Source organism: Choloepus didactylus, chromosome 2 (assembly GCF_015220235.1).
Source record: "Choloepus didactylus isolate mChoDid1 chromosome 2, mChoDid1.pri, whole genome shotgun sequence".
NCBI lineage: Eukaryota > Metazoa > Chordata > Mammalia > Pilosa > Megalonychidae > Choloepus > Choloepus didactylus.
In genome coordinates, this window is record NC_051308.1 from 85,849,622 (window position 1) to 86,137,979 (window position 288,358).

The following is a 288,358-nucleotide window of genomic DNA, read 5'->3' on the forward strand; positions in this document are numbered from 1 at the left end:
TTGCAAAATCGTAGGGACACTGCTCACTCCTTTTATTTCTTCACCTCTCAGTGTTTGACACTATTGTTCACCGTCTCTTTCTAGAACTGCTCTCTTTGCTTGGCTTAGTTTCCTTTCTACCTTTCTGGCTGTGTTTTCTTCTTTTTAAGCTCCTCTTCACCGGCCATTCCTTTCCCTTGGGGTTCTCTACTGGGGACTTTTCATTTTTCAGTGTACACACTTGCCCTGGGTGGCATCATGTACTTCTTTGGCTTTAGCTACCATCCATTTGTCTATGAGTCCAAATCCATAATTCTGGCCTAGATCTCCCTTCTGAGCTTTGTGCCTAAATATATACCAACCTGTCTCCTGAACATTTCCAGTCAGATGTCCTACAGGCACTTCAAATACAACTGCTTCAAACTCATCTACATTCCCTTCACCACCCCTCCCAGCCTGCTCTTCCTCCTGGGTGCCCTGTACCAGTGAATTGTTCTATCATTCAACCATTGCCTAAGCCAGAAATTTGAGTTCATTCTCATCTTCTCCCTCCTCTGTGACCCATTTCCAATCAAATCTGACAATTAGACCTCTTAAATATCTCTGGAATCCATTCAATTATGTCCATTTCTACTAACGCCACCTAGAACCAAGTCCCTATCTCCTCTAGCAAGAATTACTGTAAGCATCTCCTGACTGGTCTGTTTGTCTCCAGTATTGTCCTTTTTCAATCCATTCGCCATCCTACAGACAGAGTGATCTTTCTAAAGCGCAAATCCTTTAAGATAAAGCCCTAACTTCTTGGCATGGCTGCATGGTCTTTTGTGATCTAACCAACTTTTGCCAAATTCTTCTTTGCCCACTCCTCCCTCATACACCCTTCTATCCAGCCTTAGGTTCTCTGCTAAGAAAGCTGTTCTTAGTCTCAATCTAGCTGACTACTCTTCTGAGATACCTTCTCTTCTCTACTAATCTACAAGTTTGCATATGTTTCAACTTAGTGCATGTGTATTATGTTAAAGTACTTTCCCAGGCATGCTCCTGAGCCTAATACAAAGCAGGGAGATTGTATAGAAGTTTGTGTCATGGTGGTAGGTGGCTTGGGTCGGAATACCTCTTAAATGCTCTTATTACTACACTTCCTTCTATCATAATACATGTTGTCTTCTCTCTTTAAAGCCAACAAACTTGAGGCCATGGTAATCAAGTACGATGGTTAACCAAAAGAATTGAAAGCAGGGACTTGAACAGATATTTGTACACTAGTGTTCATAGCAGCATTAGTCACAATAGCCAAAAGGTGGAAGCAACCCAAGTGTCCATCAACAGATGGATGGATAAACAAAATGTGTTCCAGACATTCAATGGAATATTATACAGCCATAAAAAAGAACAAAGTTCTGGTACAAGCTACAACATGGATGAGCCTTGAAGACATTATACTGAGTGAAATAAGCCAGACACAAAAGGACAAATGTTATATGATTTCACTTATATGAAATAACTAAAATATGCAAATACATAGAGACAGAAGTAGACTGCAGGTTATCAGGGATGGAAGGAAAGGGGAATGGGGAGCTTTTGGAAAAATTTTATTTATGGATGGTGGTGATGGTAACACAATACTGCGAATGTAATTAATACCACTGAAACGTATGCATGAAAGTGGTTAAAATAGGAAACTTTATGTTGTTTGTATGTTACAATTTTTTTAAAAGTACAGTGGTTAAGGATTCAAGCTCTGAAGAAAGATTGCCTGGGTTCAGATCCAGGCTCTGCAACATCCTAGTTCTGTGCCTTTGGACAAATTGATTACTTCTGCTTCGGTTTCCTTACCTGCAAAATGGAGCTTTTAATAGTGCCTATTTCATACGATTGTTATAAGGATTAATTGAGAAAAGCAAAGCAAAGCATTTGGAATGGTGTCTGGCACATTGCAAACACTCATTGAGTCTTGGCTATTAATAATTTTGAGGAAAGGTGTTGATTCGTTTATCATCATATAGCTACTCACTAAATACTTCTGAGATGAATACATGAAACAAGTCACTAAAATTCTAACATTAGCCTAAAAGTGAATATTAAATACATTGCACTAAGCACCATCCGTAAAAAGTTACTCCAATTTGGTCATTGGTCACTTGGAGCTTTTCAGAAACAAGGTCATCCTGTTTCTACCTAAGAGCTCAGGGAATTATATACTCCCTTGAGGAGGGAGGTCTGAATCAAACAGGACACCTCAAGGTTCCTAAAGGCGTCATGACTGAGTCTGAGGTAATGTCTTCTTTATGTACACGTGACTGTTAAAAGCAGGTAAACATTAACTGTTTTAACTTGTTTTCCAGTAATTTAAGACTACTGGGCCCTCTGTTTGCCCAGTGTCACAGACACCTGTAATCTCACTCATCCCTGTTCAAGGAGAGGTGTTCTGTGAGTGCTTTCCCTTTCCAGACTTACAGAAACTAGGCCTTGGTTCAAGCTTCACAATCTTGTGTGATTTAAAATTCAAATTTTAATAATGAAAGTAGTGCCACCAGATGCTTAGTTTGGTCAGGGGAGAGATAGAAGCAAGATAAAATTGTGTAACAGAGGTGGATTTGTTTCTGAAGAAACAATTTAAGAGGGAACTGAGGTGACCTAAGAGAAGTTTCAGACTAGGAGGAGAAAAGTCTGGACCAGACATATTTACAGCACCAAGCAGCCAAATTTATATGTATATGCAAATAAGTAAATGTGTACCTCACTCTTATTACTGTTTCCTTTCCTCATTTGCCTCTTTCCTCTTCTAGGGATAGAGAGACACTGACACAGTATTTTTGTCTTCATAAAGAAGGCTGGCATCAAGGGAAATGACCCTGATAGACTAAACTATAAATATAACATTAATCAGAGCAATTTGCTCTTGAATCATGCTCCCCTTTCCCAATATCCCAAAGCAACCCTACAAAGAAGCATAATCATAGCCCATTTAATGAGCATGCAAGTAAAGGTGAAGTATTCCAAAACAATCAGAAAATAACCAAATCTTTCCTCTAAAGAACATTATTTCCCACAATTGGCTAAATTCAAATAGATTCCATAGGCAATGCCTCTGTGCCAAATGGACTCTGTCTTGGTGTCATAGAGCAAGGAGCTAAGGAAAACAAAGTCAGGAGTTTAATTCACGTATAATTAGTCACCTTTGCTCTTTGCAATAGCACACACAATTTCTGGCTCAGCCATCTTGCAAAAGGCTGTTCTACAGAGATTCTTGGAGGGAGAAGGTGAAGAATGAGTATTATTGGCATTAATGGGGAAAAACAAAAACAAAAACAAAAACACGCAACTCACAATCACAGCCTATTCACCAAAGAATAGAACGTTATATTAATTTGCTCTATATTCTCATTGGATGTGAGCATTATTTTTCAGGTCAAATGAATGCTTGATTTTAAAAAGGCCAGTACTCAAAATGTCCCCCAACTAAATGTACTCAATTGGACATTCTATCCAGTGAAAAGAATATTTTTAGCATAAAGGTTGAACACAGAAAGGGGAACCCTTGATTCCTCTTTGTATAAGAGTCTCTGTGGCCAATTTTGCTGCTGTTTTACAAGTCAAAAGACAGCCTTTCAACTGCTAGCACCAATCCCTCCACATGAGCCTTAAGAACTGAGCTGCTCTCTCTGCCCCTAGCGACCTGCTGAGTAACAAAGGTTTGTGGGGTTGCTTTGTTTCTTTCGTTTTTTTCTTTTTTTGTTTTGTTTTGTTTTGTTTTTAAATCAGAACTAAGCTGACAGTCTTCATGATGATGGGGAGGGCAAGGGCAAGTTAAAATCCACCTCCAGCTCTGCAGGGAATGAAGAAGTTGAGGCTCATTACTGTCAGCAGGTGTGAGTCAGACACACGGAGAGCAGCAAAATTGAGTAAGAAGGTGCCATTTTGTCGTCAATTTTCCAACCACCACCGCACAGAAATAAATAGTTTGAGAAAATGATCCAGGATAAAAGAACGATCTGGTTGGGAGTCAGACTGAATAAAAAGTTCCCGCTGAAAGCTGCTTCATTATGCAAACTTTCCTTTCACTGGGGGATTCCGACTCTTGGTGAAACCAATTGTGACAAGGAAGGCTGACAGCCCTGGGAACCAGCAAAACTGGGCTGTGATTTGTAGCCTGAACCCCAGGCCTATTGCTGCGTTGTTAGTTCTGTGTAAGTAGGCAAACTCAGCCTCCTCAAGTCTCAGTTTTTAAATATGGAAACTGGTATCAGTATCCATCAACTGGAGATACCAACACGCCACTTTTTAAACGTGCCCAAAATCTTCCTGAACATATTTTTCTCGTCTTTCTCTTTATTTTACTCTGATGTTTGCCTTTCCTTCTTCTTTCTTCTGGTCACTGCTGGGGGGATGATGATTGGTTTGTTGTCTATACAGCCACACTGAGGTGGGCATGAAATAAATCTAAAGGTACTCAGGATAGAAATGTGTCCCTTAACTAGTTAATAATGTCACAACCTCATTGTATGTTATTTGTCATTTTTGTATGCTTAAGCTTTGGCTGTTTAGTAAGCTACCAATAGTTCATTCCGTATTTATTTTGAAAGCAGAACCAACAACAGTGTACAGTTCATCCCAGAGAATGGGAGAATTGTTTATAAATCCTTTCACTTATTTCTTTATGAAGTCCAGAGATTTAAACACAAAACCCCACCAAATATTATTTTAGAAAACAATAGCACGCCGTTTCAAATGTACAACAAATATATATCTTTGGACCCCACTCCAGAGCTACCAAACCAGAATCTTTGGGGTTCTTGGGCAAGTGCAATTGGCAAAGGTATCCCATGCAATTCTGATGTGCTCACTTGGATAAGAACCACAGATAAAGTTACCTGGATCAAATGAACTCCAAGCGACCTAGGCATTGCCTTCCCTTTCTCAGTTCCCCTTCCAGTTACCCAGGCCAAAAACCTTGGAGGCATCCTTGACTTAATTCTTATTCTCAAACTCCACATCTAATCTATCAGCACATTGTGTTAGCTCTACTTTTAAAATATATTCAGGGGGAAAAAATATATGTATATATATATATATAGTCACATGCCTAGGATTCATCACTTCTGCTGCTATCCTAGTATAGTCTATTTCTTAAAGGGCAGTGGGGGTGATTCTGTTAAAACTTGTCAGATCATTTCATTCCTTTTCTCAGAAACCTCCCGAGGTTCCCTATTCCACTCAGAGTAAAAGGCAAAGTCCTTCCAACAACACAGGGTGCTCTGCTGATCTGGAGCCCACGGTCTCTCTGCCCTCTCCTCCTATATGCTCTACTCTTCCAGCCACAGTGGCCTCCTTGTTGTTCCAGGCACATTCTCACCTCAGGAGGCTCTTCTCTCTTTCCACGAAGTTCTTCCCTGTAGATATCCACGTGGCTAACTCTGTCACCTCCTTCAAGTCTTTTTTCAACTGTCACTCAGTGAGGCAAACAGGAAGTTACAGTTTGCCTCCTTCACCCTACACTCCTAATTGCCCTTGCCCTGCTGTACTTTTTCTCTTTTTTTCTCCAAGCACTTGTCACCTTTTAATGTATTATATAATCTATTTATTTGTTATGTTTTGTTTATTGTTTGTCTTTCCCAGCTAGAATATAAGCTTCACAAGGGCAGGGATCTGGGTCTGTTTTGTTCATTATTATATCCCAAGCACCTGGAACACTACCTGGCACATAGTAGGTACTCAGAATTTGTAACATTTAATGAATGAGGATTCTTGAATCCAAATAAGTGACACACCTTGCAGTATGCTGGTATGTCAACAAAGTTTGCACCTATTTGGGTTTGTCATTATGGTGACAATCCTACTCGTATGATATTTCAAGACATTTACAGTGCTATATGCTACTCCTTTTTTTTTTCCCTAAATCAAGCACTAAGAAATGCTGAACTATTTGCATGCTGACAAACAACAGCTAATCAAAACAGTTGGTAGAAATTTCAGCTTAGCCATACTCCTGCATGTTATTATGTAGAAAACGGGGTAAAACAATGTGACATTAGTCCTGCAGACCTCTAGACTCTATGACTCTAACAGGTAGGTAGGGACCAAAAGGCGAACAGTGGTGAACAGTTGGAGGGTCCTTCTCTGGAATAAGTTAGTAATAGAGACCCAATTCACGGCAAAGAAACATTAAAAAATGAAAAAGAAGAAGAAGAAGAGAGGAGAAGAGAGGAGAGATTTCATTCTGGAGATTTCACTTCAGAGATCTATTTTTATTTTATTGGGATTCATCACAAACTCGCCCCCCAAAATGGCTAGCCCAGCAGGACAGAGATCAATAAAGTCACAGCCGTGATCACAGGCAGCTGCCCTTACCCCTGGTGGAAACAACCGGTCCCCGAACCCACCCCAGCCCCCACCCCGCCCGTCCCCAACGGGACAATGCTCTTAATTAGCTGTACCAAGTTTCCCAGAGAACAAAAGCTCCCCACCCCTTACAGGAAAAGCTTTTACAGGAGATATCTCACTGGGGAAGCGCCAGGCACACAACAGGAGGAGGAGAACATACAGGCTGTTCTGAGCTCTGCAAAGAGACACAAACTCTGGATTCTCCAGGGAGCGGCAGAGGTTAGCCGGCACATTTTTTCTCCGCGTGACAAGCATGGGCTCCACATACCCGGAGGTCTCCCTGTCTCCTCCCTCTCCCTCAGTCACTAACTGGGGTTAGGAATCTTAGGGGTAGCAAAATAAGCTTGAATATCTTTAGAACTAGCATCTGGGGAGCAGTAGGGAAGGAACTGGGAGTTTATTCCGGGTGACAGGCAGAGAGCAGGCCCCTATTTTTTCCTAAGACTATATTAATATTTCTGGAATGGGGCTGCTTGAATCATATGCCTCTTCATATCACTGTGTGGGAAGTCTCAGTGATGAGCCCAACAATCAAAAGGGGCTGATGGCTGGGGGAGGAGGAGACTGCCAAGAGCCTGGAAACATGCTGGCAAGCTGCGGGGAAGCAAAAAAAAGAGGGCTGCCTCACCTGATCCTGTCTGAGGAACAAGGAGGATGGAATAACTTCTCTCATTCAGTTTTGTCCCTTGCCCCCCCTCCCCAAATGTGTTTTCCAAAGCACAGAGAAGAAAAAAAAAATCTTGTTTGAGTGCCTCTTCCTGAGTAAGGCCACTGTCAGGAAAGGAAAATCCAAACGCTCAAATATTCTATTTTTGTACCCAGAGGCTCCAGACCCCTGCACACAGCGTCTTCCTAGCTCTGAAGGAAAGAAAACCGGGGCGTGAGGCCTCCCTGTTACAGAGACCGGAATTGAGGAACTTGTGTCATTCGAAAGCCTCGTCTCCATGCGGCCTCCATTTTAGAAAATAAGGATGTAGGGATAGGCCTGAAGGTGGAATTGGGAAGTTAAAAAAACAAAAGAAAACTTTTTGTTAAAAAAGGGAGGTTGATGGATTGTTGCTGATGTTCCCACAAACATTGAGGACTGATGGCTTGGTATGCCAAGCCCTATATCTTGGGGCTTGCCCTTATGAAGCTTGTTACTGCAAAGGAGAGGCTAAAATTGCTTGTAATTGTGCCTAAGAGTCTCCCCCTGAGTACCTCTTTGTTGCTCAGATGTGGCCCTCTTGCTCTAACTAAGCCAACTTGGCAGGTGAACTCACTGCCCTCCCCACTGCGTGGACCTGACTCCCGGGGGTGTGAATCTCCCTGGTGGTGCTGGGTGTGACTCCTGGGGATGGGTCTGGGCCTGGCATCGTGGGATTGAGGGCGTCTTCTTGGCCAGAAGAGGGATGCAAAATTGGGCGAGGTAGAGCTTTGGTGGCTGGGAGATTTCTGGTGGAGTCAGGAGGTCACTCTGGTGGACATTCTTGCGCACTGTATAGATAACCCTTTTTAGGTTTTAATGTATTGGAATGGCTAGAAGGGAATGCCTGGGGCTGTCAGGCTCTGGCCCAGTGGCCTTGACTCTTGGGGATGATTGTGTGGCAATGTGGCTTACAGGGGGTGGTGGTGTGGTTGTAGGAACCTTGTGGATTGCACTCCCTTTGTCCAGTGTGTGGATGGATGGATGGAAGGATGGGGACAGGGACTGGATGAGGAGTGGGGTGGGATGATTTGGGTCTTCTTTTTTGCTTTTGTTTTTTGTTCTTGTTCTGGTTCCTTCTGGTGTGGGGAGGATGTTCGGGGGTGTATTGGGGTGATGAATGCATAGCTATGTGGTGGTGCTGAGAACAGTTCGTTGTACACTGTGGATGATTGTGTGGTGTGTGAATGTACCTCAATGAAACTGAATTTAATTAAAAAAAAAAGGGAGGTTGAGGCTTCTACGATTATTCTCTAGGCAAGCAGGCATGGATATTAACTTTAATTAAATTGGAAAGTTGAAACAGCTGCATTAGTATTAGTATTATGCTGCTTCTGGTCATTACAGTTTATTGCCATTACCTGTCGCTTAGCTACCATGTAGATAAGGACAGGAGGCCTGATTAAAAGCTTTACATTTTGATGTGTGGGCTAAATAAAAGAAATGTCAGCAATAAAGGTAATAAAACAGAAGTTACCTAGGTAGATAGCGCTTCCCTTTATACTTTGCTTGACTTTTGAAGACCAGTTCACGAGCTTGTTGTTTTTACCCTGCAACTGCCTTTGAGCTGTTCGATGGTGGTGCTAAGGATATGCAACCTTGGAGTTGTGGTTTGAACCACTCCTTCCCTCACTGCAGTGTGGCTCTGCCTCCCTCTCCACTTTGCCAGAGATTGCCTTTTGCCAGGACCACGGGGTATGCCGAGAAGGGCAATACAGCTTGTGACAGTCACATTGTTAGGCATGTGAAGCAGACCTTAAAGAGAGACCTCAGTGTTTAAAGGGTTTCCTGCGAAGCTAGTGGTTGGGCATGGAGAAATGAAACCGGAAATGCCCAATCAAAGGGAGAGACTGATCCCTTTGGCTTTGCTTGTTTATTAATGTACTAAGGCAGCACTGACCCTGGCTCAGGCGGATCCTCCTAAAATGCGAATCTGATAATATTACCCTCCTCTGCTCATAACCCTTCGATGGCTCCCCAGGACCCTTAGGATAATATTCAGAGATCCTATTAGGATTTACAGGGCCCTTCATGAGCTGGTCCCTGCACAGCCTTGCCACCCCCGTCCACACTGCCTGCACCCTCACATTGTTTCGCGTACTTCCCCCACCCCACCACACCACCAGCTCTACTGCATTTCTTTCTCTTCCTCAAACATGCTGATTTCCCTCTTCCCCAACCTGCAGACACGCTTTTCCTCTCTCTGCTCCAAGGTCATCCTTTAAGTTCTTCCATTGGACATTTCCACCCCAGGAAAGCCTTTCTACACCACCCTGGCTCTGGGTTAGATTTCCTTCCTATGAGCTCCCACAAACCTACTTTACCTGTCACTTTCCACACTGCTTTGCACTGGCTTGTTTTTCTGGCTCTCCTGCTGACTGGTAAACACTTGAGGGCAGGGCAAGGGTGTTTGTCTTGTTCACTGTTGTATCCCTAGTACTTCCAGTGCCTGGTGTACTATATTGCTCAGCGAGCATTTAGTGAATATAGGGGCACTGTGACAATATGACAATAGAAGGCCCAACAGCACCTCCCAGATTTGCATTTGCCATATTTATTTTAGTTAATTTATTTTCGTTGCATTTAGCTGAGACACAAGGAAGGGCCGTAAAGTAGAAAGGTATGTGTTGTAGTTAGGCTACTCTGTTCTCCTCTTCTTTTCATTTTTCTGAAGACCCCCTCCCATCCCACCTTTCCCACAATGCCTTCCCAGGGATCCCAGTGGCTTCAGTTACCCCAGTCGGCTCAGTGGCCACTCGTGCAGCACCCTGCGTGTGCATGTACTGGCACCTGGCTGTGTCGGATTCAGTAATTTATTCTATTCTATCTAAATTATTCTTAAATGGTGTCATATTTATGTCCTATTTTTCCCATGTTTATCTTGAGAGTAGGAAGAATGTCTTTTACTACCTAATGCTGTGGTATGCACTTCGTTAATTGTTTAATGAATAAACATAAGATAACTTAAACTCTAATTTTTCTTTAGAACTTGAATTTATTACAGCACCACTGTGGAAATGCATGCTAGGTGGACTTGGTGATTTGGCAATTGGACTAAGTTTCTGAACGGAAACTGTGGTTCCCGGATGGGCTTGGAAGCTATAGCCCAGAACTATGTGGGCGCCCAGCCCTGGTCACTGGCAGGAGTTGGAAGGCTGCACTGGAAAAAAATGTTGTTCCAGGGTGCCCTCTAGTGATCAGAGGAACCATTAGGTCAGAAGCCAGGGCAACAGCTCTTGAACTTGGGCACAAAACAGAATCATCTGGGAAGGCTGATAAAATTTAGATGCCAGTGCTGCTCCCTAAGAACCCTTGATTCAGGCACATCTTTGTTGGAGGGAGAAAGAGATAATTGGTTCTTTCAATCGGCATCTCCAGGGATCTGATGCACACGGTCTTCAGATAACACTTTGTGGTGATGCCTGTCAGGAAAAAACTCACTAGATATGTAGTCTGAGAACACCTCAAACTCATCCTGCTCATAGGGATGGGTAACTGGTTCCTTGCTGACTGCTCAAGTGTGGGTCATGGGTATCTGAGTGAGAAAGAGAGACAGAGACAGAGATTGTGTTGGAGTTTGAATCATGCCCCCCACAAAAGACATGATCAAGTCTTAAGCCTCAATCTTGTGGGTGTGATCCCATTGGTACATAGGACCTTTGAAGATGTTATTATTAATTAAGGGGTGGGCTCATTTGTGAATAAGGTCTTTGAAGATCCTATTTAGATGAGGCTAAATTGAATCAGGTGGGCCTTAATCCAATGTGGCTTAAGGAAATAGGACATAGAAGTGAGTAGAAGCTAGAAATCAGTAGAAGCCAGAGTCAATGGAAATCAGAGGAGCAGGCACAAGAAAGAGATGCCCATGTGACAGAGGACTGCTGGAACACTGCAGTCTCTGGAAGAAAGCAAGCCCTGCTAATACCTTGGTGCTGGACTTCTAGCCTCCAAAACTATGAGACAATAAATTCCTGTTGTTTAAGTCAACAAACCATGTGGCATTTGTTATAGCGGCCCTGGCGAACTAAGAGAGCTGGCCTAGACCCCTGGTATGAAGTGTAGTAGAGGACAAGTGTTCCAGTTTGCTAATGCTGCTGTTATGAGAATACCAGGAATGGATTGGCTTTTATAAAGGGGTTTTTTTTTGGTTACAAACGTACAGTTCTAAGGCTATACAACTGTCCAAACTAAGGCATCAACAAGAAGATACCATCACTGAAGAATGGCTGATGGCGTCCAGAATACCTGACAGCTGGGAAGGCATGTGACTGGCATCTGCCAGTCTTTTGCTCCTAGGTTGCATTTCAAAAATGGTATTCTCCAAAATGTCTCTGGGTTTCTCTTAGCTTGGCATCTCCAAATGTCCTTCTGTCTGCATCTCCAAGCAGCAGCAAGCCTCTTGGTCTCTCCAAAAGTCTCTCTCAGCTGCTCTGAACTCCTTCTGTCTGTGTGCTCTTCTGTAGGACTCCAGTGATCTAATTTAGACCCATCCTGATTAGCTTGACTAGGCGGGGTAATACCTCCATGGAAATAATTTAATCAAAGGTATCACCCACAGTTGGGTGTGTCATATCTTCATGGAAACACTTAACCAAAATGTTCTACCCATCCAGATTGGATTAAAAATCATGGCTTTGTGGGGGATATAATATATCCAAACTGGCACAAGTAAGAAAATCCAATGCTGGCTCCTTGAGCAAATGTTATGTCCCTTGATGTCTATCTCTTCAGAGCTCTAATGGAGCACAGTCCTCTCCTTTTTGTGCCCTTCCTGGCAAGGAGGGAGGGGAAGCAACTGGCTTCTGTTGAGCACACACTCCATGGCCAACACTGTGCTAGACACTTCACATATATCATTTCTGGAAGTCCTTGGAGTCATGTGAGTGAGGCATTCTTTATACCACACAAACAAAGGGAAGGACTGCCAGAAAACTGGTTCAGGCATGGGCAGCAGCTAGAATTCGCTTTTGTACGTTTTTCACTTATGTTCTGTTCAGCAAACTCACTGGAAATATATATTTAAAAAAAGAAAACCAATAACCCTATCCTTTGCTCTATCATAAAAAGGCTAATTCCTGTTCATAAACCCATTAGATAATGTCCATCAATGTCAAAGAAATAGTAGTTCTCAATTTCTCCCAGTATTTTACTTTCTCCTTGATAATTTTAACAGAAGGCTGCTGCTTTAATTAGGGGCTGTTAGCACATTAAAATGTTTGTTGAACCTTGCAAGGTGATAAATTACTCTGAGGTGCCGTCCAATACTCAAGTCTAATTCTTTTAATGTACTTTTTCATGTACTAATGGCACCTAATGAATTGGGTTAAAAGGTAAATAAAAACACATTTATTGAGTGTCTATCAAGTGTCTGGACACTGTGTTGGGCTCTGGGAATATTAAGGAGGGCTATGTAAGGCTGAGTGCCTTCCTAAAGGGGTCAGAACCTAGAGGGGACATTATCTCTGAGGCAATGTGATGGGTGCTCTACCAGAAATATGAACCGAGGGCTAGGATAGCACAGGACAATTACCTCTCACTGTGGGAACTAGCTGAATAGAGAAATGCTGTCATTGATACACTCTGCTATACTAATAATTAATGAACATAGTATTTTCATGGGATTGGCTATGGATGAAACAGTTATCAAATCCTTCTCACAAATAATGATTTTTTTTCATACTCCCTCTCCAGATGACTATATCTTTAAAACAAAATGTGAGGTGCTAGCCTGATGCCATCTGATGTCAGTTCTGCTCATTTGCTTGTCCAGAAAACTTTAAGCATAGACTCACAGAGCCCTTAATGAGAAAGCTCATTAAAATGCTGTCTGAAATGGGGAAACAAATTACATGCACAACACAGCCCACTCTTTTCCTCTCATTTCCTTCTTCCCCTCCAGACTGCAGCATTATAAATGACAGGCTAAGTGAGTCATCAGATTGAAAAAAGGCATTGCTGAAAGGGTCTGTCTTTACCTCACTGCTTTGATGACATTTATTTTGCTCCACTGCAGTAACTAAAATGTTGCCCAAACAGCAGGAGGGCCCTCTGCATGTAATGATGGCCTTGGAAAAGCCTTTGATTGTGTGTATTTGGGTGAAACTTGAGCTTGTAATTGGCGAATGCACACATTGTCTAATTTCAGAACCTCTCCCTAGAAAGCTTGTTTATTCCTCGTGAAGGGAGAAGTTTCCTTCCTTCCAGGTGTATCTTTGACTACTTTGTGAAGGTTTCCTCAAGAGTATTACTGAGAGTATTACTTCAGGATGGTAGAGATCATATTCGGAGCTGGCCCAGCTACAAAGCATCTTATTAAATCACTCCTCTACCCTCTCCTCCATGAGGAAACCTGAGGCAAATCAGGAGTTTCATGAACTTGGAGAGGCTTCCTGCCTCCTCACTCAAAAAGGAACTGATGGTGGTAATTGTCCACTGGGAGGAAGGATGGAAGGTGTTTTGCTTTGTTTTGTTTTGTTTTCCTCTTCTACTTCTTCTCTTATCCTGGTATGTGCAAAAGGAAGGCTACAAATACCAAACAGTCCTTCCACACCTGGCAGCTGGGGCAATGTTTGTGGGGAAAAGGAAATCCTGCCCACCACCTTGTCCCTTGATTTATATAATTCCTTGGGTTTGAGGTGCAATTAAACACTTGTAACATTGCTCTTTTCCGTGCTGAGGGAGAACGAATACGTCCTTTGAAGTCAGAAGACTTGAGAATTTGCAAAAACACCTCTGAATCTCAGTTTCTTCACTTATAGAAATTCATGTATTAATTCATTCAATAAACATTTTTGAGCATCTCCTAATGTGCCAGGCACTGAGAATGCAAAACAGAGACACCATTGTTTTCACCTCGAGTCTTTCATAATCTACCGAGGAAGACAGACATAAACAGCAATCTCACAACATGATACGTTCTTTATTGAAGGGATGGAAGCATTCCTCCAAAAGCAAGAGGAAGGAGACTGCATGTAAGTTTGAGGTGAGGGAGAAGAGTGAGAAGGTGAGGGGGTAGGAGTGAGAGGTAGTAAGATTGTTAGGGAACAGTTCACAAATCAGAAACCTGGGCAGGATTTTGAAGCAAAAATGAGCATTTACTTTGAGAGGGAGGGAGATAAAAATGATAGAGAGAGAGAAGGTGGGAAAAGGATGTTAGAAAGAACCCTGGCTGACCACATTAAAGGGGTAGCAGAGGAAAAGAATCTGAAAAGACTGAAGAGGAATGGGCTGAGAAGTAGGAGGAGAACTGGCAGAGAGTGTCTTCAAGTGCTATGAGAAGTCAATTTAGGATGGGTGCTGCAGGTATATGTTGGACTGGGCAAATGGTAGGTTAACTGGTGACTTTAGCAAGAACATTTTCAGTGGCATTTTGGGGGTAGATCACAGTGGGGTCAGCGAATGGAAGGAGAGCAACAGAGCTAACAAGCATATTCTTAATGTTCAGTGGACTTGGCTGTCAGGAGGTGACGAATAGGGTGTTGGCTAAAGAGGAATGAGGGATGAAGGGAAATTTTTGTTGTTTTTGTTTATGTTTGAAACTACCATGGGGAAGAAAGCAATGGAGAGGGAGAAGGTAATTTAAAGGAGAGAGATGGGAATAAATGGGGTTAATTCCTACCTTTTGAGTCTTTCTGAGGATTAAGTGGGATCCCCTAGGTGAACTCTTTTTGTAAGGAGATACCCACCTATGAAGTATGATTATCCTACTATGGAAATAAAATCTGCATGCATCACAAGGCATTTGAGCTCACTTATCAGTTGGCTGCTGAGATAGGCAAATCTCCCTCTCCATAGCCTTTTTGTGAGTGCTGCTTTCCTATTTCCTCTTGCTACCACTTTAGATATTAGAGTCCAAGAATGAACTGAGCCCGCCTTGACATTTCTTCCTGACAAACAGCACAACTCACCAGTTTCCCTGGATCACAACAGGAAGCTGGGGGTTGATAAGCGAGAAGTGATCAAGGGAGAGGAACAAGAGCCTTCTCATTGTTTTTACAAAGTAGGACTAACATCTAGACCTCATGGGAACTTTGCTTTGTCAGTGTGTTAGCTTTCCATCAGAGAACCATGTAGCCACGTGGGCTATGAAGCAGACTCTCCCCTCGCGGACACCAGGGACCCCCATCTTAATCTCAGTTCATGAACTTGCAAGTCCCACTGGGCAGAGACTTTTGTCTGTTTTGTTCACTGCTATATCTCCAGTGCTTAGGACAGTGTCTAGCACATGGAAGGTGTTTAATAAATTTGTGTAAGGTGAATGAATTCACTCATTTATTCATCTTTCTGTTGATTCGGTAGGATGCATTTATACTCATGGGCCAACCACCAAGCTTATCAAACATAAATAGAGATAAATAATACTTGCTATCATTTTTAAAATGCCTGTTCTGTACCAGACACTGTAAATACATTGGTTCATGTAATCTGAAGCACAATCATTTTATATATGGGGAAACTGAGACTCTGAGAAAAGTCACTTTGTTGAAGACATATGGTTGGAAAATGGTGAAACTGTTATTCCTGACTGCCTGACTCCAAAACCCATGCTCTTGGTATACCATCTGCTGCTCCAGCCTCATCCATCACCCATTTTCTGGCTCAAGCTTTACTCTTCAGTTATAACCGACCACTTGCAGTTCCTTGAACATGTCACGATCTCTGCCTGGGACACACTCATTAGCTCCTGCTGTCTGGCTAATTCTTCCTCATCCTTGGTTTGGGAGGCTTTCCTTAAATGATGCCCTCTGGCTGGGGAAGACTGCCCTTCCTCTGTGCTCCCTCAGCCTCCTTTGCAGTCCTCTGTCATAGAATGCATACACACATCGTAAATGCTTATTTATGTGTGCCTCTCCCCACCAGACTGTGAAAGACTCAAGGACAGACTGTGTCTTCATAATAAGAGCAGCTACCTATTAAGTGTGTAATGTATTCACGCACCTTGTTAAATTCTCACAACCACCAAATGAGGTGGGCATTATTATACCTGTTTTACAGGTGAGGAAACTGAGTCTCAGAGAAGTTAAATAACTTTCCCAATTTCTAAATGAGTGAGTAGCTAAACCAGGAAGGAACCTTAGGTACATCTGATTCCAAGGCCCAAATTCTTTTCACTTCACTGTGCTATCGTCAGAACCGTCCAAGATGCTCACAGTTTAGCTGGAGGGATAGATGAACAGATAAACACACCAGAACAATGAGATTAGTGAGCTTATACAGGTTTGTACTAAGTTTTTTTGGGGAACATATGGAAGGGAAGCATTTGTTCTCTGTGGGGGAGGTGGGTGCTGGGAAGGCTTCACGAGGTTGCCAGAATGGTTGGGAGTTTGTAAGCTGGTTCCATGAAGATGATTTGAGGTGGAAAATGATTTCTGCATCAGATACTGGCGGTCAGTTTTGGGGGTCACCGAAGCCATTGCTCATTGGTCACCACTGCTTCCATATTGGAGGATCTGAGTGCCAGGAATTTAGCACAAAAGCTTGACGGTTCCTGCTTAAGTGACAACTGGTAACCAGGCAATCCAGTCAGCACATTGTTTTATTAAAATTGTATTTGTGTGTGTGTGCGTGCATGCGTGTATATGAAAACACTTGCTTTACATAAGCATAGTTTTAATATTCCATAATATACTTTAAACTTACATGAAATTAATACATTTTCAAGCTTATGGCTAAATGGGATAAGGATAGTAACTCCTAATTAGGTGTTAGCTTCTCTTCCTGCTCTTGTCATTTAACTGCAGGCAACCCTGGAGGCTGCTTTCTCTATATTCTCTCCTTCAGGGAATTCATCTATTTTCCAGACTTGAACTGCTGTAGAGGTCCTATAAAATTAAGCTTAAAATTCTAAACAAAGCATGGCTTTAAAATATATGCTACAATACCTTCTTTGTCTGCTCTGGAGGGCGTTTGTGAGAGAGGACACAGTGGGTGGCTAGATTTCTTTGTGGGGCTTTGACATCAGGATGATCCTAAACTGCTCCACTTCCAAGCTGTGTGGCCTTGGGCAAGTTACTTAACCTCCTTCAGCCTACACTCCGGATCTGAAAAAGAGGGATGATAATGGTATTCTAGTCAGAGGGCTATTGTGAGGACTAATGAAATAATGCAAGGCACTCAGTGACTGGGTATTGTAAGTAACCAATAGTTGTTAGTTGTAAAAATTATTATTACCTTTATCATTAGGAGGATGAGGCAATTTGGGTGAAAGTGACCTGAAAACTATGAAGCATTATGAAAATGTGAAATGTTATTATTATTCTGTATACTGTTGAGGAATGAAATCCAAAGAGCATGGTAGAAAGGGCAGTGAAAAGGAAATCAGGACTGCCAGCTCCTGATGCTACTCCTGCCACTAATGAGCAGTGTGACCTTGGGCAGATCTCTCTTTAAGCCACTGTTTCTTCACTTGCAAATGAGGCAGTTTGGTTAGATTATCTTGAAGATCCATCCCAGCCCTGAAATTCTGTGATTCCTTGAGTGTTGGAGCAAATAACTTATGTAGCAAATCTTACACAGTTCCTGGAAAAGAGTAGGTCAATTTGCATTACATATATCAATGGTCAAAACATATCTCTGAGGTTGATAAAAATTAATTCTAACTGCAACAACCAGGAGAGCAATCTAAGGGAATTCAGTGAGGAGGCAAGCTACTCTTACACACCTCAGGAATCCCGACTACATTGTTGGAGCAGAAGAAAATAACATATCTATAATGGCAATTCTGACCTAGCCAGAAAAAAAGATCAGATTATGCCCAGCAGCTGTCTACCAAGACAAGGAAGTGGGTACAAGAACTCCTCAAATATTTTGGATTTGTGGCTTTGAAAAGCTGTGGTGCACTGGCAGCTTTCCCTGTACTATATGGTAGATGTGGTCAACTCTGGGGATACAATAGCTACTGAGACACAGTCTCTATTATCAAGGAGGTGAGAATCTATTGGATAAAGCATCGTAACTGTGGAATACTTATATATTTTCAGTAGAGTCCTGTATGATGCTTATATTGTTTATATATTGTCCATTATTCTATGAAAACATAGCTGTTTTGTGTATTCAGCTTTGGTTTGCTTCTCCACCCGCAAACCTCCAGCAGCTTCTGGATGTTAAATATTACCTCTTCATGTGAGTTGTACCAGAAGGAAGAGTCATCTGTTACTCTTTTACTTTCTAATGAGCCCTCAAGCTGGTTTGCAGGACAGCTATTGATTCTTTCCTTTTCTTCTCAGAGGATGGAGCAGTTCAGATTTAGCTGCCTGGGTCTTATTCTCCCCCCAGGACTCAAAAACTTTATTCTATCCATCTCCTCTTCCAGATCCCTCCCCCAAATAAAACAAAATAACCAGAAACAGTAACAAAAACTAGAAAGTATGGTGTGGTGGCTGCACTTTGATGGGTAGGCTAAATATTTCTTTTGCTACTATAGCAGCTACTATTAAATGCCCTGTCACTTACCTTTGAAGCTGTTTGCTAATGTGAAAGTTATTTTGCACATAAGTGCTTAAAATTTCCTACCATTACCGAAGATACGTTCAGCTCCCTCCAAGATCCTTCTTAAGGGGACTTTTTACTATTTTCTTCAGATTTTGTTATAAATGTAGAATTTGTTAAATTCTCCAAATTCACTGTTTTCACATTCCCTGAGAATGACAAGGATATTATGAAAACCATAATAGAAACATTTTCCATAAAAATACTAAATTAAAAATAAAATATTTGATAATGATACTTCAAATTATCCAGAAAATTAATGCTAGATAACTAGTACTTACACAACAATCCATTAGATAAGCATGTATTAAAGCCTAAAAGTGTTGGGCATGGTGCAAAGCACGGCAAACATAAAGGAGATTAAGAAATGGTTGCTGCTTTCCAGGAGCTCAATTAAAAATTGTTTGCTTTATATCTTGTATAAATACTTAATATTTTACATTGAACAAGTCATTTCATCCTTGGAGCAATCAATCCTGGTTTCACACTTCATAAACTTAAGATTTTTTATTGCACAGTTATTTGGCAACCAGAATTCTCACTTTAATGATGATAATTGTAAGTATGTCTCCATTATTCCTGGTTTGATTTTATGTGCCTGATAACAGTTTACAAAATGCTTTCTTGTCTCATTGGAAACACTTCAAGTTTCGCACCTTCTCACCTTCTAGTCATGTTTCCTCTTTGGCCTGAGTTTCCTCTAGGGGTGGCCTAAAATGACTTCTTAAATTCCTTGTGAGTTCTGTTAAAACCATATTGACTTCTACATGATGAGGACTGGATTCTTGGATTCCTTTACCCACCAAATCCTTTAGGCAATAATCTCAGAAGTTCATTCTTACTTTATTTTTGCCCTCCGTTTTTCCTTTACTCCCTACCTGACCATGCCTTCCAGGTCATTTGCTATCTTTGGAATATGTTTTCATCAAAAAATAGAAACATGCGATTTAGCAACGTGGAGATTATCCTGTCCAATGCCTTCACTTTACAGAGGAGGAAACTGAGGCTCAGAGTCATCAAGTACCAAAGCCAATCCCACACAAGTAGTTGGCAGAGCTCTGGAAGAGGCTATACCTTGACCAGACATTTTCAAAAGACATCATGCTGTCTTTAAAATCTACCCGTCAAATGAAACATTCTTTCCAGGACTACACATGCTTCTCTAATATTGCTAGGATATAAATACTTGGTTGCTGTTGCAAGTGGTCTACCCAATTTTCTATTTTACAGATATTATGTTTTCAATTCTTCCCGAGTATGCTGTTCATACAGGAATTATGTGGTCATTTAATAAACAGACATTATTGAGCACCCACTATGTACCAGGCACAGTATTAGGCACTGTGACCATAACTACAAGGTTTTGACCCACTTCAATTGAACTATTCTTTCGATTTATCAAATGTATAGGATCATTAAACATCTGATTATTAGTTACTGCACGATGTTAGTGTAAACAGTTCTGTGCAAGAAAATTAACAAGAACTGAACTCCAGCAAGGTGTTCGAATACACAAACATCAAAACTCTTGCCTTGCATTCAAGATTTCACACGGGAAGAGCACCCAAGAACCGTTAAATGTCGCCAATGTGGTTTTAAAAGGCTCCCGAATTTCCTACAAAAATGCCAACCAAGGTTAATCTCGAGTAATCTGTCTCCTTTGATTCATTTTCCCTCTAGGGACTCCACCTCCACCTGGGGGAAGAGAGGGCTGGGACCTCACAGGGTCCGCACCCCTGCTCGGGCTTGGGGCAGAAGGGCACCGCGCACCGCTCTGGGAGCTGCAGCCGCAGCACAGCGCTCACAACCGCCGCGGGCCTGGGTTGGGCTGCAGCTGCCGCGCAGGCCCGCCAGCCCGCAGCGCGTCTCCCGGACGCCTCCCGGGACTCTCTTCCGCTCTCCCGGGACACGGCGGGGGCGTGGCCGTCACCTTCCGGTTCTTCTGTCTCGCTTGGGCCACTCCCCTCTCGTGACTCACTCCGCGGCTCCAAGGCGGCGGTGGCGTGGATACTGTGCTTCTCTCGGGCGTCAGCTTTGCAGGTGCGACCTTGAGTCTTTCTTGAGCCGCAAAAGGCAGCCCCGGGCTTCGCCCCGAGGGGAGGCCTGAGTAACCCGGCCCTTCATCCCTGTTGCAAGAAAACCATACAGGGCTGCTGTCGTCATTACTGCGCCGCCCTTTGCGCCGAGGTAAAGTAGTTCCTGGCTATTGTTGGAAGTCGCCTCCTGCCCGGGCAGGCCTAACGAGGTAGGGCGACGGCCTGTCCCCGGACCCTTTGACGCCACGTTCACCCTCCCTCTCCCCTCCGCCACCACATGTAAGCCGCAGGCTTGCGGTTCCTGAATTGATTTCCCAAGTGCTCAGGCAGGGGGCGTCCAGGAGACTGGAGCTCAACTTCATCTTGTGCTAAAAGGGCCTTTTCAGGGTGGACAAAAAAGCCAGAAGTGCCAAAGGAGGATTGTTCCGCCAAACACGAGTACAGGACTCTTTCTGAAGGTCTCCCGAGCTGTTGCCTTAGAAACAGAACTCTGAGTTCACACAACTTTGCATACCACTTTCACTTGATCGGTTTAACACAAATAATGGGCCCCACCTTTTGCTTGGTTCCTTTTCAATGTCAACTTCTACTTATCCACCCCCACCCCATACCAGCCCGGTAACACCCTGTGATTCCATGTGAACAGGTGCTCTGTCCCCTCTTTTGGTCTCCTGCTGTGGTTTGGGGTGGGATTAGTGTAGGGTTGTGGGCAGTTCCGCTAAAATGTGGAAGTCTCTTTGGCCTTGCCTGTTGACCACTCTGGTGACACACCATCATCTGGTGTGGAGAATAAGAACCTCTGAATGGTTGAAACAGGTCTCAGAATTGGGGCCAGTGGTGAGCAGGGAGGAATGTGGTTGTAGCCCTGAAGTGTCACTAATGTGTACCCAGTGGCTAAAATAGATTACTTAGGTGAGCACATGATGATAGCCAGTCTGTGTCCTGGGATTCACATGCTGGAAGACTTTCATCCTTTCTTTTCTTTTTTTTTCTTCCAACAGATATTTATTGGTGGTTATAAATTTTCCCCAGAAACCAGGAACCAGGTTTCATGCATTCCCAGGAATTGCTCTTGATGTTTATAAGTGCACATTTAGAGGCTGCAGGACCACACAGGCCTGAATGTTGGAGTCTCATTCCTTCTCTACAAATATTTGCATGGAAACACTGAACTAATGACACTCAGGTTATCCAACACCACCAGATTTATCTGGAAATCTTGATCACTTTCCAAATAACATACAAGAACCTAATAATCTGTAGGTTACCCTGGAGTCTTCCTACAGCTAGCTCCAAGACTCCAAGGCTCATGGTGGCCAATTTTGTCTTCGTTTCTGGCTTATTTCACTCAAAATATCCTCAAGATCCATTCATGCAGTTGCATGCCTCACAGCTTCACTCTTTGCAGTTGCTTAATATTCTATGGTATGCATACATCACATCTCACCATTCTGTTCATCAGTTGATGTACCCTTAGGCTACCGCCATCCATTGCATATCATGAATACTGCTACCATAAATATCAGTATGCAAATGCCCATTCATATCCATGCTCTCAGTTCTTTCACGTATATATCCAATAATGAGGTTGCAGGATCTTATGGCAGTCCCATACTTAGCTTCTTGTGGAATCACCACACTGTCCTCCAGACGCGCTGTACCATACTACTTCCCCACCAAAAGTGAATAGGTAGATCCTTCTCTCCACATTTTCTTTAGCATTTGTATCCCTGTGTTTATTTTTACCCCTGCAATTTTATAGATACATTCACATATCATACAATAAAATCTATGTACAATCAGTTGTTCATAGTATCATCATATAGTTGTGTATTCATCACCACAGTCAGCACTTGAACACATTCATTACTCCCAAAAAGTTAAAATAAGACTAATAAAAAGGATAAAAGAAAAACTAAAAATTGAATAAAATACAATTAAAAAGTCCGACAACACCACCACCAAGAATCCCATACCTCTCCTTATATCCCCCTCTGATAGACATATAGCGTTAGTGTATTGCCTTTGTTACAATTAATGAAAGCATATTACAATATTACTGTTAACTGTAGACTCTACTTTTCCTTGATTGTATTTTTCCCCAACACCATCCCATTATAATCACCTTGCAAATTTTACGTTCATTTGTTCTCCCACATATAAAAGCATTTTTATATTTGTACATTTAATAACTATCATTGACCACTCCAGATCTCACTAAGTTATACAGTCCCAGTCTTTATCTTCTATCTTGTCTTCTGCTGCCATCCATGCCTTAGCCTTCCTCTTTCAACTTTACTCACAGTCATCTTTGTTCAGTGTACTTACAATATTGTGCTACCATTTCTGGATCTATATATTCAGTCCTGTATACACATTTCACATTGTGCTATCCATTTCTGGATCTATACGCTCAATCCTGTTGAAGATTCTATACTCTTTCAGCATCAAATGGCTGATCTCTTCCCTCTTTCTATATCCTGATAACCTGTGTTCTCAGCTTTAACTCTCAAAGTTTGCTCATTAATATTAGTTCATATTAGTGAGACTATACAGTATTTGTCCTTTTGTTTCTGGCTAATTTCACTTAACATAACGTTATTCTTTTAAATTGAGGTTTAATTTGCATACAAACTCACTAAAATCACTCTTTTTAGTGTATATTCTGAGATTTGACAAATGCATGCAGTCATGAAACCATCCCTACAATTGACATATGGAAAGTTTCGTCAACTCAAAAATTTCCCTTATTCCTCAGTGTCCTTGCCTGGATTTGGTATCAGAGTTATGCTGCCTCATAAAATGAGATGGGAATATTCCCTCCTCCTGTAGTTTCTGAAAGTGTTTGTATAATTTTAGTATCATTTCTCATTTAAATATTTTATAGACTTAACCAGAGAAGTCATTTGGCTCTTGAATTTACCGATGAAAAGATTATTTACTACAAATTCATCCTTTCTTGAACCAAGGTGGAGAGGCTTGAGAATTTGTGTGCTGCATATTTGTTACACATAGAATGTGCCACAGGCTGAGGGTGGGGTTCCTTTGTTCTGTTATTTGTCCCAACGCTGCATTGTAAGGGATTAGCTCATGAGAGCTGAGACTATATTAGTTTTATTCACCATTAAATCCCCATAGTCTCTGGAATGGTGCCTTGCAAATGGCAGTTGCTTAAAAAATTTTTAAATGTATGAATTTGTAGTTAAAAATGTCTTCCCAACAATGTGAGCACCTCTGTATTAAATTGGATATTTAATCAAGCAAACAAATAAATGCCATCAAGTCTGCCTCTCAGCCTTCATTGCCTTCTGTGATTCCAGTCCAGGTTGGGATGAATTGGTATATCACATTGGTTCTTTAACTTTATCATGTATCAAAATCACCAGGGGCTTGTTAAAACAGATTGCTGGGTCACATCTGAGCTTCTGATTTAGTAGATCTTGGGATGGGTCCTGAGAATTTGCGTTTCTGACAAGTTCCCAGGAGATGCTGATGCTGGTGGTCTGGGGACCACACTTTGAGAACCACTGGCCTTTGAGGTCTAGAGTAACTGCTCGCTGCACTGCTACAGGCCTGTCTCAGTTCTGGCACTATCTAGGACTAGACTCCAGGATTTCTGATTCCCAAGATAGCTGATCTTGTTATCCTTCTGTTTAAAAACCTTTTGAGGTTTCCTGTTGTTCCTAGTATAAAGACTAAGATCCTCAATAACCCTACAAACCCTTTATGGTGTGTTCCCTGTGTGTCTCTCTAGCCTCATTTCCTTCTCCTCTGTGCTCTGGACTCACTGGTCTTTCTTTTGTCCCCATCACAGGGTCTTTGCACGTGTCATTCCTTCTGTCTGGAATGCTTTTCCTGCCTATCTTTAAATAGGTTACTCTTAGCTATCCTTAGTGCAAGAGTTACTTTCTCAGGGATGTTTTTCCTGACCTTCCCCAAAGGTTACCCTGACCCTCCCCCCCCCATTATATGCTTTTGTAGCACCATATATTTCTATCTTTAACACCTTGTGTTGGAGTTGTAAATTAGCACATATATCCTTAAGATTATCTGGCTCATGTCTATCTTCCCTACTATACTTGCTTAACTCCATGAAGGCAGGATCGTTGACTATTTTGATTGGACACTGGCTCTTAGTTCAGTACCTGGCACATAGTAGGCATTCAGCAAACATTTTGGTATACCTGAATGAACTTCATCTCCATGGATGTTTACTGCTTTGCTTTCTTGCTCTGTTTACTTTGCAGGTTGGAGTTGATGTCCATTTTTGTGCGCTGATATTTTGGTCTGTTGTGGTCAGCATCAGGAAAGGGCCCAACTTCCCTTCACAGCTGGTGAGTAGGAGGGGACCAAGTGACTGCTTCAGGAAAACAGGAGACAATTTTCAGAATCATGTGCATCAATTCAGGCAGTGCTTTGGCAGTGCTTGCCTGCCATCAGTGCTGTTTCTGTTAGCTATATCGGTCTCACGGATACTTAGGATCACTAGATTGTGAACCCCATGAGGGCAGGTTCTGGGTCTGCCTTGCTCAACATTCTATCCCCCTGGCTTAGCATTGTGCCTGGCTCATAGTAAATGCTCAATAAATACTTTAAAAATGAATAAATGAACAAATGAATTTTCGCACATCATTACGTTCACCAGAATTCTGCTCATCAAAATCGTCTTTGGTCCCAGTCATTCCTTTTCATTCCTTAAAGTTGCCTGAGACTTTATTTCTTTGTTGAAGGATCACAAATATCTGTTTGCAGCTAAAACTCAGTCCTCACAAATATGTTCCTAAAGAAACCTAATACCGACGAGTCAGAAAGAAGGCAGCTCACTGCCTGATTTTCATTAGGCCCAATCTGATTACTTTTAAATCCTGAATATGTGGGCAAATGACTGCTTTTCATGGTTGAAATTTCTTTAAAGAAATATGGGTATAGCTTAGTTTGTGTACAGTACATATATATTCTATACAGATATGTGCTTATTAAGGATACAGTGATTGTAAAATAGCTGCTATGTTTTGGCCTTAGGGTATTTGGTTGTGTCTTGACAGTTGGAACCATTTTCCTCTGTTTGTATTTGCCAAAGTGTTGTATAGGTAGAAGATGTCATATTCAATTGAGTTATTCCTCTGGCAGTTTAAGTGGGAAATGTATGATCATTAAAGTTAGAAATTTCGGAAGTGGAAGAGGAAAGGGCAGGCAACAACTAGTTCACCTAATTGGGCCAAGTACTGTGTGAATAAACACTGTTTGTGTCCTTGAAGGCCTCATGATCCAGCAGGAGAGACGTGGAAACAGATAAATACATTATGATGAACTCTGAAATTGAGGCATTGTGGAAGCCCAAGGCCCCAGTGCTCAGGGTCAAAAGTACTTGTGTGGCCTCTCGCTTCTCACTTCTTTTCCTGTAAGAGTGCCCACATGTCCTCTCACATGTGTTCTTTTTTTTTTTTAAATTAAATTCAGTTTTATTGGAATATATTCACATACCATACAGTCATCCATAGTGTACAATCAACTGTTCACAGTACCATCATATAGTTATGCATTCTTCACTACAATCTATTTCTGAACATTTTCCTTACATCAGAAAGACTCAGAGTAAGAATAGAAAATAAAAGTAAAAAAGAACACCCAAATCATCCCCCCCATCCCACCCTGTTTTTCATTTCGTTTTTGTCCCCATTTTTCTACTCATCCATCTATATACTAGATAAAGGGAGTGTGATCCACAGGGTTTTCACAATTACATTGTCACCCCTTGTAATCTACATTGTTATACAGTCGTTTACAGGAGTCCAGACTACTGGGTTGGAGTTTGGTAGTTTCAGGTATTTACTTCTAGCTATTCCAATACATTAAAACCTAAGAGGTGTTATCTATATAGTGCATAAGAATGTCCACCAGAGTGACCTCTCGACTCCATTTGAAATCTTTCAGCCACTGAAACTTCATTTCATTTTGCATCCCCCTTTTGGTCAAGAGGATATTCTCAATCCCATGATTCCAGGTCCAGGTTCATCCCCGGGAGTCATATCCTGCATTGCCAGGGAGATTTACACCCCTGGGAGTTGGGTCACACGTAGAGGGGAGCACATGTGTTCTTAATAAGCTTTCTACCTACTTATTAAAAAAAAAAAAAATTGTGCACCTGCAATTCTTTGTACTTTTGTCCAGTCATAAAATTTTCATTTGTTTCATGGGAAGAAGGGGGCTGCTATGGCTTTTCAGGATGTGATCATGGAACCTTGTACGTTCACTGTGTTTTGGGTGCAGCACTCTGAACCCTTTTCCCTGGGGGCATCCGATCCCCTCTGCCTCCGGAAAGCTGATAGGATGGCCTGCTGATCAGGGTTTAGTCATCTCCATGGCACTGGGTTTTACAGATGACCAAATCTTTATACAAGTTATTGTAGGAATGGAGTCTTCTGGGACAATTTTGGAGACTGGCACAGATGTCAACACAGTGAAAGAGGTAAGTTAGTTGAAATCTAGGAAGTTGATGTGTGTGTAGCTTTGAAAAATGTGCTAACCTCTTTTGTAGCCAAAGGGTCTTGGTTTTCCTGGTCTTTGCCAACAGACAGCAAAAGAACCCAAGATAGAGGTGAGAAGAAACTAATTCTGAGTTGGGGGAAGAAAATCTAGCTTCATTAAATTTTTTATTATGAACAGAGGACAGCATCTCAGTCTTTAGTTACTGAGAGGATAGGGAATTCTCAAGTTTCAGCCCCCTGTGAAAATAAATTAACGCTGGGATTCTATTGCATATTAATCTGTTCCTTATTTTCTCCCATCATCGTCCAAAGCGTGCTTAGATTGGCTTGGCAGTCTGTGGAGGTAGTGAGAGAATGGCAGTTCAATTTACTATACATTAACTCTGAATGAATAATTAAGGCAATTATGGGGTCATAATGGGGTCATTATGGGGTCAGAGATGTTAGTTTTTTTTTTTTTTTAAACATACTCCTAATGCTGTTTTCCATTCAGGGAGATGGAGTTACTGGTGTGAATGGCCTTAATGGTATGCCTGAAGAATGCATCACTGGCCAGAAGGTATCCCTATGTCTCAATATTAATACTTGGATTTTAAAATTTCTTTTCTTTCTTTAATTTCCACCTATTCCTCATTCCCCATCCTCTCTTACCTCCTCTTTTCTTGATATTAATTTGGTCATGTCTTGTTTTTCAGCCCAGTACTTCTTTTTTTCAGATGTTAAACCCCTTCTCCGTGTAGGTGTGGCAACATTTGCAGAGAACTTTGTGTGAAGTGGCTTAATGAAGAGGGTATTTTGTTCTCTGAGTCCCAGAGCTATTGGCTGGTTGTCCAAACTGGACCATAGTTAGGTAGTTTTGATAGAAAAACTGGTTTGGGGCATTGAGCTGAATATAATGGGCCTCTCCCCCTCCATGAAGCTTGTGAAAGAGATATCCTTGGGAATGGAGCCAGCCAGCATGGCTGGTATGGTTGTGTGGGGTATGAATGGTGCCCACTAGTGGTGCATGGCACCTTTTTCATAGTTTTATTGAGATGTAATTCACATACGGTGCAATTCACCCATTAGAATACAGTGGTCTGTGCTCCATTTCCTTAAGTTGGTTCCTTCCTGAGCCAGATGCCATCCTTAGGATTTTTGAAGTCTGATGCACCCAAGTCCTGAGTTTTACCACAGCTTGCTTGATCTTGCCTTTCATTGGGCTTGGTTACTGGTACGTGTTTCCCTTTGAAGTTCAGTCATTCAGACAAGTCATAATATTTACCGAGTAGCACTAATAACTAGTTACATGTGCTTCATCCCTAAGTCACTGTTACCTTTTTTAATAGACACTGTGGCAGGTTCCAAAAAGGGTCTCTCTTTGAGAAGCTACCATTCTGCCTGTAACTTGTGGCACCACTGTTTTGGCCCTGGAGTATTGGGCCGTACCCAGCCTGGCTGTGTGGATGACAGAGGGCTCGTTGTAGTGTTAATATTAAAAGTGCCTACCAGGACATTGCTTCTTCTCTTCCCTGACCTTCATCTCATGTTCAGTTTGGACGAGGAGAGGCCATAGGTAGGTATTGACCCAAGGCTGTGGCTTAGTGACTGTGAGGGCATCCGTCTGTCAGGGAGGAAATGGTGGATTGTGAACTTTGCCAGTGTAAATTTGGAAAAGTAGCTCTCTCAAACTTGACCACCCTGGAGATCACCTCATAGAGAAACCTTGAAGTTTAGAGAGTTGGTTTAATTACAGTGCTCTGATTTCAATGGGAGGCTGTGATTTTTTTTTCTTTTTTTTTTTTTTTTTAAGACTTAATTGGGTATGCCCAACTTCAGTATTGCAAACTCAAAGTTGCTGAAGTTTTCCACTTTACCAGGAGTATACATACTGCCTCTTGTTCTTCCTAGAGAGCCTCAGGATTGCTCCAGAGAGGTGGTTTATGTGACCTGTAGCCATTACATGATCATCACGTTCTATAATTTGGCAGTATTTAACATAAGAATGATTTTAGGAGAGAATTGCTGAAGCAGAAATTGGAGTGGGGTAATTCAAAGGGAGCATTGCCACTGACATGAGGGAGAGACTCCTTAGCAGAAATAAGATACCTTTTACCTGGCAAGTCTTCACAGCTGGACCAAATTAGCATTGCTCTAGAAGTCATGTACATAAGCCAGTCCTAAAGGTTGGAAACGGATGTATGTGAAGTGTTGAATGAAACAACATCTAAGGTCTCTTTTTGCTTCAAAAGGTTCTCGCTCTAAAGTGATCCTGAAATCATATTACTGGATGACTTGTGAATTTTTTTGAAGTAATGCTCATCTTTCCCTGGCCCAAACTGTTTAAGCGATGGCAGTAGCTGGAGCCACAGGCCAAAGAGTGATAGATGTGGCAGCATGTGTTCTCCAGGCCAAGGTGTTTGCATGTTAGATCCTCCACTTAAAAAAATCATACCCATCATACCCTTCAGTTTTCAAATATTGGATATATTCATTCATTTATTTAAAAACATGTGCAAGGCACCAGGGATATAAAGTAACCTACAGTAGGAGCTTGCAATCTATTTGCTTACAGAATACTGAGGGAGACCTAGAAGTAAATTACTCATCCTTCCAGTTACTAGATCTGGCAAGATCCAACTTGCTTCACAGCCTTTGCAGATGGTAGACTTTCTACCTGCATTGCTCTGAATTGTCTCTTCCTATGCTTCAGATTTAAACTCATGTCATTTTTTTAGGAAAGTATGTTCTGACCCCTCAGGTTGAGATCAGTGTCCTTCTCCCACTGCCTGCCACCTCTGTCACCACTATTTATAAAATCTCAGTACACACATCTCATTGTGTACTATGTGTCATTATTGGATTAAGGTCTCCCTCCAACTAGAGTATAATCCCCATGAAGGCAGGAAGAGTTTCTGTTTGACTCATTGTTGCAGTCCCAGCACCTATCATGGTGCCTGGGACAGAGTAGGCACTGAAGAACTATTTCTTCTTCTTTTTTTAAATGCAATTTTATTGAGATATATTCACATACCATACAGTCATCCACAGTGTACAATCATTTGTGTGCAGTATCATCTTATATTTGTGTATTCATCACCACAATCAATTTTTGAACATTTTCATTACTACAAAAAAAAAAAAAAAGAATAAAAATAAGAGTAAAAAAGAGCACCTGAAACATCCCCTAACCCCCATCCTCCCCTATTATTTATTTACTTTTTGTCCCCATTTTTCTACTCATCTGTCCATACACTGGATAAAGGGAGTGTGAGCCACAAGGTTTTCACAATCACACAAGGAATTATTTCTTAAATGAATGAACAAGTAAATAAACAGAAAACCCAAGTTTCTACAGAGGATCTCACTTAGGTTGTGGTGTCAGAGAAGGAGGGCTTCTTGGAGAAGGTGGACATTTAAGCTGACTTTTGGACTGGTAGCAGTGGGACAAAGGAAGAAGAGAGGTGAAGACACGTTTAGTGGTGGGAAGACATGTTAGAAGTCACAGAAATGCAAATAAGCTTGGTGCATTCAGGGAATTGCAAAAAGCATATCTGGAGTAAAAGACCTGTGGAGGGAATGGTGGGAGGTGACTCTAGAAAGGTGGTCAGATGTGATATCACAAAAGGCCTTGTGTGGAGCTGAAGAATTTGAACATTTATTAGAAGCTTAAATTATGGAGCTAGGGATTTTTAGTAGAGAAGTGACACTATCATCTTTGCATCTTGCAAAGTTAACTTGGTAGCAGTGGGGATGAGGGATAAGGTCAAGGTCAGGAGTAGTGAGAAAGCAGTAGGGCAGACTGTTGGAGCAATCTGAGCCAGAGGTGATAATATGTGAACTGAGGCTGTGGAGATGATGTATTGAGAGATACTAAGGTAGACGAAAATACAGACTTTGGTGACTTCAGAGCATCCTAATATAGTTTAAGGAGGAAGGGCTTTGAAGTTAGCCTGATCTAGGTTCAAATTCAAATTCAAATTCAAACTGCTTCCAGTTTAGTAGCATCAGTTTCCTCATTTGTAAAATAGTTCTTTCCTCATAGGGTAGTTGTGGGGATATTGAGATTACATGTACAATTGCCTATTAGAGGGCATGGCATGTTGGTTAAAAATCTCTTAATAAAAGCATTCTCTTATTATTAGGCATTAAGTAATAAGGAGCAATCTAGGTTAACTTGTGGATTTGCCATTTGCTGAGTACAGGAGGAAAAGTTGAGTTCAGTTTTGGATGTGTTGAGTAGGAGGTTCCTGTGCATGCAGCTGGGATGTCCAGAAGGCAGCTAGATATATAGGTTTGGAGGTAATGGGATTGGTCTGGAATTTCTTCCAGTGGCATCTCTCATTTCTCACAATAAGTTCCTTTTGGAAAGGACATATGAATTCTGAAAGCAATCTTAGGTGCCAGGAGACTCCACATGGAATATTAACACATTTCATGTTAAAAGCAAGGGCTTTTAGCTCCTCTCTGTGGGAGAGACCATAATTAGTCTCATTGACTACAACCATTGACTATTTAACATATTTAGAAAAATAAAATTGTACCATTTGTTTTAAATAATTATAGGAGGTTAAGTAGAGAGAAACATTATTTCCAATTCAGACATTAAAATTAATCCAAGCTATATTTTCTTTAGCAGCAATACTGGTTTTAAACAGAAGCAAACAAAAAAAATCAAAATAATGTTACCATGCCACCTACTTGGAACAGGTCGTTTTGATAACACCTTCCATCCACAGCATTTTATATTACTTTCACATGTTGTTTCCACAGCAAGTATCTTACACTTGATCCTCACAACACTCCTGAGAGATGGGTAATGTGTTTATTACCCCTATTTCACAGGTAAAGAGAGAGGCACAGGGAGGAAAAAAGGTTCACCTCAGGTCTCACCGGTGCTAGTGAGAACCTTGGGATTGGAAGCAGGTGCCCGACCCTCTTCCGGTGTCTACCCATGGTGGCACTGTGTGCTAGTAACCTTCTCAACGAACCTCAGCTATTCAAGAATTCCACCAGGGAATTATTTGAGGGTAGCTTTTAGCTTCAAGTAGTTATGGATGAGTGCAGAATCTTTTAGGGGCACTGATGACCTTGGTGTTTTTGAGTGCAAGTTCTGAGCAGACCTTGGGGCCAAAGTGCTTGGGCTGCTGGGTGCTGCTCAGTGGTGAGACATCTCTAGGCAATGCTTTAGTGTCCACAACTTCTCTGGAGACATCCTAACCCAGACCTCCCCACAGTATGGACCACAGCCGTCTATGCCATCTCTGTCAGGCCTTGCGCATGGCATCCCCCAGAGCTAGAGAGTTTTTTCAAGCTTGGGCTTTGGAGCCAGGCAACATTATGTTTAAACTATTGTTCTACCACCTACTACCTGGATGACCCTGGGCTAATTACTTACCCCCTCTGAGTCTGTGCCTCCGTCTATTGAATGGGAGTAATTATACCTCCCCCATATTGCTTTTATGAGATTTAAATGAAATAAATGATTTCATATGTGTAATAGCTTCAATTTTTCTACTTTGTTTCCCAAGTGCTTTATGTACAGTATTCCATTTAATTATTAAAATAAGTCTTCCTTTACAGATGAGAGTTCCAGAGCCTAAAGAAGCTGAGAGCAGGATAGAGGTTAAAAGCATGGGCTCTGGGGATGGATTACCCGGGTTTGTATTCCAGCTCTGCCTCCCATTAGCTGTGTGACCTTGGGCAAATTACTTAACCTCTGTTGCCTCAGTTTTTTTGGTTTATAAAATGAGGGTAATAATAGTGTCTATTTTATTGGGTTATTATGATTACATGACATTTAAAGCCCTTAGAATAACCTTTCTAATTGGTATTATATGTGTCAATTATTATTAAGCAATTTGCCTAAGGTAACATAGATAGTAAGTGGCAGAGCCAGGATTTAAGCTTGGGTCTCTCCAACCACAAGATCTTCCCATTGTATCCTGTTTTACCCTCTGGGAAGCCTTTCCACGTCTCCTAGATCTATGTTGGGTATCTCTCTTTTGTGTTTCTGGAGCAATCCCTCTGTTCTCACCGCAACACACTGTTGTATCTTGCTTTCCTGACTCTAAGGTTGGTATCCTAGCTTGTTTCCTTACTGCTTGACTTCACTCCATAGTGTTCAATAAATGGTGGTTTTAATTTGCATTTGGGGAAGACTCTCTGAGTGTCTCTTGAACCATCTCCTGGCTAGACCCATTGGGTTCTAGAATCCCAGAAATGTGGACACCATGGGAATGGAGGAGTCGATGGGATGATGCCATGTGTTGGGCCTGATGTGTGGGATTGAGGCTGACGCCAGGGCAGCAAGGTCACATTAGTTTCCTGAGTAGCACTCTGGCTGTAGGCTGGGGTAGGTAGAGGAACCTTCTTGGTATGTGTTCTGGAGCCTCATGTTCTTTATGCAGGTAATAGCTGCAGCCAGAAGTGACGAGAATTGCAAGCTGGTGGTGCAGAGGGGCACATGGTCCAGTGTGAACTACAGCCAGGGCAGCCTGAAGGAGGCAGTAAGGAGGCTGGTGGGCAGTGGCAGGGTGACTGTGGCAAGAGATGTCTTCTTGGAGGTTCTCTGTGGATGCATGCAGTGGTCTGTGCATTTCAGAGCTGGAGCTGGGGCTCTGCTGAAATCCTTTAGGCCCTCTGTCTTCCTTCTGGACTTGCTTCTCCATAGTGTTTGCTGCTGGTTTCTCCTGTGGGCATCTGCATCAGCAAGAACAGCTGAGTGGGTGGGTGAAAAGGAATAGAAGCAGAGGGAAAATCAGGAAATGCTTAAATATAGCAAAAACAAAATACCCAACTGGAAAATATCCAAAAAATGACTGTAGACTCTTTAGTTGGCAGTGTCAAATGCTTTAGAAATTATGCATGTGTTAAATTCAGCTATGCTGGGCCCCACTAGCTACTTTATATACATGGAGGTGGGGAGTTCTAGAGGAGACCATTGTTCACATGTTAAAATTACTGGGGTGGCTACTTTCCTTTGCCCAGATCTCCAGGCACTGTGGTACAGGCTCTTTTTATCTTACTGGTTTCTGCAACAGCCAGCAGTGTAGGTGTTTCCTTGATTTGTTTTCTTAAAAAAAGTCACTGGAGATTTAGTGGGACTGTTGTATTACACCAGTTCTCATTCTATGTTCAACCAGGGACTCGAGAGTGCTCTGATAATATTAGTTTCTGTTCTCAGTTCATCCTGGCAAGCATCATTTTGTGGTTTATTTCAGTTTAAAGAGGATGAAACAGAAGCAGAGAGAATAGCTAACCCACAGAAGGCATCCAGTTAGTCCTGTAGCCCCTGAGCTAAGTAAGAAGCAGGCAATATGCATGTTTGATTACCACTGCACCATGATGGTACCATGCTTACTGCAGAAGCAAAGGAAGCAGCACATAGAGTAAGTGGAAAGCCAAGACAGAGAGCTGGTAAAACTAACCCTTCTTTTGCCTTCCCTCAGGTTTTCTGGATAAGTGGGTTATTTTAAAATTGTAGTAGTATATGTATTATATATATTATATTACTATATATATTTTATATATATAACACAAAATTTGCCATTTTAACCACTTTTATTTGTACAATTCAGTGACATTAATCACATCCACAATGTTGTGCAACCATCACCATGAGCCATTATCAAACTTTTTTGTCACCCCAAACAGAAACTTTGTACCCATTAAGTGATGACTCCCTACCCCCCTACTCCCAGCCCATGGTAACCTCTAATCTACTTTTGTTTTTATGAATTTGCTTATTCTAGATATTTTATATATGTGAGATCATACAATATTTTTCTGTTGTGTCTGACTTATTTTACTCAGCATGATGTTTTCAAGGTTCATCCATGTTTTAGTATGTCTCAGCACTCCATTCCTTTTCATGGCTGAATAGTATTGCATTGTTATACCACATTTTGTTCCTCTGTCTGTTGATGGACTCTTGGATTGTCTCCACCTTTTGGCTATTGTGAACAATTCTGCTGTGAACCAGTGTCCATGTATCTGGGTTCCTGCTTTCAGTTTTTTTAAGTTTATACTTAGGTGTGGGCTTACTGGGTTATAAGGTAAATCTGTCTTTAACTGTCTGAAGAACCACCAACCTTCTGATAACAGTGTTTTGACAACAGCGTCTCATTTCCCTTCTAAAGAAAAAAGAAAGCAAGAGGCAAAAACCAAACAAACATGCAAATATTTTATACCAAGATGTTTACTAAGTTTATTTTTATAACTCACTGCTTTGAATGCACTATATGGTACTTCTTATAATGGGCTCTAGAAAAGTTGTGAATTTTTGTGGACGATTCAAATGTTCTAGAGAGGCACATAACTTAAAAGAGTCCTGAAGTAAGTCTTTGTGTAAAGCAAATGATCCTTCATTAAAATGTCTATCATATGCCTGCTTCCTAAATCTTTAAACTGAGTCATCTTGAAGTATGGCATATAGAATGACATTTGTTTATAAACCCAGTCTCCTTCCAAAGAGTATTTGAGGAGGTTAAATGGACAGTATTGATTGTAAAATGGGTTCTCTTAAAAAAAAAACTGGCTAGTTCCTCTGGCTCTCTAATGCCTTGCTTGTGGCTTATTTTTTATTTTTTTCTACTTAGGAACCAAGAGTTGTAAAGGATGGCTCACTCCTGTCAGTTTGTAAGGTCAGGGGGAGTTTATAGCTGTAGGATTAATGAACATGATTTTTTTAATAATTTCTTTTCCTTCTCTTCTTTGCTCTCAGCCTGGCATAGGAGGGCAGGATTGTGGCAGTTGAGTTTGTGGGAGGAACCATTGCTTCTGTGCTGGCCAGCCTTCTGCTCCTGAAGAATGTCTCTGCATGGGGCTACACTGGGGTTGATACCGTCACCAGAAGTTTCCCATTTTCTCCAGCAGTACAGTCAGCATGGGGGCATCCAGCCACATACCGGGAATGATTTTTAAGTTGGAGAAGGTAAGTTGTTCTTATGGGATGTGGATGTGGATAAGGCCAGGAAATGGTCTGTGTCAAACTACTGGATGGTTTATTTCTGGATATTATAAATTTCCTTTTATGGAATAAAAAGGTGAAAATGTAGTACAGAATGATGAGATTTCACAGGCTGCAGGGTCACAGGATTTCTCCTAGTCTTCTGGGTTGTATGGCTGTTGACTCAGGTCTCTTTAGCCACCTGTGAAACTGAGTCTGTGAAGGCTATGAAGGAGCTAAATCTTGAGAGCTCTGTCTACATCATTGGAAGTTATGGCACTTCAGAAAAAAAATCACACGTGTTGATATGAACCCCATACCATACAAGCCTAAGAAGGAAGCACTTAACTTGACCTTTGATTTTTTTTTTTTAATTTTATTTTGAAATAAATTCAAACTTACAGGAACAGTTGCAAAAACAATACAAACCCCATACACAGAACTCCAGCATACCCCAACCCCCTGTCCCCCGATACCCCAATCCACCAACTTTAACATCCTGTCACACCACCATTTCTTTCTTTCCCTCCCTCCCTCCCTATCATCCATCATCTATTGCTCTGTCTTCTGAACATATGAGAGCTAGCTGCTCACATCCTTGAACCAACAATATAATTCACATATACATTTCCCATGAACAAGAACATTCTTTTATGCAATCCCATCAAGCGCAGCTAAGAAGTTCAAGAAATTCAACATTGATACAAGGCTTACATTCTATATTTCCTTTTTTTTTCCTTATGTCTCAACTGTGTCCCTTTGAGCCTCCTCTCCTCCATCCTCAGATCCCATCCAGGATCATCCTTGGCATTTAATTGTCATTATCTAATTAGACTGTCTTTTTTTTTTTTTTCCTAATTGTGGAAACATATATGCAGCCTAAATCTTCCCATTCCAACCCGGCCCTGGCATTCCATTAGTGTGATTAATCACATTTAGAATGTTGCAATGCTATCACCTTCCCACCATCCATTACTAGAAATTTCCCTTCACCCCAGACAGAAACCCTACATTCATTTCTTAACTCCCCATTGCCCCTTCCCCCACTTCTCATAACCCATAGTCTGTGTTTCATCTCTATGGTCATGTTCTCTGATACTTTCTTTGTGTTTACCATGGGGCTTAAATTTAACCTCTTAAATGTATAACAATCTTTTTTTGTTTGATACCAACTTAACTTCAATAGGACACGCAAACTATGTTCCTATACTCTTCCATTCCCCCACCTTTATGTAGTTCTTGTCAAAAATTACATATTTTACATTGAGTCCAAAACCACTGATTTATCATTACCGTTTATGTATTTTAGATCCTGTAGGAAGTAAATAGTGGAGTTGCAAATCAAAAATACAGTAGTATTGGTATTTATATTTACTATATGATCTTTACTGGAAATCTTTATTTCTTCATGTGGTTTCAGTCGATTGTTTAGTGTCCCTTCCTTTCAGCCTGCTCAGTTCCCTTTAGCCTTTCTCGTAGGACTGATCTACTGGTGATGAAGTGCCTCAGCTTTTGATTATCTGGTAATGTTTTCATCTCCCCCTCATTTTTAACCTCCAAGTGTTTGTGAATTTTCTAAGTCTCTGATGGTTATTGCCTTCTATTTGTATTCTATTGTGGTCAGAGAATGTGCTTTGGGGTGTGTGTCTGGGTGTTTAGGGAGGCAGGGCAGCTTTAATAATCAAACTTCCCAGGTGTTCCTGGAGATTTAAGGCTGTTCCAAGAGTCTAAGCCTTAATTTCAATCTTGTCATAGATTGCCTCTGCTGCTGACCCACAAGTCCTTGGTATTGGCGTATGGTCCCTGGGATTTCTGAGTGGGTTCCCCTTCTCAGCCGTGCTCTTCCAGGACCTCTGCTGAAGGAAGGCTGTGCCATGTCACAAGTGTGCGCCAGCCCTCCAGGGAAGCCCTGGGCCTCCGGGCTGTGCAGGGGCATTCTCAGCCTGCTGTAAAGATGGTTGAATGGGGCATGTTAATTTCCCCCTTTTCGCATAGCTCTGCCTTCCCAGCTCTGGGACAATTAGTTGTGGGTGCACTAAAGGTCACTGTCCATGGCTGATATTGTGGCATGTGCGCGGTGCTGTGGGAAACACTCCCCATCACACTGGGACCCTTGGCGCGGCTCTGGGCTGTGGCCCCAGCCCCGGGCAGGAGTGTCCCCAGCCCGCTGGGGAGATGGCTGCAAGGGGCATGGTTTCTTTCTCCTTTTGGCTCCCCTCTGCCCCCCTGGCCCCGAGATAATCAGCAGTGGGTGTGGGAAGGGCTATCCTCCATGCCAGACACTGAGGCGTTGGTACAGCCTTCTCCTGCCGTGCTTCGTCGCGTGGTTCTCACTGATGTATCCGCAGCCGCTCCCGGGTTTTTTTTTTTTTTAAAAGAACTAGTCCGTCTCCAAACGCCAACCCATGGTTTCCCCATACTGCAGCGTGGCCGCTGGACTTTCAGCTGCTTACTCACTCATTTCAGAATGCAGACTTCCGGTTTCACTAAATGCTCAGTCCCTGTAGATTTAGCAGACCTTGTCCGGCTGGTGTATCACTGGAACTGGTGTTTTGGGTCACTTTCTGGCTTTTATCTAGTATTTTTCATGGAGGTGTTTTTTTGCCCTGTCTCATGTAACTGCCACCTTAGGTTCTCTCTCCTTTGATTTTTAAATATAGACACTTTAAAGTACAACCATATGATCTAAGCTGGGGTTCTGTGAACAGAATTCTAAATCATGCCCAGCATCATAAGACTATAATTCATCCATTAGTCACTGTAGTTAATTTTGTTGGCTCTTCACTCCCCTTTTTTCATTCCCCTACAGTTCCATTAATGTGGCTTAAACTTCCTCCAAAGTGTGATTGTGTGCATGCATATTCAATGTAGTGGTAAATGTGACTCTGTTAGGCATTCTCTGTGGAATCTTTTTTTTTTTTGTATTTGTTTTAATTTGTTAAAACTTTCAAAACCTGTTTTGGTAACTCTAGTCCTAGTCATCCATAGTTGCAGGAGATATGTTCAAATGCAGATTAGTGGAGCCCAAGCTGTCAATGCCAGACTTCATTGCTTACCAGCCTTCCATTTTTATGTTTTTTCCTGGGGTGAGGCACTTTCTTTTCGAACATGATTTCCTTTCTTTTCTCTTTGCTATGTCAGTTGAGAAGGTAGCATTCAGTGGTAAAAAGAGAACTTGACTGCTTATCAGAAAACTGGTTAGATTCCAGTTCCACTTTTGCCCCTTTAGTCTTTCTTTTTTTAATATTCATTTTATTGAGATATATTCACATACCATGCAGTCATACAAAACAAATCGTACATTCGATTGTTCACAGTACCATTACATAGTTGTACATTCCTCACCAAAATCAATCCCTGACACCTTCATTACCACACACACAAAAATAACAAGAATAATAATTAAAGTGAAAAAGAGCAATTAAAGTAAAAAAGAACACTGGGTGCCTTTGTCTGTCTGTTTGTTTGTTTTCTTCCCCTATTTTTCTTTCTTTCTTTTTTTTTTTAAATCTTCATTTTATTGAGATATATTCACATACCACGCAGTCATACAAAACAAATCGTACATTCGATTGTTCACAGTACCATTACATAGTTGTACATTCATCACCTAAATCAATCCCTGACACCTTCGTTAGCACACACACAAAAATAACAAGAATAATAATTAAAGTGAGAAAGAGCAATTAAAGTAAAAAAGAACACTGGATACTTTTGTCTGTTTGTTTGTTTGTTTGTTTCCTTCCCCTATTTTTCTACACATCCATCCATAAACTAGACAAAGTGGAGTTTGGTCCTTATGGCTTTCCCAATCCCATTGTCACCCCTCATAAGCTACATTTTTATACAACTGTCTTCGAGATTCATGGGTTCTGGGTTGTAGTTTGATAGTTTCAGGTATCCACCACCAGCTACCCCAATTCTTTAGAACCTAAAAAGGGTTGTCTAAAGTGTGCGTAAGAGTGCCCACCAGAGTGATCTCTCGGCTCGTTTTGGAATCTCTCTGCCACTGAAGCTTATTTCATTTCCATTCACATCCCCCTTTTGGTCAAGAAGATGTTCTCCATCCCACGATGCTGGGTCTACATTCCTCCCTGGGAGTCATATTTCACGTTGCCAGGGAGATTCACTCCCCTGGGTGTCTGATCCCACGTAGTGGGGAGGGCAGTGATTTCACCTGCCAAGTTGGCTTAGCTAGAGAGAGAGGGCCACATGTGAGCAACAAAGAGGCATTGAAGAAGGCTCTTAGGCACAATTCTAGGGAGGCCTAGCCTCTCCTTTGCAGCAACAGTCTTCCCAAGGGCAAATCCTGTGGTAGAGGGCTCAAACCATCAGACCACCAGTCCCGTATGCCTGTGGGCATGTCAGCAACCATCGTGGTGTGCCCCTTTAGTCTTGAAACTGCTTTTTTTCTGAACTGCAGTTTCCTCATCTCTAAAATTAAAAGGGTATGACTGTATCAGGGGCTTTCAAACTATGCTTTAGGAGCCACAGTAGGATGTTGGGGTGGGCAGGTATAGGCTTGAGTTTCTTGGGCTTTGGGGCCCAGTCTTTTCCTGGGCCTGACCAGTTGTACATTTTTGCTTTCTTATTCATGCTTTTAAGAAAGTGTGTTGTGACTTATAATTAAAAAAAAAAAAAACGTTTAGTCTCTGGGTCCCCTTCCGTCTTGTAGCATCTAAACTGAGATTTGCTTTACGAAAAGCTCACCTCTACCTGTTGACAAATGGTAAGGACAATTAGGTAGTAGAGGCATGGAAACAAGTGTTAGTTTGAATTGTCTTTTCTCTCCATTGACATTCTTGTAGGTGTTGCTCAGGCATAAAAGAAACCCAGTTACCCACATTGAAGTTCTCTTTCCTCCTGAACAGTAATTAACTATATAATTACTAACCTCCCGTCAGCTTCCGTTTACCTATCTCCTTTCCGATGAGGGTTTTGCAGGTAGGATTTTTAGAGTGCTTCCCACTCTGCTGACCTGGGCATTATCGGGTGGCTCTCTAAAGCCATGTTCCCCAGTATACTTCAAGCATTTTATTCACGACATCCTGTTTACTATTTCTTCTCTTCCTGTTTCTTTCAATGTGCAAACTGTTTAGAGGAGTAATACTTATCCTAATGGCAGCTCACATACATTAGGTGCTTTTTCTGAATCAAGAACTATGCTAAGCACTTTATATGCATTTTTTCATTTAGTCCTTGCAACAACACTTTGAGGTAGGAGCTACTTTTATCACATTTTACAGTTGAAGAAATCAAGCCTGGTGAAGGCCAAGAATCCTGCCCAGTGATGGAGTAAATGACTGACCTGAATGGGCTCCTTATTGCTTCACCAGTCTCTCTCCTCAAACAAAGAGCTATTTTATTTTTTTTTTTTTTTTTTTTTTTTTTTTTTTTTTTTTTTTTTTAATCATCATTTTATTGAGATATATTCACATACCACGCAGTCATACAAAACAAATTGTACTTTCGATTGTTTACAGTACCATTACATAGTTGTACATTCATCAACTAAATCAATCCCTGACACCTTCATTAGCACACACACAAAAATAACAAGAATAATAATTAGAGTGAAAAAGAGCAATTGAAGTAAAAAAGAACACTAGGTACCTTTGTCTGTTTGTTTGCTTCCCCTACTTTTCTAGACATTGATCCATAAACTAGACAAAGTGGAGTTTGGTCCTTATGGCATTCCCAATCCCACTGTCACCCCTCATAAGCTACATTTTTATACAACTGTCTTTGAGATTCATGGGTTCTGGGTTGTAGTTTAATAGTTTCAGGTATCCACCACCAGCTACCCCAATTCTTTAGAACCTAAAAAAGGTTGTCTAAAGTGTGCGTAAGAGTGCCCACCAGAGTGATCTCTCGGCTCGTTTTGGAATCTCTCTGCCACTGAAGCTTATTTCATTTCCTTTCACATCCCCCTTTTGGTCAAGAAGATGTTCTCCATCCCACGATGCCGGGTCTACATTCCTCCCCGGGAGTCATATTCCACGTTGCCAGGGAGATTCACTTCCCTGGGTGTCTGATCCCACGTAGGGGGGAGGGCAGTGATTTCACCTTTCAAGTTGGCTTAGCCAGAGAGAGAGGGCCACATCTGAGCAACAAAGAGGCATTCAGGAGGAGACTCTTAGGCACAAATACAGGGAGGCCTAGCCTCTCCTTTGCAGCAACCGTCTTCCCAAGGGTAAAACTTATGGTAGAGGGCTCAAGCCATCAAACCACCAGTCCCCTATGTCTGTGGTCATGTTAGCAACCATGGAGGTGGGGTAGGCGAATACCCCTGCATTCTCCACAGGCTCCTCAAGGGGGCACTACATCGTTTTTTTTTTTTTTTTTTTTTCCTTGTTTGTCTTTTTTCTTTTTTCTTTTTTTTTTTAACTTTCCCTTCTTTTTTCAAATCAACTGTATGAAAAAAAAAAGTTAAAAGGAAAACAAACATACAATAAAAGAACATTTCAAAGAGACCATAGCAAGGGAGTAAGAAAAAGACAACTAACCTAAGATAACTGCTTAACTTCCAACATGTTCCTACTTTACCCCAAGAAAGTTACATACTATAGCAACATTTCAGTGAACTTGTTCCTACTACATCCATCAGAAATTAACAGACCATAGTCATTTCTGGGCATCCCCAGAACGTTAAATAGCTTATCTGTTCTTCTTGGATTATTGTTCCCCCTTCCTTAATTGCTCTCTACTGCTAGTTCCCCTACATTCTACATTATAAACCATTTGTTTTACATTTTTCAAAGTTCACATTAGTGGTAGTATATAATATTTCTCTTTTTGTGCCTGGCTTATTTCGCTCAGCATTATGTCTTCAAGGTTCATCCATGTTGTCATATGTTTCACCAGATCGTTCCTTCTTACTGCCGCGTAGTATTCCATCGTGTGTATATACCACATTTTATTTATCCACTCATCTGTTGAAGGACATTTGGGTTGTTTCCATCTCTTGGCAATTGTGAATAATGCTGCTATGAACATTGGCGTGCAGATATCTGTTCGTGTCACTGCTTTCCGATCTTCCGGGTATATCCCGAGAAGTGCAATCGCTGGATCGAATGGTAGCTCTATCTCTAGTTTTCTAAGGAACTGCCAGACTGACTTCCAGAGTGGCTGAACCATTATACAGTCCCACCAACAATGAATAAGAGTTCCAATTTCTCCACATCCCCTCCAGCATTTGTAGTTTCCTGTTTGTTTAATGGCAGCCATTCTAACCGGTGTTAGATGGTATCTCATTGTGGTCTTAATTTGCATCTCTCTAATAGCTAGTGAAGCTGAACATTTTTTCATGTGTTTCTTGGCCATTTGTATTTCCTCTTCAGAGAACTGTCTTTTCATATCTTTTGCCCATTTATAATTGGGCTGTCTGTACTACTGTCATTGAGTTGTAGGATTTCTTTGTATATGCAAGATATCAGTCTTTTGTCAGATACATGGTTTCCAAAAATTTTTTCCCATTGAGTTGGCTGCCTCTTTACCTTTTTGAGAAATTCCTTTGAGGTGCAGAAACTTCTAAGCTTGAGGAGTTCCCATTTATCTATTTTCTCTTTTGTTGCTTGTGCTTTGGGTGTAAAGTCTAGGAAGTGGCCTCCTAATACAAGGTCTTGAAGATGTTTTCCTACATTATCTTCTAGGAGTTTAATGGTACTTTCTTTTATATTGAGATCTTTGGTCCATTTTGAGTTAATTTTTGTGTAGGGGGTGAGGTAGGGGTCCTCTTTCATTCTTTTGGATATGGATATCCAACTCTCCCAGCCCCATTTGTTGAAAAGACCATTATGGCTCAGTTCGGTGACTTTGGGGGCCTTATCAAAGATCAGTCGGCCATAGATCTGAGGGTCTATCTCTGAATTCTCAATTCGATTCCATTGATCTATATGTCTATCTTTGTGCCAGTACCATGCTGTTTTGGCAACTGTGGCTTTATAATAAGCTTCAAAGTCAGGAAGTGTAAGTCCTCCCACTTCGTTTTTCTTTTTTAAAGTGTCTTTAGCAATTCGAGGCATCTTCCCTTTCCAAATAAATTTGATAACTAGCTTTTCCAAGTCTGCAAAGTAGGTTGTTGGAATTTTGATTGGGATTGCATTGAATCTGTAGATGAGTTTGGGTAAAATTGACATCTTAATGACATTTAGCCTTCCTATCCATGAACATGGAATATTTTTCCATCTTTTAAGGTCCCCTTCTATTTCTTTTAGTAGAGTTATGTAGTTTTCTTTGTATAGGTCTTTTACATCTTTGGTTAAGTTTATTCCTAGGTACTTGATTTTTTTAGTTGCTATTGAAAATGGTATCTTTTTCTTGAGTGTCTCTTCAGTTTGTTCATTTCTAGCATATAGAAACATTACTGACTTATGTGCATTAATCTTGTATCCCGCTACTTTGCTAAATTTGTTTATTAGCTCTAGTAGGTGTATCGTTGATTTCTCAGGGTTTTCTAGATATAAGATCATATCATCTGCAAACAATGACAGTTTTACTTCTTCTTTTCCAATTTGGATGCCTTTTATTTCTTTGTCTTGCCGGATTGCCCTGGCTAGCACTTCCAGCACAATGTTGAATAACAGTGGTGACAGCGGGCATCCTTGTCTTGTTCCTGATCTTAGAGGGAGGGCTTTCAGTCTCTCACCATTGAGTACTATGCTGGCTGTGGGTTTTTCATATATGCTCTTTATCATGTTGAGGAAGTTTCCTTCAATTCCTACCTTTTGAAGTGTTTTTATCAAAAACGGATGTTGGATTTTGTCAAATGCTTTTTCAGCATCTATTGAGATGATCAATTGATTTTTCCCTTTCGAGTTTTTAATGTGTTGTAATACATTGATTGTTTTTCTTATGTTGAACCATCCTTGCATGCCTGGAATGAACCCCACTTGGTCATGGTGTATGATTTTTTTAATGTGTCTTTGGATTCGATTTGCAAGTATTTTGTTGAGGATTTTTGCATCTATATTCATTAGGGAGATTGGCCGGTAGTTTTCCTTTTTTGTAGCATCTTTGCCTGGTTTTGGTATTAGATTGATGTTAGCTTCATAAAATGAATTAGGTAGTGTTCCATTTTTTTCAATGTTTTGAAAGAGTTTGAGTAAGATTGGTGTCAGTTCTTTCTGGAAAGTTTGGTAGAATTCCCCTGTGAAGCCATCTGGCCCTGGGCATTTATTTGTGGGAAGATTTTTGATGACTGATTGGATCTCTTTGCTTGTGATGGGTTGGTTGAGGTCTTCTATTTCTTCTCTGGTCAGTCTAGGTTGTTCATATGTTTCCAGGAAATTGTCCATTTCTTCTACATTGTCCAGTTTGTTGCCATACAGTTGTTCATAATATCCTCTTATAATTTTTTTAATTTCTTCAGGATCTGCAGTTATGTCACCTTTTTCATTCATTATTTTGTTTATATGGGTCTTCTCTCTTTTGATTTTGTCAGTCTAGCTAGGGGCTTGTCAATCTTGTTGATCTTCTCAAAGAACCAACTTTTGGTGATATTTATCCTTTCTATTGTTTTTTTGTTCTCTATGTCATTTATTTCTGCTTTAATCCTTGTTATTTCTTTTCTTGTACTTGGTTTAGGATTGGTTTGCTGTTCATTTTCTAGCTTCTTCAGTTGATCCATTAGTTCTTTGATTTTGGCTCTTTCTTCCTTTTTAATATATGCGTTTAGTGCTATAAATTTCCCCCTTAGCACTGCTTTTGCTGCATCCCATAGGTTTTGGTATGTTGTGTTCTCATTTTCATTCGTCTCTATATATTTAGCAATTTCTCTTGCTATTTCTTCTTTAACCCACTGATTGTTTAGGAGTGTGTTGTTTAACCTCCAGGTATTTGTGAATTTTCTAAGTCTCTGATGGTTATTGACTTCTAATTGTATTCCATTGTGGTCAGAGAATGTGCTTTGAATAATTTCAATCTTTTTAAATTTATTGAGGCTTGTTTTATGTCCCAGCATATGATCTATTCTGGAGAAAGTTCCGTGAGCACTAGAAAAGTATGTGTATCCTGGTGATTTGGGATGTAATGTCCTGTAGATGTCTGTTAAATCTAATTCATTTATCAGATTGTTTAGGTTTTCAATTTCCTTATTGGTCTTCTGTCTGGTTGATCTATCTATAGGAGAGAGTGATGTGTTGAAGTCTCCCACAATTATTGTGGAAACATCAATTGCTTCCTTTAGTTTTGCCAATGTTTCTCTCATGTATTTTGTGGCACCTTGATTGGGTGCATAGACATTTACGATTGTTATTTCTTCTTGCTGAATTGCCCCTTTTATTAGTATGTAGTGGCCTTCTTTGTCTCTCAAAACATCCCTGCATTTGAAGTCTATTTTATCTGAGATTAATATTGCTACACCTGCTTTCTTTTGGCTGTAGCTTGCATGAAATATTTTTTTCCATCCTTTCACTTTCAGTTTCTTTGTGTCCCTGTGTCTAAGATGAGTCTCTTGTATGCAACATATTGATGGTTCATTTTTTTTGATCCATTCTGCGAATCTATATCTTTTAATTGGGGAGTTTAATCCATTTACATTCAACGTTAAAACCGTGAAGGCATTTCTTGAATCGGCCATCTTATCCTTTGGATTATGTTTGCCATATTTTTCCCTCTCTCTATTAATATCCTTTATTGTACCTATACCGAATCTCTTTAGTACTGAACCTTTCTCCAAGTCTCTCTGTCCTGTCTTTGTTTCTCTGTCTGTAGGGCTCCCTTTAGTATCTCCAGTAGGGCAGGTCTCTTGTTAGCAAATTCTCTCAGCATTTCTTTGTCTGTGAAAAATTTAAGCTCTCCCTCAAATTTGAAGGAGAGCTTTGCTGGATAAAGTATTCTTGGCTGGAAATTCCTCTCACTCAGAATTTTAAATATATCGTGCCACTGCCTTCTCGCCTCCATGGTGGCTGCTGAGTAGTCACTACTTAGTCTTATGCTGTTTCCTTTGTATGTGGTGAATTGCTTTTCTCTTGCTGCTTTCAGAACTTGCTCCTTCTCTTCTATGTTTGACAGTGTGATCAGTATATGTCTCGGAGTGGGTTTTTTTGGATTTATTCTATTTGGAGTTCGCTGAGCATTTATGATTTGTGTATTTATGTTGTTTAGAAGATTTGGGAAGTTTTCCCCAACAATTTCTTTGAATACTCTTCCTAGACCTTTACCCTTTTCTTCCCCTTCTGGGACACCAATGAGTCTTATATTCGGACGTTTCATGTTATCTATCATATCCCTGAGGTCCATTTCGAGTTTTTCAATTTTTTTTCCCCATTCTTTCTTTTATGTTTTCATTTTCCATTCTGTCATCTTCCAGGTCACTGATTCGTTGTTCAACTTCCTCTAGTCTTGTTCTATGAGTGTCCAGAATCTTTTTAATTTGGTCAACAGTTTCTTTAATTTCCATAAGATCATCCATTTTTTTATTTAGTCTTGCAATGTCTTCTTTATGCTCTTCTAGGGTCTTCTTGATTTCCTTCATATCCCGTACTAGGGTCTCATTGTTCATCTTTAGTTCTTTGAGTAGCTGCTCTAGGTGTGTCTCTTCTGGTCTTTTGATTTGGGTGCTTGGGCTTGGGTTATCCATATCGTCTGGTTTTTTCATATGCTTTATAATTTTCTGTTGTTTTGGCCTCGTGGCATTTGCTGACCTTGATAGGGTTCTTTTAGGGTTTGTAGACCAGTTGAAGTCCTTATCTCTAATTTATCAGATCTACAGCTTCGTGGAGTACACTTTCTCTAACTAACCAGCAGGTGGCGTCCACGAGCCACCTGTTCTCCACAAGCCAGATCTCCCCTGCTTAGCCTTTTTGGTGAGTGGGGGAGTGAGTCTTGTGGGGCCCAATTGGTGTCCCAAGCTTGCGTGTGTAGTTGGTGTTGCCTGCCCTGTATGTGGGGCGTGTTTCTGGGCAGTCGGGGAGGGGGGGTGGCCCTAACAATCAAATCTCCCTGATGATCCTAGAGTTTTAAAGCTACTGCAATAGTCTATTCCTTCAGTTCAGTCCTGCCACAGTTTGTCTCTGCCACTGACCCACAAGTCTTTGGTATTGGCGTATGGCTCCTGAGACTTGCAATTGGGCCCCTCTTCCAGGCTGTGCACCCCGGGTCCTCTGTTGAGGGATGACTGTGCTATGTCGCAGGTGAGTGCCGTCCCCCCAGGGCAGTTCTGGGCTGCTGGGCTGTGTTGGGAGGCTCCCAGTCTGCTCAAATGATGGCTGAATGGGGCTCTGTTAATTCACACTGCTCCCCCTTCCCAGCTCTGGGACATTCAGCTGAGGTTGCAGGGAAGGCTAATGTCCACGCCCAGTTTTGTGGTGTGTGCCTGTTATTTGAAGCACTTCCGTCACACTGGGTTGTCTGGGGCAGCTCTGGGCTATGGGGCTGGCGATGGGCAGGAGTGTTTCCTGTCCACCAGGATGGTGGCTGTGAGCGGACACCCCCCTTTTCTTGGGAAGTTGTGTTGTTTAGTGAATTTTCTCAGCCACTGGATTATTGCCTTTTGTCTCAGAGCTCTCTTAGTTCTGCTCTTGACTTGACGTGCCCAAATTTCAATTCTTTGAAGCTTTCTGTATTGAGCTTCTTAGAGTAATTGTTTTAGAAAAAGCAAAAAGGATTTAAAAAAAAAAAAAAAAAAAAAACGGCCCTCCTCAGAGATCTAATGGGTTATTGAAATGCTAATAGACAAAGCAACCAGGGCCATTAAGGAAAAGTGCCCAGGGCAGAGAGATCAGCCTTGCTTCGGGATTTGCATATGCGCCTCAAGGCCTGATCTCCGCCCTTCCCCTTTCTGTGTTCACCAGAACTCCAAAAATCCTCTGCTTTTATTTTGGAGTTTTTCGTGTTGTTCCTTTTCTAAGCCCGTCTCCTCTCCGCTGGGCTGGCTGCTCTCAGAGTCTCTGGTGTCTGGCCTCAGTCTATCTATGGTTGGAGTTTGAATCAGTAGAATGAGTTTCCGGTAAGAGCAGCCACTGCAATTCTCCCTTCTCCTTCCTGGAGCTGACAGCCCCTCCTCCCCCGGGACTGAGCCTGGCAGGGAGGGGCGCGGGTCCCCTGGCCGCAAAAACTTACAGATTTCGCTGATCTCAGCAGTTCCACGTTTTCATGAGTGTTGTATGAAGTATGCCCAAAGACAGATTGCTCTGTGGTGTCCAGTCCACGCAGTTCCTGGCTTTTTACCTACTTTCCTGGAGGAGTAACTAAAACATACAGCTCACCAGTCTGCCATCTTGCCCCGCCTCTCACAAAGAGCTATTTTATAATTAAAACAACCAGGAAGCTTGTGTTTTCCTGTGCAGTACCAGCATTTATATACTTTGCTCTTTCAAAACGAAGATGATTAAATGAATGTATAATTAATTTCACTTAACTTTAAAGCCTTTGTAATATTGTTCATGTAAATTAGTTAACATGTTGGAAAAAATTCTTTGTCAGAGCCGTTTGGGCATAGAAAATAAACCACTCTATTTATAATATATGTAATACTGGAGATACTAGTTTTTCCCAGCTGTGTTTTCTCCTGAATGTTGACTCAGGAAAGACAGATTTCTGGTAGATTTGCCCTTGATAGTTGAAACTAATATGACCACAAACTTTGCATCATGGTTTTTTTCTTTTTCTTTTTTTTTTTTTTAGTATGCATAGGATGTGAACTTCCATAGTGCCCTGTGTTTCTCCTTCATTTACTTGTACTTGTTCAATGCCTGTCTTTTCCATAGACCCTCAGATCTGTGCAGGCAGGGGCCACATGCTAAAGGTTTATCTCAGTATCCGCAGCACCAAACACTGTGCCAGGCTCCAGCAGGAACGTCTCCTATTTGTTGAACAACTGGTTGAGAGTATAATACTGTGGTTAAGAGTGTGGGCCTCTGGGGTCAGACTACCTGAGTTCACATCCTACCCCACCACTTAACTGCCTTTGGGCAAATTACTTACATCTTTGTGAATTAGTTTTCTCATCTGTAATGGGGGAAATAATATACCCTATCTCACAGGGTTGTTAGGAATATTAGATAAGTCATGTAAAGCAAAAAGTAAACACTTAGGAACATTTTAAAAGCATATGTAGCTATGTCTAAAATACAGACTTGAACTTTCTCAGCTCCCCTGAACTGTAACACTGTGCAGTGACATTTTGAAGAGCAGGATTAGAAAAGCAGTTTTCAGGTTTTGAATTTTAATAAGAACTTACTATTTTCTTAAGAGTTATAACTATACCATGATGGCCCTATGATCTCTTCAGAGGATGGCATTATTTAGATGTGTGGAGTCTTTTTTCTGCATGGAGCTTCTCATACCCATCTCAACCTTGTGCAGTACGTAAACATCACAGATCTGAGCTTGCTTATTATATAAACATCAGGTGAGATCAAAATGTGACCAGATTTAATGGATAGAAATAGTTTGTGTGAGGTTTCCTGAGTGTATCTGTGGAATATGCTTAAAAATTAAACTACTCTTTTTGTTTAGATGGTATATTGATTTTAGCTCATTGTTTCACACCCAGTTAGTGGGCCTCCCTGTATCTGCTTGGCCTCACCTGGTCCAGGCCTTGGCTACTTGTCCCTTTTCTCTAGTGATGGCCCATGCTGACCCATCCCTGCAGTCATGCAGCCCAGGCCACTGTTGCTTGGGCATATCTCCTAACACTGTTATTGTCTCATGCGTTCCCTGGGTGAAGGTTGACCTTCAGCAAGGCCTCCATTGTGCCCACGAGGCTGGAAACTGCAGTAGCTCCGTGCAGAGGTCTGACCCGAATGGAGATGTCGGAGCCTCTAACTGTGCCAGAACTGTCTGGAGGGTCTGATAGCGCAATCTAGAAGTGTGGGGAGTTTGACAAATGAAAGACAGGAGAAAAACTGCTCGCCCTTCCTCCTCCCGATGGACAGTTTCTTCCTCTCTGGAGAGGCCACACGTGAACAACAACCAGCTGCGAGTCCTCTGAAGCTATGACAGTACAGGATCAGGAACATTACACTTTGTAGTTCCTCTCCCTCCATTCTTGACTTACTTCACATTCCCCATCATTCTTGCTTCCTTGGGATAAAAGCCCTCATTGAAGCATTATGGCATATATTTTTTTTTAAATTTAATTTTGTTGAGATTGTTCAGATACCATTCAATTATCCAAAGATCCAGAGTGCACAATCAGTTGCCCACGGTACCATAATCTAGCTGTGCATCCATCACCACAATTAATTTTTTTTCAATGTTTAGAACATGTTCATTACTCCAGAAAAGAAATAAAGACAAAAAAAGAGAACTCAAATCCTCTTATACCCCTAACCACCCCCCTCCATTATTGACTCATAGTATTGGTATAGTACATTTGTTACTATTGATGAAAGAATGTTAAAATACTACGAACTATAGTACATAGTTTGCAATATGTATATTTTTTCCCTATATACCCCTCTATTATTAACTTCTAGTTATAGTGACATACATTTGTTCTAGTTCATGAAAGAGATTTCTAATATTTGTATAGTTAATCACGGACATTGTCCACCACAAGATTCACTGTTTTGTACATTCCCATCTTTTAACCTCCAACTTTCCTTCTGGTGACGTATGTGACTCTAAGCTTCCCCTTTCCACCACATTCACATACCATTCAGCACTGGTAGTTATTCTCACAAGAACGTTCTTCCGTCACCTCTGTCCACTTCCAAACACTTAAGTTCACCCTAGTTGAACATTCTGCTCATAATAAGCAACCGCTCCCCATTCTTGAGCCTCATTCTATATCCTGTTAACTTGTATTTCATGTCTATGTGTTTACATATTATAATTAGTTCACATCAGTGAGACCATGCAATATTTGTCCTTATGTATCTGACTTATTTCACTCAATATAGGGCCCTCAAGGTTTCTTCATCAACCCGTTTTTTTTTTTTAAGGCAGTTTTGTTCACCTACCGTACTTTCCGTCCTTAGTAAACAATTGATGGTTCCTTGTATAATCATGTATTTATGCATTCACTACCACCACCACTGTCTATATAACGACATCTCCAATTCTTCCACTAAGAAGGAGGAAGAGTCAAAGGAAGTAGAGAGAAAAAAGAAAAATAAAAAGAAAGAAAGAAAAAAACATGACAGCTAAAAAGCAACAAAAGGAAAGATAGAATTAAACTGAAGTAGAATAAAAGAGTCAGACAACATCACCAGTGCCAAGAGTCCCATACATTTCCCTTATGTCCCCCTCTTATTAGGTCATACATTTTTTAAGGAACCCAGGCTAAGGACAATTAACTTTGAAAATTTATTTATCTATATATTTCCTTTTTTTTCCTTAAAGTCAGGTTTATTAAGGTATAATTTGCATATAGTAATGTTCTCTTTTTTTACATGTATAATTCTCTTGAGTTTTGACAAACATAAGCATTTATGTGACCAACACCCACAATCAAGATATAGAATATTTCCACCCATCTCAAAAAGTTCCCTTGTGCCCCTTTGTAATCAGTCCCCTTTCCCTACTCCCTAGCCCTTGACTGATCTGTTTTCTGTTCCTATAGTTTTGCCTTGCCTAGAATGTGATATAAATGGAATCATACAGTATATAAGCTTTGAGTCTGGCTTCTTTTAAGTAGCACAGTGCTTCTGAGATTCAGTCATGTTGTTGCACGTGTCAGTAGTTTGTTCCCTTTTATTACTGAATAGTGTTTCATTGTATGGATGTACTGCAGTTTGTTGATTCATTCACCTGTTGATGGACATTTGATTAATTTTGGTGATTATGAATGAATCTAAAAACTTTCATGTACGGTTTTATATATGGACAAATGTTTTTATTTATCTTAGGACTGGGATTTCTGGGTCGTATGCTAGCTGTGTATGTATAACTTTCAAGAATCAGCCAAACTGTTTTCCAAAGTGGTTGTACCGTTTTGCATTCCCACTGACAACATATGAGAGTTCCAATTGCTCCACATCTCCCAGCACTTCTTATTGTCTGTTGGTTTCTTTTATTTTAGCCTTTCTAATAAGTTTGTCATGTTATCTGATTGTCAGTTTAATTTGCATTTCTCTGATGACTAATGATCTTGAGTATGTTTTTATATGTTCAGTTGCCATCTGTATCTCTTCTTTGGTGAAATACAATGCTGACTTTTAAAAGTATATTCAAATCCACTTGTATCATGGCAATGATATGAATATAATTCGGCTATGGCAATGTATCACTAACTACAAGTTTTTTTTTTAAATTCATTTTTATTGAGATATATTCACATACCATGCAGTCATACAAAGTGTACATTCAGTTGTTCACAGTACCATTACATAGTTGTGTGTTAATCACCAAAATTAATTTTTGAACATTTTCATTACCACACACAGAAAAATAATAAGAATAAAAATTACAGTGAAAAAGAACAATTAAAGTAAAAAAGAACGCTGGGTGCTTCCTTTTTTGCCCCCATTTTCCTACTCATTCATCCATACACTGGACAAAGGTGAGTGTGGTCCTATGGCTTTCCCAGTCACATTGTCACCCCTCATAAGTTACATTTTATACAATCGTCTTCAAGATTTATGGGTTCTGGGTTTTAGTTTGATAGTTTCAGGTATTTACTACTAGCTATTCCAATTCATTAGAACCTAAAAAGGGGTGTCTGTATTGTGTGCAAGACTGTCCGCCCGAGTGACCTCTCGGCTCCTTTTGGAATCTCTCAGCTACTGAAACTTGTTTCATTTCCTTTCATATCCCCCTTTTGGTCAAGAAGATGTTTGCCATCCCATGATGCCAGGTCTAGATTCCTCCCCGGGAGTCATATTCCACATTGCCAGGGGGATTCACTCCCCTGGGTGTCAGATCCCACATAGTGGGGACGGCAGTGATTTCACCTGCTAAGTTGGCTTAGCTAGAGAGAGAGGGCCACATCTGAGCAACAAAGAGGCTTCTGGGAGGAGGCTCTTAGGCACAATTATAGGGAGGCCTAGCCTCTGCTTTGCAGCAACAGTCTTCCCAAGGGCAAGTCCTGTGGTAAAGCGCTCACCCCATCAAAGCACCAGTCCCCTATGTCTGTGAGCATATCAGCAACCATCAGGGTGGGGAAGCCCAACACCCCTGAATTCTCCACCAGCTCCTCAAGGGGGCTTTGCATATTTTTTTCATTTTTTTTTTTAATTAACTCTTTTTTTTTTTAAATTAACCATATTTAAAAAAAAACATACAGTAAAAAAACATTTCAAAGAAATCATAACATAATAAGGAAGTAAGAAAAAGACAACTAGCCTAAGATAACTACTTTACTTCCAACATGTTCCTACTCTACCCCAAGAAAATAACCTAATATGGCAACATTTCTGTGGACTTGTTCCTACCATACACATCAGAAGTTAACAGACCATAGTCATTTAACAGAATGTTTAATTTACCCACCAGAGCTTATCTGTTCTTACTGGGTTGTCATTCCCCCTTCCTTAATTGCTCTCTATCACTAGTTCCCCTACGTTCTACATTATAAGCCATTTGTTTTACATTTTTCAATGTTTACATTAGTGGTAGCATATAATATTTCTCTTTTTGTGCCTGGTTTATTTTGCTCAGCATTATGTCTTCAAGGTTCGTCCATGTTGTCATGTGTTTCATGACATTGTTCCTTCTCACAGCTGTGTGGTATTCCGTCGTGTGTATATACCACATTTTATTTATCCACTCATCTGTTGAAGGACATTTGGGTTGTTTCCATCTCTTGGCAATTATGAATAATGCTGCTATGAACATTGGCATGCAGATATCTGTTCGTGTCACTGCTTTCCGATCTTCCGGGTATATACCGAGAAGTGCAATCGCTGGATCGAATGGTAGCTCTATATCTAGTTTTCTAAGGAACTGCCAGAATGACTTCCAGAGTGGCTGAACCATTATACAGTCCCACCAACAATGAATAAGAGTTCCAATTTCTCCACATCCCCTCCAGCATTTGTAGTTTCCTGTTTGTTTAATGGCAGCCATTCTAATCGGTGTTAGATGGTATCTCATTGTGGTCTTAATTTGCATCTCTCTAATAGCTAGTGAAGCTGAACATTTTTTCATGTGTTTCCTTGCCATTTGTATTTCCTCTTCAGAGAACTGTCTTTTCATATCTTTTGCCCATTTTATAATTGGGATGTCTGTACTATTGTCATTGAGTTGTAGGATTTCTTTATATATGCAAGATATCAGGCTTTTGTCAGATACGTGGTTTCCAAAAATTTTTTCCCATTGAGTTGGCTGCCTCTTTACCTTTTTGAGAAATTCCTTTGAGGTGCAGAAACTTCTAAGCTTGAGGAGTTCCCATTGATCTATTTTTTCTTTTGTTGCTTGTGCTTTGGGTGTAAAGTCTAGGAAGTGGCCGCCTAATACAAGGTCTTGAAGATGTTTTTCTATATTATCTTCCAGGAGTTTTATGGTACTTTCGTTTATATTGAGATCTTTGGTCCATTTTGAGTTAATTTTTGTGTAGGGTGTGAGGTAGGGGTCCTCTTTCATTCCTTTGGATATGAATATCCAACTCTCCCAGCCCCATTTGTTGAATAGAACTTTATGACCCAGTTCAGTGACTTTGGGGGCCTTATCAAAGATCAGGCAGCCATAGATCTGGGGGTCTATCTCTGAATTCTCAATTCGATTCCATTGATCTATATGTCTATCTTTGTGCCAGTACCATGCTGTTTTGACAACTGTGGCTTTATAACAAGCTTCAAAGTCAGGGAGTGTAAGTCCTCCCACTTCGTTTTTCTTTGTTAGAGTGTCTTTAGCAATTCGAGGCATCTTCCCTTTCCAAATAAATTTGATAACTAGCTTTTCCAAGTCTGCAAAGTAGGTTGTTGGAATTTTGATTGGGATTGCATTGAACTGTAGATGAGTTTGGGTAGAATTGACATCTTAATGACATTTAGCCTTCCTATCCATGAACATGGAATATTTTTCCATCTTTTAAGGTCCCCTTCTATTTCTTCCAGGTATATACCGAGAAGTGCAATCGCTGGATCAAAGGGTAACTCTATATCTAGTTTTCTAAGGAAGTGCCAGACTGACTTCCAGAGTGGCTGAACCATTATACAGTCCCACAAACAATGAATAAGAATCCCGATTTCTCCACATCTCTCCAGCATTTGTAGTTTCCTGTTTGTTGAATTGCAGCCATTCTAGCTGGTGTGAGATGGTATCTCATTGTGGTCTTAATTTGCATCTATCTAATAGCTAGTGAAGCTGAACATTTTTTCATGTGTTTCTTGTCCATTTGTATTTCCTCTTCAGAAAACTGTCTTTTCATATCTTTTGCCCATCTTATAACTGGGCTGTCTGTACTATTGTCATTGAGTTGACTAACTACAAGTTTTTACCTTTTAAAAGCAATCCCACTCAGTCCCAGATTTATTCATTCACTCATGAATTTGTTTTATTCATCAAACATTCACTGAATATCTTCTTTATGTCAGTCAATAAAAAGTAAGATCTAGTTCTGTCCTGAAGGAGTTTATTTTTCAGGTGGGAATATTTCAGTACAGTGCTATGATAGGGAGAAGAGCCGGTTTCTAATGGGAAGCATGAATCAGCATGATGTATTTACGGAACCGTAAATTAATCTGATTATTCCTGCTTGATGAGCTAATTAAAAATTCCAACAACAGAACCTTCACATTCTAAAACAAAAGCATTATCCTTACTCTGCCCCAGGCTGGGGTTGCATGTCTCCAGAGACAAATTTAATTATGGCTTCATCCCAGTAGAGAACTGCAAAGCAGAGAAACAACCTGTGTTGGGAACAGCCTGTGTATCTTTCAGTATTGGGAAGCCTCTTTCTCTGTAACACAGCCTTTAGACTATGGAAGGAGGAACATGTCCCTAGGTATCTTGAATTAGCTTTCAGAAAACCTCGATCTAAAAAAAAGACCCTGGTCTAAAGCCATGAACTTTACTGCTTGGTCTCTCACTTAGTCTTATAACTCTTATTAAACCCCAGTCCTTAAATTCACTGGTTGTCTGGTTTCCCAGTTCAGATAGAGAACACAAGGTAGAAAGGGCCAGAGGGGGATTATTTTTAGAAGCAGTCACAATGATAACAGAAGTGGCAACTTGACATGGAGAGAAGTGACAGCACATCTGAAAGACAGAAGGGAAAAAACAGAAGATAAAACAGTGGGTGTTCAAAATTATGAGATTCCCAAAGTTAGGGAACAAAAAAGGTTATGCTTTCTCCCCCAGTATTATCTTTTAAAGAAGTCAGGGAAATATATGATATGTATTTTTATAAAGCTTTATATCCAAAATGGTTAAAAATAAGCTTTAGTACCTAGAGGGGCAACTTTTTTTTTTTTTTTTTTTTAATGTTAACATTTATTTGCAGGAGATACCTCATTTCCCTAGGATGCCAGGTATAAAAGGCATCAGTATTCTGAATAATACTTATTTTCCAAAGTATTTTTTTATTGTTGGGTTATTACAGACTTCTGGGAACGAGTGACTGCTGACTGACAGGGACAGTGATGCAGCATGAGTCACCTAGAGAAGTGTCTGCTCTGTTGAGTGATCGATGGGGCGGGGGTGAGTGTTTCCAACATCTGTCTTGACTTCTTCAGCCTCCTCTGAGTGAGTCTAAATTTGCTTAGATTGGAAAGGTCTCTGCAAGGCACAAAGTCTTGAAAGACAGATGTTTTTGAAACCAGGGATTTCATGCTGTAGAGAGATTGCCATGATTGATTTGTTTCCGTGCTTATTTTTAATGATTTATTTTTCTTACACTTTTTTCAGGGTGGAGATCTTGAGTGAAGGGGTTGTGTCATCATAATTCACAGTTCAAAGCCTTTTTTTTTGTCACTGGACTACACAAAGCCCTTCTTTTGCTTTTATTTCTCTTTATTTGTATGTATGAATGTCTATATTTACTTCTTCCCCTTAATCTTCATTTCCCACTGCTATTCCCAATCATTTTCTACCCCTCAGAGTTAGTAAAACATAGAGAAGTATTTTGAGTGATCATATATATATATATTTTTAATGTTTACTACACATTTTTTTTTATTAGAGAAGTTGTGAGTTTACAAAACAATCATGCATAAAATACAGGAATCCCATATATCACCCTACCATAACACCTTGCATTGGTGTGGAATCTTTATTACTATTGATGATAGCACTTTTTTTTAAAAAAAATAATTGTACTATTTTTGTTTAACAGTGGTTATCTTTGTTACAATTGATGAAAGATTGTTAAAATAGTTCTATCTATTGTCCATTGTTTACATAAGTGTTTTTTTCTCATATACTGCCCTATTATTGCCACCTTGTATTAGTATTGTACATTTCTAATAATTCGTGAAAGGACATTCTTATGCTTGTACTATTAACCATAGTCCATCGTCTGTAATAGGGTTCACTGTGCTCTACAGTCCTATGTTTTTAATTTTTTATTCTAGTAATATATACATTCTGAAGTTTCCTCTTTTAACCACATTTCACCTATGTAGTTCAGTGCTGTTGATCACACTCACAATAATGTCCTACCATCACCTCTATCCATTTCCACTCATTTAAATTCATACTAGTTAAAAATTCTGTACATCTTAAGCAACTGCTTTTCATTATCTAACCTCATTCTATATTCTGGTAACCTATATTCTTGAGTCTATGTCTGTAAGTTTACATAGTATAATTAGTTCATATTAGTGAGATCATACAATATTTGTTCTTTTGTGTCTGGCTTAGTTCACTCAACATAATGTCCTTAAGCTTTATCCATGTTGTGACTTGCATCAGGACTTCATACCTTTTTACAAATGAATAATATTCCATCGTGTGTATATACCACATTTTGTTTATCCATTCATTGGTTGATAGACAGTTGCGTTGCTTCCATCTTTTGGCAATTGTGAATAATGCTGTGAACATCAGTGTGAAAGTTCCTGCTTTCAGATCTTCTGGATACATATCTAGTAGCAGGATTGCCTGATCATATGGCAATTCTATACGTAGCTTCATGAGGAAATGTGAAACTCTTCCACAGCAGCTGCACCATTTTGCATTTCCACCAGCAATGAATGAGTGTTCCTATTTCTCCACATCCTCTCCAACACTTGCAATTTTCCATTTTTTTAAGAGTAGCCATTCTAATGGGTATGAAATGGTATCTCATTGTGGTTTTGATTTGCATTTCCCTAATAGCTAGTGATGTTGGGCATCTTTTCATGTGCTTTTTAGCCATTTGTATTTCCTCTTTGGAAAAATGGCTATTCAAGTCTTTTTCCCATTTTTTAATTGGGTTGTTTGTCTTTTATTGTTGAGTTGTAGGAATTTGTTATATATTTCTGGATATTAAACCCTTATCAGATATGTGGTTTCCAGATATTTTCTCCTATTGAGTAGATTGTCTTTTCACTTTCTTGACAAAGCCCTTTGCACAAAAGCTTTTAATTTTGAGGAGGTCCCATTTATCTGTTTTTTTTTTTTTTCTTCATTGCTTGCTTTGGGTGTAAAGTCTAAGAAACCATTGTTTACCATAGGTCTTGAATATGCTTCCAACATTTTCTTCTAGGAGTTTTATGGTCATGGTTCTTAAATTTAGGTCTTTGATCCATTTTGAGTTAATTTTTGTATAAGGTGTGAGATAGGGGTCCTCTTTTATTCTTTTGCATATGCACATCCAGTTCTCTCAGCACCATTTGTTGAAGATACTGTCCTTTCCCAATCAAGTGCACTTGGCAGCCTTAGCAAAAAACAGTTTGCCAGAGAGTCTATTTCTGAAATTTCAGTTTGATTCCGTTGGCCTATATGTCTGTCTGTGTGCTGGTACCATGCTGTTTTGACCACTGTGGCTTTGCAACATGCTTTGGAGTTAGGAAGTGTGAGTCCTCCAACTTCTTCTTTTTCAAGATGTTTTTGGCTATTCAGGGTCCCTTACCCTTGCAATTGACTCTTCTATTTTTGCAAATCTTTTTTATTATTCTTAAAAAAATTTTTTTTGAAGTAGTGAATATGTTCAAGTGCTGATTGTGGCAATGAATGCACAACTATATGATGATACTGTGAACAATTGATTGTATACTGTGGATGATTGTATAGTTTGTGAATATATCTCTATAAAATTGCAGGGAAAAATAGAAACAGAAGGATATAAGTGCTGGAGAAAACATGAAGAGAGGGAAGCACCTATTCACTGTAGCTGGGGAAGTAGAATGGTGTAGCCTATCTGGAAGACAGTGTGGTGATTCCACAAGAAGCTAAGTATTTGGGTGCCATAAGGTCCTCCAGATTCATTATTGGTATATACTCGGAAGATCTGAGAGCAGGGACACAAATGGACATTTGCACACTGGTATTTATGGTGACAGTATTCATGATTTGCAATGTACAGGGGTGGCGTAAGGGTACATCGACTGATGAACAGAATGGTGAACTGTAGTGTGTGCATACAATGGAATATTGAGCAGCTGCAAGAAGGAATGAAGCTGTGAGACATGCAACGAGGTGAATGGATCTTGAGGACAGCATTTTGAGTGAAGTAAACCAAAAACGAAAAGATAAACACTGTAATGCCTCACTAATATGGACTAACTGTAATGTGTAAACTCTGAGAATTGAATCTTAGGGCACAGGTTATCAGGAGAATGCTTATTGTAATGGTCCCTAGATTGTAAGCTCTTATGGCACTCACGTCTATTCCTGAGTTGTAATGGTTGTCTCTAAATTCTGAGATGCTGAGATGCTTTGTGGTTGGTCTCTGTAACTTTGGATATCTGTGTGACATCTGAGACTCAGAGCTAGAGTTCGGCATTCATGAATGTCATAATTACCTCATACAGCAACTGTTAAAAAAGCTGAAAAAGCGTTCAGACTTCAATTAGAGATATGAATGATGTGGATCTGGTAGGACTAAGGCAAATCAGGCCAAAGAGTAAACGATGAGATTGTGTTACAAAGCATCTGATTATCTTGATGAGTTCACTCTGAAGGTCCTTTCTCTTTCTTGACTGTGGTTTCATTGTTGATGGACTTTGCATTAAGATTCTTCTCTGACACTTGGTCATCTTATTCTAGACCTTTAGAATTTCCCACTTTTAACTGACCAGACTTTTTTCAGCTCTTCTTCATCTGATTCTTGCCCTGGCCATGCAGTACAATTTTTCAGATTGCACTATTTGTACAATTGTTTCACCCCCAAGGGGAAAGCTTCCTTTCCCCTGTTCCTTCTCTGGGAATCTCTGTCTGTTGTGTTTGTTTTGTTTTGCCTGTATAGTTTTCTTTCTTTTCTTTTTTTTTCAAAAACTCTTCTTTCATTTTCTGTAGCTGCTTTTGCTTAGAGGACAAATTCTGGGAGGAGCATCACCCCAGCAAGGACTTTCACAAGTTTGTATTTCCCAGCCAAAACAGAGCCAGGGGCGCATAAACGGGGCATAGATCAGCTCCATGGAGCCCTGTGTAGAGGGTCAGGAAAGATACCCAAAGCTTTTTTGACAGCTCCCTGAAGCTGCACTTTCCTGGCCTGCCCAGTAGATGGTATCTTTCAGCAAACTCTTCTCTGCAACCCGAAGGAGGCCTGTGTCTTAAAACCTCAACTGCCTCTGCCCCTGTTTGCAGTGTGGTTAAAACAATCGCTGCATCCAACTTTGTCCAGGGTGAGTTGAACCAGTAGCTCAGAACTAGGACCCAGCAATCCGAATTCGGTAATTAAAAGCTTTAATCAGCACTTGGCCGAGTCCCCCTCCCCATTCTTTGGAAAGAGGATTTTTATGTCCCTTTATGTCTTCCACAGCTAGCCAGGGGTTGGACCCTGAGGTGGCCTACTAGGAGAGTGGGGGATGGGTGCTGCCAGCCACTGTTTGGCGCCAGCTCCTCACATTTCTTTACCACAGCTTTTCAGCCTCTTTCTCCTGTTCTTCTCTGGATTCTGTACAGGCCTCTGGAACCCCAGAACAGTTGTTTCAGACACTTCTTGTCTGTTTACTAGTTGTTTTGGAGGAAGGAATGAGTCCTGGAGCTCTGTGCTCTACCATCCTCCCTGGATGTTGTACCTTCATATATTTTTTTAAGCTACATAAATGGTGTTGTGCTATAGATTTCTTTCTGTTTCTTAACTTTTCCCTCAGTGCTTTTTAAGATCCATCTCTGTTGCTATGTGCATATCCAGTTCATTGCTTCCTACTTCTCCATAGTAGTCCATGGTGTACATCCACCATAGTTTACAAATCCATTCCTTAAGTGATAAACTTTGAGGTTAACTCTGATTCCCTGCCATCATAATAAGTACTGCAATAAATGGTACTCATATATGCAACCAGAGGGACTTGGGGAAATGTTTCTTTGGGGACATTTTCTCCACGGTAGGATTGTTGGGTCATAGGATATTTACATACTTAATTTGACTGCCAGTTGCTGTCCAATATGATTTGACTAGCTTATGCCTCTGCTAGAATGCATTAGAATTCCTGATTATTTGATACCCTGTCAATATGTATAAGCAGCCAGCCTTTTGTTGTTATAATTTGTGTTTCCCTTATTTCTGTTGAATTTGAGCATCTCTTTATATATTTGCTGGTCATTCTGGTTTCCAATCTTCTGGACTTTTTTTCTTTTTCTTTTTCTCTTTTCTTCCCTGTACCCCCCCAGTTTTTAAGAGTTCCTTGTTGTGCATAACAATAACTTGGGATTCTTGTTCAAATGATGATTCTGATCCAGTAGTGCTGAGATGGGACTCAGAATCATACATAGCTAATTAACCTCCAGGTGGTGTAACAGCCCATGGACCTTGAACTACCCTTTGACTTGCAAGGTTCTAGGTGTAAATTTTATACTTTGCAAAAGTCTCATTCCAGATTTGTCATGTGTCTGTCACCTTTGTTTATATTTAATGTAATCACCTCAATATTATGGTTAGTGCTGTTTTGGGCTTAAGAAGTCCTTAGTTATTTCTGGGCCACAATGATTTTCTTTTCCATTTTCTGCTGTTAGTTTCATAGTTTTATTTCACTTTTAGGAATTTAATCCCTCTGAAGTTGCCTTTTTATTGGGTATAAATTAGGTAACTGGTTTTTATTTTTTTCCTGATAGTGAGACAGTTTTCCCAGCTCCAAATATTGCATTGTTTCTTCACTAATGGTGAAGTGTCTCCTCCATTTTATTTCAAGTTCTAGGATACATGAGAGTCTGTTCTTTGCTCTATATCCTATTTCGTTGGTTTATGTATCTGTTCCTATACCAGTGCCATACTGTTTTTATTTTTATAGCTTTGAAGTGTGTTAATATCTGGAAGGCTAACTCTTCTACCTTTGTTCTTTTTCAAACTTACCTTAGCTCTTTGTGGATTGTTATCTTTTTACATTAATTTTAGAATAAGCTTGTTTGGTTCCTCAAAAAATCTGGCTGAAATTTGGATTGGAATTACAAATTTGGGGGAGGGGATTAATATTTTTACAATGCTAAGTTGCTTGATCTATGAAGAAATTATTTAAGTCTTTCATGTCTTTTAATAGCACTTACATTGTTTCTCCATAAAGTCTTACGGATTATTCTTAGTTATGTAGTGATAAGTACTTTATGGTTATTATTGCCTTTGAGGACAATATTTTATTACTGTTATTTTTCCTAGTTGATTATTTCTTATTCAGAGAAATTTTTGTCTGCTGATCTTATTATCTCATAATCTTTTTTCATTTTAGTTTGAAATAATTTCATACTTAAAGTACAGTTGCTAAAATAATACAAAACCCGCACTGAGAGCTTCAACATATCTCACACCCAGATATCCAGTTCCACCAACCTTTACCATTTTGCCACATTTGCTTCATTCTATCTATCCATTACCTATCCATCAATCTTCCTATCAATCCATCCATCATCTGTCTATCTACCTATCTATTGATCTATTTTCTAAACATTTGGAAGTAGATTGTATATATCATGTTTCTTGAACATTTAATATTTCCATGTGCATTTCCTAAGAACAAGAATATTCACTTATGTAACTACCTTAATTCTAATTATCAAGTTCAAGAACTTGAACATTGATATAAAGCTTATAGTCTATATTCCAATTATTCTACATGTCCCCAAAATGTCCTTTTGAACATTTAGTCTTAAATTATTAGATTCAGTCCAGGATCATGTGTTACGTTTAATTCTCATTGTGTATCTTACAATTTTACTGACCTTTCTTATTACTTGTTTGTTGCTTTGATTAGTTTTCCCATGTAGATTATTATATTGCCTACAAAGAATGGCACTTTTGTCTATTTTCTTCTGTTTTTCTTTGCTTTTTAATTTGTTTTATAACCTTGTACTTCTAAACAGGATTTGAGATAGATTACAATTTGCTACACAAGAAACAGGATAATTTTAGTAACAAGATAAAAATATAAAAAATTAAAGTATTGACTCTTCTGGCAGAGGCTCCAGTCTTTCAAAACCTGGAGCACAGAACAATTTCAATAGAATATGGGTAGCCCTGAGAACTGTATCTGAGGTCATTTATCTGATATCATTGAAAATTTTAGATTTAGGCAGAGAGAAAAACCTGAAGCTAGATTATTCTTAAATATTCTTGTTTTCCTTTGACTTTGAGATGATTAGTTAGTACTTTAAATTTTACTAGAGGCACATCTTAATATTTTGTTATGTTAATAACTAAACCAGCAACAAATGTTTTTTGAAATAAGTATGTATGCAAGTCTGACCATGTTTGTTCTGTTTGTTATTTTAGGGAATGACACTTTACTTCTGTGATATAGCACAAATTCATGGGCAAGGTGCTCATCTCTCTTAAATAAGTCCTCACCTCAGCAGTAGACTCCATCAGTTTTCCAAAAAACCTGATTTCTATCCTGTGTTCCTACGGGTGTCACCACCTTCCTTACTTATCCAGCTTTAAAATCAGTCACCTTTTTTTTTTACTTATTGATCATAATTAGTGTGATCATGTTTATTGCCCAAATTTGAATGCTTTTGAGAATAAAAGGGTGCTATTAATAATTACACAGGAAAACAGGTGTCCAGGCAAACCAGGATATATGGTGGCCCTGTTCATAGTGGATCAATTGCCAAGTTCTGTCAGCCCCACCTCTACAATGTCTCTCACTTCCATATCCCCTTTTTCATTCTGACTATCTGTTATTATCTGTTATCTGTCTGTTATTTCCAGTGACTCCCTTATTGGTTTTCCTACTTTAAACTACTCCCACTCCCTCCACACGTTATAGATTATTGCCATGGTGACCTTCCTGAAGCATAGCTAGGACCATATCTTGTCTCAAAAAACCTAAGTGGTTCACCATTGTCTACGTAGTGCAGTTCAGACTCCTTGAGCTAGAATTTCATCCCAGTCATGATTTTGCCCCTCTCTCCTTTCTAGTCTTATAGTTACAATTCCACTGGTCCCTAAGCATGCATGGCACTTTCCTGCCTCCCTTCTTTTGCTCTTCTAGTTCCCTCTACTCCCTCATCCCAACCTCAAGACCTACCTCTGCCATGAAGCCTTTCCTCTAAGAAGGATGGTAACCACTCTTCTCCTTTTTTGCCTTTCAGAAGCTTCTCTCACAGGGTTTGTCACATTCTGCCTTGCATCATAGGGAGCAGCACATATAGGGAAATGAACACAAGAAACTGAACCCTCCAATGTCGGTTTGAATCCCAACCCACCACTTTGGAGGTAGTTACTTAAGGTCTCTGAGTCTGCATTTTCTCAACTGTAAAGTGAAACAAGGTTGTTGTGAGTGATACATGCAATGACTGGGTAAAGCACCTAGCACATGGTAAGCCACTGGAAAATGCCCATCACTTTCACTTCTTTCTCCCTTTTTTTCCCAGTGTATTGTAAGTTCCTTGAGAGCAGGTACCACGTCTAATACACCTTTGTACCTCCCCCCCCAGCTTGCATAGTGAGTTATCCTTAGTAAATATTCAAAACATTGAATTGAATTTGAATAAACTGCATGCCTTAAATTGTGGAATGAAGTTAAATATATGTGTACCTTCACATCTAAGTGAATCCATTCAGGGCAGAGAACAGCGAGTGTATGGAAATGCCTTGTTTAGACTGAAGTAAGCTGGAGTCCCTGCCATTTCTGGTCTGTGGGGAGGGATCATGTACCTTTGATGGATGCTAAGCATCATACTCTACTGCTCTGATTGCATGAGTGATAATTCTCAAAAAGGAAGGAGGTTGATTTAGTTTCCTAGGCTCCTTAAAGCAGATACCATGAAATGGATTGGCTTAAACAACTGAAATTTGTTAGCTTACAGGTTGAGGCTGAGAAAATGTCCAAATCACGGCATCATCAAGGTGATGCCTTCTTCTCAGAGCCTGGCTGCCAGTGATCCTTGACTCCTCTGCCACATGGCAAGGCACATGGTGCATCTGCTGGCCTCTCCCTTCTCTTCCAGGTTTTGTTGATTTCAGCTTCTTGCTTCCATGGCTTTTTTTTTTTCTCTCTGTATTCATTCCCTTTATAAAGGACTCCAGTAAGAGGGTTAAGACCCATCCTGAATGACGTGGGTCACTCCTTAACTGAAGTTGCCTCATCGAAAGTTCCTACTTACAATGGGTTTATACCCACAGGAAAGGATTAATATTAAGAAATTGTCTTTCTGGGGGTACATACAGCTTCAACCACCACAGAGGTATAAAAACAGACACCTGACACAGCAGGGGTCTGAGTATTTCTTATTCTTGATGAGGTCATGTTCCGATAAATGTGGTAAGAAGTTTGTTCTGATATGTACCTCAGGCTGTTTAAAAACACTTATCTTCTTAGGTGCTTTCCACCAAAATTCTTTTAAAGAATAGAAATGTAAAATAGGGAGTGAACATTTAGGAAAATAATTTGAAACAAATTCACAGAAGGAGGAGGAAGGGGAAAGATGGCAGGAAATCAGCCACGCGTCTGTTTTGGGCCCACGTAATGTTCTATGGGGCCAGAAGCACATGATGCTGCCTCTTCCATGCCTCGGTTGGCAGCTGCTGCGCTTTTGGGAAGCTGCATATCCAGTAGTTCTGTTTAATGATATATCTCACCTGCCTTCTCCTAGCCCAACTTCTTCATTTAAAAGATTTTTATTGTAGTAAAATATACACACACACAAAGTGTCCTATTTTATCCATTTAAAAATATACAATCCAGCGGTCTTAATTACGTTTACAGTATTGTGCTACCAGCACCCCCATCCATTACCAAAACTTTTTCATCATGCCAAACAGAAACTCTGTATCTATAAGTACTATCTCCTTATCTCCCTCTCCCTATCCCTTAGTAACTTCTAATCTACTTTCTGTCTCTATGAATTTGCTTATTCTAGATATTTCATATAAGTGGAATTATACCATATTTTCCTTTCATGTCTGTCTTATTTCACTGTGTAATGTTTTCAGGGGTCATCCATGTTGTACCTTGAATTAGAACTTCATTCCTTCTTATGGCTGTATAGTATTCCATTGTACGTGTATACTGCATTTTGTTTATCCAGTTATCCGTTGATGGACACTTGAGTTGTTTCCACCTTTTGGCTATTGTGAATAATGCTGCTGTGAACATAGGTGTACAAGTATCTGGTGAGTCTCTGTGTCATTTCTTTTAGGTGTATATCTAGAAGTGGAATTTGCAGGGTCATATGTTAATTCTATGTTTAACTTTTTGAGGAACTGCCAAACTGTTTTCCAGAGCAGCTGCACCATTTTACATTCCCACCAAAAGGTACAAGGCTTCCAATTTCTCCACATCCTCTCCAACACTCGTTATTCTCTGTTTTTGTTCAATAATAACCGTACTGGTGGGTGGGCTACTTCATCTTAACATAAGCTATTTCTATATTTAAGTGAAAGTGGGTTTTAAAAACTACAAGTAACTTATCTTTGAGACTAATTTTAGAATTTCATGAAACCCTTTGGGTTAATTTAAGACCCCAGGAGAGAAGGAAGACAAAAAAATCAGGATTGGGGAAAGTGCACTAGACCAGCCAGGAGCTTCCTTTCCCGCAGTTCAGTGAGTGTTGCAAGTAATAAAGATCAGTTGTCCCCAGCTCACTAATGTCAAAATGACTTTGATTGAAAGAGGCAGTCATTCAGGATAGCGAGTTTCTTCAGGTTTAACAAGTATTGGTTAGAACCCCTAATGACCTTCTCTCTGCTTTGTGTTTCTGCTTCAATGGAATGATTTGATTTGAAAGCATTTGACTCACATTTTAGTCATTGTTTGGTTGTTTCACCATCTGAGCTATTAGTTAGTCTGAAAAAAAAAAAATCAATGTGACTCCAAGTGACAGCATTTATTCTGTATTCACAGACTTTCCCCAGTTCTCCCTTGTAGGCTGGCTGCTGGAGAAGTCACTCCCACACAGCTACCTCCCTTTTTTCAGTGACTATGGAACTGTCCACCTGCACACACTTCTTTCAGCAATCAGAGTGAGGTTGTGTGCTGTTAGCTATGGAATAATCCTATCTACACATCACCAGTATATTTGTCCCTGTTCCTTCCTCTGTAATCTGTGTGGATTTAGAAAACTCTTTTTTCTATTTGAGGTATGATAAAGACAATAAATAAAAACTTTGTTATTTGACAACTAGAGGAAAATAGAGGTGCCTTTACATAATCATTTTTTTGAAATACAAAATCTAAGGAAAGTAAGAAATAATTCTTGTTGCTGTTTCTTTCTCTTATTTTTCTTTCTAAGGCTGTATAAGTAAATTATAGAGCAGTGACTTTTCAAACTCTTTGTTTATAAAAATCATGTGAGGGGAAGACCTACATAAACAAACAGAAGCTCTGGCATGTCCGATTGTTCTCTTCTGTTTTACTTTTTCATCAGCGCTTATTATTAGATTAAAGATCCGAATTAGAAATATACTGGTTTCTGGAACCTCATTATTATTGAGGAATCACATACAAGTATTTTTAAAAATCTTTTTACTGTATTTAGAAATGATCAGTTTCTTAATTTTTAGTAAACTTCATTATTTAAAAAATCGTATTAAAATAATTACAACAATACTATATGATCATTGAAAAAAAGTCAAATTATCTAGAAGTTTATTGTTAGAAATCATTATCCTGCTAATCCTTTCTCATTCCTGTTCTCTAGGGCAACCACTGTTAGTGGTTTGGTTAGTTAATCTTTCATTTCTTTTTAAACACACACACACACACACACAGGCTTTGCTTTTTTTAAAAAATAAGAACTTATATATGAGTTTTAAAAATAACTAATTGTTCTAGTTTGCTAATGCTGCGGAATGCAAAACACCAGAGGTGGATTGGCTTTTATAAAAAGGGGGTTTATTTAGCTACACAGTTACAGTCTTAAGGCCATAAAGTGTCCAAGGTAACACATCAGTAATCAGGTACCTTCACTGGAGGATGGCCAATGGCGTCTGGAAAACCTCTGTTAGCTGGGAAGGCACGTGGCTGGCATCTGCTCCAAAGTTCTCATTTCGAAATGGCTTTCTCCCAGGAAGTTCCTCTCTAGCAAGCTTGCTCCTCTTCAAAATGTCACTCACAGGTGCACTAAGTTCCTTCTCTTTTTGTCAGCTCATTTATATGGCTCCACTGATCAAGGCCCACCCTGAATGGGTGGGGCCATGCCTCCATGGGAATATCTCATCAGAGTCATCACCCACAGCTGGGTGGGGCACATTCCAAGCAAATCTAATCAGCACCAAACTTCTGCCCCACAAGACTACATCAAAGATAATGGCATTTGGGGGACACAATACATTCAAACTGGCACACTGATCATAGCGTGCATACTGTTCTTTAATGTATAGTTTTTTTTTTAAATTTTTTATTATTTTTTTTGCCGCCACCACTCCCCTCCCCTGTAATGTATAGTTTTTAATCAATAATGTATCATGGGCATCATTCCATATTATTAAATATAGAGTCATCTTGTTTTTTTTTTAATAGCTGCATAATATTCCATAGTGAAGATATGCATCATACCTAATCATTTCATTATTAGTGGACTTATTTATTTATTTTACAAATATTTATCGATGTGCCTCTAGGTGCCAGTATTGGCATTGGGGATATGCCGGTGAGCAAAAATAAGCATGTTCATTGGCACTTTGGAGCTTATAAATCTAGTGGAGGAGACAGACATTGATCACATACATACAGTTATGCCATAACAGCACCCTGTAAGGTATAATGGGAGAGTTTGACTCCAGGAGATCAGGAAAGATTTCCCCGAGGAAAGATCCTTGAACCTCTATCTGAAGAGGATTAGGAATTGAAATAGGCAGAGAAGAAAGGGTATAATATTTTAGGGTCCTGTGGCTAATGAAAGGATGGTGAGTAAAAGGGATTAAAAGAAGGCTTGTGGGGTTGGAGCTCCAGAAATGAAGGTGAATGTTGCAAATGAGGATGGAGGTAGGGACCAGATTAGGCAGGGACTTGAAGGTCAGTTATGAGTTTTGTCTTTTTCTTAAAAGCAATAGCATTCTAATAAGTGTTCTAAGCAGGGTTCAGGGAGGGACATCACAGCTAGAATGGCACTTTGGAAGAATCACTCCAGATTTAGTGGGGGAAGAGATTGTAGAGAAACCTGCTTAGTTGTGTGTGGACTAGTTAAGAGACTATCCAAATGAGAGATGGTGATAGCCTGGACTAAGGTAGTGATGATGGGGAAGGAGAGAAATGGACAGAATGGAGAGCTATGTAGGAGCTCTTGGGAAAGTTAAAAGACTTGGCATGACATTGGATATGGGGGGCAGGGGAGGGAGAGGGAAATGTCAAGATGAGTATTAAGATTCCAGGGTGAATGGTTGAGAGGAAGGACATCAGAAGATAACTGGGTTTTGGCAGTGGAGCAGGAGTATGGGGGGAGGTAGAAGATCAAGTTTTATACATGTTGAGGCATCTGAGAAATGTCAAGTATGCAGTTTTATTACCTGTCTGGTGCTCAGAAGAGAGAGGTGGGCTAGAGATACAAATATGAGAGGTGATATTAATATCTGTGGTGTAGCTGAGATTACCGGGGGAAAAGATGTAGGATGAGAAGGGAAGAGGGTCTAGACAAGACTCAGATGTCTTTTCATTCAATAAACTGTTGAGTCTTTTGTGACTGTTCTGTGGGCTATTGAAAGAGACTTATAGAGCTCTGGGTGGTATGGTGATTTAAAATAAGTGACATTTTCTACCTTGCATGGTTCATGTGAGGGTCAAATGAGGTAATGTATGCGAAGTGCTTGGCAAGTTGTCATAGATTACAAGGTTGCATAATACCAGTATGTTCACATTCATTTTGGAGTTGAAGCAAAAATATATATTTTTCAGCATATGCTGGGCTGATGTGGAGCAAAAAAATTGTTTGAGTTTTAAAAATGCCTCTAAATATTTTGATATTTTATTTTAGCTGAAGTCATTGTGCTCCCTTATACAAAATAATAGACAAAGTGACGGGGGCCCAATGATCTGAGGTACCTCAATGGCATAACAGAGCAGATGAGGTCTAGAGAAGCACACCTGAATTGATCGAGAGGGTAGAGAGAGTTCTTTGTGAGGAATGATTAAAAAATTAGGGCTCTTCATTCTGGAAAGGCACAGGCTGAGAAGGAGATATGATTGAAATTTATAAAATAATGAAAATTCTGGCATAAAAATGAACTTACTAAATTCCAGAGCCCAAAGACTAGGGTCAGCTTTATCATCTTAAAGAAATAGTTTCAGGGCAAAGTAAAATTAGCCCTTCTTTATGTAGGGATAGTAAGCATATAGAATTTACTACTCTCAAAGTTTGTGAATACTAAAAACAAATATAAATATAAATATAACAGAAAGGTTTATTACTGGAGTATAGATTCATAGGAGATTGTATAATGAAATTAAAATGATTTGGGTAAGTCTCCTTTATCTTGGAGGATAACAGCTAAGGGGGTAACTATTAAGCTTTCCTGTTCCTATCCGGCATCCTTTTCCAAATCAGGATTTCTGTATGGATGTGCTGGAGAGGAGAAAGCACAGAATTTGGGTTTACCTGTCCAGATCTTACCTGTCTGAACTTAGGGAGTGACTTTTCTTTTTTACATCTGAGTTTTTGCATCTGTATTTTTTTTTTTTTTTTTAAGTAATATCGACAAATTAGCCAAATTCACAGGGCTGTTATGAGAGATTCAGCGAAGCGGTGTTTCTGAAAGTGCTTTGTGGTTGGTAAACAGATGTTATCCTTATGAGCATAAGAATTTCCAATTTTATTTTAGCATTTGCAGTTCTGTGCCATCTGGCTGGGTTGACCATCCTGCCTTTCTTTACCTTCGCCACCTTAGGGACCAGTATTTACCAGCTCAGAAATGGAGAGGATCGCAGGCAGGGAAACAATGCCTCATCCTCCAGGGTAGCAGAGAGAATGCAAATACTTCTTCCCTCATCCCCTTTCTCTCTCCCTAGGAAGATGTGGTAGGAGAACTAAAGGAATTGTAAAAACAAAAAACAAAAAACAAGAACAAAAAAACAAGGAAAAAACATAGGGAGAACTTTGCAAGCATCTCTTTTCTCCTTTGAGTATTTTGGGTGGTAAGATACCACCTAAAAAGCTAGGATGTTTTGGTCTCTGGGGGACTTTGAGCATCCCTGTGGATTTTAGAACTAAAAAAAGACAATACAGAGGCTAGATGAGAAAAACCACGGGGTCTGTTTTTTATGATTTCTCATAGGTTTAGGCTTTAAGGGAGAGAGAAAAATAGGACCATGAGATTTCCTTTCAAGATGGCCAGTGCAGTTCTCTTTGGCAGGAAAGCTGGTGGAGATCTAGGGGGAAAGAGTGTATATCTGTCTTGCCTGGAGGATCTCCTGTATTCCACGTTGTATCTCTTAGGGGGCTAACTTTGGAAGAGGGGGTGCGGCAACAGCAGATAGAACTGATAACAAATTACTTCCTATTTCCTCCTTAGCAGATATTATCTGCTTTGCCTGGTTTTCAAGCATTCCACCATACAACCTCACCTGGTCTTGTTTCCTGTATGGTATTGTGGAAGGAGAATGGCCTGTGAGCCACCTTACCAGGGAGTTGCAGTGGAGATGAAATGGGTTGTATCTGTGAAGCATTTAGCATTGTGCCTGGCCCCATCATAGGCCCTAAATGAATGTAAGCCTTTGCCATGACCTGCCAGTGCCCTCTGCTCTAAGGAGATTGATTGCTAGACTATATGCTCTTTGAAAGCAGGGACCAGTGATTTGCTTGCTGTTGTGTCTATGGTACATGCCCAAAACCTGAAGGAACAAATCTCTGAACCTTGAACCTGTTATTCTTTCGGTGCGGGTTGTATCTACTTTAGGGCCTGACCAAAGGCTCATTTCCTCAGTAAAACCAGCTGCTGTTGATCTTGCTCTCTTCTCAGAACTCCCAGAGCACACACTTTAGCCCTCAGGTAGCCATGGCTTTGCCTAGTTGTCCTGATGCAGCCCATAGTTTAATCTTATCCTTCACTGATGTTGAACAAACATTTAACGAGTACTTGCTATGACCTGAGCCTTGGGTTAGAGATGCAACCCGTTAGTGAATTCCTTAGACACAGGACCCAGCTCTTAACTTTTTCTTCTGTGGGGGACCCAGTGCAGGAAAGGGCCCATCTTGCCTCAGAATTGAGGGAAAGCTTCTGCTCTCATGTGCTGCTTTTGACACATAACACAGTGTGACGCTTTTCAGGAACCTCTCACTTTGAGGTCCTGGGAGACATATTTCCTGGCTCTTACAGCTTCCTCATTCCTGGTATCTTTGAGTTGATGGGAAGGTTGGGCAGCGGATCTGTATCATTGCTGATTTGACTCAAAAAACAGAAAGCAGTACTCAGAACAGCTTTCTTTCTCATAAGAACAGCATTCATATGTCAATAGGTGCCACTTTCATGCAGCATAGGGCGATGGCTTAAAAAATTCTCCTTCCTTTTCCTTTTGTTCTAAAAATTGTAAAAGCCAGTGGTAGAAGCTGGAACAGGTCCACTGCATTTCTTCCTCCAGAGAAGAAAGGATCAAGGGCACTGTCTTTCTGAAGGCAGGTGTAGAGAAGGAGCATCGGCGTATGTCCTGCCTTTGTCTACTTCTACCCCAGGTCCACTCTCTGATGTGTGATCCCATTCAGTTTTGTTGGAGCCAGGAACCACTGTGACCCACCAGGGACCCCTCCCTGCAGCTGCCAACACAGGCTCAATTGCTCCCATTAAATAGTTCCCTTTTGACTTCAGCTTATAAAATGTCTGATTTATTTTTTCATTTTTACCTTCTCCTTTGCTTTAAAGGTTACTTTTTTAAGTTAAAAATAACTGCAAGGAGACCTTGTGATCTTCTTCTTACTGACCCAGATATTTTAAGAGCTGGAGGATTGACAGCAGCTTCTCATCTGGGCATACAGACCAGCTCTCAGGAGCCAATTAGCTAAATGTAATAATAAAATATTAATTCCTCTTTCCACACATAAAATGCTCTCCTTGTTTTTTCTTACCTATCCCAAACCTCCTCATCCTTAAGTGCATTGTAGACAAAGTCATGGGCTTGGGGAAAAAAGATTTGGATTCTAATCCTGTCTTGGAAACTTATAAGCTGTCTGATCTTGGGCAAGTTGCTTTATGTCTGTGAGCCTTGGTTTCTTCTTCTGTAAAATAGGGATGACAATACTCTCAGGGAGTGAGGGGTGAGGGGTGAGGGTTAAGGGCCCACCCATTGCCTGGAATACACAGAATATGTCCCTCAGAAATACCAACTCCAGAAAGCCCAATTTGATTGATCCTGGTATTATTACTCTTTCCTACTTTAGAATTTCAGTATCATCAAGTCTATCTACACTGTACAGTTTAACAATTAACTATACCTTGTCTTTAATATGTGGCTCTATCCCCATTTGGTGGTTAAGTTCTTTGCAGGATGGCCTATGCCATAACAGGCACTTAGTCCTCAATAATTGATTGATGGAGTACATTACTCATTTAACTAAATTTGGATTCTGTAGCACCAACATCTTCTTTGTCTTTATCTCTCTGGCTTCACTCCTTGCCACTAATGGTGAGATAGCAAGAAATCTTTTAGGCTTTCATTATTTTGTCAATTTGTGGCTTCTCCATAAATGTCTGCTATACTTGTATTTAATGATAATGCTGACCTGCTGTGAACAGAAAGTTTGTTTGAATTGTTTATTCGCTAGTGGGGATGTTTTTTCCGTGAATCAACTTTGTTTTCTCGCTGAGGCAGGGTTGAGGAAGCCCCACCCTTTCCCTTGACGTCTATAAAGGAGGCCTGTAGTTGTCTGTTGGCTCTGAGATGCCGTCAGTGGATTTAATAGTGACTCAAGGAACCTGTGTTCTTTGAGTAAAAACACAATTCCTGGCTGCCACCTCAACTCCAGCCTCACCTCCACAAACTTTCTAAGAGTCTAAATAAAATACAAGCTGGAGGCTCTAATTCGAATCAGCTATCCATCTTCCCCTGAAAATTCTTGGCACTGACTCCATCTTGCCTTACCTGGTGATTACCTAAGTATAAGATTCCCAGCCAACCTTCCCCACACAGCTCTGTGTATCCTTATGTGAGCTCTTCTCCCACCCTAATGACCCCCAAGCCCTTCCCCTATATCTTCAACCTCTTTTCAGAATGCTTCCCTCACCTTTCTACTCAGACTGATACCTGGCTCTCTTCTGGAGACCTGGGGGACACGCTCAAGTGTACTGGGGCCTGATGGTGGGTAGGCATCCTCTTTGTTTCTGGTCACTCCCGGACTGTTGTTCCCCCCTATTCCCACACTCCCATCAGCTTTGAAGCACAGGCCTTCAGAATATCCATAAACCTCCCACTGCTGCTCCATACAATGGTCATCTACCAACCTGCACTCACTCTTCCTCATTCACTGAAGATTTGAGCCCCTGTTGGCTCACTTTCACTCTCTTAATCACTCTGGTGGCTTGGAGCTGTTTACCCCAGAAAAACATATTCTTAAACTTAACCCATTCCTGTGAGTGTGAACCCTTGTAAATAGGACCTTTTGATGAGGTGACTTAAGGTAAAGTATGGCCCAAGATGGATCTTAATCCTCTTACTGAAGGCCTTATAGGGAAGATCACATTGAGAGAAAAAAAGCCACAGAGAGAGCATTCAGAAGCTGAAAGTCAAGGGAACCTAGAGGAGAAAGGAGAGGCTGCCATTTGCCTTGTCATGTGACAGAACAGCTAAGGACTCAAGGATGCTAAAGGCCATCCCCAGAACACCACTGTCTTCTGGCAGAAAGCATCATCTTGATGACTCCTTGATTTTGGACTTTTCCTTGCCTCAAAATCATGAGCCAATAATTTCCCATCATTTAAGCCAACTCATTGCATGGTATTTGCTTGAGCAAACAGGAAACTAAAACAACCACTAGGCCTATCCTCTCTCTTAGTGATTGCGTCACCCACTTAGATCAGTTGGTCCTGGGCTGCATTTTTTAATTATTTGGGAAGCTTTTAAGAAGCCCAGGCATCACCCCCAACCCAAACATTTGAGCCAGAATCGTTTGAGAACCACTGGTGTAGGTGATCCAAGAAGTCTTCTGACCTCTTAGATCCTTAACCTCCTTACTTCCAATAATCCTTTCTCCTACCTCAAAATCCGCTCTTACAGTCACACTCTAGCGTTTGTCAAAACTAGCCTTGTCCAACCTCAAACATTTTAATTTCCAGTATCTCACTCTGACCACCACCTCCTAACTTCCAGCTTGCTCCATTTAGAACCCCAAGTCCAACCATTCTTTGACTTCACTAGTCCATCATTGTTATACCCTTTCCACTGTCCATCATGACCCTCAGGCCTAACCTTCTCCCTTACCCAACCTAGAGTCCATGGCCCATGCCCAACTCTCTTCTCCCTCTTTTCCTCTGTTCCTTCATCTGGCAGCCCCCTGGACCTGCTAAACTCTACTCACCCATCCATATCTGCATCTAAGCACAAATTCTCAGAATGCATCTGGATAAAAATACACAGCAGGCTTATGGTCTTAATTTTATGATCAGAACTCAAGTAGATTGTTAGTGCTGCCTCATTTTCCTAGTTAATTCACTGTCCCATTCTCTGAGAGGCCATTTATTGTACACCATCAATCTCCAAACCTCCAAATCTACCTCTAGTATATTCTGGCTTTCTCACTTCTCCAATAGACCAACCTTCTTCCTGCCTCAAGACATTTGCACTTCCTGCTTACTCTACCAAGCACACTTTCCCCTAAAGGTCTGTATTTGGAAGCATATATCAGTCATTGCATTTTCTACTTTTTATTCAGCTGTTTATTTATGTGCAAATGAGACTAGTAACTTCCTCAATTTACCCAAGATGTCTGAGCCAAAGAAAATTAGGCTTATGAATATTTGCTTTTTGCACATTTTTGAAGTGTGTCTCTTTTTAAGTAAGGGAAATGCATGGAAAATAGACAGTGATCTTAGGATCAGGGTCACAAGTCTCATGTAAACTAATTACAAATACTGTCAATAATAACCTGAACAGTAGAAGTATTCTCAGAACATGACAATATTCACAATAACAAACCTTATCTTTTTAAGTAAGAATCCTTTTTCATTAACTTTTTCTCTCCCTCCCTGAAATTAATTTGAATTCATCTCCCTCTCCTGACCTCTCATAGTACTTACATGTGACATTATACGTTTGGCATTTATTTACATTCTGCTTTTTATGGCTGTTTATTCATATCCTTTATTTCATCTAGTTGAGTGATCATGAACAAGATAAAGGAGAGTAAACTAGCTAATTGTAAGACAAGATGGCAAATACAGACATACTTAACTATTTTTTACATAAATCTAAGAAGGTCCCCTTTTTACAAAGCAAGAATATGATAATGAATGACTTCTTTCTTTTTAAAAATTTTTATTCTCATAACACATATACACCTGAAAATTTCATCTTTTAACCACGTTTATATATATATATATGCGCTGTTAATTACATTCACAGTGTTGTGTTACAATCACCATCCATTACCAAAACTTTTCCGTTGTCACACATAGAAACTCTACATTTTAAGCCTTTTAATTCCCCATTCCCTACCCCATTCTTTTCCCTCCGTAACCAATATACTAGATGCTGACTCTGTGAGTTTGCTTATTCTAATTAGTATATATCAGTGAGATCATACAATATTTGTCTTTTTGTATCTGGAATATTTCACTCAACATGATATCTTCAAGGTTCAGCCATGTTGTGGCATGTATCAGAACTTCATTCCTTTTTATGGCTGAATAAATAATATGACAGTGTGTGTTGTTTCAGTTTGCTGAAGCTGCATAAATGCAGTTTACCAAAAATGGATTGCTTTTCCAGTGGAGATTTATTAAGTTACAAATTTACAGTTTGGAGGCCATGAAAATGTCCAAATTAAGGCATCAACAGGTTGATACATTCTTTGAGGAAAGGCTGCTGGCATCCAGGGTTCCTCTGTCACATGGGAAGGCACTTGGTGATGTCTGCTGATCCTTCTCTCCTGGTTCTGGTTCTAAAGGCTATCTCCAAATGTCTCTGGGCATTTCTCTCTCAGCTCTCTGGGCTTTTCCTGTCTTTTATCCTCTTCACAGAGAACTCCAGCAAAGGATTAAGACTCACCTTGAATGGGCTGGGTCACATCTCAATTGGAATAGCCTACCAACAGGTCCCACCCACAATAGGTCTGCCCCCACAAGAATGGGTTAAAAGAACCTGTTTTTTTCTGGGGTACATAACAGATTTACACCAGGACATGTGTATATACCACATTTTATTTATCCATTCATTGGCTGATAGACACTAGGGTTGCTTCCATCTTATGGCAGTTGTGAATAATGCCGCTATGAACATCAGTGAGCAAATATCTGTTTGAGTCCCTGCTTTCAATTCTTTTGATATGTACTTAGAAGTGGGATTGCCAGGTCATATGGTAATTGTAAGCTTCCTGAGGAACTGTCAAACGGTTTTCCATAGCGGCTGCGCCATTTTACATTCTCACCAGCAATGAATGAGTGTCCCTGTTTCCCCACATCATCTCTGATATTTGTAATTTTCCATTTTTTTTAAAGAGTAGCTAGCTATTCTGTTGGGTGTGAAATGGTGTCTCGTTGTGGTTGATTTGCATTTCTCTAATAGCTGATGATGTTGAGCATCTTTTCTTGTACTTTTTTTAGCCATTTATATATATATTTTGGAGAAATATCTATTCAAGTCTTTTTCCCATATTAATTTGGGTTGTCTTTTTATTGTTGAGTTGTCAGATTTCTTTATATATTCTGGATGTTAAACCCTTGTCAGATATGTGGTTTTCAAATATTTTCTCCCATTGAATAGGTTGTCTTTTCATTTTCATGATTAAATCCTTTGATGCACAAATGTTTTTAATTCTGATGAGGTCCATTTATCTTTTTATTTTCTTTCCCTTTTGTTGCTTGTGCTTTGGGTGTGAAGTCTAGCAAACTGTTGCCTAACACAAGATCTTGAAGATGCTTCCCTACATTTTCTTCTTTTATAGTCCTCGTTCTTATATTTGGGTCTTTGCTCCATTTGGGTGAATTTTTGTATATGGTGTGAGATGGGAGTCCTCTTTCAGTCTTTTGCATATGGATATACAGTTCTCCCAGCACCATTTGTTGAAGAGACTATTCTTTCCCATTTGATTGGACTTGACAACCTTGTTAAAAATCAATTGGCCATATTTCCCCCTATGTGGGATGACTTCCAGGGGTATAAATCTCTCTGGCAACATGGGACAGGACTTGCAGGGATGAACCTGGACAAGGCATTGTGGGATTGATAAAATCTTCTTGACCAAAAGGGGGAAGTGAAATGAAACAAAGTTTCAGTGGCTGAGAGATTTCAAATGGAGTCGAGAGGTCACTCTGGAGGGCATTTTTATGTGCTATATAGATACCCCTTTTTAGTTTGTAGTGTACTGAAATAGCTAGAAGTAAATACTTGAAACTGTCAAACTTCAACCAGTAGCTTTGATTCTTGAAGATGATTACATAACTATATAGCTTACATGGTGTGACTGTATGATTGTGAAAACCTTGTGACTCACACCCCCCTTTGTCCAGTGTATGGACAGATGAGTAGAAAAATGGGGACAAAACTAAATGAAAAATAGAGTGGGATGGTGGGGGTGGGGGGACGGAATGTTCTGGGTGTTCTTTTTTTCTTTTTGGAGTAAGAAAAATGTTCAAAAGTTAATTCTGGCAATGAATGCACAACTATATGATGGTAGTGTGAGTAGTTGATTGTACACAGTGGAAGATTGTAGGGTACGTGAATATATCTCAATAAAACTGTGTAAAAAAAAAGGAAACGCCAATCTGAAAAGAAAAAAAATCAATTGACCATAGATGTGAGGGTCTATTTCTGAACTCTCAATTCAATTCCATTGATCAATGTCTATCTTTATGCCAGTGCCATGCTGTTTTGACCACTGTGGCTTTATAATATGCTTTAATGTTAGGAAACTTGAGTCCTCAAACTTTGTTCTTTTTCAAGATGCTTTTGGTTACTCAGGGCCCCTTATCCTTCCAAATAAATTTGATGATTAGCTTTTCCATTTCTGCAGAGTAGGCTGTTAGAATTTTGATTGGGATTGCATTGAATCTGTAAATCATTTTGGGTAGAATTGACATTTTAACAATATTTAGTCTTCCAATCTATGAGCATGGGCTATCCTTCCATTTATAGTTAGATCTTTGATTTCTTTTAGCCAAGTTCTGTAGTTTCCTGTGTACAAGTCCTTTACATCTTTGGTTAAGTTTATTCCTAGGTATTTGATTTTTTAGTTGCTATTGAATATGGAATTTTTTTCCTGATATCCTCTTCAGATTGCTCATTACTAGTGTGTAGAAACACTCCTGATTTTTGTTTGTTAATCTTGTACCCTCCCACTTTGCTGAATTCATTTATTATTTCTAGTAGCTTTGTTGTAAATTTTTCAGGACTTTGTAAATACAGGACCATGTCACCTGCAAATAGTGAAGGTTTTACTCCTTCCTTTCTGATCTGGATCCTTTTATTTCTTTTTCTTTCCTAACTGCTCTAGCTAGAACTTCCAGCACAATGTTAAGTAACAGTGGTGACAGTGGGCTTCCTTGTCTTGTTCCTGATCTTAGAGGGAGAGCTTTCAGTCTTTCACCATTGAGTATGATGTTGTGGTGGGTTTTTCATTTATGCACTTTATCATGTTGAGAAATTTTCCTTCTATTCCTGTTTTTTAAAGGGTTTTTATCAAGAAATGATGCTGCCTTTTCCACATTAATGGAGATTATCATATGGCCTTTTCAATTTATTCTGTTAATGTGGTATATTATATTAATTATTTTTCTTATTTTGGACCACCCTTGAATACCTGGGGTAAATCACACTTGAATTGATCATGGTGTATAATTCTTTTAATGTGCTTGTTGGGTTAGGTTTATTAATACTTTATTGAGGATTTTGGCACCCATATTGATAAGAGATATTGATCTGTAATTTTCTTTTCTTGAGTTGTCTTTATCTGGCTTTGGTATGAGGGTGATATTGCCTTGTAGAATGAATTAGGAATTGTTCCCTCCTCTTTAATTTTTTGGAAGAATTTGAGCAGGATTGGTGTTAATTCTTTTGAAATATTTGGTAAATTTCCCCTGTGAAGCCATTGGTCCTGGGCCTTTCCTTTTTGGAAGTTTTTTGATTGCTGATTGAATCTCTTTACTAGTTTTTGGTTTGTTGAGATGTTTTATTTTTTCTTGAGTCAGTGTAGGTAATTTGTGTTTTTCTAGGAATTTGTTCATTTCATCTAGGTTATCTAATTTGGGTGCGCACAGTTGTTCACAGTATCCTCCTTGTACATAACACATTGCTTTTCTCTTGCAGCTTTTTAACCCCTTGTCTCTTGCATTTGATGGTTTCATCAGTATGTGACAGGGTATATTTTTCTTTAAGTTTGTCTTGCTTGGTATTTTCTGGACTTCTTATATATGCATGTTCATATCTTTTGCTAAGATTGACAAGTATTCTGTCATTATTTCTTTGAATGTTCCTTCTACCCTTTTCTCTCTTCCTTCTCTTTCTGGGATTCTCATTATGCATATATTGGTATGCTTGATGGTGTCCCAGTGGTCTCTTAGGCCAGTTTCACTTTTCATAATTCTTTCTCCTTTATGATCCTCAACCTGACTAATTTCAGTTATCTTGTCCTTGAGTTTAAGGAGTCTTTCTTCTGCCATCTCCAATCTGCTGTTGAAAACCTCTGGGAATTTTTCAGTTCAGTTATTATGGTCTTCAGCTCCAGTAGTTCTATTTGGTTCCTTTTTTAAATTTCTAGTTCTTTATTGAGATTCTCATATTGTTCATTCAACTGTTCCTGATATCATTTAGTTCTTTATGTATATTTCCTTTCATTTCCTTGAGCATATTGAAAATCATATTTTTAAAGTCTTTGGTATGTCCACATTTTGGTTTTCTTCATTGGTGTTTTCTGTATTTTTATCCTCTTTTTTTGTGTGGGCAGTCATTCTCTGTTTCTTTGTCTTGTAATCTTTTGTTGTACACTGTACATTTTAATAGTTTAAAATGTCAACTCTGGGAATTATTCACTGAGATGTCTATTTCTTGAGTTTGTATCCAGCTAGGGATATGACAGAGATTTTCTTAAGTGTCAGGAGCTAAAAAAAAATCAAGCAATACTAAGTAGCAAACACTTTTCACAGTCTTTGCAAATTGACTTTGTGCTGACTGCTGCTCTCCCATCAGAGTTAAACCCTCATGTTAGGAAGGTCAGCTCAAGTGAGTGCAAGGTGCAAGGTTCTCCCTGTATTTTTCTGAGCCTGCATCTTTTCTGGGTTTGTGCTTGCTAGGGACCTTAGGAATTCCCCTGTTTACAGTTGTTTGAATGCCCCTCTGCATCCCAGAAGACAGACCTTCTCCCTCTCCCACTGCAGGACTTAAAGCTGCTAAGCCTTTTCTTCAGGCCACCCATCTCAATTACTTCTTATATTTCTTTTGCTTTTGCCTGGGGAACAAATTCTGGGAGGGAGAGGGCAGGCAAGAGAGGAGTTTCACAAGTCAATCTTTCCTAGCCAGAATGAGGTCAGGTACCCATAAATGGAGCACCTGATGGCTCCAGCCTGCTCTGGGGAGGGGATGAGGGAGGGCCAGGAAGGGCTCCAGGAGCTTCTTCCATGGATCTCCAAAGCTGTGCTTTCTTGACTTGGCACCTGCCCAGTAAATGCAGTCACTCACCTATCCTCTATAGCTCTGAGGAAGTATACTGTCTTAAGTCTTCGCTGCCTTTGTCTGGGTTAGGTTGAAACAGTGGCCACCCTCAGAACTGTGTCCCCAGCAATCCAAAATACTTGATCAAAAGCAGTGATCAGGGTGGGACAAGGTAGCAGCATAGAGAGGTGTGATATTTAGTTAGTCCTCTAGACAACTAGCAAATAGCCAGGAACAACTAGTAAATAGTCTGGAACAACTGCTGGGGGACAACTGTGACTGTCCACACATCGAACGCCAGCCTGGAATGGGTGGAATGGCTGAGATCGTAGCATAAAAGCTGTAAGTAGAAACTTCAGACTCACACCAGGAGCCCCCTCCTCCCATGGCAGGCTGAGCTGCAAGACCTCACTGTGGGAGAAAGCAGCATTCCTGGAACAAGTGAATATAGCTCAACCTAGCTCCAATGGCATTTTTTTTTTTTTTTTTTTTTTTTTTTTTACCTTTTATTGTTGCTATCTTAACCATTTTTAAGCGTACAATTCAGTGGCATTAATTACATTTACAATGTTGTGCTACCATCACCTCCAATTACCAAAACTTTTTCATCACCCCAAACAGAAACTGCACTCATTAAGGAATAACTCCCCATCCCCCTTTCCCCTGGCCCCTGGTAACCGCTGATCTACTTTCTGTCTCTATGAATTTGCTTATACAAGATGTTTTATATAAATGGAATATTAAAGTATTTGTCATTTTATGTCTAGCTTTTTTCACTTGGCATAATGTTTCCAAGGTTCATCCAATCTGTAGTTTCATTCCTTTTTATGGCTGAATAATATTCCATTGTATGTATATACCACATTTTGTATATCCATTCACCTACAGGTGGACACTTGGGTTGCTTCTACATTTGACTATTGTGAATAATGCTGTTGTGAGCATTGACTTGTATAAGTATCTGTTTAAGTCCCTATTTTCAATTCTTGTGAGTATCTACCTAGAAGTGGAATTGCTGGGTCATGTGGTAGAGGTGACACCCTTCTATTGCATCACTGGTGCACTAGGTCAGGGCTGTTAGGATCACGGCCAGTCTGGGCATTTGAGAGAAAGGCACTGGGTTTTAGAAAACCATCTTGCAAATATTGAGATAATCAAACACTTTTTCAGGTCATACTGCTATAAGCCACACACTATGGCAGCATGTCAGCTCCCCAAGTGGCTTCATGGGCACTGGCCCAGAGAGGGACATGTACATGATTTTGTTGAGAACAGGTTGGTTGAGTCACTAATCAATGATTTTAATAATTTGGTTGAAAATGAATGATCTCTAATCACAGTGTTTTCTCCCTAATATTGGCAAATTTTTTGCACTAAGGGGCATTTCTTTTTTTCTTTTTTTTTTTTTAAAGGTTTCTTTTACATTTTTTTTAATCTTCATTTTATTGAGATATATTCACATACCACGCAGTCATACAAAACAAATCGTACTTTCGATTGTTCACAGTACCATTACATAATTGTACATTCATCACCTAAATCAATCCCTGACACCTTCATTAGCACACACACAAAAATAACAAAAATAATAATTAGAGTGAAAAAGAGCAATTGAAGTAAAAAAGAACACTGGGTACCTTTGTCTGTTTGTTTCCTTCCCCTATTTTTCTACTCATCCATCCATAAACTAGACAAAGTGGAGTGTGGTCCTTATGGCTTTCCCAATCCCATTGTCACCCCTCATAAGCTACATTTTTATACAACTGTCTTCGAGATTCATGGGTTCTGGGTTGTAGTTTTGATAGTTTCAGGTATCCACCACCAGCTACCCCCAATTCTTTAGAACCTAAAAAGGGTTGTCTAAAGTGTGCGTAAGAGTGTCCACCAGAGTGACCTCTCGGCTCCTTTTGGAATCTCTCTGCTACTGAAGCTTATTTCATTTTCCAGTGGCAGTTTTAATTAACAAATGTGGACTGCTGGATACAAGCTACAAACACAGACAAACCCCCAACAAGCAGCAAAGTACCCTGAGGTTGCTCCCAGTGGGGAGGAGGTGGGGCTAATTGAAAAAAAAATGCAGCGGGTTTTGGAGACTACTGTGCTTAGAATGCTCCAAAAAGCGTGTGTCCCAAGAAAAGGAGCACAGAAGACTGGGCACTATCTGGCTGACAGGCGAAACTGGGGGGCCGGAGACTGGCTCTGAATAGGGGCTTTCTTTCCCCCTTTTTTTTCCTCTCTCAATCAGAGTGGCTCAGTGGAGAAAGCCACAGGCATTTCAGTTCTCAGCAATTTCAAGAGATGGAAGAAAACATTCAGGAATTGGAGAACAAGATACCTGAACTCCTACACAGAAAAGAATAGGTTGGGAAAGAATGGAAAAATATGAGCAACGTCTCAGGGAATTGAATGACAACATGAAGCACATGAATGTATGTGTCATGGGTGTCCCAGAAGGAGAAGAGAAGGGAAAAGGGGCAGAAGCAAAAATGGAGGAAATAATCAATGAAAATTTCCTGTCTCTTATGAAAGACATAAAATTACAGTTCCAAGAAGCGCAGTGTACCCCAAACAGAAAGAATCTGAATAGACCTATGCCAAGACACTTAATAATCAGACTGTCAAACATCAGAGACAAAGAGAGAATCCTGAAAGCAGCAGGAGAAAAGTGATTCATCACATCCAAGGGAAGCTTGATAAGACTATGTGCGGATTTCTCAGTAGACATCATGGGAGCAAGAAGGCAGTGGTGTGATATATTTAAGATACTGAAAGAGAAAAACTTCCAACCAAGAATTTTATATCTGGCAAAACTGTCCTTCAAATATGAGGGAGAGTTTAAAATATTCTCAGACAAACAGACAATGAGAGAGTTTGTGAACAAGATACCTTCCCTACAGGAAATACTAAAGGGAGCACTACAGACAGATGGGAAAAGACAAGAGTGAGAGGTTTGGAACACAATTTTGGGTGATGGTAGCACAACAATGTGGGTGCACTGAACAAAGATGACTGTGAGTATGATTGAAAGAGGAAGGTTAGGGGCATGTGGGACACCAGAAGGAAAGAGGGAAGGACTGTATAGCTTAGTGAAGCCTAGTGTGTTCAATGATTATGATAAAATGTACAAATATGTTTCTATATGAGGGAGAACAAATGAATGTTGACCTTGCAAGGTGTTGGAAAGGGGGGGGGATGTGTTGGGAAAAAATACAATCAATGCAAACTAGAGTCTATAGTTAACAGAAACATTGTATTATGCTTCCTTTAATGTAACAAAGGCAATATACCAAAGCTGAATGCCTGTAAGAGGGGTATATAAGGGAGGGGTATGGGATTCTTGGCATTGGTGATGTTGTCTGACTCCTTTATTGTACTTTATTTTCATCTTTTCTTTTGTTGCTTTTTAGCTGTCATTTTTTTTCCTTTTCCTTCTCCTTTTCCTTTTCCTTTTTCTTCTTCCTTTTCTTTTGTCTCTCTACCTTTTTTGACTCTTCCTCTTTCTTTGTGGAAGAAATGGAAATGTCCTTATACAGATGGTGGTGGTGGTGAATGCATAATTACGTGATTATACAGGGAACCATCAATTGTTTACTTAGGATGGAGTGTATGGTGTGTGAACAGAGCTGTGTCATAAAAAAAACTGGGTTGATGGATGAACCTTGAGGACATTATATTGAGTGAAATAAGTCAGACACAAAATGACAAATAGTTTACGATCTCACTGATAGGAACTAATTATAATACGTAAACTCATAGACATGAAATGTAGGTTACCGGGATATAGAATTAGGCTAAAGAATGGGGCGTCGTTGCTTAATATGACCAGAATGTTTAACTAGGTTGAACTTAAGTGTTTGGAAATGGACAGAGGTGATGGTAGCACATTCTTGTGAGAATAATTAACATTGCTGAATGGTGTGTGAATGTGGTGGGAAGGGGAAGTTTAAAGTCACGTGTGTCACCAGAAGAAAAGTTGAAGGTTAAAACATGGAAATGTGTAACACAGTGACTCTTTGGTGAACAATGCCCATGATTAACTGTACAAATATTAGAAGTTTCTTTCATGAACTAGAAAAAAATGTATGACACTATAAATAGAATTTACTAACAGAGGGGTACGTAGGGAAAAAACTACAGTTAGTAATGTTTTAACATTTTTTCATCAACAGTAACAAATGTACTATACCAATACTATGAGTCAGTTATGGGAGGGTGTTTAGGGGTATGGGATGATTTGAGTTTTCTTTTTTCTTTTTATTTCTTTTCTAGAGTGATGAAAATGTTCTAAAATTGAAAAAAAATTAATTGTGGTGAGGAATGCACAACTATATAATGGTACCATGAATAATTGATTGTATACTTTGGATGATTGTATGGTATGTGAAAAATCACAATAAAATTGAATTAAAAAAAAAAAAAGCAGTGATCAGTGATTGGACTAGGCTTACCTCTTCCCACTCAACAGATCTTTGGAAACTGGATTTTTATATTTCTCTCTGGCATTAGCCAGCTATGCCAGAGGCCACACTTCAGTGCTGCCTGATCTGAGAGTGGGGGATGGGTGACAGAACTGCCGTACAGAGGGAGCAGTTTACTGGTATTTACCGTAATTTATCAGCCCCTTCTTAATGCTCTTCCCTAGATGCTGTACAGTGTTCTACTGGTCTCCAGAGTTTCAAAGTAACTACTTTTTAGACTGTTCCTGCCTATTTAATATTTGTTATGGTAGAAGGACTGACACCTGCAATTTTCTATTTTACTGTCTTCCCACAATTCAGGATCTGTTCTTAATATTTGCAGCACAATGTTGTGGCATGATATCTGAGAGCCAGAAGCTATGAGTTCTATTGTGTGACCCTGGGTAAGTTAATCTCTCTGGATCTCCAATTATTTCTATCTAAAATGGGTTGAATTAGAGAGCCTTTTACAAAAAAAATTAGCATTCTACTTTGGATTGAAAGTTGAAAGTAAAAGGACATTTCATTTTTATGTAGTTATTTTTAAAACAGTTCTGTAATTCAGGGATTTCATCTAAAGCAGATATTTTCCCCCTTTAGTTTAAAACTGAGAACTTCCTCCACTTCTCCTCCCAGGTAATGAATAAAATATATACAATGTATGCCTTTTACTTCCTATGTATGTCCTTCTGGTGCCTGGACATCTTGAGTTTTTTAGGCTTGCCCCCACTCTAAAAAACTCTGTTGTTGTCCATGTAACTAAGATAATGTAATGTCTAAATACATTCACATCCCTGACTTAATTTTTTAATTCAGAAAATGTGGCTAGTAAATACATTGTGACCTCTCCTGTCTTCTAATTCATAAAATTTGTTGGTTATTTGGTCATTTACCAATAAAGGCTTAATTTCTCAATTTCTGGCTCTGTTGCCAAAAGATATAGTTTGTCACTTCCAACTCTCCTCATCCTTCCCTCAATCACATATCCCCAAATGATTTCTGAGTCACCCCTAGTATCCACAGTATGGATTGGACAGCGACTTCAGCAACACCTGTGTCTGTCTGTATGTGCTGGGGGGTCCTTCCCTCTGCAACACACATCAGGAAGGGAGTGAAGACGTGACCTACCTGTAATATCAGTCTCAAAGGAGAGGAAGGTCTTGTGAGGTCTGGCTAGAAGAGTGTTTTACATTTCTCTTTGTCCTAGCTTGTCTATTTCAGATAAGCATGAGAACATCTTTAGAATTCTTGAGTGTATTTGGAACAAAGAGTGGGAAAAAACCCCCAAATCTTTTTAATATTCATCAGAGGGGTTCAGAAACATAGGAGTTCAGGCAAGTTACCACTTATCAATGTTTTTTACATAATAAAAACGCTTCCACTGTTTCTTCTGATTACCTAAATAATTTTTTTCTTTGAAAAAAATTGAAGTATACATAAAAAATAGAGAAGATAAGAAGTCACCTAGATTCCTACCACCTTATGATAACTAATTAGCATTTTTGTATGCTTCTTTTTAAGCACACACACCACTCACATACACACAATTTTATAGGAATGTATGTAATAAATGCTGTTTTATTGTGAAGTCTTTAAAAAAGTTACTTCCACCCTTACCCATTGTCTCTGCACACCATTTTCCTTGAACAAAGAAGTATTAACAGCCAGATGTATTTTTAAAATACTTTTATTCATATAGATATATGAAGTCATATCTAATCATATGCAATTATACATACCTATATATAAGCATACTTAATTTTTTTTCTTTTAAAAATGTGATAATTAACTTTTTTTCATTCAATATTTGCCATTGAAACCCCTCCAAGTCAACTGGTAAAGGTCTAAGTTATTATTTGTTATTATATATCCTAATATTCCATGACATAAATGTCCCATAATTTATTCAACCAAGTGTTTATTCATAAGCATTCACCTTTTTTAGTTTTTACCACTCTTAACTCATACTTTTTTAATGACTTAAAGCCCATGATACTAAGAGCCCCTGAGTTTTACTTTTTCAATTTCTATTCCTGATGCTTTTTTTTGACAGCTATTAATATGCTCTCATGATTGCTTAAGAAGTCAATGTGATATTTAGGTCCTCCTTGGAATTCTCATTTAGACCCAGGAAGGGGTATGTGTTGTTTGTTTTTGTAGTCTCAAGTAGTGGCTTCTTTTATTTAGACCTTCTTAATATGGTGGTCAGATCACGTTTCCAGCCTCAGGATCTACACATTAAAGTATTCCGTTGGGAAACTTGCTGAAGCAGAAAGGTTCTGGGCTGCTGACGTGGCATCACAGTTTACAGTGTCTGCCAACTGTGAGTAACAGCAGGCTGTCATGATGGGATTTAGCAGCAGCAGCAGCAGCAGCAACAACTCCTGATTTAGGGGCTAAAAAGAGATGTAAGTACTTATTTTCACCATTAATCGGTTAACTCAAATCCAAATTTAAGAATGCTAAGAGGGAATATAATTCCTGTTAGAGACATTTCTAGCAGATTCAAGAAGAATTTGGTCTCAACCAGAGCAGAAAGGCATTAAGCTAGCACATGGGTTTCAGCAAAAGGAAGAAACACAGGGTCTTGTTTGGAAAAACTAACTTTAACTGTGGCTGATGCCACTCTTGAACTCTGACTCCTTGAAGTGCCTGCATACCCTGGCAGGGACTGTCTCAGGTGAGGAGGAATTTATTGCTAATGTGCAAATGACGTGTGATTTCAACGTATATAAAAATTTTAGGCAGGTTTGGTTATGGAAAGGTGAAAGGAGGCTTAGCAGTTCCAGTGTTTGGGGGAGAGGAGAGAGCCTGTTAAATATTTTAAGGAGGATTCAAGTTGGTTAAAGCTGACTTGCAGGCAACATGGAAACTTCTGTTCTCAAGCTACATAGATGACAAGGGGCGTGGTGCCCGCCAGCCCCACGACACATGAAACCCTGGCATTGATCCCTTTAGTGAGAAGTGGCATACAAGCTGCTGTTCCCAAGGCTTGTCCAGAGTTTCCAGAATTTCTGGTATTTTCAGATTTCACGAACCATGTATTTATGGGTCAGTGATTATTTTTTCTTTCTGTTGAGACCTTTTACTCTGATGCTCAGCTCTGCATGAAACCTCACAAATGACCAACGGCAGTCTACCCTGAGTGTAGCCAACTTATTGAGTAACAGATGTTTTTCATTGTTACCTCTAGACTAGGGTTACCTAAGTGAATAAGACAGAAGAGCCCTTGCCCCTGTGGAGTTTGCTGCCCAGCAGGAAAAACAGATGCTATGAGAGGAGGAACGAACACTGAGCTGGGCGTCAGGAGATCTGGCTTTGGTCCTGGCATTGATCTCAACTAACTATATATTACTCCAGGCTTCAGTTTATGTGTAAACAATGAGTGAGTTGGAATGGATAATCTGTTAAGTAGTATCTGATTCCTCACCTAGTGTGAGTTTTTTCCTTGATGAACAACTTCTCACAAATTTGCTCCACACCTAATTTAGGAAAGAGTACTTTATTTGTGATGTATCACCAACCAGGCCTCATCAAATTGTGAAAGAAACTTGATAGGCTCATTTACAATACAGTATTGGGAGGAGAAAAAATTTCTCAAAGGTGGCAATTCCATGCAGACTCATCCTAAATATGAGTTTCTACTTTAAAATATTTATTGATTGGAGCAAGTACCTTTATAGCTATGGCAACCTTTTGAGGAGTGAAGACACAAAAGCCTGAAACTAAGGGAAATGAAATTGCTTGAAATAGGTGTGACCCACAAGCTTAGGGCTTGAACGAAATTAAACTGAATAAAAAATAAACCAGACTATGGCTTCATATATTATAGAAAGTACCTACCATTGGTAACTATGCTCTGTATCCTTAGCTTCCTGAAACTCATCACCATCAGCTCAGTCTTTTTTGACTTAGGAAATTGTGGGAGTGTCATTAACATGCTATGTACCATTAGTTGAGGATAAAATAAAAATTTTGTCAGCCTTGCCTTGTCTGGCTTCCAAAATTTTCTGCATGGGCATTCATGCATCCTTCCCTGTCTCCAGCCCTTCTTAGTGGCAGAGGTGCAGTTCCCGACCACTGACTCATCCCGATGAACTCCATCCTCATCACCCTTCTCAGGGACTACATGCATCACTCATTTCCTTTACTCCCTGTGTGTTCAATCTCTCTTCTACACTGGCTTTCCCCCATAGATTAAAAACATGTTCAGGTCTCTCCTGTTTTATATCAACCAAACAACCAGTCAATGCTCAAACACTCATGTTCCCTCCTTACTGTCCTATCCCTTTCTTGATATGGGATATGGAATCCACTGGGACACTTGGAAGTTCTTAAGTAACTTACTCTTTTACTGTGCTTGTTCTCACTACTGCTTCTCTTTCTTTTTTTCTTTTTAAATTTTATTTTGAAATAAATTCAAACTTAAAGGAACAGTTGCAAAAACAATACATATAAAACCCATACACAGAACTCCAGCATACCCTGACCCCTTCCCCGATACCCCGATGCACCAACTTTAACATCCTGTCATACCACCATTTCTTTCTTTCTCTCTCTCCCTCCCTCCCTCCCTATCATCCATCATCTGTTGCTCTGTCTTCTGAACATATGAGAGCAAGCTGCACACATCCTTGAACAAACACTATAATTCACATATACAATTCCCATGAACAAGAACATTCTTTTATGCAATCCCATGAAGCGCAGCTAAGAAGTTCAAGAAATTCAACATTGATACAAAGCTTACATTCTGTATTTCATTTTTTTCTTATGTCCCAACTATGTCCCTTTGAGCCTCCTCTCCTCCATCCTCAGGACCCATCCAGGATCATCCTTGGCATTTAATTGTTGTTATCTATTTAGACTATCTTTTTCTCTCTCTCTTTTTTTTTTTTTCAATTGTGGAAACATATATACAGCCTAAATCTTCCAATTCCAACCCTGCCAGCATTCCATTAGTGTGATTAATCACATTTAGAATGTTGCAATGCTATCACCTTCCCACCATCCATTACTAGAAATTTCCCTTCACCCCAAACAGAAACCCTACATTCATTTCTTAACTCCCCATTGCTCCTTCCCCCACTTCTCGTAACCCATACTCCACTTTTCATCTCTACGGTCATATTCTCTGATACTTTCTTTGTGTTTACTGTGGGGCTTAAATTTAACCTCTTAAATGTATAACAATCTTGTTTTTGTTTGATACCAACTTAACTTCAACAGGACACGTAAACCATGTTCCTATACTCCTCCATTCCCCCACCTTTATGTAGTTCTTGTCAAAAATTACATATTTTACACTGAGTCCAAAAACACTGATTGGTCACTATAGTTTATGTATTTTAGATCCTGTAGGAAGTAAATAGAGGGGTTACAAATAAAAAATACAGTAGGATTGGTATTTTTATTTACCATGTTATCTTTACTGGAAATCTTTATTTCTTCATGCGGTTTCAGTCAGTTGTTTAGTGTCCCTTCCTTTCAGTCTGCTCAATTCCCTTTAGCCTTTCTCATAGGACTGATCTACTGGTATGAAGTCCCTCAGCTTTTGATTATCCAGGAATGTTTTCATCTCCCCCTCATTTTTACCTTCCAGGTGTTTGTGAATTTTCTAAGTCTCTAATGGTTATTGACTTCTATTTGTATTCCATTGTGGTCAGGGATGTGCTTTGAATAAATTCAATTTTTTTTTAAATTTATTGAGGCATGTTTTATGTCCCAGCCTATGGTCTATTCTGGAAAGATCCATGATCACTAGAGAAGAAAGTGTGTCCTGGTGATTTGGGATATAATGTTCTATATATGTCTGTTAAATTTCTCTATATTTCTCTCTCTCCTTTCTTTGTTTCTCTGTCGGTAGGGCTCTGTTTAGTATCTGAAGTAGAGCAGGTCTTTTATTAGCAAAATCTCTCAGCATTTGTTTGTCTGTGAAAAATTTAAGCTCTCCCTCAAATTTGAAGGAGAGTTTAGCTGAATAAAGTATTCTTGGTTGGAAATTTTTCTCTCTCAGAATTTTAAATATGTCGTGCCACCACCTTCTCGCCTCCATGGTGGCCTCTGAGTAGTCACAACTTAGTCTTATATTGTTTCCTTTGTATGTGGTAAATTGCTTATCTCTTGCTGCTTTCAGAACTTGCCCCTTCTCTTCAGTATTTGACAGTCTGATCAGAATATGTCTCGGAGTGGGTTTATTTGGATTTATTCTATTTGGAGTTTGCTGGGCATTTATGCTTTGTGTATTTATATTGTGTAGAAGGTTTGGGATGTTTTCCCCAACAATTTCTTTGAATACTCTTTCTAGACCTTTACCCTTCTCTTCCCCTTCTGGGACACCAGTGAGTCTTAAATTTGGAAGTTTTATTTTATCTATCATATCCCTGAGATTCATTTCAATTTTTTCCCCCATTCTTTTGTTCTTCATTTTCTGTTCTGTGGTCCTCAAGGACACTGAGTCTTTGTTCGATCTCCCCTAATCTTGTATTATGAGTATCCAGAGTCTTTTTAATTTGGCCAACAGTTTCTTTTATTTCCATAAGATCTATTTTTTTATTTACTCTTGCAATTTCTTCTTTATGCTCTTCTAGGGTCTTCTCTATGCCCTTTATATCCTGTGACATGCTCTTCTTCATGTCCTTTATATCCTGTGCCATGCTCTGGTTGTTTGTCTGTAGTTCTTTGATTAATTGAGCCAAGTACTGTGTCTCTTCTGATCTTTTGATTTGGGTGTCTGAGTTTGGGTTCTCCGTATCATCTGGTTTTATCATATACTTTAAGATTTTTCTGTTGTTTTTGGCCTCTTGTCATTTGCTTTACTTACAGGGTTCTATCAGGATATAAAGAATACCGATCTCTGGTTTGTCAGATCTACAGCTTGGTGGTGTACACTTTCTCTAACTAACCAGCAGATGGCATCCGCGACTCACCTATTCCCCTCAAGTCAGTTCCCCCCAACTTTGTCTTTGTGGTGTGTGGGGATCTGATTCTTGTGGGGTTCAATAGGTGCACTAAGTTTGGGTTTGCTGTTGGTGCTGTCCACCCTGAATGTGGGGCATGTGTCTGGGTGGTTAGGAAGGCAGGGCAGCTTTAATAGTCAAACCTCCCAAGGTTTTTGGCTTGGGGTCCCTGGGATTTCTGAGCCGGCCCGCCCTTCTCAGCCATGCTCTTCCAGGACCTCTGCTGCGTGCTGGCCTCCAGGGAAGCCCTGGGCTGCCGGGTCGTGCAGGGGTGTTCCCAGCCTGCTTTAAAGATGGTAGAATGGGGGATATTAATTTCCCCCTTTTCACACAGCTCTGCCTTCCCAGCTCCGGGACAATTAGCTGTGGGTGCACTAAAGTCTGCTGACCATGGCCGATATTGTGGCGTGTGCGTGGTGCTGCAGGAATCACTCCCTGTCACACTGGGACCCTTGGCCCGGCTCTGGGCTATAGCTCCGGCCCACCGAGAAGATGGCTGCAAGGAGCGCAGCTTCTTTCTTTTTTTGGCTCCCCTCTGCCCCCATGGCCCTGGGTCAATCAGCAGTGGGCTATCCTCCATGCCAGACACCGAGACTTGTCCCAGCCTGCTCCTGCCGTGCTTCACTGCGCAGTTCTCACCATTGTAACCACAGCTGCTCCTGTTTGTTTTTTTTTTAAAGAACTAGTCTGTCTCCAAACACCAACCCATGGTTTCTCCACACCGCAGCGCGGCCGGGGGACTTTTAGCCAGCTCACTCACTCGTTTCAGAATGCAGATTCCCGGTTTCACCCAAATGCACAGTCCCTGTGGATTTAGCAGACCTTGTCTGGCTGGTGCATTGCTGGAACTGGTGTTCTGGGTCACTTTCTGGCTTTTATCTAGTATTTTTCATGGAGGTGTTTTTTTTGCCCTGTGTCACCTAGCCACCATCTTAGGTTCCTCTGCTTCTCTTTCTTGAAACCCTCTCCTCCCCGGCTTCCTTGATGCTGTCTGACACTGCCTTCTCAGACTTCATGGGCTTCCCTTCTCTGCCTTTTTTTTTTTTTTTTTTTTTTATCATCATTTTATTGAGATATATTCACATACCACGCAGTCATACAAAACAAATCGTACTTTCGATTGTTTACAGTACCATTACATAGTTGTACATTCATCACCTAAATCAATCCCTGACACCTTCATTAGCACACATACAAAAATAACAAGAATAATAATTAGAGTGAAAAAGAGCAATTGAAGTAAAAAAGAACACTGGGTACCTTTGTCTGTTTGTTTCCTTCCCCTATTTTTCTACTCATCCATCCATAAACTAGACAAAGTGGAGTGTGGTCCTTATGGCTTTCCCAATCCCATTGTCACCCCTCATAAGCTACATTTTTATACAACTGTCTTCGAGATTCATGGGTTCTGGGTTGTAGTTTGATAGTTTCAGGCATCCACCACCAGCTACCCCAATTCTTTAGAACCTAAAAAGGGTTGTCTAAAGTGTGCGTAAGAGTGCCCTCCAGAGTGACCTCTCGGCTCGTTTTGGAATCTCTCTGCTACTGAAGCTTATTTCATTTTCTTTCACATCCCCCTTTTGGTCAAGAAGATGTTCTCCGTCCCACGATGCCGGGTCTACATTCCTCCCCGGGAGTCATATTCTACGTTGCCAGGGAGATTCACTCCCCTGGGTGTCTGATCCCACGTAGGGGGGAGGGCAGTGATTTCACCTTTCAAGTTGGCTTAGCCAGAGAGAGAGGGCCACATCTGAGCAACAAAGAGGCATTCAGGAGGAGACTCTTAGGCACAAATATAGGGAGGCCTAGCCTCTCCTTTGCAGCAACCGTCTTCCCAAGGGTAAAACTTATGGTAGAGGGCTCAACCCATCGAACCACCAGTCCCCTATGTCTGTGGTCATGTTAGCAACCATGGAGGTGGGTTATCTGCCTTTTATCTTAAACTATCATTTTCTCATTTTAAAATCTGTGTTCTTCTTTGACAATTTCATTCATGTCCATGATTTTAATTATGACTTGTGTGCTGATGTCACCTGAATCAAAGCACATACAAATGTTAAGGAAAGAAGCAATGTACAAACAAATGAACGCCACCCACCACAAATTTGTCTCTGCAGACTTCTCTCAGGAGCTCCTGACTCACATTCACTGCCTGACAGGTATCTACAGTGTTTTGTTCTGCAGACATCTCAACTCACCGTGGCCCAACCTGAATTTACCTTTCCTTACAAAACCTGCTTCTCCCAGTCAAATGCATTTCAATCTTGATCGTGTACATCACCATCTACATGCCCCAGTCCAGAGCCCAAAAATAGAATGTGTCTAAACCAGTTTATTCTGTCCTGTTGCTGTCTCTTAAATCTGACACCCATCCCTTGCTCTCCTTTTCTCCTCCACCAATGCTTTAGTTTGGCTTTTATTGACTTTAATGAGGATTATGGCAACTGCCTGCTATGGCGCATCCTATCTACAGTCTGGCACTCCCCAAACTATTGTCTACATTGTGACTTGTGTGACTTTTGTAAAACAAACTTAATGATCTCACCCTCCTGTTTTGAATCTTTCAGAAGCCCCTCATAGTCTTTCAGTATATACCAAAGGACTTCACGATTCAGTCCCAACTTGTCTCTGTGGTCTCCTCTCTCCCACTTCCCTGAATGGGCATTACCACCTGACCTGATTGAATATGGTGGTTCACTGGGACCTCTCCAGTTGAACCTTCCCTCCATGCCTTTGTAACATATTGATTCCCCTTCTCTAATTTACCCAATTAAATCCTAAATATCCAAGAACGTTCATAAATATTTTCTCCCTCAGGAAACCTTCCTTGATTTTCTTGCCCTTTCCTGAGCATGTAATAATCTATGTAATCTCTGTCCTAATACTTAACCACATTGTATTAAAGTGATCAGTTTATTATATTTGCTTTTCTAGTTGACAGTGAATACCTAAGAAACAGAAGTATGTCTTTTATTTCTGTATCTCAGTGCCTACATGACCATGTGTCTTATATTAGTTAATAAATGTTTGTTGAATGAATGAATGGTGGACAGATATTCTACTCTCTCAGCCAATCCAATGGGAAGCATGTTCCTTTCCCAATAGTTCAAGCTTACATTTTGGGCAGATGCTCCTTGCACATGTTTCTGGACATGTGCTCACCCCTGAACTACTCACTGTGGCCAGACTTATGGAAGACTCTGATTATCCAGATATAACTCTTATACCCACCTTAGAGCAAGGAATGGGGTCAGTCCCATTCATGCTACATAAGAAAATTGGTGCTCTATTACCAGAAACCAGAGGATAGGATACTGGGTAGACAGAAATAGCACGTGTCCACCATAAGTGTGTGTGGAAAACCTTGGTGTTGGTGAGAGCTGAGGCCATGCTTTGCTGTATTACATGACTGGGTAAGGCAACTAGGACAGTCTCTTCAATCTAGATTTTTATCACTTCTCTTTGCATTCTAGGCTCAAACCACCCTGAATATCAAACCCTCTGAAGCCGTGCTGAATGCATCGGCCCTCCTTTGCTTCTGAGCCTTTACTCATACTCTCTCTTCGGCTGGCAACACATTCTCCCTTATTTGCTTTCCCTCTCTTTCCAGGCTAACTCATTTTCATCCTTCAGGTCTCAGCTCAGACATCTCTTCTGCTGGGAAGCCTTCTCTTGCTGTGCATTTCATCGGCTTCTTGGTGTCACCCTCTCCTATTACTCCTATATTACTGGAATTTCTCATTAGACTGTAAAGTCTGTGAGGACAAGGAACAAGTTCATCTTGTTTCCTTGGTGTGGACTGCACCTAACATGATGCCTAGCACATAGTAGGCACTCAAGAAATAATGGTAAGTGAAGTACTCTGCTTCTTACCATTTCTGAGCGATTAAATAGGAGCAGGGACTGGTTTGGGTTCCTTCCACATAGTCCTGGGGCTTAGCAGCTTCATTAGAGGAGCAGTGTAGGGTCAGCTCAAATAGGAGAAAAACTTTTTATTGTAACAAATAAGTGAATTAGTATTTGTCTAAAATACTGTTTGTGGAATAAGGGAAACAATTTTTTTTTTCCATTCTCCCAGGGATGAGACATACCGCAGTCATATTCATTTAATGAATGACATCTGGGCCATCATTAGACATGGTGTCATGGTGTCATGGTGTCATGGGGCATACAAAGTAATGAATTCTTAGTGTAAAGGGAAATATTCTAAGCAAGCTTGTACAGAAACCATATCACAGAAGCAGTGCTGGGAAGGGCAGGAAATATTTACTCAGCATGCAGAGAATCTATAACTTTCTTTTATGTTGTGCTCTCAGAAAACAATGGACTTTGGCCATCTTCCTTGTGATAGCTGTAGATATTTATGCTTAGAAAAGAAACTTCATCATCTTGTCCTGCCCTTCAATGTCCTCCAGAAATGAAAGTTTGAGCTTTGTTTTTTGACATTGTAAGTGGCTCCTATGGAAATTGCCCTTATGTGCTAAATTCAGCATTAGAACAGCACTCCCGGGGAGCTTTGCTATATTTGCAGTCACTTATTCCAGAATGAGAGAATGAGGGGTGTGAGTACCTCTGAAACATGGGTTTGCATTCACACTGTGCACGCACGTGGGCTATTTCTATACACGGAACAGTGGGCTGAGAAGTGGAACCACTAAAGTGGCATGAACCTTGACTGGCTGACACATGGACAAGGAGAAAGTACAGAAATTAATCATTGAGTCTTTTTTTTTATGGTTATGTATATAGAACAGGTTGAACAAACCTATTTACAATGATAACTTTGGAGGTTTTAATCAAGGTATTCACATGGAATGGATTTTTGAATAATTGCATTTTTGCGTTAAACATACTGCATTATGATTACTAAACAATATGCTTTTTTGAACCAAGCACTGGGCTAGTAGTCCTGTGATGTGATTCTCCTCTACCTGATGATTGGTATTGATTTACTGCGTGAGTTTGGTGAAATCTCTTCCTCAGTTTTACTGCCATCAAATGGACTTATTATTGTCAGTGCCTCTGGGTGATGAAAATAATGAACCAAGGTGAAGACAATCTTTGAGTGCAATAGTTTATTATGATGAGAGAGAGGGGGCAGAATAAAAATTAAAACAAAATTAAAAACCAAAACCTCAGATTACATTGTATACCAGTAATAAAGAACAGCTCTGATAAGAACTAAATAAGAACATATGCCTGAAATAGCTTAGAAGACAATTCTAATTCTATGTTCTTTTTTTAAATTAATTTTTTTTGTTAGAAAAGTTGTAGGTTTACAGAAATGTCATGCATAAAATATGGAGTTCTGAAATACCATGCTATTATTAATCATGAATGAACATTTTTAATAATTGTACTATTAATTATTGGCCATAGTTTACAATAGGTTTGCTGTGTTGTACCGTCCTATGTTTTATCTTTTAATTTTTATTCTAGTAACATATATATGTCCTAAAATTTCCCCCTTTTAACTACATTCACATATATAATTCAGTGCTGTTTATTACATTGACAATGTTGTGTTACCATTACCACCAGCTATTACCAAAACTTCATAGTCAACCCAAATAGAAACTCTGTATACTTTAAGCATTAACTCCCCATTCCCTGCCCAACCCAACCCCTGGTAACCTACATTCTAGATTCTAACTCTGTGACTTTGCTTATTCTAATTATTTCATATCAGTGAGATCATACAATATTTGTCCTTTTGTGTCTGGTTTATTTTACTCAACATGGTGTCTTCAGGTTTCATCCATGTTGTCGTATGAATTAAGGCTTCATTCTTTTTTAATGCTGACGAATATTCTATTGTATGTATACACCCCATTTTGTTTATCCATTCATTGGTTGATGGACACTTGGTTTGCTTCCATCTTTTGGCAGTTGTGAATAATGCTGCTGTGAACATCAGTGTGCAAGTATCTGTTTGAGTCTCTTCTTTCAATTCTTTTGGGTAGATACCTAGGAGAGATTGCTGGGTTATGTGGTATTTCTATGCTTAGGTTTCTGAGGAACTGCCAAACTGTCTTCACAGAGGCTGTAACATTTTATATTCCCACCAGCAGTGAATGAGTGTTCCTGTTTCTCCACATCCTCTCCAACACTTGTAGTGAGTAACCATTCCAGTACGGGTGAAATAGTATCTCATTGTGGTTTTGATTTGCATTTCCCTAATAGCTGATGATGTTGAGCACTTTTCATGTGCTTTTTAGCCATTGGTATACCCTCTTTGGAGAAATGTCTCTTCAAGTCTTTTTCCCGTTTTTAAATTGGATTGTCATTTATTGTTGAGTTGTAGAATTTCTTCATATATTCTGGATCTTAAGCCCTTATCAGATATGTGGTTTCCAAATATTTTCTCCCATTGAGTAAGTTGTCTTTTTACTTTCATGATGAAGTCTTTTGATGCATGGAAGTTTCTAATTTTGATGAGGTTCCATTTATCTATTTTTTCTTTTTTTGCTTATGTTTTGGGTGTAAAGTCTAACAAACTGTTGCTTAACACAAGATCCTGAAGATGCTTCCCTACATTTTCTTCTAGGAGTTTTATAATCCTGGTTCTTATATTTAGGTCTTTGATCTACTTTGAATGGATTTTTGTATATGGTATGAGATAGTGGTCTTTCTTCATTCTTTTGTGTATGGATATCCAGTTCTCCCAGTACCATTTGTTGAAGAGACTGTTCTGTCCCAACTAAGTGGACATGTGGCAACCTTGTCAAAAATCAATTGGCCATACAACATGGAATATGACTCCCAGGGATGAGCCTGGACCTGGCATTGTAGGATTGAGAAAAACTTCCTGACCAAAAGGGGGAAGAGAAATTAAACAAAATAAAGCTTCAATGGCTGAGAGATCTCAAATGGAGTTGAGAGGTCATTCTGGAGGTTATTCTTATGCATTATATAGATATCCCTTTTTAGTTTTTAGTGTACTAGAATGCTAGTAGGAAATACCCGAAATTGCTGAATTGCAATCCAGTGTCCTTGATTCTTGAAGATGATCGTATAACTATATAGCTTATATGGTATTTTAGACATGTGCTCACACTCCTTTTATCCAGTGTATGGACAAATGAGTAGAAAAAAGGGGGACAAAAAGTTAATGAATAATGAATAATGAGGGGGGGGGGAAGGAGTATGAGATGTTTTGGGTATTCTTTTTTTACTTTTATTTTTGTTCTGATTCTATTTTTTGGAGTAATGAAAATGTTCAAAAATTGTGGTGATGTATGCGCAAATATGTGATATACTGTGAGCAATGGATTGTACACTTCGGATGGTATGTGAATATATCTTAGTAAAATTGCCTAAAAAATCAATTGGCCATAGACATGAGGGGCTATTTCTGAGCCCTCAGTTTGATTCCTCTGGTCTATTTGTCTGTCCCTGTGCCAGTACCATGCAGTTTTGACCACTGTAGCTTTGTAATAACTTTGAATTCAGGAAGTGTGACTCCTCCTACTTCATCCTTTTTTTCAAAATGTTTTTGGCTATTCGGGGCCACTTACCCTTCCAAATAAATTTGATAATTGGCTTTTCCATTTCCGCAAAGCAGGCTGTTGCTATTTTGTTTGGGATTGTGTTGTATCTGTAAATCATTTTGGGTTGAATTGACATTTTAACAATATTTAGTTTTCCAATCCATGAGCATGGAATGTCCCATCCATTTATTTAGATCTTTTTTGATTTCTTTTATTGAAGTTTTTTGGTTTTCCATGTGTAAGTCCTTTACATTTGTTATGTTCTTTTAAACAACAAAATCAACAAACACCATTTGTTGAACACTTATTCTGTATAGGCACTGTGCTAAATGCTTTTCCTAGGTCATGCATTCATTTATTCATCAAATATTAATGGACAGTTCATTAAATTATTTATCCTAAAACAACCTTGTGAAGATACCTATTGTTAGATGCTGATTTAACAAATGAGGCCACCTAGGCTGAGATGTTAAGTAACTTGCTCTAAGTCTGACAGCTAATAACTAGAGGTGTTATGACTCAACTCCAATTCTTCCTACTCCAACAGCTGAGCTCTTGACCATTATACTGTACTATTCTTGTTAGCTTTGTATATAGTTTAGCTAGTTACACCTTTTTAAAGAGAATGTAAAGAACCTGGAAGAGGGAAAGGCAAAGATTTATTGAAAACCTCTTGTACGTAGCAGGTACTTCCTGGGGTGTTTTTCCATACATCATTTTATTTTATCTACATTATGGCCCTATGAATAATTTTTAAAATTCATTTTAAAGATGGGGACTCTGGGGTTCAAAGAGATTGGGTGATTTTCCTAAAGGCACATGGCTGAGAAATAGCTGAGCTAAAACTGAATCCTGGTTTCAGTTCCTATTTTCTTTCCCTTGGACCCTTGCTACTCCCCAAAATGATAGAGGCAAGGAAGTTTTATAAGAAAACACAAACAAGATTGGGACTATGTATCCTGGCAAAGAGAAGGCTGCTGTGTGGCATGATGGCTGTCGTCTCCTGTTCAGACAGTTTAAATGAGAGCCTGAACCACACATAATTGTTTTCCAATTATGTGTGTTACACATGTGTTGTTATACACCAGGAAGAGTATCCGGACTCTGAAATATTGGGGTGTGTTTCTATAAAGAGCTGAGGACCTATGTTCCCTGGAGAAGAAACAATTCTCTTTTCAGGTAAACAGAGAGTCAGCGGACTCCTGGGTACCCCATGGAGTCTTACATAATAGAGAACTTCTCTCCAGCAGTAGAGAGCTTGAAGTGCTGTGGGTCTCTGTAAAGGAAAGAGCTGCCTGTGATTGAGGGCCTTGGCCTGCGTCTCAGGTGCTGCTGTGCCTGTAGGGATGGACACATTCCAGAGGTTCTTTCCAGCTCGGTGGCTCTATGTGTTTGAATGTCTGCTCTTGTTCAGAATGTGCCTCTCAAACATTTCCACCAAAGGGCAGAGAGTGACTTCTGGGGGGCAGGGTATGTGTGTGTGTGTATCTGTCTCACTGCAAATATGGAAGTTCTTTGAAGTCTCATGCTCATCTTAAAAATTAATGCAATATTGAAATTCATTCCATAATATTTGTATTTGTTTTAAATTAAAATATTGTTTTAAATTACTTTTAGAATAAAATGGATTCCTATCCTGTGGCATCCTGCATTGTCCCAGGGGCTATGATTACTCCAGTGTAAGAAGCACTGGGATGCACTTTCTTGGAGTTTCTAATTCTGATGTTCTCACCTTAGACCATCCTTTTTCTTCCTGTGTAGTTGTGTGACACAGTTTCTCCAGTTTTTCCTTAGCTCTTGGCTCAGTGCAAGCACTGGATTAAGTGTCAAGAAGGAGTTGGGGATTTCACAGCAGTAACAAAGGGTCACCTAATCCCTTACTGATGACTTATATAGAATACTTCCTAGGCACTTCACAATATTTCCAGAGAAATGATAATAGTTACCATTTATTGAGTATGTACCATATGACAAGTACTTTGTAGATTTTTAAACTACTTTTACCCTTGTAATAACTCTGAGAGGTAGGTTCTGTCATTACCCCATTTTACAGCTGAAGGAAAGGAAATGCAGAATGATCACCAGGTTCCCACAGCCAGCAAATAGTGGAGCTGAGATTCAAGCCCTGGCAGCTTTATTCTAGTACCACTGAGTTTTTCTATTCCTTTAGGAAATTTTACATTCTGTTGGTCTTGGGGGTTTGGAAAACACTCCAAAAATATTGTGGCTCTTTATTTCATGTAGTCATTTCATTCATTCCAGGCTGGCTCACCCCTGTGCCATATAGAGCTTGAGGTGGGGTCAGGAGTCATAGAGACATCCCTTTGCTGCCCGACTCATCTTGATTCAGGGGGCATCAGTAAAATGAGGGGTGAGGAGAGGAGAAGGTGGGGTCACCTCTGCCAAACCCAGGCTTATAAGGAAGAATGGAGTCATTCTTGAATGATATCCTGCTTCTCTAGCTCTTAGCCCCAGAGGCAGATGCAATGAGGGCAGGTTTGTAGACAGCTGGGTAAGGTGCTGTTTAATGGAGCCATTTGCCAGGGCTCATACACAGGATTTTCTGATCCTGTAGGAAATCTGCATTGTGCCCAAACATTCACTTCTAAGTTTGTGGTAAGGGTAAGAACCCCAGGATAAGCACTGGTAGCCTCCAGGGCCTGTGCTAGGGATGACACACAGACTAATTGTCTCTAGCCCTCAGACTAATATTTCCTGGCTCACCTCCTTCCTGATAACTGGCACTGCTGGTTGGCACATGCTGTTCTGCATCTTGCCTGCCACCCACCTCACCTGAAGGAAGGGGTCAAAGCCTTGGAGCCAGTCGCTGGCTGAGGCTATGAGCTCTGTGTGTCCAAGGCCTGCTCCACAGCGTGGCTTTGTCTGCTGGAGTCAAGTAGCTGCTCTGCACTCAACTTTCTCTCCTTGACTCATTCTTGGAGTCTAAGTTGTGAGATGCTTGTTGACTAAAAAGAGCCATAATGTATCAGATGTTATTGGAAATGCAGTTGCATACATAATCCAGTCATTCCCACTTTGACTAAGATTTTTTGTGTGTGTGATTTAATTTTTTCTTCCATTTTCCTGTAGAAGTGGTTCTCTTTAAGAATAGCTAGGGACCTCAGTTAACAATATATGCAGACAATTTTTGTCCATTTATGTCTGTTTATGTCCTGGGAGATCTTTTCAACCCCTCTTTTGTCAGCCCCTTTGACTCATTGCTTCATCATTCTGTTCCTTTCTCTGGAATACTCCTATCAGTCCATCCAGGCTGTGGAAACTACTAGATAAAATAATACAGTATAGGGTGTCACTGCCATAAATTTAAGGCATCTAATTGTACATAAATAAAATCCATATTGAACTCTTGTCCTGTACTAGGCACCGTGCTAGGCCCAATGTATAGAACACGGAACAAAGCACAGATGGTCAGTACCCCCCTGGAACTTAAAGTCAGTCTAGATGTCCAGTAACAGCTGTGTTTCCAGCCCACTTGTCACTCTGAAGACATATTCCTAGTTAAAACCCACCCCTGTTTTCCACACTGGTCATTCCAAACCTTCTCAGTTTTTCTCAAGTCTCTTACCAAATGTGCAGTCTGCTCTCTAGCCAGTCAAATTTGGCATCTATAGCCATGGGACATGAATTCTCCATTTCCAGTCTCCTTATGAATGAACTGGTCTGCATCAATGCCCGTCTTTACCTCCTTCCTGCCTTTACTGAGGAAAGTCCCCTTCCTCTTAGCTAAACTTATCTCTTACACTCTGGAGCCCAGGAGACAAACCTCTTCGGAGATTTGTTACTTCAGCAGTTGTGTTTCTTTTCCACATCTTCCATCCCTCCATAAGAATCAGAATTTAACCCTCTCTAGTCTTGTTCATCCTAAACCAATTCTTCAAACCTGAGTGCCTCACAGTAGCCCCAGCTACTACACGGTTTTCTTCATAGCTATTACTGCTAGAAAGAGTAATTTATAATTGCTGTCTCCTCTTCCTTACTTTCCATTTGCTACTTAAGTGGTTTCTCTGTCTATTCCTTCTTTCCCATGATCATACTGCCACTGAAATCATTTGTGTTAAAGTCACCGACCCCCCACCCCCCCAGTAGTCAAGTATTGTGATCCAGGGAACACGTTTTACTTGTTGCCTTTTTTGGTTTTCTCCAAGGTTTTGCATTGTGGGCCACTCTCCCATTTTTGAATCCATCGCCTCTCCTGTGTTTCAGGATGGTACCATCTCCTGCATTCTCTGCCTACCTTTTGGATACCTCCATAGTACTTTTCATAGGCTCTTCTTTCTGGGTCCATATCTTAAATGTTGATATTCCTTGTAGCTCCATCCTTGGACTTATCTTCTTACTCTAAGCTTTTCTTAGGCAAAACTATCCATGCCTGTGGCTTCAACTACCATATCCCTCTCTCCTCCTCAGACCTCTCTCTTGAGTTCTAGACTTTTATAGCCATCTACTTATGACTATCCTTACCTCTGTACCTCACAGGCCCCTCACAGTTAGCATGTCCAGAACTGAATTCATCATCTTCCACACTAAATGGGTTCCTCTTTCAATATTATTTATTAGAAAAAAAAAGGCAACATGATACCCTCTCCAAGGCCTGAAAATTTGGGGTTGTCCTTGACTTATCTTTTCCCACATTATCTGTAATCGACAGAGTACCAACTCATGATGATTTTATTTTATAAATATAAAGAAAATATGTCTGTCCCCCTTCCTCCATCCTCTCTACAACTGCTCTAGCTTAGGTATTCATCTGTCTTGTTTGATTTATCAAATAGCCTTGAATGGCACATATCCTCATTCCTTGTGTTGTACCTCCTGCTGTGCTTCCATTAGAAAATCACTGATACATCCATGAGAATAATGATTATGTGGTATTATGATTGCATATTTGAACATCTACTGCTCCACTGGACCGAAAGTTTCATTAGGGCAGGGGCTATATGTTATTCTTCCTTGTATCGTCAGTGGATATGTCAATGCTGGGGGCAGAGTAGGTGTTCAATAAACATTTGTTTAGTGAATGAACCATTTGACCTCTATCCAGAAAAGCAGATTGAGCACAGCTAATCAATCATGGATGCTTTGGGGAGCCATTGCCCATTTTAACAACTTGGGAGTTTAGATACTGATGTACCGCATGTTTGGACCTAGCAGTGATTAAAAAATAATGATACTTGGTTTTGTCTTTTAAAATAGTACATGTTAAAAAAATAATACATGTTAATTGTACAAAGGTTAGAAAATATGGACAAGGAAGAATTGGAAAACAAAATCACCTATAATGGTTTTATCCAGACAGAGATAACCACAGTTACCATCTTGATGTAGAGCCTCTCAGTCTGTTTTCTAACTTTTTACTTGCAGTTAAGGAATGGGGTCAGGCCTGGGGGACGTGTCAGAGCAGATGAGCTATCTTTCCGAGAGTAACCAGTGGTTACATTACTGAGCTCATGGATTCATGGCAAACCTGACCTGGATCTAGGTTGGTGTTCACACCTGTCAGCCCTGTTCTGGTGGGTTGAGATCAGTAGCATCATTCTCCTGGCAGGGATGAAATTTTTGTTTGAAGCAAGACCTTGGTTGAGGATTTGGGAAGGAGAACAGGGACTGGGAAAGGAAGTTCACATAAGTTAGCAAGGTTGCAATCTCAGTGGATGGTTGGAATGCAGAGGAATGAGTCATGAGGACAGGACACTTGTGGGGGATAATGTGAAGACTGTAGCTATTTGTGTACGAGGGAGCCTGGGGGAACTGCAAGGGCACTGCAACCTGGACATGGGGCAGCAACTCCTGGTAGGGACTGAGCTGCTAATATGTTGTCAAATGTGGGTAAATTTGGTTTAGAAATTGGGAGGAATTGAGTTAAAAGACCAGTTTAAAAGACTTGTAACTGCAGATGTGTAAGGCCCAGGAAGGCAGGGGCTGATCAGTCCCAAACCTTTTGGAGTGGGAAATCCCACTACAATTTATTTCATTCCATGACCCATATAAGTGTTGGATGCCATATGTCTATATAAAATAATTAAAGCTAATTAAAATTAATTTTGGTTGGTGAGTGCTTGAAGAGTTTCCATAATAACTCTTGAGATAATTAGGGATGCTTTGGGATGTCACAAAAGGAGTATTTGGAATAACTGGGCTAGATATTTAAACCAGAGATGTGCAATGAAGGGTATTTAATGACAGTTCTGCAGTGGAAGGAATGTTGAATTAGATACTAGGAGTTTGGGATTTTTGTGCTAATAAACTGACCCTCTGGAAAAAAAACCCAAACCTTGCTTTGTAGCATTTGCCAATTTCTGTGGTATAAATACTTCCTCTATGGTGGAATTCAAATTTCCAACAGTTTAAAAACTAGCTCACAAAATTCCTGAATATTTAACAATCAGCTCTTGCAAGCTGGTGAGACAGTGCCAGCACACCAATATAATTCTGACTGAGCTTCTATTTAGTTTTGTGTTCCATTTCTCTGGATCTTAGTTTTATGATCAGTAAAGTAATGCAGTTGAAATAACCTCTGAAGTCCCTTCCAAAGTTAACATTCCTATAACGCAGCCGGCATTATAGCGGAAGGACTAACATCATGTTAGAAGCCAAAAGAGTTGAACTTTTATGAATGCTACTGTGATTTTTCAGAACATACAGTGTGATACCTGAATCTGTGTCACAATCAGTCCTGATATGATTCCTGCTATCAGTGTATGTGTGTCCTTCTCCAGTACTTCTTTCCAGGAAGATTAACAAGGCAGTGTGGCCATTAGTGAGTCAACTTTCATGGCCCACCAGCGAGGTAAGGAAGGATAATCCACAGTCAGAGAATTCTACACCCAGTTGCCAGGTCCTAGAAGTCAGTTGAGGGGCTGGAGACAGAATCTTCTGGCTGATATGCCTTTCCCTATCTGAGCCTGTGACACAATAATGATGGTTTTCCCTGGACTAATAACAACACGAGAGATTCATTTACACTGAGCTTTTTTTTTTTTTTTTTTAATTTTATTTTGAAATAAATTCAAACTTACAGGAACAGTTGCAAAACCAATACAATGCAGAACTCCAGCATACCCCGACCCTCCTCCCCCAATACCTGGATCCACCAACTTTAAAATCCTGTCATACCACCATTTCTTTATTTCCCTCCCTCCCTCCCTCCCTATTATCCGTCATCTATTGCTCTGTCTTCTGAACATATGAGAGCAGGCTGCACACATCCTTGAACAAACAACGTGATTCACATATACATTTACCATGAACAAGAAAATTCTTTTATGCAATCCCATTAAGCACAGCTAAGAAGTTCAAGAAATTCAACATTGATACAAAGCTTACATTCTATATTTCCTTTTTTTTTCTTATGTCGCAGCTCTGTCCCTTTGAGCCTCCTCTCTTCTATCCTCAGATCCCATCCAGGATCATCCTTGGCATTTAATTGTCATTGTCTAATTAGACTCTCTCTTTTTTTTTTTTTTTCCAATTGTGGGAACATATATATAGCCTAAATCTTCTCATTCCAACCTCTCCCTAGCATTCCATTAGTGGGATTAATCACATTTAGAATGTTGCAATGCTATCACCTTCCCACCATCCATTACTAGAAATTTTCCTTCACCCCAAACAGAAACCCTACACTCATTTCTTAACTCCCCATTGCCCCTTCCCCTACTTCTCGTAACCCATACTCTACTCTTCATCTCTACGGTCATATTCTCTGATACTTTCTTTGTGTTTACCGTGGGGCTTAAATTTAACCTCTTAAATGTATAACAATCTTGTTTTTCTTTGATACCAACTTAACTTCAATAGGACACATAAACTATGTTCCTATACTCTTCCATTCCCCCACCTTTATGTAGTTCTTGTCAAAAATTACATATTTTACACTGAGTCCAAAACCACTGATTTATCATTACCATTTATGTATTTTAGATCCTGTAGGAAGTAAATAGTGGAGTTACAAATAAAAAATACAGTAGTATTGGTATTTGTATTTACCATGTGATCTTTACTGGAAATCTTTATTTCTTCATGTGGTTTCAGTCAATTGTTTAGTGTCCCTTTCAGCCTGCACAATTCCCTTTAGCATTTCTTATAGGACTGATCTACTGGTGATGAAGTCCCTCAGCTTTTGATTATCCAGGAATGTTTTCATCTCCCCCTCATTTTTACTCTCCAGGTGTTTGTGAATTTTATAAGTCTCTAATGGTTATTGACTTCTATTTGTATTCCATTGTGGTCAGGGATGTGCTTTGAATAAATTCAATTTTTTAAAAATTTATTGAGGCTTGTTTTATGTCCCAGCATATGGTCTATTTTGGAGAAAGATCCGTGATCACTAGAGAAGAATGTGTGTCCTGGTGATTTGGGATGTAATGTTCTATATATGTCTGTTAAATTTTTCTATCTCTTTCTCTCCTTTCTTTGTTTCTCTGTCGGTAGGGCTCCGTTTAGTATCTGAAGTAGGGCAGGTCTTTTATTAGCAAAATCTCTCAGCATTTGTTTGTCTGTGAAAAATTTAAGCTCTCCCTCAAATTTGAAGGAGAGTTTAGCTGGATAAAGTATTCTTGGTTGGAAATTTTTCTCTCTCAGAATTTTAAATATGTCGTGCCACTGCCTCTTGCCTCCATGGTGGCCGCTGAGTAGTCACTACTTAGTCTTATGTTGTTTCCTTTGTATATGGTGAATTGCTTTTCTCTTGCTGCTTTCAGAAGTTGCTCCTTCTCTTCAGTATTTGACAGTCTGATCAGAACATGTCTCGGAGTGGGTTTATTTGGATTTATTCTACTTGGAGTTTGCTGGGCATTTATGCTTTGTGTATTTATATTGTGTAGAAGGTTTGGGACGTTTTCCCCAACAATTTCTTTGAATACTCTTTCTAGACCTTTACCCTTCTCTTCCCCTTCTGGGACACCAATGAGTCTTAAATTTGGATGTTTTATTTTATCTGTCATATCCCTGAGATCCATTTCGATTTTTTCGATTTTTTTCCCATTCTTTCTTTTGTTCTTTCATTTTCCGTTCTGTGGTCCTTGAGGACCCTGAGTTGTCGTTCAGCTTCCTCTAGTCTTGTACTATGAGTATCCAGAGTCTTTTTAATTTGGTCAGCAGTTTCTTTCATTTCCATAAGATCATCTATTTTTTTATTTACTCTTGCAATTTCTTCTTTATGCTCTTCTAGGGTCTTCTTTATGTCCTTTATATCCTGTGCCATGCTCTTCTTCATGTCCTTTATATCCTGTGCCATGCTCTTGTTGTTCGTCTTTAGTTGTTTGATTAATTGCTCCAAGTATTGTGTTTCTTCTGATCTTTTGATTTGGGTATTTCGGTTTGAGTTCTCCATATCGTCTGGTTTTATCATATGCTTTAAAATTTTCTGTTGTTTTTGGTCTTTTGGCATTTGCTTTACTTGATAGGGTTCTTTCAGGATATGAAAAATACCAGTCTCTAATTTGTCAGATCTACAGCTTGGTGGCGTATACTTTCTCTAACTAACCAGCAGATGGCATCCGTGAGTCACCTATTCCCTTCAAGTCAGTTCTCCCCAACTTTGTGTTTGTGGTGTGTGGGGGTCTGATTCTTGTGGGGTTCAATTGGTGCACTAAGTTTGGGTGTGTTGTTGGTGCTGTCCGCCCTGAATGTGGGGCATGTGTCTGGGTGGTTAGAGAGGCAGGGGAGCTTTAATAATCAAACCTCCCAGGTGTTCCCACAGATTTAAAGCTGTTGCAAGAGTCCAAGCCTTCACCTCAGTCCCGCCACAGATCGTCTCTGCCGCTGACCCACAAGTCCTTGGTATTGGCGTAGGGTCCCTGGGATTGCTGAGCGGGTCCCCCTTCTCAGCCGTGCTCTTCCAGGACCTCTGCTGAGGGAAGGCTGTGCCACGTCACAAGTGCACACCGGCCCTCCAGGGAAGCCCTGGGCCACCAGCCCATGCAGGGGCGTTCCCAGCCTGCTGTAAAGATGGTTGAATGGGGCGTGTTAATTTCCCCCTTTTTGCACAGCTCCGCCTTCCCAGCTCCAGGACAATTAGCTGTGGGTGCACTAAAGGCCACTGTCCATGGCTGATATTGTGGTGTCCATGGTGCTGCGGGAAACACTCCGTCACACTGGGACCCTTGGCGCGGCTCTGGGCTTGGCCCCAACCCCAGGCAGGAGCGTCCCCAGCCTGCTGGGAAGATGGTTGCAAGGGGCACGGTTTCTTTCTCCTTTTGGCTCCCCTCTGCCCTCCTGGCTCCAAGATAATTAGCAGCGGGTGTGGGAAGGGCTATCTTCCATGGCAGATATTGAGGCGTTGGCACAGCCTGTTCCTGCCTCGCTTCACTGCATAGTTCTCACTGCCGTATCTGCAGCCGCTCCCGGGATTTTTTTTTTTTTTTTCTTAAAAAGAACTAGTCTATCTCCAAACGCCAACCCACAGTTTTCCCACACTGGAGTATGGCTGCCAGACTTTCATCTGAGTCACTCACTCATTTCAGAACGTAGACTCCCAGTTTCACCAAATGCATGGTCCCTGTGGATTTAGCAGACCTTGTCTGGCTGGTGCATCGCTGGAACTGGTGTTCTGGGTCACTTTCTGGCTTTTATCTAGTATTTTTTATGGAGATGTTTTTTTGCCTTGTCTCATCTAGCCACCATCTTAGTTAGGTTCTTCTACACTGAGCTTTTTGAAGGCATAGACTGTGTCTTTCATATTTATGTGAGCCAAATTCTGGCCCATAATAAGAACTCAATAATTGTTTGTTGAAGAAAAGAATAAATTGCTTAGGCCTTTTTAAAAACAAATTGTGAATTTTTAAATATTAATTCAAAAGTAGACATGAGCTTCTTTGTGTTTACCTTGAAAATACCGATGTTTTCTTCAACTGTGAGAAATTACTTTCTTGTTATAAAAGAAAATTTTCAGTGCCCTCAGTTCAGTATTGGATCTTTAAATCTGCCTTCCAGCTAGGTGACAGAATTGGTTACACAGCCAGAATCCAAAGGAAAGAAACAGGAATAAGAAAAGCCCAAACCAGGCACACCAGGCATTTACTAACGACCAGTCAGTGTTACCTAGCCCCTGACCAGACTAGCGGAATTAACTAATCCCTATTGAAAGGCAAAGATAATATTTATTTATAGAGCATCTGTCATGTGCCACTTTACCAACATTTAATTTTCTTAATGATCCTCATAAGCTAATTGTTATTCCCATTTTAGAAAAAAAAGAAACTGAGACTCAGAGAAGTGATGTAAGTGGCCCTTTGTGGTAGAGCTAGCAAGTGGTAGAGCCACAAGCCAACACCTCAGAGGTGACATACTTCTCACCAGACTGGGCTGCCTCAGGGCTTTCTGAATTTCCTCTCTCTGTTGTCGCTCTTCCTTGTTTGCTGTGGGAGTTTGGATGCTTTCTTTTGTGAGTGAACCTGGCTCAGCCCACACCAGGCAAACAGAAGCATGAGCCTCTGACAGAGTTCTGAGCAAATATGCTAAGTCAGGTCTGCCCAGATGAGGTAGTTGGGCTGTACTTTGCCCTAATGAATCAGCTCCAGGGAGGCTGGGAGTTGCCAAGGTAACTAACTGGTTGTAGATTTGAGGGCCAGTTAAGCCTGGGTAGATGTGGCACCCGGACTTTGACAGTCTCCAAGAGGAGAGGAGGCACTCTTGGGTCAGGTCCCTGGAGCTGTGCTGAAGGAAGGTAGGAAGCCATCAGAGCAGGTGTGTGGGAATGCTAGGTCCCTTGTTTTCTTTCTTTTAGCTGTGCTTGCTGTGCTGTCTGATTAGGAAAGACAATATTGCCCTGATTGGGGGCAGGAACTATCATTTCTGTGAATGTTGTGAGTGTGACCTGTCACTGTACATGTTAATTCCTCTATTTTGGGAAGCTTAGGTGCTTTTCATCTGGTATCCTTTATTATAAGGCCTAACTTACTGGGGTTGATATCTTGTGGAGACAAAATGAAGTGATTTTGGTGAAGACTTTGTGTATTGCACTTTTGTAGCTGGGGTAGGATTGTGTAGTGAAAATAGCTTGGGACAGGGTGAAAGTGGCTTTCTGCTTGTTGCACTTACTTTTGTCCAAATGGTATTTAGTTCCATGGGCCTTCAGGAAGGGCCTTTCACTGTCTGGGACGTTTGACCTTCCTGGGTTTTGCTGGAAAAGGCTTTCATTGCACCTCCCTTTTTCAAGGAAGTGGCCTGACATGGGAAAGAAGATGCCCTGAGTTGTGGCTGACATTGAGGCAGAAGACTCCTCTGTGCTTTGCTCTTTTTGTGTGTTCTGAACTGGAACTGCCGTCTCACAGCCCTTGACTGATAGTTGTGGGCCCTGGCTGCATGACAGTAGAGCAGAGTGACGCCTTGGTTTCGAAACACACCCTTTTGACCTTTTGTTCTGATATGGATTTTTATATTAGGCTGGGAATTGCAGGTTTGGGAACAGGTGAATTGGATTGATCAGAATCTTGCAACCTAAAGTGATTCCATTGGGAGAAAAAAGGTGGGGGCTGACTGATTTGGTATATGCTCCAGATACAAGAGAATCCCTAAGAAGGAGCAAGATCTGATGTATCCTTTCCCTTTGGAGGCAGCTGGATGCAGGTGCTCTTCAGGGGTACTGATGTGAGCAGAGTGGGAGGGTGTGGGGAAAATTAGTGTGATGTTGAGGTTGACTTGCAGGTTTTAAAATCTCTGCTAGGAAGTAGTATCAAAATATGGCTCTCTAGTTTCCCATGTGAGCAATCTCAAACTTGCATCTTGTTGGCTCCCCTGGAGGACAGGTAAGGTATGGTCGTATTATAGGGTTTTCTTATAAAAGGTTAATTTAGGGATTCAGAGAAGGCCTAATTGGGAGGACATTTCAGCTTCTTTTTGTTTAAGAAATGTCCTCAACCACTCATGCTACCATAATATTCATCTTTGACTATCCCACAGTGCTGAGGCCATAATGATAGTGCTAACTACTATTTATTGAACAACAAATATAGATCAGGCAGTGTGTTAGACATTTTTTTCATAATTATCTCTAACCCAACAATAATGCTGTAAGGTAGTTATTATGGAACCAACTTTATGGGTGAGGAAATCAAGGCTTGGAATTGTTAACTAACTTCTCTGATCACACAGGCAGTAAGTGGCAGAACTAGGATTTGAACCCTGGTCTAGCTTCCTCCAAGGCCCAGTCTATTTCCATGGATACCACAGGGCATCCATAGAAAATGTTGAAGAGATATTTGCTGGTGGAATAAATCAACATTTATTGAATTGGGATACTTTGATAGTATTTTTTAGTTGCATCTATACTGTTGTCTGTCTTCCATGCCTGCCACATCTAAATGTGCTTTTTAATTTTTTAAGCAACATCAGTATACTTGTCTCTATATCAGTACCCTTGATGTTTGCTTTAGATAGAAGATTTTGGAGGACTATAACTGCCTGTTAATCTTCTTTGCATAAATTTGAATCAATCACTGTGTGTAGATATGGGCTTAAGATGCTGATGATGCTGATGATATGTATATATTATCTACAGGAAGATAAAATAACCACACAACTGACTCAAAACCCAAGGGAAATTCAGAGGGTCAGGGATGGAACCTTGGGTGCCCCAGCGGCCTCCTCAGCTGAGGGGAAGACCCACAGCACCATCACAGGATGTGGTTCGACGGCTGCAGAGAGATGGATACGACCAGCCCGTTGCTCACTCTCGGCACAATGGAGAGAGGTTCCATCAGAGGCAGGACCTCCGAGGGACCCCCCAGCCATACCAGGACCCCAGGGCAGACCACCAGCAGCCCCATTATCCACACAGGCCTGGGGAGTGGTACCAGCCAGTGTCCCGGCTTGACCTTTATGAAGTTGGTTGTCCCAGGTATGCAAGGTATGGTTTTAGGGCTTGGACAGGATCCGACTCTCCTGCTTATGAACAAATTGTTCTTTTCCTTCTTCCTTGTCCTCTTATTTCTCGTCTTTTTTTCTTCCTTCTCCACCCTGCTACGTTGTCTTACCTAAACCCTTTCTTCTTCCAAACTGGTTTTGGGTGACTAAAGACCATTATCTCCCTAGCAGAACTTCTTCAAGAAGCCATCACAGTGTGATAGGGAGGAGATGGGTTAGAAAGAATAGTGAAATGCAGGAGAGTAGATGGGACCCTCTTGTCCTGGGGTTGCAAAAGGCGAAATTTGTAGACTGTGGAAAAGCTTTTCCTAGTGACCCCTATGAAAAGTTCCTCATGGACTTTGGACTGTTCTGACCCAGGATTAACATGACACCATCAAGAAGAGTCGTATTGTGAGAGCTACATTAAAAAAAACAGTATTGAGTGAATTCGTGGGTCCTTTTTTTCTCATCATTCTCAGAGAAAACAGATATAAACTTGCAGGTTCCAAGTTCAGAAAGAAGAGGTCTCAGATAATTTCAGGTTGGAGAATCTGGAATTCCTGCTCCTGGGTTCTAGTGATTGCACTGGACTTGATATTTCATGGGATGTTGGAAGCCATCAGTGTTCTACTTCAGTTTTTCCAGGTGGGATGATGTTTACCTGCCTACAGTTTTAGGGTTGAAATTATGATAATTATTGTAAAGCGTTTTACACCTACAAAATACTAAAGGATTATTAATTAGTAAGAATACTAACAACATGGTGTTCCTTTCCCCAATATCTCTTGGGTTGTTCACCTCTCAGAGGGAGGTATATTAAAGACAGAGGCAATAAAAGGAATCATATTTAAGATGGTTTAACTTGATGTTTTCATCTATCGTATGCATTGAAATTATACTGATTTATTGGGTACTTGAATAGCCATCTCATGAAAGGATTTTCTAAGATCACATCAGGAAAGAGTGTTCTAAGATAACATCTCCATGTAGTTTTTGGATGTGTGTTATTTGGGGAACAAATGGGCAACATGGAGAAAGAAAATGACACTTGGCTGTGGTTTTACTGTAAAAATCCAGCCCTTTATCCTATAAGAGGGCCTTTCTCGTGCTCTGATTCTGTATTTTCTGTTTATATGTTCCTAGAATTAACTTTGGTTTTTAAGCTGATTCTAGATTGGGGTTACAGTTCTGCCCCCTGAACTTTCTATTTTGCCAAGCCCTCCATTGGTTTCTTTCTTTACCACTCCCATCCTTGAATGATTGGACTTCTTTGTGATATTTTAGGCCAGGCTATGAGGATCCCTATCAGAGTTATTATTCCCCTATCCTAAGGGAAGAATATGATTATGGAAGCTATTACTATCATGGACATCTGCAGCAGCGACAAGAGGAAAGAGGTATGGAATAATCTTCAAGCAGCCTTTGGGATTTGGGGATGGTTCAGGCCAGGCTCAGAACCTCATCTTAGGCAACCTGCTGGGCTGAAGTAGGGGCCACCTGTCCCCCCTCTCTTCTTTCTTAGCTAGATGAGGCTACAGCAAAGACACTTACTCCTAGATGCCTTGAGGAGAAGAGATAGGAAGGTGTTGTCTTCTTTTGTAATATCCTATTGTTATGTTGCTAGTGGTTTGTACTTCACCTACATTTTTCCTGCTGCTCCTCCTTATAGCTGAGATTATAGTCTCTGACCAATTCACATGAAGTCATTTATCAAGGGCATCAGTGTGTGGCTGGGCTGTAACCATCTGAGGTCTGAGTCTGACCATCACTTTACCCTGAGGGCAGCAGATATGCACAAATAGGAGTTTTTAAACCATCACCAGAAGTAAGGCTTTGGGTGAGTGATAAAGGCAGTTTCTGACCTGCTAGTAAAGAGAAATCTGTTTCAATGTTGAACATACACATATATACACTCCCCACGATCCCCACCATTGTACAATTGTGTGGAGCAAGGCTAATTCTTTCAGAGAGGTCTGAGGAGGCATTTTACAGACTTACATCTTTAACTCTTACCCATCAATTTAATTCAATTTGGCAAAAATGTTTTCATACCGACTGTGTTCCCACAACTCAGCTTCACGGCTTGCTGGTGTCTTTCTGAACTTTCAGAAACAGGGAATGACCTGTCTTCATTTTGTTTTCTCTGAGGGTGCAGTTCCAAGGCAAGGGAGTCCTTATATCTGGCATGAAGATTATCAAAATCAAAAGTACCTCAGTGAACATCACCATGAAACTCAGAATAGTCCATTGGGAATAAATCATGAGACTCAGTTCCAGTAAGTATGAAAAAAGAGGCCAGTTCAGCATGATTCAGCCAAACTCAGACCACGTTAGGCAAATCTTATGGTGTCTGGTGCTGGCTCCCTCATGTCTGGAAGCCAGTCTGCTTTTGTTGTAGCTGAAGGGGTGGGGGCGTAGGCCAGGATGGTCTGGGCCAGCTGTTAACATGCACCTGGTGAAGAGAGAGTCTTATCTCTGAGAGGCAGTTCTAGGACCTGGGCTAATCTGATGGTCCTGTGAGGTCATTTGAGAGCTATCCTAGGAGGGTCTTGATTCTGTGTTGGTGCAGGGCAGATGTGGCCTTGCAAAAGTTCTCATGATTGGGACCTGCCTGGGGGTGGGTACTTCTCCTCTGCCCATTCTTGAACCCCAAGAATGGAGCATCCCCCTTGGGATAAAGCAGAGCAGGGAAGAGACTTTAGCTCAGGCAGCTGTTCTGGTACCCTTAACCCTGGTGCCTTTCCCTGAAGGCCATTCTGGGATGTTAGGCTGCAGGGACCAGCTCTTCTCTGCAGGGTCTGAGGTCACTTCAAGTAACTGCACTATGGAGGACAAGCAGTCACTCTTGTTTTCCTGGTATTAATAGATGAGGTGGTAAATGGGAGGAAAATGCATTTCCCTGTGGCACAGGGGCTGACCTGACACCTCCCATTTTTAAGCACTAAAGCCTGCAACAGAGAGCAGCTAAGCCTTGCCCGACTTTGCCTGGGATACCTTCTCACCCTTCCTGTCATTTTGCTTCAGATCTAAGAGTCAGAATCCTTATCAAGACAGTCCTGTTTGCAACTCTGGACAGGAGAGGCCTGGGGAGCTGTTTCCAGAGAGTCTGCTGCCCGGGGCCCAGAAGAATAAGGTAACCTGAAGTGACATGGGGGCTAGAGGCCTGGGACAGTACATGGCAGTTGGCATTGTCAGCAGTGGCCGGGCGGGGCCCTTGAGGGCAATGGCCAGAAGTCTGGGGGGTCCCAACCTCCTTTCCTGGCAGAGCCTCCACTCACACCTCCTCATTTCCCTATCTTCTTGCTTCAGTCTTACAGGTCTAGGGCCTTGATCCAGCCTTTCTGCATTTTTGTCAAAGTGGATCAGGTGCTGGGAAAGAGGTGCTGTTCTAGTTTGCTAATGCTGCCGGAATGAAAAACACCAGAAATGGACTGGCTTTTATAAAGGGGTTTTATTTGGTTATACAGTTACAGTCTTAAGGCCATAAAGTGTCCAAGGTAACACATCAGCAATTGGGTACCTTCACTGGATGATAGCCAATGGTGTCCAGAAAATCTCTGTTAGCTGGAAAGGCATGTGGCTGGCATCTGCTCCAAAGTTCTGGTTTCAAAATGGCTTTCTCTCCAGGACGTTCCTCTCTAGGCCGCAGTTCCTCAAAAATGTCACTCTTAGTTGCTCTTGGGGTGTTTTTCCTCTCTCAGCTTCTCTAGAGCAAAAGTCTGCTTTTGATGGCTGCCTTCAAACTGTTCCATCATCTGCAGCTCCGCTCTCAGTTCCTGTGCATTCTTCAAAGTGTCCCTCTTGGCTGTAGCTCCTCTTCAAAATATCGCTCACAGCTGCACTGAGTTCCTTCTGCCCGTCAGCTCATTTATATGGCTCCACTGATGAAGGCCCACCCTAAATGGGTGGGGCCGTGCCTCCATGGAAGTATCTCATCAGAGTTATCACCTACAGTTGGGTGGGGCGCATTTCCATGCAAATCTAATCAGCACCAAAACATCTGCCGGACAAGACTGCATCAAAGAATATGGCTTTTTCTGGGGGACATAATACATTCAAACCAGCACAAGTGCCACTAGGTAGTAGGATTTGATTGTTTTTCTGAGACCCCAGTGGATTAGCAATTTGGTTTACCCAGGAAGTGGAAAGTTGTTAGACTGTTTAAATCAGGCCTGAAAAACAGGGCTTGAAACCTTTCCTGACTCTTCCATCTCTCTTCTCTAAATTCTTACTGCATGCACCAGCTGGGCCTCAAAATGGTGCTCATAGCTTTTTTTTTTTTTTTTTTTTTTTTTAATTTTCTTTAAATAAATTTGTTGTTTTGGAATAATTTTAGATTTATGGAAAAGTTGTAAAGGTGCTACAGAGACAAAGTCTTAATTCTTGGCGGTCATGCGTTAAGTTTTCTCCCTGATTAGATTTTTATGACTTTTCAAGACTGTTTCTTTTGTATATCTCCTGCTTAACAGGGCAGGGCTCATACTGTAATGATTAATAGTAACAACAACACAATAGCAGCAACCACAAACATATGTACAATACTTCACAGTACGCCAAGAGCTTTTGCATCCCTTGTTTTACTCATATCCTCTCAGAATATAAGTTCCATGGGAGCAGGGACCTTATTTTCTTGTACACCACTGTATCCTCAGGATAAAGCACAATGACTGGGGCATAGTAGGTGCTCAGTAAAGAGTTGGGAAATAAATACATGAATAAATATTTGAGGTACATAAGGAAGATCTGATGACCGATATTACAGATGAGGTATTGAGCTCAGAGGGGCTAAGTCACTTGCCCAAGGTCACAGCAGCCAGGCATTGACAAAGTTGAGATTCGAATTCAGGCCTCCTGACCCAAAAGCTGCACTCTTTCCACTAGGCCATAATGTGTCCCTCAGTAAATATCTGTAAATTGAATGAACCCTTCTTCTCCTTTAAACACATCCACCTCCACTGTATTTGTTTGAAAAAGTGAATGTTGTTTCTTTGACTTAACATTTGTGAAGACCAGCTGTCTGGTCTTCTGATTCTTCCCATGTATTTTTATTGTCTTTAACTTCCAGCCATCAATAACCAGTGAGTCCAACCTTCTCCAGCAGCACGAGTCTGGTCTTAGCTCCAGCAGCTATGAGCTCAGTCAGTACATGCTGGATGAGTCCGAGCAGTATGATACTGTGGCTGCAGCAACTTGGAGTCCACTTCAAGCAGGTGGGTATTAACATGATCAAAGGAGATGTTAATTCTGATGGAGAAAGGGCCAGGTGGCAAGTCTCTTGGAATCAACCCTTAACCCTATTTCCAAGAACAGATCATTGTCTGCCTTGTTTGCTTATATAGGCAGAAAGGTCAACTTGATGGCACCGTCATTTCCCACCTATCCACTTATAATGGAGATTGCATCATAGCTGATTCTTAGAAGGGAACACTACCCCTAGCCATCATCAGGCTTGGAAAGGAGGCATATGAGAGGTTTTTTATGTACAGGAAAGCTTTGTAAGAAAGTGAAGACCAGAGAGAATTAGGTACAGCAAAGACAGAACACAAAGTGTAATTAAGTGTAATTGCTTTGTGTGAATGTAGGAGACTTCCCATGAGATTATGGTCTCCAAGAGCCAAGAGTCCATGAGAGCCAGAGGCTCCTTGGCCTCTCACCATTGTTGGAAATTTGGTGGATTATCTTTTGGACCAAATCATTAAATCCTTGCATTATATTCTGACGTTTTCTTGGAGCCTTAAAATCTGACTTGGAGCCTGGGCTTTCTCTAATTATGTAGCCCATGCAGAATCTTATCTTGGTCCCAGGTCAACTGGGACAGAAATATGACCGTGGCAATGGCAGTAATACTGACAGTGTCAATTTGTGTCTCTTGGTCAGAGGATGCTTTGGCAGCTAGTCCCAAAGCACCCATGAAGTTCTACATCCCTCACTTGCCTGTGAGTTTTGGGCCAGGAGGTCAGCTGGTATATGTGGGTCCCAGCTCTCCCACTGATGGGCACACGGCTCTTGTTGAACTGCACAGCATGGAGGTAAACAAGATTCTATACCCCTGGAATGCCAGCACACTGCTCACCCAACTACTTTTAAAATGCTTCTCCTGCTTCTCTTCACCTGAGCCTGGCATCTCCAAGAATGGGATGTTCTTTTGGGGAGCTGGGCCGTGCACCCCCTGGGTTGGGGGTGGCTCTTTTTTGGAAGCAGTGATGCTAGAGTTATACTTTCCCTGATGCTATTGGCTCATTTTTTTTTTTTTTTTTTGCAGCAGAATAACTTAGTTTTGACCCTCTTCTTTTCCCCAAAGTCACTGAATCACATCCTAGGACCATGATACTGGCTTGGACTGAAAAGGGCATTGGGTAGACGTAGCCTCAAAGACCAAATCTGCTTTTTTGTTTCAGGTTATTCTTAATGATTCTGAGGAACAAGAGGAGATGAGAACTTTCTCAGGACCTCTGACCAGGTGAATTACTGTAAGAGCTGCCGAGTAAAGGGCACTTGAAAGCTGGAAAACTTTTTCCTTAATCAGTGTTTTGGGGATTTGTTCTTGGCTTCCTTGGAAGAAAATGTCTATCCCTGTTGGAGTAAAATTCTCTGTGCTACAAGATAGAACAATTTTGACAAGCCTCTCCATAGTTGAAGGGCTATAAGATAAATTAACATAAAGGTTAAAAAAGCTAAAAATCTATTCCATTTTGCAGAGGTTACATGGTAAGAAGCTTTAGCATTTGGTGTGATTAATAGCTATTAGTAGAAAAGTGGAGCACAGCCTGGGAAATCATAGACAAATGGATCATGGTGGAAAAAAATTCTTGCAGCCATGGCTTTTCTGGAGAGAACATTGTCAGCATTGGAGTTACTGAGAAGTGTGCAAGTCTGCCCTCTGCTGAACTGAGCTAGAACTGCTTTTAAATTCCTGGTCATGTTTCTGATAAATGTATTCAGGATGCCCTTTGTTGTAGAGAGAGTCCTGTCCTGGCTGGGTATCTGAGTACCTGGGTCTGAGTGTTACCATAGAGGACAGGTCAGTTAGGCCTCTCTCAGAAGTCACTCAGGGCTCTGGGCCTCAGTTTCCATTGTAAAATGGAAGCGTTGAACAAGACAATCTCCGAAGTCTTCCAGGTCTACAAGGGAACTATCATGCGTTCATTACTGCAGTTCTGGGTTGTCAACCTTCCATCTCAATCCCAGCCCAGCCTGTGGCTCTTATGCTCCAGGAGAACCTTGGGGTCCTGTATAGGGGAAGTGTCTGTCCCGCTCACTGTTTGCAACCTGAAATCTCTCCATAGTGAAGATGTACACAAGGTGGATATCATGACATTTTGCCAGCAGAAAGCAGCTCAGAGCCGCAAATCTGAGATCCCGAGGAGCAGAGACTCGGCACTACTCTGGCAACTGCTGGTTCTCCTTTGTCGGCAGAATGGGGTTAAGTATTACCACTGTCTTGGGGTGGGCAGGCACAGACCAGACTGAGGCAGATAAGGATGGGCTTACGGCACGATTAGGAAGCAATATTAAAGAAGCAAAATATTGTCCCAAGGGAAAAACCTGCTCAAATGCCAGCTAACTTTTCGTCTGCTGCTCTACTTCCCTGGCTGGGGATTATTGTATAGTTTCTGGGTTATTACACCAGCCAGGTAATACACTTATGAAATTGTAAATATTTCTGACAACCTTTGGGTCTCCTGAAAGACAGAAAATAACCATGATGGTGAAGCTGAATTTTGAAGTACAGTGGTACCTCGGTACTTGTCGTTAATTGGTTCTGGGAGGTGCAATGAGTACCAAAAACGACGGGTACCAAACAAATTTTTCCCATAAGGAATAATGTAAATAAATTTAATGTGTTCCCAAACCAAAGACGATGACATTTTTAAGGGAAAATGTAAAAAGATATGGTTGTATATCATTACTTTAGATACTTAGATTAAATAAAATAAAAACTTCACTTTACCTGTACTGAGACGACTCCATGGCCTAATGTGATGCTGGGAGGAGAGTGGTGAGGAGCAGAGGTTACATGGACTGTTGCTTGGAAGGAGAGTCCCCCTCCAGTAGAACATCAAGCACTTGCACTTCAGGTGTCCTTTCTCTTTTCTGCCTTTTTTCAACTTGCATCATAGGCTCTGACACACTCTTTGTCACCTTCGCTAAAAACTTATCCAATGAGGACTGCTTCTGTCTTCTTTTCAGTGTTCCTCGAAAATGTGAAATTGTTTGGTCATTCAATAAATTCACATTTCTGCTTGTCAGAGCTTTGTCTGGATGGTACTTCTCCGCAAAGTGTTGAACTTCTGCCCATTTTGCACACATTTCTTTTATAAATCAACTGGGAACATTCTCCTTTATCTCCTCCTAACTTGTAGAAATCTCTTCAACCACCTCTTGTTGCTGCTCCTTCTGTATTTCCTGTAGCTCCTCAGTGCTGAGCACTTCACGATGTTTCCCCACTAACTCCTCAACATCAGCCTGTTTTTTAAATCTCTTCTTTATTCTTAATGATGGTGGAGACTGTTGTTCTAGGCATACTGTATTCCCTAGCAAGAACACTCCCATAATTGCCTATTGTTTCCTTTTCTTGCTCCACAGTGGTGCGAAATAATTTTCTTTTCTGCTCAGTGCTATCACTGCTCATTTTCTTTGGACCCATAATGAGAAAAAAATGTGCAAAAATACACAAAATGACCACAGAAGCTAAGATAAGACTCCAAGGGGATGTGCACAGGGCAAGAACTACTGCGTGACTAACACGTGACCCTTTGTTTTGGCTGGAAAGCATAGTCAGTCATGAGGCACCGACGCTTGTGCATTGAGTATCAAACGAACAATGAGTACTGGGACAAAACTTTCACGTCAAAATGTGTACCAAATTCAACAAGTTTCAAAGCAGTCGAGTACTGAGGTACCACTGTACAGCAATCCAAGAAGGAGCTACCTTGGGTTTGTGTTTGCATGATTTGCCTCTTTATGAAGAAGGCAGATGCCCTGGTGCCTCCTTTTCCAACCTGAACTGCCGGCTTGAGGACTGTTAAGATTCTTCTCCTAGGGTGACTCTCTTTGCCTTTCAGTCCATGGTAGGCTCTGACATAGCTGAGTTGCTGATGCAAGACTGCAAGAAGCTGGAGAAGTACAAGAGGCAGGCCCCTGTGGCCAACCTCATCAACCTGACGGATGAGGACTGGCCAGTGATGAGCTCAGGCACCCCAAACCTGCTCACCGGGGAGATCCCCCCCAGTGTGGAGACGCCTGCACAGATTGTGGAGAAATTCACCAAACTGCTCTACTATGGAAGAAGGAAGGCAAGTATGTCCCCCACATGCTTGTCTTTTGTTTCTAAAAATGTAACCATTCTCTCTCCCCACCTCTCAAACCTCCCCTAATCATACGAGTTATATGAATTCATTTTAGAGCATTTGGGAAATTCAGAAAGGCACAAAGAAAAAAATAAAACACCTATAGTCATACCATTAAAGAATAACCACTGTTAACATTTTGATAGGTTTACATCTAGCATTTTTCTATGCGTATATATAAAAGATAAAATTACATGTATAATTATTTATTTGTCTCTTTTAGTTAACATTATGTGGTGAATTATCCCATTCATAATATATGCTTCAAAAGCACCATTTAAAAATTGTTGTATAATAACCCATTTTATGACTGTATCACATTTTATTTAACTAGTCCACCATTGTTGAATATTTAGGCTGCTTACAGATTTGTCACCATTATTAATTATGCCATTTGAATATTTTGCTATGTGAGTTTTGGCTGATCTTTTATTATTTATTTAGGATAGAGTCCTAGAAGTGGAATTACTGGCTTAAAGGGTATATACTTTTAAAAGGTTCTTCCTATATACATCAAATTAGTTTCCAGAAAGTTTTTTTACATGTGGTACCCCCAGCAGCTGGTAGCTAAGATATACCTACCATTATTAAATAATTTAATTCAACAGATGAAGAATGATAACTTGTTTAATTTTGAAGTTGAACTCATGCTTTGCAAAAATCCTAAAGTGAATTAACAAAATTATTTGTGGATATATTCACATGTTTCAGAAGTCAAAAGATGGGGGGAGGGGGCAAGATGGCAGCATAGAGAGGAGTGGAATATAGTTAGTCCCCTGGATCAACTAATAAACAACCAGGAACAACTAGTAAATAATTTGGAATAGCAGCTGGGGGACAACCACGACTGTCCACACATTGTACACCAACCTGGATTGGGAGAAATGCCTGAGATCGCAGCATGAAATCTGTAAGTAAAAGCTGCGGAACTGCGCTGAGGGCCCCTTCCCCACGGCAGCCTGAGCTGCAAAACCTTGCTATGGTAGAAACTAGCAGAACTCTCCCAGCAGAGCGAGCAAATATAGCTCAGCTGAGCTCCAACTGGGGTTTTAATTAACAAATGTGGACTGCGGAATACAAGCTACAAAACCCCAATAAGCAGGCAGAGGCTTTTAGTGAGGACTGAGCTTAAAAAACCAGAAGACTCATCTGTCCTGGGAGGGGGAGCCCAGAAGACTGGGTGTTACCTCTGGCTGATAAGTGAAACTGGGGGGCATGTACTGGCTCCAGAAAGGGGCTTTCTGTCCCTTTTTCTCTCTCTCAACCTGAGGGACTCAGAGGAGAGAGCTGCAGCCATTTTCAGTTCCCAGCACTCTGACCCAGGCAGGGGAGGAGATAACAGAGTCAGAGAGACAGCAGTTTAAATGCAGATGAAAACTCCTGAGGGGGTTTATCTTCTCTAAAAGTAAGGAGGTGGGGCCCAGCTTTCCCTTCAGAACCAGACCCCAAAGCCTGGGGAAAAAAGCCAAAACAGAAACTAAGGAGGCCATGCCTCCTTACACCAGTGGGGTGCAAATAGGCTGACAGGTGCCACCTGCTGGGCAGGTTAGGAAAAGCACAGTGACTGGAGACCTCACAGGAAAGTCTGTAATTCCTCTAAAATACACCCTGAGTATAACCCCGTTCTGAGACCTGAAACCGTTCTGGTCTGGGAAAACTGACTGGGGTAACCAAGGAAGCCAGATGCCTAGACAACAGATAACTACAGTCTATACTAGGATAAACAAAGATATGGCCCAGTTAAAGGAACAAACTTACACCTCAATCACGATACAGTTGAGATATGGTTTCACTTTAATGAAACAATCTATTAAAGATTTTCAAAGAAATATGCTAAATGAAATAAAAAACCAAATCAATGAGTTCAGGGAAGATATAACAAAAGAGACGAAGGCTATAAAGAAAACACTGGGCGAACATAAGGTAGAAATCAAAAGTTTGAAAAAACAACTGGCAGAATCTATGGAAATGAAAGGCACAACACAAGAGATGAAAACCACAATAGAGACATACAACAGCAGATCTCAAAAGGCAGAAGAAAACACTCAGGAACTGGAGAACAAGACACCTGAAATCCTACACACAAAAGAACACATAGTGAAAAGAATGAAAAATATGAGCAACATCTCAGGTAATTGAAGGAGAAGAGAAGGGAAAAGGGGCAGAAGCAATAATAGAGGAAATAATCAATGAAAATTTCCCATCTCTTATGAAAGACATAAAATTACGGATCCAAGAAGCTCAGCATACCCCAAACAGAATAGATCTGAATAGGCCTATGCCAAGACACTTAATAATCAGATTATCAAATGTCAAAGATAAAGAGAGAATCCTGAAAGCAGCAAGAGAAGAGCAATCCATCACATACAAAGGAAGCCTGATAAGACTATGTGCGGATTTCTCAGTAGAAACCATGGGGGCAAGAAGGAAGTGATGTGATGTATTTAAGATACTGGAAGAGAAAAACTGCCAAACAAGAATCCTTCAAATATGAGGGAGAGTTTAAAATATTCTCAGACAAACAGACAATGAGAGAGTTTGTGAACAAGATACCTGCCCTACAGGAAATACTAAAGGGCGCACTACAGACAGATAGGAAAAGACAGAAGTGAGAGGTTTGGAACAGAATTTGGGTGATGGTAGCACAGCAATGTAAGTATCCTGAACAAAGATGACTGTGAATATGATTGAAAGAGGAAGGTTAGGAGTATATGGGACACCAGAAGGAAAGAGGAAAGACAAAGACTGGGACTTTATAACTCAGTGAAACCTAGAGTGCTCAACAATTGTGATAAAATATACAAATATGTTTTTGCATGAGGGAGAACAAATGAATGTCAACCTTGCAAGGTGTTAAAAATAGGGTGGTACTGGGGGAAAAATACAATCAATGCAAACTAGAGACTATAGTTAACAGAAACTTTGTATTATGCTTCCTTTAATGTAACAAAGGCAATATACCAAAGCTAAATGCCTATAAGAGGGGGACATAAGGGATGGGTATGGGACTCTTAGCATTGGTGATGTGGTCTGACTCTTATTCTACTTTAGTTTAATTCTATCTTTCCTTTCTTTGCTTTTTAGGTGTCATGTTTTTTTTTTTGTTTCTTTTTCTTTTGTGTCTCTACCTTCTTTGACTCTTCCTCCTTCTTTGTAGAAGAAATGGAGATGTCCTTATATAGATAGTAGTGATGGTGGTGAATACATAAATATATAACTATACAGGGAAGCATCGATTGTTTACTTAGGATGGAAAGTATGGTGTGTGAACAAAGCTGTCTTAAAAAAATGAGTTGATGAAGAAACCTTGAGGGCACTACACTGAGTAAAATAAGTCAGACTCATAAAGACAAGTATTGCAGGGTCTCACTGATATGAATTAATTATAAAATGTAAACACATAGACATGAAATATAAGTTAACAGGATATAGAATGAGGCTAAAGAGTGGGGAGTGGTTGCTTATCATGATCAGAATGTTCAACTAGGTTGAACCCAAAAGTTTGGAAGTGGACAGAGGTGATGGTAGCATGTTATTGTGAGAATAACTAACAGTGCTGAATGGTGTGTGAATGTGGTGGAAAGGGGAAAAGTTGGAGGTTAAAAGATGGGAATGTATAAACAGTGAATCTTGTGGTAGACAATGTCTGTGATTAACTGTACAAATATTAGAAATCTCTCATGAAGTAGAACAAATGTATGACACTATAACTAGAAGCTAATAATAGAGGGGTATATAGGGAAAAATATACCTATTGCAAACTATGTGCTACAGTTAACGGTATTTTAACTTTCTTTTATCAGCAGTAACAAATGTACTATACCAATAATATGAGCCAATAATGGAGGGAGGTGGTGGTGGTTACGGGTAGGGGAGGAATTGAGTTTTCCTTTTTGTTTTTATTTCTTTTTGGGAGTAATGAAAATGTTCTAAAAATTGAAAAAAAATTGTGGTGATGGATGCACAGTAGTAGGATGATACCACGGCCAATTGACTGTCACTTTGGATCTTTGGATAATTGCGTGGTATGTGAACAATCTCAATAAAATTAAATTTAAAAAAAAGTCAAAAGAGGAACATAATGGAGAAAGGATACCCTCCATCTCTCTTATTTTGTGCTCTTTTTGTTGTTCTTATAGGACACTCTATATACCCTTTCTGCACCTTCCTTTTCATTTAACAAAATATTTTAGAAAACACTCTATATCAAGGGTTGGCAAACTTTCTCTGCAAAGGGCCAGATAATAAATATTTTAGGCTTTGTAGGCCGTATGGTTTCTGTTGTATTGTGAAAGCAGCACAGACAATATGTAAATAAATGGGTGTGGTTGTGTCCCAGGAAAACTGTACTTATGGACATGGAAATTTGAATTCCATATAGTTTTCACATTTTGCATAATAATCTTCTTTTGATTTTTTTCCCAATCATTTAAAAATGTGGGCTATACTGGCAGGTTGGATTTGACCCTCAGGACATACATAAAGAACTTCCTCATTATTTCTTAATGGCTGCATAGTATTTTGTGGATATATTGCAATTTATTTACATAACCCCCTATAGATGAACATTTAGATTGTTTCCAATCTTTTGGTATTACAAACAGTGCTGCAATGAATAGCCATTGTCATTTTGTTCAGTGTCTTTTTGTTCAGTTATATTTAAGATAAATTCCTGGAAGTGCAAATGTTGGATTAAAGGGTAGATGGTTTGTAATTTTGATAGCTATTGACAAATTGCCTTTTTAGAGGTGTAACAGTTTACTCTACCAGAAATGTGTGAGTCCCTGTTTCCCTTCACCCTCACCAGTGTGTTTGTGCTTTTTGACATTTGTCAATCCGAGAGGTGTAAACATATGATTTAGTGTAGTTATTTGCTTCTCTTTCATTTTGAATGAAGTTGAATATCTTTTAATTATTGAACTCTTTTTTCCATCTATTTTCTACATTTTTCTATTGGGTCTTTGATCTTTACTTACTGACCTCTTTACATTTTAGGACTTCCTGTTCAGAATTACAAATGGTGATTGAATGTGATGTGAGTTGCAAATACATTCCCCAGTTTTTTTATTTGTCTTTTGACTTTGCATTTGCAAAATTATTTTTATTTTTATTTGGTCACATTTGTTCATATTTTGTTTAATGGCATCTGAGATTTTTTTCCTGGTCATATTTAGAAAAGCTTTTTCTACTCCAAATTTGATTTGAATATTAAGTTCAAGTACTTTTGTGGCTTTTACATTTAAATCTTTTAATCTCTTGGATTTTTTTGGGGTGTGTGTGTGTGTATGATTTATCTTTTAAGTGAGTCCTAGACATGATACCAGGTTAGTAGGATCAAGTTATAGCTGTTCTCTGTGTATATGCAACATGTATTAGAAACTTGCAGTTTCACCAGTGATTGATTTATTCAGTCAATATTTATTAAGCATCTACTAATTCTGAGGTACTGAGTCCAGTGGGGGATACAAAGATAAAAAAGTTATGATCTCTGTCCCTAAGAAACGTAAGTGATGACAATAAAACAACAACAAAAGCAAATTTATTTAAATACTTTCTACCTGCCAAGTACTCGCTTAGGACTTTTCATGCATCATTTCATTTACTCTTCATAAAAAGCCTGTAAGTTAGGTTATATTCTTGTTTTATTTATTTACTGATGAATGAATTTAGTAAGTAACAGAGCCAGGGTTTAACCCAGGCAGCTGATGCCTGAGTCAGTGCTTCTAACCACCCTACCACCTCAGCCCCAAGGGTAAATGAAGGCTAGGTGGAGTTTAGAATATCTTAAGCATTTCATTATACTTGACTGGGGTCCTATTTCTTGTAGTGTGTGAGATCTATATCCTCAATAGCAACTCTCAGTTACTTCACTTAGTCGTACACTATTATATTGGAGGGCCAGATTTTTGAGGAAACTGTTGATTCCCAACCGAGTACTAGTAACTCCTTTTAAAAAGTTATTTATTATGAAATAGTTTAAACATGCAAAAAGAATAACTATTAATACTCTTTTTTTTTTTTACTTGTTACTGTATGTGAGACTGAATTCTCTGTTCTCCTTCTCTTCAAAGAAGATTACATGGGGAAATGTTGGGATAATCAAAGAATTTTTTGTTTGGACATAGAATTAGTTCATTAGCAACTTCCTGTCCAAAAATCACAATATTGGCTCAAAATCTAACACATAAATTCAATCCTCAGTAAATAATGCTGAAAACTGAATGAATAAGTGAATTTTTAAGATTTAGTTTGCAGCTCTAGCCCATCTCACCTAGCTAATGGTGTCATTAATTTAGTTTTTGAAGGCATTTGATAGCTAACAAGCAATTAGTTGTAATATTAGGTGGGGTAGATTGACTGCTGTGTATACTGGCTTACATGTAATAGCAATTTATTTCTATTCAGTTACGGATACTGGGAGGGTGAACAGATCAGCCCTATTGCATGTGATCGCTCAGGGACTCAGGGTTTGGAGGCTGTCCCATCTTCAACATATAGTTTCTAAGGTTGCCCAGGAGTCATCTCCATTCCAGGCAGCCAGATGGAGAAAAGGACATGGAGGATTGCATGTAGGGGGCTTTATGGGCTAGATCTGGAATTGGCACACATACTTCCACTCTCACTCCACTGCCTAGAACTCAGCCATACCTAGTTGCAAAGTGGGTGGGGAAATGTAGTCTAGCTCTTTGCTCAGGAAGGAGAACATGGATTTTATTGAGCAACTACTAGTCTCTGCCATAGTTGTTAAAAAAAATGTTCCTTTAATATGCTCCCACAGATTTCATTTTGCTATGTGTATTTTGAAACCCAATCCTTGGTTGAGGTGTTTCCCTCATTTTTGGAGCTTAGGCTCATAAAAGGATTTCCTGAATTTGCTGAGAAATGGGGCTAACTGACCACTAGGGTGGAGGGAAATCTAATGAAATAGCATAATGGATTTTGATAGGGTGAAAGTTGAAGGGAACAGCCTAAAGACAACCAGTTAATGCCTGCTTCTCCTCACTCTCAATCTATTTTCACTTTCATAAGTGAGGCCCTAGAAGAGTCTTCCTGGAAGTCCAGCCTCTAGTGCTTGGGGCACAGCAGGACCTAAACAAAGTAGTTTTGTTGTCGTCATTGTCATTGTTGTTAAAGGAAGATGATAGGCCAATATTGAATGTGATGTTTTTGGTTCTCAGGAAGCCTTGGAATGGGCCATGAAGAACCACTTGTGGGGCCATGCTTTGTTCCTGTCCAGCAAGATGGACCCAAGGACCTATAGCTGGGTCATGAGTGGGTAAGCTGTGGCCTGTGCAAAGGATCCCAATGGAGCATTGAGGCGGAAGGCCCGCCCTCGACCTCCAGGGCAAACTCACCCTTTCCATGCATGTGGGCTGCTCTGCTCTCCCAGCCCGAGACCTCTTGACTCCAGACCTCAACCTCCATGGCTCTGTCTTTGAAGAAATTTTTCCTTCAGTTTGTTCCTTGTCTGTCTCCTCCAGTCCAGAACGGCAATGGCTCCGTCTATAAAGATCTCGCAAAAATTCTGTTGGCTTTGCATGAAGCATGCAGGGGTCAAAGCCATCAGACAATAGGAGTTTCCACAAATCCTTTCTGCTTAACTCCTTATCCAATCTTGGCTTGTCCTCAGGTTGGGCTGTAGCTTCTGGGATTCTACCCACTGGAAGCCCGTAATTTTCCAAGCCATCAACTTCTGGTTTCTTTGAACCCAAGAGTTCAGTTCTAAGTTTATCTCTCTCTGCTCGCATTTTACTATAAGCTGCAAGGAGAAGCCACGGTATGTCCTCCACATGTAGTCTGGAGATCTCCTCAGCTAAGTATTCCAGGTTGTCGCTTTCAAATTCTTCCTTCCATCCAACACCAGGACTCAGTTTTGCCAAATTCTCTGCCACTTTAAAACAAGGATCACCTTTCTTCCAGTTTGCAACAACACATTCATCATTTCTGTTCAAGTCCTCATCAGAAGTATCTTTAGAGTCCATATTTCCATAAACAGTCTCTTTAAAGCAGTTTTGGCCTTTTCTATCAAGCTCCTCACAATTCTTCCAGAGTCTTCCCCTTATCCATTTAAAAAGCCGTTCCAGCATGTTTGGTATTTGCAAACTCAGCAGCAAAAGCACCCCACTTCTCTGGTACCAAAATCTGTCTTAGTTTGCTAATGCTGCAGAATGCAAAACACCAGAGATGGACTGGCTTTTATAAAAAGGGGGTTTATTTGGCTATACAGTTACAGTCTTAGGGCCATAAAGTGTCCAAGGTAACACATCAGTAATCAGGTACCTTCACTGGAGGATGGCAAATGGCGTCCGGAAAACCTCTGTTAGCTGGGAAGGCACGTGGCTGGCATCTGCTCCAAAGTTCTGGTTTCAAAATGGCTTTCTCCCAGGACATTCCTCTCTAGCAAGCTTGCTCTTCTTCAAAACGTCACTCACAGCTGCACTCCGTTCGGTCTCTTTGAGTCAGCATGTTTTATATGGCTCCACCGATCAAGGCCCACCCTGAATGGGTGCGGTCACGCCACCATGGGAGTATCCCACCAAAGTCACCTCCCACAGCTGGGTGGGGCATATCTCCATGCAAACAACCTAATCCAAACATTCCAACTTAATCCCCACTACTCTGTCTGCCCCACAAGATTGCATCAAATATGGCTTTTTCTGGGGGACATAATACATTCAAACCGGCACATTCCACCCCCAAAGCTCCGGCCTCATAAGCTACATTTTTATACAACTGTCTTCGAGATTCATGGGTTCTGGGTTGTAGTTTGATAGTTTCAGGTGTCCACCACCAGCTACCCCAATTCTTTAGAACCTAAAAAGGGTTGTCTAAATTGTGCATAAGAGTGCCCACCAGAGTGACCTCTTGGCTCCTTTTGGAATCTCTCTGCCACTGAAGCTTATTTCATTTCCTTTCACATCCCCCTTTTGGTCAAGAAGATGTTCTCCGTCCCACGATGCCAGGTCTACATTCCTCCCTGGGAGTCATATTCCACGTTGCCAGGGAGATTCACTCCCCTGGGTGTCTGATCCCACGTAGGGGGGAGGGCAGTGATTTCACCTTTCAAGTTGGCTTAGCTAGAGAGACAGGGCCACATCTGAGCAACAAAGAGGCATTCGGGAGGAGGCTCTTAGGCACAACCATAGGGAGGCCTAGCCTCTCCTTTGCAGCAACTGTCTTCGCAAGGGTAAAACCTGTGGTAGAGGGCTCAACCCATCAAACCACCAGTCCCCTATGTCTGTGGTCATGTTAGCAACCATGGAGGTGGGGTAGTCGAATACCCCTGCATTCTCCACAGGCTCCTCAAGGGGCACTACATCTTTTTTTTTTCCTTGTTTTTCTTTTTCTTTTTCTTTTTTTTAACTTTCCCTTCTTTTTTAAATCAACTGTATGAAAAAAAAGTTAAAAAGAAAACAAACATACAATAAAAGAACATTTCAAAGAGACCATAACAAGGGAGTAAGAAAAAGACAACTAACCTAAGATAACTGCTTAACTTCCAACATGTTCCTACTTTACCCCAAGAAAGTTACCTAATATAGCAACATTTCTGTGAACTTGCTCCTACTATATCCATCAGAAATTAACAGACCATAGTCATTCCTGGGCATCTCCAGAACATTAAATAGCTTATCTGTTCTTCTTGGATTATTTGTTCCCCCTTCCTTAATTGCTCTCTATTGCAAGTTCCCCTACATTCTACATTATAAACCATTTGTTTTACATTTTTCAAAGTTCACATTAGTGGTAGCATATAATATTTCTCTTTTTGTGCCTGGCTTATTTCGCTCAGCATTATGTCTTCAAGGTTCATCCATGTTGTCATATGTTTCACGAGATCGTTCCTTCTTACTGCCGCGTAGTATTCCATCGTGTGTATATACCACATTTTATTTATCCACTCATCTGTTGAAGGACATTTGGGTTGTTTCCATCTCTTGGCAATTGTGAATAATGCTGCTATGAACATTGGCGTGCAGATATCTGTTCATGTCACTGCTTTCCGATCTTCCGGGTATATACCGAGAAGTGCAATCACTGGATCGAATGGTAACTCTATATCTAGTTTTCTAAGGAACTGCCAGACTGACTTCCAGAGTGGCTGAACCATTATACAGGCCCACCAACAATGAATAAGAGTTCCAATTTCTCCACATCCCCTCCAGCATTTGTAGTTTCCTGTTTGTTTAATGGCAGCCATTCTAACCGGTGTTAGATGGTATCTCATTGTGGTCTTAATTTGCATCTCTCTAATAGCTAGTGAAGCTGAACATTTTTTCATGTGTTTCTTGGCCATTTGTATTTCCTCTTCAGAGAACTGTCTTTTCATATCTTTTGCCCATTTTATAATTGGGCCGACTGTACTATTGTCATTGAGTTGTAGGATTTCTTTATATATGCAAGATATCAGTCTTTTGTCTGATACATGGTTTCCAAAAATTTTTTCCCATTGAGTTGGCTGCCTCTTTACCTTTTTGAGAAATTCCTTTGAGGTGCAGAAACTTCTAAGCTTGAGGAGTTCCCATTTATCTATTTTCTCTTTTGTTGCTTGTGCTTTGGGTGTAAAGTCTAGGAAGTGGCCGCCTAATACAAGGTCTTGAAGATGTTTTCCTACATTATCTTCTAGGAGTTTTATGGTACTTTCTTTTATATTGAGATCTTTGGTCCATTTTGAGTTAATTTTTGTGTAGGGGGTGAGGTAGGGGTCCTCTTTCATTCTTTTGGATATGGATATCCAAGTCTCCCAGCCCCATTTGTTGAAAAGACCATTATGACTCAGTTCAGTGACTTTGGGGGCCTTATCAAAGATCAGTCGGCCATAGACCTGAGGGTCTATCTCTGAATTCTCAATTTGATTCCATTGATCTATATGTCTGTCTTTGTGCCAGTACCATGCTGTTTTGGCAACTGTGGCTTTATATTAAGCTTCAGAGTCAGGGAGTGTAAGTCCTTCCACTTCGTTTTTCTTTTTTAGAGTGTCTTTAGCAATTCGAGGCATCTTCCCTTTCCAAATAAATTTGATAGCTAGCTTTTCCAAGTCTGCAAAGTAGGTTGTTGGAATTTTGATTGGGATTGCATTGAATCTGTAGATGAGTTTGGGTAGAATTGACATCTTAATGACATTTAGCCTTCCTATCCATGAACATGGAATATTTTTCCATCTTTTAAGGTTCCCTTCTATTTCTTTTAGCAGAGTTATGTAGTTTTCTTTGTATAGGTCTTTTACATCTTTGGTTAAGTTTATCCCTAGGTACTTGATTTTTTTAGTTGCTATTGAAAATGGTATCTTTTTCTTGAGTGTCTCTTCAGTTTGTTCATTTCTAGCATATAGAAACATTACTGACTTATGTGCATTAACCTTGTATCCCGCTACTTTGCTAAATTTGTTTATTAGCTCTAGTAGCTGTATCGTCGATTTCTCAGGGTTTTCTAGATATAAGATCATATCATCTGCAAACAATGACAGTTTTACTTCTTCTTTTCCAATTTGGATGCCTTTTATTTCTTTGTCTTGCCGGATTGCCCTGGCTAGCACTTCCAGCACAATGTTGAATAACAGTGGTGACAGCGGGCATCCTTGTCTTGTTCCTGATCTTAGAGGGAAGGCTTTCAGTCTCTCACCATTGAGTACTATGCTGGCTGTGGGTTTTTCATATATGCTCTTTATCATGTTGAGGAAGTTTCCTTCAATTCCTACCTTTTGAAGTGTTTTTATCAAAAAGGGATGTTGGATTTTGTCAAATGCTTTTTCAGCATCTATTGAGATGATCAATTGATTTTTCCCTTTTGACTTGTTAATGTGTTGTAATACATTGATTGATTTTCTTACGTTGAACCATCCTTGCATGCCTGGAATAAACCCCACTTGGTCATGGTGTATGATTTTTCTAATGTGTCTTTGGATTCAATTTGCAAGTATTTTGTTGAGGATTTTTGCATCTATATTCATTAGGGAGATTGGCCGGTAGTTTTCCTTTTTTGTAGCATCTTTGCCTGGTTTTGGTATTAGATTGATGTTAGCTTCATAAAATGAGTTAGGTAGTGTTCCATTTTCTTCAATGTTTTGAAAGAGTTTGAGTAAGATTGGTGTCAGTTCTTTCTGGAAAGTTTGGTAGAATTCCCCTGTGAAGCCATCTGGCCCTGGGCATTTATCTGTGGGAAGATTTTTGATGACTGATTGGATCTCTTTGCTTGTGATGGGTTGGTTGAGGTCTTCTATTTCTTCTCTGGTCAGTCTAGGTTGTTCATATGTTTCCAGGAAATTTTCCATTTCCTCTACATTATCCAGTTTGTTGCATACAGTTGTTCATAGTATCGTCTTATAATTTTTTTAATTTCTTCATGATCTGCAGTTATGTCACCTTTTTCATTCATTATTTTGTTTATATGGGTCTTCTCTCTTTTTGATTTTATCAGTCTAGCTAGGGGCTTGTCAGTCTTGTTGATCTTCTCAAAGAACCAACTTTTGGTGATATTTATCCTCTCTATTGTTTTTTTTGTTCTCTATGTCATTTATTTCTGCTTTAATCCTTGTTATTTCTTTTCTTGTACTTGGTTTAGGATTGGTTTGCTGTTCATTATCTAGCTTCTTCAGTTGATCCATTAGTTCTTTGATTTTGCCTCTTTCTTCCTTTTTAATATATACGTTTAGTGCTATAAATTTCCCCCTTAGCACTGCTTTTGCTGCATCCCATAGGTTTTGGTATGTTGTGTTATCATTTTCATTCGTCTCTATATATTTAGCAATTTCTCTTGCTATTTCTTCTTTAACCCACTGATTGTTTAGGAGTGTGTTGTTTAACCTCCAGGTATTTGTGAATTTTCTAAGTCTCTGATGGTTATTGACTTCTAATTGTATTCCATTGTGGTCAGAGAATGTGCTTTGAATAATTTCAATCTTTTTAAATTTATTGAGGCTTGTTTTATGTCACAGCATATGATCTATTCTGGAGAAAGTTCCGTGAGCACTAGAAAAGTATGTGTATCCTGGTGATTTGGGATGTAATGTCCTGTATATGTCTGTTAAATCTAATTCATTTATCAGATTGTTTAGGTTTTCAATTTCCTTATTGGTCTTCTGTCTGGTTGATCTATCTATAGGAGAGAGTGATGTGTTGAAGTCTCCCACAATTATTGTGGAAACATCAATTGCTTCCTTTAGTTTTGCCAGTGTTTCTCTCATGTATTTTGTGGCACCTTGATTGGGTGCATAGACATTTGCGATTGTTATTTCTTCTTGCTGAATTGCCCCTTTTATTAGTATGTAGTGGCCGTCTTTGTCTCTCAAAACATCCCTGCATTTGAAGTCCATTTTATCTGAGATTAATACTGCTACACCTGCTTTCTTTTGGCTGTAGCTTGCATGAAATATTTTTTTCCATCCTTTCACTTTCAGTTTCTTTGTGTCCCTGTGTCTAAGATGAGTCTCTTGTATGCAACATATTGATGGTTCATTTTTTTTGATCCATTCTGCGAATCTATATCTTTTAATTGGGGAGTTTAATCCATTTACATTCAACGTTATAACCGTGAAGGCATTTCTTGAATCAGCCATCTTATCCTTTGTTTTATGTTTGTCATATTTTTCCCCTCTCTCTATTAATATCCTTTATTGTACCCATACCGAATCTCTTTAGTACTGAACCTTTCTCCAAGTCTCTCTGTCCCTTCTTTGTTTCTCTGTCTGTAGGGCTCCCTTCAGTATCTCCAGTAGGGCAGGACTCTTGTTAGCAAATTCTCTCAGCATTTGTTTGTCTGTGAAAAATTTAAGCTCTCCCTCAAATTTGAAGGAGAGCTTTGCTGGATAAAGTATTCTTGGCTGGAAATTTTTCTCACTCAGAATTTTAAATGTATCGTGCCACTGCCTTATTGCCTCCATGGTGGCTGCTGAGTAGTCACTACTTAGTCTTATGCTGTTTCCTTTGTATGTGGTGAATTGCTTTTCTCTTGCTGCTTTCAGAACTTGCTCCTTCTCTTCTGTGTTTGACAGTGTGATCAGTATATTTCTCGGAGTGGGTTTATTTGGATTTATTCTATTTGGGGTTCGCTGAGCATTTATGATTTGTGTATTTATGTTGTTTAGAAGATTTGGGAAGTTTTCCCCAACAATTTCTTTGAATACTCTTCCTAGACCTTTACCCTTTTCTTCCTCTTCTGGGACACCAATGAGTCTTATATTTGAACGTTTCATATTATCTATCATATCCCTGAGGTCCATTTCGATTTTTTCAATTTTTTTCCCCATTCTTTCTTTTATGCTTTCATTTTCCCTTCTGTCATCTTCGAGGTCACTGATTCGTTGTTCACGTTCCTCTAGTCTTGTACTATGAGTGTCCAGGATCTTTTTAATTTGGTCAACAGTTTCTTTAATTTCCATAAGATCATCCATTTTTTTATTTAGTCTTGCAATGTCTTCTTTATGCTCTTCTAGGGTCTTCTTGATTTCCTTTGTATCCCATACTATGGTCTCATTGTTCATCTTTAGTTCTTTGAGTAGCTGCTCTAGGTGCTGTGTCTCTTCTGGTCTTTTGATTTGGGTGCTTGGGCTTGGGTTATCCATATCGTCTGGTTTTTTCATATGCTTTATAATTTTCTGTTGTTTTTGGCCTCGTGGCATTTGCTGAACTTGATAGGGTTCTTTTAGGATTTGTAGACCAATTGAAGTCCTTATCTCTAATTTATCAGATCTACAGCTTCGTGGAGTACACTTTCTCTAACTAACCAGCAGGTGGCGTCCACGAGCCACCTGTTCTCCACAAGCCAGTTCTCCCCTGCTTAGCCTTTTTGGGGAGTGGGGGAGTGAGTCTTGTGGGGTCCAATTGGTGTACCAAGCTTGCGTGTGTAGTTGGTGTTGCCTGCCCTGTATATGGGGCGTGTTTCTGGGCAGTCAGGGGGGGGGGGGGTGGCTCTAACAATCAAATCTCCCTGGTGATCCTAGAGTTTTAAAGCTGCTGCAATAGTCTAATCCTTCAGTTCAGTCCTGCCACAGTTTGTCTCTGCCACTGACCCACAAGTCCTTGGTATTGGCGTATGGCTCTTGAGACTTGCAAGTGGGCCCCTCTTCCAGGCTGTGCACCCCGGGTCCTCTGTTGAGGGATGACTGTGCTATGTCACAGGTGAGTGCCGTCCCCCCAGGGCAGTTCTGGGCTGCTGGGCTATGTAGGGAGGCTCCCAGTGTGCTGAAATGATGGCTGAATGGGGCTTTGTTAATTCACACTGCTCTACCTTCCCAACTCTGGGACAATCAGCTGAGGTTGCAGGGAAGGCTAATGTCCACACCCAGTTTTGTGGTGTGTGCCTGTTATTTGAAGCACTTCCATCACACTGGGTTGTCTGGGGCAGTTCTGGGCTATGGGGTTGGCGATGGGCAGGAGTGTTTCCTGTCCACCAGGATGATGGCTGTGAGCGGACACCCCCCTTTTCTTGGGAAGTTGTGGTGTTTAGTGAATTTTCTCAGCCACTGGATTATTGCGTTTTGTCTCAGAGCTCTCCTAGTTCTGCTCTTGACTTGACCTGCCCAAATTGCAAGTCTTTGAAGCTTTCTGCATTGGGCTTCTTAGAGTAATTGTTTTAGAAAAGGAAAAAAGGATTAAAAAAAAAAAAAGGGCCCTCCTCAGAGATCTAATGGGTTATTGAAATGCTGAGAGACAAAGCAACCAGGGCCATTAAGGAAAGGTCCACAGGGCAGAGAGATCAGCTTTTCTTCGGGATTTGCATATGCGCCTCAGGGCCCGAGCTGGGGCCTGAGCTCTGCTCTTCCCCTTTCTATGTTCACCAGAACTCCAAAAATCCTCTGCTTTTATTTTGGAGTTTTTCGTGTTGTTTTGTTTCTGTGCCTGTCTCCTCCCCGCTGGGCTGGCTGCTCTCAGATTCTCTGGTGTCTGGTCTCCGTCTATCTATGGTTGGAGTTTGGATCAGCAGAATGAGTTTCCGATAAGGGCTGCCACTGCAGTTCTCCCTTCTCCTTCCCGGAGCTGACAGCCCCTCCTCCCACGGGACTGAGCCTGGCAGGGAGGGGCGCGGGTCCCCTGGCCGCAAAAACTTACAGATTTCGCGGATCTCAGCAGTTCCACGTTTTCATGAGTGTTGTATGAAGTATGCCCGAAGTCAGATTGCTCTGTGGTGTCCAGTCCACGCAGTTCCTGGCTTTCTACCTACTTTCCTGAAGGAGTAACTAAAACATACAGCTCACCAGTCTGCCATCTTGCCCCGCCTCCAGCAGATTTGAGTATTTTTTTTAATATTAGAGCAGATGTAGATTTACAGAAACATCATGCCAAAAGTTCCCATATACCTTCTTCTCTCACCCACAATTTTCCCTGTTATTAATGCTTTGCATTAATGTGGTAACTTTGCTGTAATACATGAAATAACATTATTATAATTATGTTATTTTATTTAGCCCAGTGTTTACATTAGAGTTCACTCTTTGTGTTGTGCAATTCTGTGGGTTTGAGTGTGTATGTTTGTGGTAACTTATATACAACCTAAACTTTCCCTTTTCTAATATACAGTTCAGTGGTGTAATTACACACTCAAATTTGTGCCTCTATCCCCATCATCTATTGCCAAAACTTTTGTGTCATCCCAAACAGAAACTCCATACCAATTAAATATTAACTCCTCATTCCCGTGCCCAACTCAGCCTCTCGCAAGCTGTATTCTAGTTTCTGACTTTATAAATATGCATATTCTGCTTATGTCATGTTAGTCAGGTCATACAGTATTTGTCCTTTTGTGTCTGGCTTATTTCTTTCAACGTGATGTCTTCAAGGTTCATCCATGTTGTAATGTATATCAAAACTTCATTCCTTTTCATGGCTGACTAACACTCCATTTTATGTATGTACCACCTTTTATTTATCCATTTGTTGGTTGATAGACACTTGTGTTGCTTCCGTATTTGGCAATTGTGAATAATTCCGTTATCAGCATCGGTACGCAAATATCCATTTGAGTCCTGCTTTCAATTTCTGGGTATACTAGGAGTGGAATTTCCAGGTCATATGGTAATTCTGTACTTAACTTTCTGAGGAACCACCAAACGTTTCCACAGTAGGACCAAGGCTTTCTGTGTAAGTAATTATGTACCATTACTCTTATAATACAGATATGAGTACTAAGAAATAGCTAGGAATATGGGGTAGTAGGACAGTGAACTGTGGTAAAAAGGGGGTTACAGGACTGGGAATTAGATCCGATGTCTCCATGTAAGGCAGTGGAGAAGCTGAGACTAATTGGGTACACTTGGTCAGAAATTATGCTAGTACACCAAGATCTGGGTGCTAGGATCGGATGAGGCAGAGATTGAGGTGAGGGTATATGCAGGCCAAGCGACGTCTACTTGGGAGACTGAAACGGAAAAAAGGAATAAGGATCCATTGGAGGTGGTGGGTGCTGAGAGAAGGATTTCCTCAGGCTCCAGCCAGCACTGGAGGCTCAGTCTTGTAGGATGGCAGACACAGGATGTGAGGGGTGGGTGGGGGCATTCCTGCTCCTAAGGAGCAGCGTGGGCCAGATATGAGAAGGACACTACCCTCAATACGTTTATCCTCTAGTGTTGGTTAAAGCTGTGAAATGCCTTTGCAGCTTAACTTATGTTTGAATCGGCCATAAATCCTGTTGGGCTGACAGTTGATAAAAGTCTGGTGCTTCCACTTGAAGTTAAGTCTGTCACACGAACCCGGGAGGCCCATTTTTCACAGTGGCCTTGGTTGAGTCTTTAGTGCTCTAACCCTCGTTCTTCCCTGGGGATTAGTAACACCCCATGCACTTCATATGTTCAGAGGTGGGAAGTGAGGTGAGGAAGCACCGAAGTGTTTTATTGCAAGAGCTTGGAGCTCCGGAGACAAGGGTGCTATTAAATAAAAGATGGTCTTCTGAGGCCTGATTTTCCTTTGGGTTTTGGAAATGAACATCCCACAGCCCCACACTGTACCATACATCTCTGTTAGAGATTTTTGCCTTGGGCCATTGATTTTTGATGGGGCCCAGTGAATTGTGAAAAATATCTGTTACTGAGTATGCTTAAATCTCAAATCAGCTGTAGAGCTTATTATAACCTTGTTAAGCATATCCCACAGTCTGTCATCAGCAGGGTAATTTCTAGTCCCAGTTCCATGCTTCTTTGGTTACTGATATGTCTGTTTAGTGCTTACGAGTAAAAGCACTACAGACATAGGCCTGTGATGAACCAGGAAAGTGACACTGAGAGCTGAGGGTTTGGCAGGGAGGGTTTGCTGTGGAGTCGGAGGTGAAGGTGGCTGGGAAGGAGGGGTCCACACCGTAGGGTCTCCAGGCTAACCCCAGGGGGGTCTTCAAGATGTTGCTGGGTTTCCTTCGTGACAGAAGGTGGCCTACAGAAACAGTTACTCAAGAGTTTAGAGTGTCAGCAAATTCACTGAGGCAGAAAGTAGATTAGAGGTTACCAGGGACTGGGGGAATAGAGGGTGGGGAATTATTGCTTCATGGGTCCAGAGTTTCTGTTTTGAATGATGGAAAAGTTTTGGTAATGGATGGTGTTGATGGTAACACAACATTGTAAATGTAACCAATGCCACTGAATTGTGCACTTAAAAATAGTTAAGGTAGCAAATATTATATGTATGTTACCACAATTAAAAAAAAAAGAGTTTAGGAGTGTGTGCCAAGATGCAGAAAATATCAAGTATTTACCACCTATGAGATCTACTTGGGGTGTGCAGTGGAATGGAGATTCTGCCAGTTCCCCTCAAAAGGCACAATAGAAAGCAAAGAGAAGCTCACCTTCCAAAGAAGCTACTGAAACCAAATGGAAATATGAAAGGTCTTTGCCTTGCTGGAAAGGGGTAAAGAGGCTCTCTTGGCTTGGTCCCCACTAAGGGTCGCCTTTCTCCGCAGCTTCACCAGCACGCTGGCGCTCAATGATCCACTGCAGACCCTCTTCCAGCTTATGTCGGGGAGGATTCCGCAAGCAGCCGTGGTAGGTACCTTCTGTGACGGGGATCCTCAGCACCCCAACGTCCTCAGGGCTTGGGAGTGGGCTGCTCAGGAATGCTGGGGTGGCTTTAAGGATTAAAAATAAGTAACCATTGCTTATTCATCACCTACCATGTTTCTATCCAACTCTGAGCACTTTGATGCATATTATTTAAATTTAAACCAGGGCAGGTAGAAATTATTACTCCTGCTTTGCAGCCATGGTTAATGGGGGTACAAAGGTGTGAAATAACTCAAGACCTCACAGACACAGACAGGCTCGGCCCAGGTACTTTCCGCAACACTGCAGCTGCCTCCCTGTCTACCCCACAGCTGTCTGCTTTGTTGTGACTAGCAAGAGAACTGTGATTCTGTTTTCTAGGCGAGTCCTTCTTTTCCTTGGCAGAAAGCATTTCCACCCCTGTGCTCTTTCAAAGCTTCATAGATTAGATTTCATAGGTATTGCTCCATTGTCTTCCAGAGTTGACTATAGCTGAGGAGAATTCTAAGGCCAGCTTGACATTTTTCCCATTATAAGAAATTTGATCTTTGTGTCCAGAGGGATTCCTTCCTTATCTTTGAAACTTAATAACTTTAGTAGAATGTATCTTGATGTGATTATCTGGGTCAGTTTTTTGTGTTGGTATGGAGCATGCCCTTCTAATATGTTACATTCATATTCTTATAGTTCAGGAAATTTTTTCTTGAATTATATTTTTAAATATTGTTTTGTTCCATTATTTTGGTTTTCTTTTCAGGAACTCCATATATGCACATAATATGTATATATTTTTGAATCTTATGTGTATTTGCACTCTTTCCATTTTTATCTTTATTTCTTTAACTTTTCTCCTACTACTTTCCTGAGCTCTGCAGCTCATATCTCCTCTTCCGCCTTCTCTTTCTTGAACTCTAATAACTCAGCTTTGTATTCTTCCTTCCATGGAAACAGTTGTTCCATTACTTTATTTTATTTAAATTCACAATGAAATGTTTGGTGACAGTTTTTTCATTTGATCCATGGTGCCATTTTTGTGGTGAATGTTCTCTCTAACTTCCAATTATTTTTATGTTACTGTCTTCCTTTTATCCTCTAGTATACTTGTATAGATTCTGTGCTTATACCTTTATATCATGTAACTTTAAAGGAGTTGACTCTTTCCTGGACCAGTTATTTCTGGGAATTTTGTGTTGGGTGGGGACAGGGCCATAGTCCAGGCTCTCTGCCATTTTCCTCCTGCCCCAGAGTTTTCTGTGTGAGTCTGCACAGTGAGCCTTTACTTCTCCATAGCCAGGAGAGAGAGCCATGGGAACCTCTCCCTCTGGTGTCCTCTCCCTGCTTCCTCCTGAACGCACCTCTGTTCAATCTCCATTACTCTTGGCAGCCCTTCCTCATGTTTCAAGGCTCGGGTTTTAGCTGACACCTAGTTTTAATGAAAATGAACTTCATATTTTTGCTTTTTGTTCTTCTTACTCCTTGTGGATATTTCCAAGAAAAGAAAAGAAAAATGATGATTTTTATGCCCTTTTGTCAAATCAACTGGCTGTACTGGGACACAGAGTATGCCTCACAATTCAGCTGAATGGCCCTGCTGAAATTGCATTATGTCATGAAGGACTAAATTCATGAAGTGATTTAATCAACTAATGGTCTACTGGGTCTCACTGCAAAGGTGGAGTTAGCTAAATTTTCCATACTTTCAGGTGAGCAAACTGAGGAGCTAGAAGTGATGTGCCAATGCAGTACTTGATCTCAGAGTTGGGGAATTTCTTAGCATCCCTGTAAAGGGGCCAGGCTTCAGTTACACGTCATGGGTGGTGTAGTGAAAAAATCATGGTGACTGGAAACAGACATGGGCTTAATCACAGGTTTAATCCAGACTGTGTTCCTTACTGCTGTTTGAACTTGGCTTTCTTAATCTCACAGAGCCTAGTTTTTCAACTTTGTGGGGATTTTGATGCCTAATGCAGAGAGTTATTGTGAAAATTAAAATAGGAGGAATATGCAAAAATACAACCACCATGCCTGACCCATGGAATTCACTCACTAATTTTCTGTCTCCTCATAGATCTGTTTTACAGTGATTTTTCAAATCATCTGGGGAGGCTAGAGAACAGTGACTTCCAAGACTTTTTCCCCTTTAGCAGAGACTTTTCTGTTTTGCTGGTTCTTTTAGTTCCAGCAAGAAGGGGCCTGGCTTACATGTAAAAATGGTAATAATAATAGAATTTAGTACATGTGATTATTGGTAGGAGACATACTTAGCACAGGGTATAGTTTATGGTCAGAGCACAATAATGAGAACTATTATTATTGTAATTTATCATCATCTTCATCCCTATTGACACTGCATTCCTCAGATGAACAAGGAGTAAGTACAAAATGGAATTGAATAAAGCAGCTTTTGGTCCCTGGGATAATTGGAAAGATCAAATAATGGTGAGCAGTTTTGACCTCTGAGTCTTAGCTATTACTATCAATGTCCTGCTCTACTCATTCTGTGTAATGAATTGAACACAGACTGGTCTGCAAATCGCCTCTTTCCTCTGTGGGTTTCTCACCCTGTGTGCACGTAAGTGTATGTATTTACACCTACATGTAATTTACCAAGTGCAAACCAAGTGTGAAGCACTAATGCTTTGTGCTTTATATTATTCTCTCATTTTATTCTCAGAAATAACCCTATTAGATAGAAAGTATGATCTCCATTTTAAAGATAGGAGAGAAAAGTTCAAAGCTATTAACCAACTTGTTCAAGGTCATGCAGCTTGTAAGCGGCAGGACTTAAGAGTCAAATCCAGGTCTGGCTATACAGCCTGTATTGTTTCTGCGACATTATGTTTTTTATTTATTGATATTTCTCATTCTTAATCCTGAATGAGAAGGATGACCCCAGGGCTTGAAATCCTTTATATGTGGGGCTCCATCCCATTTCCACTACTCTGTTTGCTCTCTGCTGCCCCTGGTGGACTTCCACTACCTCTTCATTGCCACCAGAGGGATGTGGCATGGCCTTGGGCTGGGAGGAAGATGAATGGGTATTGAGTGCTGGCTGGGCCACTTGGCTTGGTTTATTCATTCTTAAAGTGGGGAAAATGGGGATAGGAATTTGACTTCATAAGTTGTTGTAAATATTCAATAAGATGCTGTGTGTGGAAGGGCTTTGCAAAACCAGAAAACATCAGCTTTTTGGTAAGATGTTAGGAGTCCCACTGCTCCCCTGCCTCTGTAACTGGCTAATATAGTCTCCTCTGTTCATGAGCCAAGGAAGTTTGACCTTCTTTCTCCCCCATAAACTTCAGGTTTTTAAAACAATTTTTTGATATTTAAATTTTGTCCCTAGCTGTTTGGGTGGGAGTGCTGAGAAGAGATTTGAAAATTAGTAAATGACCAATAGTGTCATTTTATTTATCTATCATTTTATATCCCTGCTATCATTCATCTATCTGTCTGTCTGCCTATCTATTTATCTATCTATCCATCATCTATCTGTTATCACTGATGTATCTCTGTCTCTGTCTCTCTGCCTGTCTTCCTAGGAGTCTTGCTTTTTAAAAAAGATAGCTCTAAATCAATGAATGGCAGCATTGCAGGTAGTAAAATGGGCATTCCCTGAACTCCTGCAAACCAGGAAAGAGACAATAACCTTCTTAACCTACATTCTGGTTAGCCCTACATTATCTGGTATATCTTCATTTTTCTGCTGTTTCTTAGTGTTGTGGGGAGAAGCAGTGGGGAGACTGGAGGCCTCATTTGGCTGTGATTCTGTCGAATCAGCCTGGGGACCCGGAGCTGTATGAGCGTGCAGTTGTCACCATGGGCGACACCCTGGGTAAGCAGCAGTGAGCACCGACCACCCCCCCCCCCCCCGGGGTGTCTCCAGGTTGGCTTGAACCTTCTGTCCTTAGACACTGTGTCAGAACAGAATCTGTACCTCAGGCTTTCCTTTGACCATGGAGCCTCAGTGTGGAAAGAAACTCCAGGGGAAGAAATGTCCTTTTTGCCTCTCTTCTTCCCAGAATTTCTGCTGCAAGCCATTGCAGAACAGGCACCTGAGGCACTGGTATTCTACTGTAGGAGGCTCCTTTCAGCAGTTGGTTTTCTAGCCCTCGGTGAGATTCTCTTGCAGATGGAGTTAACACCTGGGGCACCTCACCTCCTGTTGCCACTGGTGCTGTAGTGACCCATTTCAAACATATAGGAAATCCGATTTTTGCCTGCACTAACCTGGGTAATTGTGTGATCTTTTCTCTCTGTCATATCTCTATGAATGTGGCCTTATAAACACTTAGGGGCTATTGAATGTTCCAGATCCATGGTTCTCAAATTTGTTCAAGGGACAGAATATCTAGGAATCATGGTACTCTGTGTGGAATTTTGTGAAATAATTGCTTTTAAATTTAATAGAGCCACGTGTAAGGTTGTACCTAGTCGGCAGGTTATTCAGCATGTTGGTGGATAGGAAGCTGACATTTGCTGAGCCTTTCTTGGGTGCCATACACTGGGCTTGGTACTCTATGTATTTGCATTAGCTCACTTTCAAAATAATGGAAAATGTATGGGGGAACATTTTCAAATTGGAAAAAAATTTGGTAATGTGATTTTTCTGAGCACTGGGAAGTGTTCTAACATTTGATTTTAGCAGAAGAAGCATTAGTGCCCCAAGAAGCCTAGTTAAAAACTGCTACTCCATATGGCCCACTCCTTTGCTCAGATGTAGGCAACTCTACACTACTTCTCACCCTCAGGAAGGACTGAAATGCACAGAAAATTCCACATCATGAAATATTCCCTTATTCTGGCTTAAGAGAAATGAAATGTAATGTCCGAGGCCAGAAATACTGGTGGGAGAGAGTGTCGCTAGGGGGCCTGTGGCTTGTTCTGTAAGAAGACCATTCCTTTGTTCGCGCAAGCCCTCTGCCCTCTGCGTCCACTCTGCCGCCCATCTCCTCTGGCACCCAGAGGTGGCCCCCCGTGTGGCTGTGTGCCCTGATGGGTCTCGTTCTCCTCCTGCAGCTGGGAAGGGGCTCGTGGAGGCAGCTCACTTCTGCTACCTCATGGCTCACGTGCCCTTCGGCCACTACACAGTGAAGACAGACCACCTCGCCTTGCTGGGCAGTAGCCACAGGTACGTCATCCGCTGGAGCAAAGAAAGTGGGAGAGGCATTTTCCAGGGATTGGTTTAGTCCTTTCTGGATTTCATGGCTTCTTTTTCTGTTTTCTTATGTAAACTTCAGCAACTGCTGGTCCCCTCTTCTGGGATGGTTTTCTGTACAGCTCTGGGGAAGGTGTCCAGTGGGAGCTGCTTCACACCACCCGCGGGCCCCGGTCCTTCTTTGGGAAGCTTTGAGCCAGTGCCTTCTGAGTTGTATTGTTTTGCTCTGGCCACTAGGTGGCGGCCTGGCTCCATGGCCAGAAACCTCTGTATGACAAATTGGCTTGTGCCTGGAGGCTTTGCTCTGTTAGGTGGCCCCGGGCCTGGGCAACACTGGAAAGTGGAAGAAGTTTATGTTTAGCCTCTCTTCTGCATACCAGCACTTCCCAAATGACTTGAAGCACAAGCTACTCAGAGTTCCACCTGATACTTATTTTCGGTTGGCCATAGCCTTAGGCTTTCCACACAAAAGGACCTTAATAAGCCCTTAGAGAATGAATAAATGGACAAACAGGCTAGCTTGCTCCCTGGCAGTAATCTGTATTCGGAATCTTTCTCTCCCTCCTCCCTGTAATAGTTAAGGTTATTCTAAGCTCTTACAGTTTGCCAATCTTTTTAATTTTTTTTAAAGCATGCCAGTCTTTTAATTTGCACTATCTCCTTTAATCATTACAAATTTATCCTACGAAGAAGGTATATTTTGAATCTTCGTTTTATAGAGGAGGGAAACTGAGGCACAGAGAGGTTAAATAACTTGCCTAAAATAAGACAGTTGGGGTGGAGTAGAGTTGGATTTGGAATCCGTTCAGTCATACTGCAAAGCCTTTCCTTTTTTAACTCTTGCTCCAAGCTACCTACCACCATAGAAACACACCCCATCATCACCTTCTTTCGAGGCACCGGTCTCAGCACAGAGTCAGCTTGTCAAAGGAGCCCACCTGTGCCAGCGTGACAGGAAGTACAGAGGGGTTACTAGGTCTCCCCTCCTTTGTTTATACTTTAAGAGAAAATTTCTGGAGACAAAGTCCTAACCCCTAGGAATAATCCACATGATTCCAAACACCATGGCAAACTCTTGTGGGAAAAGATTTTGGTTTCTCTTTTGTGGAGACTCTTGTCGTCCCCTCAGAATTCCACCCAGTCTGCTTCCTCATTGGTTGAATTAACAGCCAACGTAAGGACCTTCGTGTGACTTCTGGCTCAGCCGTCCTCCCAGTTCCCTGCCGTGCTTTCTCTTTTCAGTGTTCCTGGAGGGTCAAGTCATTCCTTCTTTTTATGTTCTTTTGCTGAGGCTGGCAGTGGCCTTTCACAGGTGTACGCTCTAGGCTTTAGGGGCAGTAGGATTAGCTCTCAGGGTGTAAGAGGAGGATGCAGTGCTCCACTGAGCTGGGATGGAGAGCAGACTGGGCTGTGGGTTACTCTCCAGCAAAGAAAGGGGATAACCTCCCTGTAGTCTCTGCCCCCTCGAGTCTTTGGTGCAGTGTTGTGCCGTGTTTCCTCCTCCAGCCCCAGGAAAGCAGAGAGACTGGAGGCAAAACCTTCCCACTGGGGACCTGGAGTCTCTACCAGGGACTGATACAGCTAGTGTTCAGCTCTCTACTAGGATTCCCCCACCCCTCCACCCTGCCCCTAGATCTTACTCTCTTTTATTGTTATTCTCCTGGTTTTAGTCAAGAGTTTTTGAAATTTGCAACAACTGAAGCTATCCAGAGGACGGAAATCTTCGAATACTGTCAGATGCTGGGATCCCCCAAATCTTTCATCTCTTCTTTCCAGGTAACTGAACCCAGATGAGGCCACCACCCTTGCTGTGTCAGACGGCTGGTGAGCCGGGGCAGCTGGATTCTCAGCTTTGCTATTTGGCACAGGGTACCTGGGATTTTCTCCCATCAATTTGAGAATGGGAAGGTTTAGGATTTCTTTTTAAGTTCCTTAGTGGTCTACATTTAATATATGAAAGCAAAATCTTGCAGAGACCACTCTGCTGGTGGCACTAGTCTCACTCCTGGCATATGAAAATTCTGCTGGCATCCCTGGGCTCCGGTGCCTGACTCCTGCCCTGCATCTCCCTCTGCTCTGCTCTCTCCAAGCAGCTCTACCCAATTGTTAGCCTCCCACCGTCCTGCCTGACCCAGGTGGCTGCTTGCCCCATGCCACACCCTCTCCTTCTCGTATCCCTTTTGCACACCTCTTCTGACTCTGGAGATTCCTGTGCTCTATCCTCAGGCCTCATCCTGCTTGCTTCTTTCTCAGGCCTGCAGCTGTGCAGGTGGTGTCCACATTGCAGTTCTAACCTCTCTTCTTGGCTTCTCTACCCCATCTCCTGTTGTCACCTTAAATTGAATAAGTTTACTACTGATATTGTGTCCCCCTCCTGTCCAAATCCTGTGTGTGTTCCGAGATCCAGCATTATCCCCTCCTCCAGGAAGCCTCCCCCAGCCACCATAATAGTGGGCCTTAGTGTTCTCGTCTGTATAATGGGGACTATAGCAATAATGCAGTTGGCAAGAGACTGACTGAATTAGTAAATTTTTGCAGTGCATTAGAACAGTGCCTGGCAGAGCACATGCTCTTGAGGTTGAGATTATTTCAGCATACAGCAATGGCTGTGGACTAGACTTCCAGGGCATGATTTAAACAGGCCCCGCCCCCCCACCCCCTCCAGATATTTAACTCATGCTACCTTGTATTTTTTATTTTTTATTTTTTTCTTCTTTTCTTCTCAGCAGCAGGTTTCTTATCTTCCTACCTGAATTACCTTCTTAAGGCAGAGACCTTTTCTTAATGAGTCTTCGTATCTCTCTCAGTGCCTGGTATTGAGAGTGTACACAGTAGATGTTCAGTGCCAACAACAACAAATATACACAGAAATACAATGCAAATCATAAAACAAAAACTCTAAAATGAATGGATTTCTGTATATAGAGAAATGACTCAAATAGTATCTTCTCTTCTTTAAGGGTTTTACTGAAGTCCCACCTTCTTCAGCACAGCTTTTCAGCAACTCTTGGTTCTCTGGAGCCAACACCTTTTCCGTCCTTGTTTGTCCCACCTCTCCTTTATTTTGGTGCCGTTTTGACTGACAGTAATACTATTAGCTAGTTTTGTTGAATACATACTACATGCCTGGCACTATGCAATTATGGTTCACGTGTATTATTTCTAACCCTGTGGCAAATGAGGAAATTGAGGCTCGGAGGGGTTATGTGATATTGGCTCACATCTCTTGCATGCCATTTGTCTAAGTACTTTCACATGGACTATTGCATTTAATCTTCAACAACAACCAAGATGGTAGGTAATATTATGTCCCCAAATTATAGTGTGGAAACCGAGGCACAAAGAGACCTCTAGGCCAACATTCCACCACCTAGTATGGAGCTGGGATTTGAACTTGTGTCTGACTCCAAAGCCCTAACCCTCCGTCCTGCTCTGTCACTTACACTTTGGGAAAGTTTACCTGAATTTTCCTGGTTCTCTCCATTGGAAAGCCCTTTGCAGCAGGGTCTATCCTTGACTTCTTTTCTATCCCCCTCAGCACTTACTCCTGGCCTGTGTGCATTGGGCTCTCCAGAGATGTAGGGTGCTTGATAAGAGGCAAATACTCTGGTGCATTTCTATGCTGACCAGGCCCTAGGAAGGTTGAGCTGATGTGATTTCTATCCTTTTCTCTATAATGTGGGAACCAAAGACAGGATTTGGAATTGTGCCCGTATACAGATAAAGTGCCTACATGCGCAAGGATGATATTTGGATGCCAGAGGTAGCAGAAGCTGGCAGTCAGCTGATTTCCAAGTCTTATCTACATTTCTCTCTCTCTTTCTTTCCCTGCCCATATAGACTAGTCATTGGCCCCATTCCTCTTCACAGGTATATAAGCTCCTTTATGCTTCCCGTCTGGCAGATTACGGTCTCGTGTCCCAGGCCTTGCATTACTGTGAAGCCATAGGCACGGCTCTCCTTAGCCAGGGAGAGACCAGTCACCATGTGCTATTAGTGGAACTCATCAAGGTGAGCTTCTCAGAGGGTTCTCTGCAGGTGTTTTATCTTCTGCGTTCAGAGGAAACCATTGTAAAGCAGCTTAGACTCCACATTTCATCTTCTTTGAATGTGCTGTGAAATTGGAGCCAATAGCTGTCTTTGACCATGTATGCATGCCTACATGTGATAAGCAGAGACCTGAGACTGTGCCCACAAAATGATGCTATGGGTGGGGGGCGGTGGGATTGGGGGACTGGAGACCAGGCACGTCCTATAGGAGAAACATTCTTACATCTACTTTTCTGGTACAGTACAACTGTGTGCTACTGTGAGCCATTCTAATTGTAAAAGTGGAAAACAGGAAATGATCCTTATTAAAATACTTTTAAATACATGGAATATTTTCCCACATGTAAGATATGTTTAAGAAAGAAAACAAAACCATCAGCCCATCATTTAAGGGAAAGAAAACAAAAATCAGGCAGATAGTTGATCCAATTAATTTAAGAAAAAACCACGAGCTGGAGAGTAAAAAGGCAACCTTCCCTGAATTTTTGTTTTGTTTTAGATGAGGTCCAAGTGCTGGATTCTGTAGCTAATAAAATCTGTGGCACCAAGTACCCATACACTGAAATTTCTGTCAACAGGATGATGGTTGTAAGGAGCTCAGAGACCCAAAATGGATAAGTAGGAAAGTTTCTGGACTTTATGATGGTATAGAACCTTGCAACACAAAGTGGTCCCTGGACCGGCAGCATGGACATCACCTGGGAACTTGTTAGAAATGCAGAATCTCAGGCCTCACCCAGATCTACTGAATGAGAATTAGCACTTTTCCACAATCCCCAGGTGATTCCTGTGCATCCTGATGTTTGAGAAGCACAGCTGCAGAGCAGACTGCTTTGCAGGGAAGCATAAGCCCAGTAAGGTTTTCGCCTCATATTTTATTTAGTATCTAACACCAAGGTAGATTGTTTACTTATGTTGCAATTTTGGGAGGATATCTGCTGAATTAGTGATTTCTCAATTATTCTTTATCACCTTAATTTACAGATGAGTTAAGGCTCACTTTCTTCTTGTTCTTTCCCATTGTTTTTCCATTTCTCCTATTTTGCTCTCCTCTTTTCCCTCTCTTGCTTTCTGCCCCTGGCCTGTCTGGAAACCTGGCACAGCTAGCAGAAAAGCTGAAGATGTCAGATCCTCTGGTTTTAGAAAGACGCCGCGGAGACACGGACCTGGAGCCCGATTGGCTAGTGCAACTCCGGAGGTGGCAGCAGGAGTTGGAGGTGGGAGAGGTGAGAGGTGAGGGGTCGGGGGATGAGGCCCTTTGCTCTCTCTTCTCCACTCCCACAGACACAGAGTGGGCGCTGACATCAGCAAGCCCCTATCCCAGCACCCCCTCGATATGGCGTCTCCCGTTGCCCTCAAGACACAGGCTGGTGCTGGGAAAGGGCAGCCCTCGGAGCTTCCGTGCTGCGGCCTTTGTCCCAAGCAGCTCCATTTGCTGAGAGACACTGGGATCCCCCCTTCCAGATGACCCTCCCCACCCCTCTCTGAGGTCTCGGAAAAGAATGTGTCATGACCATCAAAGCTTCCACATCTCTGTTAGGAACAATGGATCACAGAGGACCTGTGTCACTTTCATGTAATGTAGGGCAATTGCTTAAAAGATTTCTGGGCCTTTCCTTTTTGTTCTGACAATTGCAAAAGCTGCTGGTAGTAACTAGAGCAGTAATTGGAACAGGACCGCCTCCATTTTTTCCTGCCGCTCCGCACTGGAGAAAGGACGGGGTGGATTTTTAAAAGCAGGCATGGCCTCCGCTCCTGCCCTCTTCTGCACTCCTGAGGCCCCCAGTCTAGTTCTTTCACTTGCCCCTTCTTACGGGAGAGGACAGATGACCCCGGCCGGGCTCCAGGCGGACCCTGGAGCTTTCAACTGGGGTTCATTACTTTGCTATCCCCACTGGAAGTATCTTTTTGACCTAATTTTTAAACCACCTTGTTTTCTGTTCTTGTTTTACCTTGTGATACTTAAAAGGATTTTACTTTATTTTAAATAGCAAATGGTAGCAGAAGACGTTGGCGATCCTCATTCTGCCCACTCGGATATTTTGGGAGCCAGAGAAACAGCAGCAGGTACCTGAACTGATGAACCTGAGCTGACTCTCAGGATCTGATTGTGCAAGACAGAGTAATGTACAACCCACCCCCAACCCCCTTCCCAGGGTGCTTCTCCCCTTCTGCCTGCTTACACCTATCTGGCTCGACCTCCAGGCACAGCTTGAGACTTACCTCTTCCCAAAGCTCCTGCTGTCCACCCTCCCCCACCCCCATCTAAGTCCCCATATCATTCTAGTTTCTGCCCCACAATTTAGGTTTTAACTACAGTATTGCATTGTATCATTATTGAATTGTTTCACTTATATTAGTACCTTCTCCCCAGCTGGGTAAATTTGTTGAGGTTAGGGATTCTGGATTATCTGAATTGTACGTTAGTGTTGGGGAGATAGGAAGCTCCTAAGATTTTGGGAAATGTAAGTTGCCACACTTATGTGAGTTTAATATGTTTCAAAACCATTTTCCCCAGATCCTTGCTTTTCCCTAAGGATGCCAGGTCACACCCCCGGTAGAGTTGGTTCTCATCTCTTCCCTTCCAGCCATTTTCCAGCTCAGGGATGAACAAGGAGAAGGGAAGGAAGGGCATGCCCTGGTTTCTGTTTCCCAGCTTTGCCACTGTGTCACAGGATCTGTAAAGGTGAAGGGGTGGAGGAAAGCCTGGCTGGGTTGCTCTTGATGGTGGCTTCCAGCCAGGCCTCCTGCCTCCTGCCACTCATTCGAGCAGGTGGGCCTGCCGCCCACACCTTGGATCAATCATTTTACGCCTCCACACCTTAGTTTATTTCATCAGCAAAATGCCAGAGCCAGAATTAATGACCACCAAGGTTCTTTCTGCATATGCCCTGACTCTTGAAAGCAAAGCCATCATTTCTGCAGCCTGATTTGGATTTTTAATTGGGGACTTTCTAAGTTTCAAATACCCAAGTTCCTTAGGAAATCCTTAAGGGAGAAAGACTTAATCTGAAAAATAAAGAGATGTGGAGTTAGGTGGGATTGTAATTTCTGCCCTCCCAACCTGCTGGTTTAAGGCTTAGTGATCATATAAGGTAGTGGGGGGAAATTATTCTGTAAACTACAAATCATGAATAAGTAGAGGTGTTACATCCACTGCTGAGCTTTACTTCTTATCACATGAATGGAAGCCACTCCAGTGGTCTGCCCGTGACTGCTTTCCAAAGAGGACATGCGCAGGAATATTCTTTGCTTCTATGCAAATGCCACATTTCAGGTCTCAATTCTTCCTCTTTGCCCTTTATCCTTAGAAAACACTTTCTACCAGGATCTTTCAGGACATCAAGGCTACTCAGAACCCCCTGGGCACCGCACAGCCCTGTGGCCAACGCCTGAGCAGACAGTCCTGAGCCAGCCCAGCTCACAGCAGCCCTTTCCCCCTCAGCTGGGTTCTTATCTGGGGGGCGGCGGTGCAGGGCAGATGGGGGCACCGGTGCCTCTTTACTCGGTTCCTGACACCCATCTACCAGGCGCTGGCAGCGGCGTGGCAGTGACAACGGCTCCTGGAGGAAGGGCCTGGGAGGAAACCCTGCAGGCTCACCCACTCCTCGGTGAGAAACACCAGCCGGGCAGAAGCCTTGCACCAGGGGGTCCTGGAGGAGAGAAGGCAGATGTGAGGAGGGAGCTGGTAAAGATGTGAATGGTAGGGGGGAGGGTGTGCTCACTATTGAGGGCCTACTATGTGTCGGCCACCGTGCTGGGAGATTGTTCTCTAACGTTCCAGTCTTACCTCTCTGCTGGGACCAGCATAGCAAGACAAATGGCAGCCGCTTCTTGGGTTACATCATTTCCAGGAGAGAGGCTGCAGGGTAGAGAAAATGCCACCTGCACCTCACATGTGTGAAGCATAGGCCAAGTCCTTTCTCTGAAGTTGCCCTGCATCCGAGAGCTTCATGTCACTGACTGCAGGCAGAGGCCCTTGCACTGTCCTGGTTCCTAGTTTCTTCAGGCCCATCAGCCCTTGGACAAGAGGGGGTGGGTGTAAGTGAGCAAAACTGAGCCATGCTGGGGAAGTGCTGGGAACCAAGTAGAAGAACTGGACCTTAGACTTTCCAAGACAAGGTCCTTTCCAAAGTGGGAGACTCAAACTGAGGAGAAGGTAGTGGAGAATCCCTTTCTAGTGATCTAGTTCTGTGTTGCTCTGATTTCCAAGATTCTTCAAGCACTACCTTGGTGTTCAGAGGCAGAGGCTGGGTGGCGGGCAGCTCCTGGAGCAGCTGGCATTGACGGGAGCACTGCAGGCTGACTGCTCATTTGCTGTGAACCCCTTTGGGTTATGGGCTCCAAACTACAGCTGTGTTGCGATGGGAAAAGCCATCTTCAAGAGGAATGGAAAAGGCACAACTTTAAATGACTCTCTTTGTTTTTGCTTTGTGCCTCAGGGGAGAACACAGTGTCTCAAGAAACCTTCCAGTATCCTGATGGTCAAAAGATCTTTTCCACACTACAGGTGGGAGGTCAAAGCATTACAAGATGCCGGTGTCACCCTATTGCTTCTGGCTTTTACTAGTTGCCCCCAACCCCACCCTCGTTTCTTAGTCACACGCAAGCTCCTCCTTCTGCATTGCACCAGCTCTCTCTCCCACCCTGCCTTGTTTCTACTAGTTTATTTCGGCACCACATCTGGGGAGTGAGTTGGAAAGGAGGCCGTGTCCTTGCTTGTGCTCATTCCCACCACCCTGCTTCCTGGTGGGGAGGAGACCACAGAGCTGATTTTAGTTTGCTTTGCCTCACAGATCTCTGCTCCCTCTGACAATGTCTACTAACTGCTGCCCCAAATGCTCTCCATACCTGCCCTATCACAGGAATACTCTTGATAGCTATTTATTTTAATTTTTACCTTTATTTTAAGGAGGGGTCTATGGCAGCATATGTCTTTTCACTTAGGCTGCAAGGTCTAGGGGGTCACCATGTCTAGTTAATCGTTCTGTCTAGTTGTTGAGTGATTTCACCCCTTTTCTCAACAAGGCTCAGCATTAGTCCCAGACTTCAGATGTTCTCGGCTGGCTGGAGGGTACATCATAAAACTTTCTCCAGTAGTAATGCAGCTGTAAGGCCTTAAAATTTTTCCATTACTTTATTGCTTTTTAAAATTTTTATTTTTTACTAAAAAAGTAGTACATTACTATTATAGAAAACTTGGAAAATGAAGAGAAGCATCATATAAAGAATCAAACAAATATCACTGAAAATCCCACAGTTAAATATTTTGATTATTTTCTCCCAGTATTTTTTTTCTGTGTGCCTGTATATCCTGGTTAAGATCATTACAAAAAAGTTTATTTCTTATATGTTATTTAATGTTATATAATGAGACTTTCTGTGTCATCCATAAATGTGATTTTTATTATTGGTGTGATGATACTCATATGAAAGTACCATAATTCATTTATTCATACACTCTTTCACATATATTGAGTTCCTACAATGAACCGGGTTTGGCACATAGTAAATACTAAATATTAGAATAAAAAATAAAACTTTTTAATATATTGCCTTACTATTTTCCAAAGGTTGTACCAATTTTGTAAGTATATGCTTTTTCAATACTGCACATTGTAAATATAAAGGGGTGTGGGCATATTTTACTCCTGTCGTGTGTGTAAATTCACAGTGGATCTTGAGCAAGTTGGTTAGAAAATGAGCTGTAAGATGAATTAGGCCAGTTAGTTGCTGCATTCTCCAGCCTTTGGGGTTTGTGGGTTTCCTTGCCCTCCTCATCTACAGCAGTAGTGTTCCATACCCTCTGCTCCAGGGTTTGGCATAGCTCTGGAAACCAGAGAGGCAGTACAGAGGATAAAACGCCATGGGATAAAGCAAAATGTAAGAACTGGGTTTGGGCTTTGGTTTGTGCTGAGACTTTTGGCAAATTATTATTCATGGCTAAACCTTACATCCTATCAGTAAAATATGATTCCAGGAGACTACCCCACAGATTTGAGTGGATCAGATGAAGGCGTGTATGTAAATGTGCCTTTGTAACCTGTGAAGTGCTATACAGATGTTAGTTCTTATTTTCTTTAATTCCAGGTGCCACTGATTCCCGGAGCACAAAATATATCTGAGAGTTCAGTCAAGGAAGATGAGGAGGAGTCCTCTGATGATGCAGATAAAACATCTCCACAAAATGGTGAACAGAGAGCAAAGCTAGGAGATGCAAAAGAGAATACAAAGGTGGAGTGATTTGTTTTTCTCTTTCCTCCCCACCCTTTCCCTTCCTTCTGCTTCCCCCTCCCTCCTATCTCCTTCCTTTCTTCCCCCCCCTTCCCTTTCCCCCCTTCCCCTGCCCTTTCCAAATGGTGGAACAGAGACGGGCACCTGGCCTCTGGCTGTGTCCCCCTCCATCTCACCATTCTCGTGTTGGGATGGGATAATCTCATATTCACTGGGGATGAGCAGACATGTAGGCAATGAACATTCCCTTTCCCTTTCCAGAGCTCAGGCTTTGGCTGGTTGAGCTGGTTCAGATCAAAGCCCACCAACAACGCGTCGCCCACTGGAGAGGACAACTTGTCTGACAGCCCCGATTCTGAGGTGACTGCTGGGGGAGCTGGGCAGGAAGTGCCATCTCTGTGGGTCTTAGTTTCCTAGGGCTGCTGTGACAAAGTACCACAAACCAGGTGGCTTAAAACAACAGCAGTTTATTCTCTCAGTTCTGGAGGCCGAAGTTCAAGTCAAGGTGTCAGCAAGGCCATGCTCCTCCGAAACCTGTAGGGGAGGGTCCTTCCTTGCCTCTTCCTAACTAACGGTGTTGCCAGCGATCCTTGGCTTGTGGATGTAGCTCTTCCCTCTCTCCTCTGTCATGATGTGGTCTTCTCCCCTATGCCCATCTGTCTCATCTCCCCTTCTCATAAGGACCCAGTCACATTGGATTTAGGGCCCACCTACTCCAGAATGACCGCATTATAACTTAATTCCATCTGCAGTGACACTGCTTCCAGATAAGGTCATACTCACAGGTACTGGGTGTCAGGACTTCCACATATCTTATGGGGGGGACATGGTTCAGTTCATAACAAGGCATTTCTACAGGAATTTCCTCAGCACCTCAGAGGGCTGGCATCTGGCTCTACCCCAGTGTGAACGAAAGAGGTTTCCCAATGGAAGACTGTGGTAAATAAATGGGCCCAGCAAGGACAAAGAAAGATTATGAAAGGTCTTAAAAGTTAGGGTAAAGAAATTTCACTTTAGAGAGCCAGCAATAGGGAGCTAATGTGGATGACTGAGCAGAGCAGTGCCTGAAGAAGGAGGTGTCTGAGGGAGAATACCCGGCAGTGGTTGCTGGGGGAGCCACAGTCGTGGGTACTGCAGAAACACATGTGGGCTGGCATGGGTTTGTTAACCACCAACCCTGCCTTTCTTTCTCCACAAAGCGTTCTGAATTCAAGCTGTCCCCTTTGCAGGAGACCTCCCAAGCATCTTCTCCCCTGCGGACCAGCTCGAGCCTCTCACTGACTCCTCCCCCTGAGTCCCAGCCTCTGCAGGGTGCTGGCACCTTCTCCAGGAACACAGGTACCACTGGGCTGCCCAGGGTCCTCTCAGCCCTCCAGGGTGGGGTTGCCTTCTGGGGGTGGGGACTCCCATGTCCTGAGCAAGGGAAACAGCTATGACTCATTGCTTCTAGGTGGGGGTGACATTCGAGAATCCGTGTCTGGTGCAGGAAAAGCTGAGGATGTTGGGATTGGAGGCTTGTCAGGGCCTGAGGTGAGCAGCCCACGGGCTCAAGCGTAGGACCCCGCAGGTGACTGCCGTGTGTGAGGACTGGACATTCAGGGAGGGCCTCAAGTGCCACCCGGTGAGGGACTGACTGGTGGGAAATACGGGGAAAACTCCTTAGGTGACGTCTGGAGGCCTGCCTCTTTCCTCATCCCAGTGTCCTCTGCAAAGGCTGTAATAAATTCTTGATGGATAGTCCATGCTGGTATGGATTTCATGCCTATTGCTATGAAAACATTTTATTTCTTGCAGGCTGGCTAGCGCACTCTTGTAATATTGTAGGCCTTTCAAAGAATATATTACTTTTTATGACGATATTGATGTAGTTTATTGTGGGTTTGTTCTCTTTCCTTGCTCCAATTGTTGTGACACCTGAGCCTCTGCATTGTCACCCCAGACCCTGGATGGGTTGTGCTCACTTTAACTGTATTTGTTTGCTTGAGATTCCCTGAGGTCTATCAAGAAACTCTTCCTGTCTGCTTCTCTTGACCCAAGTTGATGCCCAGGAAAGTCCTGCAACATTCTAGAATCTAGGAAGTCGTGAGTGATATGATTTATTTTTATTTTTTATTTTGCATCACAGGGTGTTTCCTCTGAGCTCTACTCCAGCCCGGGGGTTCTGCTTCCTCCACCTCCTGTGAAAGGAGTGGTTCCTCTCTACAACCCATCTCAGGTCCCTCAGGTGAGGACTCTTGGAGATGGACGGGTTAGGAGCACAGGCTTTGGATTAAGGAGGGTGGGTTTATAATTCCCCCTGGTGATCACCTACTGTGTGTTAGCTCTTGAGCACTCACATAACCTCTCTCAGTAGTTTCTCCATCTGTGCAACAGGGTTGCAGTAGCTACCTCACAGAGTAATTGTCAGGATTAAATGGGATAATATGTGCAAAGGGCCTGGCACACAGTAAATGCCCAATAAATGCAGCTATTATCAGTATTGCTCTTGACCTTTCATAGGTCTCGAGACCCCTGGGAGATGCCGTTGGCTTTGGTCTTGGTGGTGTGGGCTCCCCACCACTCTCTCCTGGAGCGAGAGTAACATTGCGAACTTGGAGAGCAGCCAAGCTCCCTTCTCCCCAGTGACCTGGGGTAGACTTAGCTCTGTTAATTCCACATTTGCCCTCTCCTCTTGATAAAATCAAGTTTCTTTTCACTATATTTAAGAGGTAAAGGTGTTGAATAAAAGTGGGTCATAAGAACAGGACCATTGGAAGTCAACTGCTTCCAGTGTTTAGGTGAAGTATTCTAGACTCTCAGGGTGCAGCAGCTCGATGCTGTCAGTCAGATCCGGGGCTATAAACTGCTGTCATGTTTGTTCCTTCTTTTCCAGCTCTCCATGTCTACTAGCTTGAATCGGCCAAATCGCCTAGCCCAGCGCCGCTATCCAACCCAGCCATGATGAGAACAGCCACCCATCCCAGGCTTGTCTCCTGGGGGTGCAACTTCTGTGTTGCTCCCATTTTCTTAATTTCCCAGCCCCTCTGCCATATTCTGTGCCTCAGGACATTTGTGCTAGCATCTGCCACCTTGGGCGCTTAGAAGGCAAGGGGACAGGGTCTTCCTAAATGCAGCTCAGTCCAGTCTCTTAAGATTAGCATCAGAATGATTGAAATCATTTTGTCAAATGGAAAATCTGGGTATAACAGCAGACTGGGCATGAGCGCAATGGCATGGTGGCTGTACTTGTGGTGGTTTGACATCCTCAGGAAAGTTAGGGCCCTAGGAATGCCACTGTTGGAACCAAGGTGACACCACTGAGCTCTGCAGCAGGAAATAACTGGGGTAGGGGGAGCTCAGAGCAATGGTCTAGACTGACTTTGGCTCCTACCTCAGTCTTAGTTATAGACAAATATGTGGTTCTAGTTAGCGAAGTTTTTCTACTGAAACTTGATTATGGCTTCCTTTCATAATTCTCTCTTCAGTGACATTTCAGCAATTTCCTTCTCAGTCCAAGTTTTGTGCACATTTCCTATGTGGTTCAGATTAATTATATTTCTCTCACTTTCTTAGCTGGTCCTATTTTTTCACATTCTGGCATCTGGCTATCAAGTTAGATGGCTGTAGGCATCATATTGTCATGGTAACTACTGAAACTAATGATGCAGATGGATGGAACATCAGTATAATAAATGATGGAAAATGTTTCCTAAAAATTTGTCCCTTCCATAAAAGGGGAGAAATGAGTGCCTGGTATTGTTAATATCTCCCTTCCTACCTCAGGCCTTTGCAAATTGATGCTCGGAGGGTCATAGGAGCAGAGGGAGGAGGGGAACATCTTGGAAATTTCCATTTTTCCTTTCATATCCAAAATAGGAATGACTCTTGCTGTTTGTCAGATTTGCTGAAAATTGCTTCTTACAAAGAACATTTTTTGTATGTGTAATTGAACATACAGGTTTTGTACTTTAATGTACTATGGTTCTGGCATTGAGAGCGATTAAAACCAGATAATTTTATAGCAAATGCTTGTCTCTGGCTGATTTTTGCAGAGAGAGAAAGTACATTTAGTAGTCTCTTCTCTGAAGTCTTTCTAATAATGGTTTCATTGTGTGATCAGGTGTGAATAGCTGGAAAAAGCCCCTTGTGAATGTTGAGTCTAGGGATTGAGCCTCTTAATTTCCAAGTCTACTCTAATGTTATTATTTTTTTGAATTTTTAAAAATATGGACAAAAGTGCCTCTGACACAAATTAGTCACTTCACTAACTAAATGTTTCATATTCTGTTCCCTTAAAAGTTTATTCACTTTGCAGATTAAATTAGGAAATACATGCAAAGGGGTTTTGCACATAGAAGGCCTCAGTGAATGCTGTCCCCCTTTTTCTCCTTTAGAAGGCTGCTGCTCCTTCAGTTCAGTATGCTGACACCCAGGGGCAGTCCCAGCAGCTGACACCCAGGGCAGGAGGGTGCGAGTTTCATGGGAGCCAAACAGCCTGGACTTCAGTCATGCCTCAACTGCTGCTCACCTTGTAAACTTGGGCAAAGTTACCTAACCTTCTTGTGCATTGTTTCCTCATCTATACAATGAGGATGATAATAATAACAGTATCCACCTCATGGGGACATTGCAATAAATAAATTAAATGAATCAAACTCTTAGAAAAGTTTCTGGTAGATGCTAAGCACGAATTTTTTTTTTTCCCCAAATTATTAGTGTGCAGTCTAATGAGTAAAATCTTAACTGTCTTTGTTGCCTACTGGATTTAACTATGTCTTTTTCATTCTAGATATAGATATATAATGGGAATAATAATTAAAGAATACTTGGATGTGTGTCCTTATTGCCAAGCAGGTTCTCTTCCTGCAGCCCGCCTGCTGCCGATGCCAGCCCACCAGGCTTAGTGTCCCTGAGAAGACTGACAGGGAAGTCCTCCTCGAAACCAAGAAGCACTTTAGAGGAGGGGAATGGGGACCAAAGAAGAAGGCAAAGAAGTCAGATGCCTGTGTCTACAACCCCTGCCGTGGAAAACCAGTGGCCTCGATGTGGTCAGCACAGCAAGCCCTGAACTTACTTCCCAGGCAGAGGAATACATACCCATGAATAAATTTTCTGAGTCAGGGGTAAAGTCAGGGGTTTTATACACTAGAAAGGGAGGGTATTCATGATGGTCATGCCAGTTCATGAATGAAAGCTTGTACTCTGGAAAAGTCAGAATGAGTCCATTAACTGACACTGTTCGTTAAAACGGGTCCCATTGTTTGTTGGTCAGGAAAGGGTCTTCATTTAGGTCCAGTGAGGGTCTGATGAACTGGGGTCATTCAAGTTCTTAATTGTTATCAGTTTTGTCTGAGTGATGGTGGTGGGGGTTGCTCAGAGTTACTGGGCATTCAACAGCTTCAGTTGGTTAAAACCAGTTGTGGTGAAGCAAAGCAAGTACAGCTGCAGAGGGAAGTATTTTTTACAAGGTGGAAGCACTGGGGAGTAGGGCAGGCTGTGATAGAAGCAGTGCAGCTAGGAATGGGGGGCAATAGTGTCCAGCAGTGTTGGGGCCACTGGGAGAGGCTGGGAGAGGCTGCAGGCCTTGAGGAGAAGCCGGGTTTTGGCTCGACCTCTTGTCCTACATGGCTCAGGAGCCACAGCAGCAGTCCTGAGTCATGAGCAGGTGCACGATCTGAGGCAGAGCCTCTCGCTTCCTGCATCCTGGTGTAGTGTGGACTCCAGCAGAGGAGGATTGCAAGTGTCCCACAAGACCAGGAGAGACCAGGTGTTGCCCAGCAGACACCATGTCAAGGCTGGGCCAGACCAGCCACCTGGAATAGGGTGTACCGTATGGACCACAGGCCCTCTTTCTGTAGCTTTTTTTTTTTTGGTGGGGGGGAGTGGGGGAGGAATGAACAGTATTCACCCTGTCTCAAAGGAAAAGGACTTACCAGAGGACACTGTTTAAAAGGAAAAGTCTGAGATATTAATTGGCAAGTTTATCTCCCCTGCTCCTCAATGGGGTGGTGAGCTTGGAGGAAGGATAGATCAGTTTTGGAAATAAAGAAATTACATCTGTCTTGAAAAACTGAGCAGGAGTGTACAAATTTGTGATCTCTCTATATACATATAATTTAACATTTATATGAAAGTATTTAAACTTAATGGTCAGTGATTTGAAAGAGAACGTATCTTTATCATACATCACCACTGCAGCCTTCTATCTAATCCCTATATATGGCTATAAAAATGCCAACAAGCCTTTTTTCCTCAGCCACCTACATGTACTCCCCTTTCAGCCCTAACTCAAGCTTTACATTGCTTAGGATCAAAGCCTTTGCTAGCTATCCTCCCCCCCCCCCCCCCCCCAGAAATCTTCCTTCCCTTTGGTCTTTTCTTCTGAGCAGCAGAGAAGAAAAAGATACTGCATCCACCTCTGCACCAAAATCAGAATATTTTTTCTACCTAAGAGTAAATATGCAGAGCATTCTTATGCATGAAAAGAATAATAGGTGTGTAATTTGGATCTCTCTAGTCACAGGTGTTTCTCTGACACTTTTTTACCCCCAGAAAGTGGAGTGGACACACCTTTCCGCCCTGCTGTTTGTGGTCTTCAGCTGGTAATTGCATGTGGCACGATCTGCACGCACGGCACTGTTAGGTTCTTAGTTGGGGTTGCCCCTGAACATGGCCTTGAATGACGGGCTGCCTATGAAGTGCTTATGCCAGGGCTTCCTTCATTCAGGTCCTTCGTCTTTTAATGAGATTTCAAGTTAGGCTGAGTGAGGATTAACAGCACATTAAAACGCTTTTATTATAATCTCACTAAGTAGAGGAATCTGCTTCCTGTACTTTCTTTTTGTATATTTATGTCTCCAGGTGATAGTACTTCTCTGGAACGAGGTCCATAGTAGTGTAACTCAAATGCCACTGGCTTGTGCAAACTGCTTGTTATTTTCATGTGAGATGCTTTTCTGGCCCTTACCCATCTTAGAGCAAATTAGCTATCCAGTAGTTTAAGACTCTCAAGAGAGGGGGATTCTATGGTTTCCTTTGATGTTTCAGTCTAGAGTTTCACACCCACAAACATTAGGTCATTCCTAATCCTTTATACCCAAATCACTCATGTGGCTCTCTTAGATTCTCAGCTGGGACTCAGTGGAGGTGGAAAACAGCTGCTCACAACCACCTGTGCCTGGAACTCTTTCACACTCTGGAAAGCCATTACATTGTGCTTATGAAATGCAGGTTGGGGGTTATACCAGCTATTATGCTTGGAGTCTACTGGCAGTTACAGTGGCAAGACACTCTGAGTTTCAATAATAATAATAACATTTATTGAGTACTTACTTTGTGTCAGGCCCTATGATAGGTATTCTGCGAAATATATAGTATTATTATTTTAATGTTTTATAGATGGGCAATCTTAATACTCAAGAGAGATTAAGTAACCTGCCCAAGGCCACACAGCTAGGAAGGGTGGAGCTGGAATTAGAATCCACATAATCTGACTTCAAAATGTGGACTTTTAGCCTCATTGTCTCTGGACATACGTACATTTCTTCATTTATTCATCATATATTAATTGAATGATGTGTCAGGTACTGGACTGGTTTCTGAACAAAGATGGCCTTGACACTTAAAATACAGTCTACTGGGGGAATCAGACTTGTAAACACATATTATTATATAATGTAAGAACTCTTACCCTAAAGATATGCACAAATAACTTTGTACCTTGATATCTCTTAATAATATAAGGATTTCATATGTGTATTTTCAAATTAATATATGAATAGCCATATATTTCATATTTTGGGGGAAAATATGTTCAAGCTGTAGCAGCTGTTGTAGGTTAAGGCCAAAGATAAGTTCACTGCTAGCTGTTTAGAACAGCATATCTGTTGGCCAAAGTTTAAAGAGGCATCAGTACGTGGAGGATGACCATGAAGTCTGAAGGAACAAGGGTACCTGTGATCACAAATCCATGTATCATATGCAACGAGAAATGGCATCTGAAAGGAGGATAATCTGATTTAGATTTGCTAAACTACCATGAGATAATCCCTTCTTGCTTCATCCTGGCTTTTACAGTATTCCGAGGCAGGAAAAGACTATTGCAGTGGAAATCCTTGGAAGGGAAGATCCAAGGTGGGGAGCGTGGGTGATTTTTGTGTGTGCACATAGATGGGTGCATCCCCTGAGGATCCCTTCAGAATGGAACATGTCTCTTTTCCCCCAAACTCTACTCCCAGTCGCTTTTATTTTCCCTTCTTCACGATTACTTGTGACTCCCAGGAGAGGATTATTCCAAAGACAGCCTCTCCACGAAGCATCTCCCAGGTTGCCAGTATGATGAAGACATCTGTGGAGTCCCATTTACCAGGTCCAGGTTTGGCAACTCCTAACATTTGGCTGGAAAATTTCAGCCAATTTTTTATGTTCTCTCAGACTGGGTTCTTGAACACCAAGTTTTAAAACTTGTCTCTGAATTTTAAGAGCCCATTTTGGAATGTAAAAGATGATCACTGACTGTTTCTTTTTCACTGTTTTTTGTTTTCTAAACTTCATGGTTTGGGATCACAAGGAGACCTCACTGTGCTAGAGTAGATTTCATTTGAGTTTTGGGATTCAGGATTTCATTCCCACGTCTTTTGGTATTTGGATGAAAGTCATGTCATGATTTAAAAACAGCCTTACAATTATGGCTTCTCTTTTGTAATTTTTCAGCTTCTCCTTTTTACAAACAACACCAACAAGCTAACCTCCAAGCCCACAGTTGTAATTAGTTATACTGATAATGCACATCAATTAATATCTTAACTCAGTATCCAGTCACATTTGCTTTGTGCAACAGATATATTACTGAAAAATTGCATATACATTGAAATTTGCTAAATCAAATCAATTTTTAAATGCACTGGAGTAGCTTGTGATTTAAAGGCACTTGATGTTAAACCCCTACATTTATTTGTAAGGAAAACAATCAACTCTCAATTTATCATTTTGTAGAGGCAGACTTTGTTGTCTTGGGGAAAATGTAGTATGAACGAGAAGACTTTGAGTTCTAGGCTCTCATCTCTCACTAGCTAAACTTTTTAAGTTAATTTTATCTCTGTGCACCAGACTTCTCAGCTAAAAACTTGGGACTCATTCATTAATCAAAAATTTATTTAGGACATTCTATGAGATGAATAGATGAGAGCAAAGTAGTTGCTCTCAAAAAGCTCACAGGTGAGTTGGGAGACTAATATGTGGTGTGTACAGCTGAGGGTAGGTTTTGCAACAGGTGCTATGGGCATGTCAGGTAGCCCCTGGCTGCCACCCAGAGAAGGTTCTGTAGGGGGTAACTTTATAGATGATAAAAACATGGCCTAGAAAGGTTAATGAATTTTCTTCAATTCCCTTAATTAAAGTTCTCATGGATGTAGGCTGATGGTCTTTTCCTTTGAAGATGAGAACATAATTTAAAATATAAAGCTTTTTTTTATTATTACATTGATGGGTTCATTGTAATCAAAACATCCATAATAATAGTTAAGATTTGAGCCAGGCATTGTTTTAAGAGTTTATTTGAGTTTATTCATTAAATTTTTAAAATAACCCAATGAATTAGGTATTTTGAGGAAATTGAACCTTGGAGTTTAAATAACTTGCCCAGTACTACACAGCTAATGATGGAGCTGTACATGCTGGGTGCTTGCTATATGTTTTTTCTTTAATCCTTAAAACAACTGAAAAAAAAAAGGTGACTTTATTAGCCTCAACTTACAGATGAGGAAATGGTGGGAGATAGTTTAAGTAACTTCTCCTAAATTACACAGTTTGTGAGTGGAGGAGCTGGGATTTGACCTACGCAAACTGGCCCCAGAGCGCATACTCCTATTTTGGTATTCACTAGGTTTAAAGTAGTGTACCGGATTACAGACCCAAGCAGGATCCCTGAACCTTATTCCCAGTCTTGCCCTATCTCAGCTAGGTGACTCTCTGTGCCTCAGTTTCCCATCTGTGACTGAGGGATGTTAGTCATTACTGCCAGTTTATGTGTATGTCTGTTTTCCCCATTAGACTTGTATTTTCTCAGGGACAGGGACAACATAACTTATTCATCTTTATGTTTTCAGCACCTGGCACAGTGCCCATGCCTAATAAGTGCTCAATATTCAAACTAGAACTGAATGAATGAATTTCCCAGCATGAGTACAGGAGAATGTCCACAGACTATTTCTGGCCTAGAGGTTGCTGTGCTTGGAACTGTTGTTAGAATTTGATCCATCTCTGCGTCTTTAGATCTTGGTATTTGGTAAGTGCTCAAAAAATGTCTGTGAATGAATGGATGGATTAGTAGGAGAAGCAAGGTCTACAAGTGAGAGCTTCACTGTAGCTTCTGAGAAACTGCCCATGAGAGAAATGATAGAAACCTTGCAAAGAGGGAGACCAGCTCTCCCTACAGAGCTGCCCAGGCCGGCAGCTTTCATGGCAGCTGATGGAAGGGCGGTGCCCCATCTGAGGTCAAGGCAAGTGATGTCCTGCATTTACAGCTTCTCATTTCACCCTCAGCGCTGCCTATTTCTGGCAGAAGCATTTCTTGGTTTTAAAAGGTACTTCACCCCTTTACAACCTGTGTAATTGCTATTGGAATGCTTTGCCCCGGTAGTGTCTTAATTAGGTCAAATTTTTATACCAAGGACTTTAACTTAGTGCTGCATTTGCAATTCTAAGGCCACTTACTCTCTGGCACTGCCAGGAAGTATTCACATTAGCTAGAGGTGGGGATAACATGACCCCAAGCTGGTTTGGGCACTCTTCTTGGGGGTGCAAAAGGAGTGCAGGGGAGCCAGGTAAAATCAGGTGAGTGTACTAGGAGGGTCCTCAAAATGCTTCTAGAAAGAAAATCCCATCTCTAAGTTACCCTGCTCCAAGTATTCCTTGGATAATTGCAGGATCCGAGGCTCTTCACAGTTAGTTAAATTATATAGTTTTGCTCTCTGTGAGTTTAAAAAAAACCTTTCTATTATCTGCCTTTTAACAAGCAGAACACGCCCCTAGAGTTACACCCTTCCTGTCCCCACCATGCCACCCCAATAATGAGAAGTAAGCCATCTGCCAAGAAAACAAACATAATATAAAAATTACACAAATACATAATCCCCAACCCAGAAATGAGGGAACAGCTGCCACCTGGTACCAAACAGAAAACAGTTTAATATTTATCCAGAGGAGAAGTCCCCTAACAGGGTGTAATTCCTTGTGTGGTTGGGGAGGCAGTGGGGAGGTCAATGATGAGAATCACCTCCACAGGCCCCGTCTAAAAAGAACACGGTGGAAATCAATTCAGCGAGCTCAGTGTTGCTGTCCCCTGTCACACGCACTCAGGAGGCACCCAAGGAGGCCATCAATCTGTCACTGGAAAGGAGAGAGGTGGGGGCGAGAAAGGAGGTAATTGGAATTGAGCTTCACTGGGGACCTTTCCTCCAGCTGGAAGTGTAGCTAGAATAATATGGAGCACAGCCTTCCCTCAGGTAAGGTAAATTGGGGCGGCCTTGGGGAGCTGTGCCCGGGAGATTTGAAAATCTGCTCCGGCTATAACGTTTCAGGCAAGAGTCTTTTCTGACTCCTCATCTGGTCCTGGATTGGAATAAAATTTTACTCCCCTTGCCTGAGAAATGCACTTTATGCCCCCTTGATCACCCCAGGACTTGCACTGATTTATATATAATTCCTATCTAATTTCTTAATCAAATGCTTAGTGAGTAGAAATTCAGTTATTAGAAATTGTGTAATGCATGGAAGCTAGTCAATCTTCCGTTTTATTGATAAATTGGAATGTTAAAACAACTATGCCAGTCGACATGGCAGTTCTTTCTAAGAAAGAGGCAGTTTACAGGGCTGTGTAAATCAGAAGTGTCCTTAAACTGTGGTTGGGGAGACATGATATGGCAAAATGTCTATCAATAAAGTGGAGCATTACAGCAAATTACCTAGTTTATACATGCAGGCAAAGCTTCGTTTCTCATGCCATGTTTGAGAGCCAATAAAGCTTGCAAATGTGATAGGAGCCACTATTTCTGCCTCTGTGCAGCTGTTTATCAGCAGCTTTTTAACACATTTTCACATATTAATGAGGTGGCATAGCAGTTCCAGAATTAGAACAGTGGGATGTATCATTGTCTGCCTTATCTGAAGATATGCCTGCTGTCAGCATCACTATCAGGGTGTGTACAGTGGAAGAGGGGAACTTTGGTGGGTGCAGCACGTGCATGCCACCCCCCTTCCTGTGCCCCATATCCCCTCACCTTTGCCCATACCTGGATGGGCCACGTCACTGCTATTTACAGATGTCTCTCAGTTTGCAACTTTGTCTCCTTGTTTCATGATTTGTGTGTCTGTAGGGGTTGAAAATTCTTTGTTTTCCCATCAACCTGGTATTCAGTAAGTACTCCATAAATGTTGAATGCATGCAAGAATGAATGAATGAATGCTTAGGAGATGGATGAAAGTGCTTGTTTCTTCAGAGACTGCCCGTCTCAGTCACAGTCTGCCTGTCACTGCCACTTCAAAAAACAAAATAGGTACGTGGCATGGCTTTCCTTGAATTTGTATACAGATGGTAAAATGGCAAATGGGATCTTATTACTAAGATATGTCACAGACCTTACAAAACATTTAACCCAGTGATTTCCAAATGCAAGCTTGCAGTGGGTGCCAAACATTGCAGTTTTCACCAGTCTGCAACGAGATGAGGAACATAAGGACGGTGTAAAGAGTTATTCCTAGAGCTAAATGTGTTTTCTGTTACAATTCAGAGATTAGGTCCTTCTACCTTATTTGGAGTGAATGTGCCGTTTCTTTCATAAAATGATGGTAACAGTAAATGATAAGCTTTATATTTACTGGCAAAACAAAAAGTTTGTAACTTTTTGTGGATTCCTGAATAGCTCCCATTTTTTTAGTAGGAAGTTTTATCAGAGAAAGGAGATGTGATCTTGAAGTTGTCTACATGGAATCGTTTTTCCCCCCCATGTTTCATACCAACCATAATTCCCAAGGTCTGTAAAGACTGATTTAACTTATCACTCTCCTTTTGAGAAAAATTCACGGAAATCACCTGTGGCCTTAAGTAAGACACTTGGCTGCAAAAAGAATTAGCTCATTTCAGTAACTGATAAGATGTTTCAAATTCTGCAAATACTTTTTCTACCTTCTCTTTTCAGAGCAGGGATCCTGGCTGGATCACATTCTTGTAGTAACACTGTAACTAAAATATAGGCCATCTGTTAAATCCTATAGCAGAGTGAGTCACAATAACAGAAGAGCACAGAATCCCAGTTCTCTAATGTCTGATGTGTTCTCTTCTGCTGCAGATGTAGTGGTTGTTTTGTCTTTAGATAGAACATATATGTGCTCTGACTGTGTAACACAAATGCCTCTCTGAGCTCTGCGAATTCTAGTTAGTGCAAAGGTGAAAAAAAGAGACTTGGCTTAGACACACCTTCACAATCACATATCTGTTTTCAGAATTCCTGTGACTCTTATTATCTGTCACACAATATAGCCCTTGTTTATACATTTACTTCTGTTCTCTGTTTCATATTCACAAGCCTTATCTCCCATAAAGAATGGATACACTCCATTTGAATCCTGTTATTAATTGATAAACTTGGATTTTTTTTTTCTGTAAACTCAGTCTTTTCTGGGGACCACTGGCTGCTGTTGGTTCCCACATATGTTGGAAAGATGGGAGATTCAGTTTGTCTGGTTTCCAGCCCGGGCTCCATGACTGGTGGAAGACAAGATTATGAGCTAGTGCTGAATCTCGCTGCACCCAGATCCCTGTTGCTTAGAGAGAATAACGGTAGTGACCTGCCTCGCCGAGAGGGTGTCACATGCATTAACTGCTATGCTGGTTTGAATGTATTGTGTCCCCCAAATGCCATTGTCTTTGTAGTCTTGTGGGGCAGACGTTTTGGTGCTGGTTGGATTTGCTTGGAGTGTGCCCCATCCAGCTGTGGGTGATGATTTTGATGGGACGTTCCCATGGAGGCGTGGCCCCGCCCATTCAGGGTGGGCCTTGATCAGTGGCGCTATATAAATGAGCTGACTCAAAGAGAGGGAACGGAGGCAGCTGTGAGTGATGTTTTGAAGAGGAGCAAGCTTGCTAGAGAGGAACGTCCTGGGAGAAAGCCATTTTGAGGCCAGAGCTTTGGAGCAGACACCAGCTGCCTTCCTAGCTAGCAGAGGTTTTCCGGACGCCATTGGCCATCCTCCAGTGAAGGTACCCGATTGCTGAGGTGTTACCTTGGACGCTTTGTGGCCTTAAGACTGTAACTGTGTAGCGAAATAAACCCCCGTTTTATAGAAGCCTATCCATCTCTGGTGTTTTGCATTCTGCAGCATTAGCAAACTAGAAGAATTGTGTAATGATGCAAATGCTCTTTGAGAATATACACGTGGAAATGATCATTATGGTTAATACTAATCTTAGGCTTCAAAACTTTTTTCCCAAAGAGGAGTGGCAGAAAGATTATTTAAAGAAAGAGTGAAAAGAAGGCTATGGTTTATTCTTAATTCATGTCTGACTGATCAGAATGGCTTAAGCAGTGGGGAATGCAGTCTTGAAGTCCTGAAGGTAATTATTTCTACTTCAGGGCACAGAGTCTTTGCTTTCTCCTCCTCCCATCGGGGAAAAAAGAAAGAAAGAAAAAGCTAGGAAAGCTAATGCTCTTAAAAGTAAGATGATTTCTGTATGTCAGGTCTGGAAATAGTGTTTCCTAAAGCTACTGCTACAAATGAGGCCAAGCTGAGTAGAAGAGGAATGACAGAAGGCTGGCCTCATCCTCTAACACTTTGCCATGAAAGGAACCCGCAGCAGGAGGGGTTACAGTTTCTTTTTCTTTTCCTTTAACCATTAGATTCTTGGAATTTTAAGGTTACAGTAATTTTTGGCGATCCAGCAATCCTTGTCCAGTGCCCTTTCTACTTGCAAGAGACAGTGACGGTTCTCCAGCTGTATTAGTTTCCTATGACAGTTGTAACAGGTTATCACAAATTGAATGGGTTTAAAATAACACACATTTATTATATGTCAGAAGTCTGAAATGAGTCTTCTTGGGCAAAAATCAAAATAAAGTCAACAGGACTGTCTCCTTTTGGAGGCTCTAGGGAGAACCCCTTTTTTTGGCTCTTCCACTTTCTGGTAGCTACCGGCATTCCTTGACTTGTAGCTGCATCACTGCAGTCTCCGCTTCTGTCATCACGTTGCCTCCTTCCCTTTGTCAGATGTCCCTCTGCCTCCCTTTTAGGAGGACCCACCTGGATAATCCAGGATAATCCCCCCATCTCAAGATCCTTAATTATGTCTGTTAAGTCCTTTTTTGCCATATAAGGTAACATTTGCAGGCTCCAGGGATTAAGACCTGGATATCTTTGGGGGCCATTATTTAGTCTATCACACCTGCCAACAGTCCGTCTCCCAGAACCCTGAATTCACTGATTTCATTTAGGTATCCCAAGACCCTGGTTTCAGGGGAGCGTGGTCCCTCCTCTGCCCTGGAGGTGAATCTTGCTTAAGCCTGGGCAGTCACAGCTGTCGTTCCCCCTCTTCCAGTTAGGAATGGGCATGTGAGTCAACCCTGACTAGTTGTCCAGAAGGAGAAATCTGCTCCGGGATTTCTGTGAAAGTATCCCTCACCCTGAAAATGCTGTCCATGCAAAGGGATGCTCTTAAATGGACCCTGATTATGGCAGTTGTCACAGCCATCTCCTGAAGAATAGGGGACAGATCCGAGAATAAAAATCAACATGTTGAGGATGTCTGAGAGGAAAGATGGAAAGAACCTGGACCTTTGATGTCATCACTGAGCTTGCTGAATTATCCATCCTTGGAGCCTTCCTCTCTCCAGACTGCTTGTTATGGAGAGAAGGAAGTCTATTAATGTTTCAGTCTCTTTGAGTGGGGCCCTCTGTGACTTGAAGCTACTAGACACTTTCTAGACACCTACTAGATTATGCTTCTTATAGCATGAATGTGGATATGCTTTCCCAAGAGCTGCCTTAGCTCTGGATCTCATCAGTGACTGCCTGGATCATTGTGAAAACCTTATTGGTGGTTTTTGGTGATCTCTCTTATTCTAGACACTCACCTTCTTAATCCAGTCATTACAACAAAACACAGGGTGTCATTCTCCTGCTTATTCAGCCACAATATTTATTGAGCACTTACTGTATGCCAACTACTGCTCTAGTAACTGAGATACATCTGTGAATAAAACAAAGTCTTTGCTCTCAGGGAACTTACATTCCAGTGGAAGGAGAGAGATGATAAATAAGTAAATAATGTATAATACATCAGTGATAATAAGTGTTACAAGGAAAAACAAAGCAAGGTAATGGGAAGAGACTGACTATTGTAGAGGTTGCTCTTTTATATGGGGAGGTCAGGAAATGTCCTCTTTGACAAGGAGGCAATTGAGCAGAGACCTGACTGTGACAGTGGGAGCCATGCAGATATATGGAGCAAGTGTAAAGGCTCTGAGGCATAAGCAATCTTGGTACAGGAATAATAGCAGAGAGACCAGAGTGCTGGGGATAATGAAGGAGTAGGTGATTGGAAGGAGAAGAGGTCAGAGAATGGGCAAGGGCACGTCATGCAGGACTTAGAGGCCAAGGTAAGGACGTTGACCTTTACTCCAAGAAAGATGGGGAGCTACAGAAAGGTTTTGAGCAGAGGAGTGACTGACATGATCTGGCTTACATTTTACAGCACTCCCTTTTGTTCCTGGGTGGATACTAGGAGTTAGGATGCTCTTGCAATAATTCAGGCAACAGATCATGGTGGCTTGTACCAAGGTGGTAGCCATGGAGGTGGTGGTAGGAAGTGGTGGGATTCTGGATATATTTTGAGCATAGAGCTATTAGAATTTACTCATGGATTGTTTGTGGGATGTGAGAGAAACAAAGGAGTAAAAAATGACTTCTGGGTTTTTTCCTTGAGCAACAGGAAGATGGGGAAGACCACAGAAAGAGTAGATTAGGGGAGGAAATCAACAGTTTGGTTTGGAGATATTATGTTTGGGATGCCTATTAGAATTACAAGTGGAGATGTCAAGATAGCAGTTGGATTGACTGGTTTAGAGTTCAAGAATGAGGTAGGGAAAGTCTTCATAAAATAGGTACTCAAAACCTGTAAGATCCACTTACTTGTTAAAGGACAAAGGCCAAACCCTTCAATATGGCATTTAAGGCTTTCCATGAACTGGTTTCAGCATCTCTCATGCCAGCTACTGCTCTAGTAACTGAGATGCATCTGACATACTCAATGCTCCAATCAATAATACTCTTCAAAACTTCGTGATCTTTCATGCTTCAGAGGCTCTGTTCCTATTGCTCCTTTGAACTGGAACATGCTTCCCTCCCTTGCCATCAAAATCCTGCTCATCCTTCAAGGCCTGTGAAACCTATTCTGATTATTTTCATTGAAATCCATTATGCTCTCCTCTGTGTTCCCAGAGCACATTCTACTTCATATCTGATTGTGTGTAATTCTATATCCCCACTAGATTTTAAATTTCTTGAATCTTTCATTGAACTTTGTATTTGCTAGATGGAGATAAGTATGGGTGGGATTCTGAAAGCAAGAATCCTTGATTAGCCACAATTCACCACCACTGATTCTGAGGTAGAAATACATGGAGGACATAGCTGGACAAAGCTGGCTTCACCATGTCTGACTTACAGCGTTCTCCTTGCCTCTGGAGCTCAAGGTCTTGACTGAAAACTGGCTTCCCTGGTCTGTTTTTCTGAGGCCCACACCCAAGTGTTGACCACTAATGGTTAGAAGGGCAAAGAGAGGTGATTTTAAAAGGGAGATGGTTTATGGAAACATAGCCTAGGCAGAGCTGTCCTGGGTCATTCCCCTCAGGCCTTGGGAGATGGGTTGTAAGCAAGACAAAGGCTTAACTTACCACACTAGCCATGTATGAAGAACCAATGCAGAAATAAAGTCAAGGACTAAGTAAGGAGGGGAGAGAGTAGGTCAGGGATGTAACTTCTTGCTCATCCCAGAACATGCCACCTAGCATAATGGCCCAGTAGTGTTCTAAGGCATGTCCCACATTAGTGCGCCTCCTTCCTTGGGGTGGACTGCCATGAGGAGATCCCTGAGTCCCACAACCAGATAAAGCCTGCCCTGCATCTAGCCTGATTTTCTCCTAGCTGATGATGAATAAGGTTTCACTGGATTTACTGAATTGGATAAATCCTCAGTGTATTAATCAGGGCTCTCTCGGGAAACAGTACTGACAGGAGATAGTTGTAAATATTACGAGATTTTTATAAAAATTGTATCACATTACTGTGGGGATGCACAAGTCCAAATTCCATCTAAGGCAGGCTGCAAGCTGGGAACTCTGATGAAGGTTTTCAATGAATTTCCCAGTAGAAGCTGGCTGGTTGAAGTAGAGATGGAAATTCTCTCTTCTAACTGCTGAAGTCATCACTTCTCCTTTTAGAGCCTTCAACTGATTGGATGAGACTTCTCTCACTGTTGAAGTCAGTCTCCTCAGTTGATTGTGGATGTAATCAGCCATAGATGCAATCAACTTACTGATAAATTAAGTCCATAAAATGTCCTCACTGTAGTGGTTAGGCCAGTGCTTTCTTGACCAAACAACTGGGCACCATCACCTGGTCAATTTGACACATGAACACAACCATCACACTCTGGAACATACATATATTCCTGATTGTCAATAAGAGCAAGAAGATAAAAATCTAATAGGGCTTCTCTGGAATCCTAATCAAGAAACTGTGTAGTATATTGCGTAAGGGCTCTGGAGCTGTGTGATCTTGGACAAGTTATCTACCCAAAGCTTCAATCTCCTCATCCATAAAATGGAAATAATACTATTATTTTTTACCTCATAGAATTTTTTGAGTTGATTAAGTTAGTTAATACTTGTGAACACTTACAACAATGTTCAGCACATAGTAAGTGGTGGATAGGTTGTAGCTCTTATAAAAGTGGGATGGCTGGAGAATGGAAGAGGGAAGCTATATGAGAGGACATCTCCAGTTCTTTGAATCCAAGAAGGTTTGAAATTCCTGAAGAAGAAATACACAGATTTTATCACATTCTCAGCCTTTTTTCACCTGAATATTCCTTCTTGCCTTGCAGACCATGTCCTGGCAGCATAAATGACCCTTCTCATCCAGAAGGTCTGGTTATTAGAGCTGGTTATGGGGTGGTTATTTAGGCAGCTGCTTGTTTGGCGTGATCCCAAGTGAAATTTTTGAGCTGGCTCAGAAGTCACCTGGCTAGTTTGAACTTCTGTGGTATTGGGATGCTCAGCTGGAATCTCTGGCTTGTGTCACACCAAGCAGGTGGTTTGGGACCAAGGAGCACAGCAGTTGGCAACAATGGTAGTTGGAAGGTTACCAAGGCCCAGAACATTCTTATCAGTTGTATGAGTGTGTGAGTGTGTATGAGTGTAGACTTTCCAGATGGCTGAAAAAAGTCTTACCAGGAATCTAAGAAGGAGCATTTTCCTCCCAACTTTCCAGGCTTTCTTTCTTTCTTTCTTTTTTTTTTTTTAACATTTTATTTTGGAATAAATTCAAAGTTATAGGAACAGTTGCAAAAACCATACAAACCCCCTACACAGAACTCCAGCATTCCCTGACCCCCCGATACCCCCGATACTCACCGATCCACAAACTTTAACATGTTGTCCCACTGCTATTTCTTTCCCTCCCTTCCTCCCTCCCTCCCTCCCTCTCTCTCTCCCTATCTATCATCCATCATCTATTGCTCTGTCTTCTGAACATGAGAGCTAGCTGCACACCTCCTTGAACAAACACTATAATTCTCGTATACACTTCCCATGAACAAGAACATTCTTTTATGCAATTCCATTAAGCGCAGCTAAGAAGTACAAGAGATTCAACAATGATACAAAGCTTACATTCTATATTTCCTTTTCCTTATGTCTCAACTATGTCCCTTTGAGCCACCTGTCCTCCATCGTCCGATCCTATCCAGGGTTATCCTTGGCATTCAATTGTTGTCTATTTAGACTTTTTTTTTTTTTTTTCACAACTGTGGAAACATATATACAGCCTAAATCTTCCCATTCCACCCCCTCCCTAGCATTCCATTAGTGGGATTAATCACATTTAGAATGTTGTAATGCTATCAACTTCCCACCCTCCATTGCTAGAAATTTCCCTTCACCTCAAACAGCAACCTTACACTCATTTCTTAACCCCCCATTGCCCCTTCCCCCATTTCTCTTTGATACCAGCTTAACTTCTATAGGACACACAGACTATGTTCCTATACTCCTCCATTCCCCCACCTTTATATAGTTCTTGTCAAAAATTACATATTTTACGTTGAGTTTAAAACCACTGATTTGTCCTTAGAGTTTGTGTATTTTATATCATTTGTGAAAGAAGGGGAGCACACTCCATCTTCAGTGTTCCTGCAAAAGAAAGTTTTATTCTACTCATTTCTACAGGTCTTTATAGCATACAAGGTACTTTCCTATGTGACTCTTTTCAGGTCTTTTCGGGAGGGTACATTCTTCTAAAGTCATGAGGTGTATTTACATATCTTCAGTTTTAAGGGACAATTTCTTTGGGGGCTAGACGGGAAACAGTGGGGGCGGGAGACAGGAGCACGGGAGGAGCCCAGCAGGAGCTCAGAGATTATTCCCTCATCTGAATTGCAGTCTGCTTTCAGACATGCAAGGCTTTTGGCCTTTTCCTAGCCCAGTGTCCGCTTTCAGACGTCCGGAGCTTTGGGAAGGCCCTGCTCTATAGTTTGTTAAGCCAGGGGAACTTCCGTGTCTCCACAATCATGTAGGAAGTAAATAGTGGAGTTACAATTCAAAAAATTATTGACTTCTATTTGTATTCCATTGTGGTTGGAGAATGTGCTTTGAATATATTCAATTTTCTTTTTTCTTCTTAAATTTATTGAGGCTTGTTTTATGTCCCAGCCTATGGTCCCTTCTGGAGAAAGATCCGTGATCCCTAGAGAAAAATGAGTGTCCTGGTGATTTGGGATGTAAGGTTCTATATATGTCTGTTAAAATTCTCTATATCTCTTTCTACTTTCTTTGTTTCTCTGTCGGTAGGGCTCTAGTATCTGGAGTAGGGCAGGTCTTTTATTGGCAAACTCTCTCAGCATTTGTTTGTCTGTGAAAAATTTAAGCTCTCCCTCAAATTTGAAGGAGAGTTTTGCTGGATAAAGTATTCTTGGTTGGAAATTTTTCTCTCTCAGGATTTTAAATATGTCATGCCACTGCCCTCCGCCTCCATGGTGGCCGCTTAGTAGTCACAACTTAGTCTTATGCTGTTTCCTTTGTTTGTGGTGAATTGCTTTTCTCTTGCTGCTTTCAGAACTTGCTCCTTCTCTTCAGTATTTGACAGTCTGATCAGAATATGTCTCGGAGTGGGTTTATTTGGATTTATTCTATTTGGAGTTTTCTGGGCATTTATGCCTTGTATATTTATGTTGTGTAGAAGGTTTGGGAAGTTTTCCCCAACAATTTCTTTGAATACTCTTTCTAGACCTTTACCTTCTCTTCCCCTTCTGGGACACCAATGAGTCTTAAGTTTGGATTTTTTTTAATCTATCATATCCCTTGAGATCCATTTCAATTTTTTCGATTTTTTCTCCATTCTTTCTTTTGTTCTTTCATTTTCTGTTCTGGGGACTTCTAGGGCACTGATTCGTTGTTCAGCTTCCTCTAATCTTGTATTATGAGTATCCAGAGTCTTTTTAATTTGGCCAACAGTTTCTTTTATTTCCATAAGATCTTCTATTTTTTTCTTTACTCTTGCAATGTCTTCTTTATGCTCTTCTAGGGTCTTCTTTATGTCGCTTATATCCTGGGCCAAGGTCTTCTTGATGTCCTTTAAATCCTTTGCCACGTTTTTGTTCCTCGATTGTAGTTCTTTGATTAATTGAGCGAAGAACTGGGTGTCTTCTGATATTTGATATGGGTGTTAGGACTTGGGTTCTCCATATCGGCTGGTTTTATCATATGCATTGAGATTTTCTGTTGTTTTTGGCCTCTTGGCATTTGCTTTGCTTAATAGGGTTCTTTCGAGTTGTTAAAAAAAAAAATGCCAGTCTAATTTTTCAGAAACACAGGTTGGTGGTGTACACTTTCTCTAGCTAACCAGCAGGTGTCGTCTGTGAGTCACCTATACCCCTCAAGTCAGCTCTCCCCAACCTTGTCCCCGTGGTGTGTGGGGAAATGATTCTTGTGGGGGTTCAGTTGGTGAACTCAGTTTGGGTGTGTTGCTAGAGCTGTCCACCCTGAATGTGGGGCGTGTGTCCGGGTGGCCAGGGAGGCAGGGAAGTTTTAATATTCAATCCCCCCAGGTGTTCCTGGAGATTCAAGGCCATCACAAGAGACTAAGCCTTTTTTTCGGATCCATCCCAGACCCTCTCTCTCTCGCTGACCCACAAACCACCGGACTTGGCGCAGTGTCTCTCGGTTTTCAGAGCGGGCCCTCTTTCTCAGCTGTGATCTTCTAGGATCTCTGCTGAGGGAGAGCTGTGCTACGTCACAACTGTGCGCCGTCCCTCAAGGGAAGCCCCAGGCTGCCCTGCCGTGCTGGGGTGCTCTCAGCCCAACGCAAAAATGGTTGAACGGGGTGTCTCCACAACCCCCTCTCTTTGCACAGTTCCTCCTTCCCAGCTCCGGGACAACTGGCGGGGCTCTGGGCTGTGGGCATAGCTCCGGGCAGGAGTTTATCCAGCCCTCCGGGGATCCAGCTACAAGCCGCTGGGCTTTTCCCTCTCTCCGGCTCTCCCCTGCACTCCCCTGGTCCTGAGGGTGTCTGCCGTGAGCTATCCTCCACGGCCAACACTGAGAGGCCAGCTCAGCTCGCTCCTATCATGTTTCGCTGCGTGGTTTCCACCATCGGCAACTGCGGATGCTCTTGGGTTTTTTCCCCTTTTTTTTTTAAAGAACCGGTTTGTCTCCAGCCGCCAACCCCCGGCTTCCCCACACTGCAGCATGGCTGCAGGTCTTCCAGCCGGCTTACTCACTCATTTCGGAACGCAGACTCCTGGTTACACCAAGTATACGGCCTCTGTGGTGCTAGGAGGCCTCATCCAACTGGTGCATCGCTGAAACTGGTACTCTGGATCTCCTTCTGTTTTTTTTCTAGTATTTTTCATGGAGATTTTTTTTTGTCCTGTCTCACCTAGCTGCCATCTTAGGTTCTCCTCCAGGCTTTCTTTTGTCCCTTCAATTAGAACTCTGATTTGGAAATCCTGCATACTACTTTAAAACTCATTTATGTACCTTTTCCAAGTGAATTTCCCCCTGTTTCTGTGAGGATCATCCCTGGGAAGTGAAAGGTCCTTGTCCTAAGAGGCATATGGCAGGGGCTGAGGGACTCTTAAGTAAATAAAGATTTTGTTTTGATAACCTGATTAATTTGACCTCCCCTTCCCTCATATTCCAGCATCAATAACTTCTCTCATTTTCTGAATTCCAAGAGGGAGATTTATTTTTGGAGTCAGAAAAAAATCGATGCTTAAAGGCTTTTCTCCTTTAAACCCTGTTTAGTTGGATCAGCTATAGTTTTTTATTTCTCATGATAGATTTTACACAAGTCGCTCATTTAACAAATATTTACTAAGAATCTGTTAGGGGTAAGTCCTGATTCTAGTCAATGAAAGGAATATAAAATATGTAATAAATCTCTATCCATCTATCTATATCTATTATATAGAGTATAATATAACAGGGGAGACATGACATATGCAAAAGTGAATGCAAAGGTAACTACCATACAAGCAATATTCTGCCCTAAAAATGAATCAACCTGAGTATTTTGAGACGAGGAAGAGTTCAATTCTGATTGAATGGGAGGTAAGGGTAGGTGAGAGTTTCCTGGAAGAGGTGGCATTTCATTTAGGGCTTGAAAATAGGTCTTAATGCAGCTTATCTGGCATGGGACTTTTCTGAGAACAGAAGCCACAGGCATCAATATCCCCCAAATAAAACCTCAAACTACCATAGATGTTCCTTCTTGCACTCTTGCAAGCAACACTATTCCTGACTGGAATTTCGTTTTGGCTTTCATTTGCATGGTGGGGTCTCTGTCTGGCTCTCTCTGGGCCTGGGCCTGCTCCATGCCCAGTGGCTATTGCTACATATGAGCACAGACTCCTTGTAGGTCTGTAATTTGTTGAATCTCCCACTCTCTGAGCAGGGTGCTGTGCTTGGGTTACAACCTTCATTTTGATCAGCAACTTTTGCTGAGATATGTCAGTGTTAGATTTGAATCAGCGTCCTGGAAAGGACAGTGACCCACGGATCAGGACACCTGGCTTCTCCCTCCACCACTAAGAAGGCTGCTCTGACTGTATTAGTTTCCTATTGCTGCTGCAACAAGTGACCGCAAACTTAGTGGTTTGAAACAACACAGATGTATTCCCTTGTAGTTCTGGAGACCAGAAGTCCGAAATGGGTTTCACTGGTCTGAAACCAAGGTGTCAGTAGGGCCATGCTGCCTCTGGAGGCTGTAGGAAAGCATCTGTTCCCTTGTCCTTTCTAGCTTCTGGAGCTGCATTCCTTGCATTGCTTGGCCTTTCCTTCATCTTCAAAGCCTGCAGCATAGCATCTTCACATCTCTCAGTGTCCCTCTGCTTCTGTCGTCACATTGCCTCTCACTCTGATTTCCTGCCCACCTTTTATAAGGAACCCTGTGATTACATCAGCCCATCCTGATCACCCAGGGTAATCTCCCCATCTTTCAGATCCTTAAATGAATCACATCTCCATTGTCCCTTTTGGAACATAAGGCAACATTCACAGGTTTCAGGAATTAGGATGTGGCTATCTTGGGGGCCATTATTCAGCCTGCCACAGTAACCCTGAGTGATTCACTTTCTTCCCCGTGCCTCCATTTCCTCTTTGTAAAATGAAAGGGTTGGTTAGAAGATATCCAAGGTCCATTCCTGTCCAAATGCCCTGGGGTCCTTCGACATGCACATGGATATTGGCCTGAGCATTCTCCTGTGGACAGGTACCCTGGACCGGCCTTCCTAGGGCATCCTGTATGTCTGAGAGGAGCTTTGGGAACAGCAGGGTGGAGGAGTGGCCCTAATGGACCAGGACGGGATCTGATTCAGCGTCTGCTGGAGACTGTCCTCTGGCAGGTGCTTCTCCTCCTCTCCTTCCCATCTGCTCTGCCTCCCTCCTAGCAGTCTCAGGAAATACTTTCTATAGCTCTCGACTTACTAAGTTTCTCCTTCTCTTCAAAGTGACAGTTTAGAGAAAGTCCCACCCACTTTTCAGGAGGGAAAATGAGGGTGAGATGCTCTGGTCTGGAGTCCATTTATGGAGTCCAGCCATAAATGTTTGTTGAATGAATCAAAGAACTGACTCATCCTGGGACATATATTCTCATGTGAGCAAAAACTAGAGCTTGCACAGGGTGGGTGGGTGGGTGGGGGTATGACTGTGAAAAAAACTTACCCTTTAAATATAAAGCACGGATCTATATATACATACACACATACACACACGGTAATACCCTGTATATATGCAGTATTAAAATTTCATGTTGGGGTGAGTAGGAAAAAATGTCTATGAAGGCTTTTAGAGGGATCATAATGAAGGAAAAATAGAGAAACACTGTTCTAGGACCTCATACCTTTTGCCCGGTTTGTTACAAAAAAACATCCCTTTCCGCTCCTCATAGGGGGAAAATAATTCTGATGCCATTGAAACAAAGCCCTCCTTCAAAGGGGGAAGCACACATTTATGCTCTTCCTAAGACGTGGAGCCCCGCCAGTGGTACTTTGTGGCTGTCTGAGGGCTCCGAGCTGTCTGCGGGAGGCAGCTTAGTGTGATGCAGACCTAGAATCCCATCCCAGCTCCTGGACTTGCTATGTGCCCCTGGGTAAGGTACTTAACTTCTGGAACCTCAGTTTCATCATCTGCAGCACAGAGATAGTAACACCTGCTTCATGAAGTAAAAATTAAAGTGAGATCATTTTTGTACCATCCATGATGAATAGAACATGAGCAATCAATGTAAATTCCCTGCTGTTGTCACACCAAGGTTGACTTTGTCCTTTCTTTCCCTCCCCTCCCCTCCTCTCCTTTTCTTTTCTTTTTTCTTTTTTTCTTTCTTTTGTAGTTGGGGGGGGGGCAGGGTAGATGGCTGAGAGACAACTTTTTTCAAATGTTCCTTCTGAGTTTCAGGCACATCTGAGATTAATATCAGCCAGCACTTGAGTGTTGCAAAACCTAAGCTCCTTATGCTGACATGTGGGCCACATGAAGGGGCTTTTCTCAGTACTAGGTGATGCTAATTGCCATCTGATCTGAAACCAGAGCTGCTTCCTTTGTTTAATAATTTACATCTTTCTCTGAGAACACTGAGTTAAAGTTTAAAATTACCAAAAGGGATGATTTATCTAAATGCCAACAAAGCTGAACTGCAGTAAACTCACCCAACCCCCCTCTGTGGGCTGCCGCTCAGTACCCAAATGCCAGGTGGCATTTGAAGGAGTGTGCACATGAGACAGTAGGAAAGTTAAGCTCTTGAGATGTGAGGTCTCAGCTGAGCCAACTCTGTGGTTGTCACCAGCTCAGCTGGCTGAGAAGCATGGCAGGGCTTATCCAAGTGAGCACATTAAAGTACTGTGCCCCATTGCATGCTACTGCACTTTATTTTTCATTCATTTATTCATCAACCATTTATTGAATGCCTACTGTGTGTCAGGCACTATGCTGGGCATTTTGAGTAGTTACAAAGATGGAGATTTCTACTCTCAAACTTCTTACAGTCTGGTGCAGAAAATACATATTACTCGTTCTCCATTCCCTCCTCCTCATCATCCATACCCCATATGTAGCAACCAAGCAACAGCCCCTTCCTGTGTTTTTCATCTTTTGTAGCATTTTGGAAGGTGGGATATGGGTGTGTGTGTGTGTGAAGGCTTAAGACAGGAATAATGGGAATAACCATTTATTGAGCCATTTCAATGTGTCAGGTATGGCACTAGGAGAGAGGGAGAGAGGGTGGGAAACAGATCTGGAATTTTCAGGAGTGTCCCTTCCTGACCATATCGAGAAACACAGTTTCACTATACAAATATACATTAGCTAATGAAGGGCTGTTGTTACTTGATTGTGCTTTGATTTGATTTTCTGGAAGACTCTGTACCACAAGCTGACCAAGGAGATGAAGGAAACAAACACTCTCCACTGTAGTTAGGCTGTGACAGCCATCCCTGAGGGGCCACCAGTCAGTATAGTAAAAGTGAGCTGATTTTGCACTTTCTGTTCCCTCTGACAGGAACACTCTTCCTCTCTTCTCTTGTACCTGCTCAGGTCTCACTGCAAATATCACCATCCCAGGCAGGTCTTCCCTGGCCACTATGTTTAAAATTAAGCATCCCCTGCTCCCTATCACCCCTACCATCATCTAATATTACCTATTTTACCTATTTATTATGATTATTTTGTCTGTCGCCTCCCTCGATGAAGGCTTAGCTTCACAAGGGCCGGGGGTTTTGTCATTTCTGTTCCCTGCTGTATCATCAGCACCCAGGACAGTGCCTGGCCCAGAGTAGGTGCTCAGCCAATATTTGCTTAGTAATGAGCTAATCCTATTAGGAAGAAGGACTCTGTGTAGCCTGGAGAGGGAGTGAGGACTTCCCTACAGAGGGAGGATCAGAGAATGTACCATTCATTAATTAATTCTTTCATTTACTAGGTATTTTCTGTGCAACTGAATTGTGCCTGCACAATGCTAGGCTTTGGGTTAACAAACATAATGGTGAACCTAGTTCTGCTTTCAGGAAACTCAGTCTACTGAGGGAAATGGTCACATAAATAATAATGAGAGTAATAATGATCATAGCTCACAGTTACTGGAGCACACTCTGTGCCAGGTGCTGTTCAAGGCACCTTCATATATATTAACTCCTTTAATTCTGACAGCACAATGAGGTAGTTATAACTTGTATTAGTTAGGGTTCTCCAGGGAAACAGAACCAACAGGAGATGTAACTACATATAATACAAACATGAGATTTTAAAAATGGGAATTGGCTCACGTGACTGGGGATGCACAAGTCCAAATTCCATAGTGCAGGCTGTAAGCTGGGGACTCTGATGAAAGTTTTCAATAAATTCCCCAGGAGACGCTGTCTCTCTGAAGTAGAGATTGCTACTCTCTACTTCAGACTCCTCACATCATCAGTTCTCCCTTTAAGGCCTTCAACTGATTGGATGAGACACCTCTCATTATTGAAGGCAATATCTTTGATTGATTGTAGATGTAATCAGCCATAGATGCAATCAACTTACTGATGATGTAAATCCATGAAATATCCTCACAGGAACAATCAGACCAGTGCTTGCCTGACCAAACAACTGAACACCATAACCTAAGTTGACACATGTACTTAACCATCACATTACTCTTATGCCCATTTTGCAGATGAGGAAACAGAGACACAGAGAGACCATGCACCTAATTGCAAGGCAGTGTGAGAAGTGTCCTAATTGAGGTGTAATGTAGTGTATGAAAGCAGCTTACATCTTAACAGGGCACTTTATTCCTTGCCTGGGGGTGTCGGTGGGATGGGAGGTGGGGGAATAGGGAATGGGGGGTCGGGGGATGGTGGGCAGGGAAAGGGGTGTGGGTGCAGCTTTGAGAGGCATGTTTGCAATAAGCACTCTCCTGCTCCCACACCCACTAATGGGCTCTTTTATTGGCTAGACATTTCTACCCTCCCTCACTCCAGTCCTTGCTGCTGTGGACCTGGTATCCCTGAGCTCAGTGAATGCTCTCATTCCCACCCACATGACTCACTGCTATTTTGATCCCAAGTCTGCAGGTCCCTCCAGTGTTCAGTGGCAGGCAGGATGGCTCAGCCCAGGTATCCATATTTTCCACGCGTTCCTCTCACAGCTGCCAGCTCAGACATCTGTTGTGAGGGGGGAGAGACTGTGAACGGCCCCCAGATTCCGCAAATGCTGGAAAACCTCACACTCTGTAGGGAACATGAAGGCCTGCATTTGTGGAAAGAATTTTCTTTGAGTCTCCAAAAGGAGAAAGTTTAACACCTTCAATTCCCTCACCTTGTCTGTTCTCCGCTCAGTCGCTTCTGAGTCTTGGGTGATCACCCTTTGTGCTTCATAACTCTAGGAGGTCACTCGTCTTTCTCGCCTAATGATGTGTTACAGAAAACAAGCTTCCATTACTTGCAAAAGTGTGATGGGAACATGAATATTAATAACTCCCACGGGTTCCTTGCAAACATCCATCACCACCGCTTAGAAGACTTGTTCTGACTTGCTTGGCATGGGGGTAACTGCTCAGCAGAACAATAATAAAGCATTCATGAATCCAGCTTAGGCGGACCTCTTCCTGGGGTGTTGAACACTGGTGCTCCTGCAGGGGCTGGGATGGGGGAATGTGCCTTCCTCCACCTGAGCTCTGGCAGGAAGCTATTTGACTTTGGTCACTGACAGGAACTGGCAGATGTGCTAGGACCCCAGTGGAGCTGGAGCAGGGATTTCTCTTTATCCAAAGGACTGTTTTCATTGGTGACAGCACCTTGGTGAGGCGGTGCATTAGATCTAAGCCAAGTTGTGATGGGTTGCTGAAATCTGGAGCTGGAGTCCATCTCATTAATCCCAGCACAGAATCATAGAACTCCAGGGCTCAGAGAAAGAGCACTTTGGATAAACTGAGGCCACAAAAGGGGAGAATAATAGTCCCAATTCAGTGGCAGGGCCAGGACTAGAGAATCTGGAGATGACTATTTCCCTTGGGGAGCCCTTTATTCAGAGTTTCCACTTTAATCTGCTGACATATTCTTCTGGAAATGTCCAAGTATATGCCATTTCCTTCCCCCTTAAAGTCTATGCCTGGATCTCAGGACGCCACTCAGGAGCTCACAGGGCTGATCCAGGCAGTATATAGAGAGAAGGCTCATAGGATTCGCATCTCAGGCAGTGCTGCTCTAGCACAACCTGCTCCTGGGATCTGGAGGGCATTCCTGGCAGGGCAGCATAGTAGATAGAAAACAAGGAGAATGGAGTGCCTTGGGGTTGAACAACATGACCACCCTATTTCTTGGGTTCTGCTGCGTCAGGGAGCTCATGTGATCTTTGGGAACCCGGGTTCGATGGCTGTTCGAGAACCAACACTGCAACTCTGGTTCCCTTGCTGAAAACCATTGTTGAAATTCATTTTAATGTGTAATGTGTGTCCCTCCCCCCTTTTTTCTGGTTAGGATTTTAAAAACATCTCCATCTCTAGCTAGTAATTTCAATATGATCAAGTTAGCATCTCTCTGCTGAACTTTAGGCCCTTCATTAAAGCTGTGGTGGTTAATGAAAATGCTCATTTTCCTGGGCAGCAGCATGCAAAATCTTTCTGCTGTAGAATTAACAGTGGTGGAAAGAGCTCTGTCATTTCTTTTAGCTGTCAGATTTTCTTGTTGTTAAAACTCCAACATCTTGCATCAGAACAGGCCACGTAGATGAAAGTTATTGAAACATACATGGATTTCTTCCTAAAAGTCTTTATTTCAGGGGTCATTCCCTTACAAAGTTTTGCTGTAGGATGTTCTGGGTTACAGTGGCTTTTGCCTAGCAATGTTTACTTGGGAGCTGTCTTGGTAGCATCAAGGAGGAAGTAAGGAAACAGGAGGTCTGCAAAGTGAATCCTGGCTGTGTAATTTGCTAGCTGTGATTCTGCCCTTTCTGGGCTTGTTTTCCCACTTGTAAAATGGAAATAAAAATAATAACTTCTGTTTCTACATTATAGAATTGCCCTGAGGATAATATGAAACCTTTTATGGGAAATAGTTTTGTAGTCTGCACATTGCTAAAGTGGTGCTGTTGTTTTTTGGTTATTGTCAAACTTTTTCTAAGGGTATTCAAAGATATTCTTTGAAACATCAGTAGATTGGTTACAAGTGATAAAGACTTGTAACATAGGAAGGTTCTTTTTCTGGTCAAAAAGGAAGAAAATTGACATGGTGATTATAGCAGATAATGTTGACTACATGACATCTATTCTTCCACTACTCTTTTCTCCTTTCTAAAAGAACTCTGATTTTGTTCACATATCCACCCTTCCTTCATGGTGACCACATGATTTCAGGCAGGCAGGTTTTAACCCAGAAGGGTCTTGATGGGTCTAAGCCAGTGGTTGTCAAATTTTAATGTGCATCAGAATCACCTGTAGGGTTTGTTAAACATAAATTGCTGGGCCCAACTTCCAGAGTTTCTGGTTCGGGAGGTCACAGTGGGATCAGAGAAATCGCATGTCTTTAATTTCCCAGTGGATGCTAATTACTGCTTTGAGAAACAATGGTCTAAGTCAATTATGGTTGGCCCCTTCTCCTTGCTAGTTATTGGCTAGGCAGAGACATGTGATGCAGTTCTGGCCAATGAGATATGAGAAGTTAGTGGGAGCTTCTGGGAAAGGCTTTTTCACTCTTCAAAAGAGACACAAGAAGAGATGACTCTCCTGCCTCTGGACCTTGTTGTCTCTGGATGGGGCACCTGGAACTACTGCAGACATTTTTGAGACTATCAAGGGAGTAACCCTGAAGGTAAGGCAGACACACTGAGAATGACAGAGTGAAAAAGATGTAAAGAATCCGGGTGTTTGATGATGTCACTGAGTTGCCAAATTGACTTTGGGGCTGCCCACCCCTTATTTGTTGAGCCAATTTTAGTTGGAATTTCCTGTTGCTTTCAGTCAAAAGCAACCTAATGGAAACAGTGATAATACTAAAATTTCATCTCCTTTATGGAGATATGGGGGTAGTTTATATAAAAGGAGCCTTGAGCCTCACTGTTAAGCAATGGGAAATGCCTGGTGCTAGAGGCTGCAGTTAGCCATCAATCACGTACCTAAATCAGTGTTCAAATATCAGAAGAACTAGGAAAGGATCAATTTTGGGAAGGGCTGGAGTGGTGAGCAAGTCAGGGTATGAGTAAAGATTTCACAGCCTGGGAGATGTGACCAAATTATAGGCTGGGGGCATGTGGGTAGGTGGAAAGGCATGGTGGGTGACTGAGAACAAGAACAGCAAACTTTTCAGGATTTGATGGTCCGAGTGGGATATGATGGATGGGAAGGTGAACCCAGGATTGGGAAGAACAGCCGAGGAAAGACAGGTTAAGGGGATCAGAACTGAAAAGCAGAAAAAACAATGGCAAGGGGACTTGGCAGCTCTCATGCTGATTGAGATGCCCCCCCCCCAATGATACATTATTTTCTATTGTTTTGACACCAGCAAAAAGCATTTCTCAGTTAAAAGACAACATGGAGGGGGGTGTTGCTGAAGTGGTCTTTATCCAATGGTAAGTACACCACCAGGGGCAGACAGTGATTTCATAACAGAATTCACTTTTCCTCAAGCTCCATGACTTGCTGCATATATATCCTTCCATCACCTGTGGACCTGATCTTCAGAGGTTATCCATCTAGGACCTTCTGGTGTTTGTCTCATTTCCCTCCTTTCACTGCCCTGTAAGTGTCTTCAATGGGCCAGTCCCTACCAGCCTGACTGGTAAGCATCTACCGTGGCTCTGACCCTGCCCCACTCCCCAGTGCCAGACCCCCAGGGTCTCTGTTCCCCACATTGGTGATACAGCAGTGACAAGGCAAGAGCCTTCGTCTCAAAGAGCTCACAGTCTAGGGCAGTGCTGTCCAATAGAAATATATTACTAACCACAAATACAAACCACATGTGTCATTTGTGTTCTAGTAGCCACATTTAAAAAGTAAAATTAAACAGTGATATTGATTTTAATATTTTAAATTTAGTCCAGGGATCTCAACTAGCGGAGGTTTTGTCCCACTCCCCAGGGAATATTTGCCAATGTGTAGAGACATTTTTGGTTGTCATGACTGGGGGAGCTCCTGGAATCTAGGGGGTAGAAGTCAGGATGCTGCTAAACATCCTACAGTACACAGGAGACAAAGAATTTTCCAGCTCCAAAAGTCAATGGGGCTAAGGTTGAGAAACACTGATGTAACCCAATATATCCAAAATACTATTTCAACATGTAAGCAAATGTAAAATAGTGTTAATGTGATACTTTACTTTTTTTGTACTGTTTTAAAAAACTGTTGTGTATTTTACACTTATGGCACATCTCAAATCAGATTCACCGTGTTTCCACTGTTCAATACCCATCTAGACTCATCACCCATCTAGAGAGTTCATAGTTAAAGGCCAGGAAGATCACTGTAACCTCATCTTTACTGGGTGTATCCAGTATGCAAAGTTCTGCTGCCAATGGGAGACCCATGTAATCAGGAGCTGGGATCAAAGGATTGCACAGGGTTGCTCTGATTAATAAACTAGGTCAAAAATACAGAAATTTAAAAACCATATCCATCCAACTTCTTGCATTATTTCCCTGCCAAAGCCATCAAGAAGTTGTAGTTTCCTATTTTCTTGAGGTGAAGGTCAACACACCCCATTCGGAAGATGACTGAGAGCATTAGCATCAGTGCAACTCTGGGGATTTATATATTGGTCACTAAAGCTTTCATAGAGTTAAAACGAACAACTACATGCTGTAGTTAAGTAATATCCTTTGCCTCTTCCAACACACTCAAAAGACTTATTTTTTTTTCTTTTGAAAAATGAGAAATAAACGTTTTTGGGTTAAAAAGAAGGTGATCATGTAGTAATCAGAGCTTTAGAACAATCTGAACCAGCCTTGGTACAACCCGCTGTAGTTTGTAATCCTCAGTTTGAAGGCTTTGCAGCATCTCATTAGTCTGGAGTTGCAGTACAGCTAATTCTGTATTGAGAGAGTAATTGGATGTGGCATAGAACCAGGAGAATGGATTAGTGACACGCCCAGGAGCCCCTCTGAGGGGGCCTTTTCAGTGTCTGCCCACTGGGGAAGGTTGGAGATGCTTAAGCAGGGCTCCTAGAAGGGGGAAGCTGGTGCAAAGCCAAGGCAAGATATCCCTCCTTATGTGCGGGCCAGGGCGATGTGCCAGTGAGGATGGGGAGAAGGAAGATGGTTCCCATCTGGGAGCCACAGAGGACCCCTGTGCTGCTGCTGCTGCTGGTCCTTGCTGTGCGAATGCTGGGAACCTGACCTCAGCTCCACCCCTCCACCCCCAGCGGGGCAGCTGCTCATTCTGTCCGCAGGAGGAGGAGGGGCTGCCCATGTTTACTTTAAGGCAGAGTGGAGAATGCAGCTTCTTACTCAGGGCCCCTCTGAAACCTGAGCACCTCTGACAAAGCCAGCCTTGGTCTAAAATGAGGAAAAGCAAAAAGGGCATTTCCTCATTTCTACAGTGTCAATAAGACACATTTTCATAGAACCAAAGGCTAGGAAGGGAACTCACATAGTTCACTGTTCTGTTTCCAGATACCTGAAAATCTACCCTATTTTTGAAAGTCGGCCAGGGAAGGAGTTTATGGAATCTTTTTTGGAAAGAAGTTTTATTTCTTGTCAGCTCACAAGCAACAAATATTGAGCGCCTACTCTGTGCAAGGAATTAGGAGTCAAGACATGAAAGGAAATGGAAGACACAGCTTCTGCTTTTAAGGGGCTCATGAGATAAACATAAAAAGACCGGGTGTGATAACTGCCAAATGGGTGGCCAAGGAAAATGATTTGGGGCGAGGGTGGAGAGGAAAGATTTCCTGCAGCAACTGGAATTCATCTCGAGATGGGGTTGGATAGAGGGGGAGGGCCTGGTGTGGGAAAATCCTGGTCTCCCTCCTGCCCTCTTTTTTTCTTTTTCAGTGACTACAGTGTTTGAGCAGCAATGCAAGGCACCAGGGCCACAGAGATGAATCAAGCTTGCTCTCTGTCTCTAGGAACTAACACCCGACAAATACAAATTTCCAAGAACTTGGTCTTCCGTAGAGTTGTGGCTCATGACAGGCTTTCACCTATTCAGCAAGTATTTATTGAGCATCTGTTATGTGCCTGGCCCTGGGTTTGATGCTAAGGACACAGTGTGGAACTGCACAGATACAAGCCTTGTGTTTATAAAGTACATGGTCTAGAAGGCTGGGAGACAACAAAGGATTACAAGTGTGATAAGAATTATGAAAAGGGAACAAGAGGGTGCTATGTGAGTACAGAGCAAGGCTATCCAACCTGGTCTGGGAGAGAGAAGGCTTCCCTTCTGAGAGACGCTGAAGTTGGCACTCAAATGCAGAACTAAGCTAGCCAGGGTGGGGGGGTGGGGAAGGGAGAGGGAAATGAGGGGAGAAGAATGTGCCTCCCATCAGAAGGAAGAGACTGCAGAAAGTACAGAGAATGTGGTGCTTTTGAGGAATTGAAAAGAAGAAAGGAGATGGAGTCCAAGAATTTGGTGGAATTCCCAAGAATTCTGGCTTGGGAAGTGACCACGTGTTCCTCTAGCACAATGGTCAAAACAAATCAAAGCTAAAGCAAACATGCCCTCTTCTCTCCCACCACTGGGTGTGGGAGCGGAGGCTCCCTCCCTGCACAGTCGCTGGGGAGAGTGGGGAGCACGTGCACCTTGTGCAGGAGCGTCCCTCGCCCTGGTCCCTGTCCTTGCCGCCTCCCCACCTACCTGGCCAGCCGCTCTTGCAGGACTCAGGGACGCCCTCCATCCGCAGGTGCCATCCCACCGGTGCCTGGATTAATTCCGACTGTGAAGGAAGGGTACAAGACTGTGAATTCCTTGAGGGCAGACCTTTTTTTTTTTTAAATGCAATTGTATTGAAATATATTCACACATCATACAATCATCCAAAGTGTGCAACAGTTGTTCACAGCATCATCATATAGTTGTGCACCTACCACAATTTTTGAACATTTGCATTACCACAGAAAAAAAGAAGAATAAAAATTAAAGTAAAAAAGAACACCCAAAACATCCCACAACCCTCTTCCCCCCAACCATTCATCTACTCCCTGTCCCCATTTTTCTACTCATCTGTCCATACACTGGGTAAAGGGAGTGTGAGCCATAAAATTTTCACAATCACATGGTCACACCATATAAACTATACAGTCACACAATCATCTTCAAGAATCAAGGCTACTGGATTGCAGTTCAAAAGTTTCATATATTTCCTTCTAGCTATTCTAATATACAAAAACTAAAAAGAGATATCTATATAATGCATAAGATTTACCTCCAGAATGACTTCTCGACTCCACTTGAAATCTCTCAGCCACTGAAACTTTATTTTGTTTCATTTCTCTTCCCCCTTTTGGTCCAGAAGACTTTCTCAATTCCATGATGCCAGGTGCAGGTTCCTCTCTGGGAGTCATGTCCCATGTTGCCAGGGAGACTTACACCCCTGGGAATCATGAGGGAGCCTATTTTTGTCCCCCAGCATTAGCACAGTGTCTGGCACCCAGGGTGCTCAATGAGTGTGTCTTTTCTCTGCCAGGATGAGGTGGAGGGTGCCTGGCATCCGAGCTTTTCTCTTGGTGAGCTGAGCCCTGACTGCCTGAGAAACTTCCAAGTGATGGCTGTTTTTAATGTTGCTGGGTTGGTTCAACATTTGGCTGGTGCCTCAGGTCCCCTGCTTAATATTCAAGTTACCTGCAGAGACTGAAGGTCTGCCTGGAAATTCCAGCCACCAATGATTACTGAATAGCTACTGAGTATAGAGACAGCATCAGATACTGTTGAGGACAGCATACAAAACAAAAAATAAACACAGCAGACAACACGGGCCCTGATCATGTGCTTCTGAGTATTTGTAATAATTTAATGTATTGGATTATCATTAATGTTTTGAAAATGTGAAAATCATCTTGTTTCATTACTTCAAAGGAAAAGATGATTCTTATTATAAATATGACACTTAAGTAATTTCATCCTTTTTAAGAAACTGGTCTTCGCAGGCATCAACCATTTCTTTTTTCTTTTTCCAGTTGACAGCGTAGTGAATTTAACATTCATTACATTTTTGTTATGAAATTCGCACAAGATAAAAAGTGGCACTGACTTAGGAGATGAAATGAAGTCCAAATTTCTTAATTTGATGCTCAAAGCCTTTCACCATCTAACCCCGTCCGCCTTCCAATGTTCCTTTTCACGCGCTCCACCCTCTGGGTTTTCTCTGCGTTTTTGCTGATGCGTCCCCTCGGCCTGGAATGCCCATCCTCTTTGTCTGCACTTGCCCAGACTCCCTTCCATGAAGAACTCTCTTTTCCCCTTTCCATTTGCTTTTCCCCTTCTTCCTCCCTCTCTTACCTCTTCCTGTACTCCTGCTGCCTCGTTTTCCACATCTTCCTTCTCATCCTTCCCTTGGTTCACTGCTCAGACTCATGTTACTGTACTTAGCTGTGTGTGTAGCTAATACCGATTTCTAAGTGCTAGTCTAGAAAGCTAACCACAAAATGTCTTCCTGATGATTCAGTTAAAACTGTTCCTTTTCAAATTTGGAAAATATGGGAAGTATAAAGAACACCAAGGCCACCACTCTCTGTGAAGGAGTGATAGAGAACATAGCTTTGCTGCCTGCTAGCTTTGTTCCACTGGGGCAAGTTACTTACCTTCTTTGAGCCTCAGTTTTCTCATCTGTGAAATGGAGCTGATAAACCCTATCTCTTGGGCTCACTGTGAGTACCCCATGAGTATTACAAGTAAAATACTTAGCACAGTTTCTGTCAAGTAATGAGCAATCAATACTTGATAGCTACAGCTATTAAAATAGCCACTGTAACATTCTCAAACTATTATTTATGTTATTTCTATTAAAAATACTTTGCAAATACCAACTAACAATCTTGCAAGCAAAATTTGGTCTCATCCTGTTATCAAGCCATGGACTGCCTCTTTCCCTGAGAGTGGAGAACTGACTTGCCTTACAGCATAAAAGGATTCACAGGTGTTATCAGGAATGGAACAAACATACCTGACTCCCTCATCTGTGCCTTAAGATTATGCCAGGCAGCCGAACACAGTCATTTTGGTGTGAAACCAGCAGAAAGTGGGTATTGAGGGCTCAGTCCCTTGCTTCAGTAACAGGTGCTGTTTGTAGCTCCCAATTTCTTCCCTGGAAGCTCTTCATATCTGTGACATGGACCGTGTGCTAAGCGTGCAGGCCACATCTTGTCACCATGTGATCACCAAGGCAGACACCATCTTTGGCCCAGACAATGCAGGAAACCCCCTGGGTTGTGCATGGGCTCCGCTCATCACACCCACCCCCTGCCCAGTGCCGCTGAGGCTGGTGGGATAACGGGCTCACATCACATTAAGAAGAATCACCATGATCACTAATGGGTAGTTAGGGAGAGCGTTCTGGTTTAAAGGCTTTCATAGGCCATGAAAACTGGTGAGTAAATAACCGTTTATCAGCCAGTCACTTAGAGGACGCCACATGGAGCCATGTTCCAGGACTTCCAAACACTTAGAAGCCTTATATCATCATAGAGCATAAAAGTTAAGTATGAAGTGGCTGTAAAACTGAACACCTGTTTACCTTAGTGAAGGTTTTATTTACATGCCCTCCAGCAGATACTTAGATATGCTTTATACAGAGGCTGCCGATCGCAGCTTCAAGCCGAGTTCCTAAGTGGAGATGCAGCCAATGGATGCCAATTGCGGTGTGATTTCGGGGGGCCTGGAAAGGCCCTTTGGGTTCCAGCCCCCAAACTCATTTTGCTTGCTTGAAGCTTAAAATTTCTTGAAATTTCAGAAGATTCACCTTGACAAATTCAACATGGGATTCAATATGAAATACTGCTTAAGGCATGCATAGCCAATGTTTTTATAGTACTACATTATGTGTGTGTAATCCCCTGTATCTTCAAACACTCCAGTAAGGTTAGTCGTCATCACCCCCAAATATGAGGGGGGACCAGCGACTTGGAGAAGTTAAGTGACTTGTCTGAGGTCACACACAGGTCATGGCAGAACTGGGACTAGAATCTGGTACTTCTGGTGATGCCTCCTTGTCAGTGATCTTTCACGGGGTCCTTAAGTAGCTCAAAAAAGGAAATCCATGACTTAAATTTATACTATCCTGAGAGCCAGTTTTGCAAGGTGAGAGATGTGAGGTGGAGAGTGGGATCATCTGTCTTCCTGTGCCCTGCTCTCCTGGAGCAGGCCCTAAGCCTGCCCCATGGCTATGCCAGCCATGTACCAGTGAGTGTGAATGTACTTCTAAGCTTGCTGAGTTGACACCATTTGACACTTGCAGTCCCTGCTGGGATTGGAGCACTGATCTGCTCCCTAGCCTCCTTGGCTGAAGTCCTGGAGGCCTGCTACTTCCTTGCCAGTCTTTTCCCCTGGGAGGCTGGGTCCTAACCCTATGCCTCCCTCCCCACCAGCTGGGGTTTTGTTCCTCTGGCCAGCATTGGGTGCTGGTGGTGGTTTTTTCTGTGACTTCTGCTGTTGCAAGGAGCTACCTGTTGTTCGTTGTTCCCTCATTCATCAAGCACATTTTTATTGAGCATCTATTATGCTCAAGACACAATCCAGGGTTGATTCCCCTTGGCTCTCAAGGTAACGCCAAGGAAACATGAGTTTGCCACATGCCTTTCGAAACTCTACTTAACTGCTGTTTTCTACCTCATGAGATGCCTTAAAGCTGGGCCTTCATTCTCTGTAGCTCTCACCTGCTGGTCAAACACAGGAACAAGTAGCTTAGTGGGGGCACTGAAATGACTGGAGGTGAGAGTGGGTTATGGCTGGGGAAAGAATTGGGAAATGGGTTCTAGGAGACCTTTAAGACAATGTATTACCAAGGCCAGGCAGACCCTGGCTCCAAGCGGGTCAATGAGCCAGCAATTCTGCTGAGTGACAGTCAATGAGCCAAGATAGAAGTGGGATAATTTATAGAAAAGGGGAACAAGAAATAACCTTCAGTCTTGGTTAATAACATTACCTTCACAAGCTGTGATCCTTTAGTTTTACAGTGGCAATACTTGAATGAATTTTATCTGAATTTCTACTCTATTTCCCCACTAGTTTCATTTCGAAAATCACCTTTTCTGAATGACAACTCAATCAATTCAATAACATGCAGTTTTACACAGTAGGAACCTAGTCCCGCATCCCCCTTCATACTTGTAATTGTCAGCTGCTTCCCTGAATAGGCTGTCTGTGTTTCAAAGCCAAGTTATTTTCATCTCTGGACTCCCAAAGTGGAATGACACTGTGAGATGGACGCAGTTCTGACTCGAGGCTGAAGACTCTCTCCTCTTCCCCCTCTTTTTTCACAGGCATCTCTCGTATGTCACAGCCGGAGCTGCCAGCCTGTGTTCAGTTGTGTTAAGGAATCATCAGCTTGATCTGCTTCATTTTAGAAGCTTTCTGAGACACTGGGATTTTTTCCCTTTGTTTCCTGTGTTTTTGAAATCCTGCCAAAGTAAAGGAAGGTGAAATGAACATGTACATTTTGGCTTTGTTTTCCAGGGCTGGGTAAAGTGATGGACAGGACTGTATTACTAGAGGAATTGAGGAGAAGATGGGCTGCACACATTGGTTGATCCACAGAGTCTGTGGGTAATGAACTGGAAATAAAAAAAAAAACTGCTGATTGAAAATTTGAATCATTAAAGATTTGAAATCAACAGCTTCTTTTAGAATTTCAGTCTTCTGTGATGTGCTTGGAGTCAGTGCAGCAGTGGTCTAAGCCACAGGCCCAATTGTCAATCAAAATGAGCATGGTTTGCTCCTGGCCTAAGTTTTTGCAGAGATTATATTAAACACTTTAAAAAGCTGCAGTAATTCTTCCAGGGCACTGGAGTAGCCATCATGGTACTGTAATCCCTGGACTTTCATTCATTTAGAATTTGCATTTCTCATTATGTGCAAATGACCCTACAGGCTCAAAATATATTATAATTTGTATTTTTGTTGAAGCATGAATTAGAACTGCACTTGCTGGCCTTGATGCTGCAGTGTAGAGGTGGGTTACATGGCTAGTGAATGAGTTTGACACCCCACCCACAGCCACCCAAAGGAAAAATGCCACTTTCATGTGTTGTATATGCACATTATAGGAGAAATTATGGGATATAGTGGTTATTTGTGAATTTGGGGACTCATAAAGGTCTTGGAAAGAATTACTCATGCGTGTCAGGCTGTACTGTAGATATATCTTATTGTAATGAAAGCCAGTACAGCAATGCCTTTCTTATCTGAGGATGACTTATCCGGCCATTAAGAAATAACTTATTTTGTAATCAGTATGCAAAGGGAAAGGCCATTGAGCAGACAGTATAGATGTTCCACCTCTATCCACACTAAAACTCATGTTCTCAGCTCAAAAGTGATCTCCTCAAGCCTCACTCAGAAAATAAAAACCCTCCCTTAGGGCCTTTTAATTTGGACTTCAAGTGCAAAGAATCGACGTACTCATCCTACTGAGCTCATGCCATCCGCCTGTTCCTGGTCTCTCACGTGTTGTTTTCTTTTAGTGTTTTCCCCCTTTGGCCCCCCGCCCCCACCGCCTACTCACCTCTCCTTCTTCACGTAGTACGCACACATACTAATGGGTTAAGAATGTGACCTTGAATGTAGGGCACTGACATTTATATAAACGATATTTCAGTGTATATCTTTTTCTGCTCTTTCCTGTTTCCGCTTGGGATAATTTCTCAGGATTTATCCACGTTGCTGAATGTGCATCTGATTAATTCTGCTGCTGCGTTGTCTTCCAGAGCATGCACCCATATTTTACCTACAGCTCCAGTTGTAGACACCAGTGTTGGCCCAATGCCTTGCTGACACAAACAGCGCTGCCAAGGCCATCCTTCTCTCTGCCCCATATAGGCCTTGTGAGTGTTCCCAGGGTATTGCCTTGGTGTGGGATTGCAGGCTAGAGAGTAACATAATACAACACTGCCAACTTGCTCCCCAGAATAGATGTCCCACTTTCCCCTCCTACCAGGAGTTTCCTATTTCCCCATGTCCGGCGCTTCTCCGCCCCGCCTCGAGTCCTCGGTCGGCCGGCGATGGGGACCAGAGAGATAAGGGGAGAGAGGGTGCGGACAACGTCTTACCCGGAGCACTTGTGATCACTCAGGACTCGCGGTGGTAAAGCAGATAAACTTTTAATGGGACTAGGCAATTATCATCTTTACAGGTTCCACCCGGGGCGAGACACCTCGGGGGAGAACAACCTCGATGCGGCCGTCAGGTACGGCTCCTTGTGGGCTGTCTCCCCGAGCTTTGCCCGGGAACTTTCTTATAAACCTTGCGTGTATCCAATGGGCTAACGCCACGCACACAAGCATGATTGGTGAATACAGCGGGTGGTTACATACATCAGAAGCCGGAAGCAGGATGTGGGCGCCATCTTGGCACCACTCGATGGGCGGGGGGAACTCAAGGGCAGGCTGCAGCTTGTCTACTAGGCCAAATCCGGAAGGTGGCTGCTCACATCCCCACATTCTCATCGATTAAAAGAAATTTGTTTACTGATTCATTTATATGTGTTTCTTTGATTTTATTTAGCATATTTCTGATGATTAGTCACTTGGATTTCCCCTTCTGGGAATTGTCTATTCCTATCTTTTGTCCATTTTACTATTGTGTGTCTTGGGTTTATCAATGATGCAATGAAGATCCAGGTATATTGTAGACATTCATTCCTGGTCAATTTTAGTTTATGCAGCTTTCTTCTGCTATCTTTTGTTGAACAGAAATGCTTTTCTTTATTGTAAATATTTTGTTTCAGAATAATTTTAGATTTACAAAATGTTGCAAAGATACTACAGAGAATTCCCTTATAGTCTTCACCAAGTTTCCCCTGCATAATTTGTCAAAACTAAGAAATTAACATAGGTATAATACTATGAACTAAATTACAGATTTATTTGGATTTCTCCAGTTTTTCTGTTAATGTCCTTTCCCTGTTTCAGGATCCAATTAAGGATCCAACATTGCATTTAGCTGTCATGTCTCCTTAGTTTCTTTTGAGCTGTGACAGTTTCTCAGTCTTTCCTTGTTTTTTACGACCTTCAGTTGTTGAAGAGACATGCTCACACATTTTGTGGAATGTTCTCAATTTTGAACTTGTCTGATGTTTTTTGATGATTTGACAGAGTTTATGCATTTTTCTGAAGAATACCAAAGAGGTTAAGTGAGCTTCACATTGTATCAAGGAGTACATAATATCAACATGACGTCACTGGTGATGTTAAACTGGATCACTTGCTTAATGTAATATCTGTCAGCTTTCTCCACTGTAGTTACCATTGTTTCCTTTCCCTATTCAATTCCTTGACGCAACTCACTAGGTTCAACCTATACTCAAGGGGAGGGGAATTACACTCCACCTCCTGGAGGGAGGAGTATTTGCATAAATTACTTCAAATTCTATGATGAAGAAGAAATCCTTAATTTTGATATAATCAAAGTTGCCAACTTTTCACATATGGCTTTTGTACACACACTCACACCATTTTTTTAGGCTTTAAAAGTTCATTATTAGAGAAGTTGTAACTTTACAGAAAATACAGAGTCCCATATCCACCCCTCCCCCATTAAAATTCTTCAGGCTTTCAATCTACCTGGATTTTACTTTTGCATGTGATGTGATATATTAAAATTAAAAATTTTCATTATGTTTTTTTAGTCTCCATTCCATGAACTGAGCCTTCCCCACTGATTTATCATGTCACTGTCCCACATATCCAATTTCCATACTTTCTGGTCTCTGTTTTGTTCCGTTGGTCTATTAGTCAGTTATTGTGCTAGTGCATAATAGAGATATACTCTGGCTTGGTTATAAGCCGTAATATCGGGTAGGGTAGGTGTAGTGGGTGGAATGGTGACCACCAAAAAGATAAGTCTGTGTTCACTTCCCTGGAACCTATGAACGCTACTGTATTTGGAAGGAAACTTTGCAGATGCAAAGTTAAGTATTTTGCAGTGAAATCATCCTGGATTACCTGAGTGGATCCTGAATCCAGTGACAAGTGTCCTTATATGAAGCAGAAGAGTAGAAAACACAGAGGAGAAGGCAATGTGAAGACAGAGGCAGAGATTAGAGTGATGCAGACACAAGCCAAGGAAAGCCAAAGAATGCTGACAGCTACCAGAAGCTGGAAGAAGCAAAGAGGGAGTGAGGCCCTGTCTTCACCTTGATTTCAGACTCTGGCCTCCAGAAGTGGGAGAGAATAAATTTCTGTTGTTTTAAGCCAACCCAATCTCTGGCAATTTGTTATGGTGCCCTAGGAAACTAATATAGGAAGTGGCTGCCCCTACCCCTTCTTTTTCAAAATTATCTTTACTGTTCACAGACATTTATTCTTCCATATTCATTTTAGAATCAGTTTGATAAGATGTTAAAAAAATCCTGCTGAAATTTTGTGGTAATTCCATTAAATTTATAAATTAGTGAACACTGGGCTTTTTTCCATAATCAGAATTTATTTTGTATAGTTTAATGGATTTTAAAATTTTCTCTATAAAATTCTTTTGCATTCTTTGTTATTTGCAAGCAATGACAGTTTTGCTCTTCCCTTACACTCTTTATGTCTCATTGCATTGAGAGATAAATGCAACCACCGAAAAATGGTTGCAGTAACAGTGAAAGCCTTTTTTTTACTCTCACATTAAAGGGAATACATTTAAAATGTACTGTTTACATGTGAAGTTTCTGGTGGGTTTTTTTTTTTTTTTTTTTTTTTTTTTTGGTAGCTCTTCTTTATTAACTTAAGGAATTTCCTTTCTCCTGGTTTTCTGAGTTTTTTCTTAAGTTATAAAGAAAACTGAAAATTTTCATTTTTTTGCATCTATTAAGGTAATCAATGTTTTATCATTTAATTCATTAATAGCTGTTTTATTCTTATTTCTTTTATCCAGCATCCAGTCAAGGATCATGCTTTGCATTTGGTTGTCATGGACATTTTTGTAGAGTCCAGGCCATTTGTTTGTATTTTTGTCATTGTTTCCTCGTGATTAGGGTCAAGATTATGTTCTTCCCATTGTATCACATCAGGAGGCACAGTGTCAGTTTGTTCCTTTATTATTAACTTGGTTTAGGTTGTATCTTGCCCAATCTCTTTATTGTAAAGGTATATATATTTTTCCACTTTGAAATTATTAAGTAATCTGTGAGGTGATACTTTGGGACTGTGCAAATATTCCTGCTTCTCAATAACCTTTTACCCGACAGTGTTAGCATCCATTAACAATCCTTGCTGGAATCAAGAATTATGTTGTTAATTGTAAATGGTGACAATCTTATTATACTGTGCCTTTACGATGGATGATTTTACTTGTCAACTTGGCTAGGTTATGGGGTCCAGTTGTTTGGTCACTTACTGCCTAGATGTTGTTGTGGAGATATTTCATAGATGGGATTAGCATCTACAGTTGATTTTGAGTAAAGGATGTTACCTTCAATAATGTAGAGTGGGCCTCAACCAAAGAACTGAGGGTTCCAGGAAGAAGAAGGAATTCTGCCTCAAGATACATTCTTTACTTCCTCCTGGGTCTCCAGACTAACAAATTGGACTCAGGACTACAACATCGTTCTTACTGGAATTTCCAGCCTCTGTTCTGCCCTACAGAATTTGCATTGCCAAGCCCAACAATCACGTGAGCCAATTCCTTATAGTAAATCTCTTAATATATTTGTATACATATGCTGTTGATTCTGTTTCTCTGGAGAACCCTGATGGACACAGTCTTCTACATTTATGTTTTTGGTTATTTTGTGGGTAAAAAAGAGAAACTTCTTGCTTTTTTGTGAATATCACTGTAGACTCAAGGATTCTTTTTCATTTGTTTAATTCAGCGGATTTTGAGAGGTGCTTCATAAATTTTTAACTACAGTTGTTGACTTGTTTCTCTCCTTAGTTTGGTTGATTATTGCCTTGAATTTCAAAGCTTTACTGTTAGATGCATATGTATTTATGATTATTACATATGTCTGTGCCTCAGTTGCCTCATGTAGAATGGGGATAATACCATAACCTACCTCATAGACTTATTGTGAAGGTTAAATGGAAAGATCTTAGATTAGGATTTAGAATGGGGCCCAGTCTTCAATAAATGTTAATCAATACCTTTTGGATCATGGCTTCTTTTACTAATATATAATGAATCTCTTTGTCCCTTGTGTCTTATTCTTTGATTTCTAATTTGTCTGAAATTCAGATTGCTACTCCAGTTCTCCTTGACTCATAGTTGTCTGGCATATCTTTTGACTTCTTTTTACTTTCAGAAAACTTTTGTTTTAAATGCAGTCTTTATAAATATCTTATTGCTGGGTAATTAGGTTTTCATCCTATCTGGCAATCTTTTTTTTTATATGGTGAAGTCATCCCATTTACATTTTAAGTTACTGTTACATTAGGAGTTATAGATCACAATTTCACTGTAATAAGTTTAGTATTTTCTCTTATCTAATTCATTTGGCAATGTTTAAACTCTTTAATCTGAGGTTTCATATTTTTAATTCTTGAAATTCTTGGTCACTATTTTGTAAATGTTTTCACCCATCTGTATCTGTTTTTCTCTCCTTTAGAAATTCCAGTAATATGGATGTTAGCATGTCTGTCTGTGTCTATCCTCCTTATCTCTTAACTTTTCAAATATGTTTTTTTCCTCTTTATCCCTTCCTTATGCCATTAAGGTAGTTATAAAATGGAACTTACAGCTCACTTATTTGTTTTTTAATCAGCATGCATTTGGCTATTATTTATTTAAAGTTTTAAAATCTCTTATCTGCAGTTGGTGCATCTTCATGATTTATTGTTATTGCTTCATGTTTTAAATACCCTTTCTTATCCTTTTGAGATCATTATATATATTTATTAATTTTTGTTCTCTTTAGCCCCTTAATCCTGCATTATGTGTCCTAGAATTTTCAGTTTGTTCTATTTTTCTGATGTCTTGTTATTTTTCCTAATGAGGTTATCATTTATCATAGCTGATAATGTGTCTCCAGGAGAGGAAATAAACCTGTGTTCTTCCCCCACACCCTCTGTGTGTGTGTGGTCCCTCAGGGTAGAGATTGTCTGGTGTTGCAATCAATCAGACTCTCTTTAATTTTAGGGGCTTTAAAAAATTACATCTATTGTTCTATGGCTTGGTAGTCCACAGAAGACTGGAATAAACATATGAAAAGAGTAGCAAGAAGTGACAGATGACATCTTAGTGTCTGTGCCAATTTGAATGTATTGTGTCCCCCAAAATGCCATTATCTTTGATGCTGTTTTGGGTGGGCAGATGTATTAGTGTTGATTAGATTGTAATTCTTTGAGTGTTTCCATGGAGATGCGACCCACCCACTGTAGGTGATAACTCTGATTGGATGATTTCCATGGAGGTGTGGCCCCACCCATTCAGCGTGGGCCTTGTTTAGTTTACCAGAGCACTATATAAGCTCAGACAAAAGGAGCAAGGTTGCTACAGCCAAGAGGGACACTTTGAAGAATCCACAGGAGCTGAGAGAGGTACATCCTGGGAGAAAGCCATTTTGAAACCAGAACTCTGGAGCAGACACCAGCCACATGCCTTCTCAGCTAACAGAGATTTTCCAGATGCCATTGGCCATCCTTCAGTGAAGGTACTCAATTGTTGATGACTTACCTTGGACACTTTATAGCCTTAAGACTGTGACTTTGTAACCAAATAAACCCCCTTTATAAAAGCCAATCCATTTCTGGTGTTTTCTGAAAGGGCAGCATTAGCAAACTGGAAAAGTGTTAGATGGTGAGGAGGGGACCCCAAAATATTATACTGAGATGAGTACAGAAAGTAAAACAGTCTGGCACCATCCATGTAGGTATAAATTGTCCAACATACCTCAGTACTCTCTCAGATCATTACTGTTTAACAGGTTACGATAGTATTTTTGTTAATACCATCAGGGAAAGTTAAATACAGAATTCAAATACTATGTGGATATATATAGCATATATGTTTGTATAACAGAGTTTAGAAAGAACATTGAAATGGTCATATTAAAAACAGTTTGATATTTTAAGGGATAGATATAAATTATCTGACAAACTAATTATGTGTATGAGCTTATTCTTTGATGATTCTGGAAAAAATCTGATCATGGTTAAAAAAGACCCTTTTAAAGATATTTATTGCCTAAATAATGCAGTGTAACAAAGCATTCCAAAACGCAGTGACTTCAAATAATAAACACTTGTCTGTGGGCAGCCAGGTGGTTCTGCTGATCTGGGGTTGACTTGGCTGATCTTGGCTGGGCCTGCTTATCCTCCTGCAGCCAGCTGGCTGGTTAGAAAGGCCCAGCTGGTCTTGCAATTGATGGCTCTGGGCTGAGTGCTGGGGGAGACTGGGCCAGGGGAATCTCATCATCCAGTGGGCTAACTGGGTTTGTTCTAATGGTGACCGGGCAGGGTTCTATGAGAATAAGTAAAAACCACTTCAGGTCTCATGAGGCCTAGGATTGGAATAGCACATGGCCTAAGTAATTCACAAGACTAGATTCAAGGGGATGGAAAAATAGACCCCATATCTTGATGGGAGGAGTGGCAAAGTCACATTGCAAATATCAAAGACATGCGGGGAAATGGAGAATTGTAATCATTTTTGAAATTTATCTTTGCCCACCCCAACTGGGCAAGTAATCAGCCCTATTTGGCATAGTAAATTTCTGGATTGGAAAAAAGATGAATGGCAGGTGTAGAGTCAGAGACTCCTTAGTCATGACAGAAATATCCTTGGTTTAGACATGGGGGATGGTGAAAGGAAGCTAAAAGCAATGGGGATATCAGAGGGGTGGAATACTGCAAAGCACAGTAATGTTTCGTGAATATATTTTAAAAGAGTAAACTGCAGGGTGGGAATTACAATTCCTAATAGGTACAATCTTGTGTAACATAGACTGGCCACCTACTAGGTAGCTAATCTATCAGCAAATATTTACTGAGTAATTACCATAGGCCAAGCTATGTCATAGTGCCTGGAGGAATATACAAAGAATAAGAGAGTTTGGCCCTCAAGACACTTTAAATCTTTTAGGAAGATAATGATATTTCCACAAAAAAAGCTAAAAATGAAAGATAAAAAAGGCACCAAAGAAACCAGAAATGAAAAGACAAACATTGTAACGCCTCACTAACATGGACTAGCTATAATGTGCAAGCTCTGAGAATTGAATCTGAGAGCACAGGTTGTCAGGGGAAGGCTTATTGTAAAGGTTCCTAGATTGTAAGCTCTTACAGCAGTTACATCTATTCCTGAATTATAATGGCTATTTATAAATTCTGAGATGCTGAACTCTTTGTGTATAACCTGGTTGGTCCCTGGAACTTCGGGTATCTGTGAGACACCTGAGACTCAGAGCTAGAGCTTGGCAGCTATGAATGTCAGCATTACCCCATACAGCAAATGTTAGAGTCTGAAAAAGAGATCAGACTTCAATTAGAGATATGAACAAAATGGACTTGGTTAGAACTAAGATAAATCAGACTAAAGGGTAAAGAATGATATTGATGGAGTTTTAAAACTTCAACTTCTGAGTGAGACCAAAGAAAGAGATGTTTTTTAGGTACAGAATCTATATTTTTTGTAACACACTATATAATTTAACTTGTGTGGTCAGTTTATTCAAACACCACAATTATATGGAATTGGAATAGGTAATGAAATCTGGTTGGATTGTACAGGTTAGTGTGAAGCCCCAAACCATCCCAGAGTAATTTGGGCAGAGAATAAAAATGTATTTGTAAAGCCCTCTTGAGGGACTGGAGGAAAATGTGGAAATATTAAACTTCCCCATCTGGGGAATTACTGATATTCTCACAAGCATTGGGAGCTACAAGTTTAGAAGGCTGATCCCTCAGTCTTGGTGCTTGCCCTTATGAAGCTTGTTATTGCAAAGGAGTGGCTAAACTTACTTAAAATTGTGCCTAAGAGTCACCCCCAGAGAACCTCTTTTGTTGCTCAGGAGTGGCCTCTCTCTCTCTAAGCCAACTCTGCAGGTAAACTCACCACTTTCCCTCCTATGTGGGACATGGCTCCGAGGGGTGTGAATCTCCCTGTCATCATGGGACATGACTTGTGGGGATGAGCTTGGCCCTGGCTTCATGGGATTGAGAAAACCTTCTTGGACCAAAAGGGGGAAGAGAAATGAAACAAAATAAAGTTTCAGTGGCTGAGAGATTTCAAATGGAGTTGAGAGGCCATTCTGGAGATTATTCTTATGTATCATATAGATATCCCTTTTTAGTTTTTAGTGTATTGAAATAGTTACAAGGAAATACCTGAAACTGTTGAGCTGCAACCCAGTAACCTTGATTCTTTAAAATGACTGTATAACTATATAGCTTACACTGTGTGACTGTGTGATTGTGAAAACCTTGTGGCTCCCACTCCCTTTATCCAGTCAGTGTATAAACAGATGAGTAGAAAAATGAGGACAAAAATTAAATGAATAATAGGGAGATAAGGGGTGGTGGTGTATGGGATATTTTGGGTGTTCTTTTTTACTTTAATTTTTAATGAAGTGTTCAAAAATTGTGGTGATGAATGCATAACTATATAATGGTACTGTGAACAGCTGACTTGTACACTGTGGATGATTGTATGGTTTGTGAATACATCTCAATAAAATTGAATTTACAAAAAAGACACCAAAGGAGTGGTCCATGGAGATGGCAATAAAGCCTTCTCTTTTAAGAGTTTTTTAAAATATGAATATATCTTCAATAATATAATAAAAAACAGTGGAGAGGGAGATTCACTTTTCACAAGTAGGCCACCAAAATATTTAAATTCCAAAAGCAAGGATGTTTGTATTAAAATTAGTCACAATGGCACCCTATTAAATGATTTTGCTAGAGGTCTGAAAGAATTATTGTGACTTTGAAAATTGCTTCTCAAAATATGACTGTATGAATTAAATATAAGAGACATGAAATGGAAGAGTGAAATCATCTGTACTTGAGTCTCTCTGCTTGCGAACCACTAATAACAAAACTAACTCACTTCATATGTTGACATGAGAATTAGCTAACAGAAACCAATGCAAAGCACTGTGGAAATCATAAGTGCTATGGAACTAGGTCAGTAATTGAAGTTGGCTTTCTTCCAGTTGCTTCTGAAAGGGAGAAGGAGTTCGATGACAGTGAGTGACCATTTAACCTACTAATCAGGTGGCTGGCAGGAAGCCTGGTGATAAATGGAAGAAGAGAATTTGTAGAAGACAAAGACAGGGGCAGCAAAAGAGAATAGGTGCCATGTTTCTCAATAGGGGCACTGCTGGCATTTTGGGCATGATGAGTCTGTTGTACAGGACCGTCCTTTATGTTGCAGGATATTTGCAATCACCGACACTTTGGGAACTTAGTGTGCCAGTAGCAGCCAACCCCAACCCCCTGAATTTGTGAAAACGACAACAACCTCAATAAGAAATGCCAACTCATTTGCAAATCATTGGCCTCCTTTTCTGGTTGAAAATCACTGAGACAGAGAGCTAGGAGCCCTTAGGAAATAATATAGTCAGGGGGCTTAGATAGAGCAGAATTTGAAGATACAACAAATGGTTGTATCAAAGTAAAAGGTCTAATTAGAATAACAGCAATACTTTAGTATTTGAGTGGATTTTAGTAAAGTTGATCCATTTTTCACTGGGGCTGCCTGATTATTATTCTTAAAAATTTGCTTTCATCTCATCAGGCCTCTGTTCAAAAGCTGTCCATGACTCCTACTGCTTTTTTTTGGGGGGGGCGGGGGGAGGTTACAATGGGAGTTTATTAGTTTACAAATTTACAGTTCTAAGGCCATGAAAATGTCCCAGTTAAGGCGTCAGCAGGACAGCACCTTCTCTGAAGAAAGGCCGATGGCATGTGGGGTTCCTCTGTCACAAGGCAACGTCTGCTGGTCCTCTCCCGGGTTTAGTTTCTGGTTTCCGTGGCTTTCTCCAAAATGTCTCTGGGCTTCTCTCCTAGCTTCTCCTGGGCGCAAACTCTGGATTACATATCTTTGCTTCTCTCCTGATTCTGGCTTCAGTGGCTATCTCCAAACTCTCTCTTGGCTTCTGTCTCTCTTAGCTTCTCTCTCCCTGTTGCTTTTGCGTGATGACCATATTCCCAGGCCTGATGTTCACGTTCCCTCCACAACTCATTTCCAGCCTCCCCCAACCTCAGTTTTCTTTTGTCTGGACTTCTCTGGTTCCAGTCAATAGAGCCTGACAAAAGAACTTTGGATAAGCTGGAATGACCAAGACAGGGAATGAACTAATGCCGAACTATTTTTTGATTGAAGATTCTAATGAAGAGTTTCTATGGATTTGACCCCAAGCCATAGTCTTTTGTTGGCCTGATACTGGTGCTTGTTAGCAGTAGCACTCTTAGGCTGCAGCCCACTTTCCATTTGCAGTTGCCTAACTTGAAATCACCTCTCCAAACTGTTCTAATTACAGCCCCTCTGTCTGGACCACTGATGTTTGTCCTCTCCCTGAGACTCTTTGTTTCCATATGTTTTCCTCCCCCGCTTCCACCTGGTTGTCCTTCTTTTGTGTCGGTTGCCATTTCCACGGAACTGAACTTCAGTGGTAGATGCTTCAGTTTAACACAAGATCTCATCTCCCTGAAAAACTTGTTCATTTGAGCCTTTAGAGTTTAGAAATTAAGAATTTCATTGTTACCCAGTGGCTAGCATTAAGCTACATAGGATTGCCTCAAAATGAAGAATACCTATAATAATGTGTAGAAAAAATATTGTATAAACCCAAATACTCAGGATTTCTAACAGATAAATTGAAGCTTGACTTTGCATTCACAACAGAAACCTGGGGCTCATCCATCTCTGGCACCCAGTCCCCCTCTCCCTAACCTGTCTCCATATCCTGATGATCTAATCTCCAATCTAGTTCTGAAATGTCTTCCCTCTTTTCAATCCCATGGACACATCCTTATTTCAGGTCTGGATTATTACAAATAATTCCTAAGTGGCCTCTTTGCTTTTAGGCCTCTTCTACCACCTCTTCCCCTGGGAAAACTCTCTCACTTCTACCCAAACCCACCTTTTACCATTGCTGTTCCCCTGCTCAGAACTCCTCACTGTCCCCTCTTTACTATGGGGTAAAAAGCTAAAGGATTTAGCAAAGAATGAGGCCCTTTCATGCTTTGGTACCTGCTCATTTTCCTGGTCTCCTTTCTTATCCCTTCTTACTTTGTACCCCTAGTGCCCAATGACCATAGTTCCAAAATCATATATATTTTTTCATACCTGTATGCCATTTTTTTAAACCATTCCTTCCACCTTGCATGCCTTCTTCCCATTCTTCCTGACCCCTTTTTGGCTCATAAATGACCACTCATAGTTCCAGAATCATCTGTGGGCTCACCTCCCCTCAGCAGTCCTTCCTGACCAACTCGTCTGGGCTGGATGCCACTTCTCAGTTCTCCACAAGCTCCCCATGCATTTCTCTGCTTTCACACTTACCACACTGCATCGAACCAGTCTGTGCAGTTTTCTATTTTCCCCTCTAGACTGTGACCTGGAGGATAAAGTCTGTCTGTGATTAATCTTTACATCCCTCACCCCCAGCACAGTGCTGTGCATAAAATGGATGCTCAATAGATGTTTTCCTGAAATGCTGAATCCACAATTTTACGTAGATCAGGAAACTTTAAGAGCAAGAGAGGCCAAAGAGACAGTGTAGAGTTGAGAAATATTTGGTAAGTTGAGGCAATATACATAATTTAGACATTTTAGGCCAAGAGTCACCCAAAGACAATTTTTTATGGTCTCTCAACAGGTAGTTTATCTCACATTACTTAGACCAAAAAATTCCATTTGACTTCTGACTGTGCCCCTGCTCACCTGGGAGAGGTGAGTGAAGCAGATCTAGGATACTACTGAGTACTTAGCTTCACCAGGAGAAGATGGTGAGCAATGCTTGTTATCAAAGGCTCCGGGGAATTGGTCTTCTCTTGCCTTGGAATACTGAGGGCTGTGTGTGTGTGTGTGTGTGTGTGTGTGTGTGTGTGTGTTCATGCACATTTGTGCATGTGGTGGTGGTGATGAAAAGCAGGGTGTTTTGAAGAAGCCACTAGAAAATAGGGAACTTCAGTGTTTGAAGATGGAAGACGTTGTTAATAATAACAGGTAACATTTATTGAGTAGATACAAAGTACCAGGCAGTATTCTAAGTGCTTTGTGAGGATTAATTTATTTAATCTTCACAACAACCTAATGAAGCAGGTACTATTCATATCTTCATTTTATAGATGAGGAAACTAAGGCACAGAGAAGTTAAGCAACATGTTCACGATCACCCAGCTAAGAAATGTCAGAGGCAGGTGAAATCCCAGGCAGTCTAGCTCCAGAGTCCAAGTCTAACTTGCCTCAACCATCATGCTATCTTGCCTCTCATGTGCCATGAGAGTTCACAGCCAGGGCTGCTCCTTCTCTGGGGGCTCAGGTCTGCAGCAGATCTCCAGGAGTGGCAAGGAGTGTGACTCTTTGAGGAGATGCAGGAACTCCCACCTGCTGGGCCTCTGGGTGCAGGGGGAGCTGAGCTGCAACCAGACGGGATGCCTCAAGGCAGAGCGTATGTAGAGCTGTGATCTGCAGAGGAAGAGCTGCAATCACCAGCCAGCCGACAGGCCCACTGCACCCTTAGTCCTGGCTGGAAGTCCGCATGGGATGGAAGGAGGCTGGCAGAATGACCCGTCTGCCAGCAGAGAGGGCATCAGCCCCCTGTGAACTCCTTGGAGTGGAACCCGCTGGGCTGGAAGTGGTGGTGGGTAATACTGCCATGACTGACAGGCTCAGTACCAGGAGCTGTGCTTTGACTCTACAGATATTGAATTTAATTCTCATACCAACCCTGTGAGGTGGCTGTTCCCCCCATTTTATCGATAAAGAACCAACCTCAGAAAGGTTAAATGATTTGCACAAGTCCCAGCATTAGTAAGTCTCTGAACTGAGATTTGGATCCAGTTCTACTTGATTCCAAAGCCTCTTTTAAATCCGCACCCACTGCCTTTTGAATTTCTTTTGAACTGGAATGGAAATTCCATTCCTTTCCATATCACTGGGGGAGAGTTACAGCCTATTGACTGGACTGCACAGTGGAAATAATTTTCCAGAATCTGGGGGAGTATTGGGATCAGCAGGATTGAGATGTTCCCTATAAAAAGTCAGGTGAAATTCGCTTTTAAACCCTGGGTGTCTACACTAAGAATTCACCTCCAGTTCTGTCTTTTTCCTTTTTCAACTTTTTCACAAGCCTGAGAAGTCGGTGACGGCCAAAGCTGAGAGTTTGGAGCCCACAGCAGTCCCCGATTGTGGCTGGCGGAGAGTTCACGGGGCAGTGGTGGGGTACACTGTGGAGACCCCACCAGCCAGCAAAGGTGTGCAGACGTCACCCTCTGGGCAAAGGGTCCTCACAGAGCATGTTTGAGTTGGGGACAGGTGATGAAATCAAGGCATGTTCTAGGTGAGTTATTCTGGGGTCCTGTGAGTGAAGGGTGGGGTTGGGGAGAGACAGGCAGAAAGTACCATAGGAATAGAGACAATATGATCTGGGCTGACCTACGATGGTGCCATCATTCATCAGGGTGAGGATGGAAGGTCAGGGTCAGAGAGAAAGGCGTTAAGGACGATGGTGGGGAGTGACGGCCAATGCTGCAAGATGAGAACAATAAAGCATCATGTCAGAATTGGGGATACCAGAAATAGGAATTCATTTGGGAGAAAAAGAGTTCAATTTTAAACAGCTGTAGAGTCTTGGATATTTTGGATTTATCTGAAAAGGACCCAGCCAGAAATTTTTCTATTTTACCTATCTATTCAGGACACCTAAAGACAGAGATGAGCCTTCTGTTTCCATTGATCACAGGGCCCCCGAACGAAGCCAGTCTCAGGATACTAAATCAGGTAATTATCTCCATCCTTCCTACAACAATAATGGTGTGGCAGCAGGCAAAAATTCCTCAGAGGCAGCTTTGCAAGTCCCCAGGGAGACTCACGTAAAGGGGCTGATTGTCAGAACCCACCTCTGCAGCATGACATGAGGGCTGGGTAATGATGGCCGAGGGCCACGTCACGCTTCCAGAGTGAAGGATTGTGAGACGAGCAAGAGAAAGACACCCACTCCCTACCCTGCTACCCCACCAAGTCTGTGTTGATGGTCTGAGTCAGTAATTAAAAACACAGTGCAATACATACGGAAAGAACCCCTGTAAACACTCTAGAAGACAATGGAATTAGAAATAATAAGTGGACAGGCTTCTATTCAAAGGACATCATGCCAGATGGATTTAGTACTTCTTCTTTTCTTTTTTTTTTTTGATAAAAGTACAAAGTTGGTGGATGAAGAGAAAACGGCATGTTTGATGTCATGTGTTTGAAGAGTGTTAAAACATTTGTGTCTTCCAAGAAGTCTGATTTGCAGAATTGGCTCAGATTTGGCTCAGAATGCCTGGAATAGAAGCACATACCTGACAAAAAAAAGTTGGATATATGCTGCTAATTGGGCAATAGGCAGAGTTGGAACTTTGGGTCAGCTAACAGCTCCAGCAGGGGTCTTCTAAGGGACTGGAGGGCTTTGGAGCCTGAAGGGGCCTTAGAGATCTTTAGTTCCAGCCCCTTCATTTAAGGATGAGGAAACTCAATCTAAAGGACACAATCACTTCAGAAAACCAGGGCTAGAACAAGGGCTTCTGACAATTAGTTCTGCAGCGCAAGTGCTAGGTTTCCTTGTTACCCAGAGTCTATATTATCTAGGAAAGGAGATCAGGGGACCAAGCACAAATTTTAAAGGATCCTAAATAAGAAGATGAAATAATTAGATTCTGAGCAAACAAAACCTGAGCTCTACATCTTCCCCCTAAAGGGGGTGGCATGTCAGGCAAAGTGGAGTTGGTAGTTGAGAAGCAGTTTGGAAGTTTTGCCACAGGCCGAGTTCCTGATGTCCCTGTGCAGTTTTCAAACCCCTTTCAATAGTATTAATTCACTCATGCTGTGGGGCAGATCTTACTGGGCCCCATTGCAGGTGACAGAACTGCAAAACTCAGGGAGCCTCAGTGGCTGGTTGTCCAACTAAGGTCAGATAGCAAGCCCGTAGTAGATCTAGGACTGAAGCACAGGTCCTCAGCTTCCAGTTCAGTCTCTACCCCACCACAAGTTGTGCTGCTAGTAGAATTCCGATGTAGGCCCAGACTTTCCTCTTTGTCCTTTTTTTTTTTTTTTAAAGCACTTTTTTTTTTTTTAATTGTAGTAACAAATTACAACTCAAAATTTCAAGGGACTGGGGTGGGGGATGGGGAATGGGGAGTTAATGCTTAAATGGTACAGAATTTCTTTTTGGGTTGATGGAAAAGTTTTGTTAGTGGATGATGGTGACGGTAGTACAACATTGTGAATGTAATTAACAGCACTGAGTAATATATTTGAATGTGGTTAAAGGGGGGATATTTTACGTTGTTTGTATGTTACTGGAATAAAAATTTAAAAAACAACATAGGACTGTACAAAATGAACAGTGAATCTAATGTAAACTATGGACTATAGTTAATAACATAATTATAATAATATCCTTTCAACAATTGTAACAAAATCACCACATTAATGAAAAGCTTAATAAGGGGGGAGAGGGGGTTAGTAAGTGGGAACCCTGTATTTTTCTGCATGATTTTTCTGTAAACCTACAACTTCTCTAATAAAAATTTTTTTTTAAATTCCCATTTTAATCACTTCAAGTGTACAATTCAGTAGCATTAATCACATTCACAATGTGGTGCTACCATCACCGATACCCATTATCCCGACTTTTTGACCACCTAAAACAGAAACTCTTCACCCATTAACTCCTTTTCCTGCCCTCCCCCACTCCAGAAACCTATAAACTATTATCTGTCTCTATGAAGTTTCTTCTAGGTAATTCATTTGTGAGATCATACAGTATTTGTCTTTTTTGTGTCTGGCTTATTTCACTCAACGTGATATCTTCAAGTTTCATCCATGTTGTTGCATGTATCAGAATGTCATTCCTTTTTATGGCTGAATCATATTCCATTGTGTGTATATACCACATTTTGATTATCCATTCATCTGTTGATGGATACCTGGGTAGCTTCCATCTTTGGGCTATTGGGAATAATGCTGCTATGAACATTGGTGTACAAATATCTGTCTGACTCCCTGAGTTCAATTCTTTTGGGTGTAAACCTAAAGTGGGATTTTCTAATGGCTTCCCATGACTAATAGTAAGCAAATCCTATGTATTTTTTTCAGTTAAATCTTTCATTGCAATTCCCAGTTGAAAGTTTTTCTTTTCTTTTTTTAACTTGGATAGGTTTGTTTACTGTCTTTATTTTTTATTTATTTATTTTTATTTTGAAATAAATTCAAAGTTATAGGTGCAGTTGCAAAAACAATATTAACCCCATACACAGAATTCCATCATACCCTGACCCCCCTCCCCCGATAGCCCAATCCACCAACTTTAAAAATGCTGTCACATCACTATTTCTTTCCTTCCCTCCCTATCATTCATCATCTATTGCTCCGTCTTCTGAACATATGAGAGCTAGCTGCACACATCCTTGAACAAACACTATAATTCACGTATACACTTCCCATGAACAAGAACATTCTTTTATGCAATCCCATTAAGCACAGCTAAGAAGTACAAGAGATTCAACAATGATACAAAGCTTACATTCTATATCTCCTTTTCCTTATGTCTCAACTGTGTCCCTTTGAGCCTCCTGTCCTCCATCCTCCAGTCCCATGCAGGTTCATCCTTGGCATTCAATTGTCATCTATTTAGACTCTTTTTTTTTTTTTTCAATCGTGGAAACATATATACAGCCTAAATCTTCCCATTCCACCCCCTTCCTAGAATTCCATTAGTGAGATTAATCACATTTAGAATGTTGTAATGCTCTTTACCACCATTCATTACTAGAAATTTTCTTTCACCTCAAACAGCAACCCTACACTCATTTCTTAACTCCCCATTGCCCCTTCCCCCATTTCTCTTAACCCATACTCTACTTTTCATCTCTATGTTCATATTCTCTGATAATTTCTTTGTGTTTACTGTGGGGCTTAAAATTAACCTCTTAAATCCATAACAATCTTGTTTTTCTTTGATACCACCTTCACTTCAATAGGACACATAAACTATGTTCCTATACTCCTCCATTCCCCCACCTTGATATAGTTGTCTAAAATTACATATTTTACATTGAGTTCAAAACCACTGATTTGTCATTAGAGTCTGTGTATTTTATATCATGTAGGAAGTAAATAGTGGAGTTACAATTCAAAAATTATTGACTTCTATTTGTATTCCATTGTGGTTGGAGAATGTGCTTTGAGTATATTCAATTTTTTTTTTTTAAATTTATTAAGGCTTGTTTTATGACCCAGCTTATGGTCCCTTCTGAAGAAAGATCCATGATCACTAGAGAAAAATGAGTGTCCTGGTGATTTGGGATGTAAGGTTCTATACATGTCTGTTAAAATACTCTGTATCTCTTTCTCCTTTCTTTGTTTCTCTGTTGGTAGGGCTCCATTTAGTATCTGAAGTAGGGCAGGTCTTTTATTGGCAAAGTTTCTCAGCATTTGTTTGTCTGTGAAAAATTTAAGCTCTCCCTCAAATTTGAAGGATAAAGTATTCTTGGTTGGAAATTTTTCTCTCTCAGAATTTTAAATATGTCATGCCACTGCCTTCTTGCCTCCATGGTGGCCGCTGAGTAGTCACAACTTAGTCTTATGTTGTTTCCTTTGTATACGGTGAATTGCTTTTCTCTTGCTGCTTTCAGAACTTTCTCCTCTTCAGTATTTGAGAGTCTGATCAGAGTATGTCTTGGAGTGGGTTTATTTGGATTTATTCTATTTGGAGTTTGCTGGGCATTTATGCTTTGTGTATTTATATTGTGTAGAAGGTTGGGGAACTTTTTCCCAACAATTTCTTTGAAGACTCTTTCTAGACCTTTACCCTTCTCTTCCCCTTCTGGGACACCAATGAGTCTTAAGTTTGGATGTTTTATTTTATCTATCGTATCCCTGAGATCCATTTCAATTTTTTTTTCAATTTTTTTCTCCATTCTTTCTTTCGTTCTTTCATTTTCTCTTCTGTGGACTTCTAGGACACTGAGACATTGTTCAACTTCCTCTAATCTTGTATTGTGAGTATCCAGGGTCTTTTTAATTTGGCCAACAGTTTCTTTTATTTCCATAAGATCTATTTTTTTATTTACTCTTGCAATGTCTTCTTTATGCTCTTCTAGGGTCTTCTTTATGTCGCTTACATCCTGGGCCATGGTGTTCTTGATGTCCTTTAAATCCTTTGCCATGTTTTCATTCCTCAATTGTAGTTCTTTGATTAATTGTGCCAAGTACTGTGTCTCTTCTGATATTTTGATTTGGGAATTTGGAATTGGGTTCTCCATATCATCTGGTTTTATCATATGCATTAATATTTTCTGTTGCTTTTGGCCTCGTGGCATTTGCTTTGCATGATAGGGTTCTTTCAAGTTGTAAAAAAGGATACCAATCTAATTTTTCAGAAACACAAGTTGGTGGCGTACACTTCCTCTAACTAACCAACAGATGGTGCCTGTGAGTCATCTATACCCTTCAAGTCGGTTCTCAACCTTGTCCCGGCAGTGTGTGGGGAAATGATTCTTTTGGGGTTCAGTTGGGGAATTCAGTTTGGGTGTGTTGCTGGAGCCGTCCGCCCTGAATGTGGGGCGTGTGTCCAGGTGGTCAGGGAGGAAGGGCAGCTTTAATGTTCAAACCCCCATGTTCCTGGAGATTCAAGGCTGCCACAAGAGTCTAACCCTTCATTTCAGTCCAGCCCCAGACCCTCTCTCTCGCTGAACCACAAACCACCGGACTTGGTGTAGCGTCCCTGGGTTTTCCTAGCAGGCCCCCTTTCTCAGCTGTAATCTTCCAGGACCTCTGCTGAGGGAATGCTGTGCTACGTCACCAGTGTGTGCTGTCCCTCAAGGGAAGCCCCGGGCTGCTGGGCCTTGCAGGGGTGCTCTCAGCCTGATGCAAAGATGGCCGAACGGGGCATCTCAACCCCCCTCCCCCCCCCAGTTCCTCCTTCCCAGCTTCGGGACAACTGGTAGGGCTCTGGGCTGTGGGTACGGCCCCAGGCAGGAGTTTATCCAGCTCTCCAGGGAGCCAGCTGCAAGCCACGGGATTTCTTTCTGCTTCTGGCTCTCCCCTCTGCTCCCCTGGCTCTGAGGGTATCTGCAGTGGGCTATCCTCCAGGCCAGACACCGAGAGGCTGGCTCAGCCCCCTCCTGCTGTGTTTTACTGCATGGTTCCCACTGTCACAACTGCAGCCGCTCCTGGGTTTTTCCCTTTTTTTTTTTGAAAGAACCAGTCGGTCTCCAAACACCAACCCCTGGCTTCCCCACACTGCCGCGCAGCTGCGGGTCTTCCAGCCAGCTTACTCACTCGTTTCGTAATGCGGACTCCCGGTTTCACCAAGTATACGGCCCCTGTGGAACTAGGAGACCTCGTCCAGCTGGCGCATCGCTGTAACCGGTATTCTGGGTCACTTTCTGGTTTTTATCTAGTGTTTTTCATGGAGGTGTTTTTTTTGCCCTGTCTCACCTAGCCGCCATCTTAGGTTCTCCCCTGTTTACTGTCTTTAGAAAAAGAAGAGATAAGTTTGTCCTTCCTCGTAGTTAGCATTACTGCAGATGGTGGCATGGGTGAAGGCTATGGACCAAGACCTGGGAACGATGACTTCATTTTTTCGGGTGACCTCCACACCCACGTGGAGCCAGCAGTTATGGCAGCAGCCTCGCTTGTGCTGAATCTTGAAGTCTGTCCTATTACTATCCTTGCAGCCAAAGACTAGGAGAAGTCGCTTCAAGTGTCCTGCCTATTGTCCCTAAAGCAAAATATCCCTCATAATGTGAAATACTGCATGCATAATTTTTCTGGTTCACTTTCTCTCCCCTGCTCTCCCCCTGCCTGCCCCCATTTCCCCCAAGTTTTGCAAAGTGACTCTGAAACCAACTTTTTGCGGTGAAGTGAATCTGCCCAAGGGATATTTCTTTACCCTGAATAAAAATAACTCCCCTAAGAACTGAACCATTCCTTTGCAGAGCTATATTATAGTTATTTGGGATTGATGGACTGTCAGTCTTTTCTGCCAGAAAAACGAGAATGCTAATCAGGGCCCTTCAGCCTGGTGCAACTCAGGGTTTTTGTTTAGGCCTATGTGGACAAAGGTTTTGCTGAGTCTTGTTTTTGCAGGTACTTCTGGAGACATGGCTTGTAAGAAAATCTGTCAATGGAGAGAATGTTGTTTTAATGGAGCCCATTGTAGTACATTTTCCCCCTAAGTTACATTAGCATATAAAACTTACATTATTGATTCCCTCTTTACTTGGTGTGGTTTATGGGCCGAAGTTCACTTTATAGAAGTAAAGAGAATATACACATACTTGAGAGTAGTGTAATTTTTTTTTCTTGTTTTCAGAGGTCCAGAAAGGTAGCATGACTTTGCACTCTGCTTTTCCCCTTCTAACACCTCCATGAGGCTGCACTCAAGCTTTCCATGGTGCAGAACTCCAATTCTGAATCCAAACTGGAGAGGGAGGAAAAGGGAGAGGAACACCTGCCACGAATGACATGCTCTCTGCCTCTCGTCAAGCACCGAGTACTGTCAATGGATGGCACAGTACACACGCTATCTCCTTTGGTTGGTAATATCCTCACTTTTCAGATGAGGGAACTGAGGCTTAGTGAGGCTAAGAGACTTTTCCAGTCATATTCATAGAAGCAAGTGCAAGATTTGTGACTATTTGCTTTGGAAAATGATTTGGCAGTTCCTCAAAAGGTTAAACATAGAATCACCATATGACCCAGAATTTCCACTCCTCGGTATATACCCAATAGAACGGATGACAAATGTCCACGCGAAAACCTGTAGACAATTGTCTGACTGATGAATGGATAAATAACAGGTCATATATTCATACCATGGAATATTATTTGACAACAAAAACGACTGAAGTACTGATACGTGTCAACCACGGATGAACCTTGAAAACATGATGTTAAATAAAAAAAGCCAATCACAAAGGACAGCATATTATGTGATTCCATTTATTGGAAAAGTCCAGAATAGACAGAAAATCTACTAGTGGTTGCCTAGGGCTGTGGTGAAGGGGGTTGGGAGGAAAGGGATTCACTGCTAATGGATGCAGGGTTTCATTTTGGGTGTGATGAAAATGTTCTGATGTCCATTGTGGAGATGGTTGCACAACTTGTGAATATACTCCACTGAATTGTACATTTTAAATGGGTGAAATGCATGGCATGTGAATTATATCTCAGTAAAGTTGTTATTAAAAATATATTAGTGGCGCCCACCCCCTCCTGCTTTTACAGAGGGAGGTAGTGGCCACCCACTTTGGGAGTAACCCGAGGTGTCCCTAATGAAAGAAACTCAAGTACCAAACAGCAGCAGCAACATCTAGCATTGATCAAGGATTTACTAAATGTCTGACTCTGTGCTAAGCACTTTACGTGCATTATCTAATTTAATCTTTGTGCTAACCCCATGAGCTCAGTGTTACTCTTACTCTCATTTTAAGGAAGAGGAAACTGAGACTTAGAGAGGTTTGATCATGTTGTCAAGGTCCCTTAGCTCTCAAGTGCTGGAGCTTCCTCCTACTAAATATTTAAAAAAAAAAAATCTGGGAAACAACTGTGTTTACCTGTTTATGTCCCAGCATTGTACAGTGGTGGTTAAGAAAGTAGCATCTGCAGCTAGATGGCCAGGAATTGAATCTGGATTCTGCCTCATGGGAGTTGTGTAAATGTGAGCCAGTTGCCTAAACTCTGTGTTCCAGTTTCCTCATCTGCGTAGGGGATAATAAATGTATTTAACTCATAGAGTAGAGTGAAGATTAAATGAGACAATATGTGGAAAGCATCTAGAACAGTGCCTGGTACCTGGCAAGTTCTCAATACATGCAAACTATCATGGACAGTCTCTGTGGGAGGATGGAAGTAGAGAAATGAATAAGCCACAGGTTGTGGTTCAGCTACAGTCTAGTGGGGAAAGCAGATGTAAACACACTTGAAGCAGGGAATGAAGGTGAAAATAGGCAGGAGGCAGAGGGTGCAGGGAGGCTGAGTGAGTCATGATTAGGGTCACTCAGCCCTGTGGTTCTAGCCTTTCCATCATTTGGGTTTCTGGTACGAGGGAGTTCAGCAGCAGAATTTTCTTCCCTTTCTCTCAAGATTTCAAGTATACCCAAGAATTGTGAAATCCAGTTAGCTTCATGATTGTGTTTTTTTCTGACAGCTTGATAAAAATTAAACACTTGAAAGGGCAGAGCAGAGAGTAGAAAAGGTCTTTAATTTTGGCTTCTTGAATCTTTAGCATTAGTTAGATCTGTAGGCAAATATAATAGAAACTTGATCAAAAGATGAAAAGTCATGAAAGAAAGTGTGAGTTGTATTCATACTGTGTGGGTGTTTTCTCATATTTTAATTACACTGAGCCTTAGGAATATGTTGATTAGCTATTGATGAGCATGAATTGTATGATTTATAAATGCATGTGTCTATGTATGGGTCTCATATATAAAAGTCAAGGGAGGGAGAGAGAGAGAGAGAAAGAGAGAGAGAGGAGAGAGAGAGGGAGAGAGATAGTCACATCTTAGTTCCCGGCACAGTGTCTGGTCCATAATAGGCATTCAACAAATCTTTGCTCATTCTGAATAAATGGATGGTTTTTATTCTAGTTTTCATATTGAGAATGACCTCTATGACCTTCAGGTTCTGGATTTAAGTTTACTCTCTGAGAATTTAATGAGTAAAATAAGTAATACTTGATCACTTTTGTCAGGCGTGAACTCCGAGCTGTCATCTATACTTGTGTGTGGAGGGTGACCAAGAGGTCTTGGAGTGTGATCCTGGTCCATGAACTAATAGTTCTCTACCCTGGCTGCACAGTAGAATCACCTGGGAGCTTTTGAAACATCCAACTGCTGGGCTGCACCTTACCTCAGACCAATCCAGTCAGATTCTCTGGGGGTGGGGTCTGAGCAGCAGTATTTTCTTTTCCAACATTCTTCAGGAGAGTCTGATGGGATCCAGGGTTGAGAACCACTGGACTAAGGCAACTGTAGATGAGCAGGCTGGTGGCTTCTGCCAGACACCTTGGTTTGCGCTGGGCTGGAGATGAACCACGCAACCCCCTTGAGTGAATGTGGAAGAGTGACAGTCATCCTCTCTGGGTTCCAGAGACATTTCCCAAGAGGCCAGGCTGAATGAGACCTCTCTCAGTTTGGGCTGAAGACATCTCAGCTCTGCACAAGGAAAGGTGGCTGCAGAGGAAGAAGACACGCTATAGTAATTGGAATTGGCACTGAACTTTCAACTGCTTAATTGCCACCGTTTTGAAATTTCACATAGCTTGACTAGCTACCAAGGGGATGGGGTAAGGGAGGGGAGGGGCACTGAGGAATCCTGGAGTCCAAGGCTTTATCTCATTGAAGATGCTGGACTGGGTCAGAGGAGGAACTAATTGCCCGGTGCAAGGGCTGCAGAGGCTCCCGAGACACGAGGCTCTCCACAGCTGGGCTGGCTACACCACACCCCAGCACTCTCACTCACTGTCATTCTACAGCAAGACCATTAAGATGATCAAAGAGCCACTGGAGAGTTGTCAGTGTCCCTGGAGAGTTTGTGGAATGTGACTGTGACCACAGGAGCATATTTTATCTTGCCCTGAACCGAACTGCCGAGGTAGGATTCACTTATACTTACAGCAGGAAGAGGGTATCAGTCAGCCAAATAGCTCTGAGAACTCTTATAGTTAGCAAACAGCACCCAGAAAAATATACCTGAAGTTTCTATAAATAGCTTGTGTCCCTTGAAAACTAAGCTTTCCTTTAGGGAAGGATGTTGTCGGGTCCCATGCTGAATTTGGGAAGACCTGTCTCAGGGAAGGCAAATTTTCATTGTACTTGAATCAGGAGAATTCTATGGTCAACATAAACTCCTCTTTAAAATACACTTGCGCTAACATTCTTCAGTGCTTCCTGCCATCTGCCTCCTTCTTCAGAACCCTTCTGTGACTCAGCCCTCCATCCTGTTTCCTCTTTCCTTCTCTCCTCCTCCCAACAATTCCTTCTCGACCATTATGAACTTGATAGAATCTTGCACACAGGCACAGATGTTATTGACCAGATTCTTTATCTTGGGTAGTATGTCACAAGTAGTCAACACTATAGCTCTTGAAGGTAGTTTCACAGATTTAAGATGAAAAAACAGTGTCCATATAGTTCTGGAGTCAAGGAAGTCTGATAGCCAGCCGGTAAAAAGAAAAAAACAACACAACTAAAAACACAGGAGTGCTGGAGAGTGGAATTTTACTCACTGGAGTCGGCTTGGACTTTAGCTATGAAACGTTTGATTTACAGTTTCTATTTCACTCTGATAGAAAACTCTGCTTACCCTTATTGGAAGGTTGAATGTGTTGGGTTCTTTAGCTAAGGTAGCTGTTAAAATTTATTTCACATTCAAGGAAAGGGGCTCTTGTTATTCACCATGTTCCCATTTTAATTATGATTTCCCTGGCATCATTTTTAACAAGAATAACCCAAGGCCTGCAAGGAGTGATTTCCCCTAATCAGTTCTTAAACCTGCCCTCCCCCCTCCAACTAACTGCTATGGCTGTGGCCACACAGATGAAATGAGATGGAGAATTGAGCAATTACCTGGTGCATCTGAACAGTGTAGAGTCAGCAGTCAGTTAGAATAGTTCAATTATAAAAATCCTTTTCTCCCCCATCTTCTTTTCCTCTGTAGTAGAATTGTCACCTTAACTCTTCCTAGTCCTTCCACCCTCTGCTGAAGTTTTTCTCATGTCATTGCCTCTGCTGAACTCAGGGTTCTCTTTATTGATGGTCCCAGCTCCTCTGTCAACCTAGCCCTCCTGTCCAGTCTTCTGCGAGAGGCCTCAGATTTCTCCTCCTCCAGTAGTGTGGGGTAAGGATTGAGCAGCCCCCTCCTGGTAGGCTGACCCCTGATCTCTCATGTGGTTTCCCAGGTGCCAGTTCACCCTCCTGAGAGCTTGCTCCTGGCTCCTGAGCCCACGTCCCCCTTGGCTTTCCAGGTTGCAGGCGTGAGCTTCTGTTCTTCCCTTGTTCTGAGGTTCTCTTTTCATACCCCATCAGCTCCCAGGTCTCACTCATTGATGGAATACTGTATATTGCTCCTCCCCAACCCCCAACCCTACCCCAGTGTGAGGAAGAAGCCCTGCTCCCGGGCATAGACTGCCTGACAGTGTGGCTGTGCCCCCTGACTTCTGGGGCTTCCTCTAGTGTCAATCACTTGTCAGGGTCTTGATTAGGGATGGGCAGTCTGAGCCACCTTCCCTAGATGTTTATTCATGTATTTGTTGAATTAATACACAGATATTGAGCACCTACTATGTGCCAGGCCCGCTGCTAGGCTGCTGGAGACACAGAGATAAACAAAATAGATTCTTACTTTTAAGGAAGGCATCATTTTATGGGGGTAATAATGAGAGTGAGGGATGTATATGTACAAGAACTTTGTATTTATTGAGCACTTACTATGTGCAGGACACTCTTCAGTGCTCTACATGTAGCCACACAATTCTATGAAGAAACCGAGGAACAGACAGTTTAAGTGAATGTCTTCAATTCACACGGTAAGGGGCAGAGAAGCAGACCAGGTGCATTTTTTAGCAGCCGAATTACTTACCACCTTCTACTCCCTCCCTCCCTGCCACACCTGGCTCTACCTGCCCAGGATCTTTCCATTCTGCAAGTCCCTGATCATGTGGGGCCCAGACTATTGTTTGAGGAAGCTTCCTGCAGTTGGGCAATGCAACATCCCTGTTGCTCCAAGCTTCCTAATCTCCACGGAGAATCTCTGCCCTCCTTGCACCCTTAAAATAGACATTTCCATCTATCTCAGTTTTTATTTATTTTATTTATCCCAACTCCACCTTCCCCACTGCACCACATCACTGTGTTTTTTACAATCTATAACTATCTCTGGTGGACCTGGGCTCAAATTCCAACTCCACTATTTGTAGCTGTGACTTTAGTTATTTTAAAATCCCTGCATTTCAGTTTTTTCATAATTGAAATGGGGAAAATAACACCATCTTTGCACGGTTATGATAGTTAAACGGAATGATATTTGAAAAGCTCCAGGCACATAGTAGGTGCAGCAGTAAAATTTTCCCCATTTGTTTTACTTTATCACAATCAGATAATGTCATTGTATTAGTTTCCTACTGCTGCCATATCAGATTACCACAAGTTTAGTGGCTTAAAACAATATGGAACTATTATCTCTCAGATTGTAGGTCAGAAGCCCAGGGAGCTCAGCTGGTTTCTCTGCCCATCTTGCAAGGCTGAAATCAAAGTGTAGGTAGGACTGTATTCCTTTCTGGAGGTACTAGGGGATAGCATGTTTTCAGGCTCATTTAGGTTGTTGGCAGAATTGAGTTCCATGTGATTGTGGGACTGAGGTCCCCATTTCCTTGTGGCAGGTGGCTTGTGGTTGTTCTCAGCTTCTAGAGGCCACCTGCATTCTTTGGCTTGCGGCCCCCTTTTCATGTTTAATCTCTCCTCTGCGTCCCACTTTTGCTGCCTATGACCCTTCTGCCTTCCTCTTCCAGTTTTAAGGGTACATGTGATTACATTTGGGCTGTCTGGATAACCCAGGATAATCCAGGACCCTATTTTAAGTTCCAAAACCTTAATCTCACCTGCAAAGTCCTTTTGCCATGTAATGTAAACACATTCATAGGTTCTAGGAATTAGGGTGTAGCATCCTGGGCTGGGGCATTATTCCACTGACCATTGCCATATATTGATATCCTATTCTTTGATGTGTACTGATGATGTCTCCTCAACAAGAACTAATCTTCAAGTACTCATCTCAATGCCTGGCATAGAACGGGCTTTTGGCCAATATTGTCTTCTAGTTCTGTTGTTGATAAGCAGATGGTATAGGTCTCTTGTTTTCTCCACAGTGACTGGCAAATCTACCTGGCTGAGAGCTACCTTTTCAACCACCCATCTTCAGTTCTCTCCAGAAAGTCTTTTCGGGTCCCAGTCCTTCCCCACCAGGCCCAGGCCAGTCCCTGAGTTATGGTATCACAGCATTTAACACATTTATTTGCCTATATCTGTTTCCTTGTAACCCTTTCACCAGTATCTGAGCTTTTTGATGCCAGAAATGGACACTTTTCCCAGTATCATTTAGTAGAGTATCTGGTACATAGTAAATACTCAAAAATGTTTATTGAATAAGTGAACAATGAGAAAATCTATTATACACTTGAAAAATAACTGGTCAAATAATTACTGATTGGAATGCATCCCTTAAACAAAAATATTGAAATGTTCATTCAGGAAGGGGAAAATGCACAAATATAGATGCTGTCCTTCCTAAGAGGATTGTCTTTACACAGAGGTTTCTCAAAAAATAAATGTAGTTGTGTTTGTGAATTGTTGAGGACCGTATTTTGTGGAGATAGGTGGTTCTTAAATAGCTGCAGATCTGGGTATGGAATTCCCTGAACGATTTTATTGCTTTTTTTTTTAACTCTGAATGCATCAGGGAACAAACAAACATAGTACTGAAATAAAGCCACATCAGCTTGGCTCACTTCTTTGCTTACTTACTGGGCCTTATTATATTTAACAGCAAAATTGGATCCAGTATTATTTCTCTTGGAAATTCAAAATTTCTTCCTTCTGCTTTTCAGTTGTTGTTTTCACATTGCATCCTCACTTTCCATACATTTTATGAAGTATCCTAACAATACAGCAATGAGCTAGTGGTCAACAATGATCACACAAGAACAGTGTTGATAGGGCAATGTATTTACTGTTGCTCTCTCTTTGGTGTTCTCTGTATTTTTAAAGTTTTTCTATTCCAGTTTGTCAACCTGCCCATGTGATTCCAGATCAGCCAGGAGGCCAAGCTCCTCTTGCCTGGGCCAGGATCCCTTAACAGCTGTTTTGAGCTTGACTAGGCCTTTTGCAATAATTGCTCCCACTGAGGGACTTTGGTCTTTTGATATTTATTTTTAGGTTCTATATAGTCTCCATTATTTTAAAGGAGCAGTTTTATTATCTGAAGCAAACAACCACAAATAAAAGATTGGAGCCAAATCACAGGCCTCAGGACCCAGATGAGGAATAAAGAAAAATCGTTTATAGCTATAAATGCTTTCTTTGCAGTTTTCCTTCTGTCTATTGGGCTGGGGCACATTTTCTACCATCACAGACTGGTGATTAGGCTTCAGATTACGTCTTGATGTTCTAAATGTGCTGCCCTCTATTGGAAGTCTGGGAATCCCAATTTTCTTTGGGTTCAGCTCTCCATTTTGGAATCACAGTGCAGCCCAGATTTGAGGCTTACGTGTCCAATTCAACTGTTTCTGAGAAGCTGGTTCTCAGAGGCCGCCTCTGGTTGACCTCCTTTGCACAATTGCTTTCAATTCAGCAAATATATTTGTTTAACAACCACTGTGTGCTAGGCATTGTGCAAGGTAACTGATAGATGCAGATGCCTAAAACATGGTTCCTGATTTCAAGAAGCTTATGACCTGGTAAAGGAGACAGACTCATACACAAATAAGTATAATGCAAAGCTGATTCTGTGAAGCTCTGTAATTCTAAGAAATTTTAAGTGCTTCATGGGCACAGCCAAGGAGAATTAGGACTTGTTTCTGGACCAGTTGTTGGCCTATTTCCTGGCCTGTGGTGGGTTTTTCATATGTGTTGTGTGCATGATATTGGGAAAGTGATATAATTAGAAGATAGGGGAGCCAGGAAGGACTGTACAGGGAGGGAGGCAATCAAAGATTTATTGGCATCTTCCTCTCCTGCCATACTCTGAGCATTTCTAGAACCACAATGGGTGACTTCAGTTGCAGCACAGTCGACTGGCAGCAGAATCAGGAGCAACACATGGACGGATTCTCCAGCAAAACCCCTTTCATTACCTAACTTGCCAGAGTGAGGTGCATATATAGTGAACCACGTGAGCCTCAGTATGCATCTGTGGCTGCCCAGCTTGCTGAGTGTGGAAAACAAGTGTTAGGGGCCCGTCCACAGCAGCTACCTCATTCCCTTGCCCAGCCTAAAGTTCTTGCTCCTTTGGGCCCCTCTCTAGAGATTCACTCCCCCAGTGAGTCTCTGAACAAGGAAAGCCTTAGCTACCCCTGAGGCAGGCATAGTAGCTGGGTCTACAAGGCTGTCTTCAACCTGACCCCTGTCTGCCATCCTCCCCTCCCTATCTTCTTCTAGCTGCTCCAAGCTGCCATTAGTTCCCTTTCCCACCTCCCTGCCTTTGCACTGCTTTTCTCTCTGAAATGATCCTCACAAACCTAGTTTTCACATAAAATTTCTACTTATCCTTTGAGACATAACTCAAAGGCTACTTCCTTTGGAAAGCGTTCCTTGGCCTTTTTAGGCAGTGAAGCATTCCTCTGAATCTCCGTAACACTTGGTCATATGTCTGTCCTACTACTTACTACAATTCTCCAACTATTTGTTTCTGTATCTGTCTCACCCGTATCTGTCAGCTACAGTGTCCTTTCAGTCATTTTAGCCCTGGTGGCCTAACATACTGCCTGGAACAAAGCTAGCATTGAATGAATGATTTTAAAAAAATAACTGAAATAAATTTAACAAAACCTCTACTTTAAGGAAGGACTAATGAATTATTTTTTATGTTTTATATATAAATTGCTGCTAAGGTACGATAGACCCATTCTTCATACTCTTTTGCATTAGTAGGTCTCAAAGAACCTGCAAAGGAAGAGCCCTTCTTGGAGAATGGGGAGGCGATAAAGCCCAGTTGGCAAAGCCAGAGCCCTCCTTTGCAGACAGGCAGAGCAGAAAGGCTGGGATATTTGTTCATAACTGTTCTGTGAAATGCTCATGAAAAAGGAAACTATCTTCAAATAAGTTTGGGAAACACTGTTTACTCTTTTGTATTCATTCATTCAATAAATGCCTATTGTGTGTCAGATGTTGTTCTAGGCACTGTAGACACAGAAGAAAACAGAATAGATCAGAGTCCTTGCCCTCATGGAACTTACATTGTAGCCTGAGACAGGCAATGAACAAAATAAGCAATTAAAATATATTGTTTATTATAGCAATTAAAATATATTGTTTGTTATTTTTTTCTCCATAAATGCTATGGAGAAAAAAATAAAGTGGGAAAGGGTACTGGAAGTGTTGGCAGCGGCGGGAGGGAGGGTGTTAGAATTTTGAAAGGGAGTTCAAGGGAGTTCTCATCAAAAATTTACATGGAGTAGAGATCTGAAAGAAGAGAGGGAGAAAAGTAGGTAGATCTCTGTACACAGAGCAATCCGGGGAGAGGGTAGACTGAGTGCCAAGTGTTTAGAGGAACAGTGAGGAGGCCAGGGTGGCTGCAGCACAGGGAGGGAGGCAGAGAAGATGGGAGATGTGGGTAGAGAGGTTACAGAGGAGAAATCATGTAAGGTTTTGTAGTAAAGCCTTCGGCTTCCATTCTGAATAAATCAGGGAGCCACTGCACGATTTTAAAGAGAGGTGATACGAATTTCTAAAATAAAACAAAGCACTCACCTTGGATGCTGGGTTGACAAAGAGACTCCACAGAGAAACAGCAGAAGCCGGGTCACCATTAGGAGGCTCTTTAAACAGTCCTTGCCCTCAATAGCGTGTGGGAGAAATAGATGAATCAAGGATGATATGAAAATTTTGAGCTTGGGTAACTACAAGAAGTTGCCATTAACTGAGGTGGGGAAGACTGAGGGAGGAGAGGTTGGGGGGTCTCCAGTTAAGTTTCTGATGTCTACTAGACGTCTTGCTGGAGATTGGGAATGGGCAGTCTGGTGTTCAGAGGAGAGGTATGGACTGGAGACGTAAATTGAGGAGCTGCCATCATATCAGTAATATTTATAGCTCTGAGACTAGATGAGGTGATTCTGATTGTGAGTGTAGGCAAGGAAGAGAAGAGACTAAGGACTGAGCCCTGGGATCCCGTTTAGAGCCACAGCTTTTGAATTCTCAACACATGATCCCTGAAGAAAAGAAACTGGTTTAACTTGGCTTTTCCCAATTTGCTTGACTATGGAACCCACTTTCCTACTGTATAACTGTGGAATTGATGTCCCCTAGGACCCACTGGGGAGAAGAAAGCCAATCTAGGCTTGGGAGGCAGTGTGGGGCCAGAAGGAAAGGGCCTTCCATGCTCTGCTGAGGTGGACTTTATCTTTCAGGAGGTGGGAGGTCCCTGAAGGATTTTTTTTTTTTTTATTAAATTCAGTTTTATTGAAGTACATTCACACACAATACAATCATCCACGATATACAATCCACTGTCCACAGTATGATAACATAGTTATGCGTTCATCACCACAATCTATCTCTGAACATTTTCCTTACATCAGAAAGAACCAGAACAAGAATAAAAAATAAAAGTGAAAAAAGAACACCCAAATCATCCCCCCATCCCACCCCATTTGTCCTTTAGTTTTTATCCCCATTTTTCTACTCATCCATACACTAGATAAAGGGGGTGTGATCCACAAGGTCTTCACAATCACACTGTCACCCCTTGTAAGCTACAATATTATATAATTGTCTTCAGGAGTCCAGACTGCTGGGTTGGAGTTTGGTAGTTTCAGGTATTTACTTCTAGCTATTCCAATACATTAAAGCCTAAGAGGTGTTATCTATATAGTGCATAAGAATGTCCACCAGAGTGACCTCTCGACTCCATTTGGAATCTCTCAGCCACTGAAAGTATTTCGTCTCATTTTGCATCCCCCTTTTGGTCAAGAAGATACTCTCAGTCCCACGATGCCAGGTCCACATTCATCCCCGGGAGTCATACTCTGCGTTGCCAGGGAGATTTACACCCCTGGGAGTCGGGTCCCATGTAGGGGGGAGGGCAGCGAGTTCACCTGTCGAGATGGCTCAGTTAGAGAGAGAGAGGGCCACATCTGAGCAACAAAGAGATACTCAGGGGGAGACTCTTAGGCACCATTACATACAACTTTAGACTCTCCTTTGTGGCAATGAGCTTCATAAGGGCAAGTCCCCTGCTCGAGGGCTCAGCACATCAACCGCCAGTCCCAATGTTTGTGACAACATCAACACCAGTCCAGGTGAGGATGTCCAACACATCCGCACCCTCCCCCAGACCCTTGGGGCTGGGGAGGGGGAGGCTGCAAATATGCCCTTCACTATCTGTCCAAGTTACTCTAGGATGTGTCACTATTTCACTCCAGCCTATACTAACCTACCTTATCTCACTTCCTATTCAAAGTTCCATGCACTTGTGGTATTTGAACAAATTGACTGTAGAGTTGTACCATTTAGAAAATTTAGATCCTGTACCAAATAGATATCTATTCCCTTGGTCTCATATGAAGGTTGAAGTTTTAAAACACAAACAGTTTCAACCTTTATCCTTTGGCCTGGCTTGCCCTGGTCTTAACCAGACCTGCTTCATTCATATCACTAATTGAAGTCTAGGATCTTTTTCAGCTTTTTTTTTTTTTTTTTTGACAGTGGCTGTATGCACTAATACTGACATTCATATCTGCCGAGCTCTAGCTCTGAGTTTCAGGTGTCTCAGAGATATGCATTGTTCCAGAGACCAATCAGGTTATACGCTAGGGGATCAGCATCTCAAAGTTTAGAGATAGGCCTTACAATTCAGGGATAGAGTTAACTGCTGTAAGAGCTTACAATCTAGGGACTATTACAATTATTGTGTCCACGTTAGGCTATGTTCTAACATTCAATTCTGAGTTTACACATTGTAGTTAGCCCATATTGGTGAGGCATCATCCCTCTCACCATGTTTTCTCCAACACTTTTACTCCTATATATATATATTTCCTACAATTTTATAGAGTTATATTCACATACCATACATTTATCCACAGTGTACAATCAGTTGTTCATGGTATCATCATAAAGTTGTACATTTATCACCACAATCAGCACTTGAACATACTGATTACAAGAAAAATTGTTTTTTTTTTAAGCAATAAGAAAAAATGATAAAAAGAACAATAACATGTCATACAATACAATACACTACTAAGGACAGCAAATAACACCACTACCAAGAATCCCATATTACTCCCCTATATCCCCCTCTCGTATACATTTAGCATTGGCATATTGCCTTTGTTACATTTAATGGAGGTATATTACAATGTTACTGTTGACCATAGACTCCAGTTTGCTTTGATTGTGTTTTATCCTGAATACCATCCCTTTTTCAAATTTCTGCATGGTTGACATTCATTTGCTTTCCCACATGCAAAAACATTTTTATGTTTGTATATTTAGTAACAGTCATTGGCCACTCCAGTTTTTGCCACGTTATACAGTCCCAGTCTTTATCATCTATCTTTACCTCTGGTGTCATACATTCTCCTTTCCCAACTCTTTCAGCTTTACTCACAGACATCTTTGTTCAGTGTACTTACAATACCGTGCTACCATCACACACTATTATGCTATCTATTTCTGGATCTATGCAATCAATCCTAAACATTCTGTAGTCCTTCAGCATCAAATGGCTGATCTCTGCCCTCTTTCTATCTCCTGGTCGCCTGTGTTGTCAGCTTTTAACTCCCAAAGTTTGTTCATTAATGTCTGTTCATATTAGTGAGATCATACAGAATCTGTCCTTTTGTTTCTGGCTGACTTCACTCAACATAATGTCCTCAAGGTTCATCCACATTATTACATGATCCATGTCTTTGTTCTGTCTTACAGCTGCATAATATTCCATCATGTGTATATACCACAGTTTGTTTATCCACTCGTCCTTTGATGGACATTTGGGCTGTTTCCATCTCTTGGCAATTGTGAATAATGCTGCAATAAACATTGGTTTACAAATGTCTGTTTGTGTCTTAAGTTTCAGTTCCTCTGAGTATATACCCAGCAATGGAATAGCTGGGTCATATGGCAAATCTATGTTTAGCTTCCTGAGGAACCTCCATACTGTCTTCCAGAGTGGTTGCACCATTCTACATTCCCACCAACAATGAATAAGTGTGCCTCTTTCTCCACATCCTCTCCAGCACTAATCATTTTCTGTTTTTTGGATAATGGCCATTCTGGCAGGTGTGAGATGATATCTCATTATGGTTTTGATTTGCATTTCCTTAATACCCAGTGAAGTTGAGCATTTTTTCATATGCTTTTGAGCCATTTGTATTTCCTCTTCAGAAAAATGTCTATTCGTGTCTTTTGCCCATTTTTTAATTGAATTGTTTGTCTTTCTGTTATTGAGATGCAGGATTCCTTTATAAATTCGGGATATTAAACCCTTATCTGATATGTGGTTTCCAAATATCATCTCCCATTGTGTAGGTTGCCTTTTTACTTTTCTGACAAAGTCCTTTGATGTACAAAAGTGGTTAATTTTGAGGAGATCCCATTTGTCTATTTGTTCTTTGGTTGCTCGCGCCTTGGGTGTGAGGTCTAAGAAACCACCTCCTTTCACAAGATCTTTAAGATATTGCCCTACATTTTCTTCCAAGAGTTTTATGGTCTTGGTGCTAATGTTTAGGTCTTTGATCCACTTTGAGTTAATTTTGGTATAAGGTGTGAGGTGGGCATCCTCTTTCATTCTTTTGGAAATGGATATCCAGTTCTCCAAACACCATTTATTGAACAGGCTGCTCTTTCCCAGTTGCTTCGGCTTCACTGCCTTATCAAAGATCAGTTGTCCATAGATGTAAGGGTCTACTTCTGAACACTCAATTTGATTCCATTGATCAATATATCTGTCCTTATGCCAGTACCATGCTGTTTTGAGCACTGTAGCTTTGTAATATGCTTCAAAGTCAGGTAGTGTGAGACCTCCCACTTCATTCCTCTTTCTCAAGACATTTTTGGCTATTCGGGGCACCTTACCCTTCCAAATAAATTTAGTTATTGGTTTTTCTATTTCTGTAAAGTAAGTTGTTGGGATTTGAATTGGTATTGCATTAAATCTGTAAGTCAGTTTAGGTAAAATTGCCATCTTAACTATATTTAGTCTTCCAATCCATGAACATGGTATGTTCTTCCATTTTTGCAGGTCTTGTTCAATTTCTTTTAGCAGTTTCTTATGGTTTTCTATGTAAAGGTCTTTTGTATCCTTGGTTAAGTTTATTCCTAAATACTTGATTCTTTTGGTTGCTATTGTAAATGGGATTTTTTTCTTGATTTCCTCCTCTTGTTGCACATTACTTGTGTATAGGAACACTACAGATTTTTGTGTGTTGATCTTGTAGCCTGCTACTTTGCTGTATTCATTGACTAGTTCTAGTAGCTTTGCTGTAGATTTTTCTGGATTACCTACATATAGAATCATGTCATCTGCAAGTAGTGAAAGTTTTACTTCTTCCTCTCCAATTTGGATGCCTTTTATTTCTTTTTCTTGCCTAATTGCTCTAGCTAGAACTTCCAGCACAATGTTGAATAACAATGGTGATAGTGGGCATCCCTGTCTTATTCCTGATCTTAGAAGAAAAGCTTTCAGTCTCTCCCCATTGAGTGTGATGTTAGCTGTGGGTTTTTCATATATTGCCTTTATCATATTGAAAAAGTTCCCTTCTATTCCTATCCTTTGAAGTGTTTTCAACAGGAAAGGATGTTGAATTTTGTCAAATGCCTTTTCTGCATCAATCGAGATGATCATGTGGTTCTTCTGCTTTGATTTATTGATGTGGTGTATTACATTAATTGATTTTCTTGTGTTGAACCAGCCTTGCATACCTGGAATAAATCCCACCTGGTCGTGGTGTATAATTCTTTTAATGTGCTGCTGGATTCGATTTGCGAGTATTTTGTTGAGGATTTTTGTGTCTATATTCATTAAAGAAATTGGTCTATAATTTTCTTTTTTTGTACTATCTTTGCCTGGTTTTGGTATTAGGGTGATGATGGCTTCATAGAAAGAGTTAGGTAGCGTTCCCTCTTCTTCAATGTTTTTGAAGAGATTGAGCAGGATTGGTACTAATTCGTTCTTGAATGCTTGGTAGAATTCACATGTGAAACCATCTGGTCCTGGGCTTTTCCTTTTTGGGAGCTTTTTGATGACTGACTCAATCTCTTTATTTGTGATTGGTTTGTTGAGGTCATCTATTTCTTCTTGAGTTAATGTTGGTTGTTTATGCTTTTCTAGGAAGTTGTCCATTTCATCTAAGTTGTCTAGTTTATTAGCATATAGTTGCTCATAGTATCTTCTCATTATCTCCTTAATTTCTGCAGGGTCGGTAGTTATATTTCCTTTCCCATTTCTGATTGCATTTATTTGCATCTGCTCTCTCTTTTTTTTTGTTAGCCTAGCCAGTGGTCTATCGATTTTATTGATTTTCTCAAAGAACCAACTTCTGGTTTTGTTGATTCTCTCTATTGTTTTCCTGTTCTCAATTGCATTTATTTCTGCTCTAATCTTTGTTATTTCTTCCCTTCTGCTTGCTTTGGGGTTAGTTTGCTGTTCTTTCTCTAATTCCTCCAGGTGAGCAGTTAACTCTTCAATTTTTGCTCTCTCTTCTCTTTTAATATAGGCATTTAGGGCAATAAATTTCCCTCTCAGCACCGCCTTTGCTGCATCCCATAAGTTTTGATAAGTTGTGTTTTCATTGTCATTTGCCTCGAGGTATTTACTAATTTCTCTTGTAATTTCTTCCTTTACCCACTGGTTTTCTAAGAGGGTGTTGTTTAGCCTCCATATGTTTGTGAATTTTATGACCTTCTGCCTTTTATTAATTTCCAACTTCATTCCGTTGTGGTCTGAGAAAGTGTTTTGTATAATATCAATATTTTTAAATTTGTTGAGACTTGCTTTGTGACCCAACATGTGGTCTATCCTAGAGAATGTTCCATGAGCACTTGAGAAAAAAGTGTATCCTGCTGTTGTTGGATGCAGTGTTCTATAAATGTCTGTCAAGTCTAGTTCATTTATCATACAAGTCAACATCTCTGTTTCTTTAGTGATCCTCTGTCTAGATGTTCTATCCATTGATGAGAGTGGTGTATTGAAGTCTCCAACTATTATTGTAGAGGTATCTATTTCTCCTTTCAGTGATCGCAGTGTTTGTCTCATGAATTTTGGAGCATTCTGGTTTGGTGCAGAAATATTTATGACTGTTATGCTTTCTTTATGAATTGATCCTTTTATTAATATATAGTGTACTTCTTTGTCTCTTTTAATTGTTTCTCTTTTGAAGTCTAACTTGTCTGATATTAATATAGCTACTCCTGCTTTTTCTGGTTGTTGTTTGCATGAAATATCTTTTTCCAACCTTTCACTTTCAGTCTATGTTTGTCCTTGTGTCTAAAGTGAGTTTCTTGTAGACAGCATATAGATGGGTACTGTTTTTTAATCCATTCTGCCAGTCTGTGTCTTTTTATTGGGGAGTTTAATCCATTTACATTTAGTGTTATTACTGTAAGGGCAGTACTTTCTACCTCCATTTTGTTTTTTGGAATTTATATGTCATATCTTATTTTTTCCTCTCCTTTTACCTTTCCTGATAATCTTCATTTCTGCACTCTTCTCCAACTCTCTCTCTCCTGTCTTTTCCTATCAGCCTGTAGCACTCCCTTTAGTATTTCTTGTAGTGCCAGTCTCTTATTCACAAACTCTCTCAGTGTCTGTTTGTCTGAAAATGTTTTAATCTCTCCCTCATTTTTGAAGGAAAGTTTTGCTGGATATAGAATCCTTGGTTGGCAGCTTTTCTCTTTCAGTATCTTAAATATATCATGCCACTGTCTTCTTGCCTCCATGGTTTCTGCAGAGAAATCTGTACATAGTCTTATTGACCTTCCCTTGTATGTAATGGATCGCTTTTCTCTTGCTGCTTTCAGAATCCTCTCTTTGTCTTTGACATTGGACAATCTGACCAGTAAGTGTCTTGGAGTAGGTCTATTGGGATCTATTCTATTTGGGGTACGTTGTACTTCTTGAATCTCTAATTTTCTGTCTTTTATAAGAGTTGGGAAATTTTCAGTGAATATGTCTTCTATTACTCTTTCTGCCCCTTTTCCCCTCTCTTCTCCTTCTGGGATACCCATAACACATATATTTGTGCGTTTCATGTTGTCACTCAGCTCCCTACGACCCTGCTCATATTTTTCCATTTTTTTTCACTATCTGTTCTTTTGTGTGTATGAATTCGAATGATCTGTCTTCCAGTTCACTGATCCTTTCTTCTGCCTGTTCAAATCTACTGTTGTGTCCCTCCATTGTGTTTTTCATCTCCTCCATTGTGGCCTTCATTCCCATGAGTTCTGCCATTTGTTTTTTTAAGTTTATGAATTCTTCTTTATGGTCAGCCAGTGTCTTCTTTATATCCTTCAGCTCTTTTGCTATATCTTCCTTCATTTCATCAAATTTATTTAGCATTAGTTGCCTCCACTCCTGTATCTCAACTGAGCTATTAGTTTGTTCCTTTGGCTGGTCCATGTTTTCGTGTTTCCTGGTATGGCTTGTTATCTTAAGTTGTCTAGGCATCTGATTTTCTTGATTAGTTTATTTTGGAGCTTGTTTTCTGTCTTTTACCTAGTGGTTTTCTTGTTGGTTGGCTTTGTTCTCTGGCCTCTGTTATTCAGTTCAACTTATTCTAGACCTCTAACTTAGGTTCTATTTAGTTGATCAGAATTTTTCCCCTCTTGTTTTTTCTGTTTCTTGCTCTGCCTCTATGTAACCTTTTTGTGAGTGGGTCTCCTCAGATATGGTCGACCCTAGTCAGATTTTCCCAGTCTAGTGAGGCCCAGGTCTCATTGGGAGGGTATGGAGTTTTCCTGAGAATGAGACCCTCCTATGAGGCCTTTAGAATTGGTGCTTTTCCTCTTCTGTCCAGCAGGTGGCGCTGGCCAGCCTGCAGCTCCCCCACCAGTGTAAGGAGGTATGAAGCCTTTAGTTCTCCTGGTGACTTTGATCCTGTCAGGGGCGTGGCTGACTGAAGCCAGAATCTGAATTCCAGCCCCTGGGGTCTGAATTCCCAGAAGGAGGACTGCCAGTTGAGCTGGACCTCCCTTCACTCTCCCAGTCCTCAGAACTCCAGTTGTCTCTCAGGGGCACTATTCTCTTCTCCTCTCTCCTCTTTGGGGCCTCTCCAGGTAGATTCCTTGGTCAGCCTGAGTTGCCAATTAAAGATGGGGGTGGAGGCATTCAGTAGTGAATACAGAATTCAAAGACACTGTGGGTACTCTGTCTCCCCCAAGCCCAGCCTGGTCCCTCAACCTGGGCTTTCCGATAGAAAATAACCACATATATTACTTATAGATTTAAAAAAAAAAAAAAAAGTAGAAAAGAAATCAAGAAAAAGAAAAAAGGAAAAAAAAAAAAAGTCTCTTTTAAAAGTCTTTCCCCAGCCTGGAAGTTTTGTCAGTGTCAGAACAGAGCATTTAAAGATATGCTTTGGGCTATTGTCTGATAATTACTCTCCAACTGCTTCAGTTCCACCCCTGCCAGGGGCTATTGAAATGCAAAAAGATAAGGGATCATTGAGAAGCCAGAAGGGACAAAATGTAGGGGAAAAAAAAATGGCTTTTTTGGAGTCTGGCAATGGGTGCCCACTTTTACGTGCCGCAACTTCTCGGAGTCCAGCCCTTCTTTAGCACCCCAGCTCCCAAAGTTAGTTAATTAATTTGTTAATTAATTCTGCAGTTGAGGCTGGGTTGAGCCTCCCTCCTTGCCCTCAGCAGATTGCTGTCCCCCCCCCCCCCCGCCTTTCAGGGAGCTGGCAGGAAGACAGTCTGTGAGGTCTGGGTGGGGAGGGGTGCCAGACCCCTGGTCCGGGGAACTTACAATGTTCGCTGCGATTTCAGCTTTTCCTCCAATTCCAAACTTGCATCCGATGTGTGACTGGTTACTGGAGACCCCAAAAACACTGTTTCATATAGTTCTTGGGTAATTGCCAGCTGCTCTAGGGAAGAGAGGAAATTCTGCTCCTCACCACTCCGCCATCTTGCCCCGCCTCCCTCCCTGAAGGATTTTAAGAGAAGAGACAACAAACAGGATTGTATATTTTGGTGGTAATGTGGAAGGTGGTTCAGAGAGGGGAGTCTGAAGGAAGAAGGCAAGAGAATAGGTGATAGCAACAGCCTGGGTGAAAGATGAGGAAGCCCTATATGTAGCAATTGGGAATGGAGAGGAACAATCAGATTAAACAGTTATTGAGGAGTTTTAGAATCTACAAGATTTGATGACTAATTAGATATAGTAGGTGATGAAAAATATTCTATAATAACTCGAGGTCTGGCTTGAGTTGAATTTTCTGAAATTACCTATATCCTTTAGAGAAATCTGCCAATGTGAGCTACATATCAACATTCCATGTAATTAACTTTTATTTTTAACACTGTTCAAATTATATTTTGAACAACAAAAAATGTGAATTGATTGAATGTCCATCTTTGCTATTCATAATGTCATATTAGTTTTTTTATTAATACAAAAACATTTTAAATGGTACTTAAAGTGAGTATGATGGGCTGTTTGAATGTGCAGGAGGTTATGACGGTATTTTCTTTAGCATTTGTGGTCATATTACATGATTGGTGTGTTCTAATCTTTTATATGCAGAGCTCAGATCAAAAAAAAGAAGAGTAAAAGTTTATACCAACAAGAACAGTGTTCCTAGTGGGTGGTTTAAGGACCTTAGATATATGCCCTGGCCCTGTTTTCCAACAATGAGAAAAGGTGGGGGACATTTCCAATATTTCTTATGTTGATTTCTTTATATTCAGAAATGCTGGCTGAGGAAGGCTGGAATTCCTGTGGTTACTCTCTGGACCCTGGAAAGAAAGAATACTGCTGTAGAGTAGCTGTGGTATGTACGTTAGCCTTTTTACCAGTTTTTGTAGTCTCTTGCCAGCATTACTGATATCCCCTGAATAGCTTGGATTCCAAACACAGACTTGAGAAGAACTAAATTGCTAAGGGGCACGTGAATGATGCATAATATCACATTTTGACTGCTAATGAATCACAGAGGAAAGACCCTCAGTTTGACAGCTAATTAATTCTTAAGAACAAAACACACCGTTTTTTGGTAATAAATATCGGTTCTGTTTACAGATATTTCTTCCCTCTTGGCACATTGTAGGATTGAACTTCCCCTGTTCCCCAGATGTTAGGTTGACCATGTGATGGGATTGAGCAATGAAATGTGGAACTGACATGTATCACTTCTGGGTGAAAGTTTTTAAGAGCTGTGCACAGCTGACCACATTCTCTTCCCCTATCATGGTGCCCAGTGATGCTTTAGCTGATGAAGTCTCCATTAGCTTCTGTTCCTGAGTGAGGTAATGTGGAGATAAGTCCTTAACTGTATGAGTGACAAGTAACCTTATTTGTTTAAAGGCACTGAAGTTTTGGGTTTGTTTTTATAAATCCCATCCTGACTGACACACTTTTTAAAAATGCAATTTTACTGAAATATATTCACACACCATACAATCATCCAACGTGTACAACAGTTGCTCACAATATCATCATATAATTGTGCATTCATCACCACAATAAATTTTTGAACACTTTCATTATCCCAAGAAATAGAAACAAAAATAAAATAAAAATAAAAGTAAAAAAGAGCACCCAAAACATCCCACCCCCCTCCCCCCATTATTCATTTACTTTTTGTCCCCATTTTTCTACTCCTTTGTCTATACACTGGGTAAAGGGAGTGTAAGCCACAAGGTTTTCACAATCACACAGTCACAGTGTATAAGCTATATAGTTATACATTGTCTTCAAGAATCAAGGCTACTGGATTGCAGTTCAACAGTTTCAGGTATTTCCTTATAACTATTGTAATACACTAAAAACTAAAAAGGGATATCTATATAATGCATAAGAATAACCTCCAGAATGACCTCCTGACTCCATTTGAAATCTCTCAGCCACTGAAACTTTATTTTGTTTCATTTTTCTCCCCCCTTTTGGTTAACTAGATTTTCTCAATCTTACAATGCCAGGTCCAGACTCATCTCCAGGAGTCATGACCCACATTTCCAGGGAGATTTACACCCCGGGGAGTCATGTCCTATGTCGGGGAGGGCAGTGAGTTCACCTGCCATGTTGGCTTAGAGAGAGACAGGCCACATCTGAGCAACAAAAGAGGTTCTCTGGGGGTGACTCTCAGGCACAATTATAAGTAGGCTTAGCCTCTCCTTTGCAGTAACAAGCTTCATAAGGGCAAGCCCCAAGATCGAGGACTTGGCCTCCTAAACTGGTAGTCCTCAATGCTTGCAAGAATATCAGGAATTCCCCAGGTGGGTAAGTTTAATATTTCCACATTTCCCCCCAGGCCCTCTAGGGGGCTTTGCAAATGCTTTTTATTGTCTGCCCAAATTACTCTGGGATGTACTGGGGCTTCACGCTAACCTTTACAAACTGACCAGATCTCACTCCATATTCAAGGTTCCATGTAATTGTGGTGTTTGAGTAAACTGACCATACAAGTTAGATTATGTAGTGTACTACAGAAAATATAGATTTTGCACCAAAAAAAAAAAAAAATCTCTTCCTTTGGTCCCACACAGAAGTTGAAGTTTTAAAACACAGTTAACATCATCCTCTGCCCTTTAGTCTGATCTACCCCAATCTCAACCAAGTCCATTTCTTTCATATCTCAATTGAAGGCTGATCTCCTTTTCAGCCTCTTTAACAGCTGCTGCAAGGGGCAATGCCGACACTCATAGCTGCCAAACTCTGGCTGCAAGTCCTAGGTGCCACACAAGACACCTGAAGCTTCAGGGACTGACCAGGTCATGCACAAACAACTCAGCATCCCAGAATTTAGAAATAACTGTTACAACTCATGAATAGATGTGACCGCTGTAAGAGCTCACAATCTAGGAGGCTTTACATAAGCCTTCCTCTGATAACCCGTGCTCCCAGATTCAATTCTGAGTTTACACATTATTGTTAGTCCATATTAGTGAGGTGTTATAATGTTTGTGTTTACATTTCTGGCTTATTTCACTCAACCTTCTGTCCTCAAGGTCCATTCACCTAGTTGCATACCTTACAACTTTATTCCTTCTTGCTGCCACTCAATACATACATGGTGATGTATACACCACAGTTCACCATTTAGTTGATCAGTTGATGTACCCATAGGCCACCTCCTTCCAATGCAAATTGTGAATACTGCCACAAACACCACTGTGCAAATGTGCATTCATGTTCTCACTCTCAGTTCCTCTAAGTATACAATCAATAACAGGGTTGCAGGACCATATGACAACCCCATGCTTAGCTTCCTGTGGAACCACCACACTGCCCTCCAGATGGGCTGCACCACTCTACTTCCCAACCAACAGTGAAAAGGAACATCCCTCTCTCCAAATTTTCTCCAGCACTTGTATCCCTCTTTTTATTTCTTGAACAGTTTTATTCACACACCATACAATCCATCCTAAGTTAACAATCAACGATTCCTGGTATAATCACATAGTTGTGCATTTTCCACCACAATCTATATGAGGGCATTTCCATTTCTTCTGCAATGGAAGAGGAAGAGGAGAAAAAAAATGAAAAATAAAAAAAAGAAGAAAAAAAATACAATGAAAAGGTCATACAATACCACCACCACCAAGAATCCTACCACTCCCTTATATTCCCCTCTTACAGACTTTTAGCTTTAGTATATTGCCTTTGTTATAATTAATGGAAGCATTTTACAATGCTACTGTTAACTATAGACTCTAGTTTGCATTGATTGTATTTTTCCCCTATACCATCCAGTTTTCAACACCTTGCAATGTTGACATTCATTTGTTCTCCTTCATGTAAAAACATTCTTATATTAGTACACTTAATCACCATCATTGACCACACCAGGTATCACTAAATTATACAGTCCCAGTCTTTATCCTCTTATCTTTCTTTCTGTTATCATACATGCCCCTAGCCTTCCTCTTTCACATGCTCACACTCATCTTTGTTCAGAGTACTTACAATATTGTGCTACCTTCACACAGTATTGTGCTATTTCTGGATCTATACAATCAATCCTGTTTACCCTTATGTGCTGCTTCAGCATCAGATGCCAAATTTCTACCCTCTTTCTATCCCCTGATGACCTGCATTCTCAACCTTAACCCAAGGTTTGCTCGTTAATCTTAGCCCATATTAGTGAGAACATACAGTATTGGTCCTTTTGTTTCTGGCTAATTTCACTCAACATAATGTCTGCTGTCTACCGTTTTGTCTTTTGGATTTTATATGTCATATTTTATTTTTATTTTTTTTTAGCTCTCTCTCCTTTTACCCTTACTGATAGTCTGCACTTCTACACTCTTCTCTGAACCTCTCTCTCCTGTTTTTTCCTATATGCCTGTAGTGCTCCCTTTAGTATTTCTTGTAGAGCAGGTATCTTGTTCACAAACTCTCTCAGTGTCTGTTTGTCAGAGAATATTTTAAACTCTCCCTCATGTGTGAAGGACAGTTTTGCCAGATATTGAATTCTTGGTTGGTGTTTTTTATCTTTCAGTATTTTAAATATATCATGCCATTGCCTTATTGCCCTGAGAAATCTGCACATAGTCTTATTAATCTTCCTTTGTATGTGATAGATTGCTTTCCTCTTTCTGCTTTCAGAATTCTCTCTTTGTCTTTGACATTTGATAATCTAATTATGAAGTGTCTTGGAGTAGATCTATTTGAATCTATTCTGTTTGGGGTACGCTGCACTTCTTGGGTCTGTAATTTTGTCTTTCATAACAGACGAGAAATTTTCAGAAGTTATTTCCTCCATTATTTTTGCCCACTTTCTCTTCTCTTCTCCTTCTGGGGCACCCATGACATATATATTCATGTGCTTTATGTTATCATTTAATTCCCAGAGATGCTGCACATATTTTTCCATTCTTTTCCCTATCTGTTCTTTTGTGTGTAGGATTTCGGATGTCCTGTCCTCCAGTTTGTGAATCCTTTCTTCTGTCTCTTCAAATCTGCTGTTGTATATCTCCATTGTGTTTTAATCTCTTCTATTGTGCCTTTCATTCCCATGAGTTCTGCCATTTGGTTTTTCAAGCTTACAAATTCTTCTTTGTGGCCACCCGGTGTGTTATGTATATCCTTCATCTCTTTTTCCACATTTGACTCCAGCTTGTTGATTTCATTTAGAAGATTTGTTTGAACATCTTTAATTAGTTATTTCAACTCTTGTATCTAATTTGAAGTGTAAGTTTGTTCCTTTGACTGGGCCATATCTTTGTTTTTCCTACTGTGACATGTAATTTTTTGTTGTCTTGGCATCTGGTTTCTTTGACTACCCCAATCAGATTTTCCCAGACCAGATGGGCCCAGGTCTCAGGAGATGGGTGTAATCAAGTTTCTCTGAGATGAGACCTAGCATGTTGTCAGACTTTCCTGTGAGGCCTCTAGACTCTGTGCTTTTCCTATCCTGCCCAGCAGGTGCACTTAGCCCACAGCTCCCCACTGGTGTAAAGAGGTGTAGTACCTTTAATTCTCAGTGGACCCTGTCCTGGCCAGGGGCCGAGGGTGTCAGAAGCCAAGCTTAAGTTGTTTCTGGTTTTCTTTTTTCCCCCAGGTCCTGGAGGTCTGAATTCTCTGAGGGAGGGCTACCACTTGAGCTTGGCCCTGCCCCCTTTTTCTTAGAGAAGATACACCTTTTAGGGGATTATCTCCTTTACTTGATGTCTTCCGTTCTCTCTCTGACTCTCTTAACTCTACCCTTGCCTGGGTCAGTGCTGACAATTGAAAATACCTGAGTCTTCCTCTAATGAGTTACATGGAATGGGAGAAAAAAAAAAAAAAGAAAAAAGAAAGAAATCCCCTTTTCAGAGCCAGTCCCCAGCCCCCCAGTTTCACTGTTCAACTGGAGTTGGTACCCAGTTCTATGTGTCCCTTTTCCTGGGACACAGACATTTTCCAATATTCTGAGCTCTGCCATCTTCAAAAGCTTCTGTTTCTATTTATTTATTATTATTATTTTTTTCTATCAGTCTCACCTCCTCTCTGCTGGGAGAGACCTCAGGGTTCCTTTCCTACTTGCTCTGGGTTTATCTGTGCTCATAGCTGGTATTCAGTAGTCCAAATTTGTTAATTAAAATGCAGTTGGAGCTTGGTTGAGTTACTTTCCCTTACTTTTAGTAGATTGCTTCTTTTTTTCACAGGGAAGTGTTCCAACTCAGCCTGCTGTGCCAGTAGGGAGGGGTGTCAGTGCCACAGTTTGGGGAGCTTTACTTACAGTTCTATGCTGCGATCTCAGCCATTCCACCCATTCCAGACTGGTGTACTATATGTGTCTGGTCACAGAAGTTCTCAACAGTTGTTCCAGACTATTTACCAGTTGCTTTAGAGGACTAACTAAATTCCACACCTCCCTGTGCTACCATCTTGCGCCGCCTTCTCCAGCTGATACATTTTTAATACTTTATTTATACATTTTAAGAATACTGCTTCTATTTTCTGATATCAATGTGTATTCTGGGAATTTTGAAATTATAGAAAAGCATCCACTGAAATCTGTTAACATTTTGATTTGATTCCTCTCTTTCCCTCTCCTCCTCTTCTCTCTATATGAAATTATGTATGTAAATTATATGTGTATATATAATTTAAAAAATCAGGATCAAATTATAAGGGCAATATTGCTTTTTCACTTAATATTGAATCAACAGTCTTAAAAATATGTAATGCTGTATGATATTAAGTTGTTGGGTATATTGTAGTTCATTTAAGTGATGTATTATTTAAGTATTATCTTTTTGGACTTTTGTTATTGAAAAAGAACAACCTGATGTAACCTTTGTAACCAAATCTTTGTTTAAATTTCTGCTTATTTCCTTGGGATAAGTCCCTAGAAGGGGAATTACTGGGCCAAGGAAATACAGATTTTTAAGACTTTTGCTACATGTTGCCAAATTGCCCAAGAGAAAGGTTGTACCAATTAACACTCCAGCAGTGAGATGGGCCATCTCACCACCCTTGTTGAGTATTAGAATCCTTTTCATCTCTGTTAATTTGATAGGTGAGCATGCTATGTTGTTTTATATTTGCATTTCTTTGATTACAAGTGATGTTGAACATTTATTTCCTATGTTTATGAGTCATTTGCTTATTTTCTTCTGGGAATTGTCTAAATGGATTGTGAACACACCCCACACCCCTGCACCCCCCTGCAGACACCAAACTGCTAAACAGAAAGTGACAACAGGAAGCCAGAAGTACAGTTCTGTGGCACGGAGCCTCAGCACTCATTTTTGAAGTGTGAGTTTTGAACAGGCTTCTCTTCTTCCCTCTCATCTTCCTTGTTTTGATGATTTTCTCTCCACTCATCTCCCTCCGCAGCCGATGCCTCCCTCAAGCCTTGGTCTCCCTCCAAGCATTTTATTGCACCAGGCTACAGTTGTGGTTAAACCTGAAATTTTGAAGAGAAAGGGACAAATGTAATCAAAGTTAGTTTTGAATGGAACAGCATTACCGTGGAAAGCTCCACGAGGCGCCCCCCCTGTGCTTGTCCCTCCTACCAACTGATTTAATCCTACGGCTAAGAGGCAGTGGGCACCTCCTTTGAGAGGGTCAGTTATTAAGAGCACAGCTTGCTTCTCTGGCTTTAGGCTTGAATCTACCGTCCCTAGTGATAAAGCTTAAATTACTCTTCCCGGAAGCGTTCTTATTTATTTCATAGACATTGCATTACCCCCAATTGTCTATTTGGTGCTTTTAAGGGGGGAGAAGAAAGAATCTAAATTTCCCCAAAGTGTTACTTTTTAGCTAGTATGAGATAAAAGACAGATTGAAATGGAGCCAGAGAGACTTGTCCTTCACCCTCCATCTTCATTGGAGTTGGAAGCTCACATTAGAATGTCAGGCAGCAGCTGGCAGGCTCTTTTATCATCATTAATTGTCCGCTGAGTAGTCACAAGGAAGGACTAGAATTCAGGTTTAATTACATCTGTATCCTCTCTGATAAAGTTTAGGAGATTCTGGTGGTGCAAAACAGCAGTGGGCCAGTTATGTGCCAAGGATATTCTGCAAAGCAGAAAGCATGTGTATCCTTGAGGGGAAAGGGGAATTAACTGAATTCCGAGGGAAGTGTAGCTTATAAAGCTTGGGCAACTCTCATGAGATACAGTGATGGGGAAACTGGGGAAGTGAGGCTGCCAGAGGCATTTCAGCTGGTTAAGAATAATTTGGTTTTTATGGGGCAGGTGGAGTGGGTTTTCAGAGGAAACAAGCAAAGTTTCCTTCAAGGAAACTTGCTTGTTTTTATGGACAATAATCCACTGCCAGACAGGGAGCAAAGAAATACTTTTGGTCTTAGATAAGACAAAAGCACTCATGCCCAATTTCCTTTATGAAACAGTCTCTTGGTATGATCTGTGATTTAGTTCTGAAAATTCTGGTGCAGAGGGAGGCTTGCTTAAGTGACGATCAAGCTGGCGTTGGCTAAAAAGAGAACCAAAGTATAGCTTAATGGAAATGGCAGGTGACGTTGGATCTGAATGCATCAATAGTTGATTGTTTCATGAAAACAAGTCAGTAAGTGATAAGAACCTTCCCTGCACTTATGACAGAGACCCTCTGCCCAGCTTAGATGCACAAGGTCTCATTCTGATCTTTTGTCAATCCTTGGGGACCTCCCTATCTGCTTCTGGTCCTTTTGAAAATTGACCAACATCTGAATGTTGCACTTCAGAATGAAACAGTGGTCCCAGGCTCCATTTCCCTTCAATGGGACACAGATCTTGTACTTAAGAATGTTACCCACTTGGCTTCATTTTAACTCTTACTTCCTGAAGAAAATCTGAAACCATTTCATGAGCTACCTCTTGTGAAATTAAGTGTTTTCAAAGAATCATATAAGTTGGCCACCTGGACCTGTGCTTTTCAAAAGGACAATTTCAATGTGACTTCTATATCTCAAGAAGAGCAATTCATTTTAGTCTTTTGTCCCTCTTTCAGCATTTTTTAAAAAGTAAAACAGACTAGGTCAAATGAATGGAAGCTGAGAAACCTAAAAATAATAATTGTATGCATGTGTTTGTGTGTCTTTGTGGGTATGGGGCACAATAAAAGGGTTTTGCCAACATTCTAAGTCTCAGGTAAAGGAAAATTCTCCCCAGTCTTAAGTTTGTTGTCTTTTATGCTAGGTCCCTCATTCAAACCACTAAACCAATCTTTGTTCTGTTTTTTGCAGCTAGGAACAAAATTCACAGGGGTAAGTTTGGAAAAACAAGTAAATCAAATTCAGAGCTCTCAGAATTTAAAATATAAGTTGATTAAGAACAGATACATCAGAGGATTAAAATTGAATACAAAGAAGATACACATGTATACTAATAAGCACATGTGATTATAAGTCTCTTGAAGCCAGAGGCTTCTATCTGACAATGCTAGGCACAGGGTAGATGCCCAATAAATATTTACTGAATGTGTTAAATAGTTAAGTTGCCATAAGCCCTGATGAGCAAATCAAGTTAATTGAGATGTGAGCTGAGGTAGAAGTAGGTTCTTCATGCCACGAAGATACTGAGCCTCATGTAAGCTATTACATGGGCACCTCTCAGTTCATGGAGCCCACTGGAGCCGTCCCTGAGGTATGGTGAACTGAGGCACCTTGTCCAGGCCCCAAGGATGGAGTGCTGTGCTGCAGGGACTGAGAGCTGGGCATCACAGGCAGGTAGCTGATCCAGGACATGGAGCTGGTGCGTGTACACATAAAACCATGATGTGGAATCAGATGGTAATTTTATCTTGTCTCTCACTGACTTTTCAAGTCTCCTTTAGGGACTAAAGTTTTCCTCTGTCCCCAGATGAAACATGAGCATGCTCTTTGACTTTTCTGTCCACGCCATAGTAACAGTTCTCCTGTCACTTCAAGTCTCACAGTGTAGCCTTAGGATGGTAATTAATATGTCTGATCCATGTTCATGTTAAAACTCTAATTTTGTTTCAAAATAAAAAATTCTCCCTTTTCTCTGGTTCAGTCTGTTCTGGATAAGGAGGTGGGTCGCCAGGGAAGGGGAGTGTGGTCAACCTCTCCCGTCCGAACCCAGCACTTCCAATCCTCCTTCCACATTCTGCTAACTAGGGTTCTAACCAGGGAGATCATAAGTTCTGGTTTACTCAGGAGGGTTTCAGATGCCTGTTGCCTGAACCTAGGTGTTAATAGGTCCCTTTTCACTCTCCGAAGTCTCTCGATATGTAAAGTAAATTACTTGGCCACCCTAGTTCTGACCCTTCCCTAGTGGATGCAGGAGAGGAGATAAGGAGAGCAGGAAACCTCTCACTAAAAGGGTACCTCAAGCTATTCACTATTGGCTCTGTCTGGGCCCAGCAGATGTTTACGCCTGACTTTTGCTCTTATGGGTACTTTGGTGGATGCTTTGGCATGTCACTCCCCTCTCCCAATAGTAGAGTTCACTCACTCTCAATCCCACTGCCCACTCCCAGTCCCCACAAGGGAAATGGATCTCTATTCTGTAACCCTGCACCCAGAAGTCTGCTCCAGCTTCTGCTGCTGAGGGAGGTTTGCTAAGTTTCCAGGTGCTTGGGAAGGCCTTGAGATGACTTTACAGCAGCTCCCACTAGCACGTGGCTCACATCAGGCTCTTGCAGAACTTTTAGATATTCTTTGCCCATAAATTCTGAGAGTGCAGTTCACCCCCAGTGTAACTGTTCTTTCATTTTGTCATCAAACTAGTTAGTAAGCCTATTCTTTGACTTTTAGACTTTCCAAGTGGGAGTCAGACTTGTGCACGTGAACCACATATTTAGCCCCCTGAGTAGTTCTTTTGAAATCTCTTTCCTTAGGTATTTGGTGAAGTGGCCATAACATGCCTTGGTGGGGAGATGTTCAGCAGACAGACAACTCTCACCCAAATATCCTTTTAAAAAAATTATCTCTTAATCTCACATTCTTACATCTTTGATGTGAGTGAAGGGATTGGAAGTTGAATAGATTTTGTTTACCTCTTTTGTACTTTTGCACGGTGGCAAAGTGATATCCTTGTTTCATTTCTTTAGCCTAAAGTCCCATTTTAACATTCTGTACGCACACACGCTTAGAGAAATATACTTATAGGTGTGCATTTCTCTATAAATAGCAGTCCACAGAATTGGCAGCAACAAAGAAAAAGCAGGTTTGGGGATTGTGCCTTACATTGCCCTTCCATGACTTCGTTTTCTCTTTAATACTGTCCTGGATGTTTACTGTGACCTCATTTTACCAGCAGTTGTGTGTGTGTGTGTGTGTGTATGTGTGTGTGTGTATGTGTGTGTGTGTGTATTTGTAGGTGTTGATGCTTGGAGGTGGTAGGGACAAGGTAGGAGAAAGGGGGAGCAGAGTATGACTCTCTCCGAGGATGGTTTAGTCTGGGCCCTAATATTCCTCCAGGTTCAACACTGAGTCCCATGTTGATAGGCTGTCAGGATGCTCTTTAAAGCACAAGGTGGGATAACACTGCTGGTAGCATCCTTTGCTATAAAGGCATTTAAAATAAGGTCAGAGGCAATTAGAACATCAAATGATCCCACTAGTCTTATAACACCTAAATACTGAGTATTTAAAATGTAGATAGGCTAGGGTTTGAAATCAAGAGAAAATGTCCCCGTAAGTCATTAAGAGTGTTAGAAACCCTCAGCCTTTGAAAATTCATTGGAAAAGTTTGAAGGATTGGAAACTCAAAAGAATGCAGGTTATATTCATAAATATGGAGAGAGCTTAAAATAATAAAGTAGAGGCCAATTCAGAGGTCCATTTAGATAGGTGACCAGAACATAATTAAAATAAGTGGTTTCATAGCCAATTTGGAATTCTGTCTCCGGGAAATGGTTACTATGAGATATTTCCAGACAACCAAAGAAAATGAGCATACAAGACCGCGTTGAAAAGTAAAGGATGTACAAAAGGGATGTGAGGTGGTTAAGAGAGCAGATTCTAGAGGGAAAGTGAATTTATGACCTGGGTTGCTTTATAATTCATGTAGAACTTTTTCTGCCTTAATTTCCTCACCTTTTAATTGGTAGCTATCTCATGGGATGATTATGACAATGCTAGTAGTGTCCTTGGTACTTGGAGAATGTTCAATAAATACCAGTTATTATAATTAAATCTAGACTTTTTTCTCCTGAGAAGCATCAAGAGTCTGATAGGAAGATGAATATTGCAAATAAAGAGAGGTGTGAAGACACAAAATCAGAGGACCCAAGTTTTTCACAGGGAGAGAATAGTTCAAATTTTATGATGTGGATTTGATTATATAGTCACAAAGATAAATAATTGACTCAGTTACAGATATAAAAGAGACCAAAATATACAAAAGACAGTGCTTAACTACACAGATAGAGGGAGTGATTTTCAGTTCGCTCTGGTTTTCTAATGTTTAGTTTACTGAATCTCCTCTTTTTTCTTCAGATGAAAGAATGAACTTCTACAAAAGTTGCTTCACCTTCTGATCATAGTTTCATATTGATTTATAGACCTATCCATTATAGTCTTAGTTCTGTAGTCTCTCCTACAAGTGTAGACATGGGAACCCCAACTCATTTTGCCCTGGAGCTCTCCTGTTTCCTAAGGCCTCTTTGGTGTGATGTTTTATGGCCCAGCTTGGAAGTGGCATTCATATTCCATATCCATATTCCATTGGTCAAAACCTGATCACCTTGGCCCAAACCCAACTGCTGGGGAACTAGGAAATGTAGTTTCCCTGTCTCTTCAAGATGCAGAAAGGGGCTGGGGAGCATCTAGTTAGCCTCTGTTTCATAAATTTTGTTGATATAAAATTAAGGAAGAATTTTTGTATTGGGAAAGGCTTTACAGGATGAGTTGCAACAAAAGATGTTGAAAGACATTGGTCAATAGATCAAGGCAAAAGATTACTTACTTCAAAATGTGCATATGTTAGTTAATCTGCCTAGTGGTGAAGGCCTCTCAGAATAGAATGGCTCCTGATCCACTGGGGAGGCAGAGATAATTTTTGCTTCTTTAAGTCAAGATGCTGAAGAAGTGGCTGCAATCCCATGCTTGCTTCATTTTCTCATGACATCAAAACCCTTCCTGATAAACCCCAGTAGACAGTGAAACCTTTTCCTCTAGTTGGTTTAACTTAATCTGATGTTACTTATCTCCTGTATCTCATCTCTAGAATTTCCCTTAACATGCCTCAGTTTGCATATCTAAGTCTAGATCATCAGAATGACCCTTGCCCTGGTCTCACTCATGGATTCATACATCAAACATTTATTAAGCATCTACTTGGAAAACACAATAACAATAGTTTTTGGCTACATATTTGGAGAGCAAGGTCGCTATACAAAGAGATATAAACTCAATTCACGAAGATATTAATTCAACAATAGTTATTAGTTAAAGCACAATACATGATAAGACAGGAGCCCAACAAAATGTCCCAAAATAATAATCTTACTATATTCCTGCCAGCTTCCCATTTGAGTAATTAACCCCATGGGAGGGCAAATATGGTAGGATGGTGATCGACTTTGAGAGAAAGAAGTCTGCCCTCACAAAGTTTTAAATGCCGATTAAGCTGTGTGATATTTGGTCAAGGCTGCATTGTCTGGGACCTTTCAAATCTCTGTTCTCTCATTTCCTCACTTCTGGCAATGATAAGGTAGACCAGATGACCACCATCATTCGTCTCGGTTCTTAGAATCTGTCATTTGTTCTCTCTGCTATCTAGAACGCTTAAAGAAGGGCTCTCTCTTTTCCTTCTTCCCTGCCCTGGTATGTGACCAAGAAAAAGGAAAAGCAATTTAATTTTAATGTTAGCCGAAGCTGCCAGATATAGTTAGGAAGACAAATCTGCTATAGAAAAAAAAAATCTGCATTCCAAAGCCAAATACTATGGTATTGGCAGTCAGATCAAACACCAAACTAATGCATTAACTGTGCTCTATGAAGGTTGAAGGTAGTCGGTATGTTTCAAGAGGACATGAGGTGATCCGTGGTATTTCCAAATTCTAAGAGTAATAAACCATGGAAAAACAGGACTTAAGTTGTATGCATGAGTTTTAAAAATCAACCTCTGATTTTGTATGGTAGGAAGATTATCAGAGTGGGGCAATGTTATCAAAGGGTCACCACCAAAGATGTTGCCCAGTCTTGCTAAATTAAAATTTCTGGGGTTGAACTCAAGAATCTGAATTTTTGACAAACTCCCCAGTTTGAGAGCTCATTAAAAGTTTGGCAACCATTAAACTAGTTAAATCACAGAAATTTCCTCATCTGCAGAAGGGGAATATAAACACTTGCAGTTTGCCACATAGAGCTGTTGTACAGGTTCAAAGGAAATCATGTGCCTAAAATCCCTTTGCTGAATGTAAATTCCTCTGCAAAGGTAAGCTTGTGTTGTTACTGTCAGGGGCAATTAAAGTGTTGACAGCCAGCCATCTTATGCTTTTGCATTTTCTTGACAGTGTTTCTGGTCCACATCCCCTCAGGAGCTTAGGCATGGAGTATCAGAGTGTGATGCATTTAGTTTGGAGCCCTACTACAGGTGAATTGATATCAACTGCAGCAACCCAAAGTGCATGTGAAGTAAACTATAAGCAAGTTTCCACGTTCACTTACAGATTTTAAAGGAGACAAACCCAGTGTTCTCTTCTGTTGATCAGGGGCACAAAGAAAGCTATTAGCTCTAGGTCTAGGGAAAGGGAAAAAAAAAATCACTTTTCATATTGTGCAACCAACCCTAAATCAGGTCAATCTCTCCTTCCTTGCTGGCTAATATCCAAGTCACAGTGAAAAGCTGATGTTTTTGTTTAGATTGGATTTTTGCTGTGTGTATAAACCAAACTCCTTGAAATTTTCATTAGGAGGATCATACAGTTCACCTCTTGTCCTGCCCCTTATCCTTTCACCTGGAATAGTTGGGTGATTTTGAAAATTCTCAGAAGTTTAATTGATTAGTAAGGACAGTTGTATTTGAAGTCACCTTCTGCAAAGCAGAACTGAGATTACCTCTGGTCAACACACTGGGACCTTAGTTTATACGGCATAGGGAATGACGAGAACACAACCTTCATTATAGATTTGAATGTGTGAGGAAGGAGAGGGAAGGATCATTTGTAAACTTGGTTGCCAGCACTTTGCTAGGCACACTAGACTGGTTCTGACATTGAATCCTAATCATTTAGGATCCTGTGACATAGGTATTATTATCAATATATTTATAGTGAGGAAACTGAGGCTCAAAGTGGTTAACTAGCTAGTAGGTGGTAGAGCCAGGATTATTTCTTGCTGTGTGACAAACCACCTCAAAACTTAATGATTTAAAACTATTATTGCATATAAGTATACAGCCAGCATTAGTTGACAGATCAGCTTTGCAGTTCTGCTGATCTGAGGAAAGTTTGTCTAGTTTGGGTTGGGCTTGCTCTTGTGTTTGCAGTCAGTTGACCAGTTGGCTGGAGGCTGGCTTGTTTAAGATGGTGGTTAGTTGAATGGCTAGGGTGATGGGGGAATGGCAGATTGTATATCCCAAAGTTGGCCACCACAATATATCCTATCCCACATGCCCTTTGTACAACATGACACCAACTACCTTCTTATTGGTGTCCCTTTCCCTTGAAACTGTGTAGACCTTTGTGGCTTCCTTGACCAATAGAATATGGCAGAATATGGCTGGGCCAGTTTCCAGGCCTATACCTTAAGAAACTGGCAGCTTCCATTCCTTTTCTCTTGGATGTTGCTCTTCTTCTGTGAAGAGCAGGAGCAGCCACCTGGAGAGACCGTGTGTAAATGTTCTAGCAGATGGTTCCAGCTGAGGTCCCAATAACTTACAGCATGAGCCATCAGATGTGTAAGTGAACATTCTCATGACTCCAGCTCCCAGATTTTGAGTCACTTCCAGCCTTCAAGCTGCCCCAGCTGATACCATGTGGAGCAGGCATAAGCTGTCCCTGCCAAGCTCTGCCCAGATTGCTGATTTGTAGGCAAAATACACTATAGTTGTTGTTTTAAGCCACTGGGTTGCAGGTGGTTTGTTAGGCAGCGATAGATCACTGGGATAAGGAATGGTTGGGTTATGTGTCTTATCATTCAGTAAGCTAGACTGGGCTTGTTTACTTGGTAACCAGCAGGGTTCCAAGAGGGAGGGTGGAAGCACTAAAGGTCTCTTGAGGCCTTTCTCAGAACTGCTCTACGGTCACTTCTACCATATTCTACTGTGCAAGGCAAATAGCTCAGATTCAAGGGGAGAGAAAATACTGCTTTTGATGGGAGGAGCTGAAAAGTCACATTGAAAAGTACTTGCATAAAGAAAGGAAAGACGCCTTCTGGTCATTTTGCCGACGACTACATTAGGCAGCCTCCTAAGCTTTATGGAATAATTCAGGCCAGTAAGAAAGGTGAAGTGACACTTTAAAAACCCAAGAAACTTTAATAATTGTGTTTCATACAACAATGTATACAGAGTAATGCCAGACTTCCAACAAGCTCAGCCATTAGAATGTCACTTGCATGAAAAGGTCTTTGAATGTCAAGAAAATAGCTCTCACAAAGTCCACATACTTCACCTGCAGCAGAGGCATGCAGTCTCCCCGCAGACCCCAGAGCAGTGGAGAATAAAGCTTGGAAGGAATGTTGACCATTTTATTCTCTTTTGCTGAGGAATACAGAGGTCATGTCTCAAAGCCTGATTTATATTCATTCATTCATTCTTTGAGAAACATGTATTCAGTGTGCCTGACAAGTCTAATGACTATTACCAAGGCTTGTGGTGGGTCCAAGATCATGGCCACCCAATTCTGAAAATGTGTTTTACTGGAGAGGACAGGAAACCAGGTTCACACAGGGGCAAACAAAATATTTGGGACAGCGTTGGAGTGAGTTTGGTAGCTCCTGGTAGCTGCTGGTACCCTTGGGAACCCAGTCACCAACTTGCTGGGCTGGGGGTAAAAAGGAGTGGCCTCTGTACTGGGGTGGATCAAGGACTGGGCCTCTTGACTTCTTCACAGTCACCCACCAGACTAACTAAATCAGATACATTTCAGTTCATGCTACCCAGATTAACAAAAAGTTCCTGAGCACCTTCTAGGCTCTAGGCACTATGGTGGGTGCTGAACACACAGAGCTAAATAAGGCCTGGCGCTTGCCTCAGAAACCTCACAGTGTGAGATAAGTCAGTAGACCAGTTCTTACCATTCAATGGGCTAGATGCTATCATCATGCCAAACAGATATGCTGGGGGATCACTGGGGAGGACTGCGGAATGCAGCCTGTGGATTCAGGAAGGTTTCCTGGAAGCCTTCAGGATGACAAGGAGAAGAAGTGGGGAAAGACATAATAGGCAGGGAAAACAGCACATGCAACATCCTGTAAGCAAAAGGAGAGCTGGAGCAAAGGGTTTGTATACATGTGAGAGAAAGACAAGAAATAAACCTGTGGAGGAAGGTAGAGGCCAGAGGGAAGAGACAGGATCAGATTTGGTATCAGAAATCAGGAACGTGGAGAATGGATTCAAGGGGTGAAAATGGGCAAGTGGACTGCAGGAGGTGGTTTGGTAATTCAGGCCAGCGGTCATGAGAGTCCCAACCCTGGCAATGGCTAAAAGACTGGAGAAGAGGACATTTTGAGGTAGTACACTGGGGAGTTAGAAGTCATTGCAGTTTTCTAGCTGCTAAGACAAATGCCATGCAGTGGGTTGGGTCAACACCAGGACTTTATTGGCTCACGGTTTCAGAGGCTAGAAGGCTTGCTTCTTTCTGGGGTTGGTGCCTTCTGGCTGGCTGGAAATCTTTGGGGTTCTTTGACTTTTCTGTCACAAGACAGTGCATGGGATGGCACCTTCTCCTTTCTCTTCCAGGCTCTATTGACTTCCACCTTCTTGTTTCTCCCATGGCATCTCTTTCCATGTCCAATTTCCTTTGTGTATGAGGACTTTAGTCATATTGGATTAAGGCCCACCCTCATTCAGTTTGGGCACACCTTAACTAGGAACACCTTCAAAGGTCCTATTTACAAATGGGTTCACATCAAGAGGACCAAGGGCTGGGATCTGAACCTGCCTTTTGTGGGGGGCATGACTCAATCCCCAACAGAGGTGATGCCAGATTTTGACGAAAGTGTGGCTGGTGCAGCCAAGGTCTGACAGAGGGAACACAGGAAGAGGAGCAGGTCAGGTCGGGATGATGCTGAGTTTCATTTAGGACTTGCCATTTTGGAGGGATCCATGAGACAACAGCCTGACATATGAAAAAATGTACCCTGAAGACTTTAACACTTTTCTGTGTTGTTCTAATTCCTGTCTTCTCCATCTCCTTGCCTGCCTCCATTCCAGCCTCCCCTCACCCCTACAGAAACCAAGCCTCCAAATCAAGAGTGAAAAATGCATTTGAAACAATCTCTATGCCCACAGGGAGTACTTTATGTATCTCTGCCATTTCCTAGATCATGCTGTATCCTATCTTCAAAAACTTCACGTGTATGGTGCTGTGCATTATGTACTCTGTAAATGGCCATTCTTACAAATATAATCTAATGTTAGGTTAAGACTACTTCAAGTTCACTTTAATGAACTTCCTGGAGAGTAGAGGTCTGTAACACCTGGTCTGTAACAGGTGTAAATCACCTTGTATATGGTCCAAACCGAATACCTATTAAATAGTTTTCCAATTGCAGTGAAGGAGTGTCACCACCAATGGCTTTACAAAGTTTCACAATTTACAAACTGCAACTCTAATTTGAATCTCACAACAATCCTCTGAGGTCTGTGGGAAAGATATTATACATTCTATTTTATTGATAAAGAAGTTGAAGCTCAGAAAGCTTGTTACCCACTATGGTAGGTCTGAAATATGAACCCAGGTTTCCTTCTCCAAGTCCAGTGTTCTCCCTGTTCTAAACACCTTATCCCTTCTCAGGCAAGAAGAGCCAAACAATGGGTGAATTCTATAGGGCCTAGAATTAGATCCTCTAAGCAAGCATGAAATGATTGTGCAGAGGCACATCAAACATGGTGTTATCTCTGGCTTAGATGATATTGGCCTTCTCTCTAGAGGGGTCAATCTTCTGTTGTGAATCCTGGGTAGTTTTATGGGTCTGAGACTGTGCCTGACTGTTGCTTTTGTCTGCTGTGCCCTTTACTGAGGTTGTCTGGGTAGAGTGGAATTGCTACAGTCTTTTAAGAGGACTGATTTTTTTTAAAAATATATGCAATAGCTGTCTGACTTTATGCAGAAGTATTATTTCTCCTTGCCACATCCTATTTCTTTCCAGTTGAGTAGGGGTGAAACTCAAGTACCACCACTAATCCAAGGGCCAAATTTCATGTCTGAAACTGACAAAGCAGGTATGCAGCTTGGCAGCCCTTCATTGACAGCCTAGGTCGATGGGACCAAGGATTGACCGAGGGAAGGACAGGGTAAGAATATCTCTTTCCTTGGTCATCATTTGCTTTATGGGTCCTGGCAGGTCACCTGCCTGGCAGAGTGTGGGCACGCGCTCACAGAGGGCTTGGGAGGGGAGCTGTTTCAAAAGCATAAACATTTTCTGGCAACTTCAGTGTCTCCAATGATGTAATGGACTCACTGACTAGTCTCCTGAGGTAAGGAGGAAGAGCTAATAAAAAAATAATTATATACAACTTTAGTGAGTGCAAAATAAGGGATGTTCAATATAAAAAAGAAAAAATATATAGGCTAAAGGATCTAGAAAATGGTTCACATGAGGTGTTCTTTTAATAATAAAAGGTGTTTAGAAAGATATAGCACTGAATTCCAGCTTGAATGAAGGGCACATCTCATGAGAATAAGTGTCATTCATTTTATTCATTATGGGAAGAGATCCTTTACTTTTTAGGAAATTGCCAATTGATAGTACATGGGATGGCTTCCTGGGCTTTATGTCCCTGCTCAGTGCCATCCTGAGAATCCTGGAGTTTGAGTGCCACTGAGCCAGGTATTAATTGTCTTAGTTATCCAGGGCTGCTATGACCAATACCACATGTGGTTGGCTTATACAAGAATTTATTGTCTCATGGTTTTGGAGGTTATAAATTCAACATCAAGGAAGTGGCAGGGCTTGCTTTTCCCCAGAGTCGGTAGTGTTCCGGCACTCCTCTGTCACATGGTGATCTCTCGCTCTTTGTGTCTACTCCTCTTGTTTCCACTGAGTTCTGTCTGACGGTGTCTGAACTTCCTCTGAATTCACTCCAGTCATATGGATTAAGGCCCACCCTGATTTAGTTTGGCCTCATCTAAACAGGATCTTTGAAGACTGTATTCACAAATGAGTCCAAAACTTAACTAGTAACATCTTCAGAGGTGCTATTTACAAATGGGTTCACACACACAGGACGATGGATTAGGACTTGTACATGTGTTTATGGGGGACATGATTAAATTCCCAACAGCAATCTTGCATCAGCCATGGGCTTGCTTTGTGACCTCATCTCAGTTTCTCATCAGCCCAGCTTTGAATACCTCGAAGGGGGACAGTTACAGAGGCCTGGCATTGGAGCTTTAGCAGGTGCTGTCCAGGAGCCCTAGGAGTGAAAGCACCATGGAGAAGGCTTGCTGGGTTCCTGGTCACCTCCTCTGGAAGCCTGCTCTGGCCTTTGATATTTTAAACCTTACACTCTCCAAGATGGTCCAGATCAGTTGGAAAATCCTGTTTGTTGTGAGGCAGTGTGGCTTTGTGAAAAGAGCACAAAGCTCTGGCATCAGAGGTCCCTGCATTCAGATCCCATTTCTGCCCTTTGCTAGCCAAATGATGTTGAACAAGTCTGTTTCACTTTCCAGATGTTGTTTCTACATCTGCAGGGCAGGAATGAAATGACTACGTATGTAAAAGTCCTATCTTAATGCTTGGCTGGAGTAAGAACTCAAAAATAGCTATTACTGTTGTCCAATCAGCGGGACCAGACCAAGATGAGGTTCAGGCAAAACACCTGCCCCTGCTGCCCCAGGCACCATAACTGCACTTGCTTTCTGACTTCCTCTAATTCTGTCTCTGGCTCCCCACCCTTGCCCCCACCACACACTTTCATTGCCAGACTCCACTTGACAGTTCCTCGAGAGTGCTGCTGATTGCTGTCACCTTGATAAATATGATCACCCAGTTCTGCAAATGCATTGCTGCATGCCCTGCTGGCCTGTCTGAGACACTTCCCGATGTACATGCCACCACTCATTGCATTTCACTCCTTGCCCAGGCTCAGTGTAAAAGCAATAAAGAGAATGGGATGGTTGGTGTCCAGACAGAAGCCTTTTAGGCCAGGCTGCAGATAGCTTTAATAATAATGATGGTAAAAAAAGTTAATAAAATAGATACTGCTTATAGAATATCTGCTATATGCTGGGTGTTTTCTCTAATTATTTAATTTAATCCTTATTGTAATCCTGTTGAACACCCAAGACCATGCTTGTTCCACTGAACCTTGACCAAATGTGGGGATGCCCAGTCATTCCTGCCCCTCTTATTCAACACTCATCCTTAGGGATTCCCAAGGCCTGAAGTTGCAGAGTCATTTAGTCATCTGGAGTTAGCTAAGGAGCCACAATAGACAATTAGTCTCAACACCTGATAATCACAATTGCTTACCTTTCTGCATCAGTCAACACCCCAAAGCTTATTGGACCATTTATGAGCATTATATAAATAAGAAAATGTATTTTATTATGAGAGCTCTTCCAAGGTTTATCAGTGGTTCTCTGTCTTCCTGAGTTTCTCTGTGACCTTCAGCAGCTCAACCAGTCTTACAATGGCAGGCAGGAAGGGTCTGTGATGAGAAAGAGTTTCTCTTGGGCAAAAATACCAAGAATTCCTGGTCCAGGTCTCCTGGAGTGCTGCTTCCTTAAGCATAAGCAGGAAGAGAACTTCTGACTTTGCTATGCTCATATGACACTACCCAGGAAAGAGATTAAAAAATTAAGGTGTGCTTATGTGGGTGTGTATTGGGGGAGATGAATGGAGAATTGTGCTACAGATTGGGTGACCAAGGATCCCAGTTTGTCTGGGACTGATGGGCTTCCTGGAGTGCAGGACTGTCAGTGCTAAAACTGGAAGAGCCCCAAGCAAGCTGGGGTGGTTGATCACCTTATCTGTGGAAAGGGGTTTTACTTAGTCATTATTCTGGGAGGTAATGTATAATGGTTAATGGTGTAAGGGCTGGAGTCAGACTGTCTGGGTTCAAAGTCCAGGTCCATCACATACTGTGAGACCCTGGGCAACACAGACCCTGTGTTTCCTCATCTGTAGACTGAGGATAGTAATTGTACCTACTTCATGGAAGTGTTGTGAATGTAAAGCCCTTGACATATAGAAGTGGCTCAATAAATGACAGCCATTGTACTATATCTCCCCTGGGAGCACAGCCCCATCCTCATCTGCCCTCTTTCTTGAGTATCGTCTACCCAATGCCCTTACTAGGCCCCTTGTGTCAACATTTGGGACAGTGCTGTCTTGTCCACCTGGCTGCATGGCAACTTCATGTGAGGTGTTTATTATCTGGTTAGAGGGCTTTTTGCCAGACTGAGAGCTCTGTGAGGCATGGGGAGAGCCAGGGCTGCTCCAGGAATGACATCTTTCCCAAAGACAGAGTCTGTGCTCTGAGCACAGACTGTAATAAATGTCACTGCCCGAGAACAGGAGCCTAAGGTGTCAATGAGGAGACGACCCCATGTCTCTATTTTGTTCCCCTCTTTGAAGAAGGTGGGGAGGGATCTCTAATGCGGTGGCAATTCCACTAAGACACACAACACCATTCTTATCTTATAGCCATGCTGCTTTTGTATGACACCGTCTCTCTTTATACATCCCCTGCCCATACACACACAAGCAGGTATTTTCTGCTGGGTTAGCAATCTTCCAGAAGGCCAGGTTTCGAGCTTGCTTTTTCCAATTGCTTTTTTCATCTCCATTAGACATTGCAGGTATTGCAGACCTCCTTTCCCACATTTCTCCTAGTGCTTATTTCTGTCCTGGTCCTGTTCCATGCCTGACTTTTCTTCCCTTTGCTTTGAAGAGTGGGGACCCTGCTTTGCAAGATAACAAATAGAACTGTCAAACACATCAGTGCTGCTGCCCGCAAAGATAAATGGGGCAACACATGGAGCAACCTCTGTAGATCCTGGGGCCCCAGCAGGAACTGACACTGACAGATGGGGGGACAAGTAGTGCTGACACATTTGGGTCGTGTGAATGTCGAGGGGGTTAGGGTGGCGTCTGCTCCTCTGTTGGTTCCCACTCCCTTGTACCATTCACATACTATGTTGCTGGAGATCATAAAGAGATAGCAGACAGATCACTGCCCCTCACCAAGCCTTGTGAATCTTCCCTGTCAGCCATCCAGGGCAAGGAAGCTGGCTGCCTGCAGAATATCCTGCTAGCTCATGGGTGACAACTGAGTTATCTTGCGAAGAAAGCTGGACCTGAGCAAAGGACCAGGTCATGAGCAAAGGACCAGGTCAAAGTTTGTCTTGAACCCTCAACCTTGTCCTTTTCTGGATCTGTCTTGCTTTATCACACTCCATTTGCCCAGGGAGCTCCTCAGATCTTTGGTTCTCACCCAGAACCTTGTTTATCAGCCCATGCAATGGGTCTTTCCAGTCCTCCTTCTTATATAAAAAATTGCAACTTCCTGTGTCTCTTTCCACCAGGAATCTGTAGTATGTCCTGTTGATGGTCCCCAAAGTGCCCTCCTCACTGTACAGTGCACAGATCAGCATATTCCAAAGGGGGGAGTGGGCAGGGCATTACAGAGCTCCTGACAGAGGATGGACCACACCAATGGAAACTCCACTCCAAAGGGAATCAAATGCTTGATGGCTTTTCAAGGTATAAATTCTGAGTGGTAATTATTTACTTTCAATTTCCTTTTCCATTCTGCCTAAAGAGAGCCTTTCCTTTGCTGATATGTGCTGTTCTGTGCTGGTGGCTTCTTTGCATCTCTGCCTCCAATCTCCACTGTTGATGGGGTGCCTGGGTCCCCAAAAGTCAATTCAATTCATTAAAGATGTAGTGAGACCCACTTTCTATAAAGCAATGTGCTGACTGCTGTGGGTGGGGGTAGGCAGAGCTGTGTCCGCAAAGATAAATAGGACATGGCCTATCTCATTTGGGGACTCACAACTTAGCGGAGAAGAGAGGCATGTGCATGAGTAGGTTTAATATGAGGCCAACCATGAAAAAGTTAAAGGGGGCATAGTCAGAAACAGAGGAAGAATATAATTTTCTTTCGACTGCAGAGGAGCAAGGACATCCTCAGGGAAGAGATGGGATTTAAGCAAGGCCTTGAAGGATGACTAGGATGTGGACAGGTCGAAATGGTGGAGAAAAGACTCTTTATTTAGAGGGAAGAGTATCTGTTTAGACAGATGGGAGCTGCAGTGTGTACTGGGGGTCTGTACTTGGTCAGATATGACTGGGGCATATGAAGAATGTGTGTGTGTGTGGGAGAGAGAGAGTGGGGAAAAGAGGGGAAGAGAGAGAGGAAGAGAGAGGGGTGATATTTGATGTGTGGCTGGGGGAAAGAGTTGGGTACAGATGGCTTAGGAGTTTGAATTTCACTCTGCATTCAGCTTTGGGTGGGGGGTCAGAATGCTTCTTCATTTTCCATTTCTTCTCAAGTTGCAGAATTCCCAATGGAATTGGATGCTAGCCTTGGTGGTGGGTAAGGAAAGAAGTAATTACCCATACTGTTCTCTTTGATTCTTCAAACAACAGTAGGGCAAGAAAGGACAGGGGATGAGGCCATATAGAGTGCCTTTGAGTCAAAATGAATGAACTTGAGCCAATTACTTAACCTGTTTGAGCTCCAGTTTCCCTTTTTAATAAAGGATAGCATATAATACCTGGCCTAAAATGGGGATAATAGTATTTTCCTCAAAGGACTCTCATGAGGCTCGTGAGAGAAAATGTATGTAAGGTGTTTGGCACAGTACATCTCAATACCTGGTGGCTATTATTATGGTGGTCACCTGACTCGTTATTTTAGCCCAAGATCTCTCAGATACTGTTAATGGGTAGCTGCGTGAAAGGAATGTGTGGTTTGTCCACAGGAAGGCTGATGCTGAGGAATGTTTCAGTCTAGGTGATGAGGGGACTTAACAAGATCGATACCACTTTTGGAGAAGATTATATGCTACACTAGCGGCAAATAGACCATTGAAACTGGATTTGGAAAGCACTTATGCCATCTATTAGAGATGGTTAAACATACCAACACAGAGAAAAGTAAATAGTGGATTACACACATGCAGCCTACTAACCCCTTTTCTTTGTCTCTTTCTTTCCCTTCCTCCTTCTTCTTGTCCACTTTCAGGCTTAGGTAAGTAGGATGGATCCAATAACTCTTCTCAGAAAAGTTGGAGGAATAAAACTCTACATGGAATTCTGGATGTGCAGTCTAGCCTTTTTAGCTGTGTGAGATTTCAGGAGCTGAATATGAAGAGATGCTCCAATTTACAGCAGACAGTGGATGAGTTCTCCCTGATTAATAAGCTGATGGGTTTTCCAGGAATAACTGAAATCTTTTGGTTAGCTTTTTAAGGTTACCAGTGAGCAATTTAGTACACTGGAGCGTAATTTAGTGGCTTGAAATGATTTGATTATTTTGTATAATGAATAAATGAGAAGTTAACACACTGGCATGGATCAGTGTGGTGACACAATTTATTTCTTGTAAAGGTGAATGCTCTAGGTACTAGACTCCATCCCCTTTCTTTTTTGTAATATGTTTTGGGTCATTTTGTGAGGGAGGCTGCACAGTGGGATGGGAAGAGCGTATGGTTCTCAGGATCAGCCAAATCTTGGTTCAGTGTTTACTAGGTATGTGATCTTGGGCAAATCATTTAACATGCCAGAGCCTGCTTCCTCATCAGTAAAGGGAGGTGATGATACCTATCTCAGATGAGAGGTGTACTACTTAAATCAATTACTGAAAGGAAAGGACCTAATACAGCCCCTAGCCCACATTTGAAACCCCAATACACATTTCAGTCTCCCTCCCTACCATATTATTTAAAAATGGCAGATGTTTATAGCAAGGATAAACAGCCAGCACATTCGTCATTTATGGTTTTACTCATTTGTTAGATTACAAAGAAACTTTGTCTTGACAAAGTGCTTTAGTTTCACTGACTCTGCACCCTGCATTTTTGGGTGAAATACAAGGTGCTTGAAGCCCTAATACTCTTGTGAAAATCTATATTTGCATTTGACTTTGTGGTCACTTAAGACCCAAATCAAGGCAAAATCTCTGTCTTTGAACCAACCAATAATTACTTAAATAAAGAAAGTTTAAACAGGATCTTGATTGGGAAATCAGCTTCACAGTGTCCACTGTTACGACATTAGGTACTGCAGATATCCTTCAGCCCTTAGATGAAGTACAGAAATGAAAAAACTCAATAACCAAACAGCATTTGGAGGTTGGAGGGCCACTAATGTTTGGTCAGTTGGTGATAGAAGCAGGCCTTTCTTTTTGCAAGTTTGCTGGTTTTGGATACTAGCAGTCTATCAAGCCACAATGGGTCCAAATTTATTCAGCAGTGTGGGATGGGATATGTGCTCGCAGTTCCTCCTGGAGCATTACAGCATTGGAATTCTTGTTACAATTTGTTCCAGCCTCAAATCTGTATATCACTTATCTGCTGAATTGAACAAATTGAAAGCGATCACATTTAGGGTCTATTGGTGGGAGGTCTGAAGCTTCCTCCTCTTTAATAACATCTTGAGAGCTAATGGCATTCACTGATGTTCTTCAAATCCATCCTACCTTCCTCCGCACAAATGAGCTCAGTCGGAGGTTGAGTTTATTGATGTTTAAATGAGTATATTTGGCTCACTGTAGTTGCTATCTAAATGAACACTGCTTTGGTGCATTGAAACTTAATGATTTACTCTGCGCCCAGGTGAGAGGGGAGAATGTTGTGGCATTCAGGCTGGGTGAAGGACATATGGAAGACATGTTTTCTAGCCAAAAATAGTTGAAAATTGAACTAATTTCTTGAATATACATTGGGGGTTATTTTGATGTTGGGATGGGGGAACTTAAGGGATGATCTACTGAGGCTGGAAAAGTGAAAGAATAGCTAGAGAAGAGGAGAAATCAGAAAGAATACCCAGGTGGCATGACTGACACATGCTCAGTCTGTGTTTTCCTACAACTTCATGCTCCTCATCAGGGGACAAAGATATTATGTGTTTGGGCTTGGCCATTAAGCTTTTAATTTCCAAGGTGAACATGGAAACCAAGGTTCACTCCTATAAGTACCTGTGATCAATCATGGCCAAACTCCTTCCCAGACCCCTGTATTCCCTTGGGCCACTGTCCCATTCTCTGCAATTCTTCTTATCCAAACTTTTCAAAAGAGTTGTTATACACATTGTTTCCATGTCTTCTCTTCCCAATGACCCTACTGTTTACTGACCTTGATTTTCCCAAGAATTGCCAATGACCTCCATGCTACCAAATCCAGTGGTCACTTTTCTGTTCTCATCTTGTTTGATCTCACAACAGCTTTGAGCCATTTTGACTATCTCCTCTTTTTGGTTTCCATGGCAATTCTTTTTTCCTGGTTCTCCTCTGATCTCACTGACCACACCTTCCTGGTCTCCTTGGCTGGCTCTTCCCCTCCACCCTACCTCTAAATGTTGAGATTCTTCAGACCTTGGTCTTAAATCTTCTCTTTGTCTCTCCAAAGTCTTTTCCTAGCTGATAGACTCAAGTCCCATGTATTTAAATACTTCAGTACTGACATCGGTGATATTTATATCTTCAGTCTTGATCTATACCCTGAGTTTTAGACTCATGTAATTGACATTACCGCTTGCAGACATTTCAAACTGAATAAATTCAGAAAGGTACTCTTGATCCCTGTTTCCTGACTGTTCCTTCACCCCCTCAGCATCATATCTATCAGCAAGTTCTGTCAAGTCCAGCCCTAAATGCATTCTACTTTATGCATAGCTACCCCATTAGTACTGCTCATTTGCACTAGTGCAGCGACCACCTCCTAACTGATCTATTCCCTTCTTATCTTAACCTATATTACAAACCATTCCACCCACTGCATAAATTTCCCTGCTCAGAACCTCCAAAGGTATTATGTAGCCCCTAAAATAAAACCCAAGTTCCTTATCATGCTTACCAGGTCCTGTTTGCTGTGGCCCTTTTTATCTCTCCAAACTTTTCTCATCGTATTCTCCTCCTCACTCACCATGCTCCAGCCATGCTGGTCTTCTTTCAGTTGCTTGAATGTACTGTATCCCCTTACATACTATACCCCCTTGCATACACATGCTGTCCCCTTGGCCTGGAGTGGTAATTCACATCACTAATTTAATGGCCCTTATTATGGGCCAGGCCAGTTCTAATTGCTTCTCATTGTTTAACAGATTAAATTCTCATGAAATAAGAATTGTCCTTCTTCCCTTTAATAGATGAGGAAATCGAGGCACAATTCACTGATCTGAGAGCTCTTTCCCTTTTTTTCATTTAACTAGCTCCCTCTTGTTTTTTAGGTCTTAGTTTAAATAGTTTAAAACTGCAAGGATTCTTTCCCTGACCTTCCATATTTAAACTGCTAACATCATCCTTAGACCCTTGTTTTGACTTTTATAGCATTGATTATAATTTGCAATTACTTTACTTGTATTTTTGTCTATATGGACTGGGATTTGGTCTTTCTCATTCACTGCTATATCCCCATGACTTGGAACAGTGCTTGTCTCTTAAATCTTTGTTGGATGAACGAATGATGGAATGAATGATTGCCTTCCATGAAACTTAGTCAATGAATTAGGGTGAAGGAAAGGAAGGGACCAGAAGGGTATGGTGTGTGAAGAACTTAATGAACTGTAGAAGTGGTGTCTTGGTCTTCATGACTTGTTCCAATCCTGAAACAACAATAACAACAAGAGAAAACAACCACAACACAAAGTGTGAGAAAGAGCTTGAAGAGAAGACCAGATACTCATGTCTATTTCTTTGATCAGAACCTAAGCCCTAAAGAGAGCAATACCTATCAAGCCCATACTCCATGGGAGGAATGGCATAGACAGAAGTGTAGAGGCAGGAATCAGGGTTTGAAGGATTGTCAGTATACCAGCTTGTCTGACTTAGAGGGTCTGAGGGTGAGTGCAGTGAAAGATAGCCTCAGGAGATCAGGTTGGGGCCCTGGATGCCGGCCTGGGGAGTGTGGATGTGAATCACTGAAGGTGGAAAGCCACCAAAAATCTTTGCACAGGTAGTTTGGGGAGTATCAAGAATCATGAAATTCTTAATATATTACAGAAGTTAAATGTGTGGCCTAATCACTTTGCTCTTAACGTCCTCAGCTTGCACTGGGTAAAGTTATAAGAAATGTATTATTTTTATGCCACTTACCATCCCCTTTATGAGGACCCACAGGTTCTTTGTTTATTTTTTCCCCTGAGCTTGTTGTCCCAAGCATTGAACTAACCTCTAACCAGTGGCAATAACTGGCTGCTTCTGTAGAAAGTGAACAGAAAGGACCTTTAGTTCTGGTGTGAGAATTCAGGGTGCCCCGCACAGCAGTAAAGCTAGGTTAGATAAAGTTAGTATATAATTATCTTGCAGCTAATTATGTTTCTGCTTTGCTTAGGGGTAAAGGAAACTTACATCAAATTTAAATGACATAAATAATCGTGCAGGTCTTCATTTGCTTTTCTGTCTACTCTCACTCCCTAGCTCCATATTACTGTTAGATGTTGAGTCTTTATTTTAATGTTGTTATTTTTGCTTTTATTATTCTGTATTTTATGTATTTTTATAATGTCCCACAAATCCTTTCTGGTACAAGGTTAATATATATTAATAATTATATATTGATATATAATAATTTATATATATATATATATATATATATATATACACACACATATATATATGTGTGTGTGTGTGTGTGTGTGTGTGTGTGTGTGTGTATAAAGATTTCCCAGGTTTAGAAAGGTGTTTTGGGTCTTGTCTTCACTAGTGCAACATTTTAGTGTTTATTTGATATGGAGTTGTACGAATAATTGATTGTCTTTTTCTTTAAACCAAGTTCTTTTATCCTTGTGAGTCATTTTGTCCTCAGGAGGACCAAACAAGATTAATGAATGGGAAATACTGGTGTAGCAGTGATCCTGCTCCTTGTTGTACCACTGACCCCTTTCATGGGGTCTGATGAAAAGAGTATTAAAAGTTCCTGGGGAGTTACCATAGAACCATAAAAAAAATTAAGTATTTATTAAGGGAGGCTAGGCCCCAGCTAGAATCTCTGCATGAGGAATGGACACTTGTTCAGAGGTTTAACAAACCTAGGTTTCAGCATCTTCCCTTTCCCTTATCACTTCCCAATTTCCTTCCTTTTTTTTCTCCCCATTTCAGGGGACTATTAAGTTATTTTAAGAGCAGTGTTCTCAGAGTGTGGTCCAGGTATCACTGGGGAGACCTCTCGGGGGGCCATGAGATGAAAACTATTTTCGAAATTATACTGAGACATTATTTTCCATTTTCCACTCTCATAGTCTCACAGGCGTAGAGTTTTCTGGAGGTTGCATGGCATGTGATACCACAAGAGACTATATGCAGAAGCAGAGATGAGGATCCAGTTATTTTCTTTAAGCCAGGCATTAGAGATATTTGAAAAAATGTAAAATGATTCCATTCTTTCCACTAAAAATATTTTGCAAGATATAGTTTAAAGAAATAAAGTATATTATTTATATTAGCATGTAGTGTGTTTTAGTTATATTTATATGAATTAGTAATTAATTATTTTAAACATTTCTCATTTTTTTAAATTAGAGAAATTATGGGTTTACAAAAAAATCATGCATAAAATATAGGGTTCCCATATTCACCCCTATTATAAACACCCTGCATGAGTGTGGTACATTTGTTGCAATTGATGAAAGAGTATTACTATAATTATACTAACTATAGTCCATTTTTAACTTCTAATAGTGTAAATATTATTAGCTATAACCTGCATTAAACAAAAGCTCATTGGGGTCTTCGATAATGTTTTAAGAGGGGTCCTGAAACCAACAAATTTGAGAATTGCCGCTTCAATACTGCTAGGAGTGGCAACTTTTCCTTTGTGAAGGGAAAGGTAGTTGAGGGGAGTAAAGAAGTAGAAGACAAAGGTGGTACTGGTGAAGAGGATCAAGTGGTGAGAGGTTTGCATTGGACTGAGGGTTGCTGGAGGGAAGAGGATGTGGCCTGCCCAAGTCATCTTTGACTCTCACCCTTTGTCTAGCATACTGTCTAGCTCACAGGAGCAGCTCAGTAAAATTTTAATCAACTGATGAGTGAATGGTAAAACACACTTCACCATCGTGAAAAGTGCACTTGACATTGTGTTACAAGGTCTAATTAGGGCCAGTCCTGCCATCAACAGTCTGGATTAGTTTTCATTTATTCAGTTTCTAACTCATTCATTGATCCAGTAGTTATTTATTGAGCCCCTCTTATGTGCCAACTGCTGTGTTAGGCCTGACTTTGGATAAGTTACATTCCATGTTCAATGTCCTCATCTCTAAAAAGGAAGCTTGGATAATCTGTGAAACCCCTTCTAGCAGCGTCTTCCTCTGGATAATACAAGTACTCTCTCTTTGTCTTTCTTGGATAAGCTAACACAAGAAGGAAGATAACTTTCCTCAGGCAAAAAGCATTGTCTGTTATAAGTGCCACTGCAGAAACTTAACTGGCGGATAGCAGACTGTCTTGGTGTTTTACAGACAGAAATGGTCAAGTGTGTAAATGAAAAAAAGTTAAAACATGAAATCACCTAGCTCAGTTTCATTTCCTAGATTTATTCAGTATTAGGCTTCAAGTGAATGCTTTTAATTTAAGGAAGCTGGAAACCCTACTGGTATCTTTCCCAGCAGGAAAATGTCTATTGTAAGAAATCTGAAAGATTCTGTGCAGTGAATGCAAGCCAGGAAATTGTTTGGTTGCTCTAAATGGGCCTTGATTTTGGAGGTGATGAATGCTCCTTTTCCTTCAGTCATTTGTCTACAGCTTCTGAGTGGCAAAATCTTAAACTTTAAAGCCCCATGTGCCTGTTTTCTGGAGCCTTGTGTGAATGGAACACTACTTGGATTAGTCAGTTTTCACCAGATTATGTTGCAGTAACAAACAATACCAAAATCTCAGCGCTTTACAACAACAAAAGCTTATTGGTCACATTACAGGTTGGCTGGGGATTGGGAATGACACTGCTCCTGCTCCAACTATTAAGAATCCAGGTTGAAGAGTACCGTGGTTTGGAGCTTTTTTGGCCATGTTCTTTTAATCCATTCCTTTTAATCCATTCCTGTGGGTGTGGACCTATTATGGGTGGGACCCTTTGGCTGGGTTATTTCATTTGAGATGTCACCCAGACCATTGAAGGTGGGTCTTAGTCCTTTCACTAGAGTCCTTCATGAGGATAAAAGAGAGAAAAAGCCCCAGAGAAGCTAAGAGAGGACCCAAAGAAGCTCAGAGAGGAAACCACTGAATCCAGAAGCTGAAGGCAGTGCAACCTAGGAGAGAAGGAGAAGCAGACACCAGCCATGTGCCTTCCCATGTGACAGAGGTGTCCCAGGTGCCAGCAGCCTTTCTTCAGAGAAGGTATCCTCCTGTTGATTCCTTAATTTGGATATTTTCATGGCTTTAGAATTGTAACTTGTAAGCTAATAAATCCCTATTGTTAAAAGCCAGTCCATCTCTGGTATATTGCATTTCGCCAGCTTTAGTAAACTGAAACAAAGAGGAAGCCACCATCTGGGATGACTGTTCTTATGGAAAATGAAAAGACATGGCTGAACCATACAAGGCTCTCAATGCTTCTGCTCAAATGTGGTGTAGGCCACCAAGGCTCAAATGGTCAAATCAAGTCACATGCAGCCAAAGGTCAATGGGGTAGGGCATATAATACTCCCACAGGGAGTTTCTGTGAATTTCCTGATGAGGGCAGGGATGTATCTTTCTCTTATAGAAAGGGAGAGTGAATAATTGAGAACAGCAATATAATCGAGCACCCCCTTTTTCTTAATAGGAAATTGTATAAATGAATTGCTTTCTCTATCTGGTTCATTTTACTTTGCAAAATGTAGGAAGGAAAAGGGATTTTTCTTGAGTTCATGAACTTAAAAGGTATGCTCCTGGGCCCGCCAGAGCACAGTTCTGGGTCATTTATCAGCAGTGGAGATGACCCTTAGTTTTTCTGCTTTGGACTTGGAAAAACACAGGAAAATGAAAGACCACGAGGTCTTTACAAAACAGAAGCAAAATAAACACATAGTCATTGAGAACAGTTTCCTCATGGTTCCTGGCAACCCATAAAGGCAGTGAATAACAGGAATTTTCTCCTTCATCTCTGTGCCTTCATTGTGGAACCTCTACCTTTTGTGTCTCTGAGCTCAGGGTTTAGGAGTGGGCAGTGTCTTGCCATTGAATTCTAGAAAAAAAGATTCAAGAAAACTGCCCAGAAATGCAAAATGTTACTCGTTATTCTGCCCCACCCCCCACCAACTCTTATTTCTCTGCTTCTGCCTCAATTTAGGCCATTAACACTTTGCACCTGGACTATTACAGAAGTCTCCTAATTGGTTTCTCTGCCTTCGTATTTATACTATTATAACCCATTCTCCTCTTCAGTAATTTTTTGAAAGTATAAACCTAATCATGTTACCACTCAGTAAAGATTGTTCTCTAGTGCTTACCTCTTAGAGCCACAATTTCATTACTTGAAAAAATTGGTTAGTAATATCTACTTTGTAGGATGGGTGTGAAGTTAAAAAGAGTTAATATATCGAATTGCCTAAAACATCATCTCAATAGATGGCAGCTAACAGTTATTATTACTATATAATTCCAAGTCCTTTAGCAGGGCCTACTAGGTCTCCCAGACCTGGCAGCAGTATTGGGTCACCCATCCCCACCCACCATCCCTACCTGCACCCTATGCTCTAACTTTGCCAAACCACACTCAGTTCCCAAATCAGCCATCCTGTCCTTCAGCTCCATGCTGCCGCCTGTGTGCCCATCTCCGGAGTGCTTTTCCACATGCAGCCCACTTGGGCCTCCCTGCTTAGCTCTTGTTATAGGTTGAATTGTGTCCCTCTCCTGTTTGAAACTCTAACCCCCAGTACCTCAGAATGGGATCTTCTTTGCAAACAGGCTCTTTGCAGATGAAATTAGTTGAGGTCATACTGGAGTAGGGTGGGCCTGGTGTTCTCATTAGAAGAGGGAAATCTGGACACACAGACAGATACTGGGAAGAAGGCCATGCGTAAATGGAGGGAGCAGAGATTGGAGAGATGCATCTATAAGCCAAGGATCGCTAAGAAATGCCGGCAAACATGAGAAGCTAGAAAAAAGAGGCAAAGAAGGATTCTCCCCTACAGGTGTCAGATGGAGCATGGCCCTGGTGACACCTTGATTTGGGACTTCTGGCTTCCAGAACTGTGAGACAATAAACATCTACTGTTTTAAGCCACCTGGTTTGAGGCGCCTTGTTTTGGCAGCCCTAGGAAACAGCTGTGTAGACATATTACAAGGGCCACTCACGCTCTGATGTTGCTCATGACCCTCCGGAAGAATCAGCCACTCCCTCCAATGGCACCCCTGAATTGCACCACTTCTAAAACTTTATTGCCTTCTTTTACTTCATGTTTGTCTTTCTGCTAGACTAGGAGTCCTTTGAGGGCAGAGACTCTCTTAATTATCTTTTCGTATGGACAGCAGTGCCTGCTACGTAGTAGGTGTTGAAAAAACTGCTTTTTGAATGAATGATGGAGAAAAAAAATGACATACTGCAGGAAGGGGCTGAAAAAAAGATAGATTGATGTCAAATGAAGGCCATACTAAGATTCTAGGATTTGAGTCTTGGAGTGAGAAAACAGAGTATGTTTATCTCCTGTACTGTGAGAAGGCTGACAGAGTCTTGGGTAGTTGCTTTGGTATATATGTCCTTAGGATGATAAATTCATCATGAGAAAATCTTGAGTCAGAAGGACCTATGGTTGGACTTTTCCTTGACATGGTAAGTAGGTTCTTTATATAGAGTGCTCCTTAGTATCCTAAATCTGGAGATGTCACCCTGCTCCTGGGGTTAATCAGCTGCCTTAGAGCTGAGTAGGTGTGTGAGGGTAAGATTAAACAAGTAATTCTATTTGCCTGCTGCACATACCATTGTTTAGCTAGAAAAATTAAATTTCTATTCAAGCCTCTCAGTGTGTTTAATAAATGCTTCAGGTGCACAGGACCATGTGTGAGGCACGAAGGAGCAAAGCCATTCCCTGGGAATGACATATTTATTAACCTCACTGAGTAATGCAAGTCTCACACCTGGGAGGCTGGTCAGGAACTAGGCAAGCAGCAGCATGGAGAATGTGGCAAACAAGGAATTCAGAGTCCTTCCTGCAGCTCTTTCATCTGTCACACGGTGTAGCTCAGAGGACAGCTCTCCAGTTTTAGCATCAAGCAGACTAGGGTCCAAATGCCGTATCTGCTGCTTTGTAGCTTTGTTTCCTTGGATTTTCTACTTGATACTTTTTGCATCCTGGTTTTATCTATAGCTACCAATTATTGTGAACTCACTGCATATTATGCAACACAGTTTATTTGCTTTAATTTTACATCAACTCTATGAGGAAGGTATTATCATTATCTCCCTTTCACAGATAAGGAAACTGAGGCTCTGAGAGGTTAAGATTAATGACGGTTTTTATAATATTTTTGATACATATCAGGTGCCAAACATGAGGTAGCTATTATTATTATTTTCCTTTCAGACAACAGGCCAGAAGATCCTCTTTAGTCCCTTAGAAAGGGACAGAAGAGAATAGAAGTCTTAAATCAGTTAATTTTCCAGATATGCCAGCAGAGATAACTGCATCAACCTCTCGTGCCTGGCAGGTGGGTGCCCAGGCCCCACCTCTGCGATGGTCGTCCCAGCTGACCCTCTCCAACCATTGCCCTGGGTGGAAGGAAATGAGTTAAGCCTGTCTTCAGACATGTTTGTATTGATTCTGTCAGTTTCTTGCTGCTTGCTGACAGGAGATAGATGGCTCATAGCGCAGCTGGGCACAGCACATTACATCCCCATCTCAGGGCTCCTAAATCAGTCCAAAAATTTAAATTCCCTAATCAATATTTTATTGCAAGCACAAGACAGTAGAACCTGCCCGGTTCTCTCCAGGGGTGGGTGCTCACATGGTTGAGACCTGGTAACCTCAGTGGCCCAGATCTGGGAGGGCTGCAGGCTGTGCAGGCAGAAGATTGTCATTTATTGCATGCCAGGACCAGGATGGCCCTCAGAAATCCTGTGGTCCCAATGCACTCCTTTAAAGGGGAGGAAACCTGGGGACAGAAGGATGATGTGTTTGGTCCTTGGTTGCCCAACTCATAGAAAAAAACTTAGACCAGAGCTCAGGTCTTCTAGCCCAAAGCTCTTTCCATAAAACCTTGGCTAGCAGAGTACCTGGTGCAGGGTCAATGCTCAACAGATATTTGTTCAGTGTTGAACAAGTGTTAAAACTTAAAATGCCAACGTCTGGGCCAAATAATATTTTATGCTTATTAAGCACCTGCTAAGCCCCGGTCAGTGTTCTAAGTTCTTTACATGCAAGTTATCAGTCCATCCTCACCACTCTACAAAGTAGGTGCTATCATGAGCCTCCTTTCATGTATTGTGAAACTGAGTCACCAGGAGTCTATGTAATGTGTGCGAGCTCGCACAGCTGGTGAGTGGGAAGGGACACACTGAAACCCAGGCTGTCGGAGTCCAGAGCCTGTGCTCTTCCCACGGTGCTGTGTTGCTCCCCATGTAGACTGGGTTGGCTTTTCCCTAATTGTAGTCAGACCTATAGCCAACATGCACCTGTGTTTCATCACATAAAAAGGACAAAAAAAAAAAAAAAAAAAAAAAAGAAAAGAAAGAAAAAGAAAAATAGGGCTTTGGTGCTGTAACCAGCCAGTGGATCTGATTGATGGCAAACAATCTGCTGTGAAAATCCAAGGCCTTCAGCGATGGTGGGTGAAGAAAGATTCTGAAAGTGAGGGGCAGACTTGAGGGTGTTTAGAGAAAGCAGCAGTCAGATGGGAGGCCAGGGCCCTGGTCTTCTAAGGCTTGTAGCAGGAAGTAGGTGCTCAATAAAGAAACCTTGATGATGGTGACAATCAGCAGACCAATTTTAAGTACTCGGTGGAGAGTCTGGGAAAGAAAAAGTAAAATAAAATCCTAACTCCTTACACCGGCTCACAAGGGCTTCCCTTCCAGATCTGACCTCTCCCTGCCTTTTTCTCCTTCCGTATCTCCCGCTACTTGCCGCAGTTGCTGTGCTCGTGTTCCTGCCTTGGGACTTGCCTCGGTATCCAGTGTTCCCTTGGCCTGAAATTCTCGTCCACATGGTTGGCTCACACTGGCCCCTTGGGATTCAGAGCTCAGCATAAACTACCACCTGTTCAAAGAGTCGTTCCTTGCTCACCCTGCCCTGTCTAAACAGCCCTTAAGAACACAGGCTCCCTGAGAGCTGGGACCCTCATCCTGACCATTTAGGACAGCTTCCGGCATGTGGTAGGTGATCAACAAATATTGCCTGGATGAAATAAGGGATTTAAGGTTTGGCTTTTAGAAGGCCCCCCAAGTGCCAAGCAGAGTACACTACAGGTAGTAGAGTCAAGTGGAAGGGAAATTATAAAGTAGTCTGTCTTAGTCTGCCAGGGCTGCTATAACAAAGCACCACAGACTATTTGGGTTTAAGCAATGAAATTTATTCTCTCATAGCCCTGGAGGCCAGATGTCCAAAATTATGGAGTTGGCAGGGCCATGCCTCCTCTGAAATCTGTAGGTGATGGTTTGCTGGCAATCCATAACTCAGTCTCTGCCTCTGTCACGTGGCCGTCTCTCTCTCTGCCTCTGTATCAGTCTATATCTCTGTTGAAATTTCCTCTCCTTGTAAGGACTCTCATCATATTGGATTGGCCTTATCTTAACTAACAACATCTTCAAAGAGCCTATTTACAAAGGAGTTCACATTCACAAGTCTGGGGGTTAGGACTTGAACATGCCTTTTTGGAAGTCACAATATGATTCATAACATAGTTCCTATAAAATAGCCCTACCAGAGGGTCCACAGACTGGGAGTGACTATCTCCTGGATCTGGGATCTCACTCCCATCTATTAGGGAAGTTCATGCCACTTTTGAGCAGCTTTGACAGCTGCAAAGTTCTTCCTCATGTGGGCATGAACCTGACTCATTGTTGCTTCTACCTATTGGCTCTAATTCAAATCCTGGGGTCCCTGGAAACCATGCTCCATCAGCAAAAAGTACATGAGGCATAGCTCCATAGTTCTGGGCTGACTGTGCACTGCAGGAACCAGAGGGAATAGCTGTTGGGCCTGAATTGCAGAGATCTTATGATACTCCAAGGAGTTTTAGCTGTCAGAGTGAGTTTTCTCTTCCAAGGAAACATGCAGTGAATTCTGGGTCAATGTTCTCACAGCCCTCCTAGAACAGAAGGAGGTTTTGCCAAGAGCAGGGAAGAAGAGCCAAGGATTTGACTGTTTTCCCTCTAAAGGGTTCTATTATAAAGGCAATGTTGTATACGTTGAAAAGCCCTTTAAGATGTGTGCTTCAACATGGATAAATCTTGAGGGCATCATGTTGAATGAAATAAGTCAAACACAAAAGGACAAATACTGTATGATTTCATTTATACGAAATAACTAGTGTATGCAAATTCATAGAGACAGAAAATAGAGTATAGATTGCCAGGGGTGACAGGAGGGGGAATGAGAAGTTGATGCTTAATGGGTGCAGAATCTCTGTTTGAGATGATGGAAAAATTTTGGCAATGGATGGTGGTGAAGGTAGCACAGCATTGTGCATGTGACTAATACCACTGAATTGTATACTTGAAAGTGGTTAAATGGGAAATTTTATGTAGTATATATATCACAACAAAAATTAAAAAAAAATCTCTTTCAGGCATATTATTAGATCCCTTTATCACTCTTATAAAATATATGAGATGGGTATCACTGTCTCCAGAGAAGAAATGACTTGCCTAGGACTACTCTGCTAGCAAGAACTCAACACCCCTGTTCCTTTTCAAATGATTTACTCACATACTGTAATTTCAAGTTTATTTTTGATTCCACAGGTCATGCTTCTCAAACTTGACTGTGCATAAAAATCACCTGCAAAGTTTGTAAAAAAACACAGATTCCCAGAGATTCCGATTCCATAGGTCTGGGTGAGGCCCTAGAATTTGCAAGTCTAACAAGTTCCCAGGTGATGCGGGTGAAGCGGGTCCTCAGGCTGTAGAGAACCCCAGCCCTGCCCAGGTGTCTGAGGCTGCCCGTCACACCACTGCCTCTCTGAAGCCCAGGAAAGTAGCAGGTAACTGTATAAAGCATGTTGCATACAGTGTCTCATTTAATCTCGTCACAACCCCTTTGCTTATTATTCCTATTTTATAGATGAGAGACTGAAGTTTCAGAGAGGTTAAGTAACTTGCTCAACGTTCCTCAGTTAATAAGCCACCGAATCTGAGTTTAGCTGGATTTCAGAGCAGTGGGTTTAACCGAGATGCCTGTTGATCATGGCTGAGTGACCCAGGGCAAAGCTGGTTAAAAGTCAGGTTTGTTTTGGGAAACTCCACCCCTCAGCCTTCCCTTTGTATTCCTTCCCTGCCTCTTAAAACCAGCTTTCCTGGTTTTTAATCTTTTAATAGAATGAGAGTTATTAAGGTCTAAAAATGAAAATGTTAGCAACTTCACAAGTAACTCCTCCCACATGTCTTTGCCTTTAAAAAATAATTAAGAGAAGGCAGTGACTATCCAGCAGAATTAACTTCTAGATGTTGAATTTCTGACATCAGAGTTGGCAGGCAGGAGACTGTTTTGGGACAAAGGGTCTTCTTTGCTTCCTTCCTTGTACTTTTTCAAGCACAACTCTTGTCCTATAATTATTTGTGATATTGTCTATTTAATGTTTGTCTTCCCACTGGACTATCACCTCCATGGGGAGTAGAGACTTCATCTGTTTTGCTCTTACTGTTGCCCAGAACCAAGACATGTAGTGTTTCAGATGTGCAGAAAAGTGACATTGTTTTTCCATAACTGTCACTAGCCCACATTTTTGCAATTGTGGAAAGACAATCTTGACAATTAAAGGTATCATAGTCAAGTTATGGCTTCATTTATAATCTCTTTTCATTATTACTCAGATAATTAAAACAGTCATTTTTAAATTCAAACTTCAAAAGATGAAATTTCAGGTTATTTATGTATTACTAGAATGAAAATTATAAAAACAACAACCATGGAACTGTACAATACAATCGGTGAACCCTAAGGCAAACCATGGACTATAATTAATAGTACAATTATAAAAAAGTGCTTTCATTGATTGTAACAAATGTACCACACTAATGTGAGGCATTACTATAAGGTGGTATATGGAAACCTTGTATTTTAAGCATTATTTTTCTGTAAACCCACAATTTCTCTAATAAAAAAAAAATGAAACTTCATTTCAGGACCATCATCCCTTCTGGAGTATTGTCTCTATTTCTCTCCTACCTTCCTACCTTCTGAGTGCAGGAAGATTATGTGACCATGACCACAAGAGGTGGGAAGGTTCCCATCTGACTTGTTTGCTGGCCTCTGGTGCAGAGTAGTTGATCTCACCAAGTTTGAGGTCATTACCCTCTGTTCTCACTGCATTGGTTACCTAAGTATCTGCAGCTGATGTAATGTGTGATCTGTCCTTTTGGTTCAGACCATGCCAGCCTGCCACAGCCCAACTGACTCGAGCTCTGAATCAGTTTTCGCTAACCCCAGTGATCCTCTGAAATTTCCAGGGTTGAAATGTGTGTGTGAGTGTGTGTGTGTGAGTGTGTGTGTGTGTGTGTGTGTGTGTGTTGTGAGAGGTGACGTGCCCCTCCACGAGGGTTGAAGATCCTCTGAGAACAGAAGCCGTCTCCCTTCCCTTGGAATTCTGGGAGGCAACCACCTAAACTGGTGCCCTCCAAGGGACAGGCTGGGTCCTCCCAGGATAGTCACCTTTGGGATTTCGCTTGAGCTTAGCCTCCTCCAGCAGTGGCAAATGGTTCCTACTTCATGTCCTCCATCCTCCTCACTCTGTGGAGTTCACCAAGACTCCTTCATTCTTTCAAGTGCCTGGTTTTGAACTGGAAAACTAGGGCTTTCAAGATTATTGTCTTTTCTGTGAATTTAAAATGTTGAACTTGAATGTCAAAGCAATTGCTTCTTAGAAAACTCAATTCCTTGTTCTCTCTCCCATCCAAAGCCATGGATAGCTTGGACTCTGAGGGTAGAGGGCTGGTGGACAACACAGGCCACCAAATTCCTGGGAATAAAAGGTATGTTAAATGATATTTCAAAAATATCCTGTTAGACTGTAGGCATAGATTTTTCATGAAAAAAATTATGTTTGTGCAGAGTCAGAGTAAGCTCTGGACTAAAATTAAGGCTCATTTTGAGGTCCTTTGAGCCTTGGAATTTTGAATAAATGAGGACAGAGTAGGGAATCTGAGACAGCACACTGTAGGAGCCAGAGGAATATGAGGGTGATTGTGATGATACATTTCATTTACATGTATTTTTCCTACAGACCATTTTGTTTAGTAACAACACTTTATTTTATCAAGCAGTCACATTGTGTGAATCACAGTGCCAGGACATTTTCCAGTGTGAGGGGAAAAGTTTACTGAATTGGGAGAGTTTATACTTTCCCTCTTTCCCCAGCCCATCAGAAATAATCTTATCTAGCTCAATTTTGTCTTCTTTTCTTTCCAAATCCCAAAGAAGGGATTCTTACCAGTTGAGAGAGAGCTTAAATTAATTTATATCATAAAGTGCTGAGGAGGGCAAGAGGAGGTAGGGGAAAGAAAGCCTGTCTTTTTTCTTCCCCTCCTCCCTCCTTCCTGCCCTCCTGCATTCCCCTCTCCTTTCCCCTCTTCTTCTCTTCCTTTCCCTTCCCTCCATTCCCTCTTTCTCTCCCTGGATATTCTCATCAGGGTTTTGAGTTTCTTTCCCACATTGTTATCTAGCAGTGAAAAGAACCCAGGGTTTGGGTTCAGGCTTGGGGGAACTGGGAACCTCCATTTAGCACTGTCTGAACTCTCTGGGGAGGTGGCCACTGGCCCAGCTAATAATAAAGTGGCTCCTTGTATCCCATTGGGCCGTTAGCTGTTGTGTGCACAAGCTCCTTCAGGAATGTCCTGGATAGGGAGCAATTGTCCGATTGGAATTTAGGCTACCATTTGTCAAGCGCTGAGTATTGACAGTGATTGAGATGATGGCTCAGTCTCAAGGAGGTCCCAGCCTGGTGGTGGAGAGGGACGTGTGCACAGGAAATCACAGCAGCATGTGGTAAGTGCTATTCTAGGATCTGTGCCAGGTGCTGTTGGAGCACATCAAGGGCATCTCATCCTGCCTGTCCTGGGAAGGCTGCCTGGAGAGGTGACGTCTAAGCTAAGAAGACAATAGCATTGACTGAACCAGGGAAGTGAGGAGGTGAATTGATTTACAGAGTGATCTGATGATGATGTTTTTGGGTAGTTGAATAAACTGGCAGTGGATTTTCAAGTAGAAACAGAGGAAAGTAGGGTCCAGAATCAGGAAGGAGAATCAGGAATAGGTGGTGATGTGTGCATCATCTCCTTGGGGGTGAGAGCGGGAGTTGTGAATGTACGTGAGGTTAGGAAAGGAGAGAAGAGAGGAGGGCAGAGAGACAAAGAACAAACCTGGGAATGCTCAAGTTTAGGGGCAGAAAAAAGGCAGAGGAGCCAGAGAAGGAGCCAGAGAGCCAGCAGGTATAGCCCGCCAGGGAGTGTCAAAGTACCATCAAGCCTGGGTCCTCTTGGACCCAACTTAAGAGTGTGCTGCTCTCTATTACTTTGTGTTCTTGCCGTTGTAGATGATATTAATCACAGCTGCCATCCTGTAAGGGATTACCAGGTGGCAGGCTCTATGCTGAGTGCCAGCGTCCATTATCTTGTGGAATCCTTAAAACAATTCTCTGAGGTAGGCGTTGGTGTTCCTGTTTTACAGATGAGGAAGAAGGTTCAGAGAGGTTAGGTATCCATCTCAATGCCTTTGTGTCACTCCAGGATTGGAATCCAGGTTTTAAAATCCTATGGAAAGCATTGTTATTATTGTCCTAAAGCAATACTCAAAGTGCAACGTCAGCCTCCCCTGGGAGTTTGCAGAAATGCAGACTCTTGGTCCCTGCTCAGACTTACAGATTCAGAATCTGCATTTTAACCAGAGCCCCAGGTGACTTAGACATACGTTAAAGTTTGAGAAGTGTTGCTATAGGTTACATCCATCTAGTCCCTACCTTCGTACATGTTTTACGTGTCTACTTGTCCCTTTTTTGCCTCCTGTCTTCTCTTCCATCCCTTCTCTCCCAGGCAGATGTTAATAGGGCATTGTTTTTTTATTTACTTGTAAAGACCCTCCCTGCTCTGTGATAAGATGCTTGCACTCACAAGTCTTGATTAGTTTTGCATTGCACTTCAGTGTGGCACTTGAAGTTTCTCCAAGAACTGGTTTAATAGGGAAGCGTCATTGTGAAGGATCGAGGCAGCTTTTCCTTGGAGACGTTCTGTCCCTTAAGAGCTGGCTCTGGGCTCTGCGTCTGTTGCTCCCCAACTGTGCCGATCAGACGGCTGTGATCCCATCACTCACCGAGCACACACAGGGCCAATTAAAGCCTGACCTCCTGGCTGTGTAGAAGGGTGGAGGGAGGCCCACCTCTCCAGGGAGGCTATGGCTCCCTTGTGTGGATGTTTCTCCATCTACCTGGAGAAGCAAAAGGTACTCAGTAGCTGCTAGGTGATTAACATGAAGTATCATTATAATAGTCACTTTATATTTAGCACCTTTTTGTATGTCAGGTGCTGTGGTAGGTATTTTACTTATGTTACATACAATCCCTGCAAAGCAGGTTTTATGATTTCCAATTTATAAATAATGAACCTGATTCTTAGAAATGTTAAGAGAGGTCACTCTGGTGGGCACTCTTACACATAATATAGATGACCCTTTTTAGGTTCTAATGAATTGGAATAGCTAGCAGGAAATACCTGAAACTATCAAAGTACAACCTAGAACCCTTGAATCTTGAAGACAATTGTATAAAAATGTAGCTTATGAGGGGTGACAATGTGATTGGGAAAGCCATGTGGATCACACTCCCCTTTGTCCAGTGTATGGATGGATGAGTAGAAAAATGGGGGCAAAAAAAAAAAGCACCCAGTGATCTTTTTTACTTTAATTGTTCTTTTTCATTTTAATTTTTATTCTAATTACTTTTGTGTGTGTGGTAGTGAAAATGTTCAAAAATTAATTTTGGTGATGGACGCACAACTATATGGTGGTGCTGTGAACAGTTGATTGTACGCTTTGTATGACCATATGGTGTGTGAAGATATCTCAATAAAATTGAATTATTAAAAAAAATTTTAAAAGAAAAAGAAATGTTAAGTGACTTGCTCAAGGTCACACAGTTAATAAGTAGCTGAGCTAGGATACCATCCCATGTTTATCTCCAAAGTTTGTACTTTTCTCACATCACCTGCTTTTTAGACATGCTTCTCTTTAAAAGCTTAGTGTTCCTTATTTCTCTTGGACAAAGAGCCGATTCTCCCAATTTTCAATCTTTGAAACCTCTAGTACCGTGGTTCTTCTTCTTCTTCTTCTTCTTTTTTTTTTTTTTTTACACGAAATTCTCATTTTATTAAACAGATGTGTTCTGGAAGACCTCAAATGGTGTAAATATCACATATCACATTATTATGCCAATTCTCGTGGGACTGACAAAACCTACAGATATTTCTGTTTGCAAACTAATCTGACACCTCTCAGTGGCAGCAATGTAAGTTCAAAATTCACTAAGCTTGCCAACTTTGAAAATATGCAATTCTTGATTGCTTGTTTTTAATTTGGGGATTTTCAGTGTTTTACATTCTCCACATAAAATAAAGCTATTAATATCTTTATATTGTGCTTCTTCAAAACTATGTACTTAAAATTCACACAAAATGCAACCCCAGTGTACAAGCGATTCTTTTGTCCGGTAGCACTTACAATGTTGAGAAGTTAGAAACTGTAACTTTATTTAATGTAATTATTAAGAGGGTCTTCAGACTTAGGCCTTTGTATCAAGACTATCTCATATATCTAGGTCTGTCTCTTTCAATCTCTTTCTCTTCTCCACCATTCTCTTTTTTTATGCAATTTTACTGAGATATATTCATATACCAGATAATCATCCAAACTGTACAATCGATGGTTCATGGTATCATATAGTTGTGCATTCATCACCATGACCAATTTTTGAACATTTCGATACTCCAAAAAAAAAAAAAAAGAATAAAAATAAAAAAGAACACCCCGAACATCCTATACCCTTTATCTCCCCTATTATTTATTTACCTTTTTGTCTTTATTTTATTAGTCATCTGCCCATACACTGGATAAAGGCAGTGTCAGTCACAAGGTTTTCACAATCACACAGTCTCACTGTAAAAGCTATATAGTTACACACTCATCTTCAAGAATCAAGGTTACTGGATTGCAGTTCAAGAATTTCAGATATTTCCTTCTAGCTATTTTAATACACTAAAAACTAAAAAGGGCTATCTATATAATGCATAAGAATAACCTCCAGAGTGACCTCTAGACTCCACTTGAAATCTCTCAGCCACTGAAACTTTACGTTGTTTAATTTCTCTTCCCCCTTTGGATCAACAAGATTTTCTCAATCCCATGATTCTGGACCTGGCTCATCCCCAGGAGTCATGTCCCTTGTTGCCAGGGAGATTTACACCCTTGGGAGTCAGGTCCCACGATGAGGGGAGAGCAGTGATTTCACCTGCTGAGTTGGCTTAGAGAGAGAGGCCACATTTGAACAAAATTTTTTGACTGTTCAAAAGACTTTATTCTGTTTTGTGATCTGTGTAAAACTGCCTCATTCTCATTGTAGGTGATCCGTCTTCCCCAGCAAACAAGAATGAGGTCTGTGGGTGTTAGGGGTGTCTTCTATGAAATCTTGGGGCCTCCACAAGGCCCCGAGGAAACCCCACACAGTTCTGAGAGTTGCTGGGGTATCCCAGCAAAGGCTGAGTTGGGTGGGCGGCAGTTCAAGTACTAGTTAAACTCTAGTGCACACCAGAATTAGCTGGTGGGCTTGTCAAACCGTTGATTCAATGGGTCTGGGGTGGGGACCGAGAATTTGCATCTCTAATGAGTTTCCAGGTGATGCTGCTGCTGGTGGTGCAGTGTGAGAACCACTGTCCCAGCCAATCGAAGAGGCAGGGAAGTGTGAGAAGCAAAGCTCACAATTCCTTCTCCCAGCCCCCCTGCCCAGTCTGTTGCGGGGCAGTGCTGCTGCAAAGCCTATAGTTTGTTTGTTGCTTCCTAAACATTTCTTCACAGGAGTTGTGGAATGTTGGTTTTTTGTGTCTGTTTCAGTTCAGTGTCTCCCCTAATCTGGGCAGTGTTTTGGCCAGTCTACTGCCCTAAACTCATGAGGGTCACCTGCTAACAATCTGGGGATTTTAAAAGCTTACAACAACTCAAGTAAAGGCCTGGAAACGGAAAGCCTGTTAACTGGTGAGTATTTCCCAGGAACCAGTAATCTAGTTCAGAGAATTAAAAAGTTCTGGCTTATCCACCCAACTAAATGGCTCATATGAAATTGATGAGATTTGCAAAAATGGAATTAACCACTTGCCTTTCCCCAGAGTTCTTTCCTTATTGTGTGTAGCCAAGGTTCCAGTAGGGGGTCAGTTTTGAATTTCCATTATGGGAAACTGCATG

At 41.4% G+C, this 288,358-nt stretch overlaps 1 protein-coding gene across 1 annotated transcript; it reads left to right on the forward strand.

Annotated features, from left to right (window-relative positions):
- The first annotated feature begins 20,526 nt into the window (after positions 1 to 20,526).
- On the forward strand, positions 20,527 to 165,640 carry SEC16B (SEC16 homolog B, endoplasmic reticulum export factor). Its single transcript, XM_037825279.1, is given in 33 exon segments — positions 20,527 to 20,722; positions 24,819 to 24,905; positions 27,553 to 27,618; positions 35,764 to 35,973; positions 55,932 to 55,966; positions 57,419 to 57,516; positions 87,915 to 87,975; positions 115,540 to 115,887; positions 117,171 to 117,283; positions 118,042 to 118,162; positions 118,911 to 119,019; positions 120,952 to 121,096; positions 121,764 to 121,915; positions 122,285 to 122,346; positions 123,173 to 123,308; positions 124,952 to 125,182; positions 132,415 to 132,512; positions 144,116 to 144,197; positions 147,909 to 148,026; positions 149,211 to 149,322; positions 151,020 to 151,125; positions 153,220 to 153,360; positions 154,503 to 154,625; positions 155,391 to 155,466; positions 156,711 to 157,010; positions 157,842 to 157,909; positions 159,490 to 159,633; positions 159,895 to 159,993; positions 160,863 to 160,971; positions 161,084 to 161,163; positions 161,759 to 161,857; positions 162,506 to 162,545; positions 162,548 to 165,640. Coding segments are annotated over 26 exon segments (3,321 nt in total). The 5' UTR covers positions 20,527 to 20,722; positions 24,819 to 24,905; positions 27,553 to 27,618; positions 35,764 to 35,973; positions 55,932 to 55,966; positions 57,419 to 57,516; positions 87,915 to 87,975; positions 115,540 to 115,597; the 3' UTR covers positions 162,715 to 165,640.
- The last annotated feature ends 122,718 nt before the right edge of the window (positions 165,641 to 288,358 follow it).